The sequence below is a fragment of the Podarcis liolepis genome, assembly GCF_965112155.1.
Source record: "Podarcis liolepis genome assembly, chromosome: 8".
Taxonomy (NCBI): domain Eukaryota; kingdom Metazoa; phylum Chordata; class Lepidosauria; order Squamata; family Lacertidae; genus Podarcis; species Podarcis liolepis.
The window spans coordinates 55,370,476-55,646,225 of NC_139560.1; the positions used below are offsets into that span (position 1 = coordinate 55,370,476).

At 41.5% G+C, this 275,750-nt stretch overlaps 2 long non-coding RNA genes across 2 annotated transcripts; one reads left to right on the forward strand and one right to left on the reverse strand.

Annotated features, from left to right (window-relative positions):
- Window positions 1-27,238: 27,238 nt before the first annotated feature.
- On the forward strand, window positions 27,239-39,996 carry LOC310713673. Its single transcript, XR_014529397.1, has 3 exons — window positions 27,239-27,475; window positions 35,834-35,963; window positions 39,885-39,996. It is a non-coding gene; the product is annotated as an uncharacterized lncRNA (long non-coding RNA).
- Window positions 39,997-68,905: 28,909 nt separating this feature from the next.
- Window positions 68,906-203,010, reverse strand: LOC310713649. The gene is made up of 5 exons (XR_014529382.1): window positions 202,872-203,010; window positions 186,259-186,311; window positions 108,326-108,446; window positions 76,926-77,032; window positions 68,906-69,037 (listed from the first exon to the last, which is right to left on the reverse strand). It is a non-coding gene; the product is annotated as an uncharacterized lncRNA (long non-coding RNA).
- Between the last annotated feature and the right edge of the window lie 72,740 nt (window positions 203,011-275,750).

The window sequence follows — 275,750 nt, forward strand, 5'->3', positions numbered from 1 at the left end:
TCTTCAATTACTAAACTTTCTGAACAGGTGGCCAAGCATTCACAAGATATTGGAAATTTAAAGGACGCCACATCTGAAAATCGGAAATTGGCCGAGGCTGCGAATGAAAAAGCAGGTGAAGCAATTCAGAAAGTGGAGGAATTGAAAGGAGAGGTACGGCCGTTGTACAAACAGATTAGTGACCAGCAGGCCTACCTGGCTTTAGCGGAACTGAGAAACAGGGAAAATAATTTAAGATTACGTTCTATCCCAGAGATTGAGAAAGAGGACCTGATTGGCTTCTTGACAGCAGAATTTTCTAAATTCTGGGGTATAAAGGAAGATACAGACTTCAAGATAACAACTGCATTTAGATTGGGAAGAGTTACTAGGAAAGACAGGCCCAGAGACTGTTTGATCATTTTAAGGGCCAAGCAGGAGAGAGACAAGCTACTGGACCTACATTTTAACAAAGCACTTGAGATCCAGGACAGAAGAGCACAAATTTACAAAGATATTCCTAAACAATTATTGGATCTCAGATCTAATTACTCTGATCTTGCTGGATCTTTGAGAGGTAACGGAATACCGTACAGGTGGGAGTTTCCACAAGGAATATCATTCAACTACAAAGGAAAGAAGATTAAAATCAAAACGAAAGAGGACTGCCAGAAGTTTCTACACGATCACGGAGAAGACCTGCAGAAAGGAACAGCAACTCTTTGGCCTCCACCAGAGTCTGGAAAAAAACCAGCACCCTCGGATTTGGATAAAAAAGAAGACGCCCCATAAGAGCAACAACAGATTGATACAGGATGTCTCTGCAGCTGTATAGTTGGAACATTAATGGCGCAAATTCCCCGGAAAAACGCAAAAGGATATTTCATATTTTAAAGAAAGAAAATTTGGACATAATATGCTTGCAAGAAACACATGTGACCAGGCTTCACAGGAAGGTGTTAATAAATAAAAGACTAGGCCAAGAATTTGTTTCATCAGACAGAGTCAAAAAGAGAGGCGTGGTGATCTATGCAAAGGAGAATTTATCACCAAAATTTTTGTTTAAAGATGAACAAGGAAGAATCCTGGCAATTGAAATACAAACCCAAGGAGAAAAAGTTTTGATTTTAGGAATTTACGCACCGAATGAGGGGAAATCAGAATTTTACAAGAAGCTACATGAGACATTACTGGACTATCTGGACTATTCTAATATCATTATGATGGGAGATATGAATGGGGTTGTCTCTACTCTTATGGATAAGTCACAGAACCAGAACTTGACTAAAGATGGAAGACTACCAAAAACTTTTTTTGAACTGACTGACAATATGGATTTGATTGATCTATGGAGGACAAGAAACCCCTTAGGTAAAGAAGGAACTTTCTTTTCTGAGGCCCACCTGTCATGGACAAGAATCGACCAAATCTGGACATCTAGAGGGCTGGCACCTAAGACTACAAGAGTAGAAATCTGCCCAAAGACTTGCTCCGACCATAATGCTTTGAAAATGGAAATGAGATTTACTACTGCGGATTCCTTCAGATGGAAAATGAATGACAACCTGCTAAGAGATCAAGAGACTGTAAAGAAGGCCCAAAAAGCTATAAAGGACTACTTTGAAATTAATTTGAATACCTCGGTGGAAAAAAGAATAATCTGGGATGCAAGTAAAGCGGTTATGAGAGGGTTTCTGATACAACAGAATACGATTAAGAAAAAACTCTGGAACGGGAAAAAGGATAAGATATTAGAGAAGATAAGAGAAGGAGAGAAAAAATTAAGATCGAATCCAAAATCAAAAGAGATTTTAAGAGAAATCAAATTCCACCAATCGCAATATACGAAATTGATAAACCAAGAAGTGGAATGGAAAATCAAACAAATGAAACAAAGATCTTTTGAATCTGCGAACAAATGTGGGAAACTGCTAGCTTGGCAGTTGAAAAAGAGACAAAAATTAAATTATGTTACCAATCTAGAAGTTGAAGGGAAAAGTATCCAGAAACCGGGGGAAATTAGGAAGTGCTTCCAGAAATATTTTAAAAAACTGTATACACAAGAACCCGAGGAAGCAAATGAGATTGAACAATTCTTGAAAGACAATGGCCTACCAGAATTGTCTCAAGAGAAGAGGTCAATCTTGAATTGTAAAATAACACAACAGGAAATTGAGGATGCCATTCAAAATATGCAGTTAGGCAAATCTCCAGGCCCGGATGGACTTACCTCCAAATATTACAGGACATTAAAAGACTGCTTGTTACAACCATTACTGGAGGTTTGTAACCAGGTTATGGAGGGAGGGAGAGCACCAGATACGTGGAAAGAAGCATTCATCACACTGATACCCAAAGTGGAAACTGAAAAGACTCAACTTAAGAACTATCGTCCCATCTCACTCCTAAACGTGGATTACAAAATATTTGCAGATATTTTGGCTAATAGATTCAAAAAAGTATTAAACGAAGTAATTCATAAGGACCAAGCGGGCTTTCTCCCAGGTAGACATTTGTTTGATAATACTAGGAATATCATTGACATTTTGGAACTTTTACAAACAAATATTAACACTAAAGCTGTGTTAATTTTTATTGACGCGGAAAAGGCCTTTGACAATATTTCTTGGAAATTTATGAAGAAAAATTTGGAAGGGATGGGAGTGGGAAAGGGGTTTGAGAATGGAATAGAGGCAATCTATTCAGAACAAAAAGCTAAGTTGATAGTGAACAATGTGGTGACAGAAGAACTTCATATTGAAAAAGGGACACGTCAGGGGTGCCCCCTTTCCCCTTTGTTGTTTATTTCGGTCCTGGAGGTACTGCTGAACATGATAAGGAGGGATCAGCAGGTACAAGGAATTCGGGTCGGAGTGAAACAATATAAACTGAAAGCATTTGCAGATGACTTGGTTCTAACATTACAGGAGCCAGAATCTAGTACAAAAAGAGTTTTGGAATTGATTCAGAAATTTGGTCGGGTGGCGGGCTTCAAGTTGAATAAACAAAAAACCAAGGTGTTAGGGAAAAACTTGACAGTTGACGAAACAGAAGGGTTTCAGAAGGAAACAGAACTAAACATTGTTAAAAAAGTGAAATACCTGGGGGTCAATCTTTCTTCCAAGAACTTGAATTTATTTAAAGATAATTATGAGAAATGTTGGACAGAAGTGAAAAAAGACTTAGAAATTTGGTCACGATTGAAATTATCCTTGTTAGGTCGAATTGCAGCTATAAAAATGAACGTATTGCCAAAGATGTTGTTTTTGTTTCAGGCCTTGCAGGTTGTGGACAGAGTGGATTGTTTTGGAAAGTGGCAGAAGGATATTTCTAAGTTTGTCTGGCAGGGCAAAAAGCCCCGAATAAAGTTTAAAATACTAACCGATGCAAAGGAGAGAGGGGGGTTTGCCCTGCCGGACTTAAGGTTATATTACGAAGCTGCGGCTTTCTGTTGGATGAAAGACTGGTTTTTGTTAGAAAACACCGATGTCTTAGATCTGGAAGGCTTTAACAATTCGTTAGGGTGGCATGCGTACCTGTGGTATGACAAGGCAAAAACATTTGGAATGTTCAAAAACCATATTGTCAGAAAAGCAATATTTATGGTCTGGGAAAAATACAAAGACTTATTGGAGAGTAAAACTCCGAGGTGGCTATCACCAATAGAGGCCAAAGCTCGGAAAAAACCCAATATGGAGGCCTACTGGCCGAAATATTGGGAAATAATAGAAAATGTTGGAGGTAAATGGAGGCTGCACAGCCTTGAAAAATTACAAAGTATGGTGCAAGGTTGGTTACATTATGCCCAAATTAATGAGGTTTTTAAGTTAGATAAAAAAATAGGATTCCAGGTGGAAAAATCGAAACTTGAGACAGAGTTGCTAGAACCAAAGACCAAATTACTATCGAGAATGTATAACTTGCTGCTTAAATGGAACACTCAGGATGAGACAGTTAAATCAGCTATGATAAAATGGGCTCAGGACATTGGTTACAATATCATGTCTGAAGACTGGGAGAGGTTATGGACCACCGGTATGAAGTTCACTGCATGTAATGCTTTGAAAGAAAACATTATGAAAATGGTATACAGGTGGTACATGACCCCGGTCAAGCTGGCTAAGATATACCATTTGTCCGATAACAAATGTTGGAAGTGTAAGGAAGCTGAGGGGACATTCTTTCACCTCTGGTGGACCTGCCCAAGATTGAAGGCCTACTGGGAAATGATCTATAACGAGTTAAAAAAGGTGTTTAGATACACCTTTCCTAAGAAACCAGAGGCATTCCTTCTGGGCATTGTCGGCCAGAAGGTGTCAAAGAAGGATAGAACTTTTTTTATGTATGCTACAACAGCAGCAAGAATTCTTATCGCTAAGCATTGGAAGACTCAAGATTTGCCCACACTGGAGGAGTGGCAGACGCAATTGATGAACTACATGGAACTAGCCGAGATGACTGCAAGGATCCGAGATCTGGGAGAAGAAGCGATGGAGGAGGACTGGAAAAAGTTTAAGGACTATTTGCAAAAGTATTATAAATTATATGAATCTTAAGATGTCGCATGATTTGAAATGTCAGCCCCAGCAATATAAGTGGATCATTTATGAAAGTTGAATTACCTATGAAAGAATCAAAGTTTAAATGGGTAAAAAGAAATATTGTAAGATTTTTAAACTAATTGGAATATAAGAGATTTAAACTTAAACTTAAATAGCAATTGAAAGTACAAATAACACGTGAAACAAGGTTATAACTTGCTGATAATTTTATTGCCAAGAATGCATTACAGGGAGATGTGGGGAAGTCCGATAGAAATCTGAAATAAGTTGATGAAATGGTCTGGTTTTGTTGTGCTTGTTTCTTTTTATTTCTTTTTTTTCTCTATTTTCTTTTTTGTGCTTTCTTATTTTTTGTCACTGTTATATTTGTAATCTGGAAAAAGACGCAATAAAAATTATTATAAAAAACAAAAACAAAAGACAGGAATAGAAGCACCCATTTTTGCTTCGATATTTTTACTTTTTAATGAAATGATTGAGATTTGTAGAGTGCCTCTGATGAGCATGGCCCCTACTGATTTTGTCATGTAAATCAAATGCTGTGTGACACATTTGACTATTATTTAATACTTGATGAGGATTTACGCAAAAGAAACACAGTGCCAAGCCTAAAGCTGTTTAAATCTTTTAACTAGCAGGGTTTTCCTCCCCTGTTTTTTTTTTTTTTTTAATCTGAGGAGGGTGGGGGAATAGTTTTTAATGTGCAATGTATTTTGAACTGGAATGATATGATGTCAATATTTCTAGAGCTGCAGGGGCTGTTAGGGTCGCTATGAGTCCTACTGTACAGAGTACAGTCCTCTGTTTTGAAAGGTTGTCACACAACAATCCTCTACAGTGGTACCTCAGGTTACATACGCTTCAGGTTACATACGCTTCAGGTTACAGACTCCGCTAACCTGCTTCAGGTTAAGAATTTTGCTTCAGGATGAGAACAGAAATCGTGCTTTGGTGTCGCGGCAGCAGCAGGAGGCCCCATTAGCTAAAGTGGTGCTTCAGGTTAAGAACAGTTTCAGGTTAAGTACGGACCTCCAGAACGAATTAATTACTTAACCCAAGGTACCACTGTATTTGAAGGTGTCCTATCCAAGTATGGTTTAAGAATAAGGAATCATAAAAGGAGCCCCCAAGCTGCCTATCAACATTGGCCAATACTGAAATACACAAGACAAATATTTAAATTGATCACAGCTTGGGTGATCAGTTGAACACATGACGAGAAGTGCTGTTGACCTAAGCTTATGCTGAGTTTGGCAAGCATGTAAGATGCAATGCCGTGCTTTTAAATAAGTTCAAGGTTTGGAGAACAAGGCCATGAAAAAGGAAGTTGCACTTGTTGTGAATCATGCCGTCCTGCTACTGCATATCAAAGCAACCTGACTGATTGCCATTTCAGTGGAGGAAGAGACAAAAGTCCATCTCAAAGATTCGTTCATTAGTATAGTTACTTCCCAATGCTGTCCAGCAGACCTCAGTGGGAAGTATCTTTAAGCATTCCCAGTGCCATGTGGATACCCTGGCTACAGAGAAGCATGCCACTGACGGAGTGCCAGAAATGAACCTAAGCACACTTGAAGTCTGACGAAAAAGTGATCCTGTAATGTGAAACATTCTTTTCAACACACTAGTATATATCTTCAGTTTTGCCCCTCTAGTTTAGGAGACAATGTGCCGTCCTGAACAGCTTTAATTGTAATTCAAGAGTCTCTTTTATGCAACGACACTATGTGGTGAATGCAACAGTCGTTATGACAATGTCATTGGGAGATTCTCTTTCCCCCAAAGAGCAATTCAGATGTTAGCATATACTTACATGATTTCCTAAAGAGCTTTTATCAGGCACTTCCATTAGCGTCATATCAACTCCAAAGGACCCCTTTTAAAGAAGTCAATGACAGTGTCTCATTGGAGCCCTTACAAATGGAAGCTAATGCAACTGTTGGATTCAGCAAAAGATGATGGCGGAAAGGCATTCCTTCACTTTTTATTTACCATATGATTTTGCTCACCAGATGGCCAGCTTTAAATGTCTTATCTAAGAAAGGTAGTACTGAAGACTGGCTTAAGATTGCTTCCGCTGGAGCCTAATCCAAACCCTATTCACATCTCCGGAAGAAGAATGCGATGTCTCTCCTAAGTGGTGTTGCTGCAGATCTTGGGTTTTCCTCCCTCCAAGAAAGTGCACATTTAGGAAATACAAACCTCCTGCTTTGTTACCCTGTCAAAGGCACCATGGTAGCAGTCCAATTTCAATTTCAGTATTGTTCTCCTTCCCCTAATTCTCTTGCACACTTTTTTTTTTTGCTTAATTATCTGCCTTCCCCTAATACTCCATTAGCCTTTTGCTTTAGCTGTACATAGGCCACAGGACTGTGATCTGTGAGCCATCTCCAACATGGTATTGCATTATGTTTACAGCCTTCCCCATGATGGTGAGCCACTTTCCAGACTAACAGTTCCTTGTGGGCTTTCCTTCAGATTCAGAAAGGTAGTGATCCCATATGTATGGTGGGGATAATGAGTCCAGCTTGTTCCAAGACCAGCTGCTACTTCTTCATGTCTTTTAGTCATTCGCAACTGGTCATGCCACTCCAAAGTACTAATCCACCATCCGAGCCTCATGGAAAAACTTTGAAAGCAACATAAAGCTCTAAAAATACAAAAAACAACACCGAAAATGACTTTGAGGAAGCCTTAAGTGCACTAGGCTTAGGGAAAGGCCATGCATTTATTTATTTAGCTCTTGCTATTGAGGTTAAAAACTGGCTTATATTTACAGCTGATTATAGTTATGGAGATCTTGCCCTTCTTATACCTTTTATATTTATGACTTAGCTGTTTGTTTGTGTTTCTTTATGCATGCGTTTTCTGGCAATAGTGCGGCTCACTTAGCATAGAAGCATAAGTCATTACCAATTCCACCTCCTCCCTCCCTCCCACTCCCATTCCCATGCTCTCATTGCTCTAGAATCATGTCAGGGGCAGCATTCCATTGTGACTAAGGCCTCTATAAAACTTTAGTCAATAAGTGTTTAATACAGCTATTGACAAAGGTTTATGGGGTCCTGATTCATAAAGGACTGGAGCTTATGGTATTGAGCACTGTTCATGATTTGCATTCTAAATCACCTTGCAAATTGATGGCACTTATCTGAAAAGAAAAGTTAAAAAGTTCAGTGTTAAGCAGTGCCTGATTAAGTATCAAACCAAATACAACCATAAAAGAGATTTATGTGATCCAGAACACCTTGTTCTAATTGGAAAAAGGGATATTTATGGCAAATAGCAAAGGGACGAGTTTACACTTTTAATTTATTTTTAAATGCCATGATTTTTGGCCTTGTGGTAGTATCTTTCTGAAAGAGGTTAGGGATTTAGGGGGCGTTGATGACACATATAAAAGCCCATCTATCAATGCATATTAATTTATGCTCATTCTTAGACAGCATCAGTCTGATGTTATGAGGATCAAAATGATGCTACATTTTAAAGAACAAATTTTATATTAATGGTAGTGGTGGGGGGGTTACCTCTCCATGTAACACTATAGGCAAGCACACTATCATTTGTTGACATTAAACATGCCATAAATAAGAGGTTCTGAAAAAGCATCTCTGTATCCATAAACTACCTGGAGTTCTCTCATAGTTGATATACTAAGTGGATTTTTTAAAATTCCTATCTGAACTTTAATCCTGTCAGCAACTAAGTCCTGACCAGTACACAATCCACACCCCCCCCCCCAATCAGGAGACAGATCAGATCACTGAATTAGGGAATTCATGGGACTAACTTTCCCTACTTGCAGACACATTAATGGATTGATTGGTAGTACTGTTACACTTTTTCATGCCAAATCCTCTATGCACAGAAACTATTTGATCAACAGCTGAACATGTGCTGGAAAGAAATGTATGCCCTGCTGCTGCAGTTGGGACCAGGATAATGAATCTGTGATTGCTGTCTTTAGTTCTAATGTAAAATTTCACCATACACTTCTTTACATAGAAGTTGGTAGGTCTGAATGCTAATTTGCAGATGCTTCCAGGCTCACATCACATATACATCTCATGAAACCTGTAATTTTTGTTGTATGTTGAAGATGCACCTCTCTACCCTGGTCTTTGACACCTGAGATACAGATTTTGGAACCCATCCTATTCCCTTGGTTGTAATTTGTTTTAATTGATATTAATATTAGCAATTGTTGTAACCCATTATGGGACCTCATGGGGAAAGGCAGGTAAGAAATCTAGTAAGTTGTCATCATTGTGCACGGGGTATGCTTTTCCATTGATCATGCTGTCTTGGCTTTAATGGTGCTACAAAGCAATAAATTCTAATGGTACCGGCCTTATTCCAGTTTTTCTGGATCAACAATATTAACAATCAGTTCAGGACTGACACAATCACCAATATCTCCCTCTGCATACTGCGTTACCAAGCAGTGTTGCTGTGCTACAGCACCAACAGGTAGAGGCACATTCAGTTATACTAGTCACAACCATGTACTAACCTAGGAGGGCTGGCACTAACTTGGCAGGCCAGGCACTACAATGCTCATCTACAGAAATGTCTGGGAGCTTCTGAAGGCAGCTAAACTGGCTTCTGCAAATGTAGCATCATAGTTCCATGCAAAGCAGAGCTCAGTCAGAATTGCTCAAAATACATTTCCCTGAGAAAATGACTAAGATTGTTTTGTTTCCTTACTCCACCCCACCCAGAAAAAGAAGACTATTTTGTGTATTTTTCTCTGGATATTATCTACACACACACACAGCCTGGAACATTGCTAGGCCCAGAGCACCATGGACAGAGGTGGATTTAGAGGAGTTTGACTGGGTGTAAAATCTTGGAGGTGCCACAACTATGATGTAGAATGGAGAGGTGGTGCTGAATTTTGATGTTGCACAGGGGGCTGCTGAAATTTGAGGCCCCCAGGTCTGCCAGTGCTGTGGAAGTTGGAGAATGGAGGCCATGATGCCAGTGTATTTGCTGTCTTCACTTACAGAAGCAAAATAAATACCTGGTATGGAAAGGGGAAGATGTTGTGCTATTGTATAACGGTGAGCTCTGCTATTGTAATCAAGGTAGCCATCAAACTGGGAAAGTTTGATGACCAGCCTTATTTGGGTGATATACAATATCCCTGTGTTTGTCTCTTGTCTTTCGACACAAAGAAGGAAGAAGATCAAGAGAGCAAATAGCTAAATAATGTTCTTTCCTTCAGGTGTTATTTATTTTGGGCCAGGAGGTGGGGTAGGGATTCAGACAGAGCTAGAAGTATCATTCCTGAATGATAGACAAACCAGCTTCATATATAAACTGTGAGTGAATGGGATTGTGAAGAGAAGGATAAAAGAGAGAATGCATTAACATATCTAGAGTGAATCATGATTGTTGAGCTGCTTCAAAAGCTGTGGGATCATTGTTCTTGTGCAGGTGTTGATCTTCACCACATAACAGAGGCACCATTGTATTTTAAACAGACATGAATATATGTGATTGATAGAGTGTGCAGGCCTGCATTGCGCCAAACATTAAGCTACCTTAGGACAAGAAACTATGAAATGGTGTCAACATTCATCTGGTATGAAAGAATCTTGCTCTCTGCATTCTTATAAAAGATTGAAACCTGGTAAAAAGTGATATTTTGTTGTATAAGTTTCAGGTTGTGTTGAATCAGTTAATTGTGACAAATTCCACAAGCTATTCATTTTTGCTTATTTTAATGAGTTAGGTAAAGTCTGCTATAGAGTAAACTGCAGTTGTGTGAGTTTTAACATTCTCAAGGGCATTTCCCAAAACAAACAAAAGCTTAAGTTCTGACTAGCTAATGGCTCTCATTTTGTTCAGGTCACCTGATCGCTTCATTTGGATGATACCTAATCATGGCATTCCAGTTCAATGCATGGAAAACAGAATGGCTTCTGCCATTTTGGCCAGCTGCAGAGGGGTGACCTATACAAGTAAGGTGTACGTGTATGAAATGCAGATCTCAATTACATGTTACAAAACTGACCACCCAATTGAGGCCCATAAAAGTAGGATTTTACTCACATGGGGTGTACTCAGAGATGGGGTGGATGGCCTTGAGGAGGCAGAGGTCAGGATGGTATGTTGGCTCCAAATGATGGTTATGATTGGCACTTTTAGGTATCTGAAGTAACCCAGTAACATGTCATGTCCATGTATGCAAAGGGGATTTTGCAAAATTCAGGTGGCCAGATAACTATGGAAAAGAGGATCATTTAATGGCAAAGCAACTAAACGCCATTTCAAAAAAAGGCAGAGGAAGGTGAATGAGATGAACACAAGCCCTGCCATAATATTTTCCAATGTAGCTCTAGTGTGCTACACTGAAGTAGGAGATCTATCCCAGGTGCCACTGCATGGAGTTTTCCTGGTTTTACAAGTTTGTGTTGCAGCAAACTTGGGGACGAAGAACCTAACTCTATTATAAATGATCCACTAGATTGGGTAAGAGACGGAAGCCAGCATAAAGTATGTAGGCTCCAAACTCCATTCAGGAGCAGGGCTACTATTGGCGAAGGCAGCCTAAGCCTGGCAAAGGGAAAACAAGCCTTTAAGACAGAGCTTGACTTAGAATACCCCTTTTGACAGAGTAAATTCTGCTGGGTTGCCATGTGATGTGACTAAGCTGAACAGAGTTAGGATGCAGCATAAGTCCCTCTTGCCCCCTCCTGCCTCCACTCCTTTGGAATGTCCACTCCAGCTGAGTCAGGATGGCAGACTTACACTGCTGAACTTCTGGTTGAGCTGAGCATGGGGAATTATGCTAGAATAGCCCAGCTGATCTGGGAACCTGCTAACAGAGCCAGAAAGCCTCCACTTCTGAACTTGCTCATTCTAGCAGATCTAGGGTCAGGATTGTACCCTAAATGAGGACCATTGCACAAGACCCTTCTGAAACAGGGTTGAGGTTTTGTTAGTCATCTCAGCCTCAGTTGTAAGCTGGAGTGCCTTGCTATGGAACAGGTTCTCCCCCTGCTCACCTTCCTCGTATGTAACTACTCACCCTATATAGCACCAAACCAAATTCTTAGCGAAAAGAAGAGCAGAACAGATGGGGATATTGATTGCAAAGGGAAAATATTACATTTTTGATGCATTTCAAAGCTATTATTTAAGATAAAATTAGAATATCCTTTTGTGGAACTCCTATGTCCTGAAGTTTAATGACATTAAGACACACACCCCTTTCCTCTCCTCCTTCTCCTTCTCCTTCTCCTCCTCCTTTTTCTTCTTCTATTTGTCCCCTCTTCTGAAAGTGATTGGTTTGTCAATTTGGTTGATTCCCCACCCCCTGTTACCATCTTCATCCACTATGGGGTGTTGTGGAATCTGTTCTCATTCTTAATTCCAGCTTACTTTTGCCTTATCAGCTCCTCTGGTGAGAGGAGCAAATTTTCACCCAAAAAATTGCCATTGCCATTCCCTTTCCTGATCTAGCTTTCCCCCCAATCTCTTCCAAGAAAGATATCTGAAGACACTGACAAAAGCTTTGTTAAGGTAATTTGGCAAGATCAAAGCAGAGGAAGTATCTGTTCTGAGTCTGTATTTTATATCTCCCCCAGGGTATGGGAACTGGCATTACCTAATCTCCAGTTATTTTACTGAGCTGCCAGAGTCAATTTTATGTCCTTCTGGACCATGAATAATGCTTGCAGTGTTTGACTTTCTTTAGAAGTTGCTGGCTGTTTGAAGGCTCCATTGCACTCTTCCCCCTTGTAGTCCTGCAACCTTAGCAAGATTCTTTCTTTTATCAGTAAATTTATCGGGCTCAGAAAACCAGTTGATACCATGCTGGTCATGGGAAACAAAGAATTTAAAAGGCCTCTCATGTTTTCTGTTGATATTAGTACAGCAACAATATGTCAGGAAAACATGACAAGGGTGTTTTGCGATTCTAAAAACTTTACAACTCTTCAGACCCCTCAATGAATTTTTGCACAATGGGTATCATCATTGTTGCCAGTGAGGATGCCTCTTCAGAATTATTATTATTATTATTATTATTATTATTATTTTATATACTGCCCATGTGACTAGGTTGTCGAAGCCACTCTGGGTGGCCTCCAACAGAATATGAAAAACACAATAAAACATCAAACTTAAAAAAACTTCCCTGAACAGGGCTGCCTTCAGATGTCTTCTAAAAGTCAGATAGTTATTTATTTCCTTGACATCTGATGGGAAGGTGTTCCACAGGGCAGGTGCCACTACTGAGAAGGCCCTCTGCCTGGTTCCCTGTAACCTCAGTTCTCGCAGTGAGGGAACTGTCAGAACGCTTTTGGAGCTGGATGTCAGTGTCTGGGCTCAATTGTACATACCCTTTCCTAATTTCTGCCTCATGCCTTTTGCACTTGATATAAACCAACCCAATTGAGAATAAAAAAGTAAATGGCTGTGATTGTGTCATGGATAGAGAGGGGAAATGTTTGCCATGCTGGATGGAGTCAGGGTTTATCTACCTTATCTAGACAATGTGGTGTCAATGGTGATGAAAATGATGGGACTGGGTGTGGGGCTGCTGCCTAAAAGGCCATGAGTAGAACTCAGTGCAAGGCTGAGGTTGAAAACCTGTGACCCTTAAGGCGCTATCAGACTCCAGCTCCCATCAGCCACAGCCAGCATGGCCAATGGCCATGGGGCATAGAATTGTAATCTTACAACATATGGAGGTCCTCTGGTTGGTTACTGCTGGGAGAAAGGTTGGATCCAGATTCAGGAAGCAATCCTATAGCAAGCTGGGACAAGCAGGTTAGGATCCAGAGGATTTCCAACTGAATCTAGAGGATGCCATTGCAGCTGGGCTATACCACCTTAACTATGTTACTCTTGGCTCAGCCAGAGATACTCAGGTGTATCTCCCTCATCCTGGCTCAGTCAGGTCCCAGCTGGTTGAGCTGAGTCCAGCAGATCTTAACCCAGTGTAAGCCCTGAAAAGGGGGTGTTCTTGGCACATGCAGGGGATGGGACCAGGAAGTGAGGGATGTAGGCTGGATCCTAAACCCATTCAGTTTGGCCATGTGACCTGGCAACCCAGCATAAGTCAAGACAGGGGAAAAGATGGTGTCAAACAAATATTTTTATGGCTTGCTCTCCCTCTGCCAGGTTTAGGCTGGCTCGGCCAGCAGCCGCCCTGCAGCTGAACAGAGTTTGTCTGTGGTGTAACTTTGTGGTGACTTAATTTACACCAGCTTGCTTTGCCCCAACTTCTTGTGTACAGGACTGCTCCTATAGTTATACTTAGAGAAGACCCAGCCAAAAACAATGGAACTGAAGTTAGGCGTGACTTATGTAAATTGTTGCTGTAGAACTACACTAAACGTGATTAAAGCTGATTACCAATGATTGTGGCCTGCTCACACAGAGGGACTTTCCCTTCATCTTCTCCACCCTGAAGCTCCCTGCATGCTCCCCCATCTTCTCCAGAGGGTTAACGGATGCTGTAGAGCACACTGAAGGAGGCATGGAGGTCAACTGGGCAGAGAGCAAGGGGGAGTCCAGTTGCATCTACTGCTACCATGTTGGATGTCATCACCACTTGGTCTTAGGTCATGGTCTGAAGCCTCATGAGACTACCACCATGCTGAAGTAAAGAAGGCCTGGGTATGGCCACTGGCTGGTGGAACCTCCTGGGGCTGGGGTCTCCTGATTCCATCTTGGGCTTCATAAAGGAAGTGAGATTAAAAATGTAAGAAGACAAATAAAGATATGTGTTTATTTATTTCATTTAGATCCCACTTTCCCCCCAATGAGTCTATCACCACCATTTGTATAGCTGCAAAGCTCTAAAAGGAGCAGAAAGCTAGATCAAGACATTTGGATGTTGTTAGTGATAGCAGCCTATAGTATTTTGCAAAGGAAACCTGCATTGAAGCTTGTTGTTCTTTCTTTATATATTTATAAAATTATGTTTTAAATCAGCTCTGTTATATGCGAGTACATATCTATTGGCAGACACTGCTTTCTTCCTGCCTGGATACATTTCTCCACTTTAGTTTGCAACATAACTTATCACAATCAATTTTTTATTTTTACTTGCTAGCATATGTCTTTTTAGCTTTCCCATTGTTGGAGTTTGCATGTTCTCAATACAATATCAGAGTTGATATTTTTTATTTTTTTTTAGTATAACAGATGGGCAAGAGCATTATTTTTCTACATATTCCATTTTGCTGCTTTGTTTATATTTTGTGTTGACATAAAATAAGTAGATCAGGTTTTTTGGGTGTGTGTGTCTCTTTTTTCTACCTGAAGGTACGAAAAGAAAAGAAAAGAAAAGAAAAGAAAAGAAAAGAAAAGAAAAGAAAAGAAAAGAAAAGAAAAGAAAGAAAGACACTAGCTTCTTAAATGCTTTGATATCAAAATGACAAGGATGACTGAAATATATCAAATGCTCATGATGAAAAAAGTGGGAAATATAAAATTGGCACTTAAAGTAGTGTAAGTTATATTTTTAGCTAACAGGATTCTCCCCTTTTCATTATATTAATCTACAAAAAGTGAGAAAAATTCTAACAAATGCGAATCATTTTTGAAATTTAGAAGAAATTATTAGCTGTGAGGATATTGGATTTGTTTGTTGTTCTACTTGAAAAAATCATTTTGTTGCTTGCCAACCTTGGGTTCCTTGAGAGGCAAGGCAGAATAGTAGTAGTAGTAGTAGTAGTAGTAGTAGTAGTAGTAGTAGTAATGTATCCCAACTTGATACAGGGAAGTTCCTTATGTATTTCCACATGGCTGGTTCCATCTTTCCATCTGGTTCCATCTTTTAGGAGGAACTGTTTCAGTTGCCTGTCCAATGTGGTTCCTGCTAATATACATTATGGAAGACACTCTGGCAACTTAAGGTTGAAGCTGAGCCTCTCTCTAAGTTTCCAAACTCTCCTTGCAAGCCATAGAGCTTGCTTTCACCAGCATGATTCTTCTTCCAACTGAGAAGTGACCCATGCTCTGGGAGTAACTACCACACCAACAGATCAGAAGCAATTAAGTTTTATTGTCAAGTGGTTAATTATGTGCTTGTTGCCTCCTAGAATTACTCACGCAGACTGGTATACTGAACATGGATTGATCAATCATACTTAGAAGCAAAATCCTTCCTTAATAGTTTATCGGCTTACAACTAGGCGGCAACAGCTGAAATGTTTAAAAAGAAGTAGGCTCCTGCCTGCCAGTACTTAATTTATCAAAAGACAGGTGTAGGGGAATAAGCCTTCCTAGAAGCTAGGCCTCCTCATGTGAAAAGCTTGCCTCAGAATCCCAAAAGTACTGAGTGTGTTCTTACAAAATATGTGCCAGTTATCTCCAAGATGCATAAATCAAGTATAGAAATCAGGTATGCCACTTTTCCATGAGAGACGTGAAGTACTTAACATGTTATTCTTATATATCACTTTATCTGACAAAAGTTTTCTCTTTCTAGCTGTTTAATTGTGATTAGGAAGATGATAGTGGTTTAGGCTCAAGGGTTTTAGGGCAGGCTATATTGTGTCAAACATACTGCTTTTAAAACATGTATATTAAATGATTCCTTCATTAGGTCTGTCAAGTTTTACATGCCATAATGCACCTGGACCTATTTACTTTAGGCTGCAATCATAAGAACATAGGATGTTTGTAAAAGAGGGTTAGGCAAATTAATGAAGGTAAAGGCTATCTATGGCTGCTAACGATGATGGCTACATCCTGTCTCCAATGTTGCTGGAAATGGCCTGAGGAGAGAGTGCTGCTGTGCTCAGGTCCTGCTTGCAGGTTTCCCACATGCACCTGGCTGTTTACTGTGGGGTCAGGATTCTAGTCTAGATGGGCTGCTTGCCTGATCCAGAAGGTTCTTACATTCTTAACATAGGAAGCTGCCTTATACTGGAGTCAGACCTTTGGTCCATCTAGCACAGGTAGAAGCTACACAGACTGGCAGTGATTCTCCAGGGTTTCAGACAGGGAATCTGTTATGTACTGAAGTTCTCACCCTGGGCCAGCAGGGGGATACTGTAGATAGTTCAGGTCCACATATGCAAATAAGGGATCAAAAGTGTTGTTCAGTGATTGGATAGTTACAGAAAGTTGTTACAGTTACGTTGTACTGGAGCTCTATATAAGCAGGCTGACTGAACCCTTCAGTTCAGTTCTGTTCTGGCCTGTGAATAAACAAGAGCTGTTTGAAGAATTGCTGTGTCATCTGATATGTTCACCCACAATTTAACAGAATCTTTCTCCGCCCTGCTGGGAGACATCAGGCATTGAATTTGGGAGCTTCTGCAGGCAAACCAGTTGCTGTACCACTGAATTTGACCCTTCCCCATCTTAAGATGGCAGGCCAGGGAGAACCATCAATCCAAAGCCCAAAGCTCTTTCTTCCAGAAAAAAAGAAGTTATATTTTAAAATTTAAACAATTTCCCTCCTATTGGAATAATGGGAGGAAGTAAATTGATAATAAACATTGCCCCTTGGTTTGTGAGCATATGAGGGGACTTGGGGTTCCACGACTTCCCCCCCCCCCCAGTATACACCTAAACCACCTCTGGTATACTCTCCTGCACACCCACTTCTTGATGTTACCAATGCCCTTCCAGGGGCTATAGGATTGCTGGTGCCAGCACTTTGCAGTGAGTAAAGGATATCACATTACCAGTATATGTAGTTGGGAGCGCCAAGAAAGTACTAGTTGCAATGCACCACAGATAATGCAGTAGTCTGGTAAGGGCAGTCATCTGTTAGTGTGGTTAGAAATTGGCACGGGAAATGCAGTTCGTAAAGTTGAAGCTTGGTTTATCCAGACTGCACTCATGAATAGATTAATAAATAGATTATCAGTGCTCAGAACTCTCTCTTTCTATGTTTTTCTACTCCAGCCTGGTTTGGATGTACCACCTAACCATATTTTAGCATTATGAGAACAGGCCTGCTTGAATCCTAGCTCTTTCCCCTTTCCTCTCCCCCTCCAGCACAGCTGCAAAGAGGTGGCTAGAAACATCCACTTCCTGATTTAGACTAAGTAGAATTTCCTGTTTCTCCCAAACTGGGAATTCCAGTCTGTTTGAAGCATGGTTTGTTGCAACAAACCAGCGTCAAACCATGGTTCGATCCCAGCTTCTTTCTATAAACCATCATTTCAAATACAGTAATCATGGTAGCACAGCTGTGTAGTGTAACAATAAACCACAGCTAGTGTTAGACAGGAAACATATACTTCCAGTCTTCTTTTTGTGGAGGAACTTGAGGAGAAGAGGGAATGGAGGACTACACCAGTGCAGAACTCAAGAAGTCTCGCTCATGTAATGCTAAACTATGTTTTAGTGCTATGTCTGAATAGTGCCACTGTTTCTGTTCTCCTGTCTTTGCAGACAGTGGATTGCTGTTGCAAATAACAAGATGCCAGTCCCAGAAACCCCATGAAGGAGGAATAAGATCAACAGGCAAGATATTTTTCCTTTTGATACTACTGTCCCAGAATTCAACTATATACACAGCATAAGGTTTGAAAGATTTAGCAAACTTTTGCACATTGTTCCCCCAAACTAGCAATTACATTCAGGCCATTTTTCCCATTGGGGAAACATTTTATATTTATGATTCCTCCTCCCTCAACCAATTGCTTAAATTTGGGGGATGGAGGGGGAGTAGGGGCTTTGTGGTTATTCAGTGGAGCACAAATTGCTGTTCATACAGATGCACTGGCATGATTTTTGATTTGCAGGCTGCCACTGCCATTAATAACCTTCTAGGCTGTCAGGCTGTCATTCCTTGTTGCCGCAACAATTTGTTTCAAATATAGGGGCTGATTCATGAAGAATAAAAACAACAACACCACAGTTGTCTTATTTTACAGGAACCTCAAAATATTTATATTGCAAATGGGTGAAACATGCACAGACAACTTTTATCTTAAAGAATGTGATTGTTAAACACCAATCTAATTTTCACGTTAAAAGATGGGTAGAGTACAAACAGGAAATCTGAGTGGAAATGCATTGTGGAACCAGATTATTTCAGCAAATGTTTCACTCTACATTCTTTTTATGGCTGATGTGCCACTGAAATGATATAACTGATGTGCCTCATTACATGCACCATGTTACAAAAGGCATGGGGGACTATTCGAGAAATAAAAAAGATTAAAGCAGATTTTGGAGAAAGTTCATCTTGTTGACCTTAGAAGAATTGCGTTTATTCCTGATATAGAATTTGGCCATGTGATCAATCATTCAACATTTTCTACACTGTTTCCTTTGGCTTATAGATGTCCCAGTGTTTCTGACATGTGAAACCTGTCAGTGAATTTCAGAAGTGAAAGGAGTTGCAATACCGACTTACTTGGGAGCAAGCGCCAGTAAATTCAGAGGGACTCACTTCTGAGGAGACATGCACAGAATTACATCCTTAGCATGCAATTCTAAGCTTCCTCATTAAGGAGGAGAAAGGCTAGCTTTGAATTTCTCAAGTTCGAAAGGTTTTGGTCAAAGCAAGAGTCTGTTGGATCGCCTCTGAAATTTTTATTCACATTTCTCTCTGAACCTTTTCTCCAGCATTAGGGCCTGTACACATTCAGTAGAATTCATTTGCCAGGTATTTTCTAACATCTCAGTAGTTTCAGATAAGCAAGTGGTTTCAGATAATAACTAGGGGAAAAGAGTACTTAGGCTGTTGGACAAATTATATATAGCAATTTATACTAATGTTTTAAAGAGCTAAGTTCCTAATTGGCACTATCTTCTATGGAATGAATATTTAAAAATTGGAAAACTTTGCTACCCAATCGCTAGCAGCCAACCACCAAACCTGTCAATGCCATATATTTTCTTAATGTTTAATTAATAGAATACTATAGCAACAGGTTTTTCCCCTCTCTCTTTCTCTCTCCTTTTTTAATTTGATCTCCATGGCATTATAGGAACCTAAAACTTCCAGTAGGAATATATTCTCCCCCTTTTCTCTTGTCAGAAGAAATGTATATTCATTTTACACTCATGGAGGCAATTATGGGAACCACCAGTTGCTTATAGGAGTTAATCAAAATGATAACCTACAAGTTCTCAGCTCCCAATGAGAGAGATACCATTTGCCTCTAGCTGATGAATGCCACCTGAGCAGCAATGGCCTAACGGTTCTGACAATATGACGTTTTAACCAACCGCTAGCGTTAGAAAGCCTCTACTCACATCTCATACAGAAAAGACTCAACATTTCACAGTGCTAAGGGCATGCCAAAGTGGGATTTCCCCAAACTGCTGGTTTTGGTGCAGTACCATTAAATAGGGAGCTGTGGAAATAGGCACCAGAAAAAAATTAGCAAATACCAGTTTCTCTAAACTTGCTTCCATTTGAGCGCCATGACCCTTTTGTAACATATTTTTAAAGTATGAAGGAACTCTCCATCTTATTAGTCCTACCTGCATTTTAAAGCCTTCACAGGTTATCACCTCAATGAGAGCTAGGACTCTGTAGTCAACCGGCAAGACCTGGCACTCCTAAGATAGCAGCGCTAGCATATCTTGAAAATGTCCATCCTCAAGTCTGTTGGGGCAACTTTGGATGGTTGGTTGGATTTTTTGGTAATGAAAATAAAATTATAAGCATAGAGAATTCCTGGATGTCAAGATCCAGATTTGGGGCATGTACTCTTTGGTGAGAGAAGCCCAGCAGAGATTTAAAATAACAAAATATGCAGCAAAGTAAAGCATGAAAAAATAGGCTGTTGGACCTTTAAAATATCCCCTTCTAAGTTGCTTCCAAAGTTTTCCTCTTCCCTTAGCATAGAAAGAGACCACACGTTTGGTAAATTAAAATGGTTTACTTTTAACTCTTCAGAGGCCAGTTTCATGTGCTTTTCCATGCAGCATTTAGAAAACACAGGCAGAAATACTTAGGTTCCAAATTGGTGAATGTTTCTAAATTATTTGTATAGATACACAAAGATGGCTTTGTAGAAAAGCCATGTGGTCTGAGCTTGGAGCAATCAGCCCAGACCTCTTTACATGGTAGACTGAGGGAAACTATACTTTACTTCCTCCTAAGGTAAGGAGGAGTGAAGTAGCTAAGCCTGGCAGGACAGTTTACTCTATAGGATTAACCCTTCAGTGCATTAAGTAGACTTAGAAATGTTGGTTATATGAGGCTGATTATCCCACAGCAGCTACAATCCACAGCCCAATCTTGACAAACCTCTACAGGTATGTCTCAGATTTTCACACCACACTTATACTTGATGTATAGACAAAAGAAATGGATAACCTAGGCTGGATCTGGACACATCAAAGAAGTGCTTCAGTTAAATGCATTGCAAATTTAAAAAGGGGAAACAGGTAGAGAAAAATGGAACTCCACAGCGACATCTGGTGACACAGTGTTATGTCGCATATATATCACATATACATTGCTTTTTCTTTACCAGTCTAGCTGAGTCCATAGTACTGGGAGAAGAAACTGTCCCCTCTCACCTTACCTAATTTGATTTTATTGCTTGGGGTCATAAGACTATCCAATGAGTTTACATTTTCCACAATTTTCCACTGCATTAGTGAGAAAGGCAATATAAAAGATAAACCTAAAATTGTCATTTTATCACATCATTATTTTCTAAAAGTTTAAAAGCAAGTCATGTGGAGAAGAAGGAAAAAAACAAAACCTGAAGGCCGATTCTAAGGCCTGCATTTGATTCAGTGCCATAAACTTTGTAACTAGCAAGAACAGCACAGCTCTGAGACTTTATTAGATTCCTTATAAAGAAGCATAAAAGCCACCCACGCGAAGAAATTCTCAGTGGCTGTGCTATTATCCCAATTTCTTTATTAAATCCGAGGGCTCTCTATAAGGCTTCTGGCCAGGTTTTGACGTTGACATTCAGGATGTTTTAATTAAATGAGCATCCCAAAGGAGGGTTTTCATTGGGTGTGACATAAATCCAGGAGGATTTCACTGCTGCATTCTTCTAGCTGTGAGGAGAACGAGGTCAGTTAGCACAATTTCCTGTCCATGTTGAGTTTATCACACAGGGAATACATCTATGTTCTGCCATTGCCGTGGCCTACAAAGAAGTTGGCCACAGTTTCATTTAGGCCGTCTTGGCATCCTACAGATGGCTTTCGGCTCTCAAACAGATTTTACTAATTAGTTTCCAGTGATAAGTTTTCAATTACTCATTATTAATTGTTCCTCCAACACAGGCACAAAGTCATGTTGTAATGAGTGATGTAATAGCACTTGAATCCCAGTCAGTAAATAGGTTATCTTCCACTGGGAACCAATGGAATTATATAAGGAAGGAGGTGCATGAGTTGCCGAGGTGGTAGTTATGAAGTTCTCAGCTTATTGCCTGTTAAGGCCTGGCCTGCATTGGTGTTTGTTTTGTTCGTGTGTACAGAAGTGTTGCTCAAGCTAATATAATTGATCTAAGGATGAACTGTAAAACTCAATTCTCACAGCAACTCTACCTCTCACAGGCATTTGGGGTGAATGTGTGTAACTTTAAAGAGGGACACACGAAAGGGAGGTATGAATCTGCCAATCTTGGTTTCTCTCAGTTTCTTATTTTTCAGTTTTAAATTAATGCTCCAGTTTCTCAGAAAGTTTCATTGGAGGAAAAAATTCCTCATGAAAATTTGTCAGCATTTGAGTCTGAATTTATCCAAATATGTGTACTGATATATGCAGTTTTGACAATATATGCATTTTGGCCAGCAATTTTCCTTCACATAATGCATTTTTGGTATGTTATTTTCACTAATATATGCATTTTATGCACATTTCCCCCTAATATATGCATCTTGTATGCTTGTTTATTTGGATAATTGTGAATGTCAAAGGCTACATGGGTTTCAATTTTTGTATTGGCTCAATAAGTGTGATGGAAACAAAATTGAATGTCTTTTCTGTCATTACTCCCAATGCCCCCTTATGCACACCAGCTTCACTTCAAAGATACTTGCCTTGAGAGAGAATGTCTGAATCACAGAATTGTAGAGCTTGAAGGGACTCCGAGAGACATCTAATCCAACCCCCTCCAATGCAGGAATCCTTTCCCTGTGTGGGCTCGAACCACGAATCTTCTGGTTAACAGTCAGATGCGCTGACCTATTGCACCACCTGAGGGAAGGTGGATTCTAAAATGCCTCTAGTGGAATATGCCTAGTACATTTCCGAGCACAATTCAAAGTGTTGGTGCTGACCTTCAAAGCCCTAAAGGGCCTCGGTCCAGTATACCTGAAGGAGCGTCTCCAGCCCCATCGTTCTACCCGGACACTGAGGTCCAGCACCGAGGGCCTTCTGGCGGTTCCCTCGCTGTGAGAAGCCAAGTTACAGGGAACCAAGCAGAGGGCCTTCTTGGTAGTGGCACCCGCCCTGTGGAACACCCTCCCACCAGATGTCAAAGAGAACAACAACTACCAGACTTTTAGAAGGCATCTAAAGGCAGCCCTGTTTAGAGAAGCTTTTAATGTTTAATAGACTATTGTATTTTACTATTCTGTTGGAAGCAGCCCAGAGTGGCTGTTGGAAGCAGCCCAGGTGGGCAGGGTATAAATAATAAATAATATTTTTTAAAAAAAAATATTTTTCTTAAGTTCTTTTTTAAGACAAAAACATACAAAGTGAAGGAAGAAAAACATACAAACGAACAACAACAACAAAAAAGACAAAAGACAAAGCAAAACATAAAAAAGAAAACAAACGGAAAACCAACCAACATCAATTCATAACGTAACATTGATTAGGGTATAAATAATAAATTATCATCATCATCATCCTCAATACCAGGAACCCCGATAAGGTAGGGTTCTCACTCAATGGGGAAGATTTGCATTGAGAATTCCTCTTCATTTCTTCAGAGTGAAGGATGATCTGGTGCTAGCACACATGCGGAGATGTTCAGGGCAGGGCTTGTGTGTTGGACTCTTCTCCATCCTAATTTTTTGCCCACATTTCTTCAGGCAAACATCTGAATTGGAGTTTTTCCTCACAATATATGCAGAAAAAGATTTTGGAGCCAGTCCAATTATACCTATGCCTATGTATACCTAAATATATAATAGATATTTATCTATCTTTAAGATATCTGAGAGCCTTTGTGCAGCCCATGTCAAGCCAGAGTTAGAAGTCATGCCCTTTAACTAGATGGCCCGAACCCTAAATAGAGGCTCCAGAAATTTACTTTGAATATGATTTGCCAGAATATTGTTTTTGAAATGTATTTCCTTTTCCTCACTGAAGATGAAGCCAGTTATAGCCCTTATGAAAATCATATCTCTAGACCTCAGATGATTATCTGTAATCAATAGCTATAGCATCATGGTAATAAAATTGCAGTACTGACATCATTGCACTGTTGCTTAAACAATCCAGCCTTATTCAGAGCTAGTTATATCCATGTCTAATGGGTATAAATATTGATATTTTAATAAAGGTGGTCAAACCTTTTCACATGTAAAAGATAATCATTCAATGATAGCATATTTAATAGAAAACTGAAGAAAGATTCCCAACCCATTTTTCTTCGCTCCTTTTTCATTTAAAATTGTTGACAAAATGAGATGCTGGTTTTTTGTTTATTTGTTGTGATGCTAGATTTTTAAAAATAAACACCCTAAAATTTCTGATTGTTATTGTTAATCATTGTAACACTCAAAAAACTTATTTCCATTAATAATTATCTTAGGCAACAAAATCTGGACTCTCTCAAGTCTTTGGTTTCCACTTCAAAGAAGGAAAGTAATAGGAGTTTAAGGAAGTAAGAAAAAAGTCAACAGCCACTAGTAAAATAAAAGTTCTTTATTACACATCAGAACATCTAGGTTATTTTTTTATGAGCAGAACTCCACTTCCATTACTCTGGACAGCCAGTGAGTGAGTTTGAAAGAACCTGCAAAATCTCTTTCATATAATAGGCATTGAGAACAGGCTTGAGTTGATTTTTAAGTCCCAGTATGGCTTATTAATGAGCAAACATGCTTAGGATTGGTCTGCCTGGCTACAATTATGAACACAGATCACTTCCTTAGATGCCACTGAATTCCAGTGCCTAATTTTTCTAAGACTGGGGGCCAATCACTTCAGCCCCAATAGTTTCCTCGAAATATTATCCTCCATCAAAATTGATGCCCATTTTCTGCCACTTTTTGAAATGGAGATATCTCTATTTTTTAGAGGTTTGTCTTACTTAAACTAACAAAGCGGCTGGGGGCTTTCCATCCTCCGCTTGGTGTTTTTTTTTTTATTGAACAAAGTGGTGTCATAACTTTTCACCCGCCTCCAACGGGAAGCTGCAGTGATGGCATTGGCAGGGGCGGAGGAAGGGGGTGTGGTGGGGGCTGGTCGCCCTGGGTTTCACCACTGAGGAAGGTGACAAAATGCCAGGCGGCACTCACCGCGGGGTCTGCAGCGCGCCCGAGCCACATGTCTCTCCTGGGAGTGACGTGGTGGCTTGGGTGCCCGCAGGCTCCGTGCTGCCCCAAATGGTCTGCCCGCCTCCCCCCCTCCCCCAGCTGTAGGGCGGCTGAGTGGGAGGAGGCAGGCAGACTCTGGAGGCCCTGCGGAGCATTCTGCCCCAGCTGGCCCCGCCCCCGCAGGCGGCTGGCCCCGCCCCTGGGCACAGGGCATGCGCACTGCCCCAGGTGCCTGATTGGCTTGCTCCATCGCTGGGCACTGGGCCACTTAGCACCAGCTACATGTCACTCCTGAGGCATTCCAGGAAGTGCAGCTTGTGGGAAGCTGCAGCAAGAGCTTTGCACTAGGGTGAGCTGCATGGGGCTCTTTTAAAAGCTGGTGTGAGGAAACTTTAGCTGTCCAGATGTTGCTGCCCCCCCCGGTGGTGTTTGCTGAGGCTGATGGGAATTGTAGTTCAGCAAGATCTGGAGGGCCACAAGTTCCCCACATGTGGTAAAATATTAATATATGTTTATTACAGGTATTTATAATGTGTGTGTATTTAGGTATTTGGTGCAATGAATGTTTATGGGATTTAATAAAGTTACAACAATGATTAAATAAGAACAAGAAAAAAACAACCACGAAATGGGAAACCTTTAGCTCCCTCGTAAGGTTAAGTAAGGGAAGTGGTAACCCACACTTCCAAATGAAAATAAGAATAATAATCCCCCAACACTTTGTGGGGTGGGGGAAGTTTTCATTTCCCCTATGTCCACCAAGGGTCATTTTAAAAAATAAATTCAAATCTCCTCTAATGTTTTAACAATATACACAACTCCGAAGTTACATAGAGACCAAGCTGCTAAGGGCTTTGTAGGTTAAACTAACATTATGTTTTTGGATGTGTGGATGTATCCAAAGCAACCTATCTCTCTCTTTTTTTATCAGATGAAGAAGCCGCATGCAGTCAGAGCAGCTGTCTTTCTTTGCAAATACCTTCTGTACGTGGGATTTTACTTTTTTTTCCTCTGCGATCTTCAGTTCAAAACAAGATAATCATACCCTAATTATAGCTTTGATCACTTCTCATTAAAGAAGACAAAAATGATTCTATGTAGGTCACTTGATGCATACGATGATCAAAACAGACACATATCATGATGATATCACTTTTAAAGGGACTGTGGTAGAAAATCTGCAGCTGCTTCAGGTATTGCCACTAATGGCTGATTATGTATATACTTGTAAATTATGTTTATTGCATTACAATTAGTCGGGCTAACAGTGCATAATAGCAATAAGGTCATTAAATATGTAAATAATAAATAATAGTAATATTACTGCCAACAAGTCAGGATGCTTGACAGCATCATGTACATTATTCAGTCAGCGACTATATTTCTTACGGTTTCAGTAGCTAGACATGGAACAGTGCCAGTCTGAAAAGGTAAATGTGTGTGTGTGTGGGGGGTCACTTGATTTCTAAAATGAGAAGCTTGGCGTGCTTGGGAGTTGTGCCTTTTGAGCTAAAAGTCCCTGGGCTGCCCAAACACCTTTAGCTATCTGAGGCAAAGAACAAGATGCTGCCCCCACTCCCTGGTCTCCATACACAGACCAGACAGGCAACCGAGGCCTACTTAAACACTGGCAATGTTGTGGATTTTCAAGGGATAGTCCCGGTTTCTGATTTGATCCAAGAATATCCCACTTTCCCATAAAGGTAAAGGTACTCCTGACCGTTAGGTCCAGTCACGGAAGACTCTGGGGTTGCGGTGCTCATCTCACTTTACTGGCCAAGGGAGCCAGCGTTTGTCCGCAGACAGCTTCCGGGTCATGTGGCCAGCATGACTAAGCCACTTCTGGTGAAACAGAGGAGTGCACAAAAACGCTGTCCCACTGGAGCAGTACCTATTTATCTACTTGCACTTTTACGTTCTTTTGAATTGCTAGGAGGCAGGAGATGGGACCGAGCAACTGGAGTTCACCCTGTTGCGGGGATTCGAACCACCGACCTTCCAATTGGCAAGCCCTAGGCTCTGTGGTTTAGACCACAGCGCCACCCGCATCCCTCTACTTTTCCTTAGGTCGTCCCTATTTTCATTGGAGAAATGATGGAGGATATGGAGTTATGTGACCCCTGAGCCAAGGAGGTAACTATACAACCTTTAGAAGATATCTGGTGGCAGTTCTGTATAGGGAAGGTTTGTTTAACGTTTAATGTTTTATATATGTTGGAAGCTACACAATACTGAGGAAATGAACCAATGGTTTCAGCATAAGGCAGCTTCCAAAGTTTCTATGAAGATCTCATGGATGAATTCTGGACATTACAGAAGAAATGGGAAAAGAAACCTCCCTCCCCCAGCATTCCTGGAGGTTCTTTACCTGCTTCTTTATGATGATGTGACTTGGCTTAAGATCACAGGGACAGTCCCACTATTGGGAAAAATGGGGCAACAACTGTAGGAAGTCACATCCGTATGGCCAACAGCAGCGGTGATGTGTTGGAGATGGGGAGCATCACCTCAGTTAAGATTTAAAGGTGAGACTTCCTCATTTGCACTTTTTGAAACAATACATACATGAACTGAAACACATCCATCTTTTGAATTTCATACTTCTGTGAATTTTTTCAAAGCATATACTAGGGTAAAGTGTGCATAAAAATGCATACATTCATGAAAATAATATACAAACATTACAATGTATTGAGGAACATTGCTTGCAAAAATGTGCATATTTGGCAAAGTTGCATGTAAAGATGTGGTAGATTAAAAGAAACTCACACTTAATGCTGCTTTAAAAAAAGGATGTGGAAATGTGGAGAACTTAGTTGGAAAAATGAGAAACCGAGGAAAACCAAAAATAACAAATCCACCCAACCATACGTACTAGTCCAGTTGGCTTTAGCATATCAAACAGTTGGTGGTGGTGGAGAGAGGAGCTTTTCTGTTACCTCCGATAACAAAATTTCTTGGTCTGACCCTGCTTTGTACCTTCTTAAGGTTTGGCCTATGGTGCTGTAAACGATCTGTGAAAGTTTCCAGAATGACTGAGATTTGTGCATTTATACCAGGCCAAAACAGCAAAATTCTCTGACCCTGTTCCTTCGCTCCTGTGTGTCCTGAATGAATGATCTTTGTCATTTCAGACCTCAGTGATTGTGGTGCTACAAGTCTTTCACCTTTAAAGATCAGATCATCAATAATTGTTAGTTCCTCATGGAATGGCTAGAGCTCTATCACTGTGGCAGACACAAACATTTTTCTTTTGGCCAACCAGCAATTATAGTTTCCAGCCATGTGACCAATAGGGAGGCACGGTTTTAGCAGTGAGAAGAACTATCTGGAAAATGCCTTTAAGAAACTTTTAGAAGAACATGAAGCCCTCTAACTTTTGCTGCTTGTGATTATTTCCCCCAGTACACTCTTGCTCTAATCCTCATTTAGGCCATCGCACCCGGCATAGCAACCTAAGTTTGAATAAATTACCTGTAGTTTAATGATTACCTACACTTTCTAACTATGCCAGGCTTATTATTTCCTGGCCTATCATATTAGCTACAAATATTGTGACCACATGTCAGATTAGCAGAGCGGTAGCCAATGTGGTGCCCCCTCAAATGTTTGGGACAACAACTACCACCATTCCTGACCTTGGCTGTGCTACCTTGTTGGGTACCACAGGACTACCATGTTTATTGTGTCATGTACTCTCATAAAGAACAAAGAGATGAGAAATATGAAATGGAGATGGCGAACCCACACAAACATTTGTCTCAGGCACACTGAAGGATATTGTGGTCAGGGAGCTGAAGGCAAAGTAAGCAGGCATAAAGGCACAGAGTGCCTGAGAGTGGCTTGGTCTTCATTAAAGCAACATACTCAGACTGAAGCCCAGAGCTAAGATTCAAGAAACTATTGGCCACCATTAGATACCCTGCAAGTGTCCCGGAAAAGCCAGGACACCCTGTTTTTCCCTGCGAGAGCACAGTGGCCATTTGGGACGTTGTGATGTCATGTGATATTGCAACAAGATTCCCCCCCCCCAAAGCACTTTTTGGGGGCTGTAATCTTGCCCCAAAACATGTATTTTTCAGCACCTTGAGAGCACAGCCCCCCCCCAGCACATCTTTCAGGCTCCATGATCTTGCACAGGTTGCTTGGGAGCATGGATGGGAAGGCATGCATCCCAGTTTTGGGGCTCAACATTTTGGAGGGTTTGCTGTTATCATTCGGCAAGTTCTGAACTAGAAGCTGTAGCACGATCTGCTGGACATCAGCAGAAACTCAGCACACGGCAAACAAATGACACTGTTATTTTGTTCATTTGTTATGACATTCATACAGCACCTTTCCTACATGCTTCACCTCCTCTCCATTTTATCCTCACAACAGCCCTGTGAGGTAGGTTAGGCTGACAGATGGTGACTGGCCCAAAGTCACCCAGTGGGCTTCAAGAGACTGAATGGGAATTTGAGTCGTGGCCTCCCAGGTCTACTCTCTAACTACTATACCACCCTGGCTCTCTGTAACTGGACTGAATAGCATTTTTCAGGTCATGGGCTACATTCCCTTCTGGAGGCCTTTTCTGCTCCCCAAGCCACTACTGATTAATATGGCACCAGTTCCTACCAAAACTCTTAAATGGCTAAACTTAACAAATCCCATGCAAAGGAATGATCTGATGCAAACTGGACATTAAGGTTGCAGTCTTATACACACTTACAAATTAAGTCCCATTGAAATCAGTGGAGCTTTCTTCTTGGTGGACATGGATATGAATACACTGCAAGGCTACAGTGCCAAACCTACTTGCATTGAGACTTGCATTGTTAAGACTTTATCCTATGTACTCGGGACTAACCCCCATTGAACCCAGTGGTACTGTGTAATTGTGGTTCATTAATATAGGTTTGATTTTAAGTTGTCCATTCTCTGTGGTGAACAGAAAAGGCCTCCCATGCACTATTTGCAATCCGTATTTTTTTCCTTGAAATTCCAGTTTTTGACCCTATAGTGGACCTTAGTCTATGTGTTTCTGCACTGTCACCTTCTCCCCCTAAAAAAACCTAGTGAAAAATGAAGGTGTTACAGAATGCTTCTTTTTCTGCCCTCTATGGACTAACGTGGCTACTCTTCTGGAAATATTTTTAGCTACAGTACAGTATTTCATGGGAAGAAATCACTTCTTGTCTATTGAGATTGCAAAATGTACATGATTGCTTTCAAAGGTTTATGGTCACACTGCATAAACTTTAGTGGTTGGTTCAGTGTGACAGAAGGGATCACAGCCTTCTAACTGCAAATGAATCTTTCCATAAGAAGGATGCAGTGATGATGCATGGTTTCTGAAGAGGATGATGATCTTGGGTATATGCATATATAGGGATCTATCTTTTCCTGCCCCGGGATATAAAGTTTATAGGAGGTTGCAGGCTGGATTAGAAGAATCAAAAATCTGTTGCTCTAAGAGCATTCAGAGGGTTAGAAAAAGGACCTGTTATGCTGTAACAACTTGCAGTTGTTTGACTGTTGTGCCTATGATCCACTATATTTGCATACAAATGTCTTATGCAATCAGCTAGCTAGCCACATGGTTTCTATAAGCTTAAGTTCTGTTCTGTACATTTTGAGAAAGGTTTTGCTGTTGGTATCCAAACTAACAGCAGGTCCACCTTTGTCTGCAGAAACAGATTGTTGGGGATTGGTACAAAGCAGACCATCATGTCAGCTTCCTTTTTCCATTTTCTCTTGCATTTCCTTGTGCGTAATAGTCATGAACACACACAGAGAGACACAGACAGAGACATACACCAAGCTGCGCCCATAGTAGGCTGTTTTTAAATCTCCAAGCTCTGCGAATAAAATATCTATTGAAACTGAAGCTTATGATGCAGACCAGCTGCAATTCTGGTCCTGTGTGTGATCAGGATATTAATAATACACTGTAGTTTGACGTGCTTGGAGTGAGGGGCAGCCTGGACCATTGGAAGCTTGGAAACAACTTTCCAGGCAGCACCACTGTCAGGGCAAGCATTTGGTTAGTACAGCTTTGGCAGCTAGTGTCTTTTTATCTAACCTTGGGCTGCCCTTACATCCTTGAATGAAGACTTGAAGTACTGGTGCTAGTGTGGAAAAGGTTCGTGGCTTGTTCTTCTTCTCTGAACAGCATACTCCCATGACACAGCAGAACAGGGGTTGGGAGTCTTGGACCTGTATGTGGCCCTGTAGGATTCTCCCTCTCTCTCTCTCTCTGGTCCTCACAACTCTCCTCAGGCCATAAACCTTGCTTGCCCTGCTTTGCCTCCCAAATGACTGGAACGTGTTTGGCCTGACTGGAAGGTGTCCTTGATTTCTGATAATGCCTCTTGCTAGCTTCTGTGGAGAGGTGGTGTGCAGAAACAAACCTACTTTACAAAGCTCGGCTCACGTTTGCCTCTGGCCTTGCCCACCAGCAGCACAAGGTCTTCAGAAGTTTGCCCACAAAAGAACATGGCCCTCAGACTGACAAGGGATCCCTGCCTGTTTAGTAAAAAAATGTTTGAAAAAAACTCCTGTGTTCCAAAAGTCTGAATGCCATGCAGTATGGGCAGCTGCTGTTCAAGAGACATCTGCACACAAAGGCCCTGTGGGTGCATGGAGCATTTTTCCCCCAGTTCCTGATTGGAGAAATTAAGCAAATGCAAATGTTGGTTCCTCTTCTATATAGTTCATATGTGACTATTTGCAGAATGCAGTTTATGAGGACCAAATTTTTCCTGTTACCACATTCCAAAGGGAAACTCATTTCTGAGCAGGGCTGTTTGATCCTCAAAGTGCGAAGAGGTTCAGATAATTACAGGTATTTGACCAATGTTGCTCAGATGCCTCTGTTCCTGGATGAATCTGTAACTAATGCTATGCGATAGAAATATTTCACATTATTCTTCTGTTTGCCAGCTTGCAATGTCATTCCAGATGGCAAATACAAAAATAGCATGGGGGAGGGGGGAAGTCTCTCAAAATGCAGACTCTAAATGGATTCTGTAGACTTTCCAAAAGTTCCAACAGACTTTCTAAAATGTTTCCAACTGTCCAATCGATAGCTTCATAATTGTAGTCATGTAAGTGCTGTTGCAAAACAAAACAAAAAACAAAAGAGACCATTGACCATTACTAAGTTCAGACATAACTTGATCACAGTAAAGCACTTTTTAGTCCTGTTGTTTTCATTAGCAGAGGTAAACATGTACCTCCAATTTCTCCCATTGAAATATAAAGCACTTAAAAGCGCTTTGCCTTGCCTGCATCATGCCATTTATTACGATGTCCTCACTAATGGCCCTACACAGAAATTAGCTGTCCCAGAAAGAAAAGTTAGAATAGATAATACCTACTTCCTCCACTGTGCAGTGTAACAAACAATGATATTGCAGTGGTTGTGCCAGGAACATTGTTCTGGCATCACAGTTACGCCAGTGCTAGGCATCCAGCTGCCAGTAAATTTATTTTCTTCACCAACTATTAGAGATCTACAACTGTTCCATAATTCCCCCTCCCAACTCATTACAGAAGCAGCATCTCCGGAGCCATGGAATTGTTAAGGTCTCCATCGTTAACATGAAAGTGGGACTGTTTAAATTTGATTACCTTGTTTAATGAAGTGTTGCATATACTTACAAGATGACATGATGAATCACATTACGTTTATTATAAGTCAACATATAAGAATGGACAAATGGTTCAATAAAGCAATGCATTTATAAATATAAGATTAATGCATTTGGGCTCGTTGTCATATTTCCCCCTTTAAAAAATGCCAATGTCCTGTTTACTTTAGCCCAGGAGCTAAATTGACAATTTGCTTTCTAAAAAATGGCCTATATTTTCCATCACCCAGCACTATACATTTTGTCGCAGTAGCCAAAAGCATTAGATCATTCGGATGAGTAAATCCAGTTCACCTAAACCTGTATGTACAGCCTTGTATATGCATGATTTCATACTCAAATACTTACACAAACATGCACATTCAAATCCTTCACCCCATACAATGTCATCTTTCTTGCCCATACCCTCTTGTGGGCTTTATCTGTTTAATGGTATACAGAGCTTTAAAGCATTAAGGCTATTAGGACAGAAGAATCAGAAGAATCATCCGACGTAATATATCTACTTGATGTTGTCAATCATCCTGTATTGACTGTACCTCAATCTACTCTTTATTTGACAATGGCACCTGAGATCCTTTCTGTCTTATGCAATCCATGAGCCAAACTGAAGATCCCCCTCCCTTCTCTCCCTGCAGCCTTCATTAAAAAGGTCTTAGTTCACTTCCCAATAAAGGGAATTGAATCAGTTCTGTGTTCTGCATTCCCTTTCACTGTCTGTTGGACTTGCAAAAGAGTGTGTGTTTTTTGCTTGAAAAAGGATCTAGCTTTGTTTGTCTGTCCCTATGCATTTCTATTTATTTGTGTTTGCTGTGCAGAAATGCTAATGCATGCAGGTTCATTGTGTTAAATAGGCCAGATAGCATTTTGAGTACACTCACAAATGTGCAGCATGGAAAGCATTCACATCCTCTCTCTCTCTCTCTCTCTCTCTCTCTCTCTCTCTCTCTCTCTCTCTCTCTCTGTGTGTGTGTGTGTGTGTGTTAGGAGTGGGGGAAGGCCTGCCAAGTGTCTGAACTTAAGCTTCCCTCCCACATCTGCATTTAGCTCTGCTTGAGTGACAGGTGTACATGGATGCCACATCAGCTGCCAATATGTTATGAGACCATGGTAACAATCGCTCATCTCCAGGGAGCTGTGCAGCCTCATTCTTCACTATCAGACATGAAAGAAATAATTTCAGGTGCCAGTAAGGGAACTCTGATAAAAAGAAAACATTTCGGTTTTCATGGCACTGGAGTTTGCCCCGAGGCAACAGCTTTGATAAAGAAAACGTGTCTCTCTCTTTACATTCACAATTAATCCATGATTATCTACAAGCAATACTTTGCCCTATAGGATACTGACAGGAAAATGGGGGGAAAGGGGTAGGGGGGGAAATCTTTGTACATTTCATATGCCTTCCCCCCTCCACCCCGCCCTCAATGATACATGCACCTACTGTATATCAAAGTAATCTTATAAACTCCTCTGAAGCTAAAGATAGCTCTCTTATTCCACTTCGATGATGTTTCATAGCTATCGAAGGTACTGGCCTAGAACAACTGTTGCAAACAGAAATAGTATTTAATGTATAATGTTGTTTCGCTGGTTCCAGTTAAGAAAGATGATATGAGAGAGCCAGGACAGGAAAAACCAAACTCTTCTCCCTGTTCTGATTTGACATGTCAAAAAGAAAAACATCAGAAACACTTTAGCAAGGCAAAACAAAGAGCTTCTTTCAAAGAGGAGCTGCTGTTCTGCTCTGGCTTAATCCTCTTTCATGTGATATTTGCTGGTTTGATGTTTCTGGTGTTGACAGGATGTTGGGATGCCTCCATTTCATTCATGGGTTTTGGTGTGGACTTAAACTGCCCCCCACCGCAAAAAAATAGCACCCAGAAGATGAGAGTTTGGGCTGACACAATCTCTCTTGGGGTTACACAATCTGGCATAAGGCAATGACTTTTACTAGTGTGTATTTTGCTAGCTGGCAAAGAAGAGGAATCATTTAAGGATTTCATATCTTTTATGTGCTTTTTGGGAGAGGCTTCCCAAGGGGAAGCATATTCCTGGGGGTTGTGTTCAGGCAGCATTTTTCTCCTTGATAATCCCTATAATCATTACACAATGATTGCAATGGCCTAGGGTGATCTAAGAACACCATAGTCTTCCTGCTTTTTGCCTTCACAGTGATTTTCCGGGATTTTCTAGCCACTTGGAAATGGAACCAAGAGTTCACAAGATTAACCACGGAAACTTCGGGGCTATTTTTGAGTGGGATTAAATCACATGCCAGCAAATTCAAGTTGTACCATTACAGTTGCTGTTGCACATCAAACCCGAGTCCCTTGTAGATCACACTTTAGTGATAAGGAAAGTGACAGGAAAATGTGCTGAAGTGTGTGGGATGGTGCTTGACCCAATGTCATCTAACCTACCCCCCCCAAAAAAAAATTAAGAACGAGTGCTTACTGAATAGCCAATGCCATGAAACCTCCCTGGAAAATAATGCTCAATAAAGAGTTCATCTGGAAGCACCCAAAGAGGAGGTAGAATGCTTTATTTAGAGAGTTGTATAGAGGATCATTACTGAGAAGAGGGTTTGGCTTTGGCCATTGAAACTCTCCAGGCAAAACTAATATATTTGTCTTTCTAATTGTTTCCCATTCTGAGCCTTCAGTCACTGGATGGGAAACAACCCAAATTAAATGGGATGTGTGTGTATGTGTGTCAGACTCACCCCAACCATTAGGGAGGGTGAGGCCACTGCTTCAGGTGATAGAAGCCCACGAGGTGGTACCCCACTCCCTCTGTCAGTGGCGGAGAAGTGCCACCATGATCAGCACTGATTTCAGGTGACATTTTGGGTGAGATGTTGCCCCAAATCATGTGGGAACTTGCAGAGTGCAAGTCAAATATCCAAGTCAACCTGTGAACATAAGCTGCCCTAATTTGGGTTGCTATGACAGAAACCTGCATGAAGAAAAGCTGCATCAGTTTTAAAAAGTATTATTTTCTGCTTGTGAACACATAGATGATTTTATTTATTCATTTTATTACAATCCATGGTCTAATTGATCTTTCGTAGGTAACAACAACAACTGCAGCAGCAGCAGCAATTTATTACTTGTACAGTTCCCATCTGACTGAGTTGCTTCCAACAAAGTATAAAAGAACACACAATATGTAAGACATTAAAAGCTTCCCAATACAGAGCTGCCTTCAGATGTTTATGGAAGGTTGTATAATTGTTTAACTATTCCATAGGGCAGGAGCCACTACCGAGAACGCCCTCTGCCTGTAACTTCACTTCTTGCAATGAGGGAATTGCCAGAAGGCTCTTGGAACTTCATCTCAGTGTCCAGGCTGAATGATGAGAGTGGAGATGCTCCTTCAGGTATACAGGGCCAAAGCCATTTAGGGCTTTAAAGATCAACACCAACACTTTGAATTGTGCTCCGAAACATACTGGGAGCCAATGTAAATTTTTTAGGATTGGTGTTATATGGTCCCATTGGCCACTCCCAGTCACCCATCTGGCAGCTGCATTCTGGATTCATTGTAGGTACAAAAAAAAAAAAAAAAAAAGGAGAAACCTCTCCTTGCCCACAAAATAGCCCAATGAGGACTGAATGTTGTTTGGGAAAGAAGAATGGAAGGGGAACAAGAGGGGGAAATGTCTAAATGGAACCCTGAAAGCAAGAATTCATTTTAGGCAGAACATTTTGTTTCTGTTCCCACTTGTTGGAAGTTGTGTATAATTTACAGCTGCTTCTAACATTAATTTAATATACATCTTAATTGCACGTATGGAAGTGGCCAGGAGAAGATCATCATTTGACTTGGAAAGCTAAGGAGGCATCTCAGACCTATATTTTACAAAAGCCAGTCTACCAAACATGCAATTTTTAGCCAGCTCCAAATTGATGACTATCTCTCTTCCAACCAGTTGTGACTAGGGATCCTGCCCATTTAGTTTGGTAATTGGGTGTGTTTTTCAGGACAAATGCTGCTTGAAACCGCCCAGTCAATGGACAAAGTGACTTCTGAGAGTTGGTGGCACTTGCAAACATCCCCTGCCCTGGTTAAAAAAACCCAAATTACTAGTTTGCAGAAATGAAGACCCTAAAGTCTGTAAAAAGCTAAGGTTCAGCACTGGCAACAAGAACAACAGAAATTTTGTCACCTTTATAACTGAAATGAGCTACGTTCAAGTGATATATTTGACATTATCACCCTTCTATGCTTATGTTGTTCCTTAAAGGGGGGGGGGTTGGTTGCATTCTCTTTTGTTACAGTCGCTCTTCCAACCATAAGAATGTGCCTTCTATCTGAGCTATATCCTTGCAATTTATGTTGTTGTTCCTTAAAGGGGGGGGGGGGTTGGTTGCATTCTCTTTTGTTACAGTCGCTCTTCCAACCATAAGAATGTGCCTTCTATCTGAGCTATATCCTTGCAATTTCAGAGGGGAGGGGAGGCAATAGCAAAACATGCTTTCTCCCAATTGAAAATGACTTTTGGCAGTGCTACCTACCTCCTGGGGTACAAATAATGGAGCAGTTTGTGGAAAGAGAGGAAAGGCAGCCAAAAAAAAGGAGGGGGGAATCCAGAGACAACATCACGTTCAGACCTTTTAAGAGAAACATGTTGGGGAGATTTCATCTCCTCTAATTGTGGAAACATGGGTCTATTTTTCTGCTTTCTTTTACTCCCCGTTCTTTGTCTATATACATCTCTCCATGTGAATGGATGTCTCTTTTGGTTTATGACTCTCCTTCTCTTCAGCCGCCCCCCTTTTCTACATCCTCTTCTGCATCAACATGCATTCCTGTCCGTTTTTATGCTCCTGCCTTCTGAGTAACCAACCAGCAATGCTTTTAAAAGATGGGTTGATTGATAGAGGAGAATAATAAAATAAAATGAGGAGGGGGTGGGGTGGGGTAGCGGAATCCAGAGGATTATAACCAACCAATTGAAGGTAGGGGGATGAAGGAATTCTAAAGGAACAGCCCCATTTAACATGGCTATTGCTAAGTTACATACTGATAGCTCCCTTTCCTCTAATAAGCAGCTGCACAGAACTAGTAGGGAGATAGCTTCCTCCTCCTGCAACTCCCCCCCCCAACCCGCCGCTTTTCCCTAAGACAAAGCGAGGCAAAACAACAAAGCAAAGCTCGAGTCGACATTGGTACGTGTTTCGAGGGGTGGGGGGAACCAGGACATTGTGAGCAAACTGGCTCTGGAATGGATCGGCAAGGGTTTATTATTCTGAGCAGCACTCAATCAAGTGTGGCCCCCGTGAACAGAGAGTAATGTTGGCGAATCATCCTGGGGGCTTTTTTTTCTGTGTGTGAGTGGTATCCATCTGTCAGCTGTCAGTGCCAGTGAGAGATATACAGAGCTGTCACTTCTCGTCAGCCAGCATTTGTGAGGCCTTGTTGCAGCTGCTACACAAACGCAATACTGTCCTTATTGAAGGCCAGCAAAGAGTCTGGGAGGGGGATTATTCTGGGAAAAGAAGAGGGGGTGGGGAAAGGAAGGGAAGGGAAGGGAGAGAAGAGAGATGTCAGGACCACTCTAGGAGAATAGTTTTGACCCACACAAAGACTTTTTTTTAAGCAAAAGCTCTCGGGTTGCTGTCCTTTTCTGATTATGACTGACACTAAAAGGAAAACTGGGAACCGGAGGTGGGGGGGAATCTCGGTGTGTTTTGGGGGATGTGAGGTGGGGCTTCCTGATGGGGGCTGTTACAGTAAAATGTATTTATAAAATCATTTTTAAAAATCAAGAACCAAGGGAAAGGGATTTTTGTGCTTGTTGTGGAATGAAATGCTTTGAAATGAGATGAGATATAATAATTTTGAAGGGGCTGAACCACACTCTTAATCTGTGATTTAATTCATCTTCATATAACCAGCCCAACCTACGTTTCATCTGAATACCTTGAGAAATATATAAGGTGCATACTATTCAGATAACTGCATTCTTCTCATGACAGTAGTATGTTGCTCCTTTATGTGAAGCCACTTAACCTCCATATTCCTGCTTAGGGGTAGGGAAGAAATTTGATTCGTTCTCATTTAAAACCAAATTGATTAAATTTGCACTTTCCATAACAACACGAGAACTGAAACGTAGCCATCCTTTCAGATTTGCACTTATCCAAAATTTGCTGTAACCAAACAATGGTTACAAAAATGCATGTGTTATGAGAGAATATGCATAAAAATTAATGTATAAATGAAAAAATAACACAAAACATGCATTATATTGGAATAAACTACTTGCAGAAAGGTGTATATGAAGTCAAAACTGTATACCGAATCCTGTTGGTTAGGAGAAATTTGCACTCAGTAGCGGGATAATTTGATGAGGGTTTTTAAAAAGAAAATTCACAAATTGCTGCAGATATATGGAGAACTGAGTATAAGTGTTATGAGTTGGGGGGGGGCAGGGAGCGTAGGTTGTAAGCCGAGATTCTTCTAATGGCTGAGCCCTGCTTCGAATTCCTGGATCCAACACAGATTCAATTGCTGGAATAGCTAGGCCAGCTTGGTAATGGCCCACTAAGTATGAGTTGATAAGGGAACAAAGGGAAAATGGGTGGGCCGCCCTCCCTCAGTACCTGTTAGTTAGAAATACAAAAGGCCAGACGTGTGTGTGTGTGTGTGTGTGTGTGTGTGTGTGTGTGTGTGTTGATGTTTGATTTCTGTTTGAATCCAAGGCTGCAGCTATGGGGGGAAACAAGACCCTTTGGGGGTGTTAATGTGAGCCCCTTCATTGCAGGCTCAGGTTGTATACATGTAAATAAACCATATATTCTGAAGACACCACAGTCTCCACTGTGTCTCATTTCCAAAGGAAGCACAAACCCTGGGTAAGTGCTTGGAACCCCTGGGATCTTGCGCTGCTCGTAGATGGTGTGCAACAATAGGAAAAATGAGAAATTGAGAGAAGTGAAATGGACAGATCCTTCCATCCCTGTTCCTGACAGAGCCAGATGTGGAAGGAGGGAAGGAGACAGATGCAGAGAGTATGCAGACATTCATTAGCTGTGCTTCCTGCATTGAAAGGAAGTTGGACTCGATGACCCTTCTAACCATACAATTCTGTGATTCTGTCACATAGCAAGGAGGATCACAAAATGGAAAAATATCCTCTTTTGCAGAGAGTTCAAGGAAGAAGTGGGAATCACACCAGGGCTCTATGTATCTGCATTCGCAAATGCACTATTTTCTTGTGAACAATACATAAGTGAAGGAGTTGTAAATAAATACTCACCCAAAGAGGGTTTAACACTGTTTGCTATTCTCCCAGGGTGCTTCCAGACAAGGGGCTGATGTCAGTGGCATTGAGTAGACGCTGGAGAACATTTGCATGCATCCCATAATAAATTCCCTGACTGCAAGCATCCACTGTAAATGTACACGATTGGAAATCACATGCTCAGTTTCATGTGTATGTATGTATGTATGTATGTATGCATGCATGCATTTCTGATATATTTAACCTGCTGCTGGGTACTGGCTGGCTGGCACTGAACTGTGACAGGGCCTTCTCGGTGGTGGTTCCCTTTTTGTCTCCCTCATTAGTAACATTCAGGAGGAATTTAAGAACTTTCTTGTACACCCAAGCATTTGATGGCTGAGAAATACTGTTCCTGGAAACCTTGAAATTATTACCTGTGAGAGTATGTAATTGTTTTACATGCTTCCAAATGTTTTAATTTTATTTATTTATTTTGAATGGTATTGTTTAATCTCTGAAGCGTTTGCTTCCCAGGGCTGCTTTTGGAGGAAGGATCAGATATAAACACACTTAATAATAACAGTATCTTATCGTATTTGTGGGGCACTTAAATTCACCTCTTTTCCAGTGCTTAGTGTGATAGCTGAGTAAGGAATGATTGGTAGGAAACCCAGCAATGCACAAGCAGTTAAGACGCAAATGGTGTCTGATGCGAGAGGTGTTATCTTTTGATACAAGAGGTGATCTCATACAGACATCACTCAGTCAGGTCAGAACCACCAAGTTCTATTCAAAATGGATGCACCTCCAACCCTAGTCTTCAGTGTGAGAAGACTGCATCAAACATGAAGAGAGAAGTGGCAAATTATAGGCGTACATTATATATACCACTTGACTGGTGGAGTAGAATCATAGCAAATGGCACCAGCATCCCTGCCACTTACTGGGAGAGGCGACAGTAAGGTTGGGGCCATGCTGGCACATCAGTGAGAGTGCCCGATTTGCTCTCCAACTTCTTCACCTCCTCTCCTCTCTTCCCAAAACACAAGTGGCAACAGTGGTGGGAGGCTTTGCCCCACTGGGCAAGCTGTTACTGCACGATGTGTGGTTTTTGTGAAGACATGTTTTTGTGAAGCCAGGGCAATCACAGGTCTTGTGGAAGCAGTACAGTGGTACCTCAGGTTAAGAACTTAATTCGTTCTGGAGGTCCGTTCTTAACCTGAAACTGTTCTTAACCTGAGGTACCACTTTAGCTAATGGGGTCTCCCGCTGCCGCCGTGCAATTTCTGTTCTCAAACTGAAGAAAAGTTCTTAACCCGAGGTACTATTTCTGGGTTAGCGGAGTCTGTAACCTGAAGCGTCTGTAACCCGAGGTACCACTGTATAAAGAAGAGAGATTTGTCTTTGGAATTGTATATGTATCATGTTCTTTGCATGTATGCGGAAATGAATCCAAAAGCATTTCTTAGGGAGAAAAAGTTGATGCTAGAAAAGAATTTCAGACACTTTGGCTCCCTTTTCAATGAAGCTGTGGGCTAGGAGATTAGGTTTTGAGTGATCTTGGGCAAATTGACTCTTCTTTAAACTATGGTCCACAACACAGGTTCTACTATGGTGATGCAGGTAATTTTAAAGCCTGGACTTAACAGCCTGGGGAGGTCTTTAGTGGATGTCTTTAGATGGTAATGAATATTAAGTCATTTACTTAATATATTAATATGTGTCTCCCTGTTGTGTTCTGGGAATCCGCCTTCTCATTTTTGCTGAGTGGGAAAAGAATGATGAGACTTGTGAATCTGTTACTGTTAGCAGCTCCTTGCAGTTCACAGCCCCTCTTCACCTTCGTGCCCACTCACTTCTACCCTAATGAATGATCCCTTCATATATTTGAGGGAAAGACTGCACACAGTCTTCCAAAAACAAACGGACCTTGTTGCAATATCACAGTACTAATCTTCTCTTGGGCAGGAGGTGAGAATGTTGTGATTTCCTTCCTTCCAGGGTTCTCTCACTGCTGCTTCTGTTGGGTAAGAAGTATAGCCTGAAACCAGGCTAGGCTAGGCTTGGGGAGGATTCCAGTTTTGGAGCAAATGTCATCTTGCCCCGCTTAGATCCTTGCACCAACTGGAATGTAGATCTGGGGATTGAGCCACACAACCAGTGATATGAAGAACACTTGGATCTGCACTGTGCCAGAGTGCCTCTTCCCTCCTTTAACATTTTTAGTTGCTTAGAGAAGTTGTACGGCTGTGCGTTTTTGTTTTTGTTTAACTGTTTTAAAATGCTGGTAACCATACAGGGTACTGCATCTCTTATGATCAAGGGAGCAGTGCTCTCCTTGTCCCAGGACCTCTTCTTGTTGAGGATATTGCTGTCCCTCTTGGGAGGGAGGTTCCATGAAATTATATTCGTCTCTACTTGTAATAATACAACCACTGACTTTATAGGAGAAGGATATTATGGTATTCTATTCGCTGAATAATTTCTAGACTCGCAGAAACCTTTGAATTAAAGTACAAGAGTTTCAGTTCTATTGCTTGTGAACCAAATTAGTACCATGGATATTTTAGCATACAGCTTGTGTGAATTGACTACTAATGCCAGAATTTCTGTGTTATCAACTATTCTCTCTGGGTTATCAATTTTTCTCCCTCCCTCCCTCTGTCTCCTCTTTCTCTCTTTGTGTGTGCAAATGACCACTTTTAATAGGTAATCATCATCAACATGATCAGTACTTTTCAGTGTTTCATATCTGTCTAACCTGTTTACAATGCCTCCCATCCCTAGTCCTGTATACCTGTACCTGTAACTCAGGATAACACTACATGCATCTGAGGTAGTCCGCGAAAGTTTATGCCATAATAAATTTGTTAGTCTTTAAGGTGTCACAAGACTCTTTGTTGTTTTTATTTGCTGAATTGTATTTGTAAAATAGTGTGCTACCAAAATGGATTGTAAAGGAAGAAGATGTCATGATATTTCCAAAGTTAAAGCTATACACCAAAACTTCAAGGCCTTAGGAATAAATCCTTCAGATTGACCCCTCTGGAGGTTGTACGGTACCATGGCCTCAGTCTACCAAAGGATAATTGACAGGATTACGACAGATTGCCTTATAAACACCATTCTTTCCTGGGGGAGGACAAGAAAAATGTGCTGCTTCAGAGATATGGGAGTCTGATAAGAGTTATCATGATTAAGAAGGCCAGGAGCCTGGGGATCTTTATAAACTTAGTTATTCTCAGGGATGGAAAGTGACAGGCCTGAAGTAAATTGGGAGGTGAAACTTGTTTACAGCTACTTGCTGCCTAACATGCTATTCAGTTGGAAATAAAGACACTGTAGATTTTTATAGGAAGGAAAGGCCAGGGAAAGGTGACAAACATCTCGAATGTTCTGAGGTCTTCGCCTTGCTATCCCCATACATCTCCCTTCTAAAAATATGTGGCAGATGAGCCATCAACTACCTGTCAACCCTCACAAAATAGTGTCTTAACAAAAGCACAGCATTTCCTGCTTTAGCTTTGATCGACTGACTTGAGCATATTGTCCCTATTTCCTCATCATGTCCCATTTAAAAAGTCTTATGGAGATTCTGTATTTCCATCCAGAGAGGACCCAGAATATTCTGAATCCTAAGTAAGGCTGCAATCTCAACCTGTTCATGGAGTGACAGCCAGAAGGAAAAGTAGGGGGCAGGCAAATCACTTTGCCTGATAATAATAATAATAATAATAATAATAATAATAATAATAATAATAATAATAATATATTTGTACCCCACCCATCTGACTGGGTTGTTCCAGCCACTCGGGGCAGCTTCCAGTATATATAAAAACACAGTAAAACCTTAAACTTTAAAAAGCTTCCCTATACAGGGCTGTCTTCAGATGTCTCCTAAAGTTATAATTATTCATCTCCTTGACATCTGGCATTCCACAGGGTGGGCACTACTGCTGAAAAGGCCCTCTGCCTGGTTCCCTGTAGCTTCACTTCTCGCAGTGTGGGAACCGCCAGAAGGCCCTTGGCACTGGACCTCAGTGTCTGGGGTGAACAATGGGGGTGGAGATGCTCCTTCAGGTATACTGGGCCAAGGCTGTTTAGGGGCTTTAAAGGTCAACAGCAACACTTGGAATTGTGCTCGGAAATGTACTGGGAGCCAATGTAGGTCTTTCAGGACAGATGTTATATGGTCTCAGAGGCTGCTCCCAATCACCAGTCCAACCAGTGGGGCTGGTTTGGGGACTCAGTGGATCCTCAGTGGTTCTCCTCTGTCTTCTTCTTTGGATAATTTATTCCCTCTTTTTTTGGCAATCTGTAACTGGCCCTATTGTCGGGTGTTGCTCCCACAGGCCAGAAGAGGTGGAGAGCTGATAGCAAACCACTGGATCCTTCCCCTTGTCCCACAAAGGTTGTCTTCCTCTCCGTGGCCAGTTCTGCCCTCAAGTCTCAGGAAAGGCAAAAAGCAAGTTAGCAGCTCTTGACTGACAGGGAAGTTCAGCATTGCTGCTGAATGCTAGCCCCACTAGTGACAGCAAACAGGGCCTGATGAAGTGGGCCAGAAGCTATGCCACACACTGAACACATTGATGATGATGCATCTCAAGATGATGTACAAACTCAGCTGAAAACAGTTTTTAAAACAGAGCAAACAATCACAAGAGAGGTGGGGGGGGGGCAATCTCACTAGACAGGCCTCTCCCTCACAGATGCTGCACCTGTTGGCCATGCCTTCAGGGGGACATGTGACCAGCAGCCATGTCAGTGGAGAGGAGCATTGTTAGTGGAGAGGAGCATTGTTAGTGAGCGATGCATGAAGAACACCCCTCACGTCTTTCCTTCCTGTGTGAAATTTTCTGCCTCTTTAAGTGACAGCCATACTTTCGACTGGAGCTTTCAACATGATGCCCTCAAAATGCTGTTGGACTACAGTTCCCATCATCCCCAACTATTTTCCATGAGAGCTAGAGCTGATAGGACTTGGAGTCCAAACCATCTGGAGGGCATCAGGTTGGAAGCTGTTTTACATACCTGTGTATATAAGACACTATGACCATGTAGGGTTAAGACCAGGGGTCACCAACCTACATATCCGGTGGCCGGATAAGGCCTGAGGGACTTGTTTATCCAGCCTGCGACCCCTGCCACCGCCCGCTGCTGCCCACTCTTACCGGCGTGGCGCAGTGCGGGGACCCACTTCTGGGTCGGAGGAGCACCGGAAATAGCTTGTGCGCATGCGCATGGGCCTCCTCCAGCCTGGAAGTGCGCTGGAAATAGCGTACGCCCTCTGGCCTGCCATGTGATCGTCGCTCAAAACACTGGCCTGAGGCAACGAAAGCTTGGAGACCCCTGGTTAAGACTCAAGGCAAACACTCTTGTGAGTCCTACATCATGGAGGACAAATGTTGGGAAGCATCGCTTTTCCTGTGATAGCATTTTTATGTATTTGGATTCTTTTTATTACATTAACATACCCCCATTTCTCCAAAGAACTCGGTGGTGTACATGGTTCTCCCCGCTCCCCATTTCATCCTTATGACAACCCTGTGAGGTAGGCTAGGCTGACTGGTGGTGAGTAGACCGAAGTCACCCAGAGACCTGGACTCCCAGGTCCTAGTCCAACACTTTAGCCACCATGACTAAGAGAAGACCTATGAGGATTGCTCGCTTCCTGTTTGACTGCAGCCAGAAGGGCTTCCACAGGGCTTGGACAATGGGTCCAAGACACTTCTTTATCTTTGTTCAGTGGGACTTTTCTTATGGCCAGTGCTTCTATAGACAAGCCATTGAATTGCTCTTGAGATGGAAATGCTTATTGGGGCACAGTTTTGTCCTTTTCAAGTCAGGGACTCTACCCTTCTCCAAACCCTTGAAGAAGAGAAGAAGAAGAGTTTGGATTTGATATCCTGCCTTTCACTCCCCTTCAGGAGTCTCAAAGCGGCTAACATTCTCCTTTCCCTTCCTGCCCCACAACAAACACTCTGTGAGGTGAGTGGGGCTGAGAGACTTCAAAGAAGTGTGACTGGCCCAAGGTCACCCAGCAGCTGCATGTGGAGGAGCGGAGACGCGAACCCGGTTCCCCAGATTACGTGACTACCGCTCTTAACCACTACACCACACTGGCTCTTGAAATGTATGCAGCAGGTAATTAATTAGTTAAATAATTCTGCAAAAATGCTACGTCTTTCTCCTCCTCTGTATGTTTTGTTTGTTACTCCCTGTGGACATCATCAGGAGGCAAGCACTAATATATCATGAAATAAAAATAGTAATGTGCACATCTCTCCGCTGCCCCAGAGTTGCTGATTGCTTGGTAGTGGGTGATGTCACACCTTCCAGTGTTGGTCTCAGCATTGTTGGTTTGTTCTTATCTCTTTGTTTGTGTTAAGAGAAATGATTCCTGGGCAGTCCTTCTCTAGATGCTTCTTTAATCGTGTGACTCATTTTGGACTGTGGTCAACCAGAGACGATGAGTTGGAGAATTAGTCACAAGTTAAAAACAGGCATAAGAAATCATATGTGCTTGACTGTACAACAAAGCTACTCCAGGGATGAAACATTCATTATGAGTAAGTGCTAATCAGTCTGATCTCTGAAATGTTCCATGTTGTAGAGGATCTTGTACTTCACCTAATACAGTGGTACCTCGGGTTAAGTACTTAATTCGTTCCGGAGGTCCGTTCTTAACCTAAAACTGCTCTTAACCTGAAGCACCACTTTAGCTAATGGGGCCTTCTGCTGCCGCCGCGACACCGGAGCACGATTTCTGTTCTCATCCTGAAGCAAAGTTCTTAACCTGAAGCACTATTTCTGGGTTAGCGGAGTCTGTAACCTGAAGCGTATGTAACCTGAAGCGTATGTAACCTGAGATACCAATGTACAAGAGTAGGGATGGTCCTACCATGAGGCGGCATGTGACAGCTGCCTCGGGCAGCAAAGTTGGAGGGGCAGGAAATAGACTGAGCTGTGAACATATGGAGAGTCCTGCTACATCAGAGCGAAAGCCCATCTAGTCTAGAATCCTGCCCTCAGTGTGGCACACCAAATGTATATGGGAAGTCCATTCAGGCAAGGCAGATGTATCTTCACAGTTCAGTGAGACATGTCAACCACGTAAAATCACTAGTGGAAGGTGCAGGGCAGGGTCAGTGAAGGGGTGTGGCCTAGGAGGGTGCAGACATTACTGTCACCGGATGTGATAAAAAAAGGAAGACTAGAGCACATTTCAAATGCATTCTTGAGGTGAACTGCCCATAGAAACATTCATGTAGTGGGTAAGGTGATCTACTGAGATTTGATATCATTGAACTGTAGAGTTTGAAGGGACCGTGAGAATCATGTAGACCAATCCCCCGCAATACAGGAATATTTAGCCCAACGTGGAGCTCAAACTGACTGAGTTATGCCAGCTGGGATACTTCTGTACTATCAAAGGTACCATCTAAGAGAGAAGACTGAAAACAGGACAGCTCTACCTCTGTTGTTCAGAACTCGGGGCATGATGCTTCATAATAGTGGTCAGTGCTCCTCAGCAGATAAATCTAGGACATGCCCCAAGTAAGTCGTTTTAGTAATTCACAGACCATAGGCAAAGGCACAGGTAGAATGCAACATTGGGTTGTGGGACTTCCCAGCCAGCCTTCATTTCAGCAATGGAAGCTTTACAATGGCTACCCGGTGGTGAACCTTTTAGGCTTGTCCAATTAATGTGTGGCTGCTGACATGTGGGCCCTTTTGGACCTGGAAGAAGGCAGAATAGGGGCAGAATGGAAGTGGGGGACAGGGCAGAATGTAGCAGGGCAGGACACGCTTATACACACATTGTTGACCCGCGTAGGGACAGGGAAAGGAACTCCCCATTTGGAATAGTCACCACCTGTGTGTAAAACTGTGAAGTGAACAAGCTACAATTGTGTGGGACTTTTCTCTTTTCACATTTTTTTTTTTTAAACCCCAGGTAGGAGGAGAGGGACTGGGAATTGCCAGCGGAAGGCAGTGATGTGTTCAGAATGCGTGTTGCATTTACATGTGTTTAAGTATGTGCATGCATGTACCAGTGTTGTGTTGTGGTTACAGTGTCAGACTAGAACCTGGGAGACAAGGGTTCAAATCCCAGCTTGGCCATAAAGTTCACTGGGTAACCTTGGGCCTCTCAAGCTAAGCTTCCTCACATGGTCGTTGTGGAGGTAAAATGAGGAGAGGAAGAACCGTCTATACCACCTTCAGCTCCTTGGAGAAAAAGGTGGGATATAAATGCAATAAACAAATAAATAATGTGCATTGGCTTTATTTTATTCCCACCTCCCTTTTCTGGAAATGCTGGTGTTTGAGGTCCTTCTGCCCTGGTGTCCAAATTTATCACATATCATTGCCTCTTGTGTTAACACAAACATGCTTTAGAATGGAACTTTCCTATTACCATTTCTATTACAGAATCATTTCATCTGTAATAATTTTCCATCAGAGGCTGAAGAGGACTTGGCTGCTGCTATACCTGCTACTCATACCAGGCGTGATCGAGAGAGATACCATTTTTCTTTTGTGTTTGAAACCAACAGGAGGAGGGAAAGGGTCCATAAATACAGCCGATCAGGAGTATTTTATATTTTATAGCTGCGTCGGGCAAGCCCACCTATAACAGAATAAGAGAACGCACAGGGAACAAAGATTTAGGAAAAATCTGGGCAGAATCCATCCTTCATGTTGAATGGTGCCTGTATCTAGTGTACAGCAGTACAGTGCTGCAGGCTTTCAAAGACATTATTCAAGGGTTAAATGTCACTCAAATCACCCTCATTATGAACTGACGGGAGGGGGGCAGGGAGGGGAAACACTGCTTCCTTATGCATTTCAAATTGAGCTGCTCTGGCCCGAAGATGACCTGCCACACAATTTTTAAATTATCTCCATGCGCGCTCTGCTTGTTTTGGAAATGCTCTAAATAAAAATAATGGACTGTCTTTTAATAAGTCTCATTGTGAAGATTCCACATATCAAACAATGCAGTGCAGCTCGGAGGCAGGCAACGGGCATGTGTGATCTAGCTGGAAGAGAGACAAATGGTGATGGGAGCAACTCCATCTAGGGACTGCTGACAAGAAAATGGCATTTGCAAACTGACACATCTGTCAGGGTGGAGAATATTGGCACCTGTCACGCAATTTCAGTCATGACTTTTAATAAAGCTGCTTTCCCTTAGGTAAAATTGGAACTTGACTGTAATATTAGCTGCAAGCACATCTTGTTTTCCCCTTCAGAGATCTTTTGTACGTGAGGTGTTTCAAATGAATCTTAAAGCTGAAGTAATAATGTTTACTACTTCTTTCCTCCTCCTCCCTTTCGAAGCCAGGCTTTGAAAGAGACGTTATGTTTGACAGGGTGGTTCCCCGCTACTCCCCCCCCCAACAAAATGTATTCCCTTCATCTACTAAGGCCAGATTTTGAAAGTGTGTGTTGCTTTGCCACCCATCACTCTTTCTCTTCTCTTTTCTCCCTCCCCAGTCTTACCCCTTCCTTTTCAGCTGGGCTGTTGTTTGAGTGAATTTAGCCTGGGGAAGTATGTATATCATAAAAACTGGGTTGGGATTTGTTGGCTGTCAGTCAATAAATCAGTCAGAGTTTAATTACCAGGCATGTGATGGGAAGCGGTGACAGGCAGCGGCTCAGTTGAATAGTATTTCTTATGGGACAGCCACTGCCCAAAACGAACCGTATGTGTGTGTGTGTGTGTGTGTCTGTGTAAAGGTACTGAGGGGAGAAATCATCAAGGAGAAGGAAAGCTGGTATCACAATGGGGGAGGGCAGTGTGGGTCCTTAAAACAGACTTCAAATAGTTTGTTCTGATTGACAGAAAAATATATGTCAAGCCTTCCCTTTGTTTCACTTGAAATATCTCAGTAAGACGTACTTTTGCCCTAAACTGCACTCCTTTGCTTACCCCTTACAAATAGTTCATCCAAGGTATATCTTTGCAAAGGATTTCTTGGTGTGTGTGGTAAAGACTGATGAAAAGACAGGACTGAAAAGATGCTGATAGTACCAGAAAATGACATCATACTTCACAAAGTTGGGGGAAACTTTTGAACAAAACCAGAAAATAAGACAGCTTTTCTCCTTACTCCATTTTGCATATGTGCTGATTTTGTGTTTGTGTGGCTGGTATCCCCGCCCCCATGCCAAAGTTATAGTTGACATGGCTGTGTTTTTTGACTTGTGGTGAAACATGTCATCTCCTTCCTGTCATATGTCATGAAACATTATGCGGAGATACTACAGGATGTTTTAACTGAAAAGATGCTCTATTTTCCTTTAAACTATTATCCCGTGGTGTGTCTCTCTGTGTGTTTCAGATATCTTTTGTCCACTTTAAGGAATTGTGGGTAACAGATAAACGAAGCTCTGACTTGAGGTAGTGCAGCTGCTTCTCAGCTGGCAGAGCATTTGTTTGGAAGTGATGGGAGCCTGAGACATTTAAGGCGGGAGAGGGAATTGCTGGGGATTGTGGGTAACAGAATGAGAAGAACCAGTTGCAAAAGGGATTCTCTTTCTGCATGATGGAAAGGCTAATAAGCGTAGCTCTCAGAAAATGCTAAATTCCTGAGTGAGGCTGTAAATATAACTCTTTCTATCATTAGTTTCCAGGAAAGTCATGTTGATCATTTTTTAAAAGGGGGGAGATGGAGTAGGAAATATTGAAATAAATATAAAGGTGTGAGAAATAATATTTTACAGGGTCCCCCCCTTTTTTGAATATAACTGAAAAGCTTTTTCTGCCTGCTTGCTAGATTATCTAAAAAAGGCTCACGGTGCCTTTCCCTCCATTCGACTGTACAATGTAGGTGGCCCTTTTCTGTGATTTCCTTGTTTTACAGTTAGGGCTGAAGAACATAAGTCTTCTCTGGTATGTTGAGATGAAACTTAGCACATGTGTAGCTGGGGCCATTCCTTGGGTGGGGGCATTGTTTGAGCATGCCAGGAAAATACTTATTTCTTGTATGAAGAAATTTCCTTCCACTGCATTGCACCTTTGCGGGCAGTATCCATACACTGAGGCCAAGAGGAGAAAGAACTTTGGAAAGTATATACTAGATCAAGTATTACCAGAGAAACTTCATAATGGCACAGTGAGCCATGGTAGCTTGGTTTTCGTTTTCCCTTTTTATTTGTCTTATTTTCTGAGCCAAACTGACTCCAGAATTTCCTCTCAAGTCTCCCTGGTTCTTGACTCTGATTCTAAGCCACCTTCCCTGCCAGGCTCCAAATTCTGCATTAATCTGGCCAGGGATGACAGGGAGGGGGAAATGCGGGGAACTGCTAACTTGTCCCCTCACCTTCCCTGTGCTCCTTGTGCTGCCACTCAGTGTGTAAGAACAAAATGTCTGGTGGCACTTTGGATGACTAAATGACATCCCAAGGATGTTCATGAACTACTCATTCTCCTGACTCTGGCCCAGTAAGTATTATTGGAAGGAAATGGAAGAAGTGAGTTGGATATTAGACACTCAGTGAAGCTAGGATCCGCTCCCCCCCCCCAAGCCATAGAAGAACCCAGGGCAGGCGTAATCAATGTGTGACCTTCATATATTATTGGATTCAAATTCCCATCAGCTCCAGCCAGCATGGCCAATGGTCAGGGATGACAATAGCTGCTTGATCTTGCACCTGTTAGTTGTGGTATTCAATGAAATTTCTGGCAAGAAGACTGCAAATTGTGATGAGAAGTTTCCATTTTGCAGGGATGTCAATATCAGTTATAGATGAATATCAGCTGCTGATAATATATTCCAGAGATGAAACAAAATTTGAAGAATGCACAAATTTCAACAGGGCAGCTGCATAAAACGGCAGATTTAAAACTCTTTATTTAAACACATCCGTATCATATCTGAGAATAAACATGGAGTCATGTCTGTGGCATTTATTTATTTGAAATGTTGCTAGTCTACCTTTCCAACCTAAGGTGAACAAAATATTCCATTAAAATTGTGGTGGGCAGGTGGAGAAGAAAAGGGGATAAAATTACATTTTCAGGACTGGGGCATGATTTTCACAAAAAACGTTATAGAGCTCTTCAGTTGCCAGAGAGGCAGTGGAAATGAGAGAGAGGTATAAAAAGTCTTCACTGCTGGAGCACATACCACAAAGTGGGTGAGGGGAGTTTAGGTGCTTATGGGTGAAGGCTGGCAATTATGAGAAAATTTATGTGTGTGAAAGAGGAGGGGAAGGAGAACCACATCTTCTGCCACTGCTGGATTTTTTTTTTTTTTTTGCAAACTTATCTTACCTATCTTGGCTCAAACATATTGCCAACATCACTTGCAGGACAGCACTGATGGATGACTAACTGTTCAAGAATGAATAAGGTGTCACTGTAAATTAAACTGTGTAGGCATGGAAATGAATCAAATGCAACTGTAATTTGATCAATGTCCACCTATGTCTTCCATGATGCCCACCCCCAAACCCTTTTTCATTAACTGGCATCAGACCCTATGATGGCATAGACAATGTCAGGCAAGTTTTTCTTTCCTCAGACAAAAGGTTCCATGTTTACACACAGAGAAGACAGTCTTTCCAACATGTGTGCAAATGAGGCTGACAAGGCATGGCTGCATAATAGAACAGGAGGACTTCTTATATATCCCAATAACAAAAGAGTAGTTTGTGAGAATGCAAGACTGGTAGCCCCCTGCTTTCAGAATACCGCCCCCCCCCCCACTGCCACAAAGCAAGTAAGACCCTGACTCTTAAGGTGGGCAGTGTAAACATTTTATTCTGTGTGGCTTCTCACTGTTTTTAATATGTGATTGAGATTTTTAACAATGTTAAACAAGTTTTAATTCTTGTTGTTTGGTTTGATGGTGTTTGGTTTTATTCTCTTATGTAAACTCTTTGAAGGACCCTGTTTAAAGCAAAAGGTAGTATAAATATAATAATAATAGCATTTGTTTTATCTTTATTGAAAGTCACAAATTCACTGTGATAGGAGGTATTATGTCATTCTAGTGCATACTTCCAGTTGGCTTATAATTTTGCTTGCAAAAATGAAAATAAAAACAAGCTGTGATATTGTGAAAGCTGTTTGAGTGATAATGCCATCATTTTTATGCATGTTCCATAAAGAATCATATTTACAACAGCAAGCAGTGCTTGGGGTACAGATTTAATTTGACAACATTCTCCAATTGCCCATTAAAAGTGCTAGTATAATCAGTCTTTTCCTGTCTAATAATTTTTGCTTGAATCAGAGCTTTATAAACGGGATATGTTAGAACCATTCTTTAAATAATATCTTCCATGTTATTTATTAACATTGGAAAAAGCTACCTTTAGCATAGCTGAAGTATAGTGGTCTTACTGAACCATTTTTTGTCCAATTGCACCCTCTCAGAAATTCTTCTCTACATCAAACATTCTAATGAAAATAATGGATTATGTGGTGAACCTGAACAAAAACTATGCATCTTTTTATTGTGTCTGGATTTGATGGACTCTTATGTTTTTTTTATGGTTGTCCATTAACTTTGACTTCTGCCATGCTGTTGTTGTTGTTGTCGTCGTTTTATTGTTGTTTTCTGCATTGCACACTGCAGACCATTAGGACCCTCACTATGTCTCCCTGGAAAACATCAACTGCCAGGTAATAATGTTACACTCTGGTTCAGAAACATCTTCAGCAATGCTGGTAAGTCTCCTGAGAAACTTGTTCCTACCCTGGGAATGGCATGATAGCAAAGGCAAGAACTGAAGAAATTTCAGGGGGAAAGACAAAAGTATCCAAAGATGTCATCAGAGAAAGTATCTTAGGGGGCAAATGATGAAGGAAGTAGAGTTTCTGGGGTTCTTCTCTCTCTACATCCATAAAGATACCATCAGGAGAAGATTCTAGGATGGCTGCTTTCTTGAGATGTTTAAGGCAGAAAGTCTCATCAATCTCAGGGTCTTTGGTGACTTCAGGACCCTTTTTACAGCACATTGGTTTTCTATTTTAGGTCTTTGACCATGATGCTATCAAGAAAAGGAGCAGAGTCTGGCAGAATGCAACAGGCTCTGTGTCCACTCTGGAAATATGTCTTCCTCCGTTGGAACCCTTGGTTCCACCCTAGAATCTGAAATGGGCAACTAACCATCCCTTCCTTAATAGGATCAATTCCTTTAGAGGTATATCTTGCCCAATCTTGTACTATCATCTATCAGGATCATGGTAAGGTCATCCTTAATTGTACCCTTAATGGTAAAGTTACCCTGAACCAAAATAGAAGGCATCTATGCACATGAGGTATTCTGATTGAATTACACATTGGTGTTTTCCTTTTTGTTATCAACTTGTGGTAGTCCCACAAAAACACCCTAACTCTGAAAATATGGATGTCACCAATCAATGTTCTGCTCTGTGGATAGCTTTGACTCCTCTCACCAACTCTACAGGCCCAGAAGACCAGAAGTTTCCAGCCTTTCCCAGAAGCAATGTTCCCATTCATCAAGGTGTCGTAGGCCTCAAGGAAACACACAACCCCCTGGAAATGGCTGCCAATGCCACAATATGTGGTCACTGTTTCCCAAATTAGAGCAGGTTACATCTGATCCACAGTGAACTCTGAAGCAAGTGTTAGGACCCTGAGACATGCCCAGTAACAATATTTATCCAAACTTCTATTGACTCCGGCAAACTTAAAGGGCTTCATATAGAGAGATACCCACATCTGATGCAATTTCACCATGCCTAATAGTGCATAGAGACTTAGAAGGGGGTCCATCATTTGGGGTCCATTGAAAGATATGCTGAATTTGGGAAGGTAAGCAGAAATTTGCTCTACAATGCTACGCAATACCAATTTTTCAACTTGAAATTAGAAAATAATTAATTTCTATTTCACCTCGGTTGACAAATTATGCATGTAAACTTGATATATCTGGGGCACAATGTAGACTTACACACTGGCTTTGATGTAGTCTCCTAAGTAGTATAAATGCGCTTTTTCACACTTCCTATGAGAATGCATTTCACATCACTGTGTCTTTCCCCACTTAATGGTTATTTGTAACCTTTTCCTGATTAAAAAAATGTTTTGTGCTGCACTGAACTGGAAGGAACTATTCATTCAGCTCAACAATTTTATTCTGGCAGTGTAAAGGACCATTCTTCTGCCTCTGGTTTCTCCCTGAAATGAATGTATTAATGTGGCATTTATTTAGGTAAGTGTATGATGGCCTCTAGTGGTGCTTACTACATTGTGTGTGTGTATATATATATAGATGTACACACACACACACACATGCACACACTAAAAACACTTCACACACGTCCTCTTTGCTTTTCAGTGGTACCGGAGAGGAGAAGCATTCTGTATCTACTGTGACATCAGTATATTGTTACAGGATGAGTAACAAGACAGCCCACTGACAGATGGACCTGTTCCATTTATATCAGTCACATTCTTCTTTCTTCCATACTCAAAGGAGGAGGATGCACACCACATGCTGGGAACAAATGCAGAAACTGATATTTAACAATGACACATTATGCACTACAGATTTCCTATGAGCTCGCCTTCATGTTCTTGTGGCCAGCATCAGAGAGTGACTTCGTTACGATTACCTTTCGTTTTCACCTACAACTCGCATTTACTCGTTCGGCTCACAAACTCAGTTTTTACAGGGATATAACAACGGCATCAAAAGGAAGGTGAACCATGAGCATCCCACATTTTTTCCTCGTCTTTCGTCCAAGAATTGATGACATCACACCTATTACAGGATAATTTGAGATCAGAAAAGCATTGTGCCAGAGAAATCCTATAAGGCTGGAAAGCACATAGGTATATACATAGCAACTGACTATGTATATATTACCATTTCAGGATTATATACTAGACATGCTTTGAAAAAATAATAACGATACTGCCATTAGATTCATGAACTTTAAGGACAGGAACTCTGATGTTTTTTCCTCGACCATTTCCTAAGCAGTAATATATAGATAAAAGAGGTAGAAATCAGGCATCCACATATAGCATATGCCCACCTATTTATGAAGATACTTAAGCAGGGATTTAGTAAGTCCAGACAAAGCTCTAGAGGCGCCTGTCTCTTTAAATCCTACCAACCGAAATTTGTGGCCCTGATGAATGGCAGAGTGGAGCCATCCATAAAAGGGCAGAGGAAAATCACATTCATTTGCATACAATAATTATTCTCTGAATCAGGCCACCTTTATTGCTGGCAGAAAATCTACTGTCAGCATCGCTCTATAGATCACGTTTGAAAATCTAACAGCTGAGAAATGTAATTGTTTGGAATCCATGTGGTCCGGCAGTCCTTTCGGAGACATGTCAATTATCATGTACCTCAGCAGATGGAAAAGTTTTTGGATGCCATTGAGCAAGCCTGGTCTTTCTTTTTTTGTGTGAGAATGTCTCTCTCTCTCTCTCTCTCTCTCTCTCTCTCTCTCTCTCTCTCTCACACACACACACACACACACACACGACACACACACACACACACCCCAACAATCTGTATTCTCCTGGCTCATGTCATCATAGACACTTGCCCTGATGCAGCTAATACATAAATACTAACATGTGTTTAGTAACTGGAGGAGGATTTGAAGGGGTGTCCAATACAGTTGGAAGTGATCTGACCAGAATTAGTTTTCTAAATTAGATTAAAGCTAAGAGGTGTGATCTGGCAAACTTAGGTCATGTTCACACAAACAGTTACTTCAAACATACTTTACTGCTTCAGTGCCCTTTAACTCTTGTACTGTATGTTGAGGGGACTTGAAAGGGTCGTTCATACATTAACTGAACAGAGGGGCAAGGTATTTCTCTACACGCCTACAAGTGTTTCTGCAAAAGACTGTACACTTGTTCATTTGAACACCTCAGCTATTGTGTACTCAGGTACACAATAATTGAACATTACTTGTGAATTACCGTACTGTATTTGTGTACTTAAGTACACAGATGGTACATTTGCTTTGGATGTCATGTCTGAACACATAGGAAGTAAGGGAGGGACAGGGAATCCTTCCCTTTAGCTTCATCAATCCTTTTCAACTGATAGGTTTATAAGTTTATAGTACCTCTCTGTTCAAATTTATCTGATTAACTTCATTACTTAATATATTTTCCTCTCAAACTTGGATATGGTTTCTTTGTTTTCATCTGAATTCTCATTGCTATTGTATCCCACTGGAAAATCAATTAAAAGATTGGGGGGGGGGTTATGAAGGAAGAGGAGATATTCTCCTGTTAACAAAGAGTATCTTAATTCCTGTCCTGTTTGATCACATGAATATTCCAGGAGTATGGCCTGTCTTCCCTTTCCTGGGATGCTTCTGTCTCTAAAAGGAAATACAGATTTTAATACAATATTGAAGGAAGCCCAGTCAAGAAGAAATCTGGAAGAGCCCTGTATTGTTTCACTGTATGTGCTTCACCAGGAGAGGGCAGGAAAGGAGATTACTATGTCTGCTTCTTCTTAAAGGTTGCAGTTATACCCAGTACACCATTTTTGTATGCATATGTATAGAATTACGGTGGAAGTGTGTGAACAGTATAGAACCAAGGCCCATCCTCCTGACTAATCACTATCAAAGTGCCTAACCTAATCTGTGAAATGCAGCATCGCATCCACGCTCAGAATAAAGTGATGAGGGGAACACTGACCATTAAGTTAAATTAGGGCCAGAACTTTATTAAACATTAACACAATGTGATTCAGCAGCTCCTGGGACATTGATAATGAGGTGCCACTTTGTAACCATTCCTGCCTTAAGTTAGGTGTGCTGCCCAACCTGTACCCATCTGGCCACACTCAGGTAAGTGGATACAGGATTGCAGACTTAGCTTTCTTGTGAAAGGTTCATGGTGAAAAGATTAGGGAAAATATTGACAGGATGCTCTGCCTTACTATTTTACCTGTAAAAGTAAAGTGGTGTGTTTTTTTTAAATTTTCAAAATAAAAGCAAATCACTCTGACTTTATTTTGGAAGCTGTCAGTATGCTCTTATCCGACAAGAAACCCATATATCTCTGTTGACTACTCAAAATATCCAACCAGGATCCAGGCTTCATTTACTTAAGCCAAGTTCCTCTGGGTTCTTAGAAACCATTCTTTTATGGTTCAAAAGTAGAAAAAGAGCTTCATTTTGGGTTAAAACTGGCTTCCTGCAAGCTCTTTACATGGCTAGGCAAACTAAGGCCTGGGGGCTGGATCTGGTCCAATTGCCTTCTAAATCCAGCCTGGTGGATGATCCAGAGAATCAGCATGTTTTTACATGAGTAGAATGTGTGTTTTAATTTAAAATGCATCTCTGGGTTATTTGTGGGGCATAGGAATTCGTTCATTATTATTTTTTTCAAAATATAGTCTGGCCCCCCACAATGTCTGAGGGACAGTGGACCGGCCCCCTGCTGAAAAAGTTTGCTGACCCCTGGTCTTGACTAATGAAAAAGAGGAAAACAACAAATGCAGCTGAATGCCAGGGAGATAGGAAAAGGAGTCAAGGGTAGGGAAGCCTAGAAATTGGAAGAAGACCAGGTCCCACAATAATCCATGGTGCTGGATTAGGTTTAAGAAGAGAAAGGTGTAACAGTCCAACAAATGCAATGCCTAAGGGTATGGGTAGGCAAAATAAGGCCTGGGGGCCAAATCCGATCCAATCGCCTTCTAAATCTGGTTGCAGATGGTCCGGGAATCAGCATGTTTTACATGAGTAGAATGTGTCCTTTTATTTAAAAGGGTTATTCATCTCTGGGTTATTTGTGGGGCATAGGAATTTGTTCATTCGCCCCCCCCCCAAAAAAAAATATAGGCTCCCACAAGGTCTGAGGGACAGTGGACCGGCCCCCTGCTGAAAAAGTTTGCTGACTTTTTCAGCAAAGTTTGCTGACTTTTTCAGGGACTGAACAAATTTGGGACTGAGAGGAGTACCAGTTATAGGAAAGAGACTTACCTATGGTTGTGAGCTGTGACCCAGGCTTTCCTTGGCAGCAGCAATGGCAGCAGTGGGAGGGAAGAAATCATTCTTTCTCCTCATGCTGCTCACTGCTGCTGCCACCACTGCCACAGCTGTGGGAAGCATGCTGGGGATGGGGGGAGAATAGCGGGTGGTGTGACTCCATTGTTTCCTTTTTAAAATAACAAATATGGACAAAATATCTTAAAAAAGAAACTTTGTTGCTATTGTTTTTAAGAAAAAGAACAACCAGAAGTTTTTCCCCCAGAGGGGAACTGTGAAATTGTAACTAAATTCTGGGAACTTGCAGCTGTTACTGATTACAACTGTGGGAAAGGATTTGTGACCTTGTAGGACAATGCCTTCAGAAGCACTGTTGGGTGCTTTCTGTAAAATAAATGCCCTATTGGATCAGTTAAGTCAGAAGATGGATTTTATGACTAATGCGGCCAGAACCTTTGAACAGGTAGTGGGAAAGTATATGGAGCCCACCCAGGAACCAAAACAGGAGCGTGCCATGACAGAACAACTGAAAGAAGAGGACCTTGCTGAATCTTGGGCGCCAGGGATGGAGGGACTTTTGGCCCAGCAGGAAAATGAGCCTTTGGATTTGACAAATGAACTTGGAAAAAACCAGATTTGGAAAGACAAAGTTTGGATTGATTTGGAAATGGGGGGTTGGACTGACCCCCTAGGCAGGGATGTTTGGACTTTCCAAGTCTGGCAATGGGCCGTCAGAGGTTTGGAGCTGTTGGGACTCCCAACCTTGGAGGGAATTTGAAACATGTTTTAAAATACCACATGGAGTCTAGTCTGGACTATGAGAAAGGGGCTGATTTGTTGAAATGGGTCAAAAACACTACCAAGCTGGAGTTCCCACGAGTGAAAGGAAAATATGAAGAAGAGCTGCGGAAGGGACATGGAAGAGATTTGAAGTCCTCGGATATAAGATCACCAGGTTAATGGGCCAGACTAATGGGATAAAAAAGGACTGACAATCCTGGGACCGGGGAGAGGGGACGCTGGAAGAAGATTGGATTGTTTTTATTCTCTTTTTTCTTTTTATTATCAGAAATGTTTTATGAACGTTGGGAAAATGTTGAAATGAAATTACTTGGCTCTTGTAAAAATGTTTAAAGAATCAGGTAAAAAGGTTATGGTTATGAGAAGCTGGTAAAAATAAGATTTAAGTCTTAAGTTTTAAGGTTTTTTATAAGATAAGATGAAAATAGAGTAAGGTAATGCAATGACAGAATACTATGAATTATGGAAAGGATTTGCTGTGACAATTATTAATCAAGATACAAGAGATGGGAGGAGGAGGAGGTCATGGAAAGAAGGTAATGAAATTGGAGAATTTGAAAATGATGGTTTTATTTTTTCTTTTTCTTTTTCTGTTTTTGTCTTTTTTCTTTGTAATTTTGTCTTTTTATTTCTCTGTAACTTTAAAAAAATTCTTTTTTCAATAAATATCATTAAAAACAAAGAGAGAATAGTGGGTGGGCATTGCAGACTTTTGTCCTCTCCAGCAACATGTGTAGATCCAGATTACCATACAGAATTAATTAATACAAAATAAGGGCATTGGTGTGTATTAAATATGGTTGAAATTCCAGGGGCCAATTAGGCCCGCACTTACAGAATATTAGTTATAATAGGGAAATTCCCTTGTACAGTAACTACTATGGGGAGAATGTTTGGCATTAACTACCGATTCTTCCCTTAAAACTTAGCTTGAACTTCATCAGTCCCCCCTGCTTCCTTTGCAAGAGTGCTGCACTCATTGGTCAGTGCAGTGCTAAGTGTACACATAGATTTGGGTCCCATGCAGTGATGTTCCAGTTGAACTGAGATTCTCAGCAATGCATGTGTGAATAGGCCCATCACAGGACATTTTAATATTGTCCCCAACACAATGTTTTGCAATAGAGTTGGCTTACTCATTCTACTGATAGCCCTCAAGAGCTTGTTCATATTTTCATGTTTATCATTTGGATTATGGCAAAATCAACTGGGTTACAGCCCAAGTGAAAAGTGCATATTTACCATGCATCTGGTTTGGCCTAACAGGATTCATACAGAAATTAAGCGATGGCAAGCATGTGTGAACAAGAAGCAAGTGTATAATAAATAGTTGTAGAGAATTCAAGTGATAAATTTGATTCTACAAACCAGTTCTTAGCATATTTAAACGGTTGAAGACAGCATGTGTCTCTTAATCTGTCCTTCTCAGACTCTACACATTTAAATGTCTTCAACTTGTCCAACTTTGTCACTTTTCTGTGAAAATCCTTCAGTCTGAATCCTGCTTTCTTGAAATGTGGTACTTGAACTGAATATGTTGAACCATTTATGATTAGTATTATTGTTATCAGCCTCAAAAGGCCCCTGAAGTGTCCATGGTTTAAAAAGTCCCATAAAACACATATCAAAATTAGTAGAACAGAGTTATAAAATAAAAATAAACAATGCCAAATAAAAAAGACAGCATGATGTATGGAATGGCTGTTCCAGTACATCTGTCAGGTTCTAAAAGCTGCCCTATAAAGGAAGGTCTTGACTAACATTGTGATGTAGGGAAGAGGTTAATAAGTGAGGCCTCTCTCAACAAGATTTTTTTAAAGTATGACAGCCATTGACCAGTCTATCAACCCTGTCATCTTAGAAGCTAAGGGAACATGCACCATACCCTTCTTTAGCGAAATATTCCTGGTCTTCCCTTCTCTCTTGACCCTTCACACAATCAGTACTCTTTGAATGAAGGAAGGGTTGTAACCATATTCAGCTGAATATGGTAAGAATATTCTTGCAGACCTTTGTGGTCATCATGTGAAAGGTTGGGAGAGTAGGAAATGGTGGCCAGAGGACACAAAGATGTTGGGATAGACCTGGTGCACACACTGGTGTGCTATAGTTAGCCATTATGTGTATTTAGAATCATGTCATATGATTGTGCTCGCTTGTTGGTTTTCAATCCCATCCTCCAAACGGTTTGCAATTCCCACCTCATGTGTGTCTTTGATCCTAGATTTCACATTTGAATATAGTTGCCCATTTGCCTTCATGCCTCTTTGTAATACGAATTGCAACATCTATTTTCAATTGTCTTTTAGTCTCTTGGCACTGAAAATGTTAACCTTTCATGAGTGCGATATTCCTTTGCATATAAAGGTTAGGTTTAAACATCTCAAATATGAAGAAACTAGCAACCCGCCTCTCTGCTAGCCCAAATCCATGTTGAATTACCTGACCTCTGATAAATCCCACCAAAGCCATGTAAATGATGTAAAAGATATATTTTTATTTTATTTTTTAACCATGTGGCACCAGCTCATGGCTCGGCTGTTTATTAGAGAGCAAATCTGCCAATATTGGCTTGCTCCAATGAGCACTTATAAAACCACACCGATATATGTGTTTGCATTCCTCTTCAGCTCAAAATTTGTCAGAGAAGAAAGGCATTAAACCTGTCACCTCAGATAAAGATCAGATGTTTGATTTCAAACAGAAGAAAGCAAACACTCAGCAGCAGACTCCATTAACTCCTTGAGTGCTTTATTTAGACCACCGGACAGGGCTGGGAAACACGTTACTTCTGAGGTGGGTGCCAATGAATTCTCCGCAACCACCTTGCTGATGAATTTTCCTGAGGGAAGGAGGCAGATACAACATAAAAAGAAGGACAAAAAAATATATATCCACAGTTGTGTCAGTATGTTTTCTGTATTGATGGCATTGCCTTCAAAATTGGAAACTAGGTTGGATATTTGTTTATGACAAGGGTGTCAACTCTTGGCTCTGCATTTTTGTAACAGATTGACTCAGTGGCACCAGAGAAGGAGGCTGTTCCCTGATCTACTTCGCTGTAATGAAAGAACAAGGGGATTTCGGCAATGCCTCGGTCATTTCTCAGGCTACATGAAGCATAGATTTTGTACCTGTTCCCTGCTTTGTAATTCCCTTGTCAAGCACCCACTCTGCAGCTGTTGAAAATGCACAGTGAAATCCATGAATCGGAATTATAGTTGCCACCTTGTCGACTGGCTCAGAGGCTAGACCTTTAATAGTAGCCTGACACGGGGGAACAGGAGCTTCTCCCTGGGTGCAGCTTTCCCGAGCCCTTGTCTCCATATTTGGAAAAAGCCTCGGCTGCGGAACTTCAGCTGGAGATGGTTGAATCAGCTAAATGGAACTATTTCTATTTGGTTTAATCATGTGAAATGGCTTCATTTTGTAGATTAAAGGAATCACTACTGAAACAATGGAGAGGGATAATCTAACCGTGCTTTGATTCTTTCATATTAGGTCAATGTGAAGGAAGCTGCAGGACTTCCTTCAGGATTTTAGAGCATCCTTTCTAAATGCTACAGCTGGCCTTGCTTTGTGTGCATCATGTAGAGGACAGCATGATCTCAGCCATATTAGAATCTGGGTCTGCAGCAGATATTCCTGGAAATGCTCTAGGAATTTCTTGGCATTTCCCAAAACTCTATAAAACCTCTATCTTAGGCAGACTTTGTGGGGACTAGCAACGATCTTCTGGAAATCATCCTAATCTTAATATTTCGGGATGTTCTGGGATTTTCCTCTGGGTAGTGCTTGATCAGCACTGATTTTTTACTTTGGGGTTTTTTCCACTCAAATCTTCCTTCAGTATTTCAGGATAGAGATAATTAATAATCCAAATCAAACAATATTAGTATGTTGCCAAACAGCTGAGTTAGAAAGTTGTCTGGGTCAGGATGACCTGGGTTACAGTGCTGCTGTATGGAAGCCCCTTAAACAAGGGACCAAGAAAGAGGGGGGAATGTGTATCCCATGCCACAAATATCCCTCAAAACAAACAAAAACCTCTCTCAAATCCACAAATGGTTATACCTCAAAAGCACCAATATTTATGACTGTCACTTTTAGATCACCCCTTCCACTGAATTTCAGGGGCAGTGTGTGTGTGTGTGTGTGTGTGTGTGTGTGTGTGTGTGTGTGTATCGAATCCCTCATATGCACTTGTATCTCACATCTTTCTCTAAGCAGCTCAAGGTGGCATATATGGTTCTCCCTTTCCTCATTCAATTCCCACAACAACTTTGTGGGGTAGGTTAGGTTGAGAGGCAGTGACTGGCCTAGGGTCACTCAGTGAGCTTCATGGTCAAGTGAGGATTTGAACCCTGGTCTCCCAGGTCCTTGTCCAGCACTCTAACCACTATCCCACACTGGCTCTGTGGGTGAATCAGGGTTTAATGGAAGGATATCTAGTTTGGGATGTTTATTGGACCATTTTTGTTACGGTATTTTTCTGGCACTTTTAAGATCAGATTTGTTTACAGCTGTTTGATTTAGATTCTCTTGATTTTTTTGTAACCCGCTAAAGGAGCAATCTTACGTATGCCCAGCCAGCATATTTTATGCCAGATCCATGGTGGTTTTTATCTTTTACAAGTTTATATTCCAGCAAACTTGGGGTCAAATGATGTGCTAGATTAACTAAGGGAGCGATCCTAAGTATAGGAAGGCAATGCAAAGAGTTAAGGTTGTGCCCTTAGAGACTGATATTAAGCAGTATATATAAATCTATGAAATGCACATAAAATAACCATCCCTGATTGGTTGGGGCTGATGGGAGTTGTAGTCCAAAACATCTGGAGGATACTGGGTTGTGAGAGGTTGGTCTACTGGAATCCAGCTGTGTTTATGGCAATTCAGTGTGACTTAAATACAGTCGCTTTGACAAAAGCAAGCCGGGAGACTTAATTACTCTGAGACTGTTGAACAGATCACAATTGAGTCAATAACATGATGAATACTCAAACATGAATGATCCACTGCTAGACCTCCCTAGCCACCCATTCTTTAATACTGAATAGATTAACGAGTAATTTGTATCATTAATTTATTTTTTGCCATCAAAGAAAGATCAAATTTGTGGGCTTGGTCATTTGTTTTACTAGCAAGCAAATTTCCCTCCCTGTATACCTTGGTCAATACTATGCAAACGGAAAGAATAAAAAAATAAACATATCTGTTGGTGCCTGGTTGTTTCTTGAGAGTCTTTCATTTATTAGCTTTCTAATCTATTTTGTGCTTCCCGTCTCAGTGGCAGCAGATGGCATTATCTTCCTAGCCTCTCTGTTGCCTTGTAAATACATTATTGCATAGGAACATTAAAGGGCAGAAGATGACCATATGGTCTGTCATCACAGGATGCCCTTTAAAGCCCAAATACCAAATTGCCATCTTAAAACCCTAGTTCCTGATAATAGATGTATACTGCAATTTCTGCTATACATTGGGGTGCATGGAAGAAGCTAGAGGAACAGATTTCCAGCTGGTATGTTGGTGCAATTCCAGACTCCACTGTACTTAGTGTAGTCACATTGATATGAAAGCTCTAGCCTTGATGCCTCTTACCAGTGGTGGCTTGCAAATGGAAGAAACCTTCTCGAACACTGTAGGTGTTGGCATAAATTTAGTGGAAGATTGTGGCTCTGCTAATACCGCTACACTTTTAGGAGGATATATGTCTACCAACAAACAAAGAAACCCAAGTTCTCAGCATTAGAAGAACCAGCAATTGGAAAGAAAGTCCATGGGAGCAATCCTATGAACAAGAAGCTGGCCTAAGTTAAGCTGGTGTAAAGTTACATCAGAACCAAACCCCCATTCAGCGCTGAGGCTCCTTCTCTCTACCTAAGCCTGGAAGAGGGAAAACAAGCCATTAAAATACTGTTTTATGGTGGGCTGCCAGATCACATGATGGAGGTGAATGGGCTTAGGAGCCAACCTAAGTCTCTGATCTTTGATCCCACTCCTGCCACGCCCCTATTATGTTTCCTTTGTGGGGCTTGCACCAGTCTCAGCTCCACCAGCTTTGGCTCAGCAAGCTATTGCCTGGCTGACCTGGGATGGACAAATTAGGTCAGCATATATTGAGCTGAGCCAGGGGACAGTTGAGCCCCAAATGAAACAGGAATCAGCCAGCTGAGCTGGAGATCAGCTGCATACCAAGCAGCTCATCCCAGGGGGCTCCAGGCAATTCCCCCTGCCCCCCACAATCCAGCCCCATTCTCACCACTCTCACCTTCCCCTCAGTCAGCTGAGCAGCTCAAAAGGGACTGCATGGACCACAGTTCCGATGGACATCGCCCCAAAAAAGCAATCACCAAAGAACTGAGGAAAGTGGGCACTATTCAATACTGTTTGCTGTTCTTGTTTTTTTTCTTACTGCTGTGAAAGGAATTCCATATTTCAGCTCTAAAAAAAACCACGGAGACAATCTCTTCTTAGGTGGAAACAATCACCCCATTTCCATTACTAGTAATTGACTAGGTAGGGAACATATCAGGCAATCAAAAATCTAGAGTATTGTTATGTAATAATCTCCATGTGTTTGATTTTAGAATTTTCAGTTTGTATAGGTACATTTTCGTTCCTCCTTGTTGCCCATCTCCACTTCTCCACTTTGCCCACCTATACACCTGACATTCAGGCTTACCATTGCCATGCCCTTCTGAGCCATATGCTTGTAGTTTCGATTAATCTTTCTCAGATAGATAAAATGACAAGTTTCTATTATCTTCTCATTTATGATGGCTCTCATTCTCTGCAAAACTTTGATCTTTGGATCGATTCTTTTAAGCTCCTGCTTGATCTTTCTATCAGGGCATCTTTTGTCAGTTCTAATTCTGTACTTTCAGCTGAATTTCTTTAAAGTGTTGATGGATTTCATTCTCTGCATGTCTGTATAAATGCAAGCGTAAACCTGTTGTGGTCTGCCACACATGCTTGGATGGTGCTCAAAATTCTACCTACCTCCGCATTCAAGACTTCCAGTTGTGGTTTTTCCTCCTGTCTTAAATTCTTGATGGTAAGATTTTTCCATCCCAGCTGACCATTTGCCACTCTTCCAATAGTGTCATCCCCAACAGCTTGTAATCTTTGCACCAAAAATGGTCTCTTGCTTCATATCCGTAATTGTCGCTGTCCAGAACTTTGGGGTTTGCCACAATATGCTCATTGTTGTTTTTGTTATTTCCTGAAATTAACTATTATATAAGAAATACCTCAACGTGTCCTTTTCATATACTGTAGCTTCCAAATATAGTAGGGTTTAGATCAGAAGGCAGGATGGAAAACCTTATTTTCTCAGCTGAAAAGACTTGTTGCTAGGGAGCTCCCTTTCTAATGTGGGGGTAAGAACCCCAAAGTCAAAGGGACATTTTCTGAGATGGGCAATATAACCTTTCTTTTACCAAGACGCAGACATTGGAATGAGTACACAGACCATAAAGCATTCCATCCTCCTCTGCAGTGTTACCTCTGATTTGAGAAGGCTAACTAGTTTTCTTTGAGCATCCATTATTTACATTGATGAGGCTTGACTGGCTGCCCTTTCTTATTGAGAAGCCAAAATGAGCCTTATGGATATGGCTCTGATCTATATTCCAGGAAAGATGGGTGAGTGAACAGGGGGTGTAGCCTTATATATTTAAATGTTTCAAATCACAACAATTAGACACTCAGGAGCTATGGTTTTCCATTTCTACCCCGATAGAAGAAACCACCTGAAAGTGCCACATTCCCACACCCTTTTATGTATCCAAGCCCATCTGGCAGAAACATTGCTAATCCAAAACCTAAACTATGACTGACTGCTGAGCTGACTCCCTCAGCCACACTCCTTAATTTCGAGAAATTCAGAAAAATACAGTGATGACAACATCAGATGGCATTTCTGTTTATGTGTTAACGCTTTCAGTCATGTTTATATTAGGCAAGGTACAAGCCATCGCTGCTTCTTCCTCAGTAACAGTTTCAGCGGTTGTATTTGGGAGTATTTGATCAATGGATTTCAGCCACAAAAAGATGGCCTCTCAGTTTTACCCACAAAGCAGCTTGAACCTTCTGTTTATGACAGAACTAGGTATGTCACTCAGAACAACTCACTGCATCTGCACAGCCCATTCCAGTGATTCTGTACTGCACTGTAACTCAGTGACATGTCAGCTCTATGTCACATGATGTAACTAAGCTGGAAGCATTCTTTTAAGGGAGTCCTGTTACCTGGTGTGATCATGCTATTGGAGGGATCTGTGCACCTTCAGGGGGTTCTGCTGGCTTTGGGTTGTGTCACATCATCCCTGGTTTTGAAGTTACAGAACTTCGTGCAATATTTATTTCTCCTTTTTGCTACCCTTGAATGACAGAAACAAGAGTTTATTCTTTACCAATTGTGTGGGTTGTACAATTCAACTCATAGCTTTTTCTGCCCCCCCAACCCTACCCTTTAGAAGATACTAAAGTTTACTATGATGGTTACCAGCATATAAAATACTTAGCTGTGCTCTACATTTGCTGAGCTTTGAGCTTTGGAAAGTCAGGGCCAAAGCAGAAGACTGGAAAGCAAAGAGAATGAAAAGTACCTTAATCCAAATTCCTGATGGATGTAAATTAGTATCACTCCACTGGGCTGAGCATACTACTCTATTTAATAAACAGAGGGACACTTTTGTCTTTCTGCCAAATAGCATTTTAACAGGCTAATGAACCCAAATAGATAGATAACTAATCAATATATATAATTTATTAACAAGGTAAGGGTTTTTCCATTCCTTGCTTGGAAAATATCCTACTTACATCTCAGGGGGGATGCAGGTCTCTTTTAGCAGAAGTGCTGATATTAGGGTAATACATCAGCACAGGAAGTCACTAAGAAGTCACGAAGCCATCATGTACCTGTGTTGGGCTAATTAGGGTCATTTGTGCCCTCCACCTTGGCAGGGATTTGCTACTGATTTCTATGGGAGTTCTGTACATAAAAGATTTTGCATGGATAATTGATTCCCCCTTATTTCCTGATTTATTCATTTTTGAAGGAAAGGCCCAAACAAAATGTATCTTCAAGTGGTATGTATTTGGAAGATGACTAGGAATTCCTTGCAGTGTCTGAGCCATAGACTCTAAGGAATTGTGTTAGCATACAATTCCAACTTTAAAATTCTCTGTATTTGTCTGTCAAGGTCAGCAGTGTAATTCCCCTTTTAGTGGTCTGATGACAGTCAATGAATGTTAGGGAACCACTGTTGGAGAGGATGGACATATGACTGACTTTCCAAATGTTCAGATGAAGTGTTAGGACTGTCACAGAGAGTGAAAGAGAAAGCTGGAAAGCTCACATCCTCTTTGTTATGACCAACTCACTGAATGTTGAATGTTCAAGCTCTTAGTGTTCATGAGAATCTTCAAAAAGAACTTCTTCATTGGCCTGTTGGGAATTATAATACTAAAAAGAAGTTCAGCTATTGTGACATAACAGGAGCAGCTGCCCTCAATAAACTTGAGCACTGTGCTTTTGAACAGGGATGTGCCACCTGTGCCCTCAACGTAATTTCACGTAGGTTGGGAGAGCACAGAAGGTGGATGCAAGGGGGAAATGGGGGACAGAGTCGAAATGTACATGAGGTTGAGAGAGGGGAAGCTGTCTGCAAGCAATCAGTTCTAGTCTCTATAGCTCCCTCAGCAAGAGGAAAGAGAACGGGTGATGGAAATAGGAGAGAGAGGGAAATAGAAGGGGGTAGCATAAAGAGAGGAAAGGGGGTGGCCCCACTCATATTTTGGCTCCTCCAAACCACTGCCAGCATGCAGACCAACTATAGATCACCCCCCAAGGAATGCAACTGACAAAGGGCTCCCCACCTAGCAGTTAGCAGTACATATTCAACTGTTTGGTTTCAATTTCAATTTTAGTATTATAATTCCAACATAGAAAAAGTGTGTGTGTGTGTGTGTGTGTGTGTGTGTGTGTGAGAGAGAGAGAGAGAGAGAGAGAGAGAGAGAGAGAGAGAGAGTTCTAAGTTGAGGGAGATGAACCTTTGATGGACAAAGAAAATTTTTTGGCAAGGGAAGCAAAACTAAAAATCTTCGGTGTTTTGCTGTTGTTTGAGGGATATTATCAGATCCAGATTTGTTCTTAGTGGTATGAGAGAGTGCATTATATTAATATAGGTACTTTATACAAATTCTGCATTACTTAAGCAAATATGCATGGCAGGGGATCTGTAGATGTAACATGCACACCCAAATACTCTTTAAAAAGTAAAACAGCTCTTATGCAACCCCAAATATCAGGCGGCATTGGGTTCTTGGTGTGTGTGTGTGTGTGTGTGTGTGTGTGTGTTTTAATTAACAGTGTTGCTGTTTATGTGGACTACTACAGTATTGTTATGTAGTCCTAAGAAGTATGTTTTATGTGCCACATAATGTAGATCCTGAACCTGTCGTTTCAGACACAATTCAATAAAATGAACACAGGGAGAGAAAGGGGGCAGGGTTGATTAAAGGTTAGATCGATAAGATCACATGCTTTTCATTGGCAAAGTATGTCTTCAGAAGTGTAAATTCTAACTCTTATCAAGGTTTTAATGTTACCCCTTCACCCTTAATTTTACTCCAGTGCAATGTTAAATCAAGTCAACATGAAAATAGTGGAGGAAAGGTTTTAAGCAAAATGGAGTACAAGTTATTGTCAAGCACACTGTGCAACCTCTTCTGCTCATGGAAATACCCATAACCACAACTCTTCCTCTAAAGATGACCAGAAATGGAAAGGGATTATAGGGCACCTTAGTCCTTTTCAGGCATTCATCTTCTAGGTACCATCAGTATACAAGAGTAGGGATGAGGGCATTAGCTCTACCTGCCATTGCCTCCTGAAAATTGGAGGGATAAAATCTACAATGGGGAGCCTGCTGTATTCATGTATGTAAGCTTTTGTAGTGATGCATATAAGGAATGAAGTCAGACAAGAGGCATTTCTTACATTCTTGAGCTCAAAGGTAGTAATGGTGACCTTTCAGCTTGAGATCCCATAATTTCCAACACTTAGCCCACAGTGTTGATGGTCCACATCCAGAAGAACTCATGCCCCCAAGCTTGGGAGCCAGTGTGGTGTAGTGGTTAAGAGCGGTTGTCTCGTAATCTGGGGAACCGGGTTCGCGTCTCCTCCACATGCAGCTGCTGGGTGGCCTTGGGCTAGTCACACTTCTCTGAAGTCTCTCAGCCCCACTCACCTCACAGAGTGTTTGTTGTGGGGGAGGAAGGGAAAGGAGAATGTTAGCCGCTTTGAGACTCCTTAAAGGGAGTGAAAGGCGGGATATCAAATCCAAACTACTACTACTACTACTACTACTACTACTACTACTATTCTTCTTCTTCTTCTTCTTCTTCTTCTTCTTCTGTTCTTCTCCTTTTTATACAGTTCTTAAACCTTGGATTCCATATATGGTGTTCTACCTTAAATCCAGTATCCCACTGGCTCTTCAACAGTCCCCCCCAGTCACAGGTGATTTTGGCCAACTCCCTAGAGGTCTGGTGCATAGACTCTCCCTGAGTAAAATGTTCTAGCACTACTTTCTGATTCTCTCTCACACAGTGGCGGGCCCGACAACCTACTGAGCCCTTCCCCAAGATCATTCTGCCCCCCATTCTACACTCCCCCTGGGCTCTACCAGCACCTTTCATTATGATAACCCCAAACAACAGCTGGAGGTTGACCTGCCTGTTATTTGTATGCACAAGGCCCAAATAGTCCTCAAAATTCTGATGCCAATGTAAAGTGATAAACTACAGAGTCCTCCTAAAACTCACAGCTCTTGCACATGGCATTTATTTAGACTTTGTAACTCAGATCCTCCAGTTTGAATCACATTATAATGTACCCCCATCTTTCCTTCTTCTATCTTAGGGCCCCGGGGAGGCTGGGTTGATATTAAGGGCAGTTAGTGATGAAACATAGGCTATGTCTTGAAGAGCAGAGTCACAACAAGGCAACTCTGATAATCCAGTCAAATCCCAATAAAGACAGCAGGGTGGGAGGCATTGTCAGCACCTTGGAGAGTTCACAGCAGTTATCAGTAGATTTCAGTCATGGAAAGTTGTCACCTGGGTAGCAGGATGATGCTCTCTGGGGCCTTCTGGTTGGCCTGAACATCCTATTAGCCCCACCCCTTCTGAGGACCACTCTGACTTTGTGTGTGTGTGTGTGTTTGGAAAGGCCATCACCCTATTCTGTAACTGCTGTCTCCTGTCATGGGGAGGTGGTTAGCAATGAATTGGACGGGGGTCATCTAAGCTGGAAGTGATGGATTCCCTCTCCCTCCATGTTTGCCTCTCAACCCCATGGAGGACAGTGGCTAGTCACCATTCCACTGAGGTATTTCCTCAAAAGTTCTTTAACTGACAAGGATCATAATAAGACAATATTTGTGTAGCCAGTAGCTTTTGTCTTTCTGACAAGTTCCTCAGTAGCTTCATTGATCTACAGTAGCAGCTGGCTGGGTGGTTTTTCAAGGTGCTAAAAAATTGGTCTCACAGATATCTTAATGGGGGCAGGACTTTATTGGAGTTGCTAGTGATGTCACCCAGGGGACGCCATTGCTCCTTCACTTGCCGTTACACATTACCGATCTCTGCTTCGCAGCATTTTAGGAAATAAGACTGTATCAGTCCAAATAGAAAGATGGATCTAAACATGACACAGCTAGAGAGAGTTGCTCACAAGGAAAAGTCTATGCAAAATAAATGTATTATATTGGGAAGAGTATTCCTAAATTAGCCTTATGGGTTGGTACTACAAGCATGGTGTAAGTCACACAGAAATAAAGGGAGTTCCCAGGCAGCACTTGGCTCCTCCCCAATACTTATATAAGCATCAGGAAAAATCTTGAGCAAGTCTTCCCAACTGGCTGCTCTAGTGTCTGCACACAGAGCAAGATATTGGCTGTGAAATATTTTATTGGTTTTCTTTATAAATGTAAATATTATGCCTTCAATCATAAAAGCTTCCAGGGCAGTTTGCCTGGAATCAGCACTCAAAGACAATATCCATTAAAATATAATGCACTTCGCCCAAAGATGCCATGAGTGGACTTCAGCTTGTGGAAAGACCACCCTTAGCACCTGCGATCCAAAGGGAAGGTCACCTTTTTTTGCAGCAGCCCTTCCTTCCTTCCTGAAAATATCTTCTAGAGGGCAAGGGACACTGCTGAACAGTGTGAGAGGTAGCATGGGGGAGGGTGGCTGCAGAAAGGAGGGGGTTGGCCAAAACTGCTTCCTTCCACTAGCAGAAGCCTTCACTGTATCAAATGACATTCCATCCATGGAAGGAGTCCTTTCATAAATCAGAATGTACTTTGGGATTCAATCCAATATCTAATAATTGTGAGTTAGTTCTCTAGGAGATGGTAGAGATTTCTAGCAATATAACATTAAAACATAAGAAGAGCCTGCTAGATTAATGCCCCATCTACTCCAGCATCCTGTTCTCATGTTGGCCACACAGATGCCTTTGTGAAACTCTCAAGGAGGACCTGAGTACAAGAGCAAACCACTCCTCCTGTGGTTTCCAAAAACTGGTAGTCAGAAGTATTACTGCCTCCAGTCTTGAAGGTAAAAAATAGCCATTGAGCCTAGTAGCCAAGTATGTTTTGTTCACATAAACTTTAGAGAATAAATCTTTTATTAGCCAGATATAAGGCATGGGGCAAAAGATTTGTTGACCTGGGTAAAATAAAGCAACACACAGCTTACTGTATATGCACTGAGGTGACCATGAGAATTATTCTGCTTCTGATTTTTTTCTGTGGGTTTGAGGCTGCACCTTATAATGTTCCTGATGAGAGTTGTTAAGTGGCTTTTCAGATTGTGACTCTCTTTTGCTCCAGGAAGACCAGCTTTGTGAAACCCTTGACCTTAGTGATTTAAATCTTTATGCTCCTACTATGTCGGAAGACAGTAGGCACTCACCTCTGTAATGAATGTCAAAAAATGTTGGTTTATTTCATTGAAAATCATCAGAAAATTGAACAGCCCCAAAATGATATAATTAATGCATAAAATATACAACTGGTCACATCTCAGATGGAAGGTGGAATAAAAAAATATCCAATAGATGGGGAAAAAATCCCCCCACATTTCAATCAGACAGTCAGTAATCACTGTCTCTAAACCTAAATGGCTCTTTGGCTGCACAGTCACTCTTAATTTTCAGAACAGTCCTTCTGCTATGGCCCGATGAGCCACTGAGGTGGATTTTCTCCTACAGCCGCACATGGTCTGTTTTCTATCTCAAGCCTTTTCTATTGATATCCTTTGTGACCTTGAAGAAATGATTCATTCCCTTTGTGTGAAAGAGGGTTTGACAGTAGGACCAGCCACCGAAGACAAAATCTATAGATAACAAGACCAGGAATGATCAGAGGGTACCATCATGCGCTCTTGTTACTCAGTCCTTTAAAGCCTGAAACTGGATGACTTCAGTGACCCAGAAACATCTCCTAATTTCTCCTAATTATCTGAAAGTATCTCTTGCTAGACAGAATGCTGGCCTAAATAAAACAATTGAAGCTGTAATCCTATGGCCATTTACCTGGGAATAGGTCCCCCTGCATTAAATGGGACTTACCTCTGAGCAGAGAAGGGACTATTGAACCCATGTCCTCTTTATGGTGTTTCTGTAGGTATCTGGTTGATGACTGCAAGATGCTTGAGTAGAGGCACTTGGGCTCCTTTAACAGACTTCTTTTTCCAAACTACAATGCTTCTTTTGCCTTTTGCTCCCAGCTGACTCTGTGTAATACTACATTATTTGGATAGATGTTCCGTCAATGAAGTATCACAAAATTCCCTGCACTTTGCCAAAATCAAACAGGCATGTGGGAGCTATAGAATTATCCAGTTTGTCATAAACTGATGCTTCATTTATGGTCAATCCTTAGGCATCAGGCTCACCTTTTGCAGGCCTGGCTGAGCTCACTGTGGATCATGAGGCTGTTGCACGAAGGACACTGAAATGGACCACTTCCTTGTCCATCTTTCAAGAACAGTCTGGGCATTTTGACAGCAGCTGTTTTCATCTGAGATTCTCAAAGCAATTTACACCCCGTGATTAAATCTCACAGACCATGTTACTAAAGTTCCTAAAGGCACTATGATATATCCTAAGGCAAAGAATGTGGGAAAAATAATTAAAAGGGGGGGGGGGAGTCGTGTCTTCCAATCTTCTCCCTTAACCAATAGGTTGAATTAAAAGCTCCATCAAGGCTTCAAGGACTTCAGAAGGGTAAAGAATGATAAAGTAATTCAAGAAAAAAATCGAGATGAATTTAGCTCTGTAGTATTCACAATATAGCTCTTGACTCCATAATGGAAACCATGGATCTAGCCTGATATTCTTTTCCCATATCTTCCCAGACCAGGAGCCTGGAATACCTAAGAAATAAAAGAATCCCCCATGTCCTGTAACAATCTTAAAGGGGGCTTAAACACACTCCGTTTACTGTCATTTTCAATGTGACCTAGTCATAACCAATGTTAGTTGGACTGGAGCCAATAGGTAGGTGCTAAGTGTGTGTGCACTGATAATATCTGAACCTGTGTATCTTCTGGAATCATTCTGACCCATTTCTGCTTGGCTAGCCTTTTAGCCACTGGGATGGAGCAGTTACCAAGGCGGTTTAGTTGATATTTTCATTTTGCCACAACATTTTGGTGGCTGTGGTTGAGTTGCCTTAAACGTAGGCTTGCTAGCATTTATATATACCCTTAATTTAGAGCCTGCCTTTAGCCTTCAAGGCAGAGTAGACACACACACACACGTACACACACACACACACACACACACACACACACGCACACACACACACACACACACACTTACCTGATAGAGAAATAAATAAATAAATAAATAATATAAACATCACCTTTGAGCCACTGATTGTATCTGAATGAGTGAGCATGCTCAGTTTTATTCTGAGATGCTTTGCGCCATCTGCTGACGTTCTGGTGTAATTGGGAGATGCTGGAGCCTGAATTACTGCCCAGCTTGATTGTGACTTGAGGCGTTTCCTCATACTTTATATTGCCACTCTAAGTATGGGTTCCCTACTGTGTCAAGCAATTCTGCTGCACTAGACCCATAATAAAGATTTTTTAAATGTGAAAATTAGTCTTTGGTGAATAGGAATTATTTTCCTAGCTGCTGGAGACACTCAGGTAAAAGGCAGTGACATTCACATGAGTGGGTCATTGTGTTATTGTTAACACTCAGCTATTATTGCTGCACACGCAGCAGTCGGCACAGATGTTACCCACTTTTTATCATTTAAGAACAAAGAGGTAATTATATTTAACCTTTTTCTCCCCAAGAAGTCTAAACAATAAAATGTCACAATAAAGTGCTCAACAGTTAGCGATATAAATATTTATTTAAGCAGCAGCCATAATTCACTGAATGCGAACAGGGGTGCTGCCTAATTCAAAAGCCGACTTGAGCCACTGTCAAACAACATCATTCGAGAGGCTGTTCACTCTCGCAGATTAGGGCTGAAGTGTGGCGAGTTTAACGGAAGGAGATTCCCAAAGGGCTACTTCTCGTGGCATTTGGTAAGACGTGGTTACATTCTCAGAAAGCGCACCAAGTTGTGAAGATAAACAAAAACTTAATGCCCGAATTACATTACATATCCATTTGCCTTGGATGCAAATTGTCCATAAATTGTTATTTTGTGTCCATCATCAAGATGGAGACATACATGTTACCTATTCCAATACCTGTGTTTTGTAAAGACACAGATGTATCTCCCAATATCATACCTGCGTCTTCCAAATTAATGACAGTTTCCCTATCAAACCTTATGACAAATACACACATGGCAACTTTGTTCCTGGATGTTGTTTTGGCACTCCAAACCAGACAACGCCACACATCAAGAGTTCTTCCCTTGAATGTGTGTATCTCCCTATTCTTCAAGCTGGGGTCAAATCCATAGAAGTAGCTGCTACTTTTACTGCATTTGACACCTCTCAGCTAGTTGGCAGTTGCCACTATGGACTGATGAATATGCCAATTTTGGTTTCTCTTGGTTTCTCATTTTTCCAGGCCTAAATTATGTTCTCCACATTAGTTTGTGATTTAAATTTTTTTAAAAAACAAAACCCTGAAAATTCTTCAGCATTTTAGTGCAAATTTCTCCTAATATACACACATGTGTCTACAATTTTACCTCATAGTCAAATTCTTTCAAAACAATTTCTCTAATATAATGTGTTTTGCATGCTATTTTCACTGACATATGCATTTTATAAGTACAACTTACCCTAATATATGCAGTTTTGTGCACATTTATTGGCTGGGGAACTTCATTCCAAAATTCACAGAAGTGCAAATTTTGAAGGGTGATTGCACTTTGATCATCAGAGTGTTCTGGAAAGTGGAAAATAGGAACTGAATTCCAATTTCTCCCCATCCCTACTCTGCAATCTAGGCAGAGTGCTTTGATATGTGCAGTTCAACATCTACCAAAGGGCCATAAAAGGCTGGGGCAGTGAATGGGAATCACATAGAAATGGAGGCATGAGCCAGTTGCTTGCTGTCCACTTGGCAACTCTATTGTGATTTTATTGTCGGTCATGGATTGAACCTCACTTCAGGAAACAAAGAACAAGCAAGTGGCAGGGGAGTGGAGGAAGTCCCAGGACTCTCTTTGAAGCACATTCTCTGATCAGCACAGAGGAAAATGGCTAAAGCCATGCTTTGATATGGCAACGAAACAGGTAAGAGAAAACTCCAGCAGTGAAAACCTGGGGATTTGTGCAATTTAAAATTGTTTTTAGCTTTGTTTTATCTCCACAAGAAGAGGTCCTTACATTTGTTTTGAATGAGACAGGAAAGGGGAAGTAGAAAAGCACTGGAGTCCTGTATTTCGTTTTGCTTCTAACGTATTTAACTTCTTCGTTCTGAATTTCCTCTTCAAACTTTTCAATCTGATTTCCAGCGTCTTGTGAATGCCAACAGTCAACAAGGTGAAGGGGAACTTGTATCACATTCTGTCAGTACTGTCGATCTCAGATAGAATCCCTGAAATCGTTCAATGAAAAGCAGGCTTCAGGAAGAAGGCTTTACACCATATGAAACCATTTACAGGTAGGATTAAAACAAAATCAAGATGGAGCTGAGGAAGCAGAGAGTGCTTGCCTTGTTTCCAGAAACTAGTAAGAGATGAGAACTTGAAATATTGGCAGCAAATACCCACTTTTGGTTAGATGTTTCAGTTAAGTGCAAACAAAGTAGATGGAAATCATTTCCATATTTTCAAAGGTCAAAGGATAACCTGTTAAATTAGGTTAAATGGGCACTCACTACAGTTCCCAGTCATTTGCAGGAATAGTGTGCAGGATCTGGTGAGTTTCACAGAGGAATTCCTGCCTGTATGCCTTCATACTTCTGCCACAAAATTGGCTTTGCCAACAACCTTCTGATGTCTTTAAAACTACAGTGGGCAAAGCCTTTCCTCTTTTCTAAGTATGATAGACTTGCAACTCAGTCTGACAAGTATGTACCCAGAATGTACTCAGTCTATTTCCATTCTATGTCATCTTTGCAGGTGTTGACCCAGACATCCATCCAATTTTGGTATGAATCTGTGACTTTACCTCAAGTGTGCATGAAAAATTGCATTTATTTATTTAGTTGCTTAGAATAGTTTATATTCTGTCCCTCAGCACAAGTGATCCAAGGGCAGATCCTAACAATGTAAAAGACAGTGTAACTGTGTGTGTGTGTGTGTGTGTGTGTGTGTGTGTGTGTGTGTGTTTTATTAAAGATTTCTTGGTTTACAAAAGTATGTGCAATGTCTCCTTTTTCAAGTTACATTTTCTACAGGTCAGTTTCATTTGTTGAGACATTAAAGACTCTCCTCCCCGAAGGGGAGGGGAGGGGTTGTGGTCGGGGCTCGAGCTCCGGCTAGCAGGGGGCGTGGCCCCCTGCTGCCCACTCACCTGGCTGGCGCTCACGCCCCCCCGGTGGCCATCCAACCGGGGGCCACGGTGGGGGCGTGTTCAGCAGCATTTTGCTGCAGCGCCAGCCTTCGCCCGGCCTCATTCTTCCTGCCCTGCTGTGTCAGTACTGGTGCGTCAGTCCAAGACCGATCAGACTGGCAAGGGTGTCCTGCCCAAGCTCACGGCGTCCGCCCAGCAGGGCCCGTGTCCGGTGAAGGACACGAGGCGGTTTCTCCGCCTTAGACCAGCCGTCCCGGGACCGTTCCTTATACACGAGGATGGGTCGCCCCTGTTGAGGTGCCAATTCACTAGAGTAATGCGCAAGGCTATTGAGGCTTGTGGCCTACCCCCCCCATGAGTACGCTGCACATTCGTTCAGGATCGGGGCCGCCACCACGGCCGCGCATCTGGGGTTGCCGGCAGAAAGGATAAAAGAGTTGGGCCGGTGGAAATCCAATGTTTATAAGTCATATATTCGCAACCTTGCGCCTACCCCTTAGTCTGCTTACCCTTCCTTTGTTCTATCTTTATTCCCAGCTATGCCCGGAAGAAACGTGTGGATTTGCGGTCACAGCATTGTTCATTGGGCCCGCGTGCGAGCGGTTGCTGCGGCCTGGCACCCAACCTTGGTCTGCCGCGTGATGTTCGAGTTTCCTGGTTTTCGAGAAGAGGCATGCGTTGGGAAGAACTGATGCCTTTGCTGCGGGAGAAAGTAGCCAAGCTCGGCTCTCCCGACGTCCTGGTGATTCATTTAGGGGAGAATGACCTTGTCAACAAAAGGAGTGTGGACTTGTTGTCAAGCATAAAAAGAGACTTGAATGCATTCGCTGCCTTGTGTCCCAGAACGACAGTATTCTGGTCCTCCTTCCTGAAAAGAGCTGTGTGGCGCGGTGCGCAAAACTTGATGGCCATTGAAAGAACCAGGAAACTCGTAAATCGGGCGGTAGCCCGTTGGGTGCGCTTTACGGATGGCCAAGTGATTTATCATGACCGTATCCGGATTAGCAACAAGGCTTTATACCGGGATGACGGTGTCCATCTATCGGATCTGGGGAATGATTTTGGGTTAGCTAGTGTCATTAGAAACATCTGGGATTGGTTGCAGCTTTGAGGGTATTGGCGGCGAGCCTTTAGCTCGGGTGGCGGTTAGGCATTGGAATAATGTGTTGCGCTGTGTGGAAGTGCTAGGTGTGGCCATCGCCTATGCCTTCAATTTTTAGGGGTATTCCGTTAAAGGAATCTGGGGGTCGTGTATTCCGTCCGATGCCTGCTTGGCGGGAGGCCTTGGCACGACCCTCGGTGACAGCAGGGGTGAGCCTATAGTCGGATCAGCATCGACAGGCTCCACCTACTGGTGAAGAACCCAATTGTTTCGATCCAATGCCTAAGCCAATACCTTTTCAAATGCTGTAACCAATAAAGTTGTGGCCTTTCTCTAGCCCATTAACCTTATATCACGTGTCCTTGTGTCTTCATTTCACTTCACCGGGGTCGGGTCCTCGAACCACAAAGACTCTCCTCCCCGAAGGGGAGGGGAGGGGTTGTGGTCGGGGCTCGAGCTCCGGCTAGCAGGGGGCGTGGCCCCCTGCTGCCCACTCACCTGGCTGGCGCTCACGCCCCCCCGGTGGCCATCCAACCGGGGGCCACGGTGGGGGCGTGTTCAGCAGCATTTTGCTGCAGCGCCGGCCTTCGCCCGGCCTCATTCTTCCTGCCTTCGCCCCTCACGAGTCACCCACCCTCCACTCCCTTTAGTTAGGGCTCAGGTTTTTCGGCCTTGCTATGGACCTTAGGTTGGTCGCCCTGGTTGGCTGGGGGGCCTGGTAGGAGTTTTTCCATTTGGCACTAGGCTAATTGGTTTTTTCACCTACCTCGTAGCAATCGTCACAACTTTTTTTTTGTGGTATTGGTGGGTAGGTTAGGCATTGGAATAATGTGTTGCGCTGTGTGGAAGTGCTAGGTGTGGCCATCGCCTATGCCTTCAATTTTTAGGGGTATTCCGTTAAAGGAATCTGGGGGTCGTGTATTCCGTCCGATGCCTGCTTGGCGGGAGGCCTTGGCACGACCCTCGGTGACAGCAGGGGTGAGCCTATAGTCGGATCAGCATCGACAGGCTCCACCTACTGGTGAAGAACCCAATTGTTTCGATCCAATGCCTAAGCCAATACCTTTTCAAATGCTGTAACCAATAAAGTTGTGGCCTTTCTCTAGCCCATTAACCTTATATCACGTGTCCTTGTGTCTTCATTTCACTTCACCGGGGTCGGGTCCTCGAACCACAATGTTACATTAGGAAGAAAGGGGGGAAAGAGGTGGAGAGGTCATGGTGAGTGGGGCTGGGGTCGGGTGGCAATGTTTCTATTTTACTTAATGTATGTGTGGGTTTTACATTTTACATTTTACTTAATGTATGTTGTATCAGTGTCGCTTGTGCGGGTTCTCTTCTCTATTCGTTTGTGTTCCTTTGATGGTGAGAGAGGTTGGGGTTGGTGTAGGGTGTAGTTGTTTGTTTGTGATTGGCTGTGGTGGACTTTGCTTTCATGTGTGAGTGGGGTGGGTGGGTTTTTTTTTAATCAGGTTAGCCATATTGATTCGTATGCTGTTGGTGGATTCTTGTCGTTGTCTGATAAAAGGGAGCCATACTGGGGTGACGGTGTCTTCTTCCATATGTCCCAGTTGTCAGTTTCAGCTTATTGGTTAGTTTTTCTAGTAAGGCTGCTTCCCATACTATTTGGTACCATTGGTCTTTGCTTATTCCTGACAGGTCTCTCCAGTGTCTGGCTATGATGTTTCTGGCTGCTGAGAGTAGGTGGGTTATGAGCTCTTTGTGATGTGAGTAGGCATGATTGTCTTGGAAGATGTTTAGTAGGGCCAGTTCTGGGGTAACTTCTAATACTTGTTTAGTTATTTTGCATATTTCTCGCATGGTTGTTACCCAGACTAGTTGGATTTGGGGCATTCCCACCACATGTGGAGGTACATATTGTTAACAACTCCATCTGTCGTATTTTTCCCAGATATTGAAAAACCTATCCAGAAGTCTGGAGAAAGAGAACTACTTTCAGCCAATGCTATAAAACCTGCCACACTTCACCAAAGCCAAGGTCAGACCAGATGCTAGTGACTTTGCCCTTGAAGGGCATTGCAAACTTCACCACCTGAATGTGCTCTGCTGGGTGGCTATTCCAGTGATGACATGGAAGTAATCCTTACTAATCACCATCCCTACCACACGATAGGCATGATTTTGTGCTCTAACCTGTGCTCAGTCCCCTTCTTTGTGATCCTTGCACCACTTGCTCTAGCCATCACCTGGCTGGGTCATTCAACTGGAATGGTCTACAGTGCTAGAGAGGTCATGCAAGAACAACCATGTCAATGCACCTTTTCACACCACTAGAGCCTCAAAAGGGGTGCCAGTCATGCCAGTGAAAAAATAATTTAAAATGTATTTTCTCACAAAAAATGGATTCCTCCCCCCTCAAAATAAGAACATATAAATGTATTTTTTCTTAAAATAAACATTTTCAAATGCCTTTTGAGATCCTTTCTTTCTAGCTGAGAACTGTCTCAGAACATTTGGAAAGTGTGAAAGCTGGTGGATAACTAAGTTCTGATCCATATGGGAAATGCAGCTGAGGTCAGTTCTTTTTGTAATTCATTATCACTGGATTCCTCAGACAGTCCGACCCAAAAGTATGCCCCATTTATTTCAACGAAATGTATGCCCAAATATGAAAGCTTAGGGAAGAAATCCTATGAACATAAGGTAAGTCCCACTGAAAAGTACACATTGATTTACATACTTAGGCCACAACTTCCATTCTCTGCTGGCAGGGCTTTGCAAAATGGTGACGCTGCCGTCACAACAGACTGTATGGTGGGACAGCAGAAGGCCATGGGCAGGACAATGAGGCGCATCATCAGCACCTGATGAAAATGAGACTAGCTTGGATCCAATGTGCAGTGCTGTGGTGGAGAGGTACCACAGGGGAACACAGTTTCAACACTATTTTCAGAAGAGGTATGATGATGTCACCTGCCAGATAGTTTTTCCTTGCCCTGGCAAGTAAGTGGAGTGAAAATGAAATATTCAAGTTTGAATCAGATTAAATTAGAGTGGGAAACCTCTGCCCCACGGGCCAAATTCGGCTCAGCAGTGGTCCCAGTTGGGCCTGTGAGGCCATGTCCAGCTGGCCTACATGACCTGTCCCACACAGTTTCAATGAAAACGTTGGCAGGTGGGGGTGGGATGGAACAATACACATGTTAATCTTCAGATACCATAATGATGCCAGGTGACTGACTGGTAGGTTGTTTCACCTACCTGTCAAAATTGACCCATAAATATGTAGCCCCCTAGACCAAGAAGGATCTGAAAAAAATGAGGAACATTCCCCCCCCCTTTTTGCAGGCGTGGCTTTGGGAGCCATCATGATAAACTCCCACACCTCAGAATTTATCACTGATTCATGGCAAGAAGGCTAAAAAGCCCTTTCAGAATTAAAATTCTCCTTTCAAATAAGATTGTTCACATTGCGTTCAATGACATACTCACATTCCCTGATCCCAATCTCTGTAAGGAATTGGGTTTTCTTTTCTAAAGTTTAGGGGCTTGTGTAATCTCTTGGGTACCTGGCGCTCAAGTGCATTTTACAAAATGAAAGGAGAGCTTGCGTCACTTCACATATCTGATGGAGTCACTCACAATTTAATGCAAAACTGGCCTTGCCAATCAGACTCCCCAGGGTTTCCCAAAGTGCTTCTGAAGAGCAGTATGTTTTTGTCTTTTGCTGGAAACAGACGGGGCACTAAAGAGTAGTTATTTTTAAAAGATTCAGGTAAAAAGCTTGGCCATATAATACCCCTAATCTTTCACACTCATCCCAACTCCTCATTCCTCCTACATTTTACTATGCTGTCAATAAGCATAGTGTACTGTTCTCGCGTGACATAAAAAGATTATCTGAAAATTCCCCCCCCCCTTGTTGTAGACAACTTGTTTGCCTAGCAATATAAATTTGAGAGAACAGTGCTATTTAAATGAAATGCCAAAAGACAAAATTCCACAATATATCTTTCTTCTTTCAAAAAATGCATTTTCTTTGTAGTTCAAGAGGCTGTGTGTGTGTGTTGTTTCCTAGTGAAATATGGGGAGATTGTTACTTCTTATCCAGATGCATTTAGGTACTTACTTGTTACATACCAAAGCCTGAAAGACATTAACACTCCTATAAGCCCCACTCCCTGACACCACCTTCATTTACTTCACTATAATTGAGAGGACATCTCTCATTAGTCCCCATTATTAAAGTTCAAGTGTGGAAGTAGCTTGAGCTTCTGTGCCGCTTTTATTTGCTCAATTACATGTTCTTCCCTAGCGTTGCTTAGTGTTAGAATACCAGATCTGATGATCCACCAAAGACTATTGGGTATACATGTGATCATGACCCCTATTCTGGCTTCTGTTCCTCTGACATTCACACTCTCCAGAAATTTCCTCTGCCTAGTTAAGCAAATCTGGATAATCAATTATCCCTTAACATTTTTTTTTTTATATATAAAAATGGTCTATGACCTCTTTCTTGTATATGTGATGCTTGCCATTAGCTTAATGTCATGCGATTAATTTCTTCTCGGTATATCCCTCTAAGGCTCAACAAGATGTCCTAGTTGTGGCCAACCCATCTTTCCAATGAAAACCTTCGCACTGTAACATGGGAATGATATCACTACAGATCTATTATTTCTCGGAACAAGATATTTCAATTTGCATAAAATATTCTGCATTGACAGAGTGCCAAGATGGAACACCTAATGACCATTCTTCACAATGATCTTGCAACAGCATTAAGAATATTAGGAACTTCGGTGCTAGACTTAAGGAGATGCCTCCCACCACCCTTTCCCATATACCTCCCACCAGCTAATTTACAGCCTTGTGACTTTTTCTAAGCCCTGACATTGCACTGACCAGGATAATGGGCCAAAGGAAATTTCTTACATGATGTAATTTTGCTCACATTAAGCACCGTGGTTCATAGGTTGCCATATAAGGTCAACTGCAGATATTAAAACCCCTAAACTGAGAAAAGAGAAAATGACAATTTGAGTCCAAATTTAAATAGATTTCTGTAAGCCAACTAAGGAAAGAGCATCCCCTGTATCAACATGATACACTTTTATATGCATGGGCGAAAACATCTTCTTGTCCATTATCATGTTACTAGCTGTTTAACGTGAGGTTTATTTGACAGTACAATGAGCAAACAGGACTTCTATATATATTTAAAAAGAACGACTCCATTCCTTTTTTCTTTTGTAAAACAAAAGGAACTTTAAGGTTCTTCATCCCATGGGAAAAATGGGTAAATGTACATTTTGGACACAGATCAACACATTACAGAATGACACTAAGAAGAAATTAATTAAGTGAATGGTTTCACAAGCCTGTCATTTGTGTTTAATAAAGGTTATGGAAGGAAATGTTGGCAGGGCATGTTCATTCCCCTGATGTAGGATAACGAACACTTGCAAAGTACAATACCCAAGGTCCCAGGAAGCAGGTCCTCCTTTTGCCCTGGATGAAGTTGTGCATTTTTTAAAAAAAGCAAAATCTTCTGTTGCAGTTTTAATTTGAAGAAGAGTTGAGTAGCAAAACTGAAAATAAAACCCTTTTCAGCAATTAAAAAATGGATTTATCACCACAAATTTCACCTAAATCAAACACTTGAGGCAAATTTTGTTTTAATAAAATTTGCTTTGGTCAGAGAGCATGATTGGCTACCGCCATCAATTCATGCAACTTGCAGCCTGGGTTCATTTCTATGCTGGTCCTCTGATTGCTGTGTGTGTGTGTGTTATGGATTGTATATTTGTGGGAGATTGAGGTGTATATGCTCAGACTTTTTATTCTTTCCTCAATTTTCTTTCATATGGAAGGTTTTAATAAAATGTTCTTAAAAACCAAACATAATAATAAATGATTGGTTGAGTTGTATGAGAAATCTTGTTGGGGTTTAAAGAGCTGAAATAGGACTAACAAAATTTCTCAGAAATCTCTGTTATTCAAGTCACTGCTAGTCAACTTGTTCTGTCCAAGAGATGATTTTTTTTGATATTTAGCAGATCTTTTTCAGCCCAGGGGTCATCTTCCTTTGTGGACAAACCTCCAGTGGATGCATGCTACTGGTGGATGGTGTTTGAGAGGCAAAAAGTAGGTGGGGCCAGAGGCAAAAGTGAGCAGAGCAACTGATGTGATGCAGCAGGCTGTGTTCCAGCCAGAGGTTTCCCACACACCTTTTCCCACCCAGGCAAGGAAGAGATATTATGATGGCAAAGGACACATTATTATGGTAAAGGCAAAGCCACTCATGGAGAGTGTGGAGAAGGGCTGCTTATGGACATAGCCGGGGGAGAAGGGGGTATGGACTGGGAGAATCTAGAAGACCAGATACAACAGGAGTTAGAAAAGCTTCCACTCTCCCTTCATCTTCTCTGTAGGCCTCTTTCCTATAGGTATCATAAAGGTGCTGTTTTAATTGGGTTCTCAACAAATTCATGGCGGGCATGATATCTACAGTTACTAGACAACTTGCTATTTTTGCCTTTGCATGCATGTTGGTTTTTCTCAGTTCCACCGTCCATGAACGACAAGCAGAATAATGAATGTAAGCGTGGGAAGCGGCGCCCACAAAAATCGCACCATTTCTCATGACACCATGTAATATTACTTTGTGCAGGTTACACCATGTCACCAACCATTTGGGCCCATTGCCACATTTGCAAACTACGGTAAATTGTCATGGGCACCTCCCCCCACCCACACCACAACCAAGCCCACTCTACCAATTATCTTGGTAACAATCAAATGCTTTTTTCCATGCCTAATTTCAGCAGTGTGCAACAGGGAATACCTATGTGGATATATGTCAACCCATGGGAGCCACATTGGTAACCCCTGCCAAATACAATGACCTCATTCTCCAGTTTTCTTTCTGGAGGGAGGCAAGGTAACGGGTGAGAAGAGGGTAGATAAGCACGATAACTATATGGTTTGTGACGCTGGAGCATCAGAGATGGAACAAATACCATCTGAAAATTCCCTGAGTATATCTTGCTTTGCATTCACAAGTATATGCCAAGAGAATATGAAATTGGTGGCCACACACGGAGCAACCCAAATTAACTCCCCATCACACAGTGAGAAATATACTGACACATACACCATTGCCATATTGAAATTACAAATCAATAAAATTAGACACTGATGATAACCAAGCTGTGATTTCCCAAATTGCTATTTGATGTCACGGAAACAAAGCAGATCATAGAAACAAAACACAGAAAATATTTTATTTCTAAAGACATTTATTTAAGTATGAAGATATCCCTAATTTCCTCTTATATCAAGCTATAAGCGTGGTGTGCTTGTTGAACCTTTAGTTCTGCTTTAAATAAAATTAACATTCTAAATCACTCACTTCGCCTTCACTTTTGCAAACCTCAGAGGTAAATAAAGCCAGGTTTTAGAGATGCTTTCTCATTTCTGCACTCCAGAGAGAACTGGGAAGAACGGCTTCCTGAATTATACAAATATATATGTGCGAGTATGTTATGTTTTATTTTTATTGATCAGAATGCCTTGTGGCTGCAAAAATCGGGTTGATAAGTCTCTTCCCCTCCCCCAAGTTTGCATGCAAGACTGTCTGAGTGTTAACTGCTACTTTTTGAAAAACCTCTATATTATTATGGTATTTATAGCATCTCACTTGTATTCCTTTTCATTAGATGCAAGCTAAAGAAAGAACCTTAGCATCCTCCTTGGCCCAGCTATACCTTGCATTTATGATTTCCATTTTAAACTTGAATCCTGATTGCTATTCAGCATTGGCAAAAGAAGAGGAAAGGAGATATTTCAACCAAGGGGACTGACAGGAACAAGCAAGGAACACAGATGAAATAAGAACTTCCAACAGAAGGGAGGGAGGGTCATTGCCTCTGAAAAATCTGGACTGTTTGGTCATAATTGCCAGGCAATACATAGATATCATCCAACAGCCAGAAACATTTCCAATATTACATCACATCCACTGCTGCTGCCTGCCAGTGTGTTAGCAGTAAATCTGAAGGGCCAGGAATGTAAGTGGAGCTTGTCTATTGACAATGAGGTTCTGGCCTCTGTTCTGCAGCAGTAAATGCCCTTCTCACCAGAATTAAATGATCTGCTAAATATCAAAAATACTCTAGTGAGAGCAAAGGCTTTCCCCTTAATTTTCTAGGGGTAGACGGTTGGAGAATACTTAGACATGTTGAGAGGGTATAAATAAAACAGCGGAGAACTCTTGGAAGAGAAATGCATGGCTGGCAACACTCCAAGCCCTCAGCAGCCAGCCTCAGTTTGGAGGTAACACATGCTCCACACTCTTTTTAACCTTTATTTTGGACAGAGAAAACTTGATACAAGCCATAACAGTCATTCTGCCTGTGCTCCCCTTTGCAGGCTCTTTGCTCCTTTCCACAAATGTGGCATCAGGTTATGTTTCTGGTCACAAAGGATCTTTTTGAGGCAGATGCTAATGAGAGTAGCTGGGGTTTTTGTTTTTTTTTTTAAAGGAAAACAGTGGGAAAAGTCCAGTGGAACCAGATCACGGAATTCACGATGTTCAGAGGGCACAGCATGGTAATCTTCAGCACTCATGTCAGATTCAAACAACTGCTTACGGGAGAGAGTGCAGAAAAGGGAGTTGCATTTAAAAATAACATAAAATATATTTGCTTTGCAATATCCTCCCATCTTTGCAACACCATGCAGGATAATCCTAACTATGTCTACTCAGAAGTAAGCCAAACTGAGTTCAAATCAATTGGATGGACTGCCAGCTAAGCATTTATATTATTGTAGCAGCCACATGTCCTGGGAATAACTCTCAGTGAACTTGATGGAACTTTGCTTTTCAGTCAGATTATGGCGTAATTTAAAAACAAACACCTAGACAGCACAAGGGACTTAATAATCTGTAGAATACTATTGGTTGGCAATGGGGGGGTGTTTGCAGGGCATACCTCACAGGTGTATGTTGATGTGCTGTAATAATTTAAAATTATTGCTAGGTAGTCCTTCTAGTTAGTATTCTGGGATATCTATCATCTATCTATCTACCTATCATCTATCTATCTATCTATCTATCTATCTATCTATCTATCTATCTATCATCTATCTATACATGCATGCATCCATGCATGCAAAGTCTCTAAAATATGGCTAATCTTCAAAGTGATCTAGCTGTAATTTGCACTACTGCTTGCTGATTACTCCAAGAACTTTGTGACCTGGAAAGTGTTTATACTCACTCTGAACAATGCCAAAATTAGTCTTGGCTCCCACTCAACATGCACTTGGAAATAAGAAAGAGATACAGGCAAGAAATGGTGCAGGCTCAGCAACAGACACAGTGGTCAGGAGTCATGATCCAGGAGTTCAGAAACAAACCAGAACTGGACAGATGCAATGAAGATGTCCCAACAAGTTTTCCTGCCCCTCCTGCCAATTTTTTTAAAGACAAGGTGTGGCATGCTCCATGCTCACTCATGAGACCCTTTTACCATGTGGAAGTATCAGGGTTGCAAGTGTGTGCTCTGTCAAGGAGGGTGGGTCTGCTTACATCTGAAAAACAGCGAATGTTGCTGCTTGGAAAGGCAGCAAGGAGGGCAGTGGAAGGAAGAGGGTAGAAGAGGTGGACAGCAAGGTGGGCAGGTGGAAGGTGACAGAGAGAGAGAGAGAGAGAGAGAGAGAGAGAGAGAGAGAGAGAACAGAAGTAGAAGTAGAAGTAGAAGTAGAAGTAGAAGTAGAAGTAGAAGTAGAAGTAGAAGTAGAAGTAGAAGCAACAGTCAGAGGGTGACTTGACCAGCCACTTGCTCACAAGCGGTGATCAGGCTGATATTTCAGCAGTGGAAAGTTATCTTCAGGAAGACTAACTGCTCCACCAACTCAGCATCCAAGCTGGTGCAATGGCATGTAACTATGTTGCCCACCACAAGGTGGGAAACCCTCTTGCTTGAAATGGTGGTGAGTGGCAAGAAACATGTTCTTGGGCAACCCAATCTAGATCCTACCAAACCTGGAGATCGGCTGCCCAGTAGTTCACAGGGACTGTGGCAGTGCCTTCCATGGGCTCTGCCAGGTAATGTGCCACCACCACTGCCTCATTATCCCAGTGGGTGGGTTTGCTGGCTCTCAATGCCACCATTCCCTCCAAACTTTTGGCCCAGTTCAAGTTGTGCGGCCCTAGTGTACGAGGCACACGTAGAAGAGATTATGCACACAAAATGATAGGAGCAAGTCTGAATATGGCAACTGCCACATTTGATATGTAACACGAAAAGAGAGCCAGAATCAGATTGAGGGGCTCGTCCCCTTTTTCACAGAAACTCAAGAGAAAGGTCAAGATTAGCATGGTGGCTGAGAACACATCCCTTCCCTCCTTACATAACAAAGTATATGAAAGTTGACTTTGCACGTAAGATGAACTTGATGGAACTTCATCATCATAAGTGCTGGAACTCATACCAATTTAATGAATTTTGAGGTTGACTGGTTTGCAGTTAGCAAAAGAGCTTCCCTCACCACCTGACATATACTAGTCACTGTGTCTAATGCCTTTTCCTGACGCCTGGGGGTTTAAGAGCATATACTAGCCATATGCCAAATCAGATTTCTGTGCTACTTAGGTAAATATGCTATAGTTCTTACATCAAGTTTCATTAAAGAAAAAAACACACCCATGAATTCTATCAAAGGTTTAAGATGTGCAAATAATAATCCAGGTCACAATTAGCATTTAGAGGAAGGCTCAGCAAATTTCAAGGGAAGGATCAACCAACAATGATTTAAGTAGCCTTTAGAATGCGTTTGCTGCCTTTCCTTCTGCTTTCAGAATTCATATTAGTTGCTAAATAATTCACTCTTTTTATTTAAAAAAGATAGAGAAAATAAATATAAAAGGAACTTTTCAGCACAAGTGGAAGAGGAACATTTTTTTAAGCCAAGTAAACAATAAGTGAGGATTGTATTCTCTGCCTCCACCAATTTCATAGCCATAAAAATATGAAGGTGAAATGTGTGAGTTATCTAGTACAGTTACTCAAATACTGTATTATGACCATAGGGGGGAAAAAACCACAACAACCCCAAAACTGATTATTTATGCTAAGGATAAAATTTTCCAAATTAGGCATGTAGTTTAGGACATTTTTCTATTTGGCAATCACTAGGCTTGTGTTACGCACAGCAAATATGTGAAGAATAGATGACTGCTATGTGTCAGTACATTCTGGTGGGCATATTCCCAATGGGGGGTGGGGTCCTCAGTTGGATCACAAGGCCAAAATCTGTGAGTATGAATGCTTAAGGATATACACGTGTCATTCATACTTGTTGTAGAAAACAGCCAGGTACCAAATGCTAAGTGTAGATCAACACTTAGCAACTACGCAAAAGAAATATGGTCTGCAACTCAGCTATGTCATCTGTGCAACCTTATGGAAGATCTTGTTTCCAACAAACCTAGAATACTGAAGCCAGGGCTGGAGCCCTCAGGCAGCAGGTGCTTGGGGTGGGGGCAGGGGTAGCCCATCCCATTTCATTGCTGAAGCCTCACTTACCAGGGAGAGGGGCGGTGGCAGCAGCAGCTTATGCCACGATCTTGTCAGAAACCACTGCCACCGCCATGCAATGGTGATGGGCACCTCTTCATGGGATTCCTCCACCTGAGGTGGCTGCTTCAGTCCACCTCATGGGCAGCCTGGGTGGAAGTGCTGAGATGTTTGACATTATATGTGCCATGCAGCCTACCCTGTGCCACCTAAGTTAGCTTGCTGTCCTCTTGCCTAGCAAAGGATAATTTTACCCAGATCCAGGATTGAAGACTGCGTTGGCACTCGAGTTTGGTTCTGTATGTGGCATGGCAGGATGGCCTTTTGTTCCCTCACCAAAAGGAGCAAGATATCTTGGGCTCTGCTTACAGCAATGCAGAAGGATTTATTTGTGCATCCAAGAAAGAGACAATAGTCAATACTTTGTGTAATGCTTTTTTTTTGCAGAGTAGGCATAGAGAAGAATGGAGACAGTATATGCAGTTCACTCAGGCCTTTCAATTTCCATGAATTTGTGCAAATCTTTGCTCAGGGCTTTTTGTTCTGTATGGACTCCAACACGCACACACATAGCAAATTGTGCACCCATAAAATCCAAACATGGTATCAGTTATGCCCTCTCCTCCACATAATTTGCCCTGTCAGTCACTCTGTATCGGGTACTAGTTTCCTGATATGGTCAAGTGGGCATTTTATTAGACTGTTATCTTGTGGTAAAATTTAGAAAACTTACATTGGAACACCACCCAGTTACACAATCTGAGGTTTTTCCAAGCTGTACAATAAGCCACCTTGTCAGGGGTCCAGCAGCAAAACAAAAACCTGCAGTAAATTATTGATTGCCTGCCCACACAAAAATGAGAACCCATCCTTTATCAGGATGCTTCTTTTATAAGCAGTCTGGAACCAGTTGAAATTTTGTAGCTTCATTGGGGTTGTTTTTTGTTTTTTTTTAGAATGCCATTGTGAGAATTACATGCACACACACCAGGTCTATTCATAGATGATGAATACATGGCAGTTAAGCGGTAACTAACCAACTACTTTCAATAATATTTCGAAGGCCTCAAAATGGGAGCAGCCCATATTTCACAGATTTTTGAACGTTAGCTATAACCCAACTTATGCAGAATGCACTTCAGGTCAAGGTAATAGGCAACTTAAGGCTGCCATGTGACAAATATATACTTGGAAGGAAGTCTTATTGAGCTCACTCTGACTTACCATACCTCAGGAAAAGCATGCCTAGGACTATACTGTAAGTCACATCAATTTCAGTAACAGAGGCCATGCTGGATTCCAAGCAAAACAAAACATTGCAAACTTGTACCATAGTTAGGCAAACCCAAATGTTACAAAATAGCGAACAAGGTTTTGAGTTCTCCAGGCTCAATGTTAAGGGATTGTTGGGGGGAGCAGTTCTCAGCCTTAAGCAGGAATCTAAGAACAGATAAGTGATATGTAGGTTTCAGGTCACAGCTAGAAATGCTGGAATACACCCCCCACACACACACACACACAACGGCTGATTCACCCTTTTTAAAAATAAATAAATAAATCCAGTACTTGTCTGGGATCTGAGGTAAGGAGAAACATAGCAATTTTTATCAGTGCTATGCTGAATTTTTCTCCTGCATTTTTGAAACCATTCTCCCATCAATTAATGAGAAAAAGAAATTGAACTTGAATCAGTGGAGGGGGAAAAAATCAGAGAACTACTCATGGGTGAGGTGTGGGGGTTTGTTGCACTTAACTTACTTTAGAGCTGGCCAAGGGGTATTTGGAAGTGTCTTTTCTTCCATTTTACAAATAATTTCTGCAGCGTTCCCAGGTGCCTGCACTCTAATTAATGGGTGGTGGGTGTTCCCCAAGTCCTGTACAATACAAGTTGCTTTGGGGGCTTACCTGTCCCACCTGCCCAGAGTTCTGGGGTTTCAGTGGGTGATGGTGCAGGATGGCCTGCTTATTAGGGTTGCCGCTCCCCTTCAACGAGGTTGGCTCAACCGAAAATACTGCAGGCTAGACCTGCAAAGTTGAAAGCTTGAATTTCCTCACTGTTTTGGTTTTCCCTGAAGGCATGCTACTAATTTAATAGAGACCTAGTTCAGCTATAATCTGCTTTCTCAACTCCTCATTTCCTCCTTGGGTTGCAACTACAATTCACCATACTGTAACCCAGGCATCCCCAACCTGGGGCCCTCCAGATGTTTTGGCCTACAACTCCCATGATTCCTAGCTAACAGGACCAATGATCAGGGATGATGAGAATTGTAGTCCACAACATCTGGAGGGCCGAAGGTTGGGGATGCCTACTGTAACCGCAATGCCTAAACTGAATTCAAGTTTTTGCAGTGGTCTGCACAGTCACTAGGCTGATGGGATTCTTTAAGAATGGAACAAACTTCTAAATTTGTATTGAGTTGTTTAAGATGATACACCAGTCACTAGTATATTCTCTTCCACTCTTATGATAGCATTGCTTCTCTCATGCTGTGCAGAAGAGAAACAATGCTTATTCAACAAGAAATGACTATTGGATACTGGGATCCTCACAGGAATAAACATTTTCCTTTTTAAAAAAATGCCCTGCTTTCTTGTGCAGATAACGAGATCAGGAATTGTGAACAACAAAGCATTATTCTCTTAATATTATCAGCGTCTTTGATGACAATAGAAATGGCGCAGGTAACTCTTCCTTGCCAAATTGCTGAGATAAATAATAAGTGTGATCATCTTTGGACTTCACAGACCTTGAAGGGAATAACAGTTTTATATGGAGGCTGGCTAGCGCAGGGAATTGGTTAGGGAAAACAGAGAAATGCACATTTATATATCATCAGCATCGACGCCTTTAGGTTTTGATGCCAGCTGAAAACTCTCCCCACCACCACCACCTGGCTTTCCTTTGTCTGAATTTAGGTTTGCTGCTTTCTGCACTTTGCTGGTTGATTGCTGCCTTTGAATTTGTGATGGCTGTATATCTTGCAAGCAATCCTATGCACAAGAAGCAATCCTATGCACAAGAATCTGGCACAATGCAGGCCAGTGCAAGTTAAGGCAGCGTAAAGTTACATCAGATCCAAACCCCATTCAGTAGCGGGGCTACTGCCTTAGCGTGGCAGAAGAAAAACAAGCCTTTAAAATACTGTTCTATGCCATCTTTCCAGGCCATGTGATTGAGCTGAATGGGCTTAGGATCCAGCATAAGTCTCCCCTCTTCATTCTAACCCCCCACCAGACCTCCCAGAATGCCCCATTTTAGGATTTACACTGGCATCTGCTCAGTCCGCTTCAGCTGTGCCATCTGAACCCCATCTGAGCCAGAATGAACAAGATTCAGAGACGTCTCTTTGGTTGACCTGGTACTGGGGACTCAACAGCCTCTTGAGCTGCAGATCCCCTGCATTCTGTGTTGTTCATTCTGGTGGATTTTAAAGGAGGCTTCCTCCTACCTCCTACCCAAAGCTGAAGGAGCAAGCCTCTTTGAATCATTTATACAATCTACAATTTTCATAATCCTTATTATAATTTAAAGTTTATTTAAATGATAAAAATTGAAGCCAAGGTAAGTAGCTCTGTTTAGTTACATTGACCTCAGGGAGGGCTACTGTATTAGAAACTAATAACCGGGAGGTTATTTACATAGTCAGTTTACTGGAAACTGACTGGGCAATTTGCAGTAAAATATAAACTTTGTTTTTCTTGATGCCTAACAGAGTTTGGTGTTCTATTTTCTTGTGAAACCCCAGTGGAAAACATGCTTTTACTGTGAAACTAATCCAACTAGATATCTTCACAATCTTAATAGGCAAAGTGGATTGACCTCAGTTCATCTTCATGGAGCTTAGAACAAATTGATCAATTTACTTTCTAAATAATTACCATTTGAATGTTGATTTTCCTTTCCCTCAGATTAGCACTTTACAAAGCTTGTATCTAGTCATTTTAATTCAGGGTAGCTTCACTGCAGAGAGAGAGTGCACAGTAGATACAGGAGACAAGAATCTAGTGATTCTGAGTAATGAAGATTTATTTATTTACACTTTTGTTAAAGTATGGGAAAAGAAATAAAAATCCAGAAATAGATTTGCCTATAACTGTAGGGGTCAAAGAGCTTCATACCCGCTTCCTTAAATTCAGCATTCAATAGCCAAATATTGGGTTTCTGTAGATGGAACAAAATGAACCCTATTTTAAACTCAATCTACTCAGAAGCAAGGTTATGAAATTTAAAGATAAAGTGAATCAGATGGGAGAAAAGATAAGAAATATTAAGACATAGATAATAATCAACACTGGGAGCTTGCTTTTTGATGGACTTATATATCAGCATTCAACATGGTGTCACTTTTTTTAAGAACTGCAAATATTTCATCTCTGAGGTGCTTGAACCAACCATAAGTCCTCTTATTCCTACTATTCCTTGATATTGAGCAGGGTTGGTAAAACTCTGGTTCAGGGATGCTCCAAGAAATTGTTCTGCCTGACATGGGATTCCATTATTTCTAGAGTCAACACTTCTTCAAAAAAGTATTGTTGTATCATTCCCATACTAATTCCTACCTTCCTCTTGCTTCCACCATGCTTGCATGCTTCAGGAGTCAGGACTCTCTATTATCTCTATTCTATATGCTTGTTCCATACACTATGAATGTTGAGCACTGGTTGTTATGTAAAGTGAGTGATCATTACAGTGGTACCTCAGGTTACATACGCTTCAGGTTACATACACTTCAGGTTACAGACTCCGCTATCCCAGAAATAGTGCTTCAGGTTAAGAACTTTGCTTCAGGATGAGAACAGAAATCGTGCTCTGGCAGCACAGTGGCAGCAAAAGGCCCCATTATCTAAAGTAGTGCTTCAGATTAAGAACAGTTTCAGGTTAAGTATGGACTTCCAGAACGAATTAAGTACTTAACCTGAGGTACCACTGTATTTGTTTCCCTTTCAAGACAATCAAAAACTGAGGTACTCTGTCTAATGGTAGGACTGACCCTAGAAAATGTATGGAATCTGCATGGTGGTTGTGAACATTCTATCTTATTATTATTATTTATTAGATTTGTATTCCACCCTCTACCCACGTCTCAGGGCAGTTCACAGGATAATCTACACCTTTAGAGCTGATTCACATAATGTGCAAATCCTTATATTTTTTTCCAGTGGATAATCAGAATCAAATGTGGCATGTATTTTTTTTTATCTTTCTCTACTCTAAAGTTGGATGTTTTAAATCCATATTTCCCAAGTTGTTATTTTAAAAAGAAGGGTCGTGACACTTTTTACCTTTCCCTGTCTACTGCTATCCTGTGTGGTCTATTTCTTTCTGGAGAGAATCTCAACCTTTATGTAACAAATGCATGTCAGGAGACATAAATCAAAATATATCATCTGAAATGTATATCCAGTAGAAATGAAGATGACTTGGCCTGAGTATTTTATTTTTTGACATGCTGCTCCTAGTTGATAATGTCAGTGCTATATATTGCCTTCAGCTATACTAAGAATCCTTGCTTATGGATTAAAATAAAGATTCACCCATGATATACTGCTGCAATCCCATGCCTGTTATGTGCATCTTTGGGTTACACACATATATACCCATGTGCCATCCCATTCTGGACTCCATTTCTACACAGAAAATCCTTTCTATGTAATCTTGTCAATTCATTTAAATGAAAAGGCTACCTCTGAACACTCATTTTTCTGGGTGCATCACCATCAAAACTGATGGAGTACCCCCACACCTACAAGAGACTGCTAGACCAACACAATTCCAAGCACATATTTGCTTTACTGAAGTAGTGCTTTTAGAAAGCACCATTTTAGGAATCCTCTTACCTCCTGAAATTAAGCCATCTGTATAGACCCCTTTTAAAAAATAGAGGACAGTATGGAATGATTTGGCATAAAGCAGTATATAAATTCAATAAACAACAGCAACAACAACAACAGTAGAGTATTTCATTTACATGACCCCTAAATTTTGGGGGACAGAGCTAAATCTGAAATAGCAAATAGGTGCATTTTGAGAAAAGGTGGAGTGGAGGGGGCAGAAAAAATGCATAAAACCAGTGAATACGCAACAAGGGACAGAAATGTTCCTGTTACGTTAAAGGGGTCAAGGCTCAAAGGTGAAAAGAATTCATAGAGTCGTTATGATTAAGGGTAGGTTTTTAAATGGTTTTGATAAAGGCTTGTAAAACAGCCAAGAGAGATCCTGCAATTTTAATGTTAAGTGGCTTCTGTATTGGAAAAATGCCCAAGGGCCATGTCTAGCACGGTCACTTACAAATGACTGATGGGAGATCAATACAGACAGAGTGGGAATGCAGCTTTGTCACTAGGATATGTAGTTAGTATGTGATTAGCTTTAAGTATCACTGACTTAGATGTAGATGGGCAGTAAAGTGCTTAGCAGCCAGTCAGCATGATGGCTGCACGTACACAGCAGTTAATGGAGCAAAAGCAGTGTATTATCATTAGGCATCCAGGAGGGCACACTGAACCCATTTTGGAGTTTTAAGAAGAAGAAGAAGAGTTTGGATTTGATATCCCGCTTTTCACTCCCTTTAAGGAGTCTCAAAGCGGCTAACATTCTCCTTTCCCTTCCTCCCCCACAACAAACACTCTGTGAGGTGAGTGGGGCTGAGAGACTTCAAAGAAGTGTGACTAGCCCAAGGTCACCCAGCAGCTGCATGTGGAGGAGCGGGGAATCGAACCCGGTTCACCAGATTACGAGTCTACCGCTCTTAACCACTACACCACACTGGCTCTCAAGAGCAGGTCAGCAGAGCTTGTGCTCTTAACTAAATACATCTGTTGAAGGCATTTGTTTAGCTTTTCTCTGTAGGAAGTCCACTTCTAGGATTCGGAAAGATCAAGCATCTCTTCAAACTGCACATGAAACATTATCACAGAAGGAGCAAAACTGGACCATAGTAAAAAAGTAAAACAAAACAAAACACACTACCTAAGCCTTATGACTGGAGAAACATAAAAGAATATGTCTTTTTGAGGTTTGAATGGCCAAAAGAATTAAGAAGAATAAAGTTTTTCACTTTTGGTAGCCATCTTCCTTAGTTGTTCCATTTTTCGGGAATGTTTCCTACTTTCATCAGATATTTATTTACCCTGGCATTTCTCAATTCTCAATGTGTGTTTTTTTAATTAAGAAAGTTGAAGCATTAAAATCGTGAGTTAGATATTTAGTAAATTAAAAATACAGCTGCTAGAAGGCCATCTTTTGTTTCTTTTGCAAACAAGTCCATGTGGAGGAGAAGAGTGGGCGTTCCAGCCTGAATTAAGTCTACCGAAGTGAGAGACAGAAATAAACTTATCAGTTCCTTTATAATTGTTAAGCCATTGTCATCACCTGCTAAATTTTTTTGTTTGGTAACTTCTGTTTCTTTCTGATAATGCAATATGAAATGTTTTTTTTTAATGCTAGGTCGACAAATAAGCCATATAAATAGAAATGCTATGATATTTGATGCTATGGTGAACGTGAAGGAAATACTTGTTATTAAAGAGTCTTGGCTCTTTTGTCTAAATCATCTAAAGGTATCTTCACTACTGACATTGACATGGCTTTGCTACTGTGGTTGTAACACACTGTGGTGGTTTTTCTGGGGGTTATCTGGGGGAGGAGCATCTCCACTCCCATCATTCTGCCCGGACGCTGAAGTCCAGCGCCGAGGGCCTTCTGGCGGTTCCCTCATTGCAAGAAGCAAAACTACAGGGAGCCAGGCAGAGGGCCTTATTGGTAGTGGTGCCCGCCCTGTGAAACGCCCTCCCATCAGATGTCAAAGCGATAAACAACTACCTGACATTCAGAAGACATCTTAAGGCAGCCCTGTTCAGGGGAAGTTTTTAACGTGTGATATTTTAGTTTATTTTTGGTTTCTATGGAAGCCGCCCAGAGTGGCTGGGGAAACCCAGTCAGATGGGCGGGGTATAAATAATAAATTATTATTATTATTATTATTATTATTATTATTATTATTATTATTATTCAGAGGATGCTGCCTTGAGATCCTTGGTTGGACATAATGGCCTTTAGATTCTTCTTGTCCTTGTCATTCCAAACATCTACAAAATTTCATCCATCCATGAGTTTTAGTTGATTAAAGTGATGGTTTAAAAAAAATCAAAAATCAAAAATCTGTTGAATAAAGCTATCAAGTCTTCCATCCTTTTCGCAATGACCTTCCATTTGTCTTTTCTCTCACTAGCAAAGAGTGTTCTCACATTTCAGTCTTGTGGCGTACATACTGAAATTATTTTTCTGGTGTCCTAATCTTTCCAAGGCCATGAATATGCCAGTAATCTGCAGCCTAGGGCTATCGCTTGCCATCTTAATGGACCCTTAGAATACAGTTAATTACAGAGAGAAATTTGGGTATCCAACTGTCAAGGGAAGCTGATGCACTTACATGCCACAGCGTTTGGAGTGTTCCTGCTGCAATGATCTCCATTTCAATGAACTTTAACATTCTTACACACTTTCCCACTTAAAATGGAGGTGACCCAGAAAAGCCCAAGGCTTAATGTAGACTATCATAAGCATAATATTTGAGGGGGACTTTCAGCAGTATCCATATAATCACCATTACCCTCCCCACCATTAAACTACTATAATGCACATATCATCACCTAATTAAAACTGGACCAAAGCCACTAATGAAACTGTGATGTGGGTCACTGAATCTTAAAGCATTTGTACAAAAGTGAAGGGTGCTGCCTGGGAGGTGCAATGCTGTTTCCCATGCACTCGGTTCAGTTATATATTTATTATCATGAGTAGCAGCACTCTCCTCCTGCTATTATTCTTAAAAATGTTTATAGGCCACCTTCATGACTCACTCAAGGTGGCTTACACCAGAAAATATGAAAATAAAGCTTCTAATAGAGACAAGAAAAAAAATTCTACTACTTCTTGTACATTCACAGCATTAATAAACCAATAGTAGTAAAACCTCATTCAACCAGAGACTAAAATACAATTTAACAGCTTCAGCAGCCTCAAAGAGCAGAAAGGTATCTCTCAAGAGTAAGCCACCAAGGGAGGAAAAGGGTCTTCAGGGCCTTTCAGAAGATCTGCAATGTAATAATTTCATGGAGGTCTGCTGGAAATGAATGCCAGAGCCATGGGGCCACCATGGAGGTCCACTCCCTTGTGCCTATAAACTTCACTAAACATGTATGTGATGAGAGTTCAGTGTTAGGCATCTGCTTAGCATTCTGCTTGTGTCTGCATGGTTCCTTGTAAATAATTCTCTCTCTTAAAAATACAGTGGTCCCTCTGGTTATTAACTTAATTTGTTCCAGAGGTCCGTTCTTAACCTGAAACCATTCTTAACCTGAGGCGTGCTTTCACTAATGGGGCCTCCCGCTGCCACTGAGCTGCCGCCGCGCAATTTCTGTTCTCATCCTGAGGTAAAGTTCTTAACCCGAGGTACTACTTCCAGGTTAGCAGAGTCTGTAACCTGAAGTGTTTGTAACCCAAGGTGTTTGTAACCCAAGGTAAAGGTACCCCTGCCCGTATGGGCCAGTCGTGTCCGACTCTAGGGTTGTGCGCACATCTCATTTAAGAGGCCGGGGGCCAGCGCTGTCCGGAGACACTTCTGGGTCACGTGGCCAGCGTGACAAAGCTGCTTTGGCGAGCCTGCACCAGCGCAGCACACAGAAACGCCATTTATCTTCCCACTAGAAAGCGGTACCTATTTATCTACTTGCACTTAGGGGTGCTTTCGAACTGCTAGGTGGGCAGGAGCTGGGACCGAAAGACGGGAGCTCACCCCACCGTGGGGATTTGAACCGCCGACCATGCGATCGGCAAGCCCTAGGTGCTGAGGATTTACCCACAGCACCACTGTATTAATTTTCAACGCTGATGAAAACCTACAGCTTTTTAAAACAAATGTCCTGATTTAAAGTTCAAAATGGTATTCTCTCTCCTCCTTCCCAGTTGAGTATCTCCATTGCGAAAGTAACTGATAAGTTTGGGTGGTTGCTGCTGTTGTTTAAAATTAGCCCCACTGAGTGGATAAAGCCTATCAAATTTCATATAAATAGGTTCAAGAGGTTTGTGCCAGGCATAAAGACTTGAAAAAAGCCTTGTTTTTAAAAGAAAAATTCATAGTAAAACTGAATGAATTTTTCAGGCATAGTAGCCCTTTCTGAGCTGATGGAGCCTGTACATCCTATACATTTCCAGAAGTATAGATGTAGAGCATTTGGTGCAAGAATCATAGAGTTGGAAGCAACCATGAGAGTCATTTAGTTCAACCAGCTGCAATGCAGGAATCTTTTGCCCACCATAGGGCTTGAACCCACAACCCTGACATTAAGAGTTTACCAACTGAGTTTTCCCTTCCTTCTGCCAGGTATTTTCTTAAATTGCCTCAAGTTTTAAAAAGAGCCAAATGAGGGGGGAAATTCATCTAAATCCAGTGATTCCTCCCAGTCGCTGCAAGCAGAACTCTTCCATGGCTGCAAATAAAGTGCTTCTTGTGATTGTGGATATAGATATGATTGACTTTCCTTCCTAAAGCTCCCCAGTGACCCTGTGGTTTCACCATTTTGGCAGTGCAAAGCAAAATAATTAATTTAGTCGAAATCCAAACATATTTATAACTTCATTATTGAACTTGTTTGTGGTGGGAGGTTTTTGTTTTGTTTCGTTTTTGGTCTTGTCAATAGTTACTTTGCAAAAATACAGCTGGAGCTGCCAAGGAGATGATTCTTATGAAGAGAGAAGCTAAGCAAAGCTTATTATTGATCAGTAGACTCAGACATTAATGGAAATAGCTAAATTGGAAAAGATCCTCTTTACACACTATGGCAAATTGTATTTATTTGATCAGGTAGGGCAACCTTTTATTGAACGGTGTACAGCCTTTGCTGTTAAACAGGCTTATTTTCATTTTTGCACAGCTTCAAATAGTTCTGGAGATGGCAACATTTCCTTTTTTATTTTCTCTCCGTAGCTCTCTTTTCCTATCAAGGTTTGAACCAAATCTTGATTCTTTCTATATATTACATGAAATGTATTGCTGCAGCTTATCTCTGTGGGTTTTCTATACAGCCCTTTTGCCTTCACTGGACTTGGGATGACATTTATTCCTCCTAAAATCGGGAAATATTCCTCAGTTATTTTCCCAAGGGCACAGCCCAGAGTATAGATCTGAAGCAGGGCTGGCTAACCCTTTTTTGGTCCAAAGGATGCATGCACATCACCAGAGCAAAAGTCTGCTGCACCACATCTTCTCTCTTTTACACACAACACCTAGCACACACACAAATGTGAACCAGTGTGGTGTACTAGTTGGAGCATTGGACTAAGACCTGAAAAACTGGGTTCAAATTCCCACTCGGCCAAGATGAAGCTCACTGGGTGATCTTGGCCTAGTTTCTCACTCACAGAGTAACCTACCCCACAGACTTGTTGTGAGGATAAAATGGGGGAGAACTCTGTAGGCCATCTTAAGTTCCTTGGAGAAAAAAGGTGAGAGATAATATGATGTGTTTTTAAATTGCCTGGGTAGATAGGTTCATCGTGATCATGTATATGGTTTATTTACTGGAGCAGTTCTGAGCTGCTGATTACACTACGTTTTTTGGTGTTTGATTTTTAGAATGCTGCGATGGTTAATAAAGATTATTGCTTGAATTTTTTTGTATATTTTTAAATCTCTTGTAAGTCACCAAGAGCCTGCTTTGATTTAGGCACTAACAACAACATACAGGTCCACAAACATATGTAAAGATCACACTTTGAGCACACACATGCTCACTATACACACCCTCTCTACATAACACACAGACACACACACACACACACACACAGAGAGAGAGAGAGAGAGAGAGAGAGAGAGAGAGAGAGATCACCTAGGCCAGCCTTTCTCAACCTGTGGGTCCCCAGATGTTGTTGGACTACAATTCCCATCACCCCTAGCTAGCAAGGCCAGAGGTCAGGGATGATGGGAGTTGTAGTCCAACAACATCTGGGGGCCCACAGGTTGAGAACCGCTGACTAGGCTTTGCTCCTTAAACTCCATCACTGCCTCTCCCAATTTTCCTCCTCATCACCCTACAGGTTCTTCTTATTTTCTTGTAGCAGGAGCACAGTGGTGGAATACAGCATTTCTGATGTTAGATATATTTCAATAAATAAATACAAATCTGATGAGGGCCAAAAGCATGCCTTTATTTCCACACTGCACTTCCTGAAAAGCTCTGCATGTTAAACTTTCTTCTTCCAAATGTCCAAAATAAGAACAAGTTTTGACAAGACAGAGTTTGATTGAAACAGCACGACACTGGCAAATTGCACACTCCACTGGAATTTGGACTTTGCCCATCTACAAGGTACTGATTATATTGTGCATGCCTTGGCCTGTGCTACACATGAGGAAAGATTCCTTTTTGGACTTTTGCACATCGAAAAGAGGGAGGATTTTACACACTGGGGATGAATGTTAGAAAGAAAAGAATGGGCATTGCGGAAATCAATCTCTCTTTTATACACTTCCAAATTATTCTCCTAAAAGAGAGGCCTCCAGCCGCTCTGTCAGTCATGATAAAGCTATCACTCTGAGACATATTACAGGTTTTCTTTTCATGTTTTCAATGGAAAACATCCCACAGGTGTGTTTACATTACCGGAAAATATATGAAGATTAATTATATGTCTGAGGCCTGAAATTTATCAACATATATTTTTTGAAGATTTCAGCTGGCTTAAAATGAATGGCTTTTAAAACATGCTAGCTAGAAAGTTTTGAGGAAAATAAAGCACTTTCAGGAACACGCACACACAACACCCAGAAATAACCGGTCTATTTTAATGAGTTTGTGGCAGAAGTCTATTCTTTCTATTGTTTGGATAAAATGTAGGTGAGGAACAACAGTGAAGAACCAAACTTTTTTTAAAAAAACAACAACAACCAGTCGATTGTTCTCTGAAATAAGATAAGTCTGACCACCAGAAGCCAATTAGCACAACTTCTTTAATAGCAGAATCTAGCCTTTCAGCAGCACTAACTAGATCATTGCTATTAAACTGTACCACCAAGTACAATCCTTTAGAAAGGATTGCAAGCAAGGCTGGAGCTGTGACTTGTCATACCCTAATCTAGACTGGGAGAGTATATTCTCCAGCTCAACATCCCTGAGTCTAGGCCTTGAGATGTAGAAGAGGCTGGATTGTGGAGAGCATACTGTTATGTAGACAAGACAAAGATTGAAGAACTAGTATATATACCAATAAATTTCATGTTGCCTGCCAGTTATAAGGGCTGCTACACTCATAGGCCCTTGTGCACCAAAAGGGAACTTTGATATCGAAATACAGACATCGCCAGGTACTGATGTAAGCTAAGACTTGGCTTCAGACCCAGAGATGGGTGAATCTGTCAATCTGTTACTCTCAGTTTCTCATTTTCCCAATCTTAAATTTAATTCTCTGCATTTCTACAGTGATTTATGATTTGTTTGTTTGTTTTAAAAATCCTCGTGAAAATTCACCAATTTTATGTGAATTTTCCCCAATAGACACATTCTTCATGAAATTTTGATTAACCCGTCCCCATTTGTTTGCCAATTTCCCCTAACATAATGCATTTTGTATGTTATTTTCATGAATGCATGTATTTTTATGCTCACCTTGCCCTAATATACTCATTTTATGCAAATTTTGTGGTTGGAGAACTGCGCTGCAAAGTGTTAAAGTGCATATTTCAAAGGATAATTGTGCATCTATTCACATATTGGTTCAAAAAAATGAAAACAATTTCTCCGCCATCCCTCCTCAGACCCCAAGACCCCATTGTTCAGGCCTCATAGCCCTTGATAAAGGTAGTGACACTCTCAACCTCCGTGAGGTGCACATAAAATCTGCTGAATAAATGGTGCACCATGAACTGAATAAAATTGAACAGAGGTTCAAAAGTCTGTTGACTTATAAAACATACTTGGTCCAATGACTATTCAAGTATATGTAAAGCATTAACTTGTTAGACATGTAACAAAGAAAGAAGCCCTCTTCAGGCAGTCAGACTGAAGATGTATTCAAATGTAGTCAGCTAGTGAAATGACTATCCACATCAGAAAAATCTTCGAACCTAAACTGAATTGAAAGCTAGCCATTCTTGCTCTTACTTAACCCAAAGTAATAAAGATGTGTATAGTTTAAGAGCAGAAGGGTGTTTTAATATTGATCTAGTGATGCTGGCAGATTTCTCCTTCTCAACCAAGGACTGCCTATTTTGAATGCATCCACTAAAGTCTTGAACTTGCAGTACTCACTTCCCCACAACTGCTCATAACTGGTTTTAGAAATGTATAGCAGTAATTTAATCTGCAGGAGGCTGCTGCGGGGGTGGGGGTGGGGAAGAAGGAACTGGTGCCTGATTTAAATAACCATCTTGACAAGCAACATCCAAATAATCTACAGTAGTTCAAATGTATTGGTCTCATTCTGGGAATTGAAGTTAGCCCAAGAAAGGTTTCTGATTTACTGCTGTTCAAGACCTAGACAAACAAATATATAACCATACATATTATTTATATACTTCCAATTGATGCTGGAGTAGCACTTAGGCAATGAAGTATGAGCTGCAATCTAAACAAGGAAAAGAAATCTCTATGCATTATACATCTTCGTTAATATACAAAAACTGAACACCTAGTCAATAGCACTCAAAATGGCCTAGACTCTTATCAGCAAAGTTCATACTTCAAACATTCTAGGTAACTGGCATGCTTACAACTCGAATTAAGAGGAGAAAAGACATTACTGTTTATTACTTTGTTTGAAATAGTCATATCTTGTCTTCCTGCAGGAGGTATCCATTACTGAAGTGCAAAACATTCCAAATTCATAGAGGGGGAGAAGAAAGAGTCTAACTCATTGGCAACAAGCCAGATATTTAAAAGCCATCAAATAGCCTTAATAACCACAGGGCAACACTTGAACAAAGCCATATAGACTGTCTACTATGATTTTTTTCTACACATCTTAAATTTGCCCTCTTAGGTGTCAAGGTACGAATGGTCTTTGTTGCTCCTGGGGCAAGTAAAGATTATTAACTGTAGCAAAGTTATTATGGAAGTGGTCAGTCTAAGTAGTGATTCCACAGTTTGGTACAGAATCATGAAACAGGTTGAGGAATTGAGAAATCGAGCAATGCCAAGGGCTCATACTCAAGGCTAACCAAGGATTTATTACGCTAGCAGTATGAGAAACTGCTTTCCCATGGATTACCATTGTGGTAACCATACGTATACTGGAACCAAGTAGGCGGGGCAAAAGATGTTTTTCATCCCTAATAAGGTAAAGGTAAAGGATCCCTGGACAGTTAAGTCCAGTTAAAGGCAACTATGGGATGCAGCACTCATCTGGCTTTCAGGCCAAGGGAGCCGGCGTTTGTCCACAGACAGCTTTCCTGGTCATGTGGCCACTACTAAACCACTATTAGCTCATGGAGGACTGTGACAAATGCCATAGTGCATGGAAACACCATTTACCTTCTTGCTGCAGCAGTACCTATTTATCTACTTGCACTAGTGTACTTTTGAGTTGCTAGGTTGGCAGAAGCTGGGACAGAGCAATGGGAGCTCACCCCATTGCATGGATTCAAATTTCTGACCTTCCGATCCACAAACCGAAGAGGCTCAGTAGTTTAGACCACAGCGCCACCCACGTCCCACTCATCCCTAATGGAAAGGATTGCAATGACTGGGTAGGAAGGAACCATTTGATTTGCCCCACCGCTAAGGATCAGGCACATGCATGGCTATCCTGGCATCATGAGTAGTAGTTTCCATGCTAGTACAATACAGTGAGAAGTTGGTTCAAATGTCTAGCCAAAGTCATAGGCTAGGAGATAATGTATGTTCTAATAGTATTGCTTCTTTTGAAATGGGCAACATGTAAGCCTGTGGTTGAATAATTACTGAATAAAAATGAGGAAAAAACAAAACAAGTCAGATATTGGAGGTGAGGAAATGAAGAGCCAGGCAGAAGGCAAGAGAATAAAGAGACAATGAACATCTGCTTGTTGCAGGGCTTCATTCCTTGATTTGTGTCTGTGTTCAGAGTAAGTAAACTTTTCATTTCAAAACAAATTAAATACTGAAACTGCATACAATGCCCGCAGCATCCAACTCTTCTGATTCCAGAGACTGCCTCTAATAACATATATATCACAAAATGTTTAAAACAAACAAAAAATGTACATTCTAGGCATTGCTGGGGAAAGTTTTTCAAGGCCAACTGATACCTGTTCTTGGCCTAATTCTTAAAGGCAGTTATTCTGGATTAATTTTAAGTTTCCTAATTACCTATGTAATCCTAATAAAGTCAACAAAGCTCCTCTAGCACAGGCAAGTTATGGACTGAAGCCTTCGTCACTTGCATCCCGATCCTGACAAATATGTTTTGCTGATCTGAAAGGAAGACTTGCATCCATCGTGGACTAAGAGAGATCTAGCTGCTCAGATCCACTCTCTCACCTCAAAACACCTCCTAGTGAGCAGAGACTGAAGGGCAACGTGAAAGAAGATCAAAGATGAGGGTGGGAAATGCCACCTGAATATTCACCTCACCACAGAAACATTTCCATTCCTGATGGTAGACTTGAAAGCTGTTTTTATTGTGAGAACCATTCATAATTCGCTTTCAAAACCCTTTAGGACTATGAAGCAGGATATAAATATAATATAAACACAATACATTTCTGCTTCAAACCTTGGTTATGTTTTTGATACCAACTGAAGACTCTTCTCCTCTGCCAGGTTTCCTGAAGGCCACTTACATCCCTGAAAGTTATTTGTGCACTGAATGACATGGTTATTCTGACTGGTGTAATTGATGGATAGAAGATGGTTTTGCTTTAAAGCGTATGTTATTTTGTTTTAATTGTGTATTGTGCTTTAAGTGTCATGACCTACTCCCAAATTAAAAGGTGGGGTATAAATCTAACAGAGAAAGGATCTGCAACTAGTGAGAAGAGACACCAAAATCACTGGGTGTTCCCCACTTCGCTGGTGACATTATCTCTACCTGGGCAGGTGATGATGAAGACACTTTCCCCCATTATCCTCTTCTTTTTACACCTGACAATCAGAAGGATGCAAGGAGACAGTGAAAGTATTTTCCAGTGTGCTCTTCTTCTGTCATAGTTCTGGCAATGGGAAGAAAAAATGTAGGAAAACAGGTCTCATGACAGGAAAAGAGGGAAATGTAAAGAGAATGCTTGACTTGAATTCTGGCAATGGGAAGAAAAAAAGTAGGAAAACAGGGCTCATGACAGGAAAAGAGGGAAATGTAAAGAGAATGCTTGCAGGAGTGCACAGTCAGGCTATGGAGACAGGATTTCTCCTTCCTTTCTGTCCTGCATAATCACGTGCTGTTTAAATGGAACAAACCACATACACTGTGCATGCAATCCTGGCTGTTGCATGACCAGGCGTGACAGCCCCAGCCCCCAGAGATCATAAGAAAGGAATAAAGACTCTGACAACGTTATGGAATTAAAAATTAGGCCACAACTTTATTAAACTTCTGAATGTAGGAAGATCTTGGCTTAGGCCTTGGGCGTGTATCCTTCCAAGCCCCCCAGCTGGGGGAACTGGGGTACATCAGGGTAAATGGGATATGGGGGTGTTCTGTGAGACGTAAATGTAGCAGGCAGCCTAGCCCATATCCCTGCACGCAGAGTAGTTCACCTTTCAGTGGATGGCCAGTGACACCCCCTTTAAGAGGGGGACCCTGGAATCACCGCCGCAGGGGGTTGAATCACCACTTCACGCCCCCCCAGCCCATTAAAGGGAAGAAAAGACTAAAGGATTCCACCCAAGGCCAAAACCGCCAAAGTTGTGACAAATTGCTACAGGGAAGACAAAACCTGCCAATGCAGGAAAATTTCTTCCCGGTCCTTCAACAGCAACCAGTCAAAGACCGTAGCAGCGCCCGCTAAACAGGAAGAAAGAGTTAACCTGCAGACAAGAAAACATTAAACAAAGGGAGGGTGGGGACGGTGAATCTCCAGAGCTGACATTCTGGCTATCGTTGGCTCCACCCCCTATTTATAAATGGGGCTGTTCCCGCCTCCCAGCAAGAAACTTGATTACTGAGGCTGGGTGTGAACCTCCAAATAATAACACTGAGAGGCAAGCCAGCCCCCCTTCTTCTAGTAAGTTCCCTGGGAACTGTAGCACTGTGCGCGATCCCACAAAGGGCACCCACACTATAAAGCGTGAGTGCTCATTGCCACAAGTTGTGTGTATGTACAGGGGAGATTAGCACAGGTTGACAGACTTTGCAAGCCTGGACTGTAGAGACTGGAAGCACCGATTCCCAAATTAGAGTGGATATACTTCAGGATGAGTACCTTTATTCCCTGTGGTGGGAGGTAGATAATTCCCAACATGAGGCATCTAGGAGTGGGAGATTTAAGGGAGCCCTCAAGTTGCTTAGACTGTGGGAGTGAGGCTGTACTGTTCTTACTCAAGTCATTCAAAAAAACTCAAATGGAAACATCGTGGGATAATCAAGCGTTACAGGCTTAATTTCTCTTATTTTGTTTTTCCTTCCTACACTATAAAACGTAATGTGTCTGTATGCAGTTTATAAGGGCCCATCGAGCTTTTTTTTTTTTTAAGCCTTCTGTTTGAAGTTTGCCTACTGTTGCTGCAAATAGAAACTTAGCATATGGTATAGTTGTAATTTGTCAAAGGAAAAAAGAAATACCTTCCATCTATTTACCTTGTGCATATGAAACACCTTCTCTTTGCATTTTCAAGTTCTTTGCTGGGGCGTGTGTAGATTGGGCTTTCAAAAGAAACAGTAGAAACCCAGAAAAGACAGCCGCAGGGGGACATCACCAAACAATGGCACTCAGAGATGGACAAACATATCTAAGCTCCATTTGGAATTTCATCGCAAATGCAGGTGTCGTTGAAGAATCGGGGTGGAGTTTGGTGAATTTTTCAAGTTCTAAATTGGTTCACATTTCTTGGTGCGTATATACTTCTTTTACAGGCCACACAGTATCTCTTGGGAATGCCAGGCAAGAGTTTTACAGCAAGGAAGAGCTTGGAAGATATCTTCTGAAAAGTTCCAGGTATTATGAGCAGAGGAAATTCCTATATGAAGCCTGACATTCCAATCAATCAATCAGTTGGTTCAAACTGACCATTATTTATGAACTACAGCAGCATCACTAGAACACTATAGTGTTTATACTTGATTTTCCCTTTACAATCCCAATTCACTTCATTGGGGACAACTGAAGTTTGATTGTGACTTGGTGACACTCCAGGAGCAGCTGAACGGAGAAACGAGACCTTTATGAAAGCTTTAAAATGGTTAAGAAAATGTAGAAAATTTGCTAATAGGAGGGGAATAGTACTTCCAGATATGATTAAAAATAAATTAGATTAATCACGTATTTCAGAATGTATTGGCAACCTTTTATGCATATTAAATGTCAGAAGAGAGAAATTTGTTAGTAGCAGGATTCCTGAGTCAGCAACTCAAGCTGCTGATGCAGTCTCCCGGGGAGGCAGGTGTGGAATCATTTCTTTACATGACCTGATTATGAACGGAGTAGAACTTCTCTTATATATATATATATTTGGGGGGGTGTATATTTTGGTGGTAGGCACATGCTTTGCATGCCGGAGATCTATACCTCAATCCCTGCCAATTCTGGAAAATGGCAGCAGAGGATGTGAAAGACCTCTGCCAAAGAGGAGACAGTGCTACTCAAATACTGCCATTCAAATTAGACAAGGCTTGGCTCCATGGGCAAATCATCTGACCAGGTAGAAGGCAGGTTCATAACGTCCCATATCTTTTTTCCAAGGACTGGTGTTTAAAAACCTAAATTGCCTGTGAACCCTGAGCTGGACTCGGCATGAGATATGGATGCCAAGGGGGTGGAGATGGGCTGCTTTTGCTTGCCAGGCTCTTTTTTTTCCTGGCAAGAGATTGGCAAATGAAGCGGGTAGGACTGGGGTCAAATCCAGGATCTTTTCTTTCCCCTTCAAAGCAAGTAAATAATTTTGAAGCAAGATTTAGTAAACAAAGCCTAGATTTGGGTTCTTGTAATAAAAAGAAACAAGGGCTGAAATTGCCTTAGGCCTTGAAACACAAGATATTTTCATTATCTTTCCTCACTGAGCTGTGTTGCCATTCATTGCACACCCTTAGAAACCACCAGTAGTTCCCTTGATAGATGAGTGGCATCTTCTCCAAGTCTCTTTCTTTCTTTCTGTCTCTCTCCTTTGGTTGCCAAATTGCCTATGCTATGTTATAATTTCCATAAATGAGCAAGCAGGAGGCTTCCTTCCTTCAGAAACACATTAGAGCCCCACAAGCGGCCCAATCAAACACTGAAATCCCTTGAAAGGGGTCAAACTGTTTGAATGAATCGCTCAAGGATGCCTAATTCCCCACCCCAACCAAAGGGCTCCCTGCCTCCTTTGCTTACGTTCTTTTTTCAAGCTTAATCTGAGTCGATACTGTGATACAGTGGCAAAAAACCCCCCATAATGCTATTCTAGGCTGCATCAACAGAAGTATAGTGTCCAGATCAAGGAAAGAAATATTACCACTCTATTCTGGTCAGGTGTGATCAGACCACACCTGGAATACCTTGTCCAGTTCTGGGTGCCACAGTTTCAGAAGGATATTGCCAAGCTGGAACGTGAGCAGAGGAGGGCGACCAAGATGATCAAGGCTCTGGAAACCAAACCTTCTGTGGAATGGTTGAAGTTGTTGGATATGTTTAGCAAGAAAAAGAGAAGGATGGAGACCTGCAGCACTTCTGTTTGTCCTGTGAATTGGAACAAATGTCAGTCAGGTTTTCTGTGGGGATTCAGCAGCAAACAGTGACTTTTCCCTGGGAAAGCAGGGTAAGCAATAGGACAAAAAAAGAAACCTCTTGGACAAAATCACAAGGCAAACAGGAATGTGGCTAAGCCAGAGAAGTGAGATGAGAGCCATCTTGAAATAGCTGAACGGCTGTTATATGGAAGATGGAGCAAGCTTGTTTTCTGCTGCTCCAGAGGGTAGGGCCCAAACCAATGGATTCAAGTTACAAGAAAGGAGATTCCAGCTAAACATTGGGAAGAATTTTCTGGCAGTAAGAGCTCTTTGATGGGGGAACAAACTGTCTAGAAAGATGGTGAACTCTTCTTCATTTGATTTTTTAAAATAAAGGTTGGGTGGCCATCTGCCATGGATTCTTTAGTTGTGATTACTGCATTGCAACGGATTGGACTAGAAGTCCCTCAATTAGTTTTAACAATGCACCTTTAATTTCTGGATATTGCGCATATTAATATATGTATTTAAATACTCATTCATGGATTTGCATGCCTCAGATTTTAGTCAATGATATAATTGTACTAAAACATTCCAAAAGAAGCTTGGGGGTCCCTTCCAACAGTTTAAAGAAATCCAGGCATTTGAAAAGCCAAAAGTACTTGCTCTGATTTATTGAGAAATCATCCTATACATCTAGTATCTGGTAAAACTGTGACTGCTCAGGAGTCACAATTTAGAGAGATCCGTTGCCCATAAAATTAAGTTTTAATTCCCAATGGAGCAGAAGCTGTTAAATTAAAGAAGCAGAGAGTTTAGTTTCTTTGATCTAGGGAACGAAGGGAATTGGAGCAAATGTGCTCATCAACCTGTTTCTCTCAGGTGGGGTTGGGTCTAGGTGGAAGGAAGCAGAAACAGATAAAGCAGTAGACCTATTCTGACCTAACAAAAACATTTCCCTCCATAATGAAATGAAATTTCTGCCTCTGATGTGCAACAGAGCTGGTAGCATAGTTTAATGGTTACTAGCCTTGATGGCTCTGCTCTGCTTCCACAGTTGGACTCCGTATGGTTCTGAACACCAGTTGCTGGAAGCCACAAGGAGTGGGGAGAGTTGTGCTTGGGCCTCGCTTATGGTTTTCCCACAAGTATCTGGTTGACCACTGAGAAAATAGGATTCTGGACTAGATGAGTCACTGGACTGATCTAGCAGGCTCTTCTTATGTTCTTATTCTGAGTTGATGCAGACGAAGAAGGAAACCCATCATCACAGCCTGTTGCCCAGTCCCTCTGCATTGTACACAGATGTACCAACTTCACTAGGGAAGAGAATACATTGGTCACACATTTCAGCCAGAAGGCAGAAGAAGGGCATTTTAGGGAAGAGTTTCATAGCTCTAAAAAATAATTGATGCTAGAATCCATGCCAAGAAGATTAAGAAAGGCAAGGAGACAATACCCCAAATAATGCAACCACAAGTGATTGATGGAAATTTGATACTGAGGTGGGATGCAGTGTGTGTGTGTGTTTTTGTGTGTGTGATGGTTTCATTGGTGTCAAGAGTTACCTTTGAAACATGTCATGATGCTGTTACAATGTTTTACATCTAATTAATATTACAACATGATTTTCATGGATGCTGTGGTTGCCAAGCCACAGCTGGCAAGCCTGGCACACAGAACCACTAAAATATGGGCAATAATCATTCCTTCCTGAGAATCCCCACTTTCACTTAAAAATTTTGTGGATCTCATGTTGTGAATATAAACTTGGAACAAGCTGAAACGGAAATGCAGGGGCATAAATGTTTAGAATTTTTTAAAAAATCAATATTTCATAGAATGACAATAAAGCATCATGGAAAGATTCCCTCCAAATTTTGAGAGAGAAGCAGACGTTGATCTTAATCAATGGTTTGAACACAGTAAATCAAAGAACAATGTGTGCAAGCTGGTTTGACATAAAGGGAGGAAATGGTTTGACCAGCTCAATGTCAAACTGTTTTTGATGCCCTCCATCAGATGATTTCAGTACCTAAGCACTATAGCAGCATGAAGTTAATATGATCACCCAGGGGAGGTACAAGAAAGAGCCAAGCCAGCATACAAGAGTGATGTAGTCATGCACTGCCACACCTGGTATTAGCACTAAACTGGGAAATAAACAAACATATTTGTCCTGTTCAGAGTCTTTCTTTCTTTCTTTCTTTCTTTCTTTCTTTCTTTCTTTCTTTCTTTCTTTCTTAAGCCCTGTCAGTAGTAGTAGTAATTACAAACCCACCTCTAGTAGAAATGTGGCCTCCATGAAACTGAAGATGTGTAATGCATGCCCTCTATCTGTTCAACCAGTGATCTCAATCCTGACCCAAAGTCACTAGCCTGTAATTAGCAAGCTTCTAATTGATTTTTAATTTAAAGCAATTACAAAAGGGGGCATTACCATGCATCATTTATACTTATGGCAAGTACTATTAGGGCAAAAGGAGGTTGGGAGGTGTGGTTTTTGTTTTGTTTTTGTTATATGTAGTTTTGTGATGCATAAAGGATGCTAGAAAATTCCTAAAAAGTCAGAAGCAGAAAAAAGAGCTCTTGTGATGGGTCCCAGCATTAACTTAAATCTACTCCTCAATTCATTTCTAGAGGATATTATAGCACCATGAGTACCTTGCAATGATTCAGAAGAGTCAAGGGCCAAGCTTGAAGAAATATAGAATGGCTTTTTTTTAATAAAAGAAAGAATTTAATCGTGGTGATACTGAAGGGGAGCGTATAATGAGGGTACAACAGAAACATCAGGAATGTGCTCACTAAAAATCATATTTTCAATTTGTCTTTGAGAGACGGCAAGCAATGATGAACATGAGAGTATCATAACAGTGGATTGTATCAGTACTTGGGGAATAATGTGCAAGATGTCAAGGGTCTCAAACAAGGGTCTTTCGCAACAAGCCCAATCTATGTAGCAGCTTGCAAGCAGGGGGAATGGCTGTCCTCATCTCGGCTTCACTACAGCATTATGACTGTAGATGGCATCTGAGCAACAGTCAGTGAGAGGGATGAAGCACTATGACGGTCATGGACATTGGGGTTGGATCCCACAAAGGTATTGTGCAGGTAGAATGACTTCTGCACATGCAGCAGAACTTCCCCTCCCCTTCCTCTCCTGCTCACCTGCTGCTGCATCCCACCCCATATGGGTTGGAGGTGGGGGGACTTCGAGCAGATTTGTGGAGGTGCATGGGGCATGAGGGGGAAGGAGATGTTCCACTGCATGAGTGGAAGTCAGTCCACTTGCACAAGGACTTCAGCAGATACAACCTCATTGATTCCAGAGATTAGAGGAAGGGGGTTCTGCTGGGAGGATCTACGAATCCAGAAAGAATAGGCAAGTAAATATCTGCTCCACATGCTTACACAGAAAGAAACACACCATTCTGGCATGTCTGCCTAGAAATACAAACCAGGCAGCCAGAAACCTAGGAAGGTTAAACAAAGAGAAGTAGAAGGAAATAAAGGACATGCTGGAAAAGGCCTAGAATGGTCCACAGTGTAATTTCAGAAATGAGCTTTTCATTCATGAGATTTGATATATGGGATGGGATTGTGGGAAGGGCTCTCTAAAATGACGCCTAAGCCTTATGTGCACCTGTTTGTCTTTAGTCCGCCAGTGCTGTCATAATGGTGAAAACTAGATGCTCACTAGCGATCCATAGTCTAGTTCAGTTGTTTTTAATTTTCTGCTGAAGGCAATCTTTATGATGTCAGAGTTGCCCAGTTTGGGAAGTAACATACAATCCAGTCATTCAGAGAACCAAGGGAGCAGAGTCTCAAGGGATTAATTGAGACAACACTATAAACAAGACCAATATGCAGTGAAACCCTACGTAGGTCTGCTAAGCGGTAGTTCAATGGGGCTTACTCCCAGGTAAGTGTGTAGAGGATTACAGCCACAACAACATAATTTTAAGTGTTCAACACAGTGTTGGAAATCAAGTTGTTCATGTCTAAATAATTTTATAAATCAATATAAGCCTATAGATGAATTCCATTTTAAAAAAGTAGTTGTGACAAATAAAACAATGCAACATCTTACATTTCTCCAAAGCATATAATTTGTTTTGGGTTTGTTTTTTTAAAAGCTTTTGCTCTATGCTGCTTCCAGGAGCTACACACAAACACACACCACACCAACGTTTAAAACGAAAACAAAAATCTGGAGGAACGATTGATTGAAGTGTGTTCTGGTGCGCCATTCTGCCTCTGCACAAATATGGAAAAACTTAGATAAAGAAAAATGAGCGATTCATTAAAAATGTGAATGAGTGGCAAGACTACTTGCAGGAACATCACCCAGATTGTTTTAGAAGTTCCATATAACCCTACACATCTACTGTAGGTAGAAAGCTGTTCCTCCATCGGTGAGCGATGAATATGATATCCCCATAGCTTTATCTGAACTGACATCTACACATTGCTACTTGAAGCCCACATGTTACATCAAGTGACAGCTCTATAGTGATTCCCAAAGCTCATGTTAATTTTAGAATGGTCTGGGGGAAAGGAACGTTGACAAAAGACACACCGCACTGAAGTTCTTCAAAGGAGCACACGTCGAATTGGGAAGTCCTAAGTCCATGATTCAGGAGCAAGAGAAGATGGGATTCATTTCAAATTTCAAAATGTTGTTGTTTCTTGAGATACTCCATAGTTTTTTGTTTGCTTTGAATATAATTTTGTTTGAAAGGAATAGGGTTCTCAAGTAAAAGGAATTGGCGCAACAAAATGAATGTGTCCTTGTTGGTATACCATTTATATGAAAGGGCCAGAAAAAAGATACAAGATCTTCCAAATTCTAGGAATCTCAAACACTTCATGACATACAAAATACTTGTGTTTGGTTCTCAATTATTTATTTGTTGCTTTATTTCACAACTTTTTTATCATCAAAATATAAAAGCAATAAGCTATGAGCACAATAAAACAGAAAAACACAACAAAAATGACAGCAGAGAACAGCAATAAAAGAAACAGACAACAAAGCAACAGTAAAATTGAAAAATAGGATTGTTATTATCCATCGCCTAAAAGCTAGCAACAATTATAAGTGTCCCTGAAAAGGGCATTCCACAAATAGGGAGCTACCACCATGAAGGTTGTAGCCTGAACCTAATCTTAGAAGGCAGAAATACTCGAGACTCAACTACACTCAGGCAGTTATATTGTTGTAACTCTGTTGTTACACCAGATGGCGCTGTAGAGTACAAAATTTGTCTATGCGATTTTACATAGGCTTTTTTTTCTTTTGTTATAACGATCTAATTTATCACTTATTTATAGGGGTTTCCCCCCTGTGTATAGATCCAGCCCTGAACAGGGCATCTGGTTAAGATATTAGAGAATCTAGAAAGCTGCCCTTCATATCCCTTCATATAGTCTAGCCCTAAGCTGCATAAAGTTTATAAATCAAAAGAAGCATTCTATTGCTTGGCTAATATTTCAACACAATTCACACTAGTACTGTGCTAAACCTGTTCTCCAGGTTCTCATTTATTCTTGTCTGCCTTGTTCTCGGGGTATTTTAAGATTTCTTTAGAATTGGCCCATACGGGCAGGGGTACCTTTACCTTTACCTTAGGCTGGAGTTTATATTCATTGTGAGGTGGCCATGAGTGCTTTGTGGGTGCTCTTTCTTTCTGCACAACATTTTCCCAGCAGCCTCCTTGGCTAGCCATCCTTCTGGATCTAAAAACATCCTCTAAGGAGTTACCTCATGACATCTTCCCCAGGAAATGAAGCATAAGAAGGAATGGAAGCTTCCTACAATGCGCCTGAGATTTTGTAGTTAAGTCCTCCCTTTTATTTATATTTTTTTAGAATTACAAGGACTTTCTTTTATTTAAAAAAGAATAGCTGTGAGACACTTAGTAGGCAGTATCTCGCCAACTGAGAATGTTATGGGTTTTCAGAAAGTGTGCCCTTCTGCAACAGCCACAGACCACCAAAAAGATTATTTGTACAATGAAAGAAAGGACACTTAGAAACACTCCTTAGCCATCTTCAAAATAAACTTAGCAGAAAACCATTGATCCGACCCATGAGAATTTCACGGATATTATCTGCCCCTTTGATAATTTTTGAATGCAATTTCTTTTCTTATTAATTAATGCAGAATGGTAATACACACACATACACAGGAGAAACATTCTGTACAGTGCAAATTGACATACCCATGTAATATACTTCTTTAGGTATAAAATAAATGGATTCTTCCCTTATACCTCAATGATGCTATTCAGTTAGACTTAAGTATTTATTTCTTCATATCATGGAATTCATCCTTCCACTTTTGAGGATATTAGCCTGGTTGTTTTAAGTGGCACCCCAGTCTTGCTTTTTTGTATTGGCCATAATGGTAAAGAAAGTAATCCGATGTGTCGAATTGAACTTTCATCACTCTTCTCACCTGGTTCAAAATGCAGTGGTACCTCTACTTACGAGCATCTCTGGTTACATATCCTTCGGGATACGCACATGGCAATCCCAGAAGTATTTTACCAGGTTTCATCATGCGTGTATGCGCAGAAGCACTCTGTTGCACCGTATGCATGCACAGAAGTGGTCTACACACCGCGCGCATGCGCAGAACAGGCCTCTCTGGTTGCAAAAACCTCAGGATCCGACCGGAGCTCCAGAACGGATCCCATCCGCAACTGGAGGTACCACTGTACAAAAGTGCCTCTCAGGCAGCAACACAACCACTGATGTCAAATAAACAATGTTATCAGCTATGTTTTTCTACTTCTGTTTTTCAAGGGCATCCATTTCATATTTCATTCACCCTGGGTTGTTTATTAATTTGCACTAATCAGCTCAGGCCAGAGGAGCAAGGTGATGATTTAGTGCTTGGACAATGTGATGTAACTGGAAGGTTCTGTAAGGTTTTTTCATCCAATTTCTATCCTTCTAGGTAGTGACCAAAGGGGTGGAAGGTTGTTGGTTGTTGTGGCTCAAACAGCAGACCCCCCCCAAAAAAGCTTGATGTGCTGGAAAGAATCCCCCCCCCCCCCCCCGTGCATATATTTTTAAAAAGTCTGTCAGTGGCAAAGTGGTAGCTTTCAAATGAAGCCTGCACATTTAATCTGAAACCTCTTACAATAAGAGATCAAAACGGCAGGGCATATTGAGGCCTATATCACCTAGCAACTGTCTTTTGAATAATGAGGAAAGGCAAGGGTCGTGTACCCTGGTATTATAACACTTCTGACTGTTCTCTTTGGCTCTCTGCATAGTGCTTACTTTATCAATGTACGTTTTATTTTTTAATTATATTTTTATTACTAACATTTTAATATTATGTATTGCATTTACTGTTCCAAGATTAAACAATATTTGTTCCAGTAATAAGAAAATCCATTAAGTTTTTCTTTTTTTAAAAAAAGATTGAATGTATTAAGTATCAATATTCTGAATTTGTTCCTAAATGTGAACGTTACAAAATATTTCAGATTTCTTTCGCTCATGCCTCAAAAGTTAACAGTGTACACATTTCAATCAATTCCAGCTGAGCAAACCTTTGTGATTTGTTCCCTTACAGTTGGGTCACATCAATTCTTCATTATAGCAAATTCATATTCAGAAACAAGAAAGAGCATTCTGTCATGTTAAAAAACATACATGATGCTAGAAGTTAGAGGCAGAGACAGAATTTTGGTTGCACTTAATACAATATTAGTTAAAACTGAGTGTGTTTTCTGTATTGCCCTAAGAAACCAAGAAAAAAGAACCTTGGGATTTAAGGACAAAATAAGCAGTAATAATTTCAATCTTCTTTTTAAAGCTAATACAGCTGTATTAATGGCTTTATCTACCACATGCCTAGCTCCTGGTAACTATCATCTCCAACCATTTACTAATAAATCTTATTTAGCTGTTGTAGTATCAAATATATTTGGGTTTCAATTGCGGATATAATATATGCATTTACAAATATGCCAGAGTAGATGTGTTTGCTTCTGTCTGCATAAATAAACAAAAATGGGCCAGATTCCTGGTTTATCTTAGAATTTTAACAAATGTAGTTAATGTTTGAAAATCTAAGAACTTAAAATGATTTAAAAATTCATTTAACCACAAATATCTGTGCAACTCCTAATATCATAAATTACTATTTATGGGACCTTTCTGCAACCATGAAAATGCTGTGTTTTAATAGTTTGAAACATATATTGTTATATTTGCTTATGTAGTTGTTTCAATATTCTTGTGAGCCACATTTGATCTTGGAAAAGTAGAGTAGAAATTCTTGCAATAAATTATAAACAGCCTGCCCATAACCTACTACAGCGCATTGTAGCCAGTGGCACAGAAGCTGTCCACGGCTTTGCTATGAAAGTCATCATCAAATAAACCCAATTAGGCTGCAGTTCTATGGAGTGTTGTAGTCTGAGGTTCTCTGTTCTCAGCAAACTTGCATAGCATTGGATGGTTACAGCAGTAGCCAACTAACTTGTTCCATTGCACAATGATTTCTGCTTACACAATAAGTGTTCCCCGCTTATTGTCCCTCTGCACCCCCTCTAAACCTGTTCTGGTTTCCCCCCACAACTCTACAGTGCAGATTTGGGAAGGGCAAGGGGAGAGGGGGGTGGGATTCAGTTCTGCAAGTGAAAATCACTGTACAGTGGTACCTTGGTTGTACAACCATAATCCGTTCCAGAGGTCCGGTTGTAAACCAAAACAGGTTGTAACCCAAGGTGTGTGTTCGCCAATGGGGCCTCCCCCCCCAAAAAAAATTGGTTGTAATCCAAAAAAATTGGGTTGTAATCCAAAAAAAGGAACACGTTCTTCTGGGTTTGACATGGTTTTAATCCAAAACGGTTGTAATCCAAAGCAGTTGCAAACCAAGGTACCACTGTTCTGACAAATGACTCAGTTACATACCACCCTTATTCTCTAATTATGCCAGATTCTTTTGGCCTTTATGGAGACTGAGTGATATTTAACTTGATATTTCAGAGGGTGTGTGAATGACATAGAAATTGAACCAATCAAAACTCACACTAGTGAGTAGGGGATATTCCTTCTGTGGAAGGGCTTTTATGAAAGACACATGGAAAACTACACACATCTCATCGTTTTGAACCTCTGTAGGACACAGGATCATTTGGTACTCAAGTTTTAAAACATACAGAAGTCATCCATATTGTGAAAAAATGAGCTTTTAAAAAACACCTACACAGGGCCAACCCTTGTTTAGCAAATTTCATTCCAAATGACACATCGTGTTTTAGCTTTGTGCTCTTTTCATTTTACTAAGCCACAACCAAAGACATCAAGCCAGAGCTAGACATAAACAATAATATAAGCCACTGTAATGTCTTCCCTCCCAAAGATTTACAGGATTCAACTTCATTTTAATAGCTGGCCATGAGGAAATTACAATTGTTTCCATTCACACACATGACTGTAATGGGAAAAGCTTGACAAAGATTGTAGTTACAAGGGAACGTAACTTTTTCAGGAAAGGCACCAGTGCTTATTCAAATGGGTAATTATATCCAAAAGTTTGAAGGTTTCCAAAAAACTAACTGGACTAACAGAGAAGGAAAATCAAAAGTGAAGCTGGCTACATGGAAGAAACAGTAACAATTGTGGTGGAAAATAAAGGATTACATCATGTATTTCCATAGCAACCAAACTTGTAAAAATAACAATTATGTTAGCAGAAGTTCTTCAAAATAGCTTCCATGATAGTTGAAATACAATTCCAGTGAAAGTCAAAGACAGATAAATAGAAAGATTTGTTCCTTCTATGCGTTTTGATCCACTGTTTGTCTCTCCTCGTGATATTTCTCCACTATATTTTAAACTTCTTTGGAATAAAGGTACAACCTTTTGTCTCTCTTGACAGTATAAAAGGAATACTTAAACTCCTCTCCCCCCCACTACTTTGAAATAGCACTGCCATTATTTCTTTTATTCAGGATAACATATGGACTGAGAACAGGGGAACTGAAAAGAATAAAAAACACAAAATATAGAACATCTTCATTGAGAAACCAACAACAGCAATTAAATCTTTCAGATGTGTTACAAGATCTTTCTACTTAGGCTGAATTTTGATGGCCAAGGTTAAGGTTTAATGGAATAGAGGTTTCAGTGTGCATTCTTGTTTTGCCTAATAGTTAAGTAGAGTTGTTTTGTTATTTTTAAATTACAACCTGCCTTGAGTTTTCAGAATAAGTAGGGCTAGAAATCCAAATAAAGTATTACTTAAAACAATCACAATTGGCTTCTGGTTGGCCACTGTGAGAACATGATGTGGACTAGATGGTCCTTTCAGTTTTCAGATGCTGCAACAATCTTCTGCGATAATTAGCTCTGACTTTGATTCCAATCATGATTAAGTTCTTAGATGCTGCTATAAGAACTCAGGTCAAACTGTGCAAGCCTTGGTCACCCTGACAGACATTCTTTATCAGGAGAGGGACAGAAAGAGTGTGATCCTGTGGGGTTGATCTCTCTACAGCTTTTGATGCCACCAGTCATGGTATCCTTCTGGAGCAGCTCTATTGGTAGGGAGTTGACAGCAAGCTATCGCAGTGGTTCTGCTCATACCTACAGGGCTGACACCAGGCAGTGGGTTTGGGTAACGCCTTATTGATTCCTTGGTTTGGGGGCTGTGAGGTGACACAGTGCCCTGTTATGTCCCCAATGCTGTGTAACATCTATATATGAAACTGTTAGAAGTGGTGTTTAGGGGACTTGAATCAAGAAGCATCCTCTTGGTATGTTAGAATTGGGGATCAGGGAACTAAAAAGGAAGCCTGATATATTTCAAAGTTCCAAAGCAGTAGAGAAGATGTTGCTATGGCTTCTGCCACCTCGTTCCTCTCCAGCCCTTTCACCATATTTCCCCTTTGACCTGTTGCAGTAAGTCCCCACCCTCATTGATCAAACCAGACACTGAGGTCCAGCTCCAAGTGCCTTCTGGTGGTTCCCTCACTGCAAGAAGTGAGGTTGCAGGGAACCAAGCAGAGGGCATTCTCGGTAGTGGCACCCGCCCTGTGGAACACCCTCCCACCAGATGCCAAGGAAATAAACAACTATCTGACTTTTAGAAAACATCTGAAGGCAGCTCTGTTTAGGGAAGTCTTTAATGACTGGTGTTTTAATGTATTTTTAATCTTTTGTTGGAGGCCGCCCAGAGTGGCTGGGGAAACTCAGCCAGATGGGCGGGGTATAAATAATAATTTATTTATTATTATTACTATTATTATTCCACAGAGAGAGCAGATAGCAGGTAAGTACAGCTCAAGCCATGTTGCAGGAAGTGCTGCATCCTCTCCCGCTACCTCAGAGACATACACAATGGCAACCCTCAGCCCAACCATTTCTAGCCTAGCTATTTATGAAGAAAAGTGCTTCATGGCAGGAGCAAGAAGTATTTAGAGAACACTTCTCTTCAGAGAACTTTCAGAATTAAATAGCATCAGCTTTGCTTTACAGCCACTTTTTAACCTCACCCTTTTCCCTCCCCCACTCCCCACCCCCAAGAAATGTGGAAAACATTAGCTAAAATTGTGTTGGTCTGTACAATTTTATTCACTTACAGACAGGTTTTATGATACATTTAGCCTTTTAAATGACACTAATAGTCTCAGGAGACACATGGGTTTTCCTCCAGCTCAACAATTAAGTCTATTTCAATGTTATTTGGGTAAGTTGAAACAATTCAGTTACTGTATGTCTGCTCAGTGGCATGTACTGTAAAACCAATAGAAAAGCACCTTGGAGTAACCTAAATAATAGCTTTTAAGCAAAATTTAGACATAAACCAGCTCTCTCCACCACCCTCATATTTTTACCTCTTATTTTTTCTATGAGAAAAATAAATACTTTCGAATTTGGGTAGGTCAGAAGTCTGACTAGGTAATGAACACTATTAATCTCAATTGTGTTCTCTTCTCCCCCTTTTTCAAGCCACAGTTTTGAAATGTGTTTCTCACTAGAGTGTAGTAGCAAGGTTTATATAGTTATAAAGACAGAGAAGAATGTGTACTTGTGAATGACCCGAATGTCGGTATGTGTCTTCATGTAATATGCACATTGTATTAATCAATGTATCATGTGGTTTATTCCACCTATATGCTTCTAATTGACTGTTTATAGAACGGCATGCAGGTTTCATATTGGACTTATTCCATATAATCACAATCAAGTTCTTACCTCATGATAAAAAAAGAGAAGTGAGAGGAAGCAATTAAGTGTGCTGCCGTTCTCCAATCTTAGCTCCACTCAAACTCCAGAAGTGAATTATAAGTCAATACAGGCGTGAAGCTATAGCAGCTGGAAAACATCCATTGAAATGCCTGTGAGCTGGCAATGCAGCTAGCATCTAGTGGATGCCAGAACAACTGCTTGCACTGGTGTGCTTGCTGGTTAAGAAATGCAAAGGATGCTCAATGGAAAGCAGGAGAAGTCAGTGTCATGAAGGTAACCATAGCTTCGAAGTTATATGGTCCTTGATTGTCCTCACTTAAGGGCATATCATGACAGCTCTGCTATATCTACTGGAAGAAGTTCTCAAGTTTTCAGAAGTTGGGATGGTTGCATTTCAACATACACACCCCCACAGACCCACTTCCAACTGCCTCCCCCTCCAAAAACACCTGAGCATAATAAGAGCCCTGCTAGATCCGACCAAAGGTCCATCTAGTCTAGAACTAGTAGTAGTAGTCTAGAACCTTTTAATGAGGGTGAAAGAGGAGAGTGCAAAATATGGCCTGAAGCTCAACATCAAAAAAACTAAGATCATGACCACTGGTCCCATCACCTCCTGGCAAATAGAAGGGTGGGAAATGGAGGCAGTGAGAGATTTTACTTTCTTGGGTTCCATGAGCACTGCAGATGCTGACTGTAGTCACGAAATTAAAAGATGCCTGCTGCTTGGGAGAAAAGCAATGGCAAACCTAGACAGCATCTTAAAAAGCAGAGACATCACCTTGCCGACAAATGTCTGTATAGTTAACGCTATGGTTTTCCCAGTAGTGTTGTATGGAAGTGAGAGCTGAACCATAAAGAAGGCTGATCGCTGAAGAATTGATGCTTTTGAATTATGGTGCTGGAGAAGACTCTTGAGAGTCCCATGGACTGCAAGAAGATCAAACCTATCCATTCTTAAGGAAATCAGCCCTGAGTGCTGACTGGAAGGACAGATCATGAAGCTGAGGCTCCAATACTTTGGCCATCTCATGTGAAGAGAAGACTCCCTGGAAAAGACCCTGATGTTGGGAAAGATGGAGGGCACAAGGAGAAGGGGATGACAGAGGACGAGATGGTTGGGCAGTGTTCTCAAAGCTACCAACATGAGTTTGACCAAACTGCGGGAGGCAGTGGAAGACAGGAGTGCCTGGCATGCTCTGGTCCATGGGGTCACGAAGAGTCGGACACAACTAAACGACTAAACGGCAGCAACAACAACAAAAGTCTAGCACTGTATTTTTACTGAGATCAACCAGATGCCTATGGGAAGCCCACAAGTAGAACATGTGCAAAAGCAACCTTCACACTTCTGATCCTCAACAATTCATATTCTAGAAGAATCCTGATTTCTGTTTCTCTAAACAAATTCAAGTTGCTTCATTTCCTAGTATCTTGACCCTCACATTAAGACTGAGCAGACTGTTGACATGACCTGTTTCCTTGGTTGTAAAGTGGCCAAATGGAAACAACGGTCGAGTTCTTTCACCTTTGGTAGTTGTGTAGAAGATGGAATTTCAGCAGGTGTTGCTGGACCTGCAGGTTATACCTCCTGAAATTTTCTTTTCTACACAACTGTTAATGGCGCAGGAGACCTGTTCTCTTTTTCATCTGCTCTCCTGCTTGACAGCCTATAAATTAGTGTCCATTGCTAGTGACCAAAATATACCATGCTTAACAGTAGTTTTTAGGCATCAGGCAGGCAGGACTGCATTGCCCACACCAGCCTTGTTTCCTAGGGGAAAAGAAGAAATTATGGGTTCAAGTGAAGTGAAGGGGGTTTAGATTCTATCAGGAAATGGGAAAAGCAGTGGCGCACTTTGCCTTTTAAAATTGTGAGATTTCTAAATTTCCTCTGTCAATTCAGCATCTGTTAAATCATTTAAATCCAGCATGCACAAATAATTCAGGCTGCAATCTAAATATGTTTTCCTAAGACTAAGTCCCATTGAATTTGATAGAGCTAACATCTGAGGAGATATGCATAGGATTGCACTTACGAATTATAATACAACAATAAAATAAAATAAAAAAATCACACCAACCACCCTAGTTATAGCTTGACCAATGTTGTCTGGCAAGTTAGTCACCTGGAAGAAATTATTTGTCCTGCTTGGGTAGGCAAGTGGTAGACAGCAAGGCTGAGTTAATTCTAGGGAATGTCGCTGTCAGAAATGGTTGGGTTGGATGGCTGTGATTTCCCTCCCCACATTTTGTGTCCCATGAATTACAAAACCCACGTTGAAACTCTATACCAGTGTTTTTCGCTCGGTGGTACTCATACCGCCTGACACACTGTGAAGTACTGCAGGTTGAAAAGTACTACCCTAGACACTGAGATTTCAGTGAACATCACCTCAGGAAAATTACTGAAGGCCTGTTATTTGGTCTGAAATACACAGTCTACTGATCTGCAGGCTGCAAAGGTACATTTTAATTACCACTGTGAAAGTGGATGTAAAATCAATAACCTGTTTTATTTCTCTCATTGATATGTATAAATACATAATTTAAACCAAGGTTAAACTGAGTTTGCTATCATTAAGTAGCAGGATTAATTCAGGGCATTCTAACTGGGTTAAAGCATCAGGTTATAGTGTGACCCTCCAGAGTTAAAACTTGCCCCAAAGCTCCTGAAATGAACATTTGGCACCCTGCAATCAGAGCTTCCATTTTATTGTGCAATCTGTGTCAAGCCCCAGATACAGAGTCATGCTACAAGCAAATGACAGATCCACTTTGGTACGCATATATATATATATATATATATATATATATATATATATGCATAGGCGCCTTTAATTCCCACCCCCACCCCGTTTAACATGAGAGCAGACAGAATTTATAAAGACCGCTTTATCCCTTACATACCCATTAGGTCACTGTGGTTTGCTGGAGAGCTTCTCCTACAAGTTCCAAAGATATCAGTAGCCCCGATCAGGGCTTTCAGTGTGGCTGCACTTGTTCTGGAGAACAGCAGTCCTATTGAGATGTAACAGATGCCCACTGTCTGCTCTTTCTGGAAGCAACTGAAGACATTTTTGTTCTGTGTGAGGGTGTTGGGAAGCTCCCACCAGAACAAAAATGTCTTCAGTTGCTTCCAGAAAGAGCAGACAGGACCCCAAAATGTAGGTCCACCACTGCTCATATTATCCCCTCCGAACCTCTTGTGGGGGGCACCAGGTCGAGAAACATATATGTAATTGGACTACAACTCCCAACATCCCAGGCTCTGCTACCATCATCTGAGACCCTTCTTCATGTGCCTCCTCCACAAGAAGTTTGGAGGGTGATAATATGAGCAGTGGTGGACCTACATTTTGGGGGCCCTGAAGCTTGAAATTTCATGGAGCCTGTTCAGAACTGCAGTGAGGTCTGGGTCTCCACTGTTATCTTCAATGGAGTTGTTCCACACCTTTGCAGCATCTGTGCTACTGACTCTCAAACTAGACGCCAAAATTGTAATCAATGTGGACCAAACTTCCTCTGAGATTAGGGCCCCTGAAGCTTAAGCTTCATTAGTTTCATAGTAGATCTGCCCCTTAACACGAGAACAGGCCTTTTTCGTAGTGGCTCCCCGTTTGTGTAATGCTCTCCCTGGGAAGGTTCGTCTGCGCCTTCCTTATACACTTTTAAGTGCAAGGCAAAAACGTTCCTCTTCAACCAGGTCTTTGTCCTTTTAAAGGTGTTTGTAGGAGAGGGGGGCTATTGTTTTGTTTTGTTCTGGCCTTTATTATGTGCTTTGTGGTTTTATTCTGTATTTTTATGCTGTGCTCCACCCTGATACCTTTGGATGAAGGGTGGTATACAAAATGAATAAATAAGTAAATGTCTCAAAAACATGTGAAGGGCAACATGCTGGGGAAAACAGAACTTCAGCTGAAACATTGTTAAAATAGGCCAAGACAGAAAAGGCAGAGCGTGACCAATAATTCTACCAGGTTGATCTGATACTTGAGGTACACAGAATAGGTAGAATTATGACTGTTACTGGGCTACTGAAATGAACTCAAATTGTTTTGCCCTGAATAAATGCTCAAAGCAAAAATTAAATGGAGTTTGCATGATGAATAAAAATACTTGTGTTGATTACTTGGTTTCATAAGCTGTGCAGTTTTACCTATTTTGTGTTTTGAAAGCAAGTCTAGTGAAAAACCAGGTGAAACTTTTGGAGTTTATCGTTTTGGATCACTCTTTCACACACTAATTGGATCCCATTATAGTATATATATTTTAACAGTGTTACACTGTTATCCTTTGGTAGATTTACATAGAATATATATCCTTTTTCAAGCAAACAATAATAGTGTTATTGTCAGATTGCTCTTTTGACTATGTGATTTCATTGTTCTTTATTGAAAGTTACTGAAAGTCATTATCCTTACCAAGCTGTGCCTATACATTTGTTAAGTGAACACTATTTTAGACCTGAAATGATTACTATTCTTCACATTTGCCATTGCTGAATATTCGTTTTTCAAAACGGCCCTAAATTATCTTTAAACCTTTTAAATGGTTGGCCACAGACCACTCTGGATCATGGCAGTATTCATAGGAATATCAGCTGCTACACTGAAAAAAAAGTACAAGTGTAATGCGCATGCACACCCAGAAGAGATTTAGCAATTGCATTTTCTCCAGTCATTCCAGTTTGGTGACAGTAGATATTGGGCTGTATCTAAGTTAGAATAGACCCACTGAAATCAATGGACTGGACTAACTTAGGAGCAGTAATTTCAGTGTGGATGGTTACCCAACCCATTGTGTCTGTTTTACTTCTCCCTGCCATTAAAGAGTCAATATACTCCAAAATGATTTCAACAGCAGAAATGTTCAGATTTAGATTGTTCAGTAACTCATCATCTCTGTTACTACTTTTTGTGGATTTAAAGTTAAATAAACATTAACATCTGTAGAGAAAAATCCACACAATAGTTATTATTTATTTGCGAGTTCAGTTTGCTTAAATTTTACTTGAAACTGGTTTATTGCTTACATTTAACAATGATGGCTCTTTTAGCCTGGTAATTTCTCTGTGGTGGTCTATAGAGGGACACAAACAACAAAACATCTGGCAAGTCTCTTATAAACAGGGGAGGTGAGCATAAGAAGAGTTTGGCAGTAGCAAAATGCCAGCAGTGGATAAATTAGATGGAAGAGACTCCTCTTCAGCATTGATTTTACAGATATAAACAAGTGACTGACATTTTGCATACAGAGGGGGCAAGAGTTACATAGGTCCATAGCATCAACTATCTGCAATCACACATTGATGCTTTTTGCTAGGCAACAGAAATAATTCCCTGAATTTTTACACGCCAATAAGTTAATCAGGGGACAGGGATTGAAATAAATTCTTGAACCAGCATGTGAAAATTTGGTGGGTTTACTGCTGGAAATCACTCCACTTGTTTCCTAGTTTTGCTCTCATTTGGAATAAATATGGATCGAAAACTGGTAGTGTGAGGAAAATTTGACATTGATGAAACTGAACTGGACTTTCAATCCAAGACCCAAAATGTAGAATTGCAGAGAATAAATACACTTTGGTGGCAAAGCATACTTCAGAAAGCAAAACTTCCACTATTAAAACAAGTATTGGCGATACAGCACTGTTCGCACAAATTGCCCACTAAATGTCATAGGGGCATCTTTTTCACTGTTTTTAAAAAATGAAAATAAAAAACTTCAAAATGGCTAATAGTGAATCAACCTTGTGAAATCATAGTAATGCATGGGACAGGTATATTTGCAGTCTGTGCTCAGTCCATGTGTTCATTCATCAGTCAGTTTCCTCCTGTTTCTTCATTAGATTTTTAAAAATTCTACATGACAACTTTTATTTAAATACATATTTTTTCATATTTCATCTCTGTGCATGATCTTCTAAAATGCACACCAACACACTTTGGTGCATATTTTTCAGTTGAAGACTGTACTGAATTTTTTAGAGAAGTATGTTATATTAGTCCGAAAGGTGATGATTTGGTCAATTCACATCAGAATTCACAGAAGTCTAATTCTTCAAGCATCTCAATTTAATTGAGCTTCTCTCAGATTTTCTCCCACTTGAGTTTCTTCTGACCTTGACCCTTACACTTCATCAGACTCCTGAAAATTCTGTGTTAAATTCAGTGAAGTTGCTTTAAAGGCTCCAAAGAAGTTGGTTGGCAAATCAATCAATTCACCTTGCCAACAAGGAGGGAAAAAATGCTAAGGTGGGAAAGACCCATAGAAGCAGCTGTTTATTTTGTTGAATTTATATCCTGCCCTTCCTCGCAAGGGAGTTCAGATACATTATCTGCAGCTTAATAATTTCTCAGAAGCACACCTTGAATTAACCTGAAAGTTACCTGTGACCTTTTTCTGAAAATCAGAAAGAACATATTCGGTAATTTTTCTGAGCCAAGTTGAGGCAACTCAAGAAAATTACTTGGATGCGAGTAATTGAGCTAAAAAGTGGAGGAAGCTTATATTGAAAGAGGATGCCTGCTATGACCTCATTCATGGGTGGGTAATGGAGGTCTACCACCACTGGTTTTCAACTGGAGTTGTTCACATTGGGCTCCTGCAACCTCTCACATTTCCACTATATAATCATTACATAGAGGAAAAGGAAGTTGCTGGAGAAGCAGTGATATTTTTCAAAGGATAGGACAAGAATGGATCCAATGAAACCAAATAGATCCAAATTCCATGAAAGGAGTTTCTGACTAAACATTAGGAAGAACGTTCTGACTAAGAGCTGTTCAACAGTGAACCAGACTTCCTTGGAAGGTGATGGACTGTCCTTCATTGGAAGTTTTTCAACAGAGGTTGGATGGCCATCTGCCAGGGATTTTTTTAGCTGTGATTCCTGAACTAGATGACCAACTCTCCGACTCTATTACTCCAGGACCATCATGTTGCATAGAACAAGTCAGAAATTATTCTTCAGATCCAGTTGCAATCAAGCTTGAATTTTTTCCCCAGGAACTTGAAATAAGAAATGTTAACTTTCTTTTGAGGTAGGCTTTAATGAATACCCCCCAAGTCCCCCCCCCCCGAGTGTGGCTTGGGAGAACTAAATCTGCTTCTCTAACTAAAGTTCTCTGTCTGGTGAGAACTTTATCAGTGACTCTAATACATAGATTTTCATGATAGGAAACCATAACCCACCCAGCAGTAGATGTGGCTATGAAGTAAGTATTAACTCAGACTTCTCAAGCAGGGAATAGAAAATGAAGCTATTGTCTTCCCAGGAGCATTTGTCAACTTGCCTAAATTCTTTTGACACCCCCCCCCCAGTTTCTTTGAAGCAGAGAAGGCACAAGGAGTTGGGTGTAGGGATTGGGAATGGGGGGTTATTATCTTGGCTGTTTGCTTTCCTGCTTCCTGTTCAAATTTGTGGCCTGGCTTTTGAAAGAGAGGGTTTCCCAGTTCTGCAAACAAAGGGAAAGCTCTCATTTTGTTCAGCATTCATGTTCAGCCCCTCATTCAAAGCTCAGCCCCTTATTCTGTTTTAGTAAATGATCTGGGTAGCATGTCATCTGTGAAAGTTACAACTGCAGCTTGGAATCAAACCAGCAAGACACAATTTCCTCAGATGTGTCATGAGAGGCATTGCTGCATCCACAGAGATCTGCCAGGTCTCACAGTTTTCTGACATATGACACACAGTTTCAGCAGGGCCAGTCACACTGCAAAATGTTTCATTTTCCCCCACGCCTCTATGGCTTCCTTTACCCTTTTGCCAGCTGCCATGCTAGCCTGCATCTGACATCCAGCACAGACGAAGTGGGACAGGATTTCAGCTGTCAGCTCAGTGGTGCAAAAATGCCCAAGTGAAAGTGGAAGAACTTTTTTTAAAAAGGAAAGAAAAGTGAAGTTTAAACTCACTATTTTCCAGTGAAAGAAACCTTCCATGTTTGTTTGTTTGTTGTTTGTTGTTTGTTTGTTTTAAAAAAAGATACCACCAACCAATAGGAATTTGCATCCCAGGCCTCAATTCTATGAACTCTTCCCTGGCATCAAGTCCCAGTAAATTCAATAGGACTTGCTTCTTAGTAAACATACATAGATTATACTGTTTAACACTAGAATGCTCATACATATGTCTATTAAACAGCATTTTAAGAAAATTTATAGTGTTACTCAGCATACTCCAGGTATGGGGAGTTGTTGGCCCTCCAGATATTGCTGAACTATAACTCCCATCCTTCCTGGCCATTGACCATGCTTGCTGTGAGTGGTGGGATTTGTAGTTTGGAACATCTGGAGAGCCTTTTTATATATATATAAAATCATAAAAAATTAGTCACTTTGCTTGCTTTCACCTCATGTTAACCAGGGAATGTCACAGCTGCTTCTTATTACCTTTTCTTACTTTTTAAAAATAATAATAATAAAGACGGAGATAGGGAGTACTTGGAAATAGTGGCGCTTCAGACACATGTTCTGTGGGCTTCTGCCAAACATATACCGCATTTTTCCATCTATAAGATGCCCCCATGTATAAGATGCCCCCTTTTTGGGGGGACAGATTTAAGAAAATGGACTTGGCACTATCCATATATAAGACACCCCCTAATTTGTGACATAATTTATTAGGGGGGAAACTTAGTCTTATACACGGAAAAATACGGTACTTTCAAGGTGTGCCAGGATATGTGTAGCACAATGGGAAAGACTTTCTTTATACCACAGTTGTTGTCACTCATCCTGATCTAATACTGGTAGCTTAGGCTACAATCTTACATATTTACCTGAGGAAAAAGTGAACTGAATTCAGTGGGGCTTTCTCCTGAGTAAACATGTATAGCCTTGCATAGCTATGCCCTACGACTGAAGAACTTAAGTGAAACGCACTTTGCAGTTGGCCAGGAGACTGGGGCTACTAAAACATTGTAAGGGAAATAGCAATATGAACCCACTGAAAGGCCAGAGAAGGACCAGCTATTTGCTTTCCTCTTCCCTTCTCAGTGCCCTTTCCTTTTACATCATGGTGGCTTTTTTTTTTTAAGCAAGCTGATGTGGAAATGTGGAGGGCTGAACTTCAGATTAGAAAAAAATGAGAAACTGAGAAAACTCAAAAGTGACAGATTTGCCATTCCTTCTCTGCCTACCCTACCTTAGCCCACTATCCTGTCTCCAAAAGTGGTCAACCAGTCAACACTACACCATGGCAAACAACTTGTGTGGAACACACACACAGTTAAATTACTCTTTTGACCAATATAAATAGGATCAGCCCTCCCTCTAAACAGTAATAAAAGAAAACCCTGCCTCTTCCAATAAAGGTGGTTGGTAAATTAAAGAGGCAAGGAAGTGCAATTTATTTCTACAGTATAGAAAAACAAAACAAAAAACTTTCAGGGGAGTCAAAAAGTAAAAGTAAAATGAAAGATAGACAATGAAAGAATGAAAGAAAAGAAAACTATTGAAACCTGTGCAGACAAGTATGAATCAATTATTCTAAAAGAGAGAGAGAGAGAGAGGTAAAAGGAAGCTTAAACATATAAGGCACTTCTACATTGTATTAAAATAATGCTGAAATTATAGAGCTGTCATTTGCAGACCTGTCGAGGGTGCCTTTCTTATCACATTGCGATTTAGCATTTCTCTTGGAAGGTTTAGCAATTTTGACATTCCAGTCATTTTGGACAGAAAAGCCATATTATTCACCTGGGGCATCACCTTTCTTTTTACATTTGTGGTCTTATAAAATTATTCAAGAGCCCTCAGGAAAGGGGGGTGGGGGTGGAGAACTAATCCAGTAGCAAGCAACAGATATGCCAAAAATGTGTGAACACTACTCCCAAGAGATAAAGTTAGATAACATATGCATCTGAGGCACGAATGTAGCTATAAAGATTTCAGTAATTTGGCAACACTTGGCTTCAACTGACAAGGCAGTAGGCTAATATACCCTAACGACAGATAGCGACATCTTTTCTGGGAGGGAACATTCAAGGTAGAGTCTGATGCTGCATATAATCTCTTCTATTTATACCTTCTCCCCCATCACATACTGATGAACTCCAGAGCCTGATCCGTCTGAACTGACCTCTATGCTGCTCTCCTCAGGGCCAACCATCATCAAATGCCCTTTAGGAAGGAACAGGAAAACGAGAACGCTCCACAAGGAAGATCCAAGAGTCTTCTTCAGCCAGACTGCCAGGTTAATCAATGTATTTAGTAACCATAAAATAAAAATGGGAGGCTAGAATCTCAGGGATAGAGGGATGAGTCTCAGGGAAGGACATGAGACTCTTAATCTGAGGGTTGTGAGTTTGAGCCCCACATTGGACAAAGGATTCCTGCTTTCCAGAGGGTTGCACTAGATGATCCTCAGGGTCCCTTCCAAGTCTACAATTCTACGTAACTGAAGAAGTTTATATGTAGGAAAGAATACTGAGTGGCAGGCAACTAAGTCTTACTCAGAGTAGACCCACTGAAATGCATGAACATGACTAAGTTAGGCCAAATAATTTCAGTAGGTTTCCTCTGCGTAAAGCTTTGTTGAATACACTTTGCATGCAGCTTTTTTGGTTCATTATTCTCCCTGCAATAGTTCCCAGTGCTGAAGAGACAAGTCTCTTTTCACTTTAAAAAGGAGCATGTCTTTTCAGCAGTGGAAAGGGAAAGCATCAAATGAAGCCCTGTCTGCTAGGACAGCTCTCCGTCATGCAGACTGTTCACTTCTTTGAATTTGAGGATTTATGCAAGATAAAATAAATCAAATCAAAAGAATGTTAATCATAATTAATTCCACCAAATTACCGTATTTTTCGCTCTATAACACGCACTCGACCATAACACGCACGTAGTTTTTAGAGGAAAATCCGTAGGCATGCCACCCGTAGGCATTCCCTCCATAACACGCACAGACATTTCCCCTTACTTTCTAGGAGGAAAAAAGTGAGTGTAATGGTGCAAAAAATACGGTAATTCCACTTAATTCTACTGCATATGGGTTGTGAGTTTTAGCTGCCTCTCTCTATACTAGAAATCCTAAACTATGAATCCTTTGTCTGGCAAACTGCATATTTCTAAAAAAGTAGAAAGTGTATTCATGTTATTTATTCATGAAAAATACTTATGTACCGCAGTTTCATTTTAAGAAAACCCCCAAAGTGGATACACAAACACATACGCACAACCCTAAAGCTTTCAGTCTGCCCCAATCTATGCATTCCTGGCAATTTCATCCAGACTGGAGACTAAGGTTATTTCCACACTATACAATTAAAGCACTCTTATACCACTTTAACTGTAGTACCCCCCATATATCCATATATATATATATATATATATATATATATATATATATATGAAGTTTGTTGAGACTGCTGGGAACTGTAGTTCTGTGTTAGTTTTCCTAACAATTATCAGAATGCTTAGCAAACTAAGATCCCAGGAGCCATGACAGTTAAAGTAGTATAAGACACATGCAGATAGAGTCACATTAGCACTGTCTGCTGAATGGCCAGAAGTCACAGCCAGACCCAGTGGAGAGTGCATGGCTGGGTACAGAAGGCACAATTCTGCTCTTCATCTAATGAGTGAACACAGAGACATAAAGGTGAGAGTAGGACTCGTGTGAAAAGGGGAAAGAATTCTGACAGTTAAGTTTCCCGTCCCATCTGTGCCTTGTCTTGCTCTGTGCTGAACTGCTGGATACTGATATGAGGCAGATTTCATTTCCTGGATTTTGAGGGAGCTGGGCGAAAAATGTAAACAGGATGTCTTGGACAAGGTACATAACAAAATGCATGTGCTTAGAAAGTACCTTGAGAATTTTAATCCCCCTTGGCGGATCAGATGCAAAGGAGGAGAGGTTTCTTTTCCTTTCATGCTCTTGTGCAAGAGGGAATGTCAGGGTGCGTAGCTTTTCATAAACTTGTACAACAAGCCACACCTTCCCAAATTCTACCTTTTGCACAGCAGTTACAGGCGCAAGGGTGTGGTGCAAGTGCCTCTTGACATCCTAAGGGCTAAAGGGCATTGAAATACACTGATACTGTCGAATGAAATCAAAAGGCAGCCGTGAGTGAAGAACCAATTAACTGCCCTCATATCAAAGTAAGATCGTTGTGTTTTTTCCGCTGCAGTTGTTGTCTTGCAAATTGCAATGAAATTGCCTTTGAAAAGAAAATCAAGGGTGCTGCAGTTACAAGGTGAAGGAATTTGGGGAAATGTTTGCTAGTGGCGGCTTGTGTGAGTATGAGTGTGCTTGCTCTATGCCATAAAGGTGACAATATCTTATTCAGCGTACAGATTGATAGTGATCCAATTCCATGCACAGCAACCTTTCCTTGGGAAGCCTGACTCGCTTTTGCGTAGCGCTAGGTGAACTCTCATATTATCTAAGGCACCGTTGTATGAAGAAGTGGTGGTTTACAGCTAAAGGTGGCACTGTCAAAAGTTCTGAATAGCTCAGAGCTAATTGCTGACCCTAACAGGCCCAATTAACTGTTACAAGCACACTGCACGGCAGCCCATGGGACCAATCCTTTCTTATACACACAGATTGGAAGTCTCATTGCACCGGTACCTTGGTTACAAGCTCTGTAGTTGCCTCTCAACAAATCAAAAGGGTTCATTAGGAAGAATGACTGCCGCACTCGATCCAGACATGAACAGACATATACCTTATACATGCTAATCACCAAAAAGAGCGAAAGGAGGTGATGGAAGATTTCATCTATAACATGCACCTTGATTCCCCACAATAGTAGAGTCTGAGGTAAAGTTTATGGCAAAGTCATTTCCTGAGCATTTTAATTTGATTCACTCATCCTAGCCATTTAATGTCCTGGTGGCCACTCCTTCTTTTGCTTGTAACAGAAGTGAATGCTGCACCTGGCTTTTGAAAATGGGAATAGAGTGTCTTGTGGCCTTTCTGGCCTGCTTGTTTTTGATTTGCTCAGTCCCTCAGCTGGAAATGCAGCAATCCTGACACCTGCACAAAGAATAAGACACTGATAAGATGGAATGGGCCAGAGTTTTGTCTGGAGAGTGGAAGGTTCTTTAAAAGCTTATAAACTACAGTATGTGCCTTTACATGGCTCATGTGAAATATGGATCCGGAAACTTTTCACTAAGCTTGGGAAATCAGATAGCTGCTTTATGAAGTGCATAATAAACATACAAGCAAACTTCCATGGCACTGTAGGAAGCATGCCAACAAGTTTTCCCAACATATTTTTAATCATTGTTCCTCACACCACATCATATTCACATCTACTTAATATTAATATTAATTAAAATTTAGCATTTTAAAATGCTTCCCAAACCATGAAGTCTTGTGATAATGAAAACCAGTTCACTAAGTGTCAGCAGGACACCCTGAGGATGGCTTGGTTGATAAATGCCTAATCCCTTATTCTTGCATCATCAGCAATGGACATTAGATTGAAGGAAGTGCTCTTCTATTCCAAGGAGGCAAAAGTAGTCATGTAGACATGAAGGTCTTGGTTGTCTCTCTTCTTAGGTGTTTTTAAACAGTCTGGCACTCGACAGCGACTCCTGGTGTGGTATCATTCCTTGCTAGTCTGGATGGGCCTGAACAAATAAGATAGACAGCTTTGTGTCTAGCCAAAGAAGGAGAAAAAAACCTGGCAAAAAGTAGGCTTTTGTTGGATTGATGCTGCTTCAGCCTTAGGACTTGAGCACTCATATTTGTATCTCCTCACAATATGTGACACTGAGACGGTGTTATAATCAGAGCCAAAATGTGACAACAGCATTATATGGACTGGAAAGAGCTACCAACGTAATATAAATCACCTAGACATTAGGACAGCATCACATACCCGCAAAATAGAAGTTGTAACTGCAGTGTGTCTGGAAACAATGGTGCTGCAAAGCAATGCCCTTGATATGTAAGTGAAACGTTGGAATGAGGCTAGTACATGGCTTTGTGCCTCTGCATTATCACATTTTCCTAACACAGAATTCAGGTGGAACTATCTCAGCTCCAGTGGTCTTGTGTGTTATTGCAGCTATGTTTGTTGTGGGGACTGGGATGTAAAGGAGGACACACAGAATGCCTTCGATATTTAACTACATTAAAATAATGAAATAATAGAAAAATGTTCAACGCAATAAAACTGAAAATCAGAGAAGGTAGTGTTATTATTTTTAATAGGGCTTTAACAAATAATTACACGGTTTTGTTTTAAACCATCACTATTCCTCAAAACGTCTTACACCTGTCATAATGCACACTCAGACAGCAGCCAAATGCTAAAAGATGCTTTAAAGGAAAATACTGCACTATATATAAAATGCACGGACAAGCAGAATAGGTTTACACTGTGTTAGTATAGATAAATGACATGTACAACATATCTAGCAGCCATTTAATTAGATTAATTAGATCAATATAATTAGCAGTGCTATGTTATGCTATCTAGACTTAGTCCTACAAAGCACATTGCTTAAAATGGTTTACAGCCCTAAAATACCATAACTGTGCATGCCGTATCAATGCTATCACGCATCAGTATAACCACTAGCACACCATTAATAATGGAAGTTTATAGGACACTCAAGGGATGCATAAAACACTATCCTTGCAAGAGAAAATTTTGATAACATAGCCTGCAAAATCATTTCACCTGTCAAAAAGAGCTTACTTGTAATTTATACCAAACTGAAGGCTGGTTATGATTATATAGCAAATTAATTTAACAAACAGTTGAAGCAACAGACATAATGAGCAAAACAGAGTAAGTTAGCATGGCTGGTCAATGAATGAGTCTTCCGTTAAAGTTCTACACATGCCTCATTCCAAGAGTAAATCACAGTGGGGTCCTTTGCATGCTTCTTGCGCCTGAACATAGATTAGATCCACCATCCATGCAAAAAATCCAGGTTTAGAAACCAGCATGCTCATTGGTTGAAAACAGAAGTTGGAGACTGCAGCTGGAACAGTAGTAAAACAAATAATAAAAACAAAAACATACCAAAGTCATTTATTACTAGCCAGAAGGTTGTACCAAATAATGCATCACCCTCACACCTGGAGCCAGGGATGCTCCTAAGGCATGCTTATATTGTGGCCCATGAGATGCTCAATGATCCCACCATTTTTTGCAGTTCTAGACAAGGTGGGGAATTGAACCTCTGTTGGGAACCAAATACAGATGGTCACACAAGCTGTATGCCAGGGGCCAGAGACCTTTTTGCCTCCACGGAGAAGATCCTTATCAGATCCTAGCCTTCCAGGCCAAATTTGACACTTGTGTGGGGCTGTGCACCTGTCAATCACCTGACATCACAATGACATTAGGCAACTGGCACTTTGAAACCCCAAGTAGGGACTTCATACAGAGCTTGCAGACAGCCTTGCATGTTGTTGTTGTTGTTTAAATAAAACCTAATGCTTTGGCTTTACCACCTAACTTTTTATTTGCATTTTAAAAAGTATAATAAGCATAAAATGGCCAGGCCCCATGATGTCCAATATTCCTGCGGCATAATTTTGTAAGTACATTAAGACATATATATTTTTATACAATGATGTGCATTGTTGTATGTATTTGTTTATGCACTGCTTACTTTAGGAAATCTGGAGTACATACGGTATATATGCATAATAATGCATATAATGTGTCATCATTGTTCTAATAGTAGAACTGGGGTGGGGGGGACCTTGCTTCTTGTCAAGATTAAGGAGGCAGAAATTAGAGAAAATCCATTCAGAGACACTTGGCATTAAGACTTTTGAAAAATCCCCTTAGCTCCAAGGGAAGTAGAACCACAGGAAAGGCTTGATGAATGAGGCACCGGATGGTTCCCTCTTTGCTGCAGGACCTTTGCATTTGTTTCCCTCCTAAATAGACTTCTATAAGTACTATCTTCCTTTAACTACATAGAGCACCAGGAACTCATCCCTTTGGTCTGTCACTGGAACATTCATTTCCCACCGCACAAGAGTTCTGTTCCAATTTCCCAAACGTTGTGTGAGATTGGCCTTGCCTCCCCCAGAAGCAGTTTTTTCTCTTTTTGTTAGCATGACCTTCCATGAGAACATCATTCAAGTGGAAAACTTAAACTATTAACCATTACTTAAGGTTTGTGACTCAGTGACACAGAACTTCAGCACAGTATACTGAATATGGAATTCAGCCGCATAGAAAACATAGTGACCACATTGCCAGAGCCACCTGCCCTCGCCATTTCTGGTGTGGGATTTGGTTATTCCTCAAAGAAATCTGAAACTCTGCTTGTACAAAATAAATCTTAAAATTATATCTGTGAAAATAATATTTTAAATGATAAAGGCACAGTCCAGTCCAGTGAATAGTTCTTCAGGGTCCTCATTCCAATGGGATCTCCAGTTCACTCATATGAAATGCTGCACTGATTCACTGTGCAAATTGATACAAACAAATCCTCTTGAGGCATTATGAAGAGGCCAATGTCAACACACAAGAAGGCAGCAGGTACGACTGCACTAGCTCCACCCCCTCCATCACCATTTCCAGCACCTTCCACTTAATGATTTACCGAATTTCTGAAATATGCAGGGAGTTTCCACAAATACAAAAAGCTCCCTGCTACAGAAAGACATCTTCCATGTGGCAGAAATGAAGAAGGCTAGAGCTACACACATACTATATCCAAATTAACTTCTGCCATTCAGTCACCAATCAGTTTTGATAAGTACAAGGGTGAATTTTGTGTTGTTTACCTATTAACTGACAAAATTCCTGGAGATTCCTTGGTGGTGGGGAAATTCCTGTTGGAAGTAGAAAAGACCAAGAAACAGATGCTGAAATGATGTTGATCATGGCTCATTTTCTTCTACCCTGAAAACTGCCCTTGTGGGGGTTATTATGGGTTGCTTTGGTAATTTTGATTTGCCGTGTTTCTATACTCTGTTCTTTTGTACCTGAATTTCTACTGTTTCAATTTGTGTCCATTGGCCACAATACCAAACAAGCTGGCTGACCAATTACATGAAGGAAACTGAGGTCTTTATTTGTCTATCTCACTTATACCCACCGTGTGTGTGTGTGTGTGTGTGTGTGTGTGTGTGTGTGTGTGTTTGGTGGTCACTAGTCTGAAAGCTTGTTCAAATTATAATTCATATATGGATTTTGACCCTTATTAACTTGAGCATGATTCACCACAGTTCCTACAGCCAATTTGGTATGTACTGTATATTGAAACCAGTCTCATCCCCAGGGCTGTGTATTTTTGACTTAGCTCATGGATAGTTCCTATGTATTATCTTTGTTTCAACAAAGCAATCATTTGTAAATTAACAGCAACGAAATCTGGATTATTAGTTTGAAATCGAAGGCTTTTGGTTCTGTGTCATGTACTGACTACAAATAAGTCCTTGAAGTCTTCACATACCAGAGAATAAAATTGGCTTAGTTTTTTTTTTATACATAGTATCAGAAACTATGTGAATGTTTTGTCTAAAAACATTTAATTGATATGTAGGGAGTTTGCTCATATAGCAATATGGAAAAATGCACTGCACTACAACATTAAAACATTACAAAAGAGCAGAACGTATTTTTATTAGAAAAGTAGAAAGCCATATTATATATCAAGTCACACCATTATCCACCTCGCCCTCTGCTGTCTGACTTACAGTGACTCTCCAGAGGTTCATGCAGGATTTGATCCCTGTACTACCTGGAGATGTGGGGACCCAACCTGAAACATTTTGTACAAAATGTGTCTTCTCCCACTGTCCTACAGCTCTTGCCCAAAATTTTGAGGGCAATTGAACCAAGCAGGTGTCTCCTTTGCACCCACCCCCATTTCTGCCCATTGCATTTGTGTTCATGAGGAAGAGGACTGCTTGTACAGCCTGTGGTGTATTCACCTCCTTCTTGAGAAGCTGCCTACACTGAAAAGGGCCTGTAGCAAGGGCATGTATTAAACTATTTCACTCAGTTCTTGCATCCAACCTTATGCTCCACAACAACTCCTCTGTGGAGGAAAGCACTGGGCTATTCATCTAACTTTTATCAGTGTTTATATTGCTGGGAAAATATTTGCTATTTCACTGGGCAGAATATTAATGGAACAGAAAACAAATAAACTAGAGGTTTAAGGTTGGGATTTGATCAAAGTGTTGAACTAAAGAAAAACCTCATTGGTAGGCAGTTGAGGACAAAGGGGAAGGTTTTGCCCTGGCATAAAAAAAGGTATATTATTTCTTTATTTAGACAAGACTGAAGTATCGGAATTTCAGTGCCCTCATCTGGTGACAGCAAAAGAAGAATGTTGACTTCTCCTAAATGGTTCTTGTTTTAATAAAGAAATCTACATTTTTGAAAATAAAACCTTGGGCTAGATCCAGACTAAGTATGGCTAACCCCACTTACCTGGAAATAAGCCCCATTGCATTCAATAGGATTTACTTCTTATAAGCCATTGTTAGACTTGCACTGTTAGCTGTATTTAGTTCCCATTGAAATCAGTAGAACTTTTCCAACTGATTCCATTGGGACCCAAGTGCAACAAATTCAGCTCCTTTTTCCTTCATTTGTTGCATTGCTTTACACATTCATAGGCTCTGCAACTTTGTAGCATTCACATGCAATAGGATCTCTCCTTAGTTCTCATCCATTAAATGCACTAGGTGTGGGATCATACTGAACTTCATTTAATATGCTTTGTGAAATAGGAGACATGAATGCCAGTATGATTTATAACACAAAAATAAATGTAAATTTAGCACTCTGTCATTTTGTAGGTTAGACTTGAGCCTTTTCTGAAGGCGCCACTCATGATTTGATCAGAGTTGTGATTATAGTATGAGAAGTCTCATAGCATTGGACAGAAGCTCAGCAGCAAGATGAGCAGCTTATGAGAATATCAATGTGTTCCTGTCTGATTGAAAGTGTTAAAATCTATCATCACATTAACAAATTAAGGTAAGAGTATGCTATAATAATGTAGTGTGATTATATTGTGAGGAGAGCATTCGGGAAATATTTGAGCCCCCACTTTAATTCTTGAAATACTGTGGAATTGGATTCACTAAATATGAGGACCAGGGTGGACTGCTGAACCAGGGATGGGGAAGCTGCAACTCTTTATATGTTGTTGGATTCCCATCAGCCCGAGTCAGCATGGCCAGTGACCAGGAGTGATGGGTCTTCTTGTCCAACAATCTCTGAAGGCACCCAAGTTCCCCATCCCTTGGTTAGAGCATTGGCGTTGGGCTGACAAGACACAAATGCATCCTGAGACATGGAGCTCCCTGGGTGAACTTGAGCATTTCCTTTCTCCCCTACCCTACAGATTGTTGTGAGAATAAAATAAGAGGGTAGAGGAAGGTGATGCTTGAGACATTGGACTACAGCAGAATAAATATCTAAGGTATATTTTTAAAAGGCTTTCTGTATACCTAGAATGCTAAGCTATAGAACAAGCAAGGTGAGGGGGTGTTTGAAAGTCAACACTCTCTGCTCATCTGAGGTTGTGAGTAACTGGATGGATATAAATAAAGACTGTGTGGAAAGTGAAGATTAGAACAAACAAATTGGCCATCCTACTGCTACAGATGTCAGAATTCTGTTTAAATGACTTTCAAATATAACTTTTCCAACTTCTGAAGGTACTTTTTCCATTTGAAAAAAATCAATGCAGATATTTTGACCAAGGTAGAATTTATCTGAAGTCAACTCGGTGAAGCTTTCCTGGAGACAGAACATGCAGCAGAACTGTAACATTTCAGTTCAGCCATATTTGTTGTCTTCTCAAATTATCACATAGTCTTACGCTATGGCTGTGAATGGACAGACTTTTAAGTGACATAGTATATGTATCGACCTGCAAATCCATTACCTAGCAATATTGCCCCTTTTATTTCACTTTGCAGATTTTTGAACAGCTGCACTGGAGTATGGAAAGAGTTGGTTTTTACTTCATTGTTTGTCTAATCTAGAAAAGATTTGCTTAAAAGCATACTGCAATTTTAAGAAATAATGGTATACAGGTCATGACCCAAGTGTTCATCAGTGGCTGGGACACTGAGTCAGATGCAACAATGTCACCAGACAAGGATCCACAGCAAGTTCCTGGCTTGGATCCTGAGGTAAGTGAGCAGGGGACTGGAAGCAGGAACCCACTAAACCAGAGCCCCCAGATCCAATACCCTCACAGGCATTTTCCATGAGCCCAGGAACCAAGTGCCTCCAATATGACCTCATCAGTCCAATGTTGTAGGAAGCATGCCATACAAAAGGCCTTTGAAGTCCCCATCTTCCAGCCAGATCAGGGTTGGCTACTGGAGAGACACTAGTTCTCCAAAATAGGTGGAGTGGAAGGAGATGCTCACAAGGCCTCAGTTCACTTTCAGCCTATGTTGTAGCATGTTGCTCAAGAGGATCTCTTTTATGGTGTTGCACTGCAAAACAACTTGCCTGGCTGACTTCTTCTGTGGGCTCCTCCTCAGGAGAAGAAGATGACAATACAATACAGTGGTACCTCGGGTTGCATACGCTTCAAGTTACATACGCTGCAGGTTACAGGCTCCGCTAACCCAGAAATATTGCTTCAGGTTAAGAACTTTGCTTCAGGATGAGAACACAAATCATGCTCTGGTGGCGTAGTGGCAGCAGGAGGCCCCATTAGCTAAAGTGGTGCTTCAGGTTAAGAACAGTTTCAGGTTAAGTACGGACCTCCAGAACGAATTAAGTGCTTAACCCGAGGTACCACTGTAATTTATATTGGAAGTAAATACATATTTCTGTGTTGATCTTTTTTTTAACCTTCAGCAATTTGGCTAAAGCAATGGCTTGACCTATACCATAAGCTATGCTTACTACTTTATGTATCACATCATGTTTGGTGGTATCATCAGTCACTGCGGAAGAATATATACCCACCCAACTTTTCTAAGTGAAGGAGAATGCTGTCAAACACTGGAAGATCTAAATTAGATCCAACAGAATCCTGATGTAGCAGCCTGCATGGTAGCTAAAGGGAATCTGAATTGGCCAAAGCTGAATTGTCTCCAGTCCACATGGAGTTAATGCCTCAGCATTGAGATAAAAAAGGTAAAGGTAAAGGACCCTGGACGGTTAAGTACAGTCAAAGGTGACTATGGGGTGCAGCACTCAACTCACTTTTCAGGCCGAGGGAGCCGGCGTTTGTCCACAGACAGCTTTCCGGGTGATGTGGTCAGCATGACAAAACCGCTACTGGTGCAACAGAACACCATGATGGAAGCTAAAGCGCACAGAAACGTCATTTACCTTCCTGTTGCAGCAATACCCATTTATCTACTTGCACTGGCGTGCTTTTGAACTGCTAGGCTGGCAGAAGCTGGGACAGAGCAATGGGAGCTCTCCCTGTTGCACGGATTCGAATCGTCAGCCTTCTGATTGGCAAGCCGAAGAGGCTCAGTGGTTTAGACCACAGCGCCACCCACACCCTATCTCAGCAATAACACAACAGTTGCCTCTCCCTGACACAGTGGTTGTTATGCCTGATCCTTCATTCCTATTTGCCCTTTTAGGAGCTTCACCAGTCTGCAACGTATTTCAGATTTGCAGCTCTTTAAAGTGGCAAAAGCAACAGTCTTCTTTCAAGTTATGTGATATTTAAATTCTGCACTATAGATTATTTTGATTTAGTTTTCAAGGATAGTGCATTAAATCACTCTAATCAGCCATTTCTATTCTTACATCAATATGAGGTCATTAGGTGCAAGACTACATCTTTCTTTGCTTGTGCTATTATTTCACATTGCAGGTGTCAGAAGTGACTTTGATGGCTTTTCATTGTCAAAAATGTGAAACAGTGGCAACAAAGGAATAAATATGGACTCAGCAGAGAAATCTAAGAGTGATCATCCTGGTTGTGACACAGATATCCTATATGCCCAGAGGAAAAATCCATATAAACTGATAGAAATGTTGGCTGCATTGATTTCAAGGAAACTTAATTTTTATGCGACATCTGAATGCCCCATCTGCTAAAAGACTAAAAGAAACTCACACAGTTAAGAGAGATATAAACTCTGGCCAAAACTCCAAGCTCTCTAGACATTTAATAGACCAGTGATTTTATTATTCATGGTGGCTATATGGAATCCCACTTTCAGAGGCAATATGCTACTAAATACTAGTCCTCAGAAAGAAACATCAGAGGAAACCTGTTGCCTCCACACCCTCCTTCCAGGAGGCAACTGATTGGCCACTCTAGGAAGCAGGTGCTGGACTTTGTGGTGGGAGGAAGGGCAGGGTAAAATTTTAATTAATAAATAATAGATGGACCTTTGGTAGGGTGACCACTTATGTATTATCAAAAAAAGAAGAAGCAAATATTATCAAGAACAGAAGGGAAAGGACATAGATCTGCACATCATTTGCATGTGCTGATTTATGTGCATAGATGCAAAAACCGAAATACAGTGGTACCTCGGGTTAAGTACTGAATTCATTCCGGAGGTCTGTTCTTAACCTGAAACTGTTCTTAACCCGAAGCACCACTTTAGCTAATGGGGCCTCCTGCTGCCACCGCGCCGCCGGAGCACGATTTCTGTTCTCATCCTGAAGCAAAGTTCTTAACCCATGGTACTATTTCTGGGTTAGAGAAGTCTGTAACCTGAAGCGTATGTAACCCGAGGTACCACTGTATATCTCGCCATAATTGGGAAGAGTATGGTAAAGTGACCTGTGAACCTGCTCAGTCTGCTGTCCATGGTCCAGTTCTTAAAATGTGCCCTAGTTAGCCTCCCTAAGTCAAGGAGAAATCCCCCTAAGGTTAACTGAACACAACATAGATAGTATCCCTTAGGTGTTGGAAGGTCAAAGTCAATGCTGAATGCCTAAATCATTGGTGGGTTAATATCTCTGTGGCCCATGCTTGCCCAGTTGCAAGATGCTAACCCCTGTTATGCTTCAATAGGCATTTCAGATCTCTCTTATCTCAATTTGTCTATGATTATTGCACATTTGATTGTCAGCCATACAGAGACATCTCTGAAATCCTGTTTGACTCCGAAGCCCATGAGTACCAAATGTGCAAAGGGGCCAGTGGGAAGTTGCAGGGAGTGCCCACTTCTTAATGGTGGTCTGTTTGGCCAAGGTTCTCATTCCCATCTTGTTAACCCAATGTATGCGGGCGTGGTCCCTTCAAACTGATGCTATTCACATGTCAACTGGGGATGCGACAAGCCCGTGTGGTGGCACTGGGGTCAGTGACAAGCCCTGTATGCTGAATAGGCCTTAAATGATGGTCTGTTTGTGTGGAGCACCTCCCCATGGAGTTCCAGCATGCATGTTTTTCTTTTCAGCAGGAACGATTTATGGATCCATGTGAAGAGTCTCATACAAAGAGTCTGCCACATGGAGTGACGTCTTCCCAATGGTTTAGTTTTCATGTCGCTACTGCCATGCATTTATAGAGGTGCATATGTCATGTGTGAGTGGCCATATGAACAGTGTAGAATTGGTACTTCTATAAATACGTTTTAAAATAATTATATCTCCAGGGAATTCCACCATTCAAGAACGGTGCATGCCCTACTTGGCCCCAAAATGTCATTAATAGCATATGTGTGTGATTGGGAAAAACAAAAAATCATTCTCAAGTACAATTTACGCATGTATCTATATACCCATGTGGGCAATTGTTATTGTTTCTAGCAAACAATTATAAATGATTTTACAGAGGAAATTGGTGTTTTTTATGTAACTATGATGGACTATTCTGTGTTGTCTATTTATATAAATTAGGTTAGTGTTCACTTTTACTTGGGAGTTGTTTGGCGTTTGGGGGTGACTTTTGTGCCATTTCCAAGAAGGGGATGTGAAATGTGAGTGAGATTTTCAAAGCAGCAATTTCTTTCTTGCACCCTCAAAAAAGAGGGGGGGAGAAAAGAAAGCTTAATTATCTATATTCAAATAACAAGGAACAAAGTATAACATTAGGAGTGACTTTTGCACAGATTTTTGGCTACATCAGGGAACTTTTTTCTAATCTATTGTCTCTCTGTTGTGGGTGCTTTATAACACTTGACACCTTTTCTGTTCTTTAAAAGCACCTGTAAATGTTTAGTGAATTGCTTCATTTTGTTAGGAAATTGCAGTAGATCATCCTGACTTTTAAAGTGGGTTTTTTTTGTCTTGCATGCCTTGTGTGCCCTTATGACTGGCTTCATGCAGCCAGGGGTTTCTGTGGGTTAATAAACGGCCTAACTGCTGTGCATTCTTTAGAATCCATATGAAGCTACCTTTTTTTGATTGCTGTTTAGGGAACTTGGTGGTGATATAGTTGCTCTAGTGAGCCTCTTTGGGCTCAGGTACTCTGGGGATCTGCACGTGGTGCTTTATTTATACTTATATTCCGCACCTCCTACTTTCAGCCCCATGAATGGCTGCATATCCGCAAGTATTTCCTCACACAGTGTGAGCTCCTGTTTGTCTATCAGAGCTCTTGTCTGGGTTAACTGACTAGTCCGTCATCCAGTGTAGAGTAACACACAGGCCACTGAAGTTCTTCCATCACTGGCTATGGAAAAAGAAAGACCTGTGTGTACTTTGAGGGCTTTGTCATACCACAGCTCACAAAGGGAGCCCCACAGGGTCTCCTGGGTTGTGATCATGAGGCTCAATATTACTTCACTCATGTTGTGTGAGCAAGTCCTCTTGGACAAACAAACACGTGGCTAAAATCAGAAATGTGCTGTAGCATAACTCACTGGAAAATATGTCTTAAGATTCAACCACCTTGTCTGAACAACATGGAACTGCCTTCTGTGGTCTGCTCCTTGGAATATATACTGAAAATAAGAAACATCCATGCTTTTTGTGACATGGCAAAGATTCCTAGCCTCAGTTATCTATAATGTGGAAAGCAGTTCAGTGATTAATCAAGGAAGACAACTGAAATTACCATTATTACCCCTATGTGGCAACTTCCTAAACAGGGCTTTGCAAGGCTGCAGCTCTTCTCATCTATATGTATCTCATAGACGTAACCTGGAGTACTGCAGTGAATTTACAATATGAGCTCTTATCTGAATATTTTATCCTGGAAATCATTGTTTTTCGGTTCATTCAAACACTTGTAATAGCTTCCATTTTAAGGATACTTATTCATATACCTTTCAGTGCTTGCCAACATAAGAATCTAATGGGCATGCATTGCAGCTGGGCAATCATTCGATTGCTTCAGCACTTGCACAAATCTCCATTCAATGCATTAATGAAATGAGTGGAAAAAAATGTACTCATTCACCACATGCTGAATGGCCAACTCGGCAAACAGCAAAGCAATCAAGAACAGCATTGTCACATGACCAGCTGCACTGTGTGTCCATTGGGTCCTCTCATGTTGGCTGAATTTACCTTTATGAGAATTCCTTAGCTTTGTTTTTGTGGGGAAATAGCAATGCAGAATTCTAATGACAGCTGTTGTGTGTGGCAAAACAGGCTTGCCAAGGCAGCTGTTACATGAGCGCTTTCCTAAAAAAAATCACAATATCACATAGAGTAAGCAACAATCATTCATGAAATAATGTAAGAAATGCTTTAAAGCTGGGATGGCAGTGAGGGAAGAGAGAGATACAGATATATTTGAAGTAGTCAAGTTCGTGTAAAAATTTTTTTGAAAAAAATTGGTGACCACACAGGATTTTTAAAAATCCAAAATTTAAAGCAGCTCAGAAAACAAATTCCCCTGACCGGGATAATCAGCTAGAACATTGTTGGGTATATTTTTTCTAGAGAAGTGATACTGATAATAAAAGAGTGCACCATAAATAAGGGATAACGTTCAGGTGGAAGTCTTGGTTCCTGGTTTATTCCCTAAAGGGCAATATTCTGGATATTATACTGAGAGGTTTCAGCACATGTTTTCATCACTCAGGATTGCTACCCTTTAAACCAGAACATGTAAATGAAATATTTTTACATGGCAAAACTAACTTTCAGGAGGGTGTAATGTAACTCTCTGATTGACTGCACTCTTTAGTACTATTGAAGGTGATAGTCTTTTAACTTAAGTTAATGAAAAATATCAACCCTGGCTTTACTAAAGGTACCTTGTATAATAATCAGCACAAAGATGGAGGAGGAGGAGGAGGATTAACCAACCACCAGACCCAAAGCAGCAGAAAAAGAAAGAATGTACCAAACATCTGTTTATGAATAGCTCTGGGTTTTTGTTTTTTTGTTTTTGCTCTGATTGCATGTTTGAAGTCCACTTTCCATAAATTATCTAATAATTGCATGTATAATATTTGTTTTGCATGCTAAGAGGGGAAAATAAAAGTAAACAAGCTATTTTGTCTAGAGCTAAAGCTAGTAGTCATGGTAATGCATAAAGCGTTCAAGTGGCTTTAAATAACAGCGAGGATACCAAAGGGCATTATTCCTTTAAGCAGTACAAATGGACCCAATTCGCCTACACAGACATATAGTTGTCAAGAAGTTACCCTGGGAAATCTTGGAGATGCTCTCAGGATCTCTCCGTCATTTTGAAGAGAGTCCTGCTTGACACTCTCTCCCTGTAATTATCAAAGATGAGAGTTTTTCAGAGAATGAAAAACTACTCTGTGTCTAACATGGAGGAGCATGCAAAAGGCAGTGAGTATATGCTGTCATGAGACGTAGTGAGTTTATAGCAAAATCTAATTGTTTAATTAGCATGAATAATGTGGAAATGTGATGTTTTCTCTAAGTGCATTGGTGTTTTTATGATTATTTTTTTAAAAAAACTTCTGTATTTGCTACTTATTTTCTCACCAATACTCAAAGGGGGGGGGGGAATCAATCCAACTCATATTGCATCTGAAATCATAAAGCAACTCTAGGTCAATCAGATAGTCTGATTCTTGTCTGACCTTCCATGAATACTTGCATGTGGCCAAAATAATCTGACAGATGATTCAGCAAATAGCTCTTCCCACTTTTGTTGTTTGGTGAATCAATGAAATGCAGTGCTGGTTAGTGAGATTCTAGAAGCCACTTGGTTGAGAATGGATAACTCCGACACTTTTGAGAAAGTCCAGCCCAAATCTTGGGTAAATAGGTGTCCATTAAATGAGTGATTGGTGCTTTTGCCTCATTGAAACATGCCATTGAACTGTGATAATGTCTCTTGTTTTTCTGGATGGGCAATAGATGGAGCTGTGTGTGTGTGTGTGTGTGTGTGTGTGTGTGTGTGTAGAAACCTGTGACTCGTGTGTGACTAGAATATTTTGTGACAAGAATATAGTCTCCGGCACAAAGGTAAATCATATCCATTACTCTGCCCACTTGCAACTAAGTCACAATACACCTAACATTATTATTGTCGGACTGAAACAGGACCTAACTATAAAATTTAAAGCACAAAGGGTCAATTAAAAGGAATACATAATATACAACACATGGAAACAAAATTACAGAGCCAAAAGTGCTTATATACGAGAGTTGGTCTGAAGAAGCAAATCAGTGAAGTTCACTCTAGTTGACAAGCCTTGATTAACCATCCATATTAATCCACATGTCAAAACTAAATTCTGCAATTTAAGATTACTTATTACTACCTGTGGAGAGCACAAACTATTATAAGTATGCTCTTCAAATGAACAATGTGAATCAGGATTGCTATTCCTTTGAGCAGACCTCCTGGAAGAGTTCAGTGATTCAGAAGTAAGCTCCACAGAGTCAGACATTAGCTAGCCCTGGAATGTGAAGCACAGTCCTTGCGAACAGATGGCTTAGTATATATGACAATAAATCTCCTATCAGAGCTGCAACGTTGTACTTCAGATAAACATATTTAAAGTTACAAGCTGCGAACAACATTGTGTCCTCTACTGCATACAAGCAAAGAACTTCCAATTTCTGAGAAATCTTTGTCAGTGGCACTCACAGACATTGCTCTCTTTTATTTTATTTTTCTAAAAAGAGAGCTTGAAATCATAATTCAAGAAACATAATACACACCTTAACTCGCTAACAATAAAATGTTCCACTTTACCAACAATAAAGATTAGCAATCTCTCCTAACAATTTGAGCAGGATATGTCTTTACAGGCTAAAAAAGGGCTGGGGAACCTCTGACCCTCCAAATGTCGCTGAATACAGTACCCATCACCCCCAGCCAGCCTGGGCAAGGAATGATGGGACCTGTAGTCCAGCAACATCTAGAAGGCCACAAGTTAGCCAGCCTTGCACTAAAATAACAGGTAAGAATGAGAAAAGATGGAACTATAATCTGGGCTACCAAGATCTCAACAGAGCTATCCATCCAAAATATTAAAGCATGAATAGAATATGACCACCAATGAGAAATGTGATGGCTAATGTAATTAATTATGAAAGTACGTTTTTCAGAAACATTTTAGATGTATTAAAATGCATTATATTTCATCGCATAAGCTGAATATGATTCCCACAATGACCGTGCAAGCTGGGAAATTTGTTTTATATCCAATGTTAGCAAATTCAGCTACAGTTTTTTCAATGCATTCCCAAACATATTTCATTCAGGAACAACAGGGTGCTTCTCCTCGGAAGCAACATTAGCTATGGTTGTTTATGGAACACCTACCAAGGCAAACCATTTTCTGCAAAACAATTAGACATAGGAGCTGATAGATCAAGGATCGTTTTGGACATGCGCCTTGTGAGGAGTTGCTGGGTTTTGTATGCATTGAGCATAAGTCAACTCCTGTTTTTCTTCCTCACTCAACGTGTTCAGTACCTGAGTGTTAACCTTGTAACTGGTAGAGAAAATAACGGTATTGTTTTTCTCAGCATCATGCCCTTCAGTTAACATAAGGTAAAGGTAAAGGGACCCCTGACCATTAGGCCCAGTCATAGCCGACTCTGGGGTTGTGGCGCTCATCTTGCTTTATTGGCTGGGGGAGCCAGCATATAGCTTCCGGGTCATGTGGCCAGCATGGCGAACCAGAGCAGTGCACAGAAACGCTGTTTACCTTACTGCCAGAGCGGCACCTATTTATCTACTTGCACTTTTGACATGCTTTCGAACTGCTAGGTGGGCAGGAGCTGGGACCAAGCAACGGGAACTCATCCCGTCGCGGGGATTCAAACCGCCAACCTTCTGATCGGCAAGTCCTAGGCTCTGTGGTTTAACCCACAGCGCCACCCGCGTCCCTCAATTAACATAACAAGCTATAAAAAAAGAACGAGAAGGTAAGGCTAATTTAGGGCCACACTGCTTACCCTGCATCAATCTCTTACTTTCAAGATAAAAAAATTCTTCCAGTAGCACCTTTAAGACCAACTAAGTTAGTTCTTGGTATGAGCTTTCGTGTGCAAGCACACTTCTTCAGATACACTGAAACAGAAGTTGCCAGATCCTTCTATATAGTGAGAAGGTGGGGAGGGGTATTACTCAGAAGGGTGGTGGGAATGGGAGATTGGCAGGTAGCTGAGATGAGCCTGTTGACGACTCTTAACGACTGTAATAGGTCTTACAGGAAAAGGCAAGGGGTGAGAAGGTGAGAAATGGCTTAGTCATGTATAATGGGATAAGATTCCAATGTCTTTGTTCAAACCAGGTCTCTCCATGGTTTTAAGTTTGGTAATGAGTTGCAATTCAGCAGCTTCTCTTTCCAGTCTATTTCTGAAATTCCTTTGTAGTAAAACAGCTACTTTGAGATCTTGTATAGAATGTCCTGGGAGATTGAAGTGTTCTCCTACTGGTTTCTCTGTTTTGTGATTCTTGATGTCAGATTCCCCACCTTCTCACTATATAGAAGGATCTGGCAACTTCTGTTTCAATGTATCTGAAGAAGTGTGCTTGCACACGAAAGCTCATACCAAGAACTAACTTAGTTGGTCTTTAAGGTGCTACTGGAAGGATTTTTTTTATTTTGACTATGGCAGACCAACACGGCTACCTATCTGTAATTGCTTTCAAGAGTTGGCTAGTCATTTTCCTATGCAATGGGGCCAACGGGGCTCAGTTTGCATCATAGTACTATCATATGGAAAGAGAGCACTTGACACTTCTCCTTCTTGTGGTTGTTCCTCCAACTCCTTTATCTGTTTCTTTTCCTCCACTCAAGGTTTCATAGTCCTGTTCAAAATAGAACCGTGGGTTTGGAACCCAAGCAATGAGGAAATGTCTGTGAAGAGCTTTGTGAGAGGAAACTGACAAGTGGAGAGGGGTTAAGCACTCTCGTTCACCCACAACTTTCCTGGTGCAAATTGTACCCTGACGGATCTAATATGCACAGAAGCAATGCTCAAGACCCAAAACACGTTTTCCCTTTGTTGATTAAAAAAGATCCTGGGGAGGGGGGGGACTGGACTTTATAATGAAGACCAAAAACCAGGAGTAATAATAATAATAATAATAATAATAATAATAATAATAAATAAAATTAATTAAATAATTAATTAATTAAATAATTAATTAAATAATTAATTAAATTAATAATAATTCAAACAGTAGCAAAATAAACGTGATCCAAACCTGAATTCTGTTTAGTTGTTCATTTACTTTCATACAACGTGAGTCGGCGAGGGCTGAATGATAAAGAAACCATTTTCATGCTGCTTCTCTGGCTATTGTGCTGTGTGCTGTTGTGGCGCGAAGGAAGCCACCTGGCTCACGGAACATACTCCAGTCCAGAAGGAATAAATCTCGATAAATAATAAGTAGATGTCTCAGGGAGGCTTGTTATGTAAACTGTGGATTTAGAGTGGGATTTAAAATTGCTTTCCCATGACTTTGTAAATCATTATGAGTGGGAAACGGCTATGAGAAAATAAACTCTGAATTCTCAAACATGTTAAATACAGTAGAAATCCATATTATCGGCTTCCGTCAGCTAAGGGCACGCGTAGGCTCACCATCTTATGTAGCCTAGTTGTGACTTCAGTACCTAAAATGCATACCTGCCTCATCTGCATTGCAACACACATCTGCTCTGCATTGTTAGGAATTGTACAATTTTTTAGGAATTGTACAATTTTTGCATTTTAATTTATTTATACCAAGGCTGTGGCTGTATGAAAAAAAATTCTTGTCTTCTGTCTGTCAGGTTAAAGGCACAAGAGCAGAGCCATTATAAAAAATAAGGGGATAACTCAAGAGAAATTCTAGGACTTGAGTTCTCCTGTCTGGTCAGTTACAGAAGCATCCTCAATGTTATAAAATATCTCAATTTTCACCTAGCAAATCTTTAGTGGTTGGTTGTATTCATATCTTATCACATGTATTACTCACCTAAACAAAGTGTTTTACACAGGATAAAAATTGGGCGTTTCACCCATCAGATAAAACAACTTCTATATGCAAACATTCACATCTTATCTTCAGTTTTACTTTTGAGCACACACACATAGTATTGCATTATTGCAAAAACTAATCTGACAAAATTCCTAAATGCTATTTTGAATAAAAATGTATTGCTATCATTTCTCAATAGTATGGGGCTGTTGTTTTTTAATTGTGTAATAGAAGTTAATAAAAAAGAAGCTATTTCAGTTTGATGCCTAGTGGGAAACACAAGGACGTTTCAGAGTGTCCATCATTTGAAAGTTCTCACTGAAGATTATATAACAAGGAGTAAAAGAAGGAGGATGTCAGAAGGAAGAAGCCACAACTAGGCATCTGCAGAGGAGGCACAGGCTGGATAGGATACCGACATGAGAATAAATTGAAAGAGGCAGATGTAAACAGAGAGCCATGTAAATGAGAGCCAGTATGGTGCAGTGGTTAGAATGTCAGACTAGGACCTGGAGGACCAGGGTCAGTCAGTTAAAGTGTGGTGCTGATAATGCCAAGTTTGCAGGATCGATCCTCATATGGGACAGCTGCATATTCCTGCATTGCAAAAGGTTGGACGATCTTCAGGGTCACTTCTATCTCTACAATTCTATGGTTTGCATCCCCACCTGGCCATGAAGCTCATGGGGTGACCAGCCAGTCACAGCCTACGTAGCAGGGTTGTTGTGAAGATTAAATGAGGAGGGGGCGGGCCTTGTATGTCACCTTGAGCTCCTTGGTGGGATACAAATGCAATAAATAAATAAACATCTGGTAGAAATGTCCATTCCATAGAAAAAGAACAAAAACGTGTGAGCTAGCGTGCAGAAAAGCAACAGTTTGGCATGCCATTTGAACCATATTCAACCTTCTAGCAGTGCTTCAAGGCCAGTGACTGCCAATTTCACGTGTCTTCCACCTCTGTTCTGTAGTGCTTGCTAAGCTGTGTAGGGAATCTGTGTACCTCAGGTTAAGTACTTAATTTGTTCCGGAGGTCCGTACCTAACCTGAAACTGTTCTTAACCTGAACTTTAGCTAATGGGGCCTCCTGCTGCCACTGTGCCACCATAGCACAATTTCTGTTCTCATCCTGAAGCAAAGTTCTTAACCTGAAGCACTAATTCTGGGTTAGCGGAGTCTGTAACCTGAAGCGTACGTAATCTGAAGCATATGTAGGTAACCTGAGGTACCACTTTACAGAACTTCTCTCAAGCTTCTTTGGGTGATACTTTGTATCCCACCTCACCCTAAATCTTCTGTCTGCTGTACTTCTCAGTTAGTTTTGCTTGCCGTTGGAGAGTCCCCTCCAATGTTCTCCACAAGATTAACAGCCATAGAGATGTGTGTGAACAATAAAATCCTCATCTATTATTGTGTTATAACATACTGCCATCTTGCCTTCATTCCTCTCAAAATCAATCGCTACCCACTATGGAAAACGTGCTCTCCTTAAAACAAAGAAAAAAGGGGGGAAAGCAATTATTTGGCCTCTGTTGACAGCCCTTGGGGTTTAAGCATTCTCTTGGAGGAAAGCTGCACCCGTTAACAAAAAACAGTGTGTGGAAGGCCTGAAAGCATCCCAGGCATTCCAAGAGCATAGACGAAATGAGCATAGGGTTAAGATGGATTTTGCCACTTTTGACCCATGCAAATTTGTTAGACTGTGTACACAGTCCCTGAGCACACACAAACATCAACAACAGTAAAGTCTTCAAGGAAATGAAATGAAATGCTAGTATTTTCAATCAGCAACAACAAATCAATTAACATTTAAACCTGCTGCCAAAAGGACATCCGAGTCAGCACCACCACCAGGTAGGACTTGCAGGAGAGAGCATTCTACAGCCAGGGCACCACAATAGGAAAAGGACATTTGCTGCATTGCCATCAAACTTACTTCAGAAGAGTGAGAGTATGTCAGAAAAGGAAAGGAAGCCTGAATGACCTGTGCTTTTCCCTGTTCCTGACACCTATTGACTTTCTCTGAAGAAATAAGAAAATCGATATATCTCATGGGTAGGAGCGCTTTTTTCATACTATGAGATAGAAAACAATGTATCAAATAACTTTCACCAGGAACAACATTAGAGTTCTAATTTAACAGAGCTTTGCAAAGATTTACATTTCTTGGCTTTCTATCACATTGGCCAGTTCCGTTTATTACACACACACACACACACACACACACACACACAGAGAGAGAGAGAGAGAGAGAGAGAGAGAGAGAACGAACAATTAACAAAAAAGAGAAGGTCCTAAACACATTATTTCAATCAGTTACCCAACATCAAATTGTAAAGATGTCCATAAGTGATAATTCTACAGAACTATAGGTATATCCATTTCAAAATTGCACAAATGGAAACCAGTTTGTCTGAAAAATCACCATAGAATTGTTTCTTACTTCTGAAATATACATATAGGCAATATGCTTAATCATAAACATCCTACATCTTCCTTCTCCATTGATCAATAGGGGCTTAAAGATCCATTTTCCATGCTCAAGCCAATAAAATGCATGCTGAGGTCAACATTTTACCCATGCATCAGAAAAAAACCACCCCACTGCTCTCCATAGGAGTTATATGCTTCATCCATTTTGGACAAGGCCTCCTTTGAAAAATACAACACTTCTCAGATTTCAAATAAACCTGTTGTTCCCTGTTCTCACCCCCAGAAGTAAACAAACTGTTTCCATTACATATAGAGTCTTTTTCTGGTGGGACTTCAACATTCCAGAGAACATATTATAGCAATTAAATATTATCATGTAAGCTAGCAGCTTCATGCTGGGTTTCAGTTTGGTGTAGCCCAATAAAGTTGATTCCATGCCATCTAGTTCTACGTCCACTTTCCTTTAAACATCCATATGCTTGTACACATGTGTGCACATACATAGCAGCAAACCCCAATGCAATATGTAAAACTCAGATACCTTTTGGCTGTTTATCGAACAGTTGTAAATCTCTGTCCTGGCAGCACTCAGGAAGCATTGTCCAAGCTACTGTGCATATGCCAAATTTGAAGGTCCTTACGGTATTACTTAGTGTTGCACATGTTCATAGTACAAAAGCAGAGTCAATCGGTCATGAAGCGCGAAACAGGAAACAGATCGATCACCTTCACAATTTTGCCTACCTTCTTCTTCTTCTTGGAACTCAGGCCACCATTTGGAAAGGCAGTGAATGGTGGTGAAAATATACAGGCAGGTGCTGTTATTTACCAAGCATCAGGCTACACCTATTGCTTGAATAAATCTGAACGGCATCTTAAAGCAAAGGAGACACTGCTGCAGTAACATTGACGGAAGACCTAGCTATTAAGCTGTCTACAGAGTCTAGTATCAGTGAAATGTTTGACAGCCGCAGGGACAAATATGTATTAGCAACATTGCTTAATCCATGTTTCAAGGGCAGAATTGAAACCAGGCTTTCACCCTATGCAAGCACCGATTGCTGGAAGGATACTGTCATAAATAATAGTGCTGGAGGCCATACCATTATGCACTTCCTTTTCTCCCTCATCCTTCCACTTTGGTCCCCTAGGCCAAGTATATCTCATAAAGCAGGAGATGCACAAGTTTCTGAAACACCACAGTGTGCAAAAGTAGTAATCACAGCAATGCCCATAGTTCTGGAGTCTTATGTTATCAGCTCAGAGTGGGGTAGTACCATCTAGGAAAACTCATTTTGTCTGTATCATTGAAAGAATCTATCCATTATGAAAGGTCTATAGGTGTCATGGGAGATCCTTTCATATAGTAGGAATGGAAAAGTTGACTTCTGAAGGCCAGCAATGGCAAAAGGGGGTGGGAGAGAAAGAAAGGAAAGAATAAATACTGTTCTGAAAAAGTCACCATCCATTATGGGACTCAGATTTCATTTGCAGCTCTCCTGGAGGCAATTTGTCTAACTAGAAAAGTGGGCTTTAAAAAAATAAAATAAAGGTGGCCTTACTTTGTTAAAAAGAGCTATCAGGAAAGTTCTGTAAGTTATAAATGCGGGAGGCTCTTGAGTTGAGAGTGAGACTAAAGGCTGCTTCTCACAAGAAATCTGATGTGCCTCTTGAAAGTAGCCAAACCATGCTGTCAGCCACTGGTGTGTGCTGGCTCATCACACGCATCCCAGAAACATCCCTGTCCTGTGCAAGCTATAGCCAAAACTTTTTGCAGACTACATGGAGACAAACCAAATGGTGGAAGGACAACCCACACAAAATGGTAGCAGGACCCAAAACAGGACATACATTTCCACCAGAAGCATTCAAATCAGTCACATTTCTAATGCTTGCCAGCTGAATTTGGAAAAAGCTGGTTTGGGTATTATGTGCCATGTTAAGAATATTCACTATTTGTTTTTAAAATGTGTTGTGAGAGAAAACAGCACATGTAGCATAGGTATCTTATGTCCCAGCCTCTCATTCTCTCTCAGTAACTATGGTGCTCCCCTCCCCTTGCCCTGTGCTAATCTATGCTGTAGATAATGTATACAGTTGTATCTTGGTTGTTGAACACCTTGATACTTGCACGTTTTGGCTCCCAAACGCCGCAAACCTGGAAGTGAGTGTTCCTGTTTGCGAATGTTTTTCGGAAGCCGAATGTCCGACGCGGCTTCCGATTTAGTGCAGGAAGCTCCTGCAGCCAATCAGAAGCCACACCTTGGTTTTCAAACTGCCTCAGGAGTTGAACGGACTCCCAGGATGCATTAAGTTCAACAACCAAGGTACAACTGTACTCAGGCTACTATCCTATACATGCTGACGTTTCATTATGACTCAACAGTACTTACTTCTGAGTAGACGTTCGTAGGAATGTGCTGTCAGTAGCAGAAATGGTCGTCTCAAATATAAGAATGGGAAACAGCACAGACTCCCTGTGTTTTGTCTTCCTCTTCCTTTGTAACATAAAGTGAGGGGAGGAGACAGAGACAGAACATGGCACCATATTTCTCCCTGTATAAGGATGCCTTTATTTCATATTCAGACACTGGGCAAGGTGGTACACTCATCTTTCTAGAGTTCATTCATTGTTCCTCTAAGGTTATCCCATGAGCAAATGAACGCCCATCCAATTTCATAAGGGACATCCGTCTTTGGGAGGCTCTTCTATTGTACTGCAGTCTCTGGGGAGGGATAAGCTGGCAAACTCTTTCAGAGCTTCACCAACTGGCACTGGCTACTGGGCCTGGCACAATTCTGGCAAAACCCCTCCAATGCAAGGGCCCAGAGCATCATAGGAAGTCTTTGCCCAGCAGTGGGCTGGAAGAGGCTGATAATGAATGACTGATGATGATTATATGAAAGTTCTCAAAACATTTATGCAAAGGGATGAATAGGAACAAAGTCAGCACCACATAGGGAGAGCTTTGGACAGCCATGTGGAAGGCAGATCTGACAGCAGACCTACAGTTGTTCGTTCCCCATCTCTAGGCAAGCAGAGAGATGTAGCAACTGGAAATGTGAGCGCCCAGCTAACAATGGCACTTTGTAGTAAACAATTTGTGGTGCCAGTTAAGTCACTAGTGGCATATGCCTCCACGATAACAGTAACAATATTACATAGCAAATGATATACGGGGGGGGGGATTTGGTAAAAAGCTAGTTTGATCATTAATTCTTCATCCGTTAGAAGGTAGTGGGTGGTGTAACAGGTGAAATGAATAGTATTTATATAACACTTATCTAATTGTTCAGAACAGTTCACACCTGCTATCATATTAACTAGGCTAGGCTAACAATGAAGAATGCCTGAGGAGGCACAGATTTGGCAAGCCACCCATACACTTCCTAACAAATACCATATAAGTAACTGTGTGCCCATTGCTCCTCCAGTCCAGCTAAAAAGACGAGTTCAGAAGCCTCTGTTTTTGACCAGCCGCAACTCACTGTGACATTCAAATCTAGATACAATATGATTAGACTTCACTATTACTAGTGAGGAAAAGCCTATTTGAATCCAGAGTTTATGAGACTGATTTGTTTTCACTAACCTTAGTGAATACTAGCCACAGTTTATGGTTGAAATACAGTGGTACCTCAGGTTACATACGCTTCAGGTTACATACGCTTCTGGTTACAGACTCCGCTAACCCAGAAATAGTGCTTCAGGTAAAGAACTTTGCTTCAGGATGAGAACAGAAATCGTGCTCCAGAGGCACGGCGGCAGCAGGAGACTCCATTAGCTAAAGTGGTGCTTCAGGTTAAGAACAGTTTCAGGTTAAGTATGAACCTCCAGAACGAATTAAGTACTTAACCCGAGGTACCACTGTATAATACTAAAGTAAATACTAAATGCTAATCTAAAATGGATGTTGACGCTTCCAGTCTCCTCTCTGTGGCTATGCTGTGGGAGGGAGGAGGAGGGAGACCATGGGCCCAAGACTGACCACAACTTATCCATGTAATGCTAAACCATGGTTTGGTGTTGAATGTGTATCAATCCCAGGTTTCGTGTCTGAGATAAAGAAGTGCTTTTTTCCAGTTGCAAATTTCTCTTCAGATTAAGCCCTCTCTCTTGTGGCCTGCCTTTTGTTTATAATTAACTCATCCCTCTTTGACTTTCAGTCAATTCGTTTCACCCTTAAGGACAAGAGATGTTTCCAAGCACACTATATGAATAAAATCCTTCATCCACCCATTTCAGGTGCTACTGCTGCTAGTCAGGCTGCACCATCGAGGAGTATCAGCCTGCCAGTCAAACAAATGCCACCCTCTTGAGTCCCCCAAAGAGCCATATAATCCTTTCCTAACTGTTGTTTAGGGCTGTCCTATTAATGGCTCCAGGCCCCATGCAGGTAGTTGGAATATACATTTCCTACGTTTCCCCCCTTCATATTTTTATTGGTGATGTTTTATTAGTCGCATTGCTCCTCAGCTTCTCGGCAGCATCGGCAGGCAGCGATACCATTAGCTTTAGATGAAGGTGTGCATCCTCTCCCTTCATAACTGAGGCGAAGTACCACAATAAAAGCAATATCGATAAACAGTGCAGCGGAGGAACAAATTAATAAGCAGTTTCATGGTGAATTACTGACCACCAGTGGTGGCTGCTGGATAGGGAAGCTTGAGAAAGCCATTTCTTGTTTTCTGTGCTATGTTCCATGGGTAGCCATGGAAGAAGTGAACAGGACGGGACTAAAGGGTTTTCTCACCAATACTCAAAGGGGGGGGGGGAATCAATCCAACTCATATTCAGCAAATAGCTCTTCCCACTTTTGTTGTTTGGTGAATCAATGAAATGCAGTGCTGGTTAGTGAGATTCTAGAAGCCACTTGGTTGAGAATGGATAACTCCGACACCTTTGAGAAAGTCCAGCCCAAATCTTGGGTAAATAGGTGTCCATTAAACGAGTGATTGGTGCTTTTGCCTCACTGAAACATGCCATTGAACTGTGTTAATGTCTCTTGTTTTTCTGGATGGGCAATAGATGGAGCTGTGTGTGTGTGTGTGTGTGTATGTGTGTGTGTGTAGAAACCTGTGACTCGTGTGTGACTAGAATATTTTGTGACTAGCCCAACGTCACCCAGCAGCTGCATGTGGAGGAGCGGGGAATCGAACCTGGTTCACCAGATTACGAGTCCACCACTCTTAACCACTACACCACACTGGTAGTCAGTAGGAGATAGATGGACAAATGGTCTAATAAGGCAGCTTCCTATGTTTCTAAGTAGCTGGTGATTTTCTATCAACAGCGCATTGTCCGAAACACCTTGTAGTACTATTATGCCATGTTTCATCTTGGGATGGGGGTAAGAGTCCAGTGAGTTTTGATTCTGAAGCAGACACACATGGTCTGATCGGCCTGTACCAAAGTGGAGGGTCTGGGCAGGGTAGAATCATAGAATGGGAAGGGACCACAGGGATCATCTAGTCCAAGTCCCTGCAATGCAGGAATATTTTGCCCAGCGTGGGCTCAAACCCATGGCTCTGAGAATAAGAGTCTCATGCTCTTCCGACTGAGCTATCCCAGTATGGGTAACTACCATGACGCTCCAGAACCTGTGCATTGTCAATTCCTATTCTCTCATAGGAATACATGGTGAATGCAAGGTGGTCTGTGGGCTGCCTATTTTCTTTTATAACGGTATTTCAGCTGCTTAAGAGCAACTAGCTGGTGTGCAGGGCTCCTGCCCCTGCGTGTACTGAAGTCAAGGAAGCAAGCCCCACTGGGAGCAATGATGATGCGCCATCACTCTCAGGGGGCAATTTCATGTACATGTCATGTACAAGCACACTTTAAGGGCAAAATTGTCTGCAAAGTACATCAAATATAAAAATACATTAAATTTCCCCTGAGTGCAAGGGCATGTAATCAAGACCCATCAAGACTTGCTGTGTTATCATCAACATGCAGGGTGGCAACAGCTTTTAGGCAGCAGAAATTTATTTTTTCCAGACAACAAAGGGAGGCAGGCAGGTAGCCCTCAGACTACCTCATAAGCACTTACAACTAATTGCTTACAACTAAGAGCTTTGTGGGTTTCCCCGCCTTCTATGCAGATTTTTAAGGATACAGAAAGATTTGCTCTTAAAAGCCCACATGGATTTTATCCCTGAACCCATGCCCAGTTCTATCCCAGATACTCACATATCTTCAGAATATCCGGCAATATTATAAAACATAAAGCTACTATTTTGCTACATTTGCCGGTTAGGTCATTTTAAATAAATGTATTGGGTACACAATGAAGTTTCTAATTATTTTATTACAGTATCCATGTATTTGGAGGAGGTAGTAATGGTGGGAATCATATTTCTGTCTAGTCATAAAGAAAGCACTTGATTCCCACCAGAACTTTACCAAAGGAAATATTAGAGACAAAACATCTCCTTTGAAACATCCCAACCAGATGGCAGTTCCAATGTTTTATGGCCAGTCTGTTTATTAATGAACATCTGTTTTTGCTACAGAACACAGTGGACATTTTATCAAAAGGCTTCCTTTCCAGTTTTCAGACAAAAAAAAAAACACCACCCTAGGCAATTTATTATTATTCAGAAATCTACTAAATTTGTGCTTGATTTCAGCAAATGCACATCAATTGTCTTCTCTACCCTGTTGCTTGTTTACTCAGAAGTTCTTCTTTGTTCAAAGTGTGCAAGCCTTGCTAATATAGGAAGTGTGTAGCAGGAGTTTGAGATCCACTTTTTAATCCAGTGCATAAAAATGGTGAAGGTTTCTGCACAGCTCATAGGTTACAGTGCTCAAATCGTGTACTCTCAAAGCCTTCCACAGCAAATCAACATAAATGTGTTGAAGTAAATAATTTAAAATTTCTTATCATATGTTTACTCATTCAACAGTCTAAAAATTAATTGCTGAGATTTTTTTCACTCTGATGCAGATTAAAAGAAATGTGCCAATGACACATGTATTGGCAATGCACAGTCTATGCATGAGGAACAAAATGCAGCACAATGCAATGTTTGTTCAAAGCTGCCATAGCAGGATCACACATAGTTTTCTGGAACATAAAACTCATACACACACTTAGTTCATTTTAAGAACTGTCAAAAATTGGTAGTGCTCACTTCTGACTAAGCATGAACTAGGCTTTGTTTTGCTCAGAGAGTAAAGGCACCTTGCAAACATTTTTGTTTCCAGGACGAGGAAAAATGGGTGAGGGAAGATAGATGCTCCATTGTACAAGGATTTTATTATCATTATTATTTTTGCATTGATAGAACCTTGATGAATGCACCCCTATATAAATACTTATTGATGATAATGATATTAGTAAAATTTGTCTACTTTTGGTTTCCTATGGAAAAACAATCAATTACATGAATAGGAAGTTTGAGGAGATGTCTTCATTATACAATGCTTTTTTAAAGAATATCTTGCCTATCAATAAAGTCTGAGTGCTAATACCCCTTTTATTCACCCCAGATTCTGTCAGTGGAGTATCATTCAAATCTTAGACCACTAACAATCCTTTTTTCAGACAATATCTGTGGCTGCTATAGCTGGGCAAGCTGTGAGTCTCAGGCTTCTTCTGCAGCATCTAATAGCCTCCAGGATTAGAACATCATATAAATAATACATTTAATTGCCCTGGAAAGGCAAGAGCCCCACCCCCTCCCCCCAAATGTAAGCCAGGTGGAATAACTTTAATATCCATGGCTCCATTCTTGGGAGCGTATATTTTCTGCACAGAAAATGAAGCAAGGCCAAGTAGTTTAGAGCTCAAATGTAAGCGAGCGGCCTTCATCAAGTCGCCTTGGCTCAGGTTCATCAACATGATTACTTGCTTAGTCCTGCTCATTTTCCTACAAACATTAGCAGGTTTGCAGTTTTCAAATTGAACTAAGCTGTTTGCCAGCTGACCAATTTGGAAAATGCTCTCCATGTTCAGTAACGCTTGTTTGTTAAACATAACTTTACTGGCACCTGCAGAATTGCTCCTAAAATGATTTGCAGCCGGTTTACACCGGGTCAGTGGCTGCAGCCTAACAGGTAGATGTGAAAAGCTGAGGAATGATTGCTAAACTTACTGAATCAAGTCATGGCCTTAGTCACTGATAAATCTCCGGACCCGTTTAGGAGTTTTAAGAAATCACAAACCCTAGCAATCCATTTCTAGAGGGTAGGCTGCCTAGTCGTGTTGACTTTGGCACCTTAAAGGTGGGTTTTTAAAAAGTATTTAAGTACATCAACATAAAAACAGTCACTGTGATGTTCACCATATTTGTGGTAAATTTATGAGTGCTGTGCCAAGAATTTCTCCCATTTCCCCCCAACCCTTTCCCCATTAATAAATGGGAAAAGAAACTGTATTTAGATTTTATTTTATGAAGATTTTTCCCTCTCCCCAGGAAAATCTCATGGTTGAGGTGCAGGCTTTTTTTTTAAAATGATATTTATTAGAAGTTTAAAAATTACAGAAAAAAGAAGAAAAGAAAACAACAAAAATTTTTAACAAGACATACATTACAATACATAAAAAAAGAAAAAAAACATAAAAACCAATACAACAATACAGCAAAAAAGAACAATAACATTAAAACACACATCCAATATTCCATATCTTTATCTTTCATTTACTTGTTTCATCGACCTCCTCACACCTCCCTTTTTGTATTCTAGTTTAATTAATTATTTCAGCAAATTCTTTCCATCTTTCACAATTTTTGTTAAATAATTTATCTTAACGGTCTAACCTATTAATTAACTCAGCAAATCCTTTCCATCTTTCACTATATTCTGTCATTCAATTTACCTTAATTTATTTTAACCTTATCTTACCATAAAATACCTTAAAACTTAAAACTTAATACCTATTTATACATAACTCATTATATCATTTCTACTAAAGCCAAATAGTTTCATTCCAACATTTTTCCTAATACTCATTAATTTTACACTAATTCTCAAAATAATTTTTAAAAAAAACTTTCTTCCAATCCTCATCCAACATCTCTTCTTCCTGGTCTCGGGTTAAGTCAGTCCTTACTGTCCATTCCATCTAGTCCATCAACCTGGTGATCTTATACTACAAGATCTTTGCGGGAGTCCTGGCAAGAAGATTTAAAGCCATTCTGTTAAATAGTATCCATAGAGACCAAGCCGGTTTCCTGCCGGGTAGGCAAATGAAGGATAATTTAAGAAACATCATAAATATTATAGAATATCTAACAGAAAGGTGCGATAAACAAGGCTTACTGCTATTCGTGGACGCTGAAAAAGCGTTTGATAACGTAAATTGGGAATTCCTACTGAAGCAACTGGAACACATGGAAGTGGGTACTGAATTTTCCAACGGCATAAAAGCAATATATACGGAACAAAAAGCAAGACTAATAATAAACAACGTAGAGACGGAAGAAATAATAGTAACTAAGGGAACAAGACAGGGATGCCCATTGTCCCCACTGTTATTCATAACGATATTAGAGGTTCTACTAAAAACCATCAGAGACAATAAAGAAATCAAAGGCATTAGGGTCGGCCAGCATGAGCATAAAACTAAAGCTTTTGCAGATGATCTGGTCGTAACATTGGAAGAACCACTAGACTCAACAAAAAACGTACTCAGAGAATTTGACCAATTTGGGGAGGTAGCAGGCTTCAAATTAAACAAAAGAAAAACAAAAATAATAGTTAAAAACATGCAGGCAGCCGAAATTGAGGAATTACAAAGAGAAACAGGAATAGAGGTAACAAAGAAGGTGAAATACTTAGGGATATGGGTAACGCCAAAAAATATAGATCTATTCAAAAACAATTACGAAACGGTATGGAAAGGAGTTAAGAAGGACATAGAAACGTGGGGTCGGCTTAGACTGTCATTTTGGGGTAGAATAGCCACAATCAAAATGTCGGTACTTCCAAGAGTTCTGTTCCTCTTTCAAAATATCCCGATCATTAAGGGTACTAAGATATTTAAAGCCTGGCACAGAGACATCTCCAGATTCATCTGGCAGGGGAAGAAGCCGAGAGTAAAGTTTAAAATTTTGACGGACACGAAAGAAAGGGGAGGCTTCGCCCTTCCTGATTTGAAGATATACTACGAGGCATCTTGTTTATGCTGGATAAAGACATGGATAAAATTAGAAGATGGGGAAGTGCTAGACTTAGAGGGTCACGATAACCGATATGGGTGGCACGCCTACCTGTGGCATGGGCGGAAGAAGGGCCACAAAGGATTTGGGAATCATATATTCAGGGGCCCTCTGTTGGAGGTTTGGGAAAGATATAAGGAGATGTTAGAACCCAGAACACCCCAATGGTTATCTCCATTAGAGGTAATGGCCATCAAAAAGATTAATATGGGAGCCAACTGGGCAACCTACGAACAACTGCTTATGAAGGAGGAAGGAAAATGGAAAATGAGGCCGTACAATCAGGTTAAATTTCAAGTATACGATTGGCTACACTACCACCAAATAAATGATATGTTTAGGAAAGATGTAAAAGATAAAGGCTACGCCGACAAAAACTCTAGATTCCAAACCGAGATCCTGGGGAGTAACACAAAAATATTATCCAAAATGTATAAGTACTTATTGGACTGGAACTTAGCTGACGAAGAGGTTAAGGCGGTAATGACTCACTGGGCTAGAGATCTTGGCCGCAATATCTATTTTGAAGAGTGGGAAAAACTCTGGAAACAACATCTAAAATTCACGGCCTGTGTGTCACTTAAGGAGAACCTAATGAAAATGTTCTATCGCTGGTACCTGACCCCGGTTAAGTTAGCCAAAATGTATGGATCCTGCAATAAATGCTGGAAATGTAAGGTAAGGGAGGGTACCTTCTACCACATGTGGTGGGAATGCCAAAAGGTCACAGGGTTCTGGGAGAGTATATATGACGAAATGAAAAAAATGTTAAGATATACTTTTAACAAAAGACCAGAGGCGTTCTTGCTAGGTTTGGTAGGAAAGGAAATAAAGAAGAAAGACTATAAATTGTTCCAATACGCAACAACGGCAGCAAGGGTCCTAACAGCAAAAAATTGGAAGCAGGAGATTATTCCAACAACGGAGGAATGGAGAAGTAAATTATTAGAATATGTGGAGATGGACAGGATGACATGTAAAATTAGATACACAAAAGATCAGAGGTTTGTTGAAAATTGGGAAAGTTTTACGAAATATCTGGAAAGCTTAATCGACGAACAGATAACACTAGTAGGTTTCCAAGGAGCTCTGTAAGAGATAAAGGGTAAGGCTAAAAGAAAAAGGATGGATGAGAATGACTTATGGCTTTACAAATATGGAAATGCGGATTTATTGTTTAATGTTATTTTGGACGATTCGTGGAATGACTGAAGGAAGTCAACTTCTTTTCTTTAAGTGAACAGATATGAGTTTTGATAAAGTTTGTTATGTACTTTGACTTTTGTAAACTAATAAAAATTATGCATGAAAAAAAAGAAAAAAACAACAACAACCTGGTGATCTTATGTCCGAGGCTCTTAAGTCTTTTCCATGTCCCTTCTGCAGATCTTCTTCTTGTTTATACCTGCACTTTACCTTGTCTTTTGTTGATCTTTTTCTTAATTTCTTTCCTTTCTCATTGAGGAGTAGGTCTCGGGGAGACTCCAACCCAACAATATCTCCGTCTCCCCTCAGCAGATCAGCCCATTCTCCGCAGTCAGCACTGTAGTCCAGAAAGTATTTAAAAGCATGTTTCAAAGTCCCTCCAAAGTTAAGAGCCCCCACAACTCCAGACCCCCCCGGCCCAAAACCAAATCCCAAAAACCAAAAAATCCCTGCCTAGGGGGATCCATCCAACTTCCCATCTCCCAACCAAACGATACTCCCTCTCTCCATATCTGACTTTCTCCAGGTTCAGTCTTCAAAAACAGCAGCTTATGCTCCTGCAGGGCCTCGGGTTTCTCCATTTGTGTTACTTTAGGTTCAACAGCAACCTCCTCCATTATCTTCTGTCCTTGCACTTGCCCTGTCAAAACAGATTCCTGGGTTGGTTCCTGAATGGTTTCTATATGAGTATTCACTGTTTGTCCAAAGTTTTTGACTGCAACAGTCACCAAATCCATCTTCTCATGCAGCTGCTCCAACAAAGCGCTTGTCTTGCAAAAAGCAAGCACCAAAACTTCTTCTAAACACATTTTATCCAAGGTCAGAGTCTGGTCTCACGATCCTTAATCTCCACAGCTGTGAAATCCCCAGATCGACTCCAGCAACAGTTTAACAAGCTCCCTCTAGAGGAGACAATTTCTATTTGTATCCATCTTTTGAAAGCAGGTCCAACAAAAGAAAGTTACTTTCATTTTTCAAATATTTTGTTTCTTTTGAATGCAAAAGGCAACGTTGGAATCAATATGTTTCTCTTTTTTAACTATCTGTCAAAAGACGTTCCATTCACAGTCAATGAACTTCCCACAAAATTTCTGTCTCTGACACCCCGTTCCCAGGTTTGAGACGGTGGAAATTTATCTTTCTTTACTCTCTCTCTCCTGCAGGCTTGAACAATCTAAGATTTCCCCCTCTTCTCCTGCTTCCAAGAGGGGTTTTGATGGTTATAACTGAAGGAAACTTAGTCCTTTATATACGACTTTCCTGACTTTAGCTTGCAAAGTTTTGCTTCAGTCTATTTACAAAAGCGGAAGGCGGACTTCCTGTTTAGAACCTTCCCGCTTCGGTGCCAAAATAAAATGTTTCGTAGTCCAATTTTCCGTTCTACTCACGGGTACTTGTTTAGAGTCCAATTGTCCACAGGAAAAAAGTCAGCGCTCTCCGGCAACGGTCGATTCAAAACACCGCGCTGCTCACCCCACGTCGCTTTGGATCCCCGAAAAGGGGTTTCCCTGCAAGTAGGGGAGGCGCTCTTGGTGTCAGCCGAATCCCACGTTCTCAGGCTTCCTCCGCCTGGGATTTTTGAGGGGTCTCCGCCTTCGCCGTGGCGGCAAGACCCGATTTTCACGGAGCGGGTTCCTCTCGGTCAGAGGAACTCCGCTGTCCAGGGACAGCCCCAGATTTACAGAAGCTGTCCCGGTTTCTGATCTGATCCTGGAATTTCCCACTTCTCCTAAGGATGTCTCTATTTTCATCAGATAAATGTTAGTGGGTGTGGAGTTATGCGATACCCAAGACAAAGAGATAAGTAACTATACAACCTTTCAAGGACACCTGAAGTCTGCCCTGTATAGGGAAATGTTTAATGTTTTATTATGTTTTTATGTATGTTGAAAGCCGCCCAAAGTGGCTGCAACAACCCAGTCAGATGGGTGTGGTTATAAATATTATAATAATAATAATAATAATAATAATAATAATAATAATAATAATTGAATAAGATGTCCCTTTTTTCATCAGACTAATATTGGAGAGTATGTTGTAGCTAGCTCCCCATCAGATATACAGATGTATGTACAGTCATACCTTGGTTCTCGAACAGAATCCATTCCAGAAGTCCATTCGACTTCCGAAAACATTTGGAAACCAAGGTGTGGCTTCCGATTGGCTGCAGGAGCTTCCTGCACTCAATCGGAAGCTGAGAGCCAGTGTGGTGTAGTGGTTAAGAGCGGTAGTCACGTAATCTGGGAAACCGGGTTCGTGTCTCCGCTCCTCCACATGCAGCTGCTGGGTGACCTTGGGCCAGTCACACTTCCTTGAAGTCTCTCAGCCCCACTCACCTCACAGAGTGTTTGTTGTGGGGGAGGAAGGGAAAGGAGAATGTTAGCCGCTTTGAGACTCCTTAGGGTAGTGATAAAGCGGGATATCAAATCCAAACTCTTCTTCTTCTTCTGTGGAAGCTGCATCAGATGTTCCAAAAAAAGTTCGCAAACCGGAACACTCACTTCCGGGTTTGCGGCATCTGGGAGCCAAAATGTTTGAGTCGCGAGGCATTCCAGAACCAAGGTATGACTGTACTGAAATTCTAAAATATCCTGAGAATGTGGCAGAAGTATGGAGGTCTCTTTCACGGGGGAATGAAACTTTGGAGAAATAGAAGGATCAGTTTCAGCACAGCACCAGAATACTCTGGCCTTCCGCTTTTTCATTTCCCACATACCCTATGATTACACCCCTTCCCAAAAAAGTGAGTGGGGACCAAGTATGGTGAAATCACAGGGTGAAATGCACCTTTACATAAAGGAGAGAGAGAGAGAGAGAGAGAGAGAGAGAGAGAGAGAGAGAGAGAATACCGTATTTTTCTGTGTATTAGACAATATATTTTCCTTAGAAATAATAGGCAAAAATTGCGGGTCGTCTTATACACGGATAGCAGAGGAGATAGGCGATTGGTGGCAGCAGGAAATGGGCATGTGATTGGTTGCAGAGGCAAGCCCTGCTGACTATTGGCTGCAGCTGAGGCAACTGGGTGGCTATTTACTACAGCGGCAAGGCATGCGTGCAATCGGCTGCGGTTGTGCCGAGTGTGCAGGTGGTCTTTTGGTGGCAAGTGTGCAGACAACTCTGGGCAATCTCCCTCCCCCCAAGCTGAACACCCCCCCCCCCCATTATGTTGCGGTCCAAAAAAATAGGGTTCGTCTTATACATGGGGGTGTGTTATACATGGAAAAATACGGTATATAAAACACAAAGGGGGAGGTCTGGAAGAACAATGAGAAGTGTCTTTTTCAGTAGAAAAATGAATTGTTACTAATTTGTTATAAAGCACCTAATGCTGTCAGAGGCACTGAAATAAAAATGAAGGCTGTACACACCATACAATTAAAGCACATGGCATACCTGCAATAAACTTGGGAACTGTAGCCTACCAGAAATACAATTCTCAGCGCCTTGACAAATTACAGTTCCCAAGATTCTTTTGGGCAGTCTTGAACATTAAATGCATGGTACATACACAGCCGAAGAAAACAACATAGTCCCAGGTTCTTGGCATAATAGACAGAACACAAGAAAAGAAAAGGGATGATCTGGAAACAGGAACATATTTTCTAAGCTCTGGAACTAATCGATTAAAATTAATAAAGTACTACTACCACAAGTAAGCCTTCTGAGATCAGCTGTGGTTCTCAGTGTATTCCTTCCTTACAGAAAACATCAGCTCCTATTTTTGAATTTTCTGTTCAGTTTTTATTATTTTTGTCTTCTTGTACTTCACTGTGCTTGTGTATTGCTTTTTAAAATACACTTTTAAATTGCATTTACAAATTGTGAAAAATGAATTAAAATCACACTTTTACACACTACCCTGAAATATTTAATGAAGAGCAGTTTAGAAACATTTTAAATAATAAACATGGAAATGAGTTTTACTCCTTTTCTCTCTTTTGGAGGGAGGGCATTAATTTTAAAGGTTAATTTTAAAGGTTACATATATTCAATATATAGTGAGAAAAAAGTTTGGGAAGAAAGCTGCATATTTATTAAGTAGTTAAGAAAGGATGCACATTTCAGATTCTTGTGTGCGCAAAGTTAGTTCTTGGCAGATGATCTGTAAGCACTTCTTTTTTTTGTTCCATAATTATAAGTGGAATGTTCTTTAATGTGCAATAATAAGGTTCAAGCTGTGCTATTTTGCAGCTAATAATTATACACAACAGCATGAGGCATGATAGCTAACAGAAAGTTTTCCAGCTTAATAGATTACTCCTATCTACCTGTTTGATTTGCTACGCCTTTGCTTCCTAATCCATCCTTTATTGTGTTAATGCAAGACTGAGCAAAGCCAGAGTTACTTAACTTTCTAAGGAAAAAGTGGAAGGCAAAATTGCTGACTCGCCCAGATCATTCCTATAAAGAGAAGCTTCTAAAAGATTTGTTTTTATTTTTGCATATATGGTCAAACTTCTTGCTTCTTTAGAAGTTCATTCTCAGATGGATGCTTCTTCAAACCAGACTGAAAGCTGTTATCAAGCAGCAGAGGTCAGCAAGTACTAGTTTTGTGTACCAATCTGGTTCACAAATGTATTCATCATTTCACAGCTGGCCAGGTTGCTGTAGACATGCACCATTTCCAAGATTTCTCATGGGGCAAGAATGCTGTGCATCTGAGCCAGCTTATCCATTATGCATTCAGCCACAACATTCCCTGGTTTTACCAATGAGGAGTTTCATCTCAGATTGGGGTGGGCAGTGTGTGGGGGTGTGAATGGGTGAAGCAGTACTGTCATGAATGCAACTTGGGGTTAGTGATGGGGTGGAGAGACCAAGGCAGTGCTACCAGTTTTCAAAAGCTTATTCATTCCACTTCCTCAAAAGATCTCAGTCATAGAACACACCTGTCCTGCAGGAATAGTTACCCAAGATTGTTGCTCTGCTCAAGTGGTCCCCTTAGCAACACAATATGGTGAAGCAAGACAATGATGAAGCTTCACTCTGTTCCTTGGGGTGCTGCAAAGGTTTCTCCCAAAGATGGCTGGTCTCTACAGTTCTTATACTTACAACTCAGTCTTTTGATTATATGTCACAGTCTTGATTGTAAATAGTCTCTGAACTGCAATACCTATCTGGAAAGTTTTCAAGATTGCAGGATTCTTGCACCCATCTGAATGCCCACCAACACCTTTCTGGCTATTTGAAATGTCATCATCTCTGTCCTTATCACAGTTCTTTCAGGATCTAGGCAAAAGGGCACAGCTGTCCTGGAATGCTGTTTTCCTTTAATCTGATATTTTGCCACCACCAGCAGCCACTGTAACTTGCTTTTCCTGACTCTGGCAAACTTGCAAAGCCACCTTTCCAAACATAAGGAGAGCCTACTGGATCAGGCCAGTGGTCCATCTAAGTGCAACTTCCTGTTCTCACACTGGCTATGTGTGAGATCTATGGGATCCCCAAAACAGGATATGAGTACAAGTGCAGGTGGGCCTGGGGGAACCTTGGTTTTTAATAAGTAAAAAACTATTCAGAAAGAAACCAAAGTGGGGGAAGGACAAAAAAGACAAACTGCAGAATGAGCTTTTGAGTACTGACTGTTGGGAGGAGAAAACAGGAGGGAGAGGGAATAAAATGGAATATCTTAGAGTAAGAGAGGACTGGCTGGCTAAGACACTGAACAGGACATTCAGCAATATCCACATTTTGTTGCAGATCCCACTTGCTAAACTGAAACCTGTGAAAAGTGACAATGCGAAAAAGCTGCTACCTAAATTGCATATCTAAAAATGGTAGACATTAATTATGTGATTCACAGCTAAAGAGTGAGTAATAACTGGAATTAAATTCTGATACATCTATTGGCTCAGCAAAAACAAGCGTTTTTAAACTCTCTGAAGAAATAATGTCGGCTTAGACTGTTGTCTGACCCTTTCGAGCTAACATCTGCAGTTGACACACATATGCCACACAGATGAGTCAAGGGAACCAGATCACACAGATCAATAATCCCTTCCTTTCTTTTGGTAGCCCTGTTCAGAAGGAGTGAGAAGCAGGACTAAGTAAGCTGAAGCCTAGGGCCTCTAAATCTAGGGGGCCTCGCCAGCCTGCCCTCTCCCCAGTGCCACAGTCTCCCCTCTCCCAAAATTGTAAACCCAAGACTTCATGCAAGGGCAGGGCAACTCAGGCCCAGCAACTATGAGACTCAGGGCTAGCCAGTGGATTCCATGTGATCTGGAACCCTGATCTAAATTGTAGCACCCTGCTTGTGGTTAACGCTTAGCTGGAATGAAATATTCAACGCAGCAATAGAGAAATTAAAATAATTATTTATTTGTCAGACAAATAAATGAGAGGCACAGTGGTATATGGTTACCAAGCTCTGGCCTGGCTTCCTGCCATTATGGCCAGCCCTTATATTCCCTTAATCCAGCCCCCTTTGCTCCTCCTGTGGCTGCCTCTGTCCAATCAGCCTGGTTGGATTTCCTATTGGCTGATTGCTAGAACCAATCACAAAAAGATACACCCATATCCTTCTGTCCTTATATGGAACACAAAGAGCTATATATTGTTACATCTATAAATGACAAATAAGTAGTAATATATCTTACATGTGTCTCAACAAGGAATCTTAATTACCAGCTCACCTCTTGCCCTCCTTGCCCTATTGCCTTCTAAAACAAATGGTTAATCTTAAATTTTTATCTTAAACATATGTCAAGGATCTTGAGTTTCACATCAACATTGAAAGATCTCCTTCATTTGAAGGTTTCCAAACAAATGTCTGACAGCCATATATCAGGACCGCCCGGATGGCGTCTTCCTGTCTGGCAGGAGGGCTAGGCTGGTGGCTGACTTAATTCCAGGATAAATACAACTCTTTACAACTATATGAAATAAGAATCTAGCATTTGTTAAATCCTTTGCATAATTACATTTAAGCCAATATATTTAATACACAACACAAGTAGCCTCTTAAAAGGAATAAGGCCTTTGTAAAAAAGGAACTCAGTTTAAAACAGTTTCAGAAGAAACCTCTTCAGTTTGCATCCCCCCCTTCTCCAGCTGCTTCAGCCAGCTGCTTTTCCCATTATCTCTTCCCAACATTTATTGCCCTTAAACTCTCTCAGTTTAAGAAAGAAACAGCTTTAAAAGACTTCCCAAAATTTCTGCCAGCTAAATGCTTCTCCATTTGGTCTTGGCCTTTTTAACCTTGGAAAGAAGATCTGGCTCATTTTACTGGGAGGCACATTGGCATTATTTTACTATTTACCAACTATTAATTATGTTTATCTCTGCCTTTTTTATCTTCTATAACATGTAGGGTCAGTGTCCTTACTCAGTCTGTAATTTCAGCTTTTACGACTTTGAGAATTGTTTTCTGCTATCAATCAAGGGGCCCCTTGTCTAGGAAGAAAACACTGTCAGTGTTTTCTTAAGCAGCTAGCCTTCTTGCCTGGCATGAAACTTTTAAAAATCTAAGCCCTCTTTAATATACAAGCCCTGATCAAACATTAATAAAATGCAGGCTTATGCCTGATGCCTCAAAATCACTGATCTAAAAAGAAGCAGACTCAATGACACTGGGAAGATTTCAATGCAAAGTTCCGGGTTCCTCTATTTCACTTCTTCCTTTTGATTCCCTGAGATGCAGAATATCAGTGCTGGCACCAACCAGACAGTTGAGGTAAATTGGGGCATTAAGTGGTTTGTGCAGCACAGTTCTTTTTTAGCATGCTGACCTAGCAAAATATCTGTATTAATCATCACTGTAATACAGTACAAACCCATTTATCCAATTGGCCTGGAGGGCATCCAAAACATTCAGATAATCAGATGTTCCAATAAATGGAAGCACACAGGGGTTGCATGTACATGGGATTACCCAACCGACATATGGTGGATTTGATTCTGCAGTATTGCCTTGTTCATTTCTCTAAGGCAAAATAAATCAGTAAAAATGTCCTGTGAACAAAAATTGTACTCCATCAGATTAGCAGAGGATAAAAAATAAATAATTTTCTTCTGTGTATATTAAGGGGGGAAGTCATATGTACAAAAATGCATTTTTGTTTTATACTTCTTTCGGATCCATATGTTTTACAATGTTATAATTACACTCTCAGACATATATTGATTAAGCCATTTTCGCCTTCGTTCCTATGCACATGCATATTGCCAATGAGGGAGCCTCATTGCACTCAGTAACACTTTAGTTAAACATGCTTCGAATTGTTCTCTTTTGGCTGAATCAAAAGCCCTCCTTCCCCCCTATCTAACTATCTCAAGGTCCTTCTCTTGAGTCATTATTTTCTTTCCTAAAACAGTATTTCAGCATGTCACAAATAATAGTTTAGGCTCATTCATTATGGAAGCAGGAGAGCTAAAATAGTGTGAACATCCCCCTTTATCCTTTTGCATCTCTTTCAGAATTGGTTGCTTATGAAACCTTAATCGAAAACTATGGGTTAGTTAGGCAGCTGCTAAAATCCCACCCCCCTTCATAACTGTTAAAACATATAAACTCCCTGTTCTTCTTTGGCTCTAGGCACTCTGACCTAATCTTAACAGTAAAGTGAGTTTAAAGAATCAGTGTATGTTGCTGCCTTGCAGCGGTTCAGCACCCAGGTTAGGGTGCAGAACTAGCGGAGCAAACAAGTGGAGACACTGCCACATCTGCAGCCTGGCCACTCATGGCAGCAGCAGTGGAAAGTGGCAGTGGGGAGACAGGCAGATTGGGCTGATTACTGCATGAGCTCCAGGCTGGCACAGGCAGTGGCATAGCGTGGGGGGGTGCAAGGGGGGCCGACCGCACTGGGCGCAACATCTGGGGGGGGCGCTTGCACTCGCAGCTCTCTGCCCCTACCTGGCTCACTCACTCTCTCCACGGGTTAGGGGGCGCAAATTACTTGCCTTGCCCCGGGTGCTGACAACCCACGCTACGCCACTGGGCACAGGGATTGGTCCTGATACCAGTCCGCCCTGGTTGTGAGGGCCACTGATGATACAGCAGATTGCAGACTTACTCTTCACAGCGACACACCCCCCCTCATTGGAATGCCTTATTTTGGCTCTTTATCTCTTTCTTAGCAAATCAAAAAGAAAAAGGAAAGGACCAAAAAAAGAAGGTAGAAAGAAAAGGAGGATAAAGAGAGAAATAAAAAACAAAATAAAATAAACACATTTGACTTCCAATTAGACTCATTGTATTATTATTTCTATTATTTTTTCACACACAGTTCCAGATTACTATATTACTTTCTTTGTTTTAATCAGATACCAAAAACATTATATTTCTTATTTTACAAGGATCATTCTAGTTTTGCCAGGAGATGTTTATTATTACAATAGAGATAAAAGTTAAATATGAAAATTTGAGTAAGTTAAAGTGATGTTCTGTAATTTTTCAACTATTGTTAAAGATGGTTAATTGATGTAGTCGTTATTGTGGATTTTTTGTTATTGTTGAATCTTAAATAAAGTATTTTTTAAAGAAAGGAATGCCTTATTTTGGTTCTTGGTTGGCAGGTATTTTGTGTGTGTGTGTGTGTGTGTGTGTGTGTGTGTGTATGTGTGTGTGGATTGCAGCCTCAATGTTGCATCTGCTGATACAGTAGTACCTTGCAAGACGAATGTCTCGCAAGACGAAAAACACGCAAGATGAAAGAGTTTTCCGTTTTTTGAGTCGTTCTGCAAGACGAATTTCGCTATGGGCTTGCTTCACAAGACGAAACATCTTGCGAGTTCTTGCGAGTTTGTTTCCTTTTTCTTAAAGCCGCTAAGCCGTTAATAGCCGCTAAGCCGCTAAGCCGTTAATAGCTGCTAATCCGCTAATAGCCGCTAAGCCGCTAAGCCGCTAATAGCCGTGCTTTGCAAGACGAAAAAACTGCAAGACGAAGAGACTCACAGAACGGATTAATTTCATCTTGCGAGGCACCACTGTACTGGTGCTCTCTCCATGGGTCCTTTTTTTGTTACAGTGGTACCTCGGTTTTCAAATGTGTCCGTTGACAAACATTTCGGTTTATGAGCACTGTAAACCCGGAAGTAAATGCTTCTGTTTTCAAACACGCCTCAGAAGTCGAAAGTGCCATGTGGCTTCTAATGAGTGCAAGATGCTGAGGCCTGGCTGTCGGCTGTTGAGTTTCCAGTTTTCGAATGTTTCAGAACTCGAACGGTCTTCTGGAATTGATTACATTTGAAAACTGAAATACCACTGTATTTGAAATATGCAATAAAAGCCAATAACACCACAGGCTTAAAATTAGTTAGAGAGCCCTAGAAGGAATCTGAAGAGAAGCCTAACCAATTATTTCCATCAGGGTGGAAGATGTCAGATATACCTGTACCACAGACTGCAATATAATGTCCCGTTACCTGATTCTGATGGTGCTTATGTCTGAGTGGACAGGTATAGCAATAATTGTTTTCATATAGCAAAACTGAATATGTCAGCTATGACATACGATAAAGGCTTGTGCCCAATGCAGTGCTAAGGAACTGCCCTGTCGGTGCAAGGATTTCTGCAATGGGAATTTTCTCCCTCTTTCCCTCTCACATGGCCCTCTCCAAATCTGCTCCGGAGGGTTGCACAGGGTAGAAGAAGGGAAAATCCTACACCCAAATATAATCCTTGCCCTGGTGGTTATGTATTGGATACAAGCCATGGTCAGTCATGCTCCGTTCTGCTCTCATTCTTTGTCAAGTAGTAGCTTGGCCTCCATTGTGATTTCTGTGGCTGCAGCAGGGGCTTCCAGAGCAGCAGCAGCAGACATTGGTCCAGGGTTTTGCACTGGAGTCTCTTCCATCCCTTCCTGACCATGCCAGGGATTGAACTTGGAACTTTCTGCATGCAAAGCAGGTGCTCTACCACTGAGCCATAACCTTGAGGCAGAGGGCTGGAATCAAATAGCACAGGAGAGCAAAGAAGCTCATGGAAGGTGTAGTTACCAACTGGCTCAGAGAGTTGGTGCCACTTCTGCACCACAGTTGATATGCCACCTCTGCCAGTCCTGCTAATCCACTGGCACTGGCAAGGATCAGGGTGAGGGAAGATCAGCACAGCCCTCCTGCACGGATTGCAAGTGTGAGGCAAGCAAGTTCCATGCTACTGATACATACAAACACACACACCCCCTCATCTCCATCTGGCAGCTCCTAGTTTAGAACCAAGTGAGAGACTGCTAATATTTAAGGTTTCTCATTGCATGCTGCCTTTCAGTTTTGAATGCCAATTCTTTAAAAACGGTTTGAGGTGGAAATTAAGTCATGTGCATCCTGGATAAATACTGGCTAAACATGAATTGTTTGAAATATGGGGTATTAAGAATTAAATGTATGTCTCAGGGACATATATTTAAACTTCTTAACCCTCAAATGTCCACGGCCCCTCTTGCATTACCTTGTTCTAACTCCTACTTCAAACCCTTGTGATCCACCTGCATGTGCACAAACATACACACCATTGCTGGTTTTCCAAGGGATATGGATAGACGAGTAACAGAAAGGATAACAGGAATTGTTTAAAAACACTGCACTTTAATTATTGACAAAATCAGAAGGTACTTAGACAGCCTTGTTGTCACAGATGTCCCTTGTTGTGATGAACACACAGGACTACAGGACTGAGAGGAAAATGGCAGTACTGTCTTCCTAGACTCCAGCATGATTTGAGCCCCAGTGGAGACTTTTGTTCTTATTAATTTGGTCTGGCTGTAAATGTTCCAAGTGTCTGCTTGGGTGATAGCCAGAATAGGGTCTCGACTATGTGGCCTCTCAGGCTTGTGTTCCTGTGGTCCGGTCTCTCCACCTGCCCATTTCTCTCTCCCTCTTATACCTTCCTGGCCACCTGCTTACTTCTCTGCTTCTTGTTGTCTTGCAAACCTTTTCCAGGCTCCCTGAAGTAAGACTGAATTTTGACCCACTCTGCAACCCCAACCATGTTTACTTGAAGTCCTGCTCAATTCAATGGGGCTTTCTCCTCACAGCAACTCTGTGAGGTAAGATAGGCTAAGAGAGACAGAACAAATGATCCAAAATCTGCCAATGAGCTTCATAGCTGGGTTAGGGACTTGAACTTGGTTCTCTCTACTCCTAGACCAACACTCTAACCTCTACACAGATTCCCAGGAGGTTCTCAGCTGGCCTCCCTCTGTGCACTTTGCTCCACTACACATACCATTTATGAGTGTTTCCACTCCTCTCTCAGTGTGCTGTTGTCTAATGCACTGAACTTTTCAATGGAGGTGGCATTTAAGAAAAACCTTCCCTCGCAGTCACAACCAGAACTTTGCTTTCTGCTACCACGTAATTCTACCACCTCACTTGCCTGCATTGTTAGATTTCAGCTCCAAACCTGCTGAGACACATTCTCAACTGCCTATGGCCCAACACTGTCAATTACGGAAAGGAAGCTCTGCCAAAATGCTTCAGCAATTGGGATTTATCCTGCATGTGCCTAAATAAAATCCAGAGGAAGCGAGAAAAAAGTGAGAAATCACCCCTGACAACGCATTTTACCTGGCAGTCCAACACTGTTTATCAGCATAATAAAAAGTGCCAATACTTACCACCTGTCTAAAATATGCAGTAATAATAAACACTGTTAGAGGGCATATTATGGTCAGGGTTGAGATATTAATTTATAACTCTGGGAAGAAGTGAAAGAAGGGAAGAACTACAATACCTCACACAGGGCAAAGCTTGCAGAAGATGAGGCCAAGGCCTTTTTGTCTTTGATGAGCATCATTGGAAAATTGCATTGATTTTTTTTTTTTTTAGTAATAAAATAATATTCCCTGTTTTATATGATCAGGTTACTGAAACAAATGGACATGATATTACCTTTCAGCTCTGGTGCTGACAGCATATCTGGTGTGCCTCACACTTGCTTGGAAATTGAACACTATGGAAAGTTCTCCATAAAGGAAGAATGCCAGTTACTTCAAGAGCATTTACTCAAGACTTTTCAGCAATGGAGAATTTACTCAATATTTTTTGTCCAAAAGAGCACTGGCCAGAAAGAGTATGGGACTAGGGAGGCAAGGTTTCAATCCTCACTTAACCATGAAGCTCAGTGACCGACCTTTGGCCCATCACTATCTCTCAGCCTAATCTACCTCAAGGGTATCGTAAGGGTGAAACACGGGCATTCCAACCCCTTTCAAGACATGAGGACAGCCCACAAGCATTCCCTCTAATGATGGTGGCCAGCTACACATTGCTTAAAGAAAGATGTGCATGAATAATAACAAGGATAAAAGAGGATCCTATTTTGCATAAAATTTGTATATGGTACTTTGTATGCATAGGCACATATTAGAAAGAGAGCACATAATACATCTCACCATAGTACAGTGGTAGCTGATCTGGGCTTCTGCCTCTGAGCTCTCTGTTTTACTACTCTCAATGCACGCCTAGTCCTGGGAGAGGACGACTCAGGAATGCTCTCCAAAGACACTGAGTCTGTCAGTTGTCTCTCCCCTGGTGTTTCTTCTTCCTGCTCTTCCTCTCCCGATATTTCCCAGCTTTTCCTCCTCTGCAGTCTCTGAACTATGTCCTTCTGCAAACCACTGTTCTAAATCTATACTGCCCTCCTCTTCTCGGGACGGTTCAGGAGAAGGGGGAGCGGCTCCCACCACTCCTCCTCAGTCCAGCCCCTGACATCATCTTTAAACTAGACTTAGACTGGGCAGCCCTCAAACAGAGGGCGCCATCGAATGGAAGACTGTCAGTCCTTCAAAACAGAGGAGACCCTCTGTACAGTAGGACACATAGTCACCCTAATTCTGACTAGCACTGGTTCAGTCAGTTTCAACCTGATTGCCCTCATTCCACCTGAGCACTTCCTCAGATGTATCAGGTCCCAGGTGACTGGTGACACAAAACCAAGGAACTGGTTGTCATCAGCATATTGATAACAACTCTAGACACATCTGGATGTCACTCTCCTCTGCAGCCCCCATCTTCCAGAGTAAATCTAAATGTACACAAATCAGCATCCACTGCCCACTGCTTACGCTATTATATCTGTTTAAAGAATATACAGGGAGGGAGAGCAGGGTAATCCCTAGAGCTAGCAAAAGAGGGTGTTTTTTTTAAAAAAAAGATTAGGAAATAATAACTAAAGCTGCTTGCTTTATTACTTCAGGTAAAATATCTTATGAATAATATAATCATTGTGTGTGGTTATTGGGTGTAAAAAAAGATGTGTAATCAGTGTACTGTGATACAGGAACATTAACACTTTTCACACTGACTAGATACAGACTCGAAAATGAGTTTTAAAATCCCTGGGTCACCTAAGCGGGCAGAATATTCTACACAGAGACCCTGAGGCCAATATGCGGTATTTAATTTATCTCAGGCACTGAAGGGGTTTATGCATCCCATCGCCTGCTTTTAAAAAAAAAAAAACACACACACACCTTACCTTCCTGTTAGCCTAAGTTGAATGCTTGGAGATCAGGAGTGACAGACTGAGGCAGGGAAGGGCACAGAAATCCTTGAACTATTGCAGATATTGCAGGTTTAAGAGGGAATAGCTGAGGGAAATGACTTAAATTATAGCAAGGACATGTTTATGGCAGCACAGCATTCATAAATCTTGTGTGTGTGTGTCCCCCCTCATCCCCAAGAGTATACAAAAAACTCCTTAGTGCTCATTCATTTGTTATACAAATTAAAAGAAAAGAAGGTGTGTAGCAATTAATATATTATCATAGCCTGTGTGTGTTTGCTTAGCAGGCCTCATTTAGCTCCCTTATACTCTTTTCCCACACCCTTGTCGGTTTTCAACAGCCCCTATGTCCAGAGGGGCAAAGCCATATTGGGCCAGGATTGTGCTTCATGTCTCTATTATTTCATTTAATTAGTACATTTATTATAGCCCACATTTCTAACAAGTACAAGGGCTTCAGAGCGCCTCCCATTCAGGCCCTGAACTCTTCAGCTTCAACAAGATGGCTGCCTTATGTGCCCTCAGGCTTTGGTGGAATCTACACACATATTTTTTAAAAAACACTGTGAAAATGCTTTTTAAAAGTTTAGAAAAATACATTGAATTTGGCATAGCTCACTCTCGCCATCTAGTGTCACATTTGTATATTGCATTTTACAACACATTTAGAACATTTGATTTGCAGCTGTGTAGCTGGGTCCTTTACCTTAGGACCATGTTCAAAGCTACCATTCGGTATGCTTGTTAAGATGCTTATTAAGCAATACTATTTTTTTCCTGCAGTGGTGCAGCTATTGCTATTTTAATAACTAACCCTGTGAAAAGAGTGGATAGTTGGACCAACTGACAGCCATATCTTCTGGGCAGTTACATGGGCTAGTGCACTTCAGATGGAAGGCGGCAGATGAGATGAGATGAATGCTGCTCCTAACTGAGGGTGTGGGGAATTCTTCCACAGAAAATAAAATGAATCGAGATAGAAAAGTTCTGCCACATCCCTGATGTGCTGCTTTTCTATGTGCAGGGACTACTTTTGTTTGGCGGGGCATTCAGTCATGCTCGCCCTGCTGTGAAGCCAAGAACAGAGACACAGGTTAATGACGGCAGTGAGAACTAGACCGGTGAAACATCTATTATGTGTGTTATTTTCACTATGTGTTCCACCCCCCTCCGCTTTGTATTTTGAATAAACGGAGAGCTGCCGCATTTTCTTTCCCGAAAAATATCTCCCGATACCCACCTTCCCAGAAAGGCTTTGGAGTTTCTCCTCTTTGGCTCCTAAATAAATGTAGGGAACTGAAGTTTATAAACACACTGGAGCTTGTAACATTAGAAACACTCGGTGTGTTTGCAAGTCCCCAAACGCACAGCCTCATTTGCTGCCCAATCAAACTCAGTAGTTGTAATAGTTACCTTGGCAGGTCTTGCTCTGGAGTTTAAAATTCCCAACCTACAATATATATAGTTAGTCTTAATAAATAAATGACTTGGACCATGCATTATATATATCACTCAAATCCACGAGGACACAAATTATGTATAATACATCGCCTGTGTAATTTATTTATTAAGCAAAATGTGAATTTTCCATGCTTGTGTTTTGAGGCACAGTTTGTCACACACAGCTAAATGATGTATTCTTATTAGTCCCACTCAATTACCAAGTCATCCCTCTGTGCACTGCGTATTGGTTAATGATAGTGCCACAACGCTTGCGTCTACAATACCTGTGATTTTAGTGATTCATAACCACTCACTAAAACTGTGAAAATGATAAATTGACTGCTGTTGATTAAATGCCGCCAACAGTATGTTTCGTATGTGTTTGTGGTTGGTGGGAAGTTAAAGAAATAGCATTGCTCCAATCATTTAAATATCTAATTAAGCGGAGCTCTTGCTAGATATGGGGAGGGTGGGGGAGGGAAGATTCAGTGGAAGAAAGAGCATCAAATACAATGGAGGAGGAGGAGGAGGAGGAGGGAGACTTCTGTGTGTGTGTGTGTGTGTGTGTAGTAGTAGATAGGTAGCCGTGTTGGTCTGCCATAGTCAAAATAAAAAATTCCTTCCAGTAGCACCTTAAAGACCAACTAAGTTAGTTCTTGGTATGAGCTTTCGTGTGCATCTGAAGAAGTGTGCATGCACACGAAAGCTCATACCAAGAACTAACTTAGTTGGTCTTTAAGGTGCTACTGGAAAGAATTTTTTATTTTGTGTGTGTGTGTGTGTGTGTGGACATCTGCTCCGGTGTAACATTGCAGGCCGTACACAAACAACGGGGAGGGGGAGGGGAGAGAGTGTAAAAAATGAAAGTGGGGGAAGCGAAAAAAGTACAACATCTTTCTACGCTCACTGCACAGCTGCACATGGTTAATTTGATGGCTTCAGCTGACTGCCAAGATTAGCATAGCTAGGACAACTGTGTCTATGCCACTAAAAGTCCAAGTGACAGCTCATGGAATTGGGGCAAGTAGAGAAATGGGTTGCCTACCTTCCCAGGCAAAGCGAGCCAGCTAGCCTCTCTCAGAGCTCTGCGGCATGGGCCTAAGACAGGGCAGAGAGACGGAAACATCAACTGTGAACAAAGATTAATTATCTCTGTTGCTTTGGTTAATGTCTTTTCTCCCCCTTTTGCTAATTCTGCTCCAAAAGCCTTGCAACTAATAGAAAGCAGAACAGCACAAGGACAAGAGGAGTAAACATCCCCTTATCCGAAATATGGCTTGCAGTGTTGGAAGGGTGCAGGTCACCTTAATAAAGAATTTGACTTATCCCCAGTTCCAAATTGAACCAGTTTGATCTTTTAAGTGTAAAACAGGGTGGACTCAGATATTGCTTAATGCGGGTTGAAAGAAAGTGGATTGTCATTTGCGATACATATGGCAATGACCAATATTGCTGCTCATCTTAGCTACAATATGTAATGATGTCGTTGGGTTCATGGCAACCTATATACTACAAAGAAACATATTGTGTGCAGTTCATACTTAAAGACAGTGATTGCAAGCTAAATTTAAGAGCAGCTTTCATTCATTTAGGGAGTTTTTTATATGTTGTGGTTAACGGAAGTTGAACACTAATGTAAGTTGGATGAGCATAACCACTGGCAAAAATACACATTTTCCTGATGACACAGGAAATGTGCAAAATGGCAAAGATCATAAGCAGGAAGTGTTATCCATTGTCTGTTTTCTGTTTTACTTTTAAAACTTTTATTAGTTTTAAAACATACAGGGGGGAAAGAAGGAGGGGGAAGAATTTCCACCTCATAAGAAAAAACACTTATCACATACAATAGTTCACCTACAATCTGAATTACAACAAATACTTTAAAAGAATCCATGTACAAAGATAATAGAAAACGGTGCATTAAAATTATATACAAAAACTAACTACTAGTAGTAGTACTACTACTAAGTAAAAATAAGGCTATGTTTTCAAAAATAATACCTTGGAAGATATCAGACCAAGCAGGTGCATATTGACCAGGCAATATTCAAAATACCTCAGATACGTTGACATTCTCCAACATTGTCTCCACACTATACCTATTGTATGGGCAACACTTCTGTCTGCGTGAGAATGTGCAAGATAACCGATGCGCATCCACATCTTTCATTCAACCAAATTAATCCTAACATACACATAGTTGGCAATAACTGAGTTCTTGACATGCCGCAGACCAGTCAAACCAACAATTGGGTTGAGTGTCATGTGCTACATTTACTGCATGTTTCCATAATACACACAGTCACTTCCAATTGTAAGTGTGTATGTGCGTTGGAAGGGGGTGGGGAGTGACCTGGAGTGGAACCAACTCTTCTGGCTCACTCTGGCAATGACAGGAGCTGGGCTACCGACTTTTACTCCCAACCACCCAGTGACTCTCTCTTTCTCTCAGCTTCCCCTCCCGTTGACACTGATGGGATGGGAAACACCTGACACAGGATGTGGTAACATCACCAGTGGTAGATATATGTCTGTAGGCCTTTCCATGGGAGTAGCCTAGACCTCTGGTTCTTTTCCAAAAGGCATGGGACATTCCAAAAGTGGGACTGGAGGGGTGGAAGGCAGGGAGACCAGCAATAGGTGGTTCCAGAGCCAATGACAGGTGGAGTCACCTGTTAACAGGTTGTAAGTAAGTAAGTAAGTAAGTAAGTAAGTAAGTAAGTAAGTAGGCCGGGAAGTAGGGGCAGGTTGAGGGTAGAGTGAGGTTGGTTGTGTTGTGCCTCATTCCCTCTAATAGACCAGATTTCCACTGGGGAACTTCTCTCCCATCCTAAACCTGGCCCCCCACAGCCTTTGATGGGGGTTAGGATTTCCCTGTGACACAACTCTCTTTACTTCAATGAATGGAGAATTAGAGCCAACCTTTCTGAGATTTGACTAAGGGTCTCTAAGGAGAGTAGATGTTTCATTTTTGACATTCAGCCCACCAAGCTGGCTTCACCCAGAGGCTGAATGCTATTCATCACAGCTCTCTCGTTCTTCAGACAGTCATTGTAAAAAGAAAACAAACTCCTTCTACAAAAAGTTATTATATAGAAAATAAAGAAAATAAAGAAACTAATTACCTTTTAAAAGAGCTTCCCATATAGCTATGGGAAGCTCTTTTAAATGGTAATTATGACCAGCTATTTTCACATGGATATATATATATATATTTCACCCACGCGGGTGGCGCTGTGGGTAAAACCTCAGTGCCTAGGACTTGCTGATCGTAAGGTCGCGGTTCGAATGCCCGCGGCAGGGTGAGCTCCCGTCGTTCAGTCCCAGCTCCTGCCCACCTAGCAGTTCGAAAGCACCCCTAAGTGCAAGTAGATAAATAGGTACCGCTTTATAGCGGGAAGGTAAACGGCGTTTCCATGTGTGGAACTGGTGCTGGCTCGCCAGTTGCAGCTTCGTCACGCTGGCCACGTGACCCGGAAGTGTCTTCGGACGGCGCTGGCTCCCGGCCTCTTGAGCGAGATTAGCGCGCAACCCTAGAGTCAGTCACGACTGGCCCGTATGGGCAGGGGTACCTTTACCTTTACCTATGACCAGCTACAGCTACAGACTTTTTTTCAACCTGGTGAACACAGGTAATATTTTCTGCCATGTATGCAGTATGGGTCCAATATGATTGCACAAAGGAAAATAGGTGTAGAACTGGAAAAATACTAGCCAAAACAGCTTGGGGAAAAAATACTGTCTTTATGAATTAATAAGAATTAGAACTCATTAATTTAAAGAAATTAAAGCTACTATGGGAATTATTACTATGGAAGAGAAGATGCATTTATTGTATTTGCCTACCAGTCACCCTAAGAAAAATGGGTGGGGAAGGCTTGGAATGAACTAATTCAAATTAACTAATTCACTGATTATATATATATATATATATATATATATATATATATATATATATATCTGCATCACACCCAAAAGTAATTCCCTTAATTTCTGAGTGAACTGAATGTGAATTAAGTTCCTTTTGCAGTAGCTTTTGGGGGTCTCAGTATAATTAGGAGAGACATATTTTTTTGCAATATATCCATGTGAAAATGTGCTGTTTAGAAAATATGCCCAGCCTCATGCCATTTTTGTGCTAAAGCATTTTTGTGCTAAAGTATTTCTCCAATTATTTTTAATTATGCTTTTTTAAATATAAGTTAGCAATTGAGCTAAAATATAATTATGCAATTATTGGGGTGGGGGGACTTAATTCACATTTTTGTTACGCATTTACAAAAATAAGCCATGATTACGCATATGTTATGTCTTGCTTCAGAATATTCCATCAGATACCAAAAGGATGTTATACCTTTATGAATGATTTGTTTTAGGGAGCAAGCCTAAACTGGGATGAGATTAGGATCCAGCAGATCTCCGGGTGCTGGGAGGTTCCTGGTGCGGCTGGGCTGCACTGCGTTAACTCCCTCACCCTTGGCTCAGCCAGAGATACAACCTAATGTGTCAATTTTATTCATGTATATGAATTAACCAACTACTTATCCTAGACAGGCTGCATGGGGTATTGCTGTACCAGTCGCAAACCAGGTGGTCTTTAGCTCTTCTTGAACAAGGTACACAAAGCAAACCATTCTAACTTATTGGCATGAGAGAAATGAGCCTGCTCCCACATTTTGGTGTTTTCCTTGAGGAAACAGCTGTGATTGACAAGTACTACAGATAAATACAAGAGTCACACACATCGGGGAACAAGAAGAACAGTCTTGAAAATGAACCGGACAATTCAGAAGGATCTTCCTCGTTAATTCTGAAGCTGTTATTTGCACTTTCCTAGTGTGTGAGTGCATGTGATTTCATTTTGTCCTCAAGATTCAGCCATTGGAAATGGGTCATCACTTGTCTCACTTTGAAGGGATTTCCTGGTTCACTTTGAAGTATTCATTCTCACCGTGTTAAAAAATTCGTTGTCGCCCAAACCAAAGTTAGCATCAAAGAGAGGGCTTCATGTTCTTCCAAAGTTAGGTTTAATTCTTCCCCCACTGGGGAAATATGTGTGCTCTGTGATACTGCTGATTGCCCACTTTACATCTTGAGGGTCAAATAGCAGCACCATTTGTTTATTTCCACACTTCCAGCTTGTGCTGTGTATTGCAACTTTTAAAGATTTTGTTTTTATATTCTTTCCTTTCGTGGTTTTTCAGAGTGAGATACTACAGCCATTCATGGCCTTTGCCAAAAGTTCCTTTTGAACGTAATAGATATTGCAAACTTTCAAGTACAAACGAGTAGGATAAAACAACATTTGTCAAAATAAAGACCCAAAGTATAAGGTGTCATAAAAATGCACCTGTCATTTTCCATAAATAAAGTTAAGCAGATTTAGTGTGAAACAATTTACACAGAAGTATGTAAAATGGGGTAAATTCATAAAAGATTATCTAGTTGTAAAATGCAAATCTGTGAAAAAAAATATCCATTTATATCATCAGCCACATTTTAACAGATGTCTATTTTAATGGCAAATATATAAATAAATAAATAATGCCAAGTGCACATAATACATTGCCTTTCGTGATTTTTTTAAAAATAAAACACACACACACCAGTTACTTTTAATATGCCTCTTGCTATCTCCATAGTTTTGAGAGAAAATTGGCCTTAAATCATATACACGTTCAGAATGAAATATGGATTTTAAAAGAAAGTTATGGCTAATACTTTAGGTGTTTGCATTACTGTCAGCAACAGGATAAGCCATCAACAGCTAGTTACAGAGAGAGAGAAAATGGAATCAAGTATATAACATAACCTGAGAGAAAGAAGGTAAAAAGAAAACAGAAAATGGAAGCTTGGAACAAAATTGATATTTTATTCTTACAAACTAATCAGTAAAAAAAATATTAGCCATGATCTAGGTCCATACATACAGATTATGATTTTCAGGATAGCCTCTTTTTCAGATGTACTCTACACTGTTGAAATCTTAAACTTTCTTTAGGCTGCAATCCTATTCATCAAAGAATGTCCGACTGAGCTCACAAGGGGTGACTTTTAAATAGACAGTAACAGGGAGTTAAAAGTAAGATTCAGGAATGGGGTGCTCTTTCTGATCCCCATCATTTTTACATTTGCTCAGCCATAAATTTATTCTGTCTTGCCTATGCAATAACCTGCAATTCTATTTCATTTTAAATCTAGGCGAAAATTCACACCAAACCACCTGAAATTTCCTGTTCAGTGTGATTTTTAAAGAAACTGGAGGTCTATCCATCTTTGCATTTTGTCATCCTATAGTGCATTTTACTTCAAAAGATTACATTGCTATTGTATGCAAGCTTTTGAACTACACATCTTCATTCGAGCACAAAAAATTCAAAGCAAAGGTAAAACAACATTAGACATCATTGTATGTCCTGACTGGTGATCATCATCGAAGTGAACTGAAATGTCTCTTTACCTTTTTAAACATCAAATTTTGCCTAGAAACTGAAAACCAAATGACATGCATGCTGTACATAAAAGTTACAGCAGGAATGAAAACACATCCGTTGTGATCAACACAACCATGTAAAAAGAATGGATCAAACAAAACAAAGAAAAAGAGTGAAGTTAAATAACAAAGTTTGTAAGGTTGTTATAGCAGCTGCTTAAACCTTCTAAACTTGAGTCTCATCAATCAAACAAGAAAGGAAATGATTAGAACACTGGAGATAGAAAATCTAAATTAATACAAAGAAATATACTTATTGTTCACAGGAGGCACTTGCTTTTTGTATCTTCAAACCAAGGAACAAAAAAACAAATAGCATGAAAGGAATGAGAGGTATCCAAGCCGCCGTCTGTACAAAGTTGATAGGTTAATTTCTGCATAAGTGCATCCCACAATTTCTTCAGCCTTTGTTACAGCAATGGGAAAGGAGATGGCTTCTACTTACAAGCCAAGGCCATGCTATCTGCTGATAAGAATCTGAACAAAAGTTCTGTATGCAAATACAAAGGAGAATCAAGGAGCAGAGTGTTTAATAGCACTACTCTTGAATTATTTTGTCCAACTGAAACAAAAAAGAGAATTGTAGCGGTGGGAGAGACCTTGGAAGTCATCTAGTCTAACTCCCTGGATCTGAAAAATGGGGTGCAGCATTTTAATATTGTAGATATTAATACTTTGCAGCATGAAGCAATCGGATGCATAAAAATGGACTCCTTTTGGAATAAAAATTGTCCAGACCCATAAATGAGATTCAAAACTTTACTAACCAGAACTTCTTAAAAACAGGTACAGAAACATCAAGGTTACTCACGTGAATGCTAGCAGAGGATATCAACAATTAGTTATTAACTAGATGAAGCTCAGAGAACTCTTTCTAGCTTTAGTATTCCAGTGTTAAACCCTTAGCAATATAAATACAGGCATTTCTCCATTTCACTTTGGGCAACTAAACAATTAAACTTAACAGCAACCACATCACGCCTGTTGGATAGATAGCTCTCCAACCTCTGCTTAAATCCCAAGGCTTGTTTCTAGTGCAGTGTTGGTCCCATCAAGGCAAGGTTGTCCACTTGTGCAATGGAACATTCCTCCTCACTCCCCTCCTGGTTGCCCCACCAAATCTATTCTGAGAGTTCCCCCAACCCTCCAGAGCAGACCTGGGGAGGATGTGCAGTGTGCCCAGGGGAAGGAGAACTGGGGAAATCTTGTAGCAATGGAAATCCCTGACAAGATGGTTTGCTTTGGATATGAGGCGACACTGACATAGATTTCCGCTCACCCCCTCCAAGAGGTTTGCGGCACTGAGCAGGCTTACCTGGCCAGGTGCCACCCACCTTGCTACAGGGTGGCCGTTGCCCTGCCCCTATCTCAGCAGTCCAATGGGCTGCCAACTGGGGGTGGGGTGAGGGCCAGAAAAGGCCCTCTTCAGTTGATGCTCTTTGGCCCAGGCTCACTTGGTTTTCTTCCCAGGTTCATCCACCCAACCCTCCCTAAAATATAACAAGGTCTTCTTTTGCAGGTTAACCTCTTGCTTCCTAGGTCAGCGGGTGCTGCTATGGTCGTATGATGGTTGCTGTATTCAGAACCAGGAAGGAATTTCCCTGCATTGGCAGGTTTCACCTTCCCCGTAGCGATTCGTCACAACTTTGGCAGTTTTAGGCCTTGGTCAGTATTCTATAGTCTATCTGTGAGTTATGGGCGGCATATTGATGCACCCCATGTGGTGGCCTTTGCAGGGCCCGTTAAAGGGTTGATTGCAGGAGTCACTGTCCCTAGAGTGGTGGCATATAGGTCAAACTCCCGGCTTTGGTGAAGTGGGAGGACACACTGTGTAAGTTCACGCTTTACAGTCCCCTTCCACAACACCTGACTGCTCTGTGCATCCTCAGCCCCTGTTGGGTATGACAGGGATACCTTCCAAGGCCTAAGCCAAGGTTCCTACACCTGAATTCAATAAAGTTGTGGCCTAATTTTAAACCCATACATTGTTGTCATGTCTCATTTCAGGGTGGTGGGGTCAGGGTTTAGTGCGTGGGCTCACAAACCTGGCTCTCAAAAGCTTACACTGCAGCAGGTGTGGGGAAGCCTTTTCAGCCGCATTCCCCCATGGACCACCTTCCAGGGCTGCATGTCGTTGGTAGGCAGGGTCGGGGGTAAAAGTGGGCAGGGCAACAGTGGCAATTCATACCTTTGTATAGTAGGCTACATTCCAGTCAGATGCATTTGTCTCAATGTAGGAAAGCAACATTTCCGCAAGGCAAGGTCACATTCAAGCCACACAAAGCACCTGAGAATGGGCACAGAACAAGGCTGGTGATAGAGATGGGTGTAATGCAGAGATTCCCATGCATCAGACAAAGAGACCCGGATGGCCACATTTACTTCCAGTTTCCCCAGTCCTGCACTACAGAATAATCCTGTCACAAGGGATGCAAGTATCTTGTTTTCCTCCTGGGCCGAATAAAGCTATTCAGCACAGAGTTTTGTTTGCATTCCCCTTTTACTTTTCCTGATTTCCCATTTATCTCTAGTTTTGCTGAAAATATGCAGTCATATCACAGATATTTTGTCACATGCACACACCCCACTTGGTTCATTGGGTCTAAGCTTATAGGCCAGTTTTTCCCCCCAGGTGTAAATCAAAATTTAAAGTCTGTAAATCAAAATTTACAGACATTAAGAATCTTGCAGTATTCTGTTGAGCACTTAACTTCAAAATAGAAAACTAATGCTTAAACTGTAAGGCAGTAGTAAGCAATGGCTTAGAAGGGAATGAGATATAGAAGTTAAAGTTTAGTAAATAATTTGAAATCCCATAGGTATAAGAAATATTTCTTATGTTCCCTCTGCTGGTGGGGAGCTTGTTTTGGCTTTTTAAAAAACCAATTAGGCTGTAGTTTGAGGAAATGTCCTTTTAATTATAATTACCATATGTTGGACTTATAAGCACATTGGCTATAGATTATTTTTTACAGTTTATTTGGAGTTTATTGAATATATCCTTTGCATCCCAAAGTCTCCATGTAATCTGTAAAAAAAAATCATTTATTCATTCTACCCTCAAACCCCAGGAAAAACTCTAGAGAGAAATATATATATTTCAACTGACACATTTAAGCCTGGACACTATAAATACCTCATAAAAAGGAAGAACTCTCGGATTTTAACTTTTTAAAAAATTAAAAGAAAGTGCATGGGCCTCAAGAGAAGGGAAAATTCCACCACAGATTGGAGCAAACTCATAAGGCAACAAAAACACTGAAGTAATGAAAAGATTACAATTCTAAAACTGGCATTCTGCATGAGCAGGAACACTAAATAACGAGAGAGCTACTAATAAAATGGGAATTTTATAGAATAAGGGTTACTTCCTGCCAGAATTGGAAAACAGGCACCTGGAGGATATTTTTCCCTAAGCATTAAGTCAAACTAGGTTTAGTCATTCTCTCCATTTGGTCACACATTTTGACATGAAATGTATTCTTAAAGCCCCGGTTGGAAATACAATGGAAAAATAATCTTGCATTTGAAAAGAAAGGGTGAAATCCTGCTTTCTGCATACAGAGGCCAGGTGTTATGGTAGCATAAGGAGCAGATTGCAAGCAAGGGAATGAGTCAAGCCACTCCTGCCCACTCCTTGGCCTTGCTTGCTGCTCCATAACAATAGCCCATTTGTGGAGAGAGACCTCAGAGTCAGGCTGCAGTTTCTGAGAAGCAAGCAGAGATAGGGAAAGGGAAGAATCGACTGAACTGCCCTTCTCCCTCTTTGCTTCATGGCTTCTGCTACCCTCAGAAGGAAGTGAAAAGCCCACACTCTTATCCATGGGTAGGCAAACTAAGGCCCGGGGGCTGGATGCGGCCCAATCACCTTCTAAATCCAGCCTGTGGGCGGTCCGGGATCAGCGTTGTTTTTACATGAGTAGAATGTGCGGTTTTATTTAAAATGCATCTCTGGGTTATTTGTGGGGCATAGGAATTTGTTCATTATTATTTTTTTCCAAACTATAGTCCGGCCCCCCACAAGGTCTGAGGCACAGTGGACCGGACCCCTGCTGAAAAAGTTTGCTGACCCCTGCGGTTATCTATGGCATAAGAATGAGCATTTTGTATATGCTGGTCTCAGGATGCCGGATGACTCAAACAAATGGAGGATTGTTGTTGTTGTTTAGTTGTTTAGTCATGGAGCACACCAGGCACTCCTGTCTTCCACTGCCTCCCACAGTTTGGTCAAACTCATGCTGGTAGCTTTGAGAACACTATCCAACCATCTCGTCCTCTGTTGTCCCCTTCTCCTTGTGCCTTCCATCTTTCCCAACATCAGGATCTTTTCCAGGGAGTCTTCTCTTCTCATGAGGTGGCCAAAGTATTGGAGTCTCAGCTTCACGATATGTCCTTCCAGTGAGCACTCAGGGCTGATTTCCTTAAGAATGGATAGGTTTGATCTTCTTGCAGCCCATGGGACTCTCAAGAGTCTCCTCCAGCACCAGAATTCAAAAGCATCAATTCTTCGGCGATCAGCCTTCTTTATGGTCCAGCTTTCACTTCCATACATCACTACTGGGAAAACCAGAGCTTTAACTATACGGACCTTTTCTAATGGAGGATTAGAAAAGCATGAATTGTCATGTCCTGGCCTGTTGCACTGCTGTAGGCTCAGCACAGCAGGAGGATACACATCTCCTTCTGTGTTTGGTGAGCAGGATTCAGTCCACAAAGTTTCCAAGCCTGCTGACTGAAAGCAAGGGCAAATTACTGCCAACTGCTATAATTATTCTAAACTCAAGGATTCAAGATTTTGTTGAGACATGGTTGTTATAAGTCACTTATAGGAAGCAGGCATCTCACTTGTGTTTCTGTGTTTGGTGGTGAGATTTCTGCCTCAGTAGCACTAAGAGAGAGGCTAAAGGATCGGGATGTTAAACTGCTGTGAATGGAGTTTCACTCTTCAAAGGAGCAGATGCGTAGCTTGCAAGTAGCAGTGGAGGAGAAATTTGATTTTGTTTTCATTTTAATGAGAAACTAACCCGTACTTCATGAACCAACAAGCAAACCAAAACACAGTTGTCTTTTGAAATTTGTACTTTACTGAATTTAGTGGTGCTGTTCTCCAACCAAACAGTATGCAGCAAGTGCATATACTAGGGGGAAATGCACATTAAAAGCGTTTATATTTATGAAAACAAAATAAGAAACTCCATTAAATTAGGGGGAAGTGCTTGCAGATATTTGTTAAAACTGGATCAAAAAACTTGCTTATAAACAAGCTTGGATTAAAATGCTCACGAATTTTCATGAATTATTTTTTTTAAAGTGAATTACCACAGACATGTGGAGAACCAAATTAAGGATTGGGAAAATGACAAACCTAGAAAACCAGAATGGACAGATTTCCCCACCCCTATTTGGGGGACACTCCTTAATTCTATACCGTAACTGGAAACACAACTAGCTTAATGGCAAAGGATGCCTATTTCCAGCTTCAGCTGGTTCATCAACTGTGGCTTTTATTAGGCCAAGATAGAGAGGCATAATACTTAACTGTCTAGTATCCTCTTATTTGGATTACTGCACTATGTAGAGCTCCTTGTCAAGATGACCCAGAAGCTTGTGCAAAATGTGGTCGTGCGTGGGGAGCGGGACAATCAAATGGGGTTCATATTAAGGTAAAGGGACCCCTGACCATTAGGTCCAGTCGTGACCGACTCTGGGGTTGTGGCGCTCATCTCGCTTTATTGGCCAAGGGAGCCGGCGTACAGCTTCCGAGTCATGTGGCCAGCATGACTAAGCCGCTTCTGGCGAACCAGAGCAGCGCACGGAAACGCCATTTACCTTCCCGCCGGAGCGGTACCTATTTATCTACTTGCACTTTGATGTGCTTTCGAACTGCTAGGTGGGCAGGAGCAGGGACTGAGCAATGGGAGCTCACCCTGTCACGGGGATTCGAACCACCGACCTTCTGATCGGCAAGCCCTAGGCTCTGTGGTTTAACCCACAGCGCCACCTGCATCCCTATGGGGTTCATATTTCACCAGCCCTAAAAGATCTGCAGTGGCTGCTTATTTGCTACCAGACCATGAAAGAGAGAGTCTTCCTGTGGCCGGTGTAGCACCATGGTTGCCCAAGTATTTGGTTGCCCAAGTGTTTGAGTATTGCATGAACATTTAATCAGAGGATCACATGGAGCACATGGAGAACACATGTTTTGCATTAAGAAAGCTCTTGGTTCAATCCCTGGCTGGGAAAGGCTCCTCTCCAAAACCTTTCAGAGCCACTGCTAATCAGAGTAGGTGCTGAGCTAGCTTGGCCAGTGGTGGAAAGCAGCCTCATATCCCCCCGATTGTTCATGTCAACGGCACAACACTTTATCAGTTGTAGCATCGTGCCGTGACAATATCTTGCAGCTGAAGATTCGTCACATGATCCTCAGCCCAGCAACTCATGAGATCGGGCTGTACGGTAGTTAAAATTCAGAATCTGGTTCCAGAGCTTGATGGCTTTTTGCCATGGCTGCCCTTCGTGTTTGCACCACCCTGACTGCAAGAAAGTTAGGTGTGTATATGACACCGTGAAAGCAGACTCCGTTTTATTCAGCACTCTGGATTTAATTGCATCTGTTGTTTTGCATTCGTTTCAGTAAATAACCTTAGCATCTTCCATTTCCCTCTCCCAGACATTTTCTTTGCCTCTTAGAGAAAGCGTTTTTAAAAAATAAAAAAAAGTGAGGAAGCGAGCTTTCTTCATGAGTCTCCGGCCTTACGTAGTGGCCTGTCCTCCCGGTGTCCTTCCCCAGGCCCCGAGTCATGCATCACTCATCTTGTCACATTGAACTCCAGATGCTCCTACCCTAGAGAATGCTTTGACTCTGGCAATTTTTCTTCATTCTCACTAACAATTTGGTAATGAAATATTGATTTTTAGTTAGATTCATATTGATGCTATTAGGTTTGCATTGATAAATCATGCTGGCCTCCTGTCTGAGAGGCTAGAAAGTGCTACACTGAACCCTGGAGATTACAATCAACTCATTGATGTGTTAATTTGATGGATTTTTTTTTTGTTCTCTTAGAAGGAGTGGGAGGGGTAGAGGAAGATTTTTCAGTGTGACCCGTTGTAAAGTTTTCACAGTGAAATCAGGGACAGTAATTGCAGGTCTTTGCATGTAAGCCTGCTTGTCTTTCTGCTTATGCACCAATAAGGGTTTTTTGTGCAGGGGGGTGGGTTGGTTTTTTTAAACAACCCTAAATAAATAACAGGAAAGAAAGGGTGCCTATGTAGGCAATGGTGAGGGGATAGAGATGATATGATGTGCACCCAGATTTTCACAATGGCATGAGGTGGGTGGGGGAGGGAGGGAGGAATCCACAAGGTATTTAAATCCTAATTAAACTGGCTAGGGGCTGCAGTCCGCAAGCATTTTCTTTTTTAAAAAGTATTCATAAAAATATCCTTCAGTCAAGCTCAGTGAGTACTGAAATGGGACATTCTCTGCTAGGTCTAGTATATTTGGAGACTATGGGCCAGGATATTTACTCTCTCTCTCTCTCCCACTGCCCTTCCTTTCTTTCTTTCTTTCTTTCTTTCTTTCTTTCTTTCTTTCTTTCTTTCTTTCTTTCTTTCTTTCTTTCTCTGACTCTCTCTCTCTCTCTCTCTCTCTCTCTCTCTCTCTCTCTCTCTCTCTAAGTATCACTTAAGAAAGCTGTGGTGCCTGCATGTATCTGTGTCCTATTTAAAACCAGCCTTTAGTTGTGATTTATGGCATTGTGCAAACGTAATGCCTGCCATTAAGGGACAATACGTGCTGAACTCACGGATTGTGCCGAGGTGCCTTTCAAAGTGGTGAGGGGAAGAAGGGCTTTTAAGAGGATGCTTAAGTTAGGGTTTGGTGTTTTGCTTTGCTTTAAACTGAGGCAGTTTAACATCCAAGTTTTGCCCTGTTATTTACCACTCTAAATCCTCATTTGCTTTGGCAGATGAATGTTCATACCAGTGTCATACCAAAGAGATCAGAAACCCCAACTATGGTATTTCTACTTGGCTGTCCTTGCAAGAGATATTGCCACCTCTGCTCAAAGCTGGCTTCAGAAATCCTCTTGGGACAGCCTTGAACCCTCCAGTTATTTAATAGGCTCCAGAACTGTTTGTACTAGTTAGAGGTGCGAACTAATTTGTATCTAATTGTGGAATTCCTTCTAGACTGACCTATTTTAAATGCCAGATTTTTTGCTTTGCTTTTAGATTTTGTGTGCCTCCTCCACGTGAGGTCCAGAGGGCAGTTACACGAGAATGAGCCTTCTCTGTTGTGGCTCCCCATTTGTGTAATGCTCTCCCCAGGGAGGCTTGCCTGGTGCATTCATTATATAATTTTAGGCACAAGAAAAGAACCGGGCATTTGGCTGATTAATACAGTGGTACCTCTAGTTACAAACTTAATTCATTCTGCAGGTCCATTCTTAACCTGAAACTGTTCTTAACTAGAAGCGTGCTTTCGCTAATGGGGCAAAGTTCTTAACTCGAGGTAACTCTTCCAGGTTAACAGAATTTGTAACCTGAAGCATTTGTAACCTGAGGCGTGTGTAACTCAAGATACCACTGTATTGTATAACCTTTTAAATATGTCTGTGGAAAGGGGGGGGTATTGTTTTGCTGTTTTGTTTTACTTGTTTTTATCCTTTATTTTATTCTGTGAACCGCCCTGAAATCTTATGATGAAAGACAGTATATAAATCTAATACAAACAAACAAACAAACAAACAAACAAACAAACAAACAAACTGCAGCCAAGAAGAGCCAGGTTCTACTCTCCACACAGTCATTAAGTGCCCTGGATGGGTCACTATATTTTAGGCTACAACATTGTTGTGACAAAATCGGGGGGGGGGAGGAGAGAAGAGAACAATGGACGCCTCCTTGAGTTCCCAGACCAAGAAGGGAGAAATAAATCTATTAAATAACTACCATGTCATAAAAATACTGATTTGTGGCCTGCAGATAATATACACTTTCAGGTAGTAATGTTATACAATTAGCTATATGTATAGATAAAGATTCCCTTCTTGCAGGGATGGTGAGTCTGTGACACTTCCTATGTTGTTGGACTGCCATTCCCACCATCCCAGGCCATGGGATCTGCTAGCTGGTGCTGATGGGAGTTGAGTTACAACAACTTCAGGAGACCACAGACTCCCTAGTGCTTGGTCTAAACATACAGGCAAGCAGCTCTCTAATGTTTCAGAGAGGGAGCTGTCCCTGCCCCATCAAAAGATCTCTGAACAGCAACTTTCGGTGTGTCAATCATGTGCTCTGCCACCCAATTACATCCCTTCCAAAGGAATCTGGCATTTGTTGGTGGTGGAGAAATTCAGTCCTGTAATAATGCCTGTCTGCCCTGTCCCAAGTGGCACATAGCAGAACACCTGAGAGTGAATAGGGGCAGTCCCAGAATCATAGTCTTCCAGAAACCCAAATACAGGGGCAGAACCAGAAGCAGGGACAGAACAAGAAGTTGGGTCCAGGGACTAGCTAGTTAACAAGGAAGACAGGCCACAGAGCTCCTGTAAAGGCATTGTTCTAGTACTCTGTACCGGGAACCAAAGACTTTCAAGCCTGAGTTGTCAGAGCTCTGCCTTGAGAACAGCTGCAGACCTGAGATGCCTTTGCCAACTTGCTCATGAATATCCCTTTACCCCGGAGGAGTCCTTGTTCCTCAAGTGGGCACTCTGGTGTCTGGTAGGCTCTGGTGTCTGGTGGCTTCTCAACTTCCACCTGATTCTGTGGAGCTATTTGTGCCTTGAGAAGAGGAGGAGGAGGAGTTTGGACTTGATATCCTGCCTTTCGCTCCCCTTAAGGAGTCTCAAAGCGGCTAACAATCTCCTTTCCCTTCCTCTCCCACAACAAACACTCTGTGAGGTGAGTGAGGCTGAGAGACTTCAGAGAAGTGTGACTGGCCCAGGGTCACCCAGCAGCTGCACGTGGAGGAGCGGGGAAGCAAACCCAGTTCACCAGATTACAAATCCACCATTCTTAACCACTACACCACACTGGAGGAAGAGCAAGTTGGATAGCCATGACCCCTGAAGACCCCAGATCCCCTTGCTCTGCCTCACAGTCCCTTGACGTGGGCTGCACCTCCTCAATCTTAGCTTTGGGGAGCTCCAGATCCTCCTTGGAAGAGAATTCCTCCAGTGTGGGCATGACACTGTCACTGTAAAAATCACGTCTGGAAACTCTAAAATGAAAATTCAGAGTTGGATTTCTACAGCAGTGATATGTAGTGGTTACTGTGTCACACAATAGAAAATGAAAACTGGGTTCAAATCTCCAGTCAACCTCTCCCTCCCATTGACAAAATCACACAAGGAGCTAAGCATTTGTTTCCTGAAGTTTGGTGTAGTGTATGGATTGATTGAATGTTTGGATGCAGACCTGTTCTGATGAATTGGTTTCCCAACCCTTCCTGGATCATGGCACCCACAAGACCCAAAGGAAAATATTGGCATGAGTTACTTGTTTCCTGAATAAAATTTATCTATTTTAATTTGACAAATATTGCCGTTTATGACGTTATGCAGAAATTGTTCTGGTGGAATAATTTTTTGTTCCCCTTTCCTGTACATCTCCTTCCAGGCACACATTGGATGAATGCAGAGTCTGTTGTTATTTATCAAATATTTTTAAGCCTTCCACAGAAAGTAGATAAATATACATAAACTAGGGGCCTGAATATTCATGTTATAGATTGAATTAAGATATGTTTTGTGGACAATGAAAGAGAATTTAGCAATCACTTGAAGAAATTTCAGAGGAAGCAATTAATAACTGGAATTAAATAAATGAGTAAATTATCTAGTTTGCTGGTTTTCAGACTGATGTATACCTGCCTCGTGCCCTGAAGAGAATACTTACGCTCTTGTTGAATGGTGCAAATTTTAGATAATAGTTAGATAATAAATAATAGTTAGATAATAATGTATGGGAAGGCGGATGGGACGGGACTCAGAACTGAAATTAAAACCCAAAGTAGAAATATATCTATATAACCATAATTTTTAAATACACACACACTATCTGATTCATTTTAAGTTCAAACCACTCTTTCTACATCCTATGACCATTTACAATAAAGAAATACATCTTGATGTGTCAAGAGAAGCAATTGCCCATACCTTCAAAGGATGATGTCAATGGTGAAACTGTTAGATAAATTCTGTTGTGCTATTGACATCTTAATGTCACACATTCAGCTGGTATGAGATCAGTAAGGCAAACAGCTGAGTTCAGGTTAATCTCTTTGAACCTCATGGCTCAGCCAAGCCCCTCAGTCTGACATTCTAAACTGCCAGCTTAACCCCCCTTTCTAGTTTTACAGTAAGCAAACCACCAGGAACAAAAATAAGGTAATGCAAAAATAAAAACAAAAACAACCATCATAATGACAAGTCGAGCACAGCTTGTACAATCCTACCTGCTCTGCAAATATAAGTTATGGTAACTATAAATGTGCCTCACCAAGGTGTTTTGTATAACAAAACATTTAACAGAGAATCCTACTTTATTTAGATGTTTATGGCTGCTCACTTCACACATTATTATTCTCTTAGGAACATAGGAAGCTGCTGAGTCAGACCAGTGGTCCAGCTAGCTCCATATAACCACGTTGCCTGGCAACAACTCTTCAGGGTTTCAGATTGGCTAGACCATCTTCGAGATGCCAGGGATTGAACCTGAGGCCTTCTGCATGCAATTCAATGTGCTTTGCCCCTCAGTTCTGGCCCCTTCCCAAGCTCACTTATTGCAGTTATTCTGTGAACTGCCCTGAAGCCCCCGGGTAAGGAGCGATATATAAATTCAATAAATGAAATATTGGTACCATATTTTTTGCTCTATAACACGCACCCAACCATAACACGCACGTAGTTTTAAGAGGAGGAAAATCAGTAGGCATGCCACCCATAGGCATTCCCTCCATAACACGCACAGACATTTCCCCTTACTTTCTAGGAGGAAAAAAGTGAGTGTTATGGTGCAAAAAATACGGTATTTATTGAACTTGTTCATGGCTTGTTAAAACAAAAAGGTCTCCATCAGTTTACAGCATACAGTCGTACCTCGGGTTACAGACGCTTCAGGTTACAGATGCTTCAGGTTACAGACTCCGCTAACCCAGAAATAGTACCTCGGGTTAAGAACTTTGCTTCAGGATGAGAACAGAAATTGCACAGCGGCGACACAACGCCAGTGGGAGGCTGCATTAGCTAAAGTGGTACCTCAGGTTAAGAATAGTTTCAGGTTAAGAACAGACCTCCATAACAAATTAAGTTCTTAACTCAAGGTACCACTGTATTTTAAATCATAAGTAAAAATACACTGGGTATTATTCAACACAGTAGCAAGGAAAATGTTCTGCCGGTGCGGCGATTTTATTCAGAGCAACAGAACATTCTTCCCCTTTTCCCTCCTACAAACTCTCTCCTCTCAATCTGTTCCCTCCAGATCAGATTTAGGGGTGGTGTTGGATGCTAGTCTGCAGCGGGAAAGTGATAGGCAAGAACAGCAGGGAACTGGTCCACTGTCCCTCAGACCCTCAGTGGAGGACTAGACTATATTTTGAAAAAAAATAATGAAGGAATACCTATGCCCCACAAATAACCCAAAGATGAATTTTAAATAAAAGCACACATTCTACTCATGTAAAAACACCAGGCAGGCCCCACAAATAACCCAGCGATGCATTTTATATAAAAGGGCACATTCTACTCATGTAAAAACACGTTGATTCCAGGACCATCCGCGGGCCGGATTTAGAAGGCGATTGGGCCAGATCTGGCCCCCGGGCCTTAGTTTGCCTACCTACAGGCAAGAAGAACCAGCTTCCACCATAATCTCTGATTCTTCATTGATGGAAATTATACCTTCCTAATGCTGCTTTTTAGCAATGAAATAGGCACTGGGCTTTTCTTACACACCATAGTGCATAAAATGTACATTGGTTCTCAGTACCCACTGTGGTACTCCAGATATTGTTAGACTACAACTCCCATCATCTCTTATCACTGGGACATGCTGGCCCTGGCTGATGGGACTTAGAGTCCAACAATATCTGGCAATATTCCGATAAAATATCCAATAATAAGAATGGAGTTTGACATTCTCCACGGTCACAAAAGGAACATGTACCCCCAGAACTTCAGAAGTGTCTTGTCACATGGTGGGGTGGGGTGGGGTGGGGTGGGGTGGGGGGTACAATCTCCCTCACATTCTCAGATTTGACTATACATTTGAACATCACCCATTCAGAACATCAATTCTACCAATATGAAAGGCTTAATGCAAAGGTTTATGACCTACAAATTCTTTCGGCAAGCAAGTATATAGATAGAGAAAACAATATTATCTAAATGTCAAACCACCCTAAAATACTTTAAAATCTAATAAATCATTTTCTTATTAGTTTGAGCTGAAAATATAAAATTACTTTTGTCTTTATTTCAGTGTTGTAAAAAGAGCCAGGATGACTCAAATTAAATTATGTGGCATAAGTTATTTTCATCACTGATTTTTTTTATTTCATTTCCAATGAGATGCTTTGAATCAAATATAATTCTACTATAGCCACAACTACATTCCCACGACTTGATCCAAGATATAACCTGTGGCAGCAAACAATATTATTATTTATTTTATTCATAATGTTTTCCAGGAGAATATTATTATTCACTGGGCTCTGGGATATATATATTTCCCATAGCAGAGATCATGTCAGATCATTACCTATATTGGTGGGAGACATAATACATTTTAGGAAAGGATTGGTCTGGCTTACAAGAAAAAGATCACATAAGATCAACTCGGCCACCAAATACTCCACAACTCTTTTAGTGTTGCTGTTCCCCAAGAGCTCTGAAAACATGTAACAACTTCTGATATGTCATTTCAATATCCCTCCCAAAAGGACTGTGGTTGAAGAAACCTTGTAAATCCAGGTTGGAAGGTAGAGCTGTCAGTCACAAAACTGTAACACCATCCTCTCCTTCCCTTTCCCCCAGCTGGCTAGGGTTTATTTTTCAAATGAAGAGCTTTAGAGGAAATGTATCACTGTGGCCATCACCCTGAAAACCTATCCAGATCAATCTAGAGTCAAGTTTTCGGTGCACTCATTCCACATCCTATTACATTGCTTTGAATCTGCATTGACCCAGAATACCTTTGTGTATAGGAATAACCACATGCTAGAGTCATAAAGAGCTGATTTTCACTAACTGGCCCTGATCCATTGGCTTATAGAGTAGGGATTTTGGAAATTTACATGTCAAGCATTTTATTTTATCTGTACTCAAGGGCTTTGCTTTAAAAGTGACATTTTAAAAAAGATATATTACTTTGGTAAATGAGCAAGTGCATAAGATACAAACAGAGGAAATATTTGTCTTCCTGTTTAGTGTACCATTACATGTTGTTGTTTTTTTTAATCTAGCCACCTGCAAAAGATTATCAGAAAACTCCACGGATTCATCGGAATGCATGTAGTTTGTGGTCCAAATGAAAGAAAGCTTTCCCTTGACACTTGAAATTCAGTTTCTGCAAGCTACTGAGGAAATGTCTACAAGAAAATTTCTCCAGCTCTTCTCTTTAGTACTTTAGCACCAGGAATTCTCCAAAAAGTAAGATATGATGTGGTAAAAAACACACCCACCCAAACCCCATACTCTCATCTTACCATATTTCCTGAACCACAGGGTACCTGGCAGTAAATCCTGCTGGAGGGAACAATCCCATAGCAGATGCTATGTGCAGTCTGGCACATAAACAGGCCCAAAGTCCAGTCAGACCAGGTTCCCACCTCTGCAGCTGATCCAGAGGGCAGGGCACCTCGGGGTCAATCCTGCACAAGCACAGTCCCAAACAGCTCCCTGGAACATCCAAGCCAGAGTCCAACCAACATTCCCATGTTTGTTGATGAGACACTCTGAATGATGGCCAAAGAGACTGTGTCTGTCATGACATCCAAAACATGCCAGACATTTGTGGGTTGTGGAATTTGTTGATGTGAAGTCACAACCTGGAAATGCCACAACTACCCTCAAATGTTCAGAGAAAACAGGAGAACCAAGCTCAGTTTCTCCCATTCTCAAGCACAAGCTCTTAGCAAGTTATCAAAAAGCTGTTATCAATACAGCATATTATCAATACAGTGGTACCTTGGTTTGCATATGTCTTGGTTTGCATATGTTTTGGATTACAAACACGTCAAACCCGGAAGTGTGTGTCCTGGTTTGCAACCTTTTTTTGGATTACAACCCATTTTCATTTTATTTTTTTGGATTACAAACAAATTTTTTGGGGAGGCCCCATTGGCGAAAGCGCACCTTGGCTTACAACCTGTTTTGGTTTAGAAACGGACCTCTGTAACAGATTATGGTTGTAAACCAAGGTACCACTGTACAGAATGCAGTATTCTTTGCAAATTTCACTGGCATAAATTGCTCTTTGTCAGGAACTCCAACCTTCTACACTTATTTGCAGCTCTAGTCCACATGCCACAAAATGTGATACCATTTTTTAATATATTTTTTTTGCATAGCTCTATGTTGTAGTATTGACCTATTATCCATTTTCTCATTCTACAATTCAATGCTAGCAAAAAGGCTAGCTTTGCTTCTTTACTTCAGGGTTTCCCATAGGCATCAGGTTGGCACTGTGAAAATACAATGCTGGAGTGGTGGGTTATTGGCTAGATCCAGCATGCTCTTCTTATGCCACTCCTAGAACAAATATCTATCTACTTCTCTGATGCAGTGGTATGTGGACCTCAAATGTGATTGCCAGATTCGTCAAAAATATGACCACTAATGATATTCAGTGATACAAATCATCCTGAATTTCACAGTTCAAATCCCAGTTTCAAACAGTCCAGCCCCAATCACAGAAAAATAGTAGGTGAGCTAGTATTTTATAGATCTCATCTGCTGCCATTTTCATGATCTCAAGAGTCTGAGGCTTGGAGATGATGAATGTTACTGCCGCTGGGATTTTTGAAACTCATGTGGAGTGTAGCTCATAAAATGGATGCTTCTTATGATTACTTAAAACAGACAAAGAGTCAGTTATCTGGTGTAGAGGGGTGGAAGAAAGACTATGTGGCACAGTCCTCTCAAGACAGTGTGGCACCTCAGAACACATGGGAGAAATTACTTATTATTATAAAATTTATTATATTTTATTAATATAATAAAATTATTGTTTTCTAAAGACATCTGAAACCAGCGCCGTTCAGGAATTTTTTTAATGGTTGGTGTTTTATTGTGTTTTAATTTTTTTGGGGGGGAGGGGAGCCACCCATAGTGGCTGGGGCAACTCAGTCTGATGGCAGCACACAGTGTTATTTATCTAGAAAAAGAAGTGCCAGAACTCAACATGAACACCTCCTTTGTTGTCTTAGAATGGCATTAGTGTCCATCTCAGAGGTGCCAGAACTGAGTTCCTGTGAGTCCTCCCTGAAAAAAGCTTCTTCTTCTTCTTCTTCTTCTTCTTCTTCTTCTTCTTCTTCTTCTTCTTCTTCTTCTTCTTCTTCTTCTTCTTCCTCTATATACAATTAAATTTATATACAATTTCTTATTGGAAAAAGCACAAATATCAAGGCCTGCCAGCATGTCAAAGGCAAATGCTTCCTCCCCTTTTCTAATGTGTGAATCAGCTATTAAGTTATCAAGCAAATCATTTTAAAAATTATTTGTAATTGTCATTGAACAATTGTTCATATCCTTAAGAGGGGGGGAAACAAATAAAAGAACACTCAGCTATAATTCTGGTTGGAGAATATTTTTGTATAAATTATTTTTTAAAAAAATAATAATAGCAAAATCAAAAGAACCACTTTGGTTTCTAAGGCAGTTTCTGGCTCATGTGAATCTAACTTGTCAAGCCTAGAAACTTATGCCATTATCAAGTATATCCATAATGGAATTGCGGAGTTTCAAATGCATATATATGTGTGGTTGTTTGCTATGGAGATAGTTTATTCCCCATAAAATAAAGAAACAATATTAAACGTGCTAAATCAATGTTCCTATTAAGCTAGCAACAAATAAGAGCGTGGTTAGCTGTAAAAGAATCCAACTTTGCCTCTAAAACATGTTGCTTGGATCCATAACTCCTCATTGCATCATTTCAAGCTAGAACCCGTTGTCTCTTTATGAATGCCATAGCACTTTGTTAAATAAAATTACTGGCACACCATGAATGTCTACATCTGGAGAAGCTTTTCTTTTCCCATCACAAAACAAGCCATTCTAATGAGCCACATCTTAACAAACTGAACTAAAACACAGCAGGACCTGAAACTCAGAAAAAAAGGATGCTGAGGTTTTCATTTGTATGCCACAACCCTCCAGCCTGCAAAATATCATCAAACACCAAACAGTAATACTGCATGAATTAAGGCATCTGTATCGAAAGCTGTCCATTAAACAATACAGAATGCAGGCACACTAATAATAAGCCCATCAATCATGCATATATCATCAAGTACAAACTGGTTTTGTCAATATAGTAATTCAGCAGTGAATGGGATTGAAGTCCTGAGTGAAGCACTCCAAAACTTATACCCCTTTTTATTACATTTCTCTAGTTCAGTGATTCCTAATATCACTTTGGGGAGGGTTAGCCCACTTGTTTGTTGCAGAACCCTTTTTAGTTCTTCTAACACAGGCATGGGGAGTCTGTGGCCCTCCAGTTGTTGCGGGACAACTACTCCCATCAGCTCCAGCCAGCACAGCCAATGTTCAAGGATGCTGGGACTTATAGTGACTGAAGGGCCACAAACTCCTCATCTCTGTTCTACTGACACCCCACAGAACAGCCTCAAACCCCCAGGAAAATCACAAATCTTTGGCCTCTTTGGCCTAGTTAACTGGCAGGCCGTTGAAGTATAAATGCCCCCCTTGGTTAGCCTGCAATACCCAGAGAAGCCAGCAGCTGCTGGAATCCAGATAAGGAGACAACTGTCTCTTCAGACCTGGAGAAGATCATGCTTTGTAAACCTATAAATGCTTTCTTTCTGGAGTGCGTTTTGGCGCGGCCTTTCTGGAAGGATCCAACTGGGCCATTATTGCTACAGCAATAAAGACCTGAACCTTTCCATGCATCATACACCCTTATTGGCTTTGGGAAATGGTGAAAATGGACATTGTCTGGTAACACTATCACCTTCATCTCCTTTTATGGTTGCATAGCTTCCTTGTTTTGAAAGAGCCATTACATCACGCAAAAGTACATTTGACAGCATCGCTGTCCCACACCTCTCTGATGATTTCACAGTTCTCCATTGCCTTTTCTGTTCAGGAATGGGGTGTGCTGCTGATGGACATGAAGATTCAGCTTGTACCAACCAAAGCCGTATTTAATTTTTATGGGAAAGGAGCAGGCCAGTACACTACGGCCTGCATGACTGAAGGAAAATCAGTACATGTTCTTTTGAGTTAAAACAGGCTGTTACTACGTTTGATAAATGCAATGTTCTCTTAAGGCACAGCCCTTTAGAGAGTCAAATTGGGCAAGAAAGAACATAATAAGGGTTGGCCTATATATTAGGGCTGTGCAAGGCTTCAGATGAGGCATGGTTCCGAAGTGAATGTCCCTCCTTTGAAGATATTCAGACCACCAGGGAATCTGAGGCAACTCAGTCGAAAGCAGACCAGGCAAAATGAGCATCAGAACCTCAGGGTGGTGTCTTTTAACTTCTTCTGGCCAGTTTGATACACTTTGGAACCTCTAGTAAGAGAAGAGAACTGAGAGGATGTGTTTCTGTAGCTGACAGCTTTAGCTTTTAATTGTGGAATTATTAAACCAGGAATCTGCTTAATTTTTTTAATATTTTGCTTCCAATCACAATGCTTTTGAAAGGGATGTGGGAGGGAAAATATCAGATAGTGCCTGACTTGCAATGGCAGCAACAACAGGCCCCTGTGGCTCCAGAACCATGCCTGTCCACATACTCACATGGGTTGGTGGAGAAGACAGGTGTTTCCAGGAAACCTTGGCCCGGTCCTGCTGTACCTAGCTGCAAACTACCCAGTATACCAGCGGGTTTCCCACCTCTACCTGCTCTTACCAGGTAGTATGCCACTGAGCTGTCTGTAGTATCGTGATGGCCAGGTTGGATGCCCCAAGGCCCATCAGGCAGGTAGGAGCAGGAACTGAGGTAGCAGGGGAAGGGCACACATTCATAGGTGGCTCTTGCCATCGTACCAAGAAGGAAAGATCAAAGATTGTTATAGATCAAAGGCGGCTACATCCACAGTGAAGAGCTGGGCTTCTTGGCTTTGAAATAAAGAGCAAAGGATTCAGACTGTCTGTCAGGGCCATAGCTCTGAGAGCTTTAAAAACTGTTGTTGCTTTTTTAACGGTAGTGCTTCATGCGTGTTATAGCACTAAGTTTACATTTTGGTTGAAACCTTTCTGGTTTGTTTTTTGTGTGTGTGTTGTTCATATTATCTAGCACCACTGAGAAGCATTTTTCATCGAAGGAGTTTTTCTTTGTGGAGCACACAGGCCAAGTGTCCCCCCAAGTGGCGCTGTTGTTTGCCTGTCAGCAGAAGTATCTCTGGAGCCCAGCTCTTCACAGTATTATACAATTAGTCTACAAGATGGATCATACTGCCATATTGCTGCAACCTGGGATTGTGCTTGCTCAAGCACTGTACACCGAGTTTATAATTCAGTTTGAATCTTTACTTTCCTCTAATATCTGCCTAAGAATAATTTAACTATTGCTGCAAAAAAGCACCTAATAAAATATACTGTTGGCAAAGCCAAAGTGGTACAGAGGGCATGATGAGCACATGTAGAAGCTTTAACTATCGGTGCCATATTTTGAGGTCCATGATAGGGATGGATAAAACTATTGGTTTCTCATTTTTCCACTATTAAATTTAGTTTCCCCCATTTCCACATAAGTCTATAATTTTAGTGCGAGTTTCTCCTAGTATACACATTTTAGTATGCCATTTTGCTTAACACACACACACACACACTGTACCCTGATATATGCATTTTTGTACACATTACTTGGCCAGGGTGCTTCACTGCACATTTTGAACAATGGCTCTGTTTCTGTTCACACATTGTTTCAGAAAATACGAGTTAGGTAGGTTGGCCTTTAAATGCAGAATAAATCAAATTCCTCTGCAGTCCCTAGTACATGCTGTAGGAAAAAGTAACGGTTTACATCATTTCAGAAATATCATAAGAAAAAGTGCTATTAATCTGGATATACTTGATTATGATTACGCATATCAGGCCGCATTTCTCATTTTACAATCACTCAAGGTATGTGTCATATATGGTGTATGTGTGTGTGTGTGTGTGTGTGTGTGTGTGTGTGTGTGTGTGTGTGTATTCTCATCCATTTCAATCTCATTTTTATAGTGGAAGAACAACATCCATCTTGAACTCAGATCCCCAAAGTTACAAAAGCAGCCTTCATTCCACTAAGGTATAAGTTAGAGAAAAGCATCTAGGTTTTGAGAGTTGTCAAAGATAAATTTGCACTCACTGGCTTGAGTTTTCCACTATAAAACAAGTGCTATTACTATGTTGCTTTTATTTCTTTGTGTTTTCCAAAGCAGATGTATGCATTCACAGCCTGCCACACCTTGCAGATGGTCAGGCAAAACTCCTGCTACCCATTTAAAGAAAAATTTAAATTTAGAAAGGTGAGAATATTCACAAATCATAAAAGAAAAAATATGTTGGGGAAAAAGTTCTCCCCCCACCCAATAGTTTTCTATAAAATATAATAACATAGTTTTCCTATATTTTACCTGTCAAAGTCAAAACAGGCTGTTTATAATCATCTGTTGTAAAAGCAAATCTAGTGAACATTTGCTGTCCTGAGGGCAGTGTTGCCAAACTTTTATCACCAAGCCTTCCTTCAGAGCACAAAGGAAGAACCTGTCAGCCTACAAGTAGTGTTGGGTTACAACTCCCAAAATCCTTGACCATTGGTTATGAGGTGTAGGAACTTGGAGATCTGAAGGGCCACAGGTTCCCCATTCCTGCTTTAAAGGTACAACACTTAACCTTGGTCCCTTCCTTGCTATTTCCTTCCACCGGCTTCTGGCTACGAAACATCACCACTACGTGTGTGCTCTGTCTACCTGGAAATGAACCAATCAAGTCTTCCATCTTACTGGTTCATCTAGGTGAAAATGCAATTCTAAAGGTTTGTTCTGGAGGCTATATTTCCCTTCTGTAGTCATCACATCATGTAAATTTTCTTACTTTTTCCTCACAAATAGTAGCTTTCTTCATGGTTCATGAGACAGGAAGAATGGGGGAACACAGTGGTCCTTCCCTCGAGGTCATGCGCATCACTGGAGCAGCCTGTCGACATTCACAGTGTGGTGAATGTGGTCAGTGTGGTGTAGTGGTTAAGAGCGGTAGACTCATAATCTGGTGAAACGGGTTCGCGTCTCCGCTCCTCCACATGCAGACCTTGGGCTAGTCACACTTCTTTGAAGTCTCTCAGCCCCACTCACCTCACAGAGTGTTTGTTGTGGGGGAGGAAGGGAAAGGAGATTGTTAGACGCTTTGAGACTCCTTAAAGGGAGTGAAAGGCGGGATATCAAATCCAAACTCTTCTTCACACATTCAGCATGATGTCTGCGAAAGGACATCTACATGTGTTCAGCTGAACATCTTATAAACACCCCTATACGATCAGGACCCCTGATTGCACAAGGAAACATAGCATATATTCAACATAGCATCCCCCTCAGGGTTGGCCTACCCATAAGGCAGGCTGAGGTAACCGTCTCAGGCAGCAGAACCCCAAGCGGGGCACTCCTGTGAATGCTCTGTCTGCCCCATTGCTGCTGGAGAAGCAGCAGTGGTAGCTTCTGGCAAGATCTTGCAAAATCCCATCAAAATCTCAAGATCTCATTTACTCCACGAGATCTACTGCCACTGCTTTGTAGGTGTTGCCACATAATCCAGGTTAGGGGGGCTTAGGCGGGGCAGCCGCAGAAGCGTCAGGGGGTGGCAGGGGGCCCACGGGTACCCACAGCTCGGCGGCCACGGCTGCTGCAGGTTGCGCACAGAGGAGACAGCCACTGCAGGCAGCGCGTGGAGGCAGCTGTGGATGGGGGGAGGGGCAGGGCACCTATGGGCACACAGAACATTTTTTGTGGGTGCCTGGGCCCCTGAGTCCCCTGGAGATGGTGTGCCTGGTTGCAGTGATGTGGGCTAGAAACAAAGCAGCAAGCAGAGAGACAGAGCGGGCTATGCCAGACCTTTCCTAGAATTCAAGGCTGCAGCTTTGGGAGAAACAAGACCTTTTTGGGGTGTTAATGCTGTGAACCCCTCCATCGTAGACTCAGGCTGTATATATGTGTAAATAAGTCATATACCATAAAGATACCACAGTCTCTGCTGTGCATCATTCCAAAAGGAAAGAGAAACCCCGGGTCAGTGCCCTGAACCCCTGGAATCTCGCACCACTCAGAGATTGGGGTGGCGTACAAAAATATGTTTTGCGTAATGTGCATTGGTTGTCACCAATAAAATCAGACTGACTGGATGATAATATGTTTAGGGGAGGGGATTGTGCTAGCAACTGATGCTTTTCTGTGCTTCAAAATGGCCATCAGGAGTTTCCAAATAGTTCCAAATAGTGCCTGGCTGCATATCTACCGCTATAGCTATATCCTGCCAATGGTCAGATTTCATGGGGGCTTCTGTGGGTGAGAAAGCTTCTTGATTAGTGTTTTCCTTAAGCAACCAAGGGTGGAAACTGATGTGTCTCTCAGTATTTAGCCCAAAATCATGCCACTAGTAATCTGTCAGAAGTATTCACATGAAGGAAAATATTAAGAGGGTTCTGCTAGATTACCTTTAGGAACATTTGAACTGTATAGCACATAACCTTTTATGTAAACTAAGGGATTCGAGTCTGTTTTTCTCATATCAGACATCATTGCCAGTCCTTACAAAACAAAAAACCACACACATACACACAGAGTGAATTTCAAGGCTGGGATTCTGATTATGATGATGATTTAATAAACCAATTATTTTGCTTTGAATCATCTCCGTTGTTCTAGGCTGGACATGAAACATTAGGTTGAGCTCCACCTCCTCTAGGTCATCTCCAGGTCAACAGATTAGAGAAGTCAGTAGAAGAATGAAGACAGTATACTCCAACTGCAGGGCAATATGACCCAGTTATTAATCTGTCTGATGGCAGCATTTGAACAATGACAGTCATCTGTCAGAAAGCAGAAGGGGGCGCCTCATTAACACGCCACTCACCTGCCCTAAGGTACAACTCTCTTATAATAATATCTATCATTCACCTCCAAGGTGTTGCTTCTTTTTCTCGCTACATGAAATAACAGACACTCCATTTCCTGTCTCCCACTTCCTTATGTTGCGGCTCACTCAACCTACATTGCCTACCCGAGACATATTTTTTTTGCAGAATGGAAAGAAGGAAAACAATACAAAGAAATCAACCTTTTTTTAAAAAAAAATAGCACAGAAACTTTGATGTGGACAGTGGGCTGGACAAAGGGATCTGTTGGTCATCACATCCAGCCCTCGCCATTAAGAGTTCAGCCAGGCAGTGTCAACCAAATTACGGTGCACCCAAAACATAGAAAATATAAGTCAATGAGGTGTTCACCATCTTCCCCAATCTGGCATGCTCAAGATGTTTTGAACTACAACTCCCATCTGCCCCAGTCAACAACATCTGGAAGCCACCAAGTTGGCTCTCCCCCTGGCATAATCAAGGCTAAATGATGGGGATCAGTGGTCCGCTTTGGTATATAGCAACTTTCTATGTGCATTAATTGATGGGTCCCTGATCCCACAGTTCAGGAAGACTGATATTGCTGATTTTACTCTTGAGGCAGGAACATGTTACTTCCAATCACTGAGTCCTCTTTCTTTCAACATGTAGCTTTTCAGTGGGAAGGGTTCACAGGGTTATGGGCAAAACACAGAGCACTGTAAAAGGCCCTAAAGAGCATAAGGCCTTGATTTTTAAATTCGGTTGAAGAAATATAATCAGAAGCACACAGACACACAAAGTAAAGGCACGATTGACAAAAGGAATCCATGTCAGGGCAAAGATTGACATGCACCAGATTGGTGGTTTATACTTGTGTTCAGTCGGTGCTTTATCCTAAACGCTGCTCTTCTCTGCACATGCAACCTATTTAAGATCCATGGGTATTTTAAAAGCATCCCTGCCAATTCCACATTGTAATTAACTGGCTATTGTTCCTGTGTCACAATGACTCTACTATTTGAAATTTTCTTTGGGGGGAAAAACAACAAGTCAGTTATGATTCATGGGTCTGATGCCACCAGCCAAGAAGTAAAATCTTCTTTAGCTAGAACAGGAAGGGGAGGCTATACTCTTAGTTTTGAAGGCTGTTTGCTCTCCATCCATCGTCTGTATGAAATTTAGATAGACCTGGTTGTCAAAGCACAGCAGCGACATTTTATTATCATTACCATTTAGTAGATAAAGGGAGCTGTCTTAAACTGAGTCAGAGCATTGCTACGTTTAGCTTTGTACTACATTCATTTGTTGGCATAACTTCCTTTGGATTTGTTTTCCATGTTGAAAAATGGTTCTTAATAATACCCCCACCCATTAAAAAATATTATTGCTTCCCCTTATTTCAAAGAAAAAAAGAACGGGGTTCACCATCCTTCCCCAAAGCAGCACACTACAGATTGTTTGGGCTACAGCAAAGGTCTCCGTTGCAGTGTTGTGTGTCCAGAGTTGATGGGGACAAAGGTTGCATGTGTGGCCCTAATGCTGTTACCATTTGAGGATATTGCACCTAAACTAAAAAGACATATTTTTCAGTCTCAAATGCTCATAGTACAACAAAGCTAGGTGGTTTATGGCCTCTGTGTAGCACCCCCGCCTTTGAAGACCCAGGTGATGCACAAGGATTAAGACCCTGAACCTAGATATCAAAGGATTCCCAATCAAAGTTTCCCCTCCCAATTCTGTCTGTGTTATAAAGACAGGATTCTTTGATGTACTGTCCTTAATTAAGCAAAGGCCAACTTATAACTTGCTCCCTTCTTTTCATTTTCTACAAAATAACTTTCATTCTTTTGTTCTCTATTAACTCACCTCCAGCACATAATAGACCAATTTTGCCCTTTTTCTTTAACTTTCAATATACTGCTTAAACATTGTCCTCTCTGGAGTCCCGACCCATCCCATTGTCTGACTTGAAAGAAGCATATTGTGAAAAGATGCTTTCGGTCTTTTCCTGTACAAGGTGGCCATGGAATCCTAAAATGGTGGCCATGTGCTATTAACTATCTTTTTTCTTAAATAACTTGTTTGACAAGTTGTTGGAGGAAACATGGGCTTTATTCCACAAACAGTGGCTTTGAAAGTCCCAGCAGAAGATCTGAAATGATTTCCCTTAAGCAAGGGTGAGGAACCATCTAATGAAGCCAAATGTTGGGAGATTCAGGACAGACAAAAGGAAGTACCTCTCAGTGCACAGGTAAACTATGGCCTTCATGTAACAAGATGTTATGACAGCCACCAACTTACGTGGCTTTAAAAAGCAATTAGACAAATTCATTGAGAAGAAAGCCATCAGTACCTATTAGCAGAGTTGGGGGACAAATTCAATTCAGCAAGTAAAATCTACCAAACACACACTTTCAGAAACAATATGCAAACTGAAACACATCTCTCATTTGAAATTTGCACTTATCTGAAGTCTGCGATATGAACAATGTTTATAAAAAAATAGTGTGCATAAAACTAAAGAAAGTCATGAAAATAAGATTAAAATGCAAAGTATTTGGGGAAATTGCTTGAAAAATGTACACGCTAGTCAAAACCACATATAAAAGTGTTTATTTTGATAAATTCATACTAAAATGTTGATGGTGTTTCATGAGGATTTTTTCTAAAATCACCAATTGCTGTACAATGTGGAGAACTGAATTTACGACTGAGAAACTGAAAGAACTGAGCATGACATCCTTCCACCCCTACCTACTAGTCAACATAGTTGTAGAACATCTCCAGGATCAGATGCAGCATGCCTCTGAATACCACTTGCAATAAAGGGCTATTGCCTTCATGTTGTGATTTCAGAATCCCCATAGACACCTGACTGGTCACTTTGGAAAACAGGCTGGTTGAGATAATCTAGCCAAGAGTTTGAGCTAGCATGGCTCTTCTTCTGATCTCTTGTTCTTATTCTCTCCCTTTCCCCAAAAGATTGTTCGTTATAAAGTGTAAAATGGACGGGAATGTATACTTTCAAACAAGTTATCAGACGGTTTCTTCTTTAAAATGATATTGTGCAGTACCAGCAAGATCTAGTAGCTGTGAGTCACCCTGTGATCATCAGATGAAGGGCTTTCTCTCTCTCTCTCTCTCTCTCTCTCTCTCTCTGTGTGTGTGTGTGTGTGTGTGTTTGGATTTGATATCCCGCTTTATCACTACCCGAAGGAGTCTCAAAGCAGCTAACATTCTCCTTTCCCTTCCTCCCCTACAACAAACACCCTGTGCGGTGAGTGGGGCTGAGAGACTTCAAAGAAGTGTGACTGGCCCAAGGTCACCCAGCAGCTGCATGTGGAGGAGCAGGGAATCAAACCCGGTTCACCAAATTACGAGACTACCGCTCTTAACCACTACACCACACTGGCTCTCGCGTGTGTGTGTGTGTGTGTGTGTGTGTTAAATAAATAAATAAATAAATAGTAAAACCAACTTTCCAGTTTTATGCCCAGTTTAGGTTTTGGGTTGGTCTGAAATGTCCTAGGAACATAATACAAACTTTTCAAATATCCATTGTAAGATGTACTCTTCACATGAAGAACGATGATCAAACTACTTTATTTAGAACAAACTGCAATACAACCTTCAGCCACGGGAAGAAACCTACTCTTCCACTGCCTCAGGGCCTACTTCTTGGGCAACTGGCTTTACCACTGGCCTTTAAAGGAGACCACTGTTACAACTACTCGCAATTATTCGCATTTAAAGGTGAGCATACCCATTACATATCTTCCAAAGCATTACATGAGCTGAAACAGAGCCATCATTCCATATTTACACTTCTCTGAATTTTGCAATTCAGTAATGTGTACAAAAATGCACATACTAGGGCAGAACATGCATGTAACATTTAGATTTGTGAGTATGACACACAAAAACACATTATAATAGGGAAAATTGCTTTGTAAAAATGTGTACATTAGGGAAAAAATGCATCCATGTAGCAGAAATTTGCATGAAATTCAGATGACTTTTCATTAGGACTTTTGTTTTTTTAATGCAAACTGATGTGGAAATAGAGAGAACCAAATCTGGAGACTTGAAAAATTAGAAACTGAGGGAAACCAAATTTGACTGATTCTCCCATTTCCTAATACCACACCATGGCATTAGAAAACAATAGGTCATTGTTCCCTTACCACTTCTACTACCACAGTCGCAGAAAATTCTACCCATAAATACAATGTTAATGATGCAACACACATTAGTTCTTTCATTTGGAGAGCAAATCAGATATTTATTTCAGCTGAGATTGCCCCAATCCCCACTTTATTTGTTTGGTATTTTATTTATTATCCTGTCTTGTAAATTTTCTTTGATTATTTGTAGTTTTTGTCTTTTGTGAACAGATGCTCTCTCTCTCTCTCTCTCTCTCTCTCTCTCACACACACACACACACACACACACACACACACACACACGGCATGTGCAAATGCACACATACCCAGTCTATATAATTGCTGAGGCTTTCCAAATGGATGCAGGCAAGTGAATACCCGCCTATTGCTCTGTCAAATGTGACTTGGTAGGAAAGCTATTGGGTTTATAGAAGAGACAAACATTTCAGGCACGCCATTCTGGGGTAATGAAGCATGGCAACAAAATATACCTGTGCAACATTTGATAAAGATGAGCTGACATGCCAGTCCAAATAGGTTCTTTTGTGTGTCTGCACGTGTCTACCATCATTGCTTTCATCTTAAAACAGGAAGGGAGCAATAGAAGCAGCAGCTGGCAGGAACCACCAGAGAAAAAGAGCAGCTCAGTCACACAATTAAATGATTTTTACCTCTGGCCTTTATTTCAATCCCTCCCCCCCCCATCTTGTTTTTAATTGTTATGTGTTTCTTCCTCTCCAATGCAAAGAAACCTGCGACTTCCATTTTTCTTTCTTCTTGTGTTCTAATTCTGTCTGGAAAGCTACAGAATGAGACAATAGAGAAAATCCCGGGGGGTTGGTGATGGGGAGGAGAGAGGTTAAGCTTTGGATCTTTAACTTAAAATGCCTCTGGGCAGGGCCTAGGTAGGGAAGAGGACTAAATAGCAGGGGAAGGTAATAGTCCTTGCTGCTACATGTTAGGTACAATTAAAATAACAACAACTACAGATGCTACACCAGGCAGTAAGAATACAAAAAAATTCCCTGCATGCTTTTATTGGCAGAGGTATAAGTCCTTGCTTTCTATCCTTCAGGAGAATGGAAGTACATAATCAGGACTCCAAGTGACTACTGGGGGGTGCAGGATGTGACCCCCTTTGTTCTGATTCCTGAGAATGCAAAGTTGAAGATTCAGAACAACAGTATGTTTGGTGTGTATGTGTAAAACAGGTGATGTTTTCACCCCTCAAACCAAAAAAGGAGAGATTTCTTAGCCTGAGGAATCTAATATTTTATGTATAGGTAATAGTAAATCTCTAGGTATTTGGTTCCCAGCTAGCAAAAAATAAAGGTAAAACTACAATAAGCTCAAGACAATGTACATGAATATTCTACACTGAATATATCTGGATGTATCTGGGACGCAGGTGGCGCTGTAGTCTAAACCACAGAGCCTAGGGCTTGCCGATCAGAAGGTTGGCGGTTTGAATCCCCGCGATGGGGTGGGCTCCCGTTGCTCAGTCCCAGCTCCTGCCCACCTAGCAATTCAAAAGCATGTCAAAGTGCAAGTAGATAAATAGGTACCGCTCCGGCGGGAAGGTAAACGGTGTTTCTGTGTGCTGCTCTGGTTCACCAGAAGCGGCTTAGTCATGCTGGCCACATGACAATGGAAGCTGTCTGCGGACAAACGGCGACTCCCTCAGCCTATAGAGTGAAATGAGCGCCGCAACCCCAGAGTTGTCTGCAACTGGACCTAACAGTCAGGGATACCTTTACCTTTATATTTGGTGCACTGAACCAAAGCAAGTGGAACTGCTACTCTAAGGTTGAACTACTGGAGTGGCTCAGGACTTTAGGGCTGCCATGATGAGCATGGTGCTGTCCCAACATGTCATCGGCCCAACAGATGTATCAGGTCACACTGTGGACCTTGTTTTCTTGGCCTGGAAAGCAGAAAGTAATCTGAAAGTGGACTTCCGGAGGCGGCGCGTTCGGTAATGGCTGCCTGCTCCTTGTAAGGAGAGGGAGCTCCGCTGAAAATGGGTCGTCCGCTACGGCGAAGCGGAGACCCACTCAGGAAAACCACAGGGGGTAATAGCCTGTGGTCTCGGGACCCGGCGGGTGCCAGAAGCAGCCCCTGAAACGTTGAAGGGACCCCGTAACGGGGCTCCGGATCGCGGAGGGGGTAGCGGTACTGAGGGTCGTCTCGCAGTCAGCGGAGCGAAGCCGCGCTGCTGTTGCCGATCAGCGCTGACCTTTCTTCCTGAAACCTTCAATTTCGGAAAACAACAATCCGTGAGTAATTGGGACTTTACAATTTTAAGATTCTTAAGAATTTCAAGATTTTAAATTTGGCTGAAAGCGGAGTGACGAGAAACAGGAAGTCCGTCTTCCGGCAAAGCTTACAGATCAAAGGCAAAGGAACTGACAGGCTGGACGCAGTGAAAAAGGATTTTAAAGTGGAAGCATTATGCGTCTGACAGTACTGAGGCTTGAAATGAAAGGCAAGTTTTTTTATTAAGTTATTCTACAGCGAGGAAGCAATTTGGGAACCTTCTCCTTTGGTGGATTTTAAAGTTCAAGACCCAGCCTCGGGGTGGCAGGGGAAAAGAATTTCTTTTGCGGATACAATTTATAAAACTGAAACAGATACATAGAGGCAACTTTGGACTATATAACTAAGTAACTGTATCCTGCACCTTGAGAGGTGATACTTGTGATAATCTTGGAAGGGCTCTGCCAGTGGAAAAAGTTTTAAGGACTATTGGAAAGTTATTTACTTGCAGGAACTTTAATGGCGACCATAACTTTTTTCCTTCCTTCCTGAACTCCAACTCTACTCCCTCCAACTGTACTCCCTCTAGTGGAGACTGGGATTTACAACTCCTTGGGAACTAACTTTGTTTTGTCTCTCCGCTGTTGTTATCTACACTGAGGTCTGTCCTTCCCATGGAACTTTTGACAGTTTGACCTTGACTCATAGACAGGTGGGGAATGAGTGGCCAACCGAAAACAAGATCTGCAAAAGCGAAAGCAACAAAAGGCCAGCTTGTGCAAACAACTCTGACTTCTCAGTCACGTAGATCATCAGTCCCCGCTGTACTGAAGGGAATTGAACTTCCAACAGAATTGAAGGGAACTGAACCTTCAACAACAGCTGAACTTAAGGAAGCTGAACAACCAGCAACAGAGGATATGGCTGCAGGTGGATCTGATACACTTCTGAAGGAGATGTTACAACAATTTGCAATTTTAAATAAGAAGGTTGATGACCAAACAGCAAAAATTGACTTAGCCACATCCTCTATTACAAAGCTATCGGAACAAGTGGCACAGCACTCACAAGAAATTGGGAATCTAAAAGACGTTACTTCTGAGAATCGGAAATTGGCCGAAGCTGCGAACGAAAAAGCTGACCGAGCAATTCAAAAAGTGGATGAATTGAAAGGAGAGGTAAGGCCACTACATAAGCACATCAGTGACCAGCAGGCCTACCTGTCTATGGTGGAATTGAGAAATAGGGAAAATAATTTAAGACTGCGCTCTATCCCAGAGATTGAAAAAGAAGATTTGATTGGTTTCTTGACAGCAGAATTCTCCAAATTTTGGGGAATAAAGGAAGACGAAGACTTTAAAATAACAACGGCATTTAGACTGGGAAGTGTTACCAGAAAGGACAGACCTAGAGACTGCCTGATCATCCTAAAGACTAAACAGGAGAGAGACAAAATACTTGATCTTCATTTTAACAAATCACTGGAGATCCAGGATAGAAGAGCGGAAATTTATAAGGACATACCAAAACAGTTACTGGATCTCAGAGCCATCTATACTGACCTAGCAAGACTTTTGAGAGGCAACGGAATACCTTACAGGTGGGAGTTCCCACAAGGTCTATCATTTAAATACAAAGGAAAGAAGGTTAGAATTAAGTCTAAAGAGGACAACCAGAAGTTCCTGCACGACAACGGAGAAGATCTTCAGAAGGGAACAGCAGTCCCTTGGCCTCTGCCACAGCCTGGACTGGAACCAACACCATCTCCTCCCTCGGATTTGGACAAAAAGGAGGACACCCCATAAAGAGCAACAACAGATCGATACAGGATGTCTCTGCAGCTGTATAGCTGGAACATTAATGGCGCAAATTCCCCGGAAAAACGAAAAAGGATCTTCCATATTTTGAAAAAGGAAAATTTGGATATAATTTGCTTGCAAGAAACGCACGTGACTAGGCTCCATAGGAAGGTATTAATCAACAAAAGACTAGGCCAAGAATTTATTTCATCAGACAAAGTAAAAAAGAGAGGCCTGGTGATCTACGTTAAGGAGAACCTAGCACCGAAATTTTTGTTTAAAGATGAGCAAGGGAGAATCTTGGCAATTGAAATACAATCTCAAGGAGAAAAAGTTTTGATATTAGGAATCTATGCACCAAATGAGGGGAAAGCAGAATTTTACAAGAAGCTACATGAGACATTACTGGACTATCTAGACTATTCAAACATCATTATGATGGGAGACATGAATGGGGTGGTCTCCACTTTGATGGATAAGTCACAAAACCAAATAACTAAGGACGGCAGACTACCGAAAACCTTTTTTGAACTGACAGTCAATGTGGATTTGATTGACATTTGGCGGGCAAGGAACCCCCTAGGTAGAGAGGGAACTTTCTTTTCTGAGGCCCACTCATCATGGACGAGAATCGACCAAATTTGGACAACTAGAGGGCTGGCAACGAAGACTACAAGAGTGGAAATCTGCCCAAAGACTTGCTCCGACCACAACGCCCTGAAAATGGAATTGAGACTTACTCCAGCCGGTTCCTTTAGATGGAAAATGAATGACACCCTCTTTAGAGATCAAGAGATCGTAAAGAAGGCCCAAAAAACTTTAAAGGACTATTTTGAAATCAACTTGAACACTTCAGTGGAAAAAAGAACAATCTGGGACGCCAGTAAAGCTGTAATGAGGGGGTTTCTGATACAACAAAATACAATTAAGAAGAAACTCTGGAATGGGAAAAAGGATAAAATATTAGAGAAGATAAGTGACGGAGAGAAAAGGTTAAGATCTAAACCAAAATCTAAAGAGATCTTGCGAGAAATTAAATTCCACCAGGCACAATATTTGAAATTGATAAACCAAGAAGTGGAATGGAAAATTAAACAAATGAGACAAAGATCTTTTGAGTCAGCAAACAAATGTGGGAAACTGCTGGCATGGCAGTTGAAGAAAAGACAGAAACTAAACTACGTTACCAATCTAGAGGTGGAAGGGAAAAATATCCAGAAACCAGGTGAAATTAGAAAGTGTTTCCAGAAATACTTCAAAAAGTTGTATACACAAGGGCCTGAGGAAGTGTCTGAGATTGAACGATTTTTGAAACTCAATGGCTTACCAGAATTGTCTCAGGAGAAGAGATCAATTTTGGATTGCAAAATAACACAACAGGAAATTGAGGATGCCATTCAGAATATGCAGCTGGGCAAATCTCCAGGCCCAGATGGACTTACCTCCAAATATTATAAGATATTAAAAGACCATTTGACTTTACCATTAATGGAGGTTTGCAACCAGATTATGGGGGGAGGAAGGGCACCGGAAACGTGGAAAGAAGCTTTCATCACATTGATACCCAAAGTGGAAACTGAAAAGACTCAACTTAGGAACTAGCGTCCCATCTCACTCCTAAATGTGGATTACAAAATATTTGCAGACATTTTGGCAAGTAGATTGAAAAAGGTTTTAAATGAAGTAATTCATAAGGACCAAGCAGGCTTTCTTCCTGGCAGGCATTTGTTTGATAACACTCGGAATATTATCGATATTCTGGAACTTTTACAAACAAATATTAACACTAAAGCAGTGTTGATCTTTATTGATGCTGAGAAGGCCTTTGACAATATTTCTTGGAAATTTATGAAGAAAAACTTGGAAGGGATGGGAGTGGGACGAGGGTTTGAAAATGGTATAGAAGCAATTTATTCAGAACAAAAAGCTAAGTTGATAGTGAACAATGTGGTGACAGAGGAGTTCCATATTGAAAAAGGAACACGCCAGGGGTGCCCCCTATCCCCCCTACTATTTATATCAGTCCTGGAGGTTTTGCTGAACATGATTAGGAGGGACCGGCAAATACAGGGGATCACGGTCGGAGTGAAACAATATAAACTGAAAGCATTTGCAGATGACTTAGTAATAACATTACAGGAGCCAGAGTCTAGTACAAAAAGAGTTCTGGAACTGATACAAGAATTTGGTCGGGTGGCAGGATTTAAGTTGAACAAACAAAAGACTAAAGTTTTGGGGAAAAACTTAACGCCCTTAGAAATAGAGGGGTTTCAGAAGGAAACAGAGTTAGTTGTGGTTAAGAAGGTGAAATACCTGGGGGTAAACTTGACGCCTAAAAACTTGAACTTGTTTAAGGACAACTATGAGAAATGTTGGTCAGAAGTTAAGAAAGATTTGGAAACATGGTCGAGACTGAAGCTTTCCTTGCTGTGCCGAATTGCTGCTGTTAAGATGAATGTTTTGCCAAAAATGTTGTTTTTATTCCAAACCTTGCAGGTCGTGGACAGAATGGAATGTTTTGGAAAGTGGCAGAGGGACATCTCAAAGTTTGTCTGGCAGGGCAAAAAGCCCCGAATAAAGTTTAAAATACTAACTGATGCAAAAGAAAGAGGGGGGTTTGCCCTGCCAGACTTAAGGTTATACTACGAGGCGGCAGCCTTCTGCTGGTTGAAAGATTGGATTTTATTAGAGAATACAGATGTCCTAGACCTGGAAGGTTTTAACAATTCGTTAGGATGGCATGCTTATCTGTGGTACGGCAAGGCAAAAACACATGGAATGTTCAAAAACCATATTGTCAGGAAGGCAATTTTCATGGTCTGGCTGAAATACAAAGACTTACTTGAAAGTAAGACTCCGAGGTGGTTATCACCAGTGGAGGCTAAGGCGTGGAAAAAACCCAATATGGAGACCGGCTGGCCGAAATATTGGGAACTAATAGAAAAAGTTGGTGACAATTGGAGGATGCGGAGCTTTGAAAATTTAAAAGATAAGGTGCAAGATTGGTTCCATTATGCCCAAATTAACGAGGTTGTCAAATTGGATAAAAAAATAGGATTCCAGGTGGAAAAATCGAAACTTGAGACAGAGTTGTTAGAACCAAAGACCAAGGTTTTATCGAGAATGTATAACTTGCTGCTTAAGTGGAATACACAGGATGAGACAGTTAAATCAGCCATGATAAAGTGGGCTCAAGACATTGGTCACAATATTATGTCTGAAGACTGGGAAAGGTTATGGACCACCGATATGAAATTTACGGCATGTAATGCCTTGAAAGAAAACATTATGAAAATGGTATACAGGTGGTACATGACCCCAGTCAAGCTTGCTAAGATATACCATTTGTCTGATAACAAGTGTTGGAAGTGCAAGGAGGCTGAAGGAACATTCTTTCACCTTTGGTGGACTTGCCCAAGAGTCAAGGCCTTCTGGGAAATGATCTACAACGAGTTAAAAAAGGTGTTTAAGTACACCTTTCCTAAAAAACCGGAGGCCTTCCTCTTGGGTATGGTCGGCCAAAAGGTCTTAAAGAAGGATAGAACGTTTTTTATGTATGCTACCACTGCAGCAAGAATTTTGATCGCCAAACATTGGAAGACCCAAGATTTACCCACGCTGGAAGAGTGGCAAACGCAATTGATTGACTACATGGAGTTGGCCGAAATGACTGCCAGAATCCGAGACCTGGGAGAAGAAGCAATGGAGGAGGACTGGAAAAAATTTAAGAACTATTTGCAAAAATTTTATAAGTTATATGAACTATAAACTGACCATAATTGGAAATGCTAGCCCCAGCAATGAGAGCGCAATATTTATGAAATTGGATAACAATATTGAAGGGATCAAAGTTTAAATGTTAAAAAAGATAATATTTTTCGTTTCTAGAATAAATCGACAATAAGGGATTTAAACTTAAATTGCTATCAAAAGTACCAAAGAAACACATGAAACAAGGTTATAATTTGCTGATAAATTTATTGTTGGGAATGCTTTGTGCGGGAGATGTGGGGAAGTTCGATGGAATGTTGAAATGAGCTGTTGAAGAGTTATGATACTGTTTGTTTTCTTTCATATCTGCTGCTTTTTTTTCTTTTTCTTTTTTCTTTTGCTGTTTTCTGTCTGTATCTGGAAAAAATGCAATAAAAACTATTTAAAAAAAAAAAAAAGTAATCTGAAAGTGGGAGGTCTTGACATCATTCCCTTGTCATGGTCAGATCACTCCCACTTGGCTCCCTGGTATACTCCAGGGCTTAAGGCAGGCATAGGCAAACTTGGCCCTCCAGATATTTTGGAACTACAACTCCCATCATTCCTAGCTAACAGGACCAGTGGTCAGGGATGATGGGAATTGTAGTCTCAAAATATCTGGAGGGCCGAGTTTGCCTATGCCTGGCTTAAGGCAAGGAAACAAGCTAGGAGATGGCTTGAATGTGAGTGGAGGAAAACTCCTGCCAGATGCAAATGAACACAGGTGAGGGCTCATCATTGATCCTCATTGTGCCATCTGGCACAGCTTCTCTGGGCAGTGCATGGCCTCTTACACTTGCTCCGGGCCTCGGAAGACTAAGCCAGCTGCTTTTTTGCTTGTGTTTATAACTTTATTCCAAAAAGACTCCCAGTACCTCACCCTTACACTTGTAAGTTTCAAACCAAAGTGGACTGCATAGACTTTAGATTCGACAAAGTCCAGTTAACCCAAACTGGTGCACAGAGACTGTGTGAAAACAAACAGCAGGGTCTACTCGTGCCTTGCAAAGCTTTTATTGCCTCATCTGACAAATGTTGCACTTTGGATATTAATCGTTTTATGCATCTGAGGAATTGCATTATTAGTTTTTGATAAATCATGCATAAGATAACCTTAAGTATTGGAGTTTTAAATGTTAAAATGAAGATTTAGAATAGGGAAAAGACACAGCAGGGAGATTACTGTCAAGAATACTCCTTAAACATCCTTTAATGCCCATAATAGCAGCAAGATTTGAGGAGGGTGGATCTGTGTCTTTTATTTTTAGTTTGAATCTTTAAATTAGCTCTAAAGAATCATTTCAAATGTGCTGAAAAACATGGCATTTCAGCAAACTGCTAGTAATGGAAAATAACTAGATAGGTAAGAGTTTAGCTAGTTGTGATGCAAAATTTAAAGTTTGTCCAAGTAGGATATAGGCCTGTTTTGCTCATGGTTTGGTTGCATGAAAGAAACCATGAGCCAGGGTTCTGACCTAATGCTAAGCAAAACCATAGCTTAGATTCCAGGAGCAGGAGCCAGGATAGGAGCAAAGCAACTGTGATTTTCACCCTATGCACCAGCATGCTGCAGATTTGCCTTTAAACCACAGCTTAAGCATTTCATATTCATCTTTAAACACAGCTTAACTATGGTTTGAAGTGGTGTGCGGATACTGCTGCCGTGAAGACAATGCTTATCAAGATGGACTAATGGCCTGACTCAGTAAAAGGCGGCTTCCTATGTTCCCAGCACAGCTGACCACAAAGTAAAGCAGTCGGCTGATTGCTGCATGTCATGGCCAGATCAATTTCCAGCATGTGATGAGGATCATAAATCTCACAGAGATCAATGGAATTTAATTCTAAGCAAATGTAGAAAGGATTTCCAGCGGTGGCTACAATTTAACAAACTGATGTATGGACATGCACCAGACTTTTTCTGACAACTTTTTAGTCAGCAGCTCCCTCTCTAAACAATGCTGTTTTAACACTGGAACCATTTCAGAGGCGAACTTTGAGAGGGGGCATTTTGCTGAGAGGAAGAAGGCTGAACAGGAGCTGCATTTCAAAGTTGAGTGCATGACCAAATTCAGCATGTGTGTGCCTTCGATTGCAAGCAGGAAGGGAGGTGGGGATTGATTCCGTTCACAAGTCAAGGAGAACTGACTTAATTCACACTTTCTGAAACAATAGCAGAACTGAAACACAACAATCCTTTGAAAATTGCAATGCTCTAATGTTGTGCTGCAGTTCTTCAGCTGACTAATGTGTACTAAAATGCATATACTGGGGAAGTGTGTGCACAAAAATGCATACATTAGTTTAAAAGACCTATTAAAATGCATTATATTAGGGGAAATCACTTTGAAAAATGTGCATATTAGGGGAAACTGCGTGTGTGTACTGGTAGAAACTCTCATAAAAATGCTGGTGAATTTTCACGAGGCCTTTAAAAACACAAAAACAAATCGCAAACTGATGTGGAAGTATGAAGAACTGAAGCCTGGAAAACAGAAACTGCCAGAACCTGAAATGGACAAATTCACCCATCCCTAATTGCAGCCAATATGACGATGCATTTTTAAGTGCAGAAGGAGATTCCAAGCCTTCTCTGGTATGAAATTAAATGCTCTGTTCCAAAATGGAGTCATTTCTAGCCTTCGTATATGTTTGGAGAGGAAAAAGCAAGCTGCATGTGTGTTATACTTTTCCACCACTTTTTTTAGGTTTTCACCTGGGAGAAAAAAGCGATGAAGCTTCAGCTGCTCTGTTTCCAGTATCCCCAAATTTCCACATCTAGTTAGCTAAAGATTTCTAAAAGTCTGTTCGTGGTGGTTCAATCCTTGCAGACCAGAAACAGGGTTAACATGATCAAGGTATGGCATCACTTGAAGGCACTTAGCTGTACCTTTTGTGCAATAATTCGGAGGTAAGTATTTCCCTGACTCCTGACACTGTTAGCCCCATATATAATGGGCTGCAACACACGGCTGCTTGAGCAGCAGAATGTCCCGCTCCTTTCCTCCCCCTTGAAGTCCCCAACACACACACACCAACAAAATCTGCTCCAAAGGGTTGGGGGCATTTTGGAGCAGATTGCGGTGCAGAAAGAAGAAGGAAGTACATGGTAAATAGGTTGTTTGACCCAGTGGAGGATTTTATCAGCAAAACAAGATCGAAGGCAATTTTCACAAATTCCCCATCACCATGAAGCCCACATTCTGCACTCATTCCCTACCTGCAGTGAACCAAAAGAATGCAGTGAATGCAGAACGGCGACCAAATGCCATATGGTATTTCCATATAACAGAGATTATTGAGTTTGTACGATGTTGCTTAGAAAGTGGCTTGTATGGGAGGGGAAAAAAGATTTCAAATTTAAGAGAGATTATTCCTATTTTTGTTAGCCTTCTTTTTTAGATTTCTGTTGCCGTGACATTCTTTATGGACATGTTGCTTCAGACCACAGAGAACCAAATAAAAAGCACCGTACACTTCTTATCCAAACTTTATAGAAATCATTCCCCCCCCCCCTGTGGTATACGTGTGTGTGCTTCTCTGTTTGTGTGTTAATCATCAGATGTATAGCCTATCAATAGAAGGACAAACAGGGACAAGGTCAGAGGAAAATATTCTTTAGAATAGCTTCTAAGCAGGCAGTGGAATTAGGACTGATTTATGAATGTATTTTCACAATTTACTTGGAAATTTGTAATGTCTCTGCAGCTTGGCAAGAAAAAAAGAGGTGAGGGTAATGTGAAGGAATGCTTCTATTCCACTTTATTGTAAAATTATCCCATGTTACCTGCTCTAATCCCCTGAAAACAAATTAAATCCTCACTAAGCTGACTTTAAATCAATAGTTTCATTTAAGAATAGTGTGACTTAATAAAAATAAAAAACTAACTGGTCCAGCCAATTTAAGAGGGAAATAAATCATTGCCCACGGAAAGAAACAGATTTGACTTGTATATGGGCCATAGTTTTGTTGAGGGGGATGAGCCGGCTGTCTGAATTTGCTAAGCGTATATTACAAATCTCCACAGCCGTATTCCAAAATTTGTTCGTTTGTATAAGCAGGGTGGTGGTGAGGGACAAAAGGAAGAATGCTATGAACTGGGAAGCATAATGATCAAATATCTGATAATGCATGATATCCGATAGAAGGATGGACGGGTGGATACACAGATGCACACAAGCACCTGGGACTCAATGAAATAGTTCTCTAGCTCACACACGCCCAGTATATAGTGCAAAATAGGGCATGCCCTACATGCGGTTTGCCTTGGACACTTCCGTCTCTACAGCTTCCCTTGAAGTTTGGAAATTAGGGGCCATATTCCCTTAAAGGTAGGACCTCAGTCTCTTGGGGCACTTTGTCAGCTTCCACTGAGGTCCAGGAGGCCATTCTCATCACTCGCTTGGGGTGGGTGGAATGGAACAAACTGATCATAGGCCCCGACAGCCACAAATCAGCAGACATCTGCAGAGCAACCAGAAAGAAAGCCCAACCCTCTGCTGCAGCTGGGAACAACAAGGAAAGTGTGTGGGCATGACTGCTCCCAAGCCAGGAGGCATTAACACAGGCTTCCTCAAACTCGGCCCTCCAGATGTTTATGGCCTACAACTCCCATGATCCCTAGCTAGCAGGACCAGTGGTCAGGGATGATGGGAATTGTAGTCTCAAAACATCTGGAGGGCCGAGTTTGAGGAAGCCTGCATTAACAGTTAGGAAAGGAAGGAGGGAGAAGTAAGGATAGGTGTGGGAGCCAGCATCATGGAAAGAGAAAGGAAACACTAGAGGGAGGAAGTCAGGAAACCATGGGAGAAGCAGAAAGGATAGAAAGCAGAATGGGAGACATGTGGAAAGAAGCGACAGGAAACTGAAAGAGAAGCCAAGACTATAGATACCTGGGAAACTGGACCTTGCTAGACAAAGCCAGAGAATACCAGAGGACTCTGAGAGAGACCAGTCATTCCAGGAGGAAGACTGAGCCAGCTGCAATGATCCTGCCCTAAGCCCTTCAGAGTACTTTCCAGTGTCTCAACCATCAGACTTCACTGCAACCACCTCCTGCCAGGCACCACCTGCAAGTATCCTTGCTGCCAGAGATACTTTGGTCAAACCTTTGCTGCACATCAGACAGTATTATTTGAGATTCAGTAGCCAGGCCAGGTTGATATAGGCTCTTTTCCTTTAACCAGTGATTGCATATACTGACCTTGACATCTTCTGCTGGGGAAAAAAGCATTGGATCTACCTTGGACAGCCCTCTTCTTCCAGCAGGAAGTAGAAATGCCTGACTGGTGTTACTGCAGTAAAAGCATCGTCTGCTTTCTTTCTATTGCTTTGTTTGTCTACAAATCTCCACACCTGGCCAATCAGAAGAAAGTTGTTATTGTATGAGGAGGCTGAAATAAACAGGCAAGATGCAAGGAGCACTTAATTAATTACAACTTAGGAACTTATGATCTGCAGAGGCAATATTCCAAAACAGCTGTCAGGCTCCTGAATCTGTTGTAACTGGGCCAGCCTACCCTGTAGGAAGAAAGAGTGGTTTTAATTCCACCTTTCCCCTTCAGGAAAGTCAGGAAAGAGGCCTTCCTGACTCACACCCAGTCAGTGACCCACAACTCCGAGTGAGTGACACAGGTTATCCTCAAGGGTGAGCCATACTTTGCCCCACAGGTCCCCCAGTCCTGTGTGCAGCTCTCCGAAATCACTGTTCACCTGGAAAGTACCTCAGGATATGTTCCCTTCTTCCACCTACATATCTGCTAAGTGACTAATCCAAGCAACCTATTTAACTAGGCTCCCACCTCTAACTGCTGCCACCCTGCTTTACATCAAAGAGTAGACAAAAAAGAAAATCCCCTCTACCAGAGGTGTCTTCCTCCCCTCCTTCTGGTCCCACCACAAACTTGCTTCTGCCTGGACCTCTTTTGAAGCAGACACTTGAGTGATATTATTACTCCTGATCCTCAGCCTGTGGATCAGGAGTGCCGAGGATGTTATCTAGACTCCAGAGCTTGGCTTGCTATCATGGGATCCATTTTAATGAGCTCTCCCAAGTCGCTCCAGTTCAGATTACAGCATGGACACAAGCCATCTGACACCTTGCCTACTGGAAGTCTGCCCAGTCACCTCTGTGGCTGCTCCTCCCGTAATAATGGCTCATCCCATCATAGAAAATCAGTGTACGTGTGGCGAGAAAAATTGCTTTACGAGGGCATGGGGATCTAAATAGCACTGAACCTTCATGACAGCATTATTCTAGATGGTGCTGAGTACATGGCCTGAAAAGCATGTCCGCTTATTTGTATTCCCCCCTAAACACTTCCAGACTGTCAGATCCACTCTGATGTTAAGATACAAAATCTTTAGGGAACTGCATCAAGCAGAGTCTCAGAAGATCATCAACAACAGTTTTTGTTCTTTTCAATGTTTGCTTATCATTTTTCTTATCCTTTCTTGATTCTGCGCCTGCCTATTTGTTTTATGGATAACCATCTAGGTTAGAGTTGGGATGAAGGAATGTCGTGCATTTTACATTCGTATTTGATGGAACCTCTGCAACTAGACAAATGGTGAGTGGACCAAGCATCCTTTATACAGCTGGTACAACCCCATGCTATAGATCCATGCAGCTGGGAACAGGCCTGTGAAGTATGGCTGGGGGGAGCCGGGAAGACTTGCTCTGGGCTTCAGAAGGCCGAGCCTGTTGTGGGGCCCCACCACAGACTGGCTGCTTTTTTGTTTGAGTTTATGACTTTCTTCTAACAAGACTCCCACCCTGGACCTCAGACAAGCTCTGCGCAGGCCTGACTGGGATGGCGCAAACCATGGTTTGCAAGGTTGAGGCTAAAGCAATATTCTGTGCTCTGAAAATGGGAAAGGAGCAGGTCCATCTGGAGTCCCTCAACATTCAAAGATTGAAGTATTAAGCAACAAAGCACTGCTAAATGAGATCACCCACCCAGACTACTACCATGCTTTGACTTCTGTTTTAGGGAGAAACAGTTGGCCAAAGCAGTCAAGGCCAGTTCCTACATTATGTTTGGGTATGCTTTGATGACACAGGAGTCAGCAACATCACACAATGTTGTCAGGAAGCTATTCCTCAGGCTTACTCGTTGACAGACTCACACTACCTAGTAGTTCTATTCAGGTGTTTGGTACCTATTGGTACTGAATGTGTTAAGCGACTCTCTCTTGAATGTATGAACATTATACTGTATATGTGCGTACATAGGACTCCTTAGACAAGGGTGGGAGCCCTGAGGTTTATGTGCAGTTAGGCCCATTTCGGACTGATGTAGGCAGTCCCCCATTTACGTGCATTCAATATGTGCGCAACCGTTTATATGTGCATCACACCAAACCAGGAAGTGACCCTGAAATATCATAAAGATGTCACTGAAACCTCACTAAAAGGGCAAAATGGGGGCAGAGCAGGGGTGGAGTGGAGCAGGGTGTCTGTGGGCTTTTTCGATGCGTTTCAATTTTACATTATTTCACAGACGAGTGCGCTGCCTCAAAATGCAACCCCCGCGCAATCAAGGGCTGCCTGTACCTGCCATGGGCCAACGCATTGAAACGCATCGACTAGGGGTTGTTTTCTAGAGAGTACCTTGATGCAGTTGGTATTCATAAGGACCAAACACCTGAATAGGGTGAATGTTCATTCCATTTCTGGATGTGATTCATGTACTTACAAGAACAAATGAAAACACTTGTGAATAGGGCTAAAGGATTGTGGTAAAAGGAAGTAGCTTTTCCATCTTTAGTATTCCATGGTCACTTCCATGGACTTCATTGTGAAAATCCCCTTAAAAGTTGCAGCCGTACCGATGCAGATGGCTAAACGATCTGCAATAGTTTTTGCAAAGGACAGATTTCTTTCTCTAGCTCAAGCCAACTGAGACAATTTTAGATTTTTACCCACAATTCCTTATATTACAGTATTGCTCTTTATAGTTTAACAAGTTTCCACTCTGTTGTGACACATGACAGGCAGCGCCTGTGTTGGTGGCTGAACCAAGAGATGAACAATGCAATTGTTGACTGTAACGAATACCTGTCAATTTCAAAGTGACAATTTCTACTTATGTTAAACTTACAAAAGAAAAGGTAAAACACTCTTTCTCAGGGTATTTTGAAAAGAAACGAGGAAACATTTGATATGTGTTTTTACAGCTCAAACAAAACGTAAAGCTCTAACTTATCATGATAAAAGGAAATAATAGAATTTCGGGTGGGTGGGGTGGAATTAACATATGACCTGATTGACAGTTACTATATGAAAAGCTATACACATGTATATGCAACTTCACAGTAAAGTCAGCTCACATTCTGAATGTTCCTGACTGCCACTAGAAACCCTCCCTTTCCTAATTCAAATGAATGAAGGGTACTCTCACATTGTGCTCCATGCATATTTTTGCTTCCTCGGTGCTGCAGTGTTGTCCTGTATTATAAGATAACCATGTCCTGAGGTTTAACCGTTAGCTATTAAAATATCCTAACTCCCTACCTGAGATGTGTAGTTGAAAGCAGCCCCGCATACGTCCCCCAGGGCAACAGCATACAATCTCCCAGAATGATCAGGTAGGATCAATGGAAAACAACAATACACAATCCAGAAAATAACATTGCAGTTTCCCAAGCCAGAAAATACCAGCAACCTTTAAAATTAAGCCAATTCACAAAGGCACTGTTAGCCTTTGACCTATGATTGCTATTAGATTCACAAAATCCCTAGTTCAAATGCAAAATATAGGTCAAGAACATTTGGGGAAAAATCAGCCTTGATCCATCACAGATCTCCACTTGTATGGAAGGGGCTAATGGCAATCGGTAATGTTTGTATGAAGTATTATTATTATTATTATTATTATTATTATTATTATTATTATTATTATTCTATTTATATACCACCCTCGACCAAGGCGGTTCACAAGATAAAAACACGAGATCAAAGCACAAATGAATAGTTGAAACACAAACAACAAAATAAAAACCCACTCCCACAAACTCATTTAAAGGGCTGCAGAATATTAATCAGCCAAAGGCCTGGTTGAAGAGGAATGTTGCCTGGCACCTAAAGTTATATAAGAAAGGTGCCAGAAGAATCTCCCTGGGGAGAGCATTCCACAAAGAGGAAGCCACTGCAGAAAAGGCCCATTCTCACCCTCTGGATCTCTTGTGGAGGCAGCTCATAAAAAAGGCCCTAGGTTGGACTCAGAGGCAAGGTTGGTTTATAGGGGGAGAAGTGGTCCTAAAGGTATTGTTGTCTTTAGCCAGAATCCCACAATCAGAACAGCATGCATCAGAGGAGAAGGAATCAGTGGCTAACTTGTTCCCTAAGCCTTCCAAAATGCACTTGTGAAGTTTCAGTCTAGCTAAAATTTTATATTCAAGTATTTCCATTTGTATTGTAGATATAAAGCCATTACTATACATTTTACCATTTTAAACTTTCAGGGTCGTATTAACTATTGGGCCAAACATTGGTCACTCTTTCATATTTCCGAAGATTAACGGATGAACAGATGAAGCAGATTGTAATCATACCTCAGTGATGCATTTTCTTAAAAGACATCACTTTCCCATTTAATACCCTCTACAAGTGAGAAAACAGACCTCATTAACGGTGCCATAGAAAAATTGCGGCAGAAAAATTGTATCTTCCTCTTAAAAGCCTATGTCTTTAAACTGAAAGAGATCAATTACAAAAGCTATAAACATTTAAATCATTTTTTTCTGAACACATATACTATGAATCTTATCAATAGGGTATTCTCCAATAATAGCACATTTCCTTAACAGCTTTACAGTTCTCCACTTATTTCAAAGGATTGCTTTCTTATATTACTCTAAGTGGGTTGTGCGTGTGTGTTTTACTGTGTCTTAAAATATTAAAATGTTTGAAAGACTTACCTAGGAAACTCATTCAGGAGTAAGTCCCATCAAATTTAATGGGGCTAGCTTCTAAGTAGACATGCATGTTACTTTTGTGCTTTCTTTGGATCCCTGGGAAATGCACACTGAAAATGTGACAAAATATTATTTTAAAAGAACTGAAAAGTAGCAGCTGATGAGGCAAAGCAGGGGATGGGCAGTGTTACTTACCCAGCTTCCCAAAGTGGAGATCACTGCCAGTAAACTATAAGGAGGGATGGGATAGCTTTAAAACAACAACAATAAACAGCTGTTAGGACATAATAATTAAGTACACAGCTGGGGATGCCATGATGTTTTCAGGAAGCATGGGGACCCAGGAAGCCTGCAAAGCACAGATAGCGGGAGACATGATTTATAGAATGAAAAATAGAACGTACCACAAGCACACCATGGCTGCCTTGAAAGTAAGGTGTTGTTGTTGTTTAGTCGTTTAGTCATGTCCGACTCTTTGTGACCCCATGGACCAGAGCACACCAGGCACTCCTGTCTTCCAATGCCTCCTGCAGTTTGGTCAAACTCATGCTGGTAGCTTCGAGAACACTATCCAACCATCTCGTCCTCTGTCGTCCCCTTCTCCTTGTGCCCTCCATCTTTCCCAACATCAGGGTCTTTTCCAGGCAGTCTTCTCTTCTCATGAGGTGGCCAAAGTATTGGAGCCTCAGCTTCAGGATCTGTCCTTCCAGTGAGTACTCAGGGCTGATTTTCTTAAGAATGGATAAGTTTGATCTTCTTGTAGTCCATGGGACTCTCAATGGTCTCCTCCAGCACCATAATTCAAAAGCATCAATTCTTTGGCGATAAGCCTTCTTTATGGTCCAGCTCTCACTTCCATACATCACTACTGGGAAAACCATAGCTTTAACTATACGAACCTTTGTTGGCAAGGTGACTTCTCTGCTTTTTAAGATGCTGTCTAGGTTTGTCATTGCTTTTCTCCCAAGAAAGTAAGGTAAGGACAAACAAACAAACAAACAAACAAACAAACAAACAAACCCCTTGCATCCCACCCATGAGAATTTCACCACATATTTTTCTCCTCATTCATAATTTTCAGATTCAGTTTCCTGTTCAGGGTTCCAACCAACCAGTCTTGCCCTCTCCCGGTTACTCCATTTGAGCAAGTTTTTTCCCCCATGCAGATTTTCAGTTGTCTGAGGCTATACATAAAGTAAGGATGGGCAGTGCTATTTTTCTAGGGAAAAATGGTGTTGGAACTCGCCATGAAAGTCTACCTCTTTCTTTTAGAATGGTAATGGCACCCACCTGAGAGGTGCTAGAACTGAGTTCTGGAGAGTTCCCTGAAAAAAAGCCCTGGGGATGGGAAGCCTGTGTGTTTTCAGATGTTGTTGCAGTCCAACCCATCAGCCCCAACTAGCATGGCCAAGGATTGGGGTGGTGAAAGTTGTAGTCCAACAACATCTGGGTCAAAAGCAGTTCCCCTGTCTGTGAAATAGATAGATAGATAGATAGATAGATAGATAGATAGATAGATGATAGATGATAGATGATAGATAGATAGAGATGATATAGATAGATATAGATACAATGGTGCCCCGCAAGACGAAATTAATTCGTTCCGCAAGTTTTGTCGTCTAGCGAATTTGTCGTCTTGCGAATCACGAAATCCCATAGGAATGCATTGAAAATCAATTAATGCGTTCCTATCTTCAAAAAAAGTCCAAACAAAGCCAAATTTGGTACAACAGTTTATTAACTGCTCTTTAAAGTCACACATACTGTAAAGAGCAGTTCAAAAATTGAAGGGAAAATAAATTAACTTTACAAACAAAACATGTCTTTGTTTTTAGACAAAGGAAACAAAGTCGCGAGACGTTTTCGTCTTGCGAAACAAGCCCATAGGGAAATTCGTCTTGCGAGGCAAATCGAAAACGAAAAAACCTTTCGTCTAGCGAGTTTTTTGTCTTGCGAGGCATTCGTCTTGCGAGGTACCACTGTAGATAGATAGATAGATAGCAACAGCTGGTGGGAAATAGCTCTAATTGCTCTTTCTGATGCAGAATTGAGGTCATGCCCAGTATCCTGGAAAAAAAGGGAGACAATTACCTCACCTCCATGACAAAGAGCTCAGCTGTGGAACAAAGTTTTTCCCCATGCCTACAGGTAAAGGAGCAAATGCCAGTGAAAGAGAGTTAAGAGGTATTTTATTTATTCAAACTTTCATGTTTCCAGCTTGGTAAGGATGAAGATGGCCCAGCCCCTGAACACTTGTCTGATTTGAAAAAGGTCTGTCAATTGACAAGCTCTTTCTTTCCGGCCTGCCTCATGGAGTGATGATTTTCACACATTCCTTTCACACACCAGCGCTCGCCATTACAGTGCCAGCATGACAAACATTGCCTAAAGGTTTAGAGCAGTTTATGTAATTATGTGATTCATGCATACCCAGAAATATTTGGGATTGCCTTGCTGATTGGAGAGAAGCTGATGAATTCACCAAGTCGGCCCCAAAGGAGTTCATGCAAGTAATGAAGTTGTTCTCTATGTTTGTGGGGAAGAGCAATCATGGCAGTCAAATGCATATATCACACGTACCAAATAAAGTGAGTTTTGAAATGGATACGTGATGGATATTTTCATGATGAGGCTTGGAGCTGATTTCCCCCCACTTTGTTTTTTTGACATTGTGAGCTTGTTTAAGAACCCCCACATTCTTGTTGTTGTTAATAATATCATCAACAACAAAAACACAGCAATAGAATCATCGAACTGCAGGGTTGGAAGGGGCCATGATGACCATCTAGTGTCCAACCCCTTCCAACGCAAGAAGCTTTTGCCCAATGTGGGGCTTGAACCCACAACTCTGCGATTAAGAGTCTCATGCTCTTCCGACATAAAACAGTAATCCAGCATCGAGAAACCAAGGATTTTATCCAGTGCTAGTCCTACTAAGAGCAGACCTCCTGAAAGTAATGGACATGACACACTTAAGCCAATTAATGTCAATAGGTCCACTCTACAGCTGAATTCAGACAGCACTTTATTCCACTTTCCTGATGTTTCCTTACCTGATAATTTGTGTGTTTTATGTGACCTTTCGGACAACGGAAAAGCCACTTCTGGAAATTCACCAGAAGTCCAATATCATGGCTTCTATGCAACTGAGTTATACTCCGAGTAGTCCCTGGAAAAGACCCTGATGTTGGGAAAGATGGAAGGCACAAGGAGAAGGGGATGTCAGAGGACGAGATGGTTGGACAGTGTTTTCGAAGCTACTAACATGAGTTTGACCGAACTGTGGGAGGCAGTGGAAGACAGGAGTGGCTGTCATGCTCTGGTCCATGGGGTCACAAAGAGTCAGACACGATTAAACAACAACAACAACAACAACATGACTAAACAACAAAGTCCCATTATGTGTAGTCTTCTGCTTGTTCCATCTGTGAAAGCATTTCATCTTACCAGATGGAATGACTGGCCATCTCCTCTCCTGACATCTCTTCAGCCAATTTTTTTTGGGGGGGGGCAGTGGGAGGAGAGAGGGAAAGAATCATAGAATCATAGAATCATAGAGTTGGAAGAGACCACAAGGGCCACCGAGTCCAACCCCCTGCCAAGCAGGAAACACCATCAGAGCACTCCTGACATATGGTTGTCAAGCCTCTGCTTAAAGACCTCCAAAGGTCTCCAAACAGGAAAGCCCTGCTGCACAAGTGGAATCTCCAGGGAGGCAAATCCTTTCCATTGAAATCAATGGACCTAGGTTAGTGATGCCCATTATCTTCAGTGGGTCTACTCTGAGTAAGACTAATATTGACTACAACCCCACGAGAAAATTTCATAAAGAAATGCAAGGACAATGGCTCTTAACTCCACAGATGTTGTCAGTCAGATTAACTGATTCCTGAGATCCTTCCCATATCTCTTACGGCTTTCTTCCTATCCATATCCTCCAACATTTCTCCAATGAAAATAGGGATGTCCTATTCCATAATAATAATTTTACTGTTTATACCCCGCCCAACTGACTGGATTGCCTCAGCCACCCTGGGTGGCTTCCAACATATATAAAAACATAATAAAACATTATTTTAAAAAAACACATTCTGTATAAAGACTGCCTTTGAATGGCTCAGGGGTTGAATAACTCCAGTCCCTCCAACATTTAATCAATTAAAATAAGGAAAAGCAGGACATTATGGGATCAAATCAGAAACTGGGACAGCTTTTGTAAATCTGGAACTGACCCTGAAAAATAGGGACACTGGAAGGGTCTGCCTATCCATATTCCACAAAAATTTACTAGAAACCCAAACTGAATTTACAGTGTTGCTCAGCTTGAGCTCAGATGTCCCATCTAATGACTAAAGCCCGGGAACTTCATGAAACCTCGCAAAGTTTTATAGTCAAAGAAGTAAGTGAACATTTTGCAAATGAAGCATGCAGCGTAAACAGTGGTCTACCCACAAAACTCAAGTTACAGATTGCCATGAAGTTTACCAGCATCCTTCCGTGCTTAATGCAACTACAGCACAAGAATACCCAGGCCTGAGACTCCAAAGAAATTACTTTCCCTCTCCAAATGTTTTGCTTAAGATTTGTAATGTGAAAGTGGCCCAGATTGCAGAGCCAGTGCCAATTCTCAGGGTAGCTGAGGTGAGGGGTTGTGTTTCAGTTTGGCTCCACACCACCATTTCCACAGACCAATTAAGCATTGTTGCATGGCATTCTGACACCATAATTCCTTTTCCATAAAGTTGCATGGGCGTTGCTGTCAAATCATCGAGGCCTAATGAGTGGATAACTAGCAGTGCATCAGTCCACCACCCCCCTTAAATCGCTGTAAAATCTATGTGAGTTTTCAAAGTTTCATTGCTTGACCATCATTTATATCTGATCATGTTGCTTTAAAAATGATGCCCCCCCCACTTTCCTGATGAATTTCTTTCAAACATGGAGGTGTTTACTTTTCAGTACACTTAATATGCTACAACTTCCTAAAGAATCCATTGCAACTTCAAAAACGTGTGCACACAGCTGACATCCCTATAGTCAGGCTGATTCATGAGCCGAATCACAGCTGTGATAACTGCGTTCAAAAGATTATTAATGAGGAAGGTGTTTAGAACAATGCTGTCTATAGGTGCACAGTGTTTTCGTTTTCAAAATGAACAACATAAGGTTGCTGTACTGGGATAAGTCTTCTGAAAACTGACAGATGTCTGATAGTCAGGTCTTTGTTGCAGTCATTCCCCCCACTCCTCTAAATCTTTATTTGGCTAGGAGCAGGGCCAGATTTAGATGAAAAAAGGGCCTAGGCAGGCCGGAGGCTTGGGTTTTTCAGGGCTTAATCAGATTTCCCCTGGGGCAGATTTCAAATCGATCTGCCAGGAATTTCCATCAGTCTTCGATGGAACCCTGGGCCTGTATAACGGACCCCTGATTTCCCTACGGCTCAACCCCACAGTGCAACCTATTTGGATTAAGGCCCGTAGAGTCCCGTTTGTGCTTAAACCCAAGATCGATGAGGAGCTTGATCGCTTAGTCTTCCAAGGGGTCTTAGAGCTGGTAGCTTCGGGTACCTGGGAAACCCGAATCGTCACACCGGTTAAGCCGGACGGCTCAGTCCGTATCTGTGGTGGTTACAAATGCACCCTGAAGTGGGCCTTACAGGACCACGTGTACCCGGTTCCGGTGGTGAGCCACGTGTTAGCAACCCTGGCTGGAGCCAAGATCTTTGGGAAGTTGGATTTAGCGCAAGCTTATCAGCAGCTAAGGGATGCGGGTGGCGCTGTGGGTAAAAGCCTCAGTGCCTAGGGCTTACCGATCGAAAGGTCGGCGGTTTGAATCCCTGCGGCGGGGTGCACTCCCGTTGCTCAGTCCCAGCGCCTGCCAACCTAGCAGTTCGAAAGCACCCCCGGGTGCAAGTAGATAAATAGGGACCGCTTACTGGCGGGAAGGTAAACGGCGTTTCTGTGTGCTGCGCTGGCTCGCCAGATGCAGCTTTGTCACACTGGCCACATGACCCGGAAGTGTCTCCGGACAGCGCTGGCCCCCAGCCTCTTGAGTGAGATGGGCGCACACCCCTAGAGTCTGTCAAGACTGGCCCGTACGGGCAGGGGTACCTTTACCTTTACCTTTACTATCAGCAGCTAACCTTTGACAAGGCCACCGCAGACGCCTAGACAATTGTGACTCATAGGGGTGCTTTCAGGGTCAAGCGCCTACAGTTTGGAGTTAGCGTGGCCCCAGGGTTATTTCAGAGCCTAATGGACCGTCTACTTAAAGACATCCCCGGAGTCACACTTTTTTTTTATGATGTTTTGATCACCGCATCGTCAAGAGAGGACTTTGCCGTCAGATTACGGATAGTGCTCCAACGCTTCCAGGTGGCAGGACTTAAGGTAAAACAGAAAAAGTGTCTGTTGGGAGTGAGCCGGAGGCCTGGGCAGGCCAGGTCATCCTCTTATATACCTGCTGGGATTGACAAGGCATCTGACCCTCACCTGAATCTCATAGCTCTTCTCTAGCTGCCTCTGATTAGTTATCATTTAACTCTTTGGGGAAACAGTTAGCATCATATGTCATGTGTATGGAAGTTGCCGAACCAATTAACCAACTAGAAGGATTACTATTAATAGCACCAGTTTTCCTATAACTTGATATTGCTGGATAGTTTTGATGAACTGCAAAAGCATTTTTAGTTTGCTTTCTGTTGCCACCCTGGAACTTTTCTTTCTTAGTTCCACTTTGTTTTGTATGATTCCTTGCAAATGAAGGAAAACAACTTTTCTGCTTGTGTATGTTGATAATACAATTTCCAGGCGTCCTGACTGTGGCAAAGGTGACCTGTGTGCTTGCTTGTTTGCTTAACAGCTGTTGGGAACTTCTAGGTCCCTGCTCTCCCTTCTTATGGTCTTTGTACTGGACCTGGAGACTCCAATAGAGAGCATTCCATGTCAAAAAGGAGGGCAAGTGGGCACTCTATCAAATGACAGGGCAGGAGTTACACGGAGCAGGGCCTTTTCACTGGTGGTGCCCATTGTATGCCTTGCTCTTTCTAGACCAGCTCTCTTTTGGTCTGCATTTTGGAGATTTATAATTTAGGAAGACTTTGGAAGAACTGATTGACAAGTCTTATCAGTTGCTGACGTATGAGTGGATTCTATACGCTGCTATTCTGTGCTTCTGGTGCACCAGGGTTTACACCAGCATAATAGAGTTGGCCAGGATGCCAGAAGGGATACAATTTATGAGCTTTCTCCATTATCTGCACGGCAGGGGGTGTTCAGTCAACAGTCAGGGGCTGTTCAGTCAACTTATTTCCAATAAGTGCCCCCCTCTTTATTTCCATAACAAGTCCTTGAGTCTGTACACTGAATAGTGATACCAGGGACCTAGAAGGTGCAGGGTTTGTCAGTCTAACCCCTGTGCAGTCTCACCAGGGCTGACCTTAATGCAATTGGAGCAACTGGGCCAAATTGGGCCCCGCAGGCTGCTCCTAAGGGGGCCCCTGCACCAGGGCAATCTAAATGGATTTTATTTATTAGATTTTGCAGACTTTGGCTGTGAACTGGGGCCCAGAAAAAAATTCAAGTTGCACCCCACTACTTCAAATGCTGCCCTACTGGCTAGCCCTGAGTCTCATAGTTGCTGGGCCTGAGTTGCCCTGCTCTTGCATGAAGTCTTGGGTTTACAATTTTGGGAGAGGAGAGACTTCCAGCTGGGGAGCAGGAGGGCTGGCGAGGCCCCCTAGATTTAGAGGCCCTAGGTTTCAGCCTACTTAGCCTATACATAAATCCGGCACTGGCTGGGAGCCTGGCTGTGGAGAGGCAAGGCAACTGAAAGGAGGTTGGGTGGGAAGGCCTTGGAAATCATTCCAAGGCCTAAATGCAGCTGGTAGCCATATCTTGGAACTGTACAAGGTAAATATGGCTTAAATCACCTGCTTTAGCAAGATAAGTCCTCAGAGTTCTCTAAGCTAAATGTACACCACTGAAATTTGATTGAAAGCTTTGCAATGTGAAGACTGAAAATCACAAGGAGGAGGCAGACGTGTTTAATCTTCAGTTGGATAACAATTCAAGATAGACTGATAGAGATACCTGCTGCCTGATAAACCAGTCAATACTGTAGATGGAAGATACTCACTAAAAACAGACACCGCAAAGGCAGGTGATTTGGCAGCCGGAGTGGGGGGGGGGATAGTGGGTGATCCTGGTGTTTCTTTCTTGTCATCTGTTCTCTGCTCTCTGCTGAGCAAGTCAAGGTCTGTATTTTACTAGGTTACTATCCTTGAAGGATGCAATCCAGCAAGCTCCATTACCCACACGCAACAGATTGATGTATGTGCAAGTGGGATTTGAGTTTTCTTTTCCTGAACGTAACCCCTGCACCACCAAAATGCAAAGCGCTGCTTAAACTTGCTGAAAAAAGCAGGTTGTAACGTGCATGCTGTTGGAAAACAACTCTGTGATAACAGAGGCTGAAAAGTAGCAAGCCTCAAAAATATGCAGAAGATCCAGGGCTTTTTTTCAGCTGGAACTCAGTTCCAACACCTCTTAGGTGGGCGCCATTGCCATGATAAGAGAACAAGGGAGGCATTCATGGTGAGTTCTGGTACCCATTTCCATCCCTAAAAAAATAGCACTAAGGAGATCAGATCCTTTAGCAGCTTGCAGGAATAAAGCCCTTCACACACAAAAATTGAAATAGCCAATGCTAAGTGGGCAACCATCTCCCCTGCCCCACCCCCTGCTCAAATTGCTACTGGGAATGACACCAAACTATGGTGCAGCTTAGATACTTTTAAAGTGCTGGATGAGGGACTCTGGCCACCTTGCAGAAGTATTTGTCTATGTGTCTGTCTGTCTGTCTGTCTATCTATCTACACACACATCTTCTTTTCATATTCCAGGTAAGGGTTTTTGCATCCCTCACTTATGCTTTTAAAAAAAATTAACAGAATTTCAATAGAATGCAAACTTTAACCTTGATGAACCTAATAAGTGAAATTTCAGCTTGCTGGGCCAATGTCACCTTGAAAGTGGGTGTTATGAACTTACCTATAGTTTCACCAATAACATAGAAAAACATTTCAGCGAATTCAGTTGGAATTGCTTTCCATTTACGATCAAAGTGCTAATGATGAAGATTGATCTACCTTCAGCTACTTGCACTGTGTTAGTGTCATGGTTAATAATACTAGGATTGAGTGACAAATCTTCATAAAGAATTATTTTGTTTGCAAGTCTTTGAAATACAATGTGGCCATGATCTAGCAAGAGTTGAGTATAGAGGTTTGTACCAGTTCACTGGGTGCCAATGAGTTGCCGACCCGATTTAAAGTGCTGGTGATAATCTATAGAACTGTAAACATCTTGGAACCAGGTTGTCTGAAGAACTGATTCCACTTCTGTGAGGTTGCCTGGGCTCATGTGCCTGCTGGTAAGATCTATCAGACTGGTGAACACGAGACAGACTCTTTTCTGTGTTGGCCCCATTCTTATGGAAAACCCTGCCATGGGAGATTTGCCTATTTCCTTGACTCTTGACTATTTTAAACAGACCTTAAACACCTGAATGTTTCAGTCTGCTTTTAGTTAATGCTGCTTTTATAGTCTATAGTTTTAACTGTTCCTGATACCTTTCTTTTTATTTGGTGTGTTATTTTAATGCTGTTGTTGTAGTGAATTATATTTTTTACGTATTCTGTTGTTTCCTGCTTTTGTTTTGTAAACCGCCTTGAGAAAGTTTTGAACCTTTTAAAGAAAGTATAAGTATACTTTAAAGAAACAAATATAGATCTCAATAGGTGGGGGGAGAGAGAAGTACATGCTTAACTATGAAATTAATGTGACTTTACAAACAGTCACTGCATCATGCCAGGTGTTCTTTTGTAACGTGCATCATTTTCGGCGGTGCACCTATGCTCAAATCACTAGGTGAGCACAGCAGTGTGGGCACTAATGTTGATAATTCATATCATTTATCCGCTAGATCAGAAGACAGTGTGGCCTGCTGCGTAAATTCATATTTTGGCACTCTTTAAAAAGTGGATTATTATTGACCCAATAGACCGTAACAGCTCCAAAGAAGCCATTACTGTCTATTGTGTAAATCCTTCATGGCACATGTTTTATTGACCCTTTGGAGCCATCATGGTCTGTCTTGTCAATCCAGCTGCCATACATGCGTAAAAGACCTGTGCGCCTAGGATTCTTAGGAAACTGTAATCGTATGATTAATGCATGTTCCAAGCACCTATACGCATTCCTAAGCAACGTTAAAGAGCTACTTCTAACTCGTTTCTTTTCTGTTTTGAAAATACCCCCATTACCCACTGCAGGGAGCTCAAAATAATAACAACAGAAAAATGACGAAAATACCACATTCCAGGGAATAAACAGATGGAACAGCACATATGAGGCAGTAAACTATTTTATATATATATATATATATATTTGCTTTCGTAGATTTTCCATTAATATATATATATTAATGGTCAAGGTATTTTATTTACTTAGCACAACATATTTACCCACTTTGGCATGCTCTAGGTGACCGACAACAAAAGCAAATTAATTATTATTTTTTTAGCAGGAACACAGCAGCAAATCAGAGAGGTGAAAAGAAACCCATAATCAAGCAAAATCCAAACTACATTAAGCCCTTTTCAGACATTCTACAAGCTGGTGCAGACTTCATCCCTGACCTACATGCATCCATTGTAATGTCTGTGGAGAGCCCTCCGGGTGTGCAATATGGGAGCGCTTTGCAGATGTTATAATGGATGTGCATAGGTCTGGGCCCAGCCTCCTCATGCAGTCCTGCAGATCAGCCCTGCAGACCAGTGTTCTTCAAATCTTGGCCCCCAGATCTTGGCCTACAACTACCATCATTAAATCATTTTTTTGGAAACCATATAAATATAATCTTTGAGGTTGACCCAAGCTACCATGAATTTGACCTTCCATATACCCATTCACAGAACACTTGTGTTCCTCTTGTAAGTATAGACATGCTCTCCCCTGTAGCAGCTGAAGGACAGAAATCCTTGCAAATATTCTTAATTGTATAGGAAAATTCCTGACATCCTGGTTTTCGGGTGTAAGAAATGGCATGGGGGGGGATGTATGGCAACGCGATGGAAGAAGCAGCGGAAACAGCTCCAAAAGCTTTTTAAAAAGCACAACAATTCCAAAGAAAATCTCAACAATTTCGGTCGGTTTCTAAATCTCAACAACTTTGTGGGTGTCAAGAATTTTATTTTTTGAAATATGGCAACCCTAAATTTTATAACATGAACTCTTTGTGTGATCTAGTTATGATCCTTGCCAAGTTCTGGTATCTCCTTTCCACAAGTTCTAACATTATCAGACATTTAAACATCTGTTATTTCAGTTCCTAACTTTCCAACTGGTGTTAAATCTTACCTTTTGCGCATTACTAAAACAAAAAACAAACACACACCCCTTGCATTTCTTGCTCTCTGACTTTTCCTTCTCTTTGGTAGATGTACTATAGATGCAATAGCGCATTCATCTTGAATAGACCCCGCCCACCTGCTGAGAGTAATTGTCAGGAAGAGAATAGCAGAATCGAAAAGCTTTTGTGAAAGGGAATACAGACAACATAGGATTCTGAATCTGAAATCCAGCATATATTTTCCTTTCTCTCTCCCCCCCTTCCTCTTTGTTGGGTCTTGCAGCTGTTTCCCATCACAACTGTGAGAGACACAGCAAAATTGAGTGTATCTGTATCACACTTAGTTTCACAGGCGGCTAATAACTTACTTGCCAGCTATGCCTGATTTAATCAGGACAGACCTGATTTATGGTTGTTTGTCCCAAAGTCCGATTCCTTCAGCCTGCATCACCAACCGGGAATGTATATATCCATGTTCTCTCCATCAGGGCTACAGTTTCCCCTTGGTAGACCAGTTGAAGGAGGAGGGCTGGCTGAAGGAGGATGCCCGGGAATGCTCAACAAGGGTTGAACAACTGTTTTGTTTTTCCCATTGCCCATGACCTGTTTGCCAGTCGCAGTCTATAAATCCTTTCACTTTCTTTGTAATGTTATGTCCCAGTGCTTGAAGCTACAGAGATGGCGTTTAACCACTGCAGTGGCCGGGACGTAATGTTTACTATGGCTTGGCCAGGTACTTCAGTAGCCTTACTGGACTCGTTTGCTTTGCAGTTGGGTGGGGAATCTGTCATTTTTGTTTTAGCCCAGTTTGTTTTTACAACCTTAAATTCAGTTCTTCACATTTCTACCTCAATTTGCCTGTTTACTTATATATTAAAAAGTTATTTGGAAAATTCGTCAGCGTTTTAACGCAAATTTCTTGTAAGATGCACATGTTTGTGTACAACCTTTGCAAGGCAATTCTCTAAAACAATGGGATTTTCTGTTTTGTTTTCACTAGTAGGAACATTTGCAAGGACACTTCACCACAGTATATTAATTTTCTGCACATTGTTTGGCTAGAGGAAAAGCACTGCAAATGTCAGAGAAGTGTGAACTTTGAAGGATGACTGTTTTAGTTCTCACATTGTTTGGGGCAAATTAGGTAGATTTGCCTTTAAACGCAAACCAAATTGGATTCCTCCCCAACTTTCTGCTATATAGATGCTGATAGCCTGTGCCAGGAGGAGGGCTCACCGGTGGCTCCACAACCAACTCCTGATGTGCCTATACCCATCCAGGACACTTACACATAAGTTTTTTAAACAGGTCTTCATCTCACAAATTATCTTAGGGAGAGCATTGCAGTGGGTGGATGCTATCACTGAGAAGACACGCCACTATTACACCACCAAGCGACAATCCACTGGCTGTAGAACAGCCAACAAGGTCCCTCAGGAAGATCTGCTTCATCTGTACTATGGTGGGTGGTCTGTTGGACGACAACTGGTGTATAACTGCGTGAGCTGGAGTCCAACAGCATCGGGAATGCCACAAGTTCCACAGCCCTGAAACAAAGAGGACCTAACAAGCCATTTTGTGCCCACTTAGCCGTGAGAGAAGTCAACAGTTCTACAATTACAGTGTTATCTCAGTCGCCCCAAACTGTCCATCCTTCTAATGCAGGAAACACTCAGCATGGATGGAGTCAAAAGGTGTTTTTTAGCTGCACACTGTCTCAGATGTGTAAGCCCTGAGCTTCTTGCCACAAAGGTTTCCATCAATGGGGCCAAATTATGTGTGGGTAGTTTTTTTTGCAAAGTGATCTACTGCTACTGCTCATTGGGGACTAAACTGAGATGATCCAGCTCATTTATTTTTCTCAAGGCTGCAAACTGGTTGGGAAAAGTCCTCATAGTGAGAAGCCAGTTCATGCTTTGCTCACTCAGCAGTTATGTTCTTTGGCACTGGGGAGGGGAAATATTCTTACGGAACTTAGCAAAAAGTCTGTCATTAGATCAGACACCCCAATGAAGAAGTATATTAGTTATGCTTGTAAGCAAAGTTGGGTTGTGGAAACGGGGAAACTGGATAAAAATAAACCTCCTAAAAGAGGAGTTTCTTCTATTTTAAAAATGTAATATATCTCTTTCCCTAGATATGCATTGGTGAAATAGGCCAGGATATTACTGCAAAATTTAAAAAAAATTAAGAAAAGAAAACAAGATTATACTATATGCTATACATAATTTTATGTGATAAGCATACTGTGATTATTTAAATATACTTAACAACTATCTCAAAACTTTTGAAGTTGTTAATATTTTGGAGGAACGTCTTTGCAAATTAGCATTTGCATTTATCTGTGTTCAGATTTTTGCTAAGACAACAGTTGGTATAAAACCTGCACATTGGAGTCCAATCATATTTGACAGGCTGTGCCATACTCTACAATAGCTGTCAATGAAAATAGGTATATATGCTTTATTGCAAGAGAGGGGCAGTATTTCATCATGCAGATTACTGAGTGCAAATGTTTTAGCTGCTTAGACAGGGTCCGGTTTCTAGCACTCCTTATTAAACCATTACGGAATGGGAATTGTGATATATTTTAGCGGTGTGTGCTGTTTTGATTTGTTAGCCACCTTGAGTTTCTTGTGAAATTTAAGTGGCATGTAAGTTTTTACATAAATCAATGTATTGAATCAAATCCTGCATTTGATAACATAAATAACTCTGAACATTTTAAAGTGCTAAGTATTATTAGTTGGAATATATATATATTAAATAAATAGTGCTAAATGGCATAAGATACATGGGACTTGGAAGAACTCCATTTATATCCAGCCTGTACCAAGAAAAGTATGCTATAGCATAGGGATGGGGAATATGTATGCTTCCATAAGTTCTTAGACTACAACCCCCAACATCCCTGAGCATGGGCCATGCTGGCTGGGGATGATGGGAGATGGAGTCCATCAACATCTGGAGGACTGTCACATATCTCTTGACTTTATTGATTGCCCAGCATAACTCTCTCTAACAGGAAAATTATTTGGTGAATGATGACAGAATTGGAGTCAGAACAGGGCCAGTGAATATCATTGTGTTGGGATGAGGTGGAGATCCGCTTGCTTGGTGAAATGCCCAGGTTTACAGAAGTACGATAACTCTTTAAAAAACAAACAAACCACCCCTAATGGACCAAATCCTCCAAAATCCAGTGCAATGAGTACTGAGCGTACATTGTACCCATGGAGTGTTGAGGGAAGGTCAAAAGGGGAAGGTATAATGAACTGGGGTATCATGGAGTAAGGCCTGTCTGTCTGTCTGTCTGTCTGTCTGGGAAAAGCACTCTTATTAGGAGATGAAGAAACACTGCAAAATTTTGTTGCAGGTCCCCTGTGTACATTCATATACCAGTGATTAATGTCCACTCTGAAAACCTACATTTGGCTGCTTCTAAAGAATGGCTTCTGTTGTTTAAAGGAAGAACCTAAAAAAGTCCATCTGCATCAAGTTTTTTATTAGTACACAGCACTGCTAGTTCAGACTCTCCTTTTCCAATGGACAAGACAGCCCTTTCCCTTCAAAGGCCTTTTTTTAAAAAAAGGAGAGAGATCAAAGTTTGAAACAATGTTCCTGAAACACAAGTCGTGCTTGGCATTATTTCATATGCCCTTCATTTTTTATTTGACTGTTTATACAAAAGACAGGCCTGAGTTCATTTATATCAGTACAGCCCAACCATGATATTCACTGAGCAGTTAACTCACATACAAAGCAAGAAAGAAAAAGGAAAAAAGTGACAGTCTATCTATCTCACTTGGCATGTTTATATGTTCTTTTTAACCAAAAAAAGGGGGGAGGGGGAAAGGAAGAGGGGAAAAAAACTGTTTACAAAGTGGAGTGTCAGTAACATTGTGTAAAGGAATACTTATCTGAAAAACTTTGATCTTTTCCTGAAGCGCCATTACTCTGAGCCTGAAAGGCTAATGGCTCTTTGGGTGGGAGAGAGAAAAAGTTTTCTCTCCCCCCCCCCCTTCTTTCTCCCAACTGGAGACAAAGAAAGTTTATTGTGCTATCTAGTGGACACATTTAGAAAGCCCGACTCCTCAGAAATAAACTGTGGCAGGCTAATCCCCTATCCCAGAGGTTGCTATGTATATGGGAATGAAATAACAAAATGACCAGGCCTAGCCTAATGGGATACAAGTTGGAATGTTGTGCCTGGAGGACAGGCCTGCTATCTCACTCATTTAAGTAATGGACAGACTAATGCAGCTGAGAGCGAAACCAGACACACTTGCCTGTCTGTAGAATCCAAAGTTATTCATTTGCTTATATTCCCTGTATCACTTTTTCTCTCTCTTCTTTTTTTTTTTTTTTGCATTTCAATTACACTTAATTCAAATTAGTTGTCCCACAGGCTTTACTTTATGACTACATGCACACTAAGTGATTTGCATGTGGATAGCTCAGTTGGTTGGAGCGTGGTGTTGATAATACCAAGGTTGCAGGTTTGATCCCTGTATTTGGCAGTTCCATATTCATGCATTGCAGGGGGTTGAACTAAGATGATCATCAGGGTCTCTTCCAATTCTATGAGTCTAGGGTTTCTAGGTTTGGACCAGTGCCGGATTTATGTCTAAGCTAAACAAGCTATAGCTTACCCCAAAAATATACTTCTTCTTAATTGCATTTCACTATTAATATACTTCTTCTTAATTGTATTTCAGTTCAACAATTGCTTTGATAAAAAACTTATTTTGTTATATGCAAATGACTTTAGATACCTATTAGGTTCATAAATTACCATACAGCATATATTCAACACACAAAAAAGTGGCAATTTGTTGTTGACAAAGGACAGCTGGACACATAAAGGGTCCCATTACCTTCAGTAGCATAGGCTTCATCAAACCTAAATCTGGCCCTGGTCTGGACTTAAAGCAGTCTGGAATGAAGATGTTAAAGGACACAAGCCACCCAATTAAACACTGTTAAGGTCCCAGGTTCAAGGTACAAAGCCCTGAATAACTGCAGTCCAGGATACCTTAAGGACCAGCTTACATTGTTCCCACCAAGTCGATCACTAAGATCATCAGGTCAAGCACTACTAGTGGTTTCATAGAAGGCAAGAGACTCAATTCATGTCAAGGAGGAGTTATGCCTTCTGTGTTGTGGACTCAGCTCTATGGAACACGCTTCCACAAGAAGTTGCACAGGAACTGTCCCTTTTCAATTTTAGGCACCTGGTCAAAACTTGTTTATTTCAGGAGGGCTTTTCACTCTGAATGCTTCTCAGATGTTTTACTTTTTAGAGATTTTAATTTCAATATTAAAATTTGGAGGTTCCATTTATCTTTTAAATATTATATATTGCATGTTTTCTTGCTGTAAGCCACTTAGAGACCTACATGGTAAAAAGCAGGATATTATTTTTAAAAAAATAAATACATTTAAAGCACATGGTTTCCCCAACAAATCTTGGGAGCCATAGCTTATACCACACGGTGCTACTATTCCCAAAAGCCTTAACAAACTACAATTCCCTGGGTTCTTTTGGGGGAATGCCAAGCACTTTAAAAGTGCATTAAATGTGCTTTCAGGGTATGGTGTGGCTATGAGCTAAGTCTCAATGATTTCAGAGGGAAAGTTAAGCACAGAAAGTGTTATCTTTCTCTTGTTGAAATAAATTACCAACCTTTGAAGTGTTTTCCTTTGGCTGAAACATATTTACTGTGGGTTTTTTCTGATGAAATTACTAAAGTTCTGTAGTCCGGGATCTGAATTGTTAGAACTGCAGCAGAAAATCCAAAAGTGAATGGCTATACCCTGGTGCCATAAGTCAGTGCATTCTAATGACAGGCATCTGTTTTGATCACATTTCTATTTTTGTCTTAGCAGTTAAGAAAGAGTTTCTTAAGAAGAAGATATACCTTGAAATATAATCAGAAATCCAAAGGCAAAATAATAACGTATGGACTTTGTTTACAAAACTTGTCACAGCTAATTCACATGATCCAAAACCAGCCTTCAGCATGTGCGAAATTCAAAGTGTATTGGTCAAGTAGTCCTTTGAACCAAATTGCTGTCCAGCATATGATGAGTGAAAACAAAATCTTTGCCTCATCATGTGCTGAACAGCAATTTGGAGGGTGTGCTGAATTACTCATATGATTGCTTCAGTGTCCGGCCAGCTGTTACATGTATTGGATCTGCCACATGCTGTGGGCCAATTGTAAGTTGGCCCTCACTGGAAGCCCATTCATTACCGGTTTTACTGCCATCCCTTCAACAGTGCGCCATTGTTTCCTCTCACACTGCGGGGCTTGGCATGCTATTGTCTCACATCTGTCCTAAGAGGATGTAATCTTGGAAGGAAGCTTCAGTGTGTGGGAGCCTGCAAATGCCAGAATTGCAAACAACCACAATGGGTGCAATCCACCCAGCTCAGAACTTTCTCCAACTGCACCAAGCTAAATGGAGGAATTGTGGTCATCAAATCACTTGGCGCGCTGCTTTCGTGACTGCCAGTTCTGCTGCGTGTAAAAGGAGGGTGGGCAGAGGCAAAGGGAAAGCATAGTATGTAGAAACATAGAAAGCCACCTTATACAGTGGTACCTCAGGTTACATATGCTTCAGGTTACATACGCTTCTGGTTACAGACTCCGCTAACCCAGAAATAATACCTCGGGTTAAGAACTTTGCTTCAGGATGAGAGCAGAAATTGTGCAGCGGCAGTGTGGCAGCAGTGGGAGGCCCCATTAGCTAAAGTGGTACTTCAGGTTAAGTACAGTTTCAGGTTAATAACGGACCTCTGGAACGAATTAAGTACTTAACCTGAGGTACCACTGTACTGAATTAGACTATTGGTCTATCTAGGTCAGTATTGTCTACAGGGATTGGTAGTGGCTCCCTAGGGTTTCAGACTGGGTTCTTTCCCACTCCAACTAGATATGCTGGGAATTGGACCTGGGATCTTCTGAATGCAAAGAAGAAGCTGTACCCCTAAACTACATCACTTCCGCAGCCCTGACACATAATCATAGAATCGTAGAAGTGTAGAGTTGGCAGAGATCCCGAGGGTGATCTAGTCCAACCCTCTGCAATGCAGGAATCTCAGCTGGATCATGCATGACAGATGGCCATCCAACCTCTGCTTAAAAACCTCCAAGGAACGAGAGTCCACCACCTCCCAAGGGAGACCAACTGATAAAGACTCCTGAACAAAGCTTACAAATTTCAGCAAATGCAGTGCTGGAAATTTCCATCATCAGAAATGTTGTAGGAGCAAGAGTTAGCTTTATTTGTTGATATGGTGATGGCAATTATGTATATAGCACACTCAATCTGCATGGCATTTTATTGGGTTGCAGACAAATAACAAGTCAAATCCCTGACCTCAGGAACTTTCAATCAATAATTCTTGAACTAACGCTTTCGACATAGAATATGGCATCTGCAGCAGAGCTCATGTGCACGAACTCACAGGACTGGCTGGATGATGAGGAGAGGTGGAAGGTGCCAGCTAGGGAACCCCCAGGTGATATCCAGTGGAGGGATGCTCAGAGGGATTGGTGGTGGGACAAAGAGGAGAGGTCAGAGGGGGCTTAGGAAGAGATACTGGATACTGATGGAACAACAGAGTTTAGTGAGCAGGAGGAACCGGTGGCAGGGACAAGTTCAGACTCCGAGGCTGAAGCAGAGGAGGGTGGGTCAAGAGACTGAGGAAGCATCCCACGACTTTCCATCTCCAGCTGTGACAAGCTCCCTGGTCTCCAACAACATGCAGGATAATGAGGAGGGCAGAACAGAGACCAGAGGTGGTCAGACACAGTTTGAGACTGCTTGTGAAACATTTGGGATAGGAGGAGCCTTAGGAGGGGTGGAAGGCAGGGACCTTCAGTCCTGGCAACTACTCTATAGGGGCAAGACTTGTGGGGAAGTGTTGCTGAGCTGTGTGCCACTTCCTTGAATAAGGGGTTAACTTTACTGACAACTGACTCTGTCTCCTTGCTCTGACCTTCAGTGACTCTAGCTTTGACGCATAGGCACTACCATTTCTGCAAAGAGAGACGGGGAGGAAGCAAGTCAGAAATATATGGAAGAGAAAACTCATATTCTACCACTCCCAGAAGCTTGGCATGTCATTAAAATATGTGCAATGTAGGTGCCAAGTGCACAGGAATAAGTTTCTGAAAGTAAGAGCTGTTCAACAGCGGAATGGTCTCCCTTGGAAGGTGGTTGGCTCTCCTTGCTCGGCGCTTTTTAAGCAGAGGTTGGGTGGCCACCTGCCATGCATGATCTAGCTGAGATTCCTGCATTGCAGAGGGTTGGACTAGATCACCCTCGGAATCTCTGCCAACTTTACAGTTCTATGATTCTCCACTGTTAGAGGCAAAATACCTCTGAATTGCAGTTGCTGGGAAAGAGAAGTGGGGAGAGTGCTGTTGCACACATTTTCCACTTGCAGAATTCCTGTAGGAACCTTGGACTAGAGGGGACTTTGATCTGATCCAGCAGGAATTCTCTAATGTTCAGAGCACAGGAGCCACTACTGAGAAGACTCTTCTACATATCACCAACCCTCAAAGCTCCCCAGCTGAACATAGTTCCCAGATGGGTTTTATGGGAAGAGTCAACCTTTCAGGTACGTGAGACCCAACTCACTTAGGGCTTTATGCATTAAAGGCAAGACCTGGAATTGGCCCCAGGTGTGACTAAGCAGCACCCTCCAAAGAGGTGTGACATGAGCCCTCCCAGTCACGCCTAGAAGCACATTGCCAGCCATTCTGCACTCGTTGCAGCTTCCAAACTATCCTCAAGGGAAGCTTGTTTTTGTGTGTTCATGCTATACATTGCCTTGAATCTGCTGTGGTGACAAGTGGTATAGAAACATTACAAATAAAGCAAAAGGGGAAACAGGGACACTCTCCTCAAAGAAGCCTGCACTGGGTGAGAAATGTGGGAAAGGCATGCACAGGGTGAGGAAAACAAATGCCCAGAGTTGCATTTTGGAATTACAAAAGAACGTCCGCTACACATGTGTGTCTAATCTTCTGCTCATTTAAAAAGAAGAATCAAAACCGGACCCTTTGAATGCTGAAGAACTTTTGTGGATTTTCTGAAGGCTCAAAAGAATGTTCAGATTTTTTCTTTATGCCCACAGTCCCATTTCCAAGTGGGAGGGTGAACCTTATATTGAGGACCAGGACAGGGTAGCAGACTGCAGAGGAGAAGCTGAGACAGCCTCTCCTACCTCTTCAAATTATTTGTAAAGTGGAGATGCTGCCAGCTTATTGACACTGTTAATGTCATTTTCCACTGGGAAACACGGTCCCAGGTGAGGGATTGGAGAGAGATACTGACAGCATTTCTACGCTAACAGTGTCTTCATAAAATAAGAGAATGAGGAATCCCTCTGCCATCTGCTACTCCATCCTTGCCCTCCGGGTGAGATCTTTGCTCCTGGGAGAATGGAGCAACAGCTCGTGAAGGGTGTGCATACACATAGAGTCAAGGGAGACATGTCTCTCTCTGGCCCCCTTCCCAGACTGAGCAGAACATCTATAAATAGGTATTTCTTAGGAGGCAGGCAGATGTATGAAAGGTGGGACTGGCAGGACACATAATGTCAGGCACAGTGCCATCAGATGTGATTCTACTCTCCACTGGAGTAATGCAGCAAAGGCAATGACATATCTGCCAATATTGGTACATACTGGTTGAAAGGAAGGATGGAAGAAAGTTTGATCTACCTATGTATCCATATTGTGGGGAGGGGAGATAAATCTGAGTTCAAGTCAGCACCTTGAACAATTAAGAAAAGCAGGGTGGTGATTGTTTTAAGAATTGATGGATGGCACCATTCTCAGCATCTAGGATAAAATGGCATTCTTTGCAGCTTATGCATGTAGTGGAGAGTTTAATAGTGATATGTAATACTAACTCATATGCCTGTTGTTTTTGCCCAGTGAGAGCTGGACCATAAAGAAGGCTAATCGCTGAAGAATTGATGCTTTTGAATTATGATGCTGGAAGAGACTCTTGAGAGTCCCATGGACTGCAAGAAGATCAAACGTATCCATTCTTAAGGAAATCAGCCCTGAGTGCTCACTGGAAGGACAGATCCTGAAGCTGAGGCTCCAATACTTTGGCCACCTCATGAGAAGAGAAGACTCGCTGGAAAAGACCCTGATGTTGGGAAAGATGGAGGGCACAAGGAGAAGGGGACAACAGGACAAGATGGTTGGGCAGTGTTCTCAAAGCTATCAACATGAGGTTGACTAAACTGCAGGAGGCAGTGGAAGACAGGAGTGCCTGGCGTGCTCTGGTCCATGGGGTCACGAAGAGTTGAACATGACTAAACGACTAAACAACAACAACAACAACTCATAGGGTTCAAAGCTTTGCACATGTATAGGAGGGCAGTCCCATTCAAATCAGTAGGATAGGCTTCCTTCTGATCATACTGACAAGCATAGGGTTATGTCGTATATAATATCTGCTGGAATCTGGGGTGGGGTGGGGGTGGACAATGCACACTGACCTCTTTGCAATTGCAAGCTAATACCTAAACATAATAAACTGCATTTAGAACCATGAAAAGAGATGCAGAACTGTGACACCAATGCCTTTTCTCCTTCTAACCATTGGCACATCGGCACAGTCCGCAGCTAAGTTTGCATCTCTCTTCCTCACTCCCTTTCCAACCGAAAACTCAAGGAACATTTAAAAACACTTGGGGAAACTTCTTTCGAAAGAACAAACACAGAGAGAGAGAGATTAATTTTTCCACGGCAGCAACACTATTAATAAAAAAGAAAAGCTGCAATGCCATCTACAAAACAGAGGGAAGTGGGGGGGGGGGGAGAGAGAGAGAGAGAATGAGAAGCACCCAGCTAATAATATGAGCAGCGACATGTTGTCAATACAAATTCAGCACCCAAGCAGTACTACTGACATCTTGTGGTAGAAGAGAGTGACAGCTCCTCTTTACACCTTCTCCATGAGAACACAAGCTGTCCATAAACATCAAGCCATGTCATTACTCATACATCAGCAAAGAGACATCTGGGATTTTGATAACTGCTGCCAGAATGTACTAATGCAGACTGCTGTAACTTCTCTTCCTCTCCCCCCCCACCCCACTGTTCTTGGCTGTGACACACAATCATTCAGTGCCAGCTTTCCCTTTCTTTCCAAAAACCTCTTGAACTGGAAACTGCCCCCCCCAACAACAATCGCCACCACCACCAATGAATCACAGTTGTTGCTTGTTACATTGACAAGATAAGACTGTTCCTAGGCACAGTTTTTAAGCTGGCAATTATCTTTTCCCTCTCAGGTAAACATGTAAGAAGTTCTAAGGCAGGACATTTTCAGGGCTAGGGGTGTGTTCATCCTTTCCTCATGATTGTCAGTTGCTTAGTTTAGAGCATTCCCACTGGCTTTAGCTAGGCTACTCCATAATACATAGATGGAATGACTGTGTTCAAATATAATACAAAACATAGTTTGGCATTGTGTGGAAATGCCTGAATGAGCCAAAGGGTGCAGCTTGCAGGCTTCTCCGTCTCCCTTTCTCCTTGCACTTAGACTTCGCTACAAGAGTTTGGTTTACTTTCAAGGAGTCTCTGCTTTGCCTTACAGTCAAGCCAGGGACCCTGGTTTAAAGCAAACTTGAGTCAGTTTCATAATAAGCCAAATTCAAACCATGGGTTAGGGAGCTTACTTATTAAGCTACTATCAAACATTTGCCCTGAGTTTTCTGGGAAAGGGGAAATTATTTCTGGATTAGGAGGGTTTAGTATGAACCAGGACAATCACTTGGGTGTGATTTAGATTAAAGGGGCTGAAAAAGAAAACCATTTTGTTTTATTCTTTCATTTATTCTTGGAAAGATATTTTATTTGGTCAAATTAGACAATTACAGATAATTGGTGTATATGGCCTGGTGAATCAGCACTGACTTAATATTATTATTTATTAAATGTGTTAGTCGCTTTATCTTGCCTAGGGCAACCCAAGGTGACTTACAAACAGACAATAAACCCCACATAGGTACAGTAAAACCAAGAGGAAAGAGAAATGCACCGAAAACATCTCACTCACTTCTAAAAGACCACAGATAATTAAAGATCAAAGGTTATAGAGGAAAGCTTTTGCCTGGTGCCTAAATATATGTTGCGAAGGCACCAGGCGAGTCTCCCTGTAGAGAGCATTCCACAAATGGGGAGATGCTGCAGAAAAGAGCCATTCTTGTGTTGCCACTCTCTGGATATCTCATAAGGGAGCACACAAGGAAGGACTTAAGGTGATGATTTCAGGGTCTGGCTCAGTTCATATGGAGAGGAGCAGTCCTTGAGGTATTGAGATCCTGAGCCATTTTCCAAAGCAACACTTTGAATTGGGCCGAAAACTAATTGGCAACCCATGCAGTTGGGCCAGGTTTGGTGTTTTATGCTCAAACCATCTTGTTCCGGTGAGCAACCTGGCCTCTGAATTTTGCACCAGCTTAAGTTTCCAAACCATTTTCAGAGGTAGCTGCACATATAGCACTTTGCAATTATCTAACATAGAAGTTCCCAGAGCGTAGATGAAGGAAGTTAGGCTATCCCTGTCCAGTAAAGTCTGCAGCTGGACCACCAGCCAAAGCTGATGGAAGGAATGCCATGCCACTGAGGCCACCTGAGCCTCAAGCGACAGCAATGAATCTAGATGTTGCCCCAAGATATGTACCCACTCCTTCAAAGGGAGTGTAACCCCATCAAGAACAGGCAACCTCACATCCATCCTGTCTAGCGAACCACCCACTAACAGTGCCTCAGTCTTATCTGGATTGAGCTTCAGTAGATTGGTTCCAATCCAGTCCATTTCCAAGACAAGACACTGGTCCAGCACTTCCACTGCCACATTTGCCAATATAAAGGAGAAGTAGAGATGTGTGTCATCAGCATATTACTGACAACATACTCCAAAACTCCAGATGGCCCTAGTCAGCGGTAAGAGCTAATTTTGTAGTTAGGAGTAGTGAGGTTCCTAAGTTTTTGATAAAGGGGTGTGCGTGGCTTGAAAATGACACCACCATCCAGAAATTTAATTTATCAGCCTAGACAGCTAACTAATGATACTTTACTTTTCTCTCTGTCCTCTACACTTCCATTTCCTAAATCTCACTTCCTTTCTACCTTGACATTGTCCAAACACCAGTTGTTTCTTTTTGAACATTCTGCATCCCGGCTTCCACTGCAGCCTTCCCAGTTCTTTAGAGCCTGCCCCATGCCGTATGCAGAAACCTCTGCACCCCCCATCTATTGCTAAGATAGGAACCACAGTTTAAGCTATCGGTTCAGGCAATGTGGCTTTGAGTAGCCCATATATTAGCTTGTAACTGCTCTGGAGAGAGTTCCACACCCACAGGAGTTTCCAATTATTAATGCCAATAACACTCTTGCTTACTTGGGATAATTAGCAAGAACCAATATATGTCGTGATAAATGCAGATAAAATATTGAGTTACACAAAATGGGGGACAGTGATAAAATGACTTTGTGTCTTGAATCGTAAGGGCGCAGAGCCAGCGAAATGGTTAGTTGTTACAAGTTAATACACACAGGCATCCCAAACTTCTATTGCCTGGAATAACAGCTTAAAACTATTTCTATGCTAGCAGTAGGAATACTGAGTGTTCTGAAAACTGCTTCTGTGAATACATGGGTAACCCATGTGTTTGCATAAATGTGTAAATAAGAAGACAGAAAACAGCACTTTCAATGTAGAATGAAAGCGCCTGCCAGCCGAGCCGGCTCTGGCACTAAGCAGACTGAGGCGGCTGCCTCAGGCAACAGAATCCCCTCAGGCAGCAGTCCTGCAAGTGCCCTGCCAGCAGCAGCGCAGAATCAGTGCCAGTCCAGTATTGGTGGTATCTTTCCCAGCTGTTTTGACAATCATTTATTTGTTATTTATTTAAGGCATTTCTATACCATTTAATCATTAGCATTAGTTTGTGACGTAGGGAAATAGCTGCCTAGTTACTGTCCTGTTAGGCTTCTGTCTTTGACAAAACAAGCAGCCAGCCAGCATGTGTGAACCGGCCCTCAATGATTTATTGAACAATGGTTCCTGAACAAGGAACATGCATGACATCTGAACTCACTCTTGCCACCGGACAGGAAGAAGCACTTTCTCCCATTGCCCTGGCTGCTCCCAAGTTTGTGCTATCCAAGCTCTGACAGATCCTTAACCATTGTTCATTGTAGACTGCTGCCACCACGTCATTTATCAACTGATGAGATTAATATTATTATTATTATTATTATTATTATTATTATTATTATTATTATTATTATTATTATTATTATATCCCCCCTTTCTCCCATGTTGGGATTCAAGGAAGCTTGACACACAACCTATAGAGATCAAAAAACATTTTCTGAACAGGACAGAAAAAAGTGTTCATTAGAAAAACAAATGCTGCTTTCAAAAAGCGTGGCTTTTATGTGTGAGCTTCCTCTTTTCTTTAAAAAAAACCTGCAACAACCTCCAGTTCTTGTAGACTTCTGCTGCCGAAATACAGTTGGAAAAAGGGGGTGGGGGGGGGGGAGAGAAGCTCTGTTCTGACTTGAAACTCTACTGTACACCATACTCCATTTCTCCTCTGTTTAGGTGTAAATAATACTTGATGTGCAAGAAGCTCTCCCTTTCATATTCATTACTGTCATAGATTTGAAAAGAAAAAAGCAGAGGTCATTTATTAGAGGCTGATTTTCATGCAAAACACCCTGTGGTTGCTGTCACTCAGAGCTACTTAGTCTACGCCCTCAGCCATCTATTAGCAGGGCTTCAGGTCATAACCTTTTGTGGCATTTGGAATTCTAGAACCTCTGATTAGTGCAATATTTACATATCCTTCAGGAAAAAAAATGTAGCTCTATAGAAATGCACGAAGTCTTGTAAATTTGTTTGGCCTTTTGTCTGGAATACATATGGACTCTGAATTCAAAGTAGGGTGCATTAAACTATATTTGTTCATAGTGTTAGAGCTGCTCTGTTAATGTGGCACCAGTTAACCCGTTGGAGACAGGCTGCCCTTTCAAAATGGACTCCTAATGGAGTCGAAATAGCAGTGGCCAACACAATTAGCAGGCAACGGCTTACATGGCTCTAACTGGAGTGCAGTTATCCCTCCAACATGTCTCTCCCCCCCCCCCACCCAGCAAAGAAATATTCACATCTGTACCAAGCTTGATTTAAAGGCCTCAGCAGGGAATCCACAGGGCGAAAATTTACTGGAAGTTGTTGGAACATCACTGAATTATTGTACCAGCAACACTAGGAAGAGATCAGGAATCATGCATTATCTTCTCCTATAACATGGAAGAAGGAATCATTTGCTTTGCTGAATCAATACTCTGTGTGTGTGTGTGTGTGTGTGTGTGTGTGTGTGTGTGTATAAAATTCAGAAATTAAGCCAATTAATACCCTCTCACACTTTAAGCAGAGACAACTACATTGACTCTCAATGGAACTGACTGGTTGGTATAACTCAGTTAAAAAGCATAGGGTGGCACTGCGATATTTTCCACACTGTTTGTATATTTCCCCTGAATTTCAATCTGAGTTATATCTCCGGAAAAGCAAAATAATCCTTGAAAAAGATCTGATATACCCCCAAAAGTGTCCAAATAAATGGGTGTATGAAAAAGCATCTCTTTCTTTCTTTCTTTCTTTCTTTCTTTCTTTCTTTCTTTCTTTCTTTCTTAAAAAAAACAACTTTTATTCAATGAACTTTTAGAAGCGGTTACTTTAAGGTTGAAGAACGCTGACAAAAAGTTTTTGGGATGTTTTAGCTCAGTGATTCCCATCTGCTCACCAAAAAGCACCATCGATCCACTATGATTATGCTGTGCTGTGGGATGAGGTTCCTGAGACTGGAGGGAAGAACACTGGGGGCAGGGGAGAGACAGACCTAGCCAGGAAGCAGTCAATAGAGGGATGGATGGGGTGGGATCAGCTGCCTGCCTGCCTGCCTACCATCAAATCTGGTTCAGTCCAGACCCTCAGCAGCAAGGCTCTTTCTCCAACCTGCCTAACAGAAAAACCTCATCACCCCCCATCACCACAGCTGGGAAGCTGTGCCTCCAAGCTCATCCTTACCAGCCAGCCAAGTTTGGGTTCAGTTTCCCCAGTAGGGCTTGAGCACCAGGCCCCTCCCAGATCAGGCACCTCATAACCCTCTGCAGATGCTCAGGAGCACAACTTGTGCATGCCGGCTCTTGCCCGCTCCCATCAGCCCCAGAAAACATGGTGAATGGTCAGGGATAATGGGAGTTGTAGTCCAAAATATATGGAAGACATGAAGTTGGGAAAGGCTGGTTTAGCGGCAGGCAGGCTGCCCAACACTCACTTCTCTGGGTTCATCACTGAAGAGGCTGAGAGGGGGTATTTTAAGTTAGATCTGATCAGCTGTTGGGCTAGTTTTTTGGAGGATGTTTTTAATTTTAATTTTACCTTCCTTGGGGTGTTACTTCTCCCAGTTAGGATTGTTGTATTAGATATTCAGTATGGCTACTGGCTAATTGATTTTTTAAAAATATCTTTTGTCACAGCTAGCGGAAGTGAGCGGGAAGTTACCCCTTTGCCTTAACTATTCTTTCCAATACCAGACTTAGCAATGTGGTTTACCTTTGGACCGTTCTGTTTTGCTTAAATAAATCAGGGAGGTTTTGGAGTGTTGCCTCTGGCCGTCTTTTCTCGATCCTTCTGAGAAGCTTCTCCAAGTGGGAGAGACTGTGGCTCAGTGGCCTCTCAAAGTCTCCCTGTTCAGTATCCTGTGGGAGGTCAGAAGGTCACCCACTTTCCTGCTGCCGCCATCATTCTCCCCCCATGAACGCAGCACATCTGTTGCTCCTTTTTACCGCTAATAGTGCTAAAGACACGACAATCAATTCTGCGAGCCTGTATTTTGATTTATACGTGCAGTTGTAATTTGTAGGTACCTAACTAAATGGAAGATTTTAAACTAAATGACTAAAATATTATAGTCCCACTTTCAAACTGCTAATGTAATTGATAAAAAAACAAGAAGAAGGAGGAAAGCCATAGCTCTATTGCATTTTTATTACTAATGATGTTCCCTGGAACTGACACAGCCAAGACATTCCATGAGAGACGTAATGCTTCCATTTTTATTCATTTGTCTGATTCTCAGCACTTCGGGAAAGGGTGCATTGTGTTTCTGCCTGCAATAATAAATCCGATACCATCATTCCTGAAGTTTATAGCTCTCTTCTTTTTAAATACAGGGGAGCCTATGCCACAGCAGCTTCTGTGCCTACAGATGGAAAATTATACCATGGCTACATTTAACTGACATTTAGTTTTGTTAAAGAGGGGAGGCAGGCAGACTAAAAATAATTCTATCGTTCAGCAGTAGCTTCCATCATCTGCATTACTTACAACAGCATTTTCCAGCGGGTATCCTAATGGAGGTAGCTGGGCAAGAAGACCATTGCTAAAATGGAACGGAGATAGGACCCAGACCCTATTTTGGAATTAATCTGCTGTTGTTTTGGTATATTCATGTACTGGTGCCATTTGGGTAAAGGCTTCTTTTGAACCTCTCAATAAAAGTAGCCAGGTTGCCTGGGAGGAGACATGACCAGGTGCAGCAGCAGAATGAGGATATGGGAAGGGGAAATGCAACAGGAGTCAAAAGTGAAGTCCGGAAGTTAAAAGAGGGTCAAGGAGGTTGGGTGGAGTAGAAGTGGTCTGGGCAAGGAATGTCATGTGGACCAAACTGGGCAGGCAGCATGCAAGCATGTAGGAAGGTAGTCCGACAGAAGCTTGATTGTTGCTGAAGAGACCAGTGGCCCAGAATTCAGACCAAACTCAGGCTCTGACGCTTGAGGGCAAAACAGCACTGGTTCCCTAAGTCATAGAATCATAGAACTGTAGAGTTGGAAGGGACCCTGGGGATCATCTAGTCCAACCCCATGCAGTGCAGGAATATGCAGCTGGTTCATACAGGGATTGAACCTGCAACCTTGGTGTTATCAGCACCATGGTCTAACCAACTGAGCTACAGGCTGCAGGGGTTAGAAATGGGCAGAGCCAAAAGACTTGTTTTGTTAGGAGTAGGAATTCGATTCAGTTAGCATTTAAAGATTGTTTTATCGAATGTGCACCTTTTGAAACAATACACAAACCAAAACCCAGGCATTGTTCAAAACTGGTGCTTCTCTGATTTTTGCCCTACAGTTCTCCCGCCAAGTAACATGCACAAAAATGCTAGGGTGAAGCATGCAGGTAAATGTATACACAAGTGAAAATAACAAATGGAAAGCTTAGCTTTGCGAAAATGTGAATATTTGGAGGGAAATGCATACAAAAATGTGTAATGGGGGGATGCAGTACAATGCAAAGGAGTTTCATGAGGACTTAAAAAATAAATAAATCACAAACTGATGTGGAAATATTAAGAACCAAGTTTAGCATTGGAAAAAATTGGGAACCAGAAACTGACATATTCACCCATTCCCTAGTCAAGAGTACCTTCATTGAGTCTCAGTGGTGTCCAAGAGACATGGAAAACCGGCACTGTGTACTTGCAGCTCCATCTTCTGGCCAGCTGCATCTGTGACAGACAGAATAAGAAGCTACTATCTGGTTGCTACACTAGCGTATAAATATCTGGCTCCAGTTTCCATGTAATAATAAAAAAAGAAATACTGTTTCAAAAACACAAATTATCTGAAAATTAAAAGTCTCTGTTCTGATGTTCTGTTCCTCTCTCTCACACCCACACCCACACCCACCCACACCCACAGAGAGAGAGAGAGAGAGAGAGAGAGAGAGAGAGAGAGAGAGAGAGAGAGAGAGATTCTCCTCAGATCAATATACTCTGACCAGCCCTCCCTGAAAACTTTCCTGCTTATCAAAAGAGATGTGAAATTTCATCTTTACATTATGGTTCAGCCTCCTGCATTTGTACACATGAATCACATGGCCAAATAAAGGAGAGTGGTGTCGATTTTCTCTCTCCTCGTTCTATATATGCAAACATGTTCACAACGCTATTTATTTTATGCATTTATATTATTTATATTTCAGTCTTGATGAATTGATCTGCAGAGTTCTTGAGACTGCTGAGGGCATGCACACCTGGCTCATCATTAGACAGTACACAGGTGTCAGATCTGACTCTGATGCAGCTGAAGGTGAAGGCAATCTGCATACATCAAAGATACCTGGTTGCAGGTAACAGTGAGCAAGCTGACCTGGAAGCTTTTATAGCTGTCAGCTAGTGTCACCTGACTCACTCTGGCTTCCCTGGCTGGTATGATTGCTCTCTCTGCATTCAACTCCTTTAGTTAAAGGTAAATGGTAATTTGGGGCTGGGCTGAAATATCTCCCTGCCATTTTGTGGCTCCATTCCCATGCTGCCAAACTGGGACAACCATTCTGGTGGATTTTAGAGATATGTGTGAAAGTTTTTTTGTGAAAAGAAAAGGTTTTTTCCCAGATGCAAATAAGCAAGAATGTTGTTGGATGAAGCTGCAAGAAACTGATTTTCCCTAGAGCACCCTATGAATTCATGGATTTGAACCAAGGTCTTTAAACGGCCACATACTATCCACACTAATTCTTGGCTGAACTTTCAAAGCCTTTAAACCTTGGCCTGAATTGAAGGGCTTTGGGGTGAAAGACGGATGAAACCACAATCTTTCTTGCACATTTTGGAGGGAAATGTGATTTTTATGGAGCCAAATTTACCAAAGCTCCTTCACAACTTTGGTTGACTGATGGTCACCATTGTCTTTCCCCAATACCCCATTCTGTAAACCTAAGCCCTGACAGCACGGTATATGTGACCATGGTGCTTCATAATATGCTGGGCTCCTAGTGAATACACAAGGACCAGAGTGGACTGTGAAGTGTGCATTGCTGTCTTCTATTGTGAGTGTTCCAGTTACAGATAGGTAGCCGTGTTGGTCTGCCATAGTCAAAATAAAAAAATTCCTTCCAGTAGCACCTTAAAGACCAACTAAGTTAGTTCTTGGTATGAGCTTTCGTGTGCATGCACACTTCTTCAGATACACGTGAGTGAGTGTGTGAGTGTGGCATTGTTCCAGGATAACAACATGCATAGTGTGTTTTCAGGCATTCAAGGTGCTTCACATGCCCTAGCTAGTCCTAATCCTAAGAACAGCCCTGTAAGACGCAATAGACACAACCCTGGAAATATAGGGTTGAGGGTCAGAGAGATAATACATAAAACCTCCTGGAGAAGTGATGCAGAACCTGTGGCCCTACAGATGTTACTGGACTCCAGTTTTTTGCACACCCAAACCACAGCCCCAAAGCTGGAGGAAAGCTTGTAAGATGCAGGAATTTCAAGAAGTCCAAAACTCCAGAGTGATCAGTTCTACTGAACATAGATATAGGTTTATAGCAAAGCAGTCTGTCACTTCCCCTTGCCTTCTCTTCCAGAGACACAGGACGGACACTGCAGCAAGGAGAAGGTTTGTCCACTCCCAAGCAAAGATCCAAGCATTCTTTATACAACAAGGCAAACTATGTCAGCCACCTGGCCAGGGGTGCAGGTGGCCAGTACCCAAAACATTACTGATCGTTTATCTTCCGGGCTCTGAGCCCAACATCCCCGTTCCCACGGATAAGGGTGCCATCAAAGCAAGCCAATTAGTGTATCAAAGCAGGCGCATATAAACATATATGAGCTCATTATCGTAACAACTACCAATTAATTGTAGGGTTATCTTGAATGCCAAGATGGCGGAAGCACAACACATAGTTCCCATCAGCTTGAGCCAGCATAACCAGTGGGTCAAGGAGGGTGGGAGTTGTAGTTCCCCATCTGCAACTGAGGTAATTCATGGTAAGATACAAAATGGGGGACTTCCTGATTTCTATCACAAAAATGTCTCTGAATATGCAGAAAAAATAACTTCCACTTTTACAGTTGCTCTTTGGAAGAAAGGGGGTGTGGGGCAGAAAACTCCTGTTTGTGGGGCTGAAATGGTGGGTAAAGGCATGTTGAAGAATAGCTGGCCCACAGTGGGTGAATGTCTTTTCTGTTTTATTGTGTGGGGGGGGGGAGGCACCATGGCAGCACCCTTGATTGCTACAAAGCCATTTCCCCCTCGATCACGTTAGTTGAAAAGCTCTGTGATTTGGTGTGGAAAGAGGAGAGAAGAAACAGATGTTTTAAAAGCTGCAAGTCAAACTGTTTGGAAGGTGTTTGACATATGGGAGGAGGCAACACTTTTATGGATGGAGTGAAGTAGTTATTTATTCCTTGCACCAACAGAGTGATTCCCCCCCTCCATCCTTCTTTGCTGTGCCTATAGACAGCCCCTGTTTTGGTACTGACAGCCAAACTAAGTTGATACGTACCATTTCCCTTTGCCCCCATTTATGCTGGAAGCCGTGTGTGTGTGTGTGTATCTGCAGCCCTAGCTTTCAAACGAAAGTTTGCCTAGTTGAGTGTTCCATATGGGTTTGATAAAAGTAGCAGGGCATAATTTTTTTTTGTAAAAACAGAAGAGATGGGGAGGGAGGTTTTAATGATAATTGGTGTTGTAGAGGACATGGTAAGCCATGCCTAGCTTAATGTTTGAGAGGCATATTAACAGTCAAGGAAACCATTTTTCTTTCATTGGACAAGTATTCCACATCTGCCTGGGAACAATCCACTAGCAAGTTCTCTTGAGGAAAAGTCAATTGAAATGAATGGGAGTTATACTCTTACGCGGCTCTTTCTGAATGTAACAGAGTCTAAGGTGCAGAACTTCCTTAATGGATTGTGTCCTCACTTAAGTTTTAAAATAACCTGTCTAGCTGTTAACGAACTTCAATATTTTTCCTTTTTGCTGAACTACTCTCTTGAGTGCGCCCCCTCTATTTTTCTTATAAAAACTGCTAATAACAAAACTACAACACACAAGGCTAAAATGAGCCTGGCAATTCTGCAGCCGTCCACTATTTCTTTTGGCTAAGCACTCTGAATGAAATCCCAGATATGCAACTGAATATTTGATATCAAGACACTTACTTCAGGTTATAAAATAGTGCATGTCAGAGTCTGGGCCCCAAATTGTATTTAAAAAACAGTCTGTTTACTGAATGCCCCCAGAAGACAGACATGTGCAAAATGGATTTTTAAAAAAAATTAATGTGTTCCCCACATTACAATGTACACGTTATTGCAAAGTATTAACTGATGTAGTAAACGTAGATCCCTTAACACTTTTTAAAGAGCCTGTGCCTCTAGTTGCTAAGCAGGAGAGTTTTAGCTGCAACTGCAGCAAATAACTGTAGAACTTATTAAGACACCAGTTTGAATAAATGTGCACCTTTTCATTTCTCCTCTGCATATCTCAAAATGAAAAATGCAGAACTCTTGATTCAGTTAAAAAGGAACCACATTGCCAGCTTTCTAAGGCAGCATGTAGGGAAGGTAGCGGCAGATCTCTCTTGCAGACACAAACACACACATGCACAATTACAGACCACATATATTATTATTCCCCAGGAGAATATGTATTTCTGGTCAACACACTGATTCTACTCTCCAAGCAATTATTACTCTTATAAACAATTAAATGAGCCAATACACTAGACAGAACCAAGACACAAACCCCTCCTCTAAGGAAGGAGAGGAGAGCAAAATGAGTGACTGCCATGTGTTGACAACACAAGTCTAGTTAAGGGATGGGAGACCTTAACCAACCATTGGGCCACATTCCTTTGAGGATGAAATCTCCTGGGGGCTGCATGCCATGGGCAAGGAAAAAGTGTACAGAGAAATTAATAAATTTTACCTTTGTATTAGGCTAGTTTCTATACATACTCACATCTTTTTGTAGCTTCCATTCATGCAAGCAACAGTCAGAGTTAAGCACCCATTGAAACCAGGCAAAAGCACTCCAAAAATATATAAAACCAGGCTTAACATGCAGGGGGAGTCCCTAACTTACCTTGGGTTTGAGAGTCATCAGCTACTAGCCTGGGCGATGTACCAATACATCACCCAGGACCGGTTTGAGGGCCAGAGTTTGATGGCACCTTCACCCAGTGGTATATTGTGGGTGAAACTGCCGTCGCTCTGGAGTCCCCACACGGCCAGCGCCCAGCACACAGAGGAACGGGCTGCATCACCAGGCACCAGGGTGAAACAGCCGTTGCTCCCACCAAGGGAGCTGAGGTGGTTTCACCCCAGCACCTTGCAGGTGCAGCTTGTTGCTCCCTCCACTTTTCAAAATTGCAATGTACCGCTTTATCATGATGTTTGGCTGGTGATGCATCACAATGTTGAAAAGCTGACATTGCATAGCCCTATTGGCTGCCCTCACCTGGTTGAGCTGGCCAGTTGAAGCCATTCCTGGGGTGTTACCTCTATGACATGCTGAAAGCTTCTAGGAGCCACAGGTGAGAGCTGAGTGCAGGATGGAGACCAAAAGTGGACAAACTACCCCAAAAGGAGCATGATGTGTCCCCTACCAGAAGTATTATCCCTCCCCTAAAGTCCCATATACCCTTAGCTCTAGTGGCTATCAGATATAACAATGTGCTCTTAAAAGATACTGTACCGCTTTTTTTGCCTTTTCATTTTAAATATATTCAAGACCAGGCATTTAAACCTTCAATGTCCCTCTCACCACTCATGTGAAGTCTGCCCTTCCATGGGTTGGCCCTGTGTCACCTCAGAAATTCATCTTTTTACAAAGCGTTTCTGCCAGTGACACAAATAATTGTTCTGCATTTCACAGTGATGTCCCTCTGTGTATCATTAAAAATGGACTCTCTTTTCCAGCAAGCTCAGAGATGTGGGGCAACATGCACACAGAAGTGCTTGCACCCAGACACTGCTCATGATAGACTATGAGTTTAAAAATGCAACAAACATCCCCATGAAAGCATGAAGCAGCACATCACCCTGACAAGAATAGGGCTGCCCGAACACATGCTGAATACACACACGAATCACACAGAGAAACCTTAGGCAGAATGCAGATACGCCTCTTCTCAAATATTCCAGGTACTTCCTCAGGCAATAGATTCTGGGGTCCTGTGGAAGGGATGCAAATTGTCACATGATGTCCATGTCACGTATTGTCAGTGTGGGACATCATGAACTCTCTCTCTCTCTCTATATATATATTATATATATTACCCCCATATATATAATATATTATATATATATTACCCCCACTCCAAAATACATTCATTCTCTCCGTCTCTCCCTCTTACTCTCTCTCTCTTTTTTAACAGGATAGAGCAAGTGAAAAATAGACATCAAGCTTTGCATAGTTCCTTTGTTCAGGAGAGTTACATCACAGCTGTCTTAACCATCTAAAATCATTATGGTCTCGCGGCTGGCATATAAGGACAGAAGAAGCTCACAAAGTATATGCTCTCTATATAATAAGTGATGGGATCTACTCTATCTGCCTATGTTGAACTTCTTTTTTAAATGGAAGGGAAATAATGAGACACATTCATAGCATTTGAGTCCACGTTCTGTTTCTTCGCCATGCAAGCTCTCAAAGAAATGCAAAGCACCAGTTCAAAGGCATCTTTCCGAATGCAACTGCAAATTCACGACATACTGACACATTCAAGACTGGATACCTCTATTGGCAAGCCGGGGGGGGGGGGGGCGAGCGCGGATGGGGGAAATAAAGAGAGAGAAAAATCACAGAACAAAATATAGCACACAATAATCTAGTACTTCAATGTGAGGTTTACTTCATTCATTTTGCTCACTGGTGGTCCCCGAGTGTAATGCGTACCGTAAATCTACTCACTTTCTTCTGAGCAGCTCAAACATTACTCAGTGTAAATGATGCAGAGACTCAATGCAGCTGAATGTATAAATTGGATTGAAAAGTTTGACACACTGAATTAGATGATGCTATATAATGCATCGCTAGGCAATTGATATGTACATTATGTGCGAGGATAGAGCCTGGTTAACTGAATTGTAGCCTTTTCTTTTACATTATTAAGGAGCATCACCTTCAGCTCCCTGTCAACGTTTCCCCCCCCCCCCCAGGATGCAGGCTAACATGCTTAGGTACATTTCTGCACCAAACAACAGATTGCAGGTGTGATCAAGATCAAGTCCAGTAGTATACTGTGGGTGACTGGTTCCCAGGTCCTAGAATTGGTCTGTTCTAGATGGGGCTGCACTCCCTCCGAAGGACCAGGTACATAGTTTCGAAGGACTCTTGGAACCATCTTTGACCATGAAGGACCTCGTAGCCACAACAGCAAAAAATGCCTATCAACAGCTTTAGCTGGTGCACCAACAGTACCTTTTCCTGGACCAGGATAGCTTGGCCACTGTGACTCATTCATGTTTAAACTACTGTAATGTGCTCTGGACCATGGTACCTGGTGGACCGACTTCCCTTTCATTTTCCAGTAAGGGCATTAAGATAGAAGCCAGTTAGTCTTACCATGGTCTGGTGTTTATCGGCTTGTGGTGATGCAGAAGTGTCCCTCCCTTCTCTGCCACTTAATAGTGACCAGTCCATCAGGTTACCTGCAGTTTCCACTCCATCTTATTGTTATAAGAATTTTAACTTTAAGAACAGGTCCCTGAGTTTGCTCCCTCACCCACCCACCTCCTTTTTCCCCATGATTGTTTTTTAAATTGATCAGAAAGATGCTCTAGGAGAGCCCTTTAGATGGAAGAGTTGTCCATCCATTTAAATACTCTTAAAATAAATACATATAATAACAAAAAAGTGAAAGCAGGCTTCAGATCACTTCGTTGTCAAGTGTCTTTTGAGTCAAAAGTGCAAACAGACCAAAGAGAGCAGACAAGTCCTTCAAAAATACATTTAAAATTGCCATTTTTCGGTGATTCAAATTATTTTGAGTCTTTCAGTGATGATCTGCAGTCATTTTTTAAAAATATATATATATCCTCTGTTATTACTAGTATTCCTCTTCTGATCCAAAGCTGATTGTAGTTCTGGGTCTTAAATCTTTGTACTCTGCAATGTTATTAAATATTAGACTGTAGTGTAATTTGTTTTCTAACTGCTTTGCTTAGAACTTTGCTGCCACTCACCACTAGGAGTCTTTTAGCACAAGACTGGGAGCTTTAATCATAATTTGCTCGACAAAAAATGCAAAATTAAAGAGAGAGAGGGAAGAAAGTTGACTGTTAGCAGAGTGTGTGATTGATAACGTTGTGTAATTTGGGGGCATTTAATATTATAAACTGAATGCTTCGCTACTCCAGCCTAATAGTGACATATTTAACATTTTAAGCCTGCATATAATAATTTTATGGGACAAAATGGATATTATTATTAGATTATACTGTGGCACTTTGTCAAATCCTTGTATATGAACATAGCACACAGAGGGAGAAAAACTACAGCCAAATAATTGCAAGAAGCAGATTTCTTTTGAGAGCAGCAATTAAGTCCACCCCTTATATCTTACTGGGTCATTGAATCATCCCATAGGCTTCAGGTTAATGACTATTATAAAGTAAGGTATCTGTTGCAATACTGAAAAGTCCACTGACTGAAAGAAAGGGAAATACCATGGCAAAATTTCAAGAAGACATATGTGAGCTTCACCTGGAAATGAGTCAGCCCCACCTAGTATGGAAAGATGGCTGCAGCCCTGACTTAGAGGGAAACATCTACCATACGGTTACAGCAGTTCCATGCTCAGGGGCGGCCCATCCCATGGTGCAACCTGAGGCTATACAGAAAGGTCCCAATCCTCCCTGCTTACCACCCATGTTGAAGCCTCACTTACCAGGTTTCCGTGGCTGGAGTTTCCAGATTCTGAAGAGATTTTGTGAGAGCCTGGCAAGGTCATGTGGGCACTCCAGAGGTCTTGCACAAGCTTCCCAAAACCCAGTAAGCAAGGTGCTCTGACTTGCTTACCAGGGTCTTGGGAAGCTCACATGATCTTGCAGCCCTCTTGGGAGATCTCACCAGAACCCAGAAGGTGCCAGCCGCTTCTCCTCATCCACAGAGGAACCCCTTGAATTCCACCACCTGAGGCAGCTGCCTCAGTCTGCCTCACGGGCAGGCCAGCCCTGACCATACAAATACCACTGTGGTAGCCCCACATCCAACACTGTCTCTCCCTGCAAACAAGCAGGGATCCCTCTCTCTCCGCCTCTTATCCCAAAATGGGTGCTAGCTGTTGTGACCCAACAAAGCACTTCACCGGCTACTGCTGTACTATGGGCGTTCAACATCCAAGAACGCCATAGAACAGGCTTCCTCAACCTCGGCCCTCCAGATGTTTTGAGACTACAATTCCCATCATCCCTGACCACCTGCTAGCTAGGGATCATGAGAGTTGTAGGCCAAAAACATCTGGAGGGCCAAGGTTGAGGAAGCCTGCCATAGAATGTTCTAGGATCCAGAATGCTGCCCCTAGAGCCATCCTCCCCACACCAGCTCTGC